Source organism: Halichoerus grypus, chromosome 6 (assembly GCF_964656455.1).
Source record: "Halichoerus grypus chromosome 6, mHalGry1.hap1.1, whole genome shotgun sequence".
Classification (NCBI taxonomy): domain Eukaryota; kingdom Metazoa; phylum Chordata; class Mammalia; order Carnivora; family Phocidae; genus Halichoerus; species Halichoerus grypus.
Window position 1 is genome coordinate 9156565 of NC_135717.1, and position 283793 is coordinate 9440357.

At 48.6% G+C, this 283793-nt stretch overlaps 5 protein-coding genes across 15 annotated transcripts; 3 read left to right on the forward strand and 2 right to left on the reverse strand.

The window, feature by feature from the left end:
* The first annotated feature begins 1430 nt into the window (after positions 1-1430).
* HIP1 (huntingtin interacting protein 1) lies at positions 1431-147375 on the forward strand. 2 transcript variants are annotated; one of them, XM_036112525.2, is made up of 32 exons: positions 1431-1602; positions 98855-98918; positions 102088-102230; positions 102492-102548; positions 109843-109923; positions 113313-113389; positions 113812-113873; positions 117906-118046; positions 120388-120445; positions 123333-123408; positions 123522-123662; positions 124051-124148; positions 124510-124582; positions 125256-125439; positions 125875-125963; positions 126533-126649; positions 128021-128122; positions 128348-128491; positions 128629-128764; positions 130485-130571; positions 130766-130873; positions 130957-131090; positions 135398-135508; positions 136291-136349; positions 136701-136794; positions 137928-138028; positions 138293-138398; positions 139578-139701; positions 140132-140193; positions 142745-142853; positions 143591-143672; positions 143965-147375. In XM_036112525.2, exons 1-31 carry the CDS (start codon positions 1483-1485, stop codon positions 143641-143643), a joined length of 3111 nt encoding a protein of 1036 aa, XP_035968418.2. In that variant the 5' UTR covers positions 1431-1482; the 3' UTR covers positions 143644-143672; positions 143965-147375. The 2 variants fall into 2 exon arrangements, with proteins under 2 accessions (XP_035968418.2, XP_035968420.2); XM_036112527.2 differs by lacking the exon at positions 1431-1602 and adding an exon at positions 67351-67554.
* Positions 147376-181284: 33909 nt separating this feature from the next.
* On the forward strand, positions 181285-208968 carry POM121C (POM121 transmembrane nucleoporin C). Its single transcript, XM_036112531.2, has 13 exons — positions 181285-181906; positions 183065-183280; positions 183589-183747; positions 185356-185436; positions 186906-187077; positions 200155-200246; positions 201069-201142; positions 201554-201678; positions 201801-201903; positions 202127-202303; positions 203218-204888; positions 206296-206418; positions 206836-208968. The coding sequence occupies exons 1-13, from the start codon at positions 181335-181337 to the stop codon at positions 206931-206933; spliced, it is 3663 nt and encodes a 1220-aa protein (XP_035968424.2). The 5' UTR covers positions 181285-181334; the 3' UTR covers positions 206934-208968.
* NSUN5 (NOP2/Sun RNA methyltransferase 5) lies at positions 208962-217304 on the reverse strand. 5 transcript variants are annotated; one of them, XM_078074467.1, is made up of 11 exons: positions 217158-217304; positions 216928-217050; positions 216279-216453; positions 216080-216188; positions 210639-210777; positions 210434-210549; positions 209971-210149; positions 209638-209848; positions 209403-209543; positions 209200-209320; positions 208962-209102 (listed from the first exon to the last, which is right to left on the reverse strand). In XM_078074467.1, the coding sequence occupies exons 1-11, from the start codon at positions 217248-217250 to the stop codon at positions 209088-209090; spliced, it is 1422 nt and encodes a 473-aa protein (XP_077930593.1). In that variant the 5' UTR covers positions 217251-217304; the 3' UTR covers positions 208962-209087. The 5 variants fall into 5 exon arrangements, with proteins under 5 accessions (XP_077930593.1, XP_077930592.1, XP_035968429.1 ...); XM_078074466.1 differs by having other exon boundaries at positions 209971-210204; positions 210639-210869; XM_036112536.2 differs by having other exon boundaries at positions 208962-209104; positions 209214-209320; positions 209971-210204; positions 210639-210872.
* A 4925-nt stretch (positions 217305-222229) lies between these two features.
* Positions 222230-236982, reverse strand: TRIM50 (tripartite motif containing 50). 5 transcript variants are annotated; one of them, XM_078074058.1, is made up of 10 exons: positions 236684-236982; positions 235368-235421; positions 234601-234750; positions 233291-233348; positions 230449-230860; positions 226979-227074; positions 225099-225329; positions 224987-225009; positions 223800-223924; positions 222230-223154 (listed from the first exon to the last, which is right to left on the reverse strand). In XM_078074058.1, exons 4-10 carry the CDS (start codon positions 233296-233298, stop codon positions 222565-222567), a joined length of 1485 nt encoding a protein of 494 aa, XP_077930184.1. In that variant the 5' UTR covers positions 233299-233348; positions 234601-234750; positions 235368-235421; positions 236684-236982; the 3' UTR covers positions 222230-222564. The 5 variants fall into 5 exon arrangements, with proteins under 5 accessions (XP_077930184.1, XP_077930185.1, XP_077930186.1 ...); XM_078074059.1 differs by lacking the exon at positions 235368-235421; XM_078074060.1 differs by lacking the exons at positions 233291-233348; positions 234601-234750; positions 235368-235421.
* Positions 236983-237718: 736 nt separating this feature from the next.
* On the forward strand, positions 237719-263404 carry FKBP6 (FKBP prolyl isomerase family member 6 (inactive)). Of its 2 annotated transcripts, XM_078074061.1 has the most exons (9): positions 237719-237775; positions 237869-237986; positions 238405-238494; positions 239455-239657; positions 240895-241014; positions 246254-246448; positions 246552-246661; positions 248237-248329; positions 262979-263404. In XM_078074061.1, exons 1-8 carry the CDS (start codon positions 237719-237721, stop codon positions 248325-248327), a joined length of 984 nt encoding a protein of 327 aa, XP_077930187.1. In that variant the 3' UTR covers positions 248328-248329; positions 262979-263404. The 2 variants fall into 2 exon arrangements, with proteins under 2 accessions (XP_077930187.1, XP_077930188.1); XM_078074062.1 differs by lacking the exon at positions 262979-263404 and having other exon boundaries at positions 248237-248372.
* Positions 263405-283793: the final 20389 nt, after the last annotated feature.

Below are 283793 nucleotides of genomic sequence, written 5' to 3' on the forward strand. Positions count from 1 at the left end.
AAATGGAAGTCATCTCCTCTTCTGGAAGACATCTCCTCTACTGTGCTTCCCTACTCATTTACTGTCATCACCACCTTCTCAGACACAAACCGTGAAAACTAGGTGACAGCTCACCTCTTCCCCAGAGAAACCCAAGGGGAGTCACTCACAAAGCCTCCCATATAAACACATTTTAAGAAAAGATGAAACCAGTGAGCTAGCTATGCAAATGTAGCCTCAAGGCAATCACCCCTCCATCACATTGCCCCCCTTAAATCCTTCCTCTATAGAGTTTCTGACCCCACCAGTGCCTCCTCCATCCCCCCATTCCCTACATCCAAGCATATTTCCATAACCTCCCAGAGGACAAGAATGTTCTCTTCATTCCTTTGTAGGTCCTCACGTGTCTCTCACCTACCGCGGGAGTCTCCCGATTGGTTTCCTCCCTTCCTCTTCGCCCCCATAATCTGGTCCACATAATGCCAGCCCCCAAAAGCGCAGGTCTGAGCAAAAGCCTTCAGTGGTTTGCTAGTGCCTGCAAAGGCCCACCCCCTCATTCGCTTCTCCATTGAATGTGTGAATTTTTATCAAAAGCTCTTAGTTTAAAAAAAAAAAATTAATGCCTTCCTTGACTTCGAGTTTCAAAGCATTTATCTTCAAAACCCCAACACTGGCATTTAACGGGGAACTTCTAACTTTCTCCAGCGTCTCCTCTAAGGATCGCACTTCCCAACGAATACGTCCTGGCGGGTTCCAGACCCGGAGTTTTGGAGAGAAGGTGTCGGGAGGCTCCCACTGACCCAGCCCGGCGCCCCCGGGTCGGCGATCATCGCAAATGCGATGGGCAGGGCTGCAGGGCAGGGTCACGACGCGAGAGAAAGCAGAGGGAGCTGGGTGCGGGACGCTGACCCCAGCGTGGGGGCAGCGCTTCCCGGGGCTGCGGCCGCCGAGCCGGTCCATCCCGCGCTCCCCCGTCCCGGCCCGAGCCGCGTACACAGGCAATTCCCAGGCGGCCCGGATTCCCCGCGGGAGGCCAGGCGCTCCCGTCCGCGTGACCCCCGCCCACCAGCCGGGACCCTGCAGCGCCCGCCGCAGAGAAGCGCGCGGCTCGCGGGGAAAGGGCGGGGAGGGTGGCCAGCCGGGCGTCGGGGGAGGGGCGGGCGAGGGCAGGTCAGGGCAGCCCCGGCCCCGCCCTTCGTCCCGCCCCCGCCGGAGGCGGTTGGGCCCGGTGACTGACAGGCGTCCAGGCCGGTCACGGCGCGCCTCGCGGTCCGGATTGCCCAGGGGGGCGGGGCTCGCTGAGGGGCTCCGGAGGGGGCGGGGGCGGGCGGGGAAGCCTCTGGGTGGGGCGGGGCCTCGGGAGAGTAGCAGCGCACCCAGCCAATGGGAGGCGGAAGCTGTCCCGTTAGCGCCGGATCCCAGCGGGTAGGGCGGGGCGGGGCGGGCGGCGCCGAGGGGATCCCGGGGCGGCCGAGGGCCCCTGACTCGGCTCCGCGCGGCGACATGGACCGGATGGCCAGCTCCATGAAGCAGGTGCCCAACCCCCTGCCCAAGGTGCTGAGCCGGCGCGGGGTGGGCGCGGGGATCGAGGCGGCCGAGCGGGAGAGCTTCGAGCGGACTCAGGTGAGGACCGGGGGACCCCGGGGCATGCTTGGCTGGGGCATCCCGAGAGACGCAGTGTCCGGGAGGGGCTTTGAAGGTAGTAGAGGTCTTCAGGCCCAGGGGAGGACGGGGCAAGGGGGCCGCGAGAGGGAGCATCTGGTGCGCAGGGCGAGGCGATCCTGGGGAGGTCGGGGACCCGGGGGCATCCCAGCTGGCCTGGGGAGAAGGGCAGGGCGGCTCCTAGGAGCTGGCACGATCCGTGCGGCGGGGCAGGGCAGGGGTCACAGGGGCTGTGAGAGCGGAAGGAACGGAAGAGGGGCCGAATGGAAGGGGTGCCCCTAGGCAGGGGAAGCGCACTGGGGGGCCACTCGGAGACTCAAGTGTGGCGGCGGAGAGCGGAGCGCTGGACTGGGATGTGAAGCGGGAACCCCTTTTCTCCCCTCTCGATCGCTTCTGGGTTGCACTGACATTCCCCCCACCCCTAGCACCTCCTTCCTGGTGCCTCTTGCTTGGCTCACACCACCCCCAGCTGTTGGCCTCCGAGGACCGGGCTGAAGGGGTCTGGGCGGCGAGAAGGAATGTAGGAAATGCGACGTGTGGCCGAGCTTGGAAAATGGGGGCAGGAGGAGGGGGCCGGCCAGGGGCCAGGGTCAGGCCTTTGGCCCGACAGCCCGCTGCTGGTCAGGATGAGCTGCCCAGTGGTGCCCAGAGCCCTGATTTGGGGTTTTGGTTTCATCCCCCAAGATGTGCCTGACAGCTAATAGGCAGACTGCCCTATTTGTCCAGCCTGACCAGGGCTGGGGGCCAAAATTCCCCAGTGGCATCAACAAAAAGCCACAATCCATTTTTACCTCAGAGTTTGAATGCCTGGTGTATTGATTTAACTGAATAAAGCTGACATGTTTTCTGGTGTTCATCAGCTCGTTTGTATGCAAAATCCATTTCAAAGGGCACAGCACTTCTCTTAATCCCAGTGCCAAAGTTGTATGGGCAGATTTGTTCTTCGCTCTTGCGCTCAGGGTGGAACCTTTGAAGATCCAGCTGGGCCTCCACTGCCGGAGGCTGGTTCCCCTGCTGTGTTCTGCTTTCCCCCGCTCCCCCTCACCAAACGCAGTACAATGTGAAGGAAGCGTTTTGGGATTTTAGGTAGAAAAGATTGTAAGGACCTGACAGAGTATTCTGTGTATGGAATATTGCAAAGAGTAAAGCTTTTCACCCCGGCAAGTTCATCCTCTTCTCTTTCCAGATGCCTCTGGCCCGTTGCAGGTGTGTCTCGGTGATGGAAAGTAGGGAGGGGTCCCTCCCCGGGTCATCCTACCCCAGGGAGCGATGGGAGCGATAGGAAAGACAGCAATTCATTCGGCTTCCCAGGGACCAGCTGAGTTTGAGACTTTTTTCCTCTGGCTTTGTGGACTGGACCCCTGCAAAGAAAGCAGCTTTCCGTCTGCTTGTCCACCGTGGGTGTTAACTGAGGCTTCTTGCTCCAGGAGGCAGTGTGAATAGCCTTCTTCTTCCTCTTTTTTTTTTTTTAATGGAAAAGAAAAAGGAATAGACGTTATTTTGCGATAACCCAGCCTTTCTGGAGTCTCAAATAAGGAAAAACTGGAGCACTAGAGGAACACGCATAAAACTTTGACCCATTATAGCAATGATGATTAGGTTTGTGAAAGCTTCCACCCAGGGCTGGCGTGTCCCCTCGCTATCCAGGGACAGCCCAACAAGGAGACCCTAAGGCACTGTTTGCCAGTGTATTTTACATGTGGAACACTTGCGATTGGCTTGTTGGAGGGTGGGGTGGGAGTGAGGAGGAGGCAGGCTGGAGAAGGAAAAGAGGGTTTTTCTATTATTCAAATCGTAAGGGGTGGCGGGTAGGAGCGTGAAGAAAAGAGAACAATCCTAAAACTTGGCATTGGTCAATCTGCAAAAGCTCATTTTGTTTGAGGACTTCAAATGTATCCAGTGTGTTATGAGATACAAAAATGAGTTAGAAAAAAATTTTAATGAGTTGAGAGACCATGAGAATCAGCCAAGGTGTAGTGATAATTGTAGCTAATTATCACTGTTTGGCACTGTTCTAAGTACTTTATTGTATTACCTTCTTTAATCTCTGCAAGGATCCAGGAGGTGGGTATCAGCCCCATTTTCCACGAGGACATTGAAGCACAGAGAGGTTAAGTCACCTGCCCAAGGTCACACAGCGGGAAGTGGTCCCAGACTTTAACCACTGCCTCGCGTTGCCTCTGAGTACCGCTCAGAGCACTGCCATTGGAGCTAGAAAAGGTTTGAGTTTTATAGCCAGGCACTAGGATAGGCTGTGTGACCTCGGGCAAACCTTTCTAAGGCTTCCTTATTGTAAAATAAAGATGATACTTACCTTGAAGGTTTAGTATGGGGATTAAATGAAATCATAGGTGTGAAGGCATTTTTGTAAACTTCGGAGCACGATTTCAGTGATTCTTGCTATAATCCAGGGAGACCTAAGGAAGCACAAATGTGAGTAATGGTGCAGGCTGTGATGAACTCTTCAGTAGGGGGACAGAAATATTCCTAGGTAATGTGATAATGACTGAGACCACATGCAGAAAGTCCTAGCCATGGTGTTAGGGAGAGGTTGGGAGCCATCACCAGGACCTAACCACCAATTGGCATGAGATGTCACTTGCAGGGTGGAGAGGAGGGGACCAGTAAAGGAGACATCTGGAGGTGAATGCAGATGAAGCTCAGTGGCCCAGGTGGAGGCAGGAGCAGAAATTGGCCGCTCCCACCTCTCAGCCCCCAGCACCTGCTACCTTTTACGGTCACCGGTTCTCTGTCTTGCCCTCAATAAACCAGGAGCTTCATGGGGGCAAGATTGCTCTTGCTCTCTCACCTGTGTCCTCAGATTCCTGAGGCTTGTGTTAGTGGTGATCCAGCTGTAGATGGGGGTAGACAATGACTGGTTATTTCCAGTAGGAAGCCCTTGCCTGGGTGGGTAACTCAGCTCAGGGCAGCTGGGGATTTCTGTAATTACTTGATGCTTTTTCCGAATGGCCCCAAGTTCCCTCCTGGTTCAACTTTGTCTCCTGCACCCTCAGTCAGGAGCCCTGCCCCATGCCCATCAGAGGACTGTGATTTCTCTGCCTTCCTTCCAGTGAGGCCAGTGTCCCTGCCAGAGGGGGGACCCCAGACCCACCTGCTGCAGCCCCATCTCCAACCTGACCCTTGCTGTGTCCCTCACCCAGCCCATCACAAGCAACCTTCAGGCTCCAGGGGAATGAAAAGTGGTTCTTGCCCTCAAAAAACCTGCTGTGAGAAAGTTACCTTGCCTGGAGCACTTTATAGTTTATACAGCACGTTTTAACTATCGTTGGGGCTACACTGTGGTTGGGTATTACTACGCCCATTTTATGGATGAGAGCTTAGTAACTTGCCTGGGGCCCCCATAGATGATCGAAAAGCAGGATTCAGATCCAGGACTCCAGGTTCCGGGCCCCTTCCCCCACCCTGTCCTCATGCTGGTCGGGAGGGTAATTCTGGAATGAACCAGGAGGGCTGACCCTTGTAGACACACCAAATACTCTGTCTATATTTACTTAGCCTGAAAATGGTTTTCTCTATGGTTTGTTTATTTTTTTGTTACCATCCATTTAGTGAGCACATAGCGTGGAGGGGACACAGAGATGAGTAAGATAAAGAGACCAGCCTGGAGGAGCTCATGAGTCAACAGGGAGGTGGACTGGCCACCGAGAGGATCTTCTACACAGAGGACAGAGGACTTACACACCGACATCTCGGGAGCTGTTAGCAGTGCAGGACCTACCGAATGAGAGCTTTCATTTCAGCCGGAGCCCTGGGTAGTCCTGGGCACGTTGAAATTTGCTCTCTGGCTGGTGATTGCTAAGATCAGAGGAGAGGATGGGGCTCTGGAAACACAGAGCCTTTAGTCCCAATTTCTTTGGGTGGAGCCCACCACAGAGAACAGGATCCTAACCAACCCTGAGTTGGGAAGAGCCAGGAAAGTTGGATTCTAGAGAAGAAGAGACAGAAAGAAATATTTACGGAGGGCCTGGTGGGCACTAGAAACATGCTGGGTGATTTATGGCTATTATCCTATTTAATAGCTCAGGTTCAGAGAGACCAAGTGACCTGCCCAAGGTCACACAGCAAGTAAACAGAGAAGCCAGGGCTCCGACAATCTGATGACCAAGCCCACATCCTCTTCTCCGTGTGTAAGTCAGGGGGTGTCTCTGCCATTTTCCTCATCATCTTCAGCTCAGCCTTTGATTCACCTGCTGAAAAAATTGTGGGGTTGGACCGGAGGGATCAGTGCTTCTCAACCCTGGCTGCTCAGGAATGGCTTCTAACACGAAAGGCGCTGTCCTCCCACCTGATCCCTGCTGGCTCACTTAGTTGGTATTGAAAAGGTAGAAAGGATGCTAAGAGCTTTCTTTGAGCTTGTGGGTTTGTATGCTTCTGGCTTCCTCCCATTGATAATGCTGAGAACAGCTGACATTCACCACGTTTACTATGTGCACGTGGTAAAGGCCTTAAATGAGCCACACCTCTCAGTTCTTGGCACGAATTTAAGAATTACGATCCCTGTCTTATAGATGAGGAAATCAAGGCTTAGATGTGTTACTAGCCGGCTCAAGGTGCTGAAGGAAGTGTCCGAGCCGGGACCCAAACTCAGCAACACTGGCCCCAGGGCCTGGCTGTGCATGATTACCATCCCTGAGTCACTGCCTGGCCCCCTCAGCTCTCTGCCTCCTTCCTCTCGCTAACAGTTGGGTCCCCAAGGTGCTAACCTCACCCCACTTCTCTTTCACCTTCTGTCCACTTCCTCTCTGCTCCCCTCATCTGACAGTTTCTGTTCTTGTGTCGGTGACGTCACCTCTCCACGTCTTTCTCCCGACTTCCTGGCCTGTGTGACCACTTCCCATGGGTCATTTGCCCCCAAATAAACCACACATGCCCCAGACTCTACTTCAGGCCTTCCCCGCCTCTGAATGCCAGCGTCTGGTCCCCGTCAGTCCCCATTATCTCCTTGGCGTCCATTCTCTTTTTTTTTTATAAAGATTTTATTTATTTATTTGACACAGAGAGAAACAGCGAGAGAGGGAACACAAGCAGGGGGAGTGGGAGAGAGAGAGGCATCCATTCTCAATCCTCCCTTTCCTCTGTCCTCACAGCTGCATGGTGCTCTGTGATGTTTCTCTTGTCCATTGCTCCTTTGCTCTGCGCCCTTCCTGCCCTTACTACCTCTTGCCTGTGTTGGTTGTAATCCCATCCTCCCTGCCTCCCAAATACCTGGGGGCCAGACTGCTTGTCTCTAAAGCCCAACACTGCTTCTGGAACTCCCTCTTTTCAAGAACCTTTGGCTGGCTCCTGAGAGACCCTGCATGACATGGCACCTAAGGGTCCCTTGGTCCCTCTCTTTTCCAGGCCTTAACTTTCACTGCCTCCCCCCACTAGACAGCCCCTGCAGGCTGCTTCCAGCCTGATCAGGTACTCCAGCAAGCAGGGGCCCGTAGCCACTATATGTCTGTCCCATTCATCCAGGTCTGCGCCGTGGCTTCTCTCCCAGACTGGAAGCTCTTAGGGGCAGGGTCTGGCTCTCCGTGCTGAGTGAGCTCTTGCAGGAGGCAGGCACTGGGCCTGTTTGCCAAATGTGTGAATGTGAAACAGTTGGCGGATCTCCGGGGAGCTTGGGTGCTGCAAGCAGGCCTCTGCTTGCAGCGGACTTTACTTTCCCTTTGCACATTTTGGAGATCCTCCCTCTGTCTCCTGTGATTTCTCCGATGATTAATTCTTACTGAGTGCCTGCCCTGGGTGCCGGGCCTGTGCGCCCAGGGTCCCCATTTAGGAGGGAGCCTGTAGAGTCTTTAGAGACAGAATGGGGGCTCATGGTCGATGATTTGAATTTCCGTGAAGTTCAGAACACTTTATAAACATTCCCAACACGTGCTCATGGACTTCTCAGAGCTTCTCTCTGCTTCAGGTGGGCCTTTCTGCGCTAGAAGGTATTACCAGGAAGGGAGAGAAAGTGGCCTGGCATCCCAGGCACCTGGATGTGGCCGTGGGCTGCTGCTGGCGTTTGCAGCAGGGCCCAAGGGATGACGGGGATGAGCGCAGAGTAAGATGAAAGCGCTCCCTGGGGACTGAGCAAATCTGGCTCCGCTACGGGATTTCTCAAAATGGGGAGGCTGGACAAGATTTCCAGCTCTCAAACACTCGAGCTCATAAAATTCTTGTAAGTGGGGTTTTCACACTGTGGAATAAGGACACGAGTTTCATCTGAGCTCTCACCTGCTCTCTTGAGAAACTTCCACGTGCCCCCCGTATGTAGAACAGGGCGCATGGGAATGGCTGGTGTCGTACCTTCGCGTGTGGTGAGGAGCGTCCATGTGGCCCAGGAGAGCAGAGCCCCAGCCCCACTTGGCCACTGAAAGGGTTCTTTGCCTGGCATGTCTGCAAGGCACCAAGGAGGACCATTGTACACTCCCTGTCCACTGCCCACTTAGTTTGGAGCAGACCTGGGCGGGGTGCGGCGGGCCAGCCGCCAATTTTCCTGCATCCAGAGGGTTGATGGTCTGGAGAGATGCCCACCTAGGAAAGGGAGCTTGTCAGCCCCACCTCCTGGCAGGGTGGGGGCTGCTTCCTGTTTTCCTGCCTGGGCAGGCAGGGAGGAGCCCTGTTCCTGGCTTGTGGGCACGACAGTCTGACACTGTGCGGGGAGAGGGACAGGGATTGAAGGTGTCCTCTGGCTCAGACAGTAGAAGGGAGGATGGGGCTTTTCTCAAATCTGAAAGGTTACGACCGCTGCCTCTGTTTGCACTGTAAGACCGCTCAGGGAGCTGGGCTGGGCCATTCAGGAGGCCAGTGTGGCCGATTGCTTCTGATTTTAACAGATTTGCAGTTTATAAAGCACATTTGCACATAACCTCTTTTCAGCCACAGAACAACCATGCGTTAATAGCAGTCTGGTCTCAAGGATGGACACTGAGGCTCAGAGAGTGTAGGCAACTTGCCCACGAGCACTCAGGAAGTGGCCGGACAAAGGCTTGAACCTGGTGGCTCTTATCTCTAATTGTATACTTTCCTTTTCATATCTCTCTTTAAAGCTGAAGCCTGGTCTGGGCTGGTAACTTAGAAAAATTACAGAGGTTTTCTTTCTAAGTCCTTTCCAATTGATTTATTTGGACTTTTGAAATTCCTCCCAGAAGTTTTTTGCAGCACTCATAACTATCATAGGGCCTATATCCAGAATATGTAAAAAAAACATAAAACATATGAAAATGTGCAACTTCATTAGTAATCGAAAAAATGCAAATTAAAATTATGAGATACATGAGATATCACCCAATGCCCATCAGCTTGGCTGAAATAAAAATGAAAAAAAGGGGCACCTGGGTGGCTCAGTCGGTTAAGCATCCGGCTCTCGGCTTCAGCTCAGGTCATGATCTCAGGGTCCTGAGATCAAGCCCCGAGTCGGGCTTCGTGCTCAATGCGGAGTCTGCGTGTCCCTTTCCCTCTGCTCCTACCCCCACTTGCGTTCTGTCTCTCTCTGTCTCTAAAATAAATAAATAGAATCTTAAAGGAAAAAAAAAAAAAACTAACTGTGCCAAGCATCAGCAAGGATGTGAAGCGATGGAAATGGCGATGCATTGCTGATGGAGCTTTACGTTGGTACAGCCGCATTGGACAACGGTCCTGTCTTATCCTAAAATTAAAGATGTACCAGCACTGTAACAGAACTTCCACTGTTAGCTCTATACCTAACAGCAAGGCACAAAAGATAGTTGGAAAGAGACTCATCATCATCTTTCGTAGTAACTCCAAACCGGAGACAATCCAGAAGCCCATCAGCAGTAGATGGGTAACTGCCGTGTGACGTGGTCTCTCATCGGGATACTGCACAACAAGGAGAATCAATAAACTGTAGTCACATCTGACAGCACTGGATGAACCTTCCACACATAATGGTGGGCGAAAAAAAGGCAGACCCAAAAGGACACCTTCTGTATGCTTCCATTTATTTATTTATTTATGTGAGATTTTTATTTATTTATCGGACAGAGAGAGAGAGAGCATGAGGGGGGTAGGGGCAGAGGGAGAGGGAGAAGCCGGCTCCTCGCTGAGCAGGGAGCCCGACGCGGGGCTCGATCCCAGGACCCTGAGATCATGACCTGAGCCGAAGGCAGACGCTTCACCGACTGAGCCACCCAGGTGCCCTCTAGGCGCGCATTTATATCAGGTTCACAAAACAGGCAAAGTGAAACGGCTATTAAGTGTGCTGCTTGGATGGTAAATCTGTAAAGAAATAAGGGGAGAGGGGCGCCTTGGTGACTTGGTCAGTTGAGCGTCCAACTCTTGATTTTGGCTCATGTCATGATCTCGGGGTCATGAGATTGAGCCCCACGTTGGGCTCCATGCTGGGCGTGGATCCTCTCTTGATCCTCTCTCCCTCTCCCGCTGCCCACCACACACCACCCCCACCATGCTGTCTTGCTGAAAAAAAAAAAAAAGAAAGAAGGGGATGATTACCATAAAAGGCCATATATAAATACTGTCTTTGGATGCAGGGAGGTTAATTGGGAGGGTGTACAAGGAGAGCTTCTGAGGTCCCGCCATCAGTCTGTTTATTGGCCCAGGAAGTGGTTTATGATAATTTTTTAAGCTGTACATTTTTGGTTTGTGCAGTTTTCTCTATTTATATTATATTTCAAAATACAGAAGGTTAAAAAAAAAAAAACACCTTCTCCCAGGGAGTAAGAGACAGTGTCTTGAGGAGGCTAAGAACTTGCCACTTACATATCCACCCAGCTTCTGAGGTTTCTCCCAAATACAGCCACCCCAGTGAAAACCCTTCTGATACTGGAAACTGGGAAGCCTATCCAAGCAGCCTATTCCAAGCTCTGCCGTAACACGTAGTTGTGAAGTTGGGACTTCTCGTTAGCCCACACTGAGCGTGTTGCCCTCAGCTTCCATTGGTTTGTGTCCTGTGTCTGCCTTCCTGTGCGGCAGACGGGCCCTCAGGGGCTTACTCATCTTTTTTTTTTTTTTAGATTTTTTTTATTTATTTATTTGAGAGAGAGAGAATGAGAGACAGAGAGCATGAGAGGGAGGAGGGTCAGAGGGAGAAGCAGACTCCCTGCTGAGCAGGGAGCCCGATGCGGGACTCGATCCTGGGACTCCAGGATCATGACCTGAGCCGAAGGCAGTTGCTTAACCAACTGAGCCACCCAGGCACCCAAGGGCTTACTCATCTTTTAGCGAGTTGTCCCCAGCATCTAGCAGAGGGAATTACACCGGCTCAGTCTCAGGAGGTCTGTGAAACACAAAATAAATGAGGTGATGAAAAGTTCTCAAAGGAGAGAATGAGAGAGGAGAGTGTGTTCTAGGCTCAAAAGAAGCACATTTGAATAAAATCAAGGATTGGCCCAGTGGCCTTCTGGAACACATGACCCCGAGCTTGGCTTGTGTTCCAAAGATCTAGATCAAGTCTCGCTTGATAAGCTACTGTGGGAACATAGGAGCTTGGGGAATGTCACCTGGGAACATGTCAGAAACAGTGGTTCCTGTGAGGTCCCAGGGGCCAGCCCACAATGACAGTTCTTAACTTAGACAGTTGCTGTGTGTGTGTGTGTGTGTGAGAGAGAGAGAGAGAGAGAGAGAGAGAGAGATTATGTTTACCCCCTGTCATGTGACCCCTCTCCCATACTGGGCTGGAAGCAAATGCCTTCTCTGGTTTTTCTTGGCTATGTCTTAACCGATGCTATATTCTTCCCTCCCATTTTCCATAATCCTTCAGCAAGAGATTGACAGGCATGAGCTGTGTGTGGTTTCTTCTCTGAGCAAAATCCAGGGAAGCTTCCCTTCCACTAACAGGGGAGCCCAGGGCTCTACCTCTCCAGCCTTGGCACACGGTAGGCCTTCCAAAACTATATGTCGAGTACCTTATTTCATCTTTATAGCCTCGGGCTCCTGATGTGGTGTCTGGCGCCAAGTGACTCTCCTCAACAAGGGTTTGCAGAATGAAGGATAAAATATGTGGAATAAAGGACTGATGAGTGTCAGCCATATTTGGTCCCAGGGTTGAACTGTGAACCCTCATAAGGACACCCCGAGTCTGGGTTCATGTGAGCGTGACTGGAGACAGCAGGAGACGGGGCCCCTGAAGAGACCAGGTCTCTGACGTAACTGTGGGTGGTTCCCGGGGACTTCCTATCGAACGTCAGCTCCCTGACTCATGCTTGGAAGTGACTTGAGATCTCCTGCTTCCCTTGAGATGCTTATTCCAGGAAGGGACCTGCCTGTACGGTCTAAGGCCATTCCTGCCGATAAAAAAACAAAACAAAAAAAACCCCAAAAGCCCCCCAAAAACCTAACACACCTAATCCTGAACTCTGTCTCCTGCCACCAACTCGCTCATTGTCCTTTGTTCTCAGTTTTTGACAATCCCAGTTTAGAAACCCTCCCCGGCCCTGGAAGCTGAAATTCTCCCAGTCTTTGGCATAACCTCTATCCTGCACCCCTGTGGGTAGGCATGGAGTCCAGTTGTTCTGTCTCCTGGATTCCTTGATTGCTTGATTGCTCTCCATATCGCTCCTACTTCTCCACCCCCGGCTTCTGCCTTCCTTCAGGCCTTCATCTTGAGCCTGGACTACTTACCACATGGCCCAGCTGGCCTTCCGGCTATCCAGTCTCCCCTTGGCTGTCAGAGTTTTGTTTTATTTTTATTTTATTTAAAGATTTTATTTATTCATTTGAGAGAGAGAGCACGAGGGGACAAGTAGAGGGCTAGAGGGAGAGGGAGAAGCAGACTCCCACGCGGAGCAGGGAGCCTGACATGGGGCTCCATCCCAGGACCCTGAGATCATGACCCGAGCTGAAGGCAGGTGCTTAACTGACTGAGCCACCCAGGAGCCCCAAGAGATCTGTTTTATTTTATTTTTTTTAAGATTTTATTTATTTATTTGACAGAGAGAGAGATAGCGAGAGAGGGAACGCAAGCAGGGGGAGTGGGAGAGGGAGAAGCAGGCTTCCCACGGAGCAGGGAGCCCGATGAGGGGCTCGATCCCAGGACCCTGGGATCATGACCTGAGCCAAAGGCAGATGCCTAACGTCTGACCCAAGAGATCTGTTTTAAAAGGTGCAACTGCTTGTATCGCTCCATGTGTTAAAAGCCTGTTTGTTATGCATTCCTCCAAACTGAAACTCAAGCTCAAGGGCACAGAGCCGACCTTTGCAGAGAGCTGACCTTTGCAGGCCGTCATGTCCCGTGGCCTTCCCTGCAGCCCCCACCCACCCCGCCTCTCTCTGTCTCAGGCGGCCCGCTGCTTCAGGCCTCTCTGTGTCTCCAGGTGGCACACCATTCTTTTTGGCCTAGAGTGCCCGTCCCACCTTTTCCACTTGCTAAACTCTTCATCCTTGAAGTCCCACCTCCGATGGCCCTCCTCTGGGAATTCCCCCCGCCCCCCATTCCTCCAGGCAGATTTATTTGATGTTACTTCTGTGTGTTTCTGTGTTGATCTGGATGTCTGTTCCATGCTCGACTGTGAGCTTCCCTATAGCTTAGTCTTCTTTGTAGGCCTCGCCCCAAGCATGATGCTCAGGACCCCGTAGGCCCTCAATAATAATAAAGGACCTGATTGTATTTGATTGTTGCTATAACGGAAAATGAAATAGGCCCAGTTCCCGCTCCAAGACAGGTGCCCAACGCTGAGGGGAACGTACTTGATCTCCGTCACATTGGACTAAAGCAGAAGTTATGGCTACACTGGTAGAAAGAAGTAGGTGGGCTTTAGGAGTAGAGAATTCAGTAGGAGGGACATTTTGCAGAAAGAGGCTTCCTCATGCAGTCATCGTACATCCAGAGCCAGTGAACTGGGAGCCAGGATTCCCGATTTATGCCCCACGGGTGGGATGATGGGATGGGGTAGGTAAAATAATGCATACCCCTCCCCAACATGTCCACCTGTGAGTATGTTTCGTTACATGGTAAAAGGGTCTTCGCAGATGTATTAAGGACCTTAAGATAGGGAGGGCAGGGGTGCCTGAGTGGCTCAGTCGTTAAGCATCTGCCTTCGGCTTAGGTCATAATCCCAGGGTCCTGGGATCAAGCCCCCCATCGGGCTCCCTGCTCAGCAGGAAGCCTGCTTCTCCCTCTCCCACTCCCCCTGCTTGCGTTCCCTCTCTCGCTGTCTCTCTCTCTGTCAAATAAATAAATAAAAATCTTTAAAAATTAAAAAAAAAAAAAAGATAGGGAGGGTAGCCTGAATTTTCCCCAGAGCTTCCAGTCAGGAATGCAGCCCTACCAACACCTTGATTTTAGCCCAGTGAAACTGAGTTAGCCTTCAGACCATAGAACCACGAGCTGGTAAATGGGCATCCTTTTAAGGCGCCAAATTGGTGGTAATTTGTTACGGCAGCGATAAAAGCTAATACGGGATGAAAACAGGTAACTCACGCTCTGGGGCAGGAAACCTAGTGGAGCCCTTGCCTCGAGGCACGGACAGACCACCCTTTTAAACCTGGAGCAACACTTTGCTATGTCATCCGTGCTTCTTGTGGCCATAGATAAAACATTGTATTTCCACACTTGGCACTTATTCACAGAAATCTTATCCTGGAAAAACAATTCAGCAGCCTGTTCAAAACATTCTTTCCTGCTGGGCCATGGAGTTCTTTGGTGCAATTCCAAGCATGAGGATCACAGATATAATTTACTTAACCTTACTTTTTTTTTTTTCTTGATCAAGCCCTGTGCTGTCTATTAAAAAAGGCGAGTAGGAAATCCCTTCTTTCCCTCTAGGATCGTGATGGTGTCTCTGCTCAAGCGAGCTGACTTGCAGTCAGGAAACAGGTGGAAATAAATGAACAGCTTCCCTCGGGGTGGGCCTGCTATGTGCTGGTCCTTCCCCAGGCTCCCCAGGGTGCTCTGGAGTGTGCCCCTATTCCTGGGCTTAGCTGTAGGGCAGCCAGGAGCACCCGGAGCACTGAATTAAGAATTGGGGCACCTGGGTGGCTCAGTCGGTTGAGCGTCTGCCTTCAGCCCAGGTCATGATCCTGGAGTCCTGGGATCCAGCATTGTAGGGCTCCCTGCTCAGCAGGGAGTCTGCTGCTCCCTCTCCCTCGCCCCTCCCCCCACTCATTTTCTCTCTCTCTCTCTCAAATAAATAAATAAAATCTTAAAAAAAAAAAAACCAAAAAGCATTGGGAAGCCTCAGGGCGCCTGGCTGGCTCAGTCGGTAGAGCATGCGACTCTTGATCTCGGAGTTGTAAGTTCGAGCCCCACGTTGGGTGTAGAGATGACTTAAAAATAAAATCTTAAAAAAAAGAAAAAAAGAATCAGGAAGGCTCGCTTCTCCTGGCTGTGGTTCCCCCTGTTCCTGCCGTGGCCCCTACTCCCTGTAGGTCTTCAGTCGCAGTCTGTGAAATGAGGGGGTTGGCTGAGATCGCCCCAAAGGTTTAGAGAGTTGGTGGCTCTATAAAAATGCAGTTACTGAAGCAGCAGCTCTGGGAGAGTTGACTGCCTTTTGACAACACCTGGCCCTTGTTATTCCAGTTTTGCTGTCCTATTTCTCAGCTCCAGACACTGAATTCTGTCTGGCTTTCCCGCTCTCTGAGACCCTTCCTCCTGGATAACCCTGGCTGCACTTAATTTCTATGGGTAACTTTTTCTGTGTTGGTCAGAGGGTCTTATGCTCCCCCGCCCCCAAAGAACTGGCCTTCCAAAGTCACTCACTCAGGAAAATTACCTAGTGAGAAGTCTTTTGCAGTTGGTCACTCCTGCCAGGCACCGTCTTCTGCCTTCCACTTAGGACTGCCAGGTACATCTGCGCAGGCTGAGCCCGCAAAACTCCGCGAGTATCTTCCGATCCTGGCCTTCCCGGGCTTAGTCCATTAGGCCTAGGTTGTAGCACATAAAAATAATTTTCCAGGGGCAGCTGGGTGGCTCAGTCGGTTAAGTATCTGACTCTTGATTTCGGCTCAGGTCATGATCTCAGGGTCATGGGATTGAGCCCCGCGTCAGGCTCTGCGCTCAGTGGGGAGTCTGCTTGAGATTCTCTCTCTCAAATAAATCTTTAAGAAAAAATTAACTTTCCAGAAAAACTCTCTGTCACTAAATCAGAGGCCACACGGGGTGTCCGAAATGATGCCATTTAGTCTCCCACCAGCCTGCTTCACGCATTGACCTTACCTCCCAGAGGTGTGGCCTCGGACCCAGTCCAGTTTCCTAGAGGAAAGAGAGGATTAGAAAAGAAAAATTAACTTGCCTAGGGTCCATTCTGCAAGGCCTTGCCCAGATTTGAGGCAGACTCAGCCCTGTGTCTGGGCCCTGGTTGTGCCCCAAGACTCTGTAGAGGTTAAGAGCATGGGCTTTAGGTCTAGACGGGTCACCTGCTGTTGGTTCCAGGCAGGCCGCTTTACAGAGATGCTGGCAGGCATAGGTTGCTCTGGTTCTGTTAAGTGAGGGCCATTGAAAGAGCATCCACTGTAAAAAACAACAACAACAACAACAACAACAACAACAACACAAAACAAAAAAAACCTACCTGACAGGCTGTTGAAAGGATTAAATGACATAACGCAAGGACAGCGCCTAGCGCATTGCCATCCAGGTAGTGAGCACGCAGCTCGTATTAGGGTAGTGAACTGCTTGGGACAGGGTAGGCTCATGGCTGTGGGATAAGTAAGTGAACGGGTCTCAATGACACCCGAGTTGAGGATCATCTAATACGAGGAAGTCCCTGTGTTTTGAGGTGTGCTGTTTCCGAGGCTGGGTGCAGAACCACGGGAAGAATTACCAGGAGATCTCAGGAGGCGTTTGCCTGGACCATGACCCGAACACACTGGCCTGCCTTTGCACCGGGCCTAGCGTGGACTGCTTGCCTGATTTCTTGGTTTCTGTGTTTCTGGTTCTAAGGCTTCAAGAAAAACACCACGGCACAGGGCTGGCTCAGATGATAGCTAAGATGACAGAGGACATACAGCAAGAATTGTCTGGTCTGGAAAGACAAAGGCCGAAGTGAAGACACAGGTGGGAGGGCAGAACACTGGGGTTTGGCTTGTGGCTCTACCCATGACTAGTTGTGTGACTTTTATTTCCATGAAAGGTATGCATGGGCACAGTTATAAGGATCGGGTAGCGACTCAGGCTTGTCACCACCACCCAAGAGTGTCCTGGCCCAGCTCTCTGCCCCTTCCCAACCATTTCCTGCTTCCCAGAAGCAACCACTTTTTTTTTTAAGACTTTATTTATTTTATTTTATTTTTTAAGATTTTATTTATTTATTTGACAGAGAAGGACACAGCAAGGGATGGAACACAAACAGGGGAAGTGGGAGAGGGAGAAGCAGGCTTCCCGCTGAGCAGGGAGCCCAATGTGGGGCTCGATCCCAGGACCCTGGGATCATGACCTGAGCCGAAGGTGGACGCTTAACGACTGAGCCACCCAGACGCCCCAAGATTTTATTTATTTTAGAGAGAGAGAGAGCACGTAAGCAGAGTGAGGAGCAGAGGGAGAGGGACAAGAAGACTGCGCGCTGAGCACAGAGCCTGATGTGGGGCTCGAGCCCACGATCCTGAGATCATGACCTGGGCCAAAATCAAGAGTCAGATGCTTAACCGACTGAGCAACCCAGGCACCCCCAGAAGCAACCACTTTTAATTCTTGAAACTGCTTTTATCACAGCTGTTATTGTGAGCCTGTCATTCTGGAAGATGAAAGATGTAGCTTTCATTTACCTGTGAGCTTCCCGCATCCGTCCTCTTTCCCAGGACACTTTCCTTCCTCTGTGCCCCCAGGGTCTTAACTCTTTATTCACTGTCAACTTTATCATGACCCTGGAAATGCCAGGAGCAGCTGAGCCCTTAGTGTACTTGAGGTCTCTTCCTTTGCTGCCTAATTTTTTTATTATTCCTGGAGTAATGAATTGTCTTTGTTCACTTGCTTGGGACTCTGTGTACTCATCACTGATTTACCCACAGCTCTCTGTTAATGTGCAAATCTCCATTTACTCAGAATAGGAGGGGTTGCCTCAGTTTCCCTATCCTAGGCCAAGTGAGAAGGCGAATGAGCAGGAGATTGGAGGGAAGTCAGGGATCACAAACGTGTTGTTGGCCGGTGATAATGGTTGCTGTCTGGAACTTTCTTCCCAAACGGCCAAACCGGAAAGTAATTATAGAGCACATGAAGGGATGCTTCCTTGTGCACAGTGGGGAGTGAGGCATGTCTAACTCAAGACGCAGGGTTGGCTAAACCTGTTTATAGGGCCATAGCGGGTTTGGATCAACTCATAGATGATTTAGCTCCTAGGTGACTTTTTATGAAGGAAAGCCTCAGCAATTAAGGGTGTCCTTATGTCATAGGGAAAGACCTGAAACTCACACACCCCTTTTGGAGGCCTTCTTGGAGGCAGAACTTGGGGCTGATTGGACGGGGCTGATCTGATGGCACTAATGATATCTTTATGGGAAGAGGAAGTTTCCTCTAGTGCCTTAAGAAGACAGTAACTATCATTGTGATGATGGTGATGGGGTGGTCATCTTCTTCACGGCCTGCTCCGGGGACGGCTGAGAGCCCAGGGGTTTGGAAAATGTATTTATTTCCACTTATTCTTAGTGCCAGTTGAACATATTCAGAATGTCTTTTGTTATGGGAAATGGGACATAAAACCCAGTTGGTAGGAGAAGGCCCTAAGTGCCTGGGGTAGGTAACCAACCACAGAGTGAGGGGCAGGCCTGGGTCATGACCGGCTCTGAGCCTTTGAGACCCTCCCAGCCTCTGCTTCCTCATTTGCAAATGGCTTTACATAACAGTGCAGGCCCACAACTCCTCATCTGCAGTTCTGAGATCCTGAAGCTCTGGGAACCTAAAAGTTTAGTTCGGAGTGTGGTACCCGACCCGCACCTGTCTGTGCTCATTCATAGTCTTGGTTATGTGCCCATCTTAGAATGGAAGGTCATCGGATAGGCTGCAAAGATATTGATTGGAGGGTGTTGCCCAAATCCCGAAGTTCTAAATTCCCAGACATACCTGAGCCCAGGAGTTGGGGGTAAGGGACCGTGCCCCTGCAGTACCTACTCCATTGTGGTGTTGGAAGGGGTTGAATGGGATACCTTATGTATAAAAGATGAAGCATTGTGCCAGGCACATAGTAGGTGCTTAGTCAACGTTAACTGTTATTATCTGTTGGTTTTATAATCCCACTTGTAAGACTAGGCATAATTAGATTAACCATCCAAGTCCAATTTCCTATGATCAGTCAAGGTCATATGAATGAGTTTGAACCAGAAAGAATGGAAATAGCAGCTTGGCATGTAGTAGAAAGACCAAGAGACAGAACTGGGTGCAAATCCTGCCTCTGCTGTTTACCACCCCAGTGACCCTGAGCAAGTGCCTTAATTTCTTTGCCTCAGTTTCCCATCTGTATAATGGGGATAGTAATACCTGTCCCATGGGATGCCTGGGAAGCTCAGTCAGTTGAACGTCTGACTCTTGATTTCCGGCTCAGGTCATGATCTCGGGGTCGTGGATCAAGCCCTGTGTCGAGCTCTGTGCTCAGTGGGGAGTCCGCTTGAGATTCTCTCTCTCCCTCTCCCTCTGCCCCTCACCCCTGCACTCTCTCTCACTTTCTCTTTCTCTAAAATAAATAAATAAATCTTTAGAAATAATAATAATAATACCTACCTCATGGGGTTCCCCTGAGTATCCAGAGAAACCCAAGAAGCCAGTATATGGGAATGAATGGCTCCTAACAGATACACTGAACTGGGCACATCAGCTATGTGGTTTTCTTGCCAAAAGTGCATAACCTCAGTCTAACCACGAGAAACATCAGACAAAGCCAATGAGGGGTGTTCTATAAAATAACAGACCAGTATTCTTCAAAAATGTCAAGGTCTTGAAAGACCAGGAAAGACTAAGGAGCTGTCACCGACTGGAGGAGACTAAGGAAATGTCCCAGGTGGGATCCCTGAGTGGATCCTGGAACAGAAAGACGACAATAGTGTGAAAACGGGAGAAATCCAGATTAATTCCATAGTATAGTTAATAGTATTGCACCGAGGTGAATTTCTTCGCTTTGATGATTTTCCTATGCTATATAAAATGTTAGTTAATATAAGGGGAAGCTGAGCAAAGATGTCCGGGAACTCTGTCCTATTTTTGCAATTCTTCTGAAAGTCTAAAATTATCTCAAACTAAAATATTAAAAAAAAAAAAGAATGGCATGTTGCTTGGCAAACCTTAGTCAGGGCTAAGTGAATGTGTGTTCCCTTGCTCCCCTGGGTCATCCTGGGGACAATGGAGCCCCCCCCCACACACACACAGAGGGACTGGACAGTGGTTTCTGAGGAGGGAAAGTATGACGGATCCAGGCTGCATCAGAGGAGGGAGACGTTCTGGTGGCCGAGCCGTAGCAGAGCCGACTGCCCCGGGGCTTCGGCAGAATCGGTATGGGACCTCCGTGCTTGGTCTCGCACACGTGCTCTGCCAGCTTCCATCTGGCGCTCTGGGCCCAAAAAGAGTAGTGAAGCACTCTGCAGTCAGATCATAGTTTGAGCTCCAGGGTTGTTACTTATTATCTCGTGGGGACCTTGGGAAAGTTACTCATCTGTGATAGGAGATAATGTCCTGGCATCTGGGCTCAGTGGTTCGAGGAGCGGGTCCAGAACAGGAAGCCAGTGCTGGTGCTCTTTCCTCTCCCAGCGGAGCCTTCCCAGATGACACCAGCGGAAGTACCCTCTGCCCTCCGGGGTCCCTGCAGCACTCACTTTGTGCCCTGCCGAGGGCCCTTTCTGGGGATGGCCTTCGAAGGTCCATGGTTGGTGTGTCTTGTTTGCCCCATGACCTGAAGCTCCTGTAGGCCACTGGGCTTTGCACGTAGGAAAATGTACAACTGTGGTGAGTGGGTGAATGAGCAAGTGAGTGAGTGAGTGAGTGAATGAGTGAACAAATGAATGAGTGAATGAATGAATGAATGAGTGAATGAATGAATGAGAGTGCATGAATGAGTGAATGAATGAATGAGTGAACGAATGAGTGCATGAATGAATGAGTACATGAGTGAATGAATGAGTGAGTGAATGAATGAGTGAGTGAATGGACACCCCTCCCGCCTCTCTGAAGCAGGATTACTGGCTCGCACAGCTGCCCCATGTCAGGCTGTTCTCCAGGATGACTTTAGAAGTGTTCAGACCAAACACACCCTTTTATTATGATTTTTCTCCCCCTCGCTTGGGTGCCAGTCACCTATCCAGAAAAAGCAATTAACTCCTTTTCTTACACTGTTTGAACATCTCAAGCCTTAAAGCTGTTCCTTAGTACTTCAGAATTCTCCAGGCCTCTCTCCTTGCTGCTGAGAACTTTTTGCCACAGGAAATCAGGCTCATTTTAAGGGCCAAACAGTCACTAAATATAGCCTCCCAGCACAGATATTTAAAGAGCTGTGTTGATGATGTTATGTCTGAACAGAGAAGAAGGGGAAGAAAATAATTTTTTTTTTTTTTTTTCTGGAAAGAAGAACGAAGTTACACCAGTGTCTCTGTGGGTCTACGGGGAACAGAGTGACTGTATGGTGTCAGCGACTTCATTATGGGATCACCAGGTGTTCGTCATCAGCTTGGGCCTCAGGATTTAGGGTTCTGGGGCCAGGCAGTCATTTTTTTTTTGTAATTCCTTCTTATCTCTATTTAAAAATACCTCCTGCCCCAGAGAGTGACCTCAGACAAATGTGCACTCCCTGCCAAGCCCAGGAGAGCTGCCCTCCCCCAGCCCCAGGACCAGAAGGGGGTGGAGGGGGAGCCCACCCTGCATTATCCTCTCCCAGACACTGGCTGACGAGCAGCAGGTGTCAAAGGCAGAAGAAGGAGTGGGATGGGGCCCAAGGATCTTTGCCACCATGGCATGGAGGGGGTGGCTTTCATGGTGGTGGATGGCTTCCCACCAACTCCCTCTTCCGGCTTCCGCCTTGGGCTCATTGCATGGTCAGGATAACGTCAAGAGAGTATACAGCTTTGGAGATGCTGTTTTGGTTACTCAGATATTCCTTCTATAATATAAATAGGGCTATTTTAGGACTTCTCCAGAACTTTCTTTGGGGCTGCATTTATTATTTGTTTGGGAGAGAAACGTCATAGCTCTTTCTGTAAGAAACTGCAGTGAACTATCTTAGTCTTTATCTGAAGATGTCTCCATATCACCATCTTTTTTTCTCCTCCATCACAAGCATGATTTTATTGGTACTTGTTTGCTGATCAGTACGCAAACATCATGAGTCAATGCTGTTATTTAAAAGTCTAGGCAATGTAACTGCAATGCTTTGCTTAAGAGTTACTTAACCAAGGGCACCTGGGTGGCTCAGTCAGCTAAGGGTCTGATTCTTGGTTTCGGCTCAAGTCATGATCTCAGGGTTGTGGACCAAGCCCCGTGTTGGGCACTGCACTCAGTGGGGAGTCTGCTCAAAATTCTTTCTCCATCTCCCTCTGCCCCTCCCCGCCAAAACTAAATAAATAAAATCTTAAAAAAAAAAAGTTACTTAACCAGTGTTCCAGCTTAAAATTTGGAGACATTTTATCCACAAGTAGAGGACACCAGAGCTCAGAATCTTCAAATGTTTCTAACTCTCAAGCCTTTTATGAGGAATGTCCTGATTATACAGGATGCGATTCCTTACGCATTATATCCACAGGCCATTAACAGGTTTGGGGAAATTCTGGGCCTTCCTTCCCTAGCAGGATCTTGCCCCAGATAGTATGCAATTCTGATAAGGAGATAAAAGAACACGTAGAACACACAGAGACAATGCTAGTAGAGAAAAAAACACAGATATGGAAGAAGGGTCATTTAAAATGCCTATGTCATTTGGGGTATGTGAATTTTAGAGAACTTTTTATAATGCTCTTCACAGCCTGTGGAATGTTAAGTTTACATCAAACAAAGCCTTTCTTAATCCAACATTCCACTAATTTCTAGCTTTACTAAAATTAACTAGCACATGATTTTATCTCTTAAAAAGTCATTTGTACTTATTTAAAGATGTATTAAAACCTGGGATGTGGTGGGATGCCATGCTTCTTTAAAAGTATGTTTCCGGAATTACAGAAAACGTGCGTTTCCAGAATGGTTGATGAAGCTGCTTCTTAGAATTGTAGGAGAAAGAGTATGTAAGAACCACCGCTGAGACTGGTCTAAGAGTACTTTGTCTCCCACTGCATTTGGACCTGAAATATCCTCAATTTTAGATTCTGGTTCAGCTGCTAACTCGCCTTTTTGGCCCAAGATTTTTTTTTTGGCTCCATGCCCAGTGGGGAGCCCAGTGCAGGACTTGAACTCACAACTCTGAGATCAAGACCTGAGCTGAAATCAAGTCAGATTCTTTTTTTTTTTTTAAAGATTTTATTTATTTATTTATTTGAGAGAGAGAGAGAGAGAGAGAGAGAGAGAAACAGCATGAGAGGGGAGAGGGTCAGAGGGAGAAGCAGGCTCCCCGCTGAGCCAGGAGCCCAATGTGGGACTTGATCCCAGGACTCCGGGATCATGACCTGAGCCGAAGGCAGTCGCTTAACCAACTGAGCCACCCAGGTGCCCTCGAGTCAGATTCTTAACCAACTGAGCCACCCATGTGCCCCTAGATTTCTTTTTTTTCAAGGCCAGATTAGATGACTATTTGCTGATCTTCTTGGGGGTTTTCTTTAGTGCCTGTTCAGCAGAGTTGATTTTCCTTCTAGTCATCTTGGCTGCAAGCAGTAACCGTGGACACAGTGGGACAGGGGCAGTGCCAGGTGCCTGTGGTACCATAGTGAGAACCTTCCAGAAGCCGGCAACCTGGACACTCCTTCTCCTGCTACCTGAGCTGCTGGGATACAAGCTAGAGGGAGAATAGCAGATGGAACAGGATTAAGATCCTGCTTCCTTCCCATCACACTGTTGGTTCTTTTTCTTTTTCTTTTTCAAAAATATTTTTATTTATTTGAGAGAGAGACCGCACGAGAGGAGGAGCAGAGGAAGAGAGACAAGCAGACTCTGCGGAGCGTGGAGCCCGACTCAGGGCTTGATCCCATGACCCTGAGATCATGACCAGAGTTGGACGCTTAAGCGCTTAACCGAACTGAGCCACCCAAGTCCCTGCCTCTTTTTCTTCAGCACTTTTAAGCTATTTTGTTGTATTCAGGCACTTAATTCATCTAATTGTCAATCCCTCATGGATAATCTACCTTTCTCTCTGATAGTTTTTTTCTTTTCTTTTCATGTGGTGTACCATGTGCACTGGGTGATTTATTTTATTGTTTTTGGAACTTGTTTTAGCTTTTGCTCTAATTTTGGAAAATTCTCAGCCATTATCTCTCTGATTATTGCCTTTGATTTCTTTATTCTCTTCTTTGCAACTCCTATTAAGTGTATTGTGGAATTTCTCATTTTGCCCTCCATTTTATTTAATGACTCTTTCATATTTCTTGTCTATTTTTCTTTCTGTTTTTACTCTGAGTGATTTCCTCAGATTCATCTTCCTATTCGCAAATTCGCTCTTTGGTTGTGTCTAATCTACTCTTTGATTTCTAGAATATCTATTTGGTTCTTTTTAAAACTCACTTGCTCTTTATCTGTAATGTCTTATTTTTGCTTGAAGGTTTCTATTCCATCTTGTTGAATATTTTATTTTAATTTTTATTTTTTTTAAGCTTTTATTTTTAAGCAATCTCCATACCCAGTGTGGGGCTTGAACTCACAACCACAAGATCAAGAGTCACATGTTACACCAACTGAGCCGGCCTGGCAACCCTTGAACATTTTAAAGTCCCTTTCGGGGGACTATTATTTATAATTCTGGGGTACTTCATTTTCTGTTGAATCTGCTTTTTGTATAGCATTTGATTTTCCCTGTATCTTTTGTCATTTTTGTCTGTGAGATCGTCTTTGGTGGAGATTATATTCTGTGGGGTCCTGCATGTGCCCTGTATTATGGAGGTCTCCCATGGGACAGTTACATGGTTGTCTCTACTAGGCCCTACAGGGCTCTTTGGTTCCAAGTCAAGTTTTATGTGATTTTCCAGGGCAGGGCTTCCATGCTGCATAAATAGTCGGGGAACTGGTCACACACACGTAGTGCTGGCCAGAGACTCTGGCTTCTTTCTGGTCTCCCCACCAGAGGTCTCTCCAGACCTTACAGCTTTGTCCAGGAATTCCGTTCCAGATCCCTGGTGCACACACAGTCAGTGGTCTCAACTTTGGTCCCTTATAACGTATATCTGGTTTGTTGATCCTGTAGCATGTGTGTTCAAATCCCATATTCTATAGTAGCTTCCTGGTACCTGGCCATGCTTTCATGTTCATCTACATGTTAATAATAGTTTTAAATGTTTTTTTTTTTCCCCTGGGGGTGCCTGGGTGGCTCAGTCGGTTAAGCATCCAACTTTCGATCTCAGCTCAGGGTTGTGAGTTCAAGCCCTGCATTGGGCTCCATGCTGGGCATGGAGTCTACTTAAAAAAATACATTTTTTTTCTAACATGTCTACGTATTATGTGGGAGAGATCTTACGTGTGACAACTCAGGCTGCTCTCTTTACCCAGGTGTTAGTTCCCTGCTATTCATCTTCTACAAAGCAGCCAGAGAGATCTTAAAAATCAATCAGTCAATCAGGGGTGCCTGGCTGACTCCTTCGTTGGAGCATGTGACTCTTGATCTTAGGGTTGTGAGTTCAAGTCCCACATTGGGTGTAGAGATTACTTAAAAAAGAATAAAATCTTTTTTTTTTTTTTTAAAGATTTTATTTATTTATTTGACAGAGAGAGAGAATAGTGAGAGCAGGAACACAAGCAGGGGGAGTGGGAGAGGGAGAAGCAGGCTTCCCGCAGAGCAGGGAGCCCGATGCGGGGCTCGATCCCAGGACCCTGGGATCATGACCTGAGCCGAAGGCAGATGCTTAATGACTGAGCCACCCAGGCGCCCAAAAAAGAATAAAATCTTAATAAATAAATAAAATAGGGGCGCCTGGGTGGTGCAGTTGATTACGTGTCTGACTCTTGGTTTCAGCTCAGGTCGTGATCTCAGGGTCATGAGATCAAGCCCCACGTAGGACTCTGTGCTCAGCGAGAAATCTGCTTCAGACTCTTCCCATCCTTTGGCCCCTCCCCAACCCCCACCCCCATGCTTGCACGCACACTTCTCTCTCTAAAATAAATAAATAAATCTTTAAAAATAAAATAAAAAACATAAATCTAATTATTTCACCACCCTGCTTAAAACCTTCCAGTGGCTTCCTGATTGCTTAGAATAAAACCTACCTTCATTAAGTGATCTGGAACATCCTCTATATGCTGCCCCTGACGCCCTCACCAGCCTCATTGTGCACTGGCCTACAGCCTTTTGGTCTTTTTGCCTGTCTTGCTCCTGTCTTGGAAACTTTACATCTCCCATATGCTCTCTGCCCAATTGCTGCCTCTTTAAAGGGGCTTCTTCCGACACCCCCCAAAAAGCTAAGCTATACCCCAACTCTCTATTGTATTATTTCATTGTGTTTTCTTCATAGTACCTATCACTGGGTAGGATCATCCAGTCATTTTTTGGAGGGGGGTTATATCATCTATCTTCCTCCCCTGCCAAGGCTGGAGTGGGGCTCCATGAGCAACAGAAGAATCTGTCTTATGTACTGTTGATCCTCAGCCTCCCTCACGGTGCAGTGGGACAGAAATTAACCTGGAGCTTCTCCTCTGTAGGTTAGATCACTCAAACCCCTGCCACCTCTCCAAAATTCCTACCTAGAATGTCAGGTCTGGCCACAAGGCTGATTCCCTGTGTGATCTTGGGCAAGTCACATCACTAGTCCCAGTCTCCACTTGCTCACCCCTGACATGAGGGTAACTGTGCGTGGTAGAGTTTCTGTGAGAACATGATGTGAGTGTTCTCGTGGCCTAGGGAGAGGCGGGGCAGCAATCCCTCCCAGTTAGGAGTAAAAGTATTCATGTCTCCGTGAGGGGCTAGATGGGTGCCTTTGCCAGCATCATGGAGCCCTGTGAGACTTCGCTCCCCATGTCCTAATCTCCTTCTCCTTGGTTTTCTCCACATGTTCTTTTGCCTCTGCTGTGGCTATATTTTGGGTGACTGTATGGATGGTAAACTCCATGTCGCCCCACCAACAAATATATTTTAGGGGGCTTTGCTCTAAGTGTCAGGTGTAAAAACCAGATCCAGCCCTCACGGAGGCTCTGCCCTGTCCCTTGAGGGCAGGGGTCCTGTTGTCCTCTTTGGCTTGTTCTCCAAAGTTCTGTCAGGGTTCTGAATACGTGAGTTAGTTGAAATGCCTACCTGCCCTGAATGTGTTCATCATTCAGCGCGTCAAGTTTCCTCAGTGCCTGCAGTTCGGGGCGCCAGGTATCAGTGATGAATCAGACTTGATTGCTGAGTTCAAGTTCCTCCTAGACCCAAGGAAGAACGGGCGGGGGGGGGGTGGTGCGTGGCAGTGGGGGCTGAGTGGTCGCTGCAGTCTGCTAACCACAGAAGCAAAAGATGCCGACGTGGGTGGGAAGAGCCCAGGAAGGCAGGATGAATGGCCTCAAATTGCTTATTCAAGAGCTTATGGCCACACTGTGGCTTGCAGTGATTCTAAACCTGAGGGCCATGGGGAAGACGGGAGAAACTCAGTGCAGACGGGAGCAGCTGGGAAGGCCTCAGAGGACCAAGGGGAGGAGCCGAGGGGAAGGGAAGGGAAAAGTGTGAGTGAACAGAGGGTACAGCACACACAGGCTGCAGGCTGACGTCCTGGAGGCTGGATTCTTTCCTGGGCTTGTTTTGTTTGGCTCACACAGTGTTTTTTAAAAATTGGGACTTGACGCCTAACCAACTGAGCCACCCAGGCGCCCGAGGGCCTCTGAGTTTTAAAGCAGTCAAAAATATCACAGTGAAAGAAACATTGTCTTACGTGATCACAAAAAGTTAAGGGCTCTGTATTAGTTTCCTAGGGCTGTTGTAATAAAGTACCATAAACTGGGTGTTTTGAAACAACAGAAATTTATCATCTCACTTTTCTGGAGGCTAGAAGGGCAAGCTCAAGCTGTTGGCAGGGCCAGGTTCCCCCTGACACCTGTAGGGAAGAATACTTCCTTGCTTCTTCTAGTTTCTGGTGTTTGCTGGCAGTCCTTGGTGTTCCTTGGCTTGTAGGTGTATTATTCCCATCTCTGTCTCCATTTTCACCTGGGGTTCTCCCTATGTGTCTTTCTGTCTCTCTCTTCTCTTTTTTCTTTATTTTTATTTTTTTTAAAGATTTTATTTTATTTTTTTTTATTTTTTATTTTTTTTTTAAAGATTTATTTATTTATTTGAGAGAGCGAGAATGAGAGAGAGAGAGTACATGAGAGGGGGGAGGGTTAGAGGGAGAAGCAGGCTCCCCGCTGAGCAGGGAGCCCGATGCGGGACTCGATCCAGGGACTCCAGGATCATGACCTGAGCCGAAGGCAGTCGCTTAACCAACTGAGCCACCCAGGCGCCCCAAGATTTTATTTATTTGTTTGACAGAGAGAGACACAGCAAGAGAGGGAACACAAGCAGGGGGAGTGGGAGCAGGAGAAGCAGGCTTCCTGTGGAGCAGGGAGCCCGATGTGGGGCTCGATCCCCAGGACCCTGGGGTCATGACCTGAGCTGAAGGCAGACGCCTAACAACCGAGCCACTCAGGTGCCCCTCTTTTTTTTTTTTTAAAGATTTATTTATTTGAGAGAGAGCACACGTGCATTCGAGTGGGGGGAGGGGCAGAGTGAAAGGGAGAGGAACGATCTCAAGCAGGCTCCCTGATGAGTGTGGAGCCCAGTGGGGGCTCGATCCCACGACCCTGAGATCACGACCTGAGCTGAAATCAAGAATTGGCCACGCAACTGATTGAGCCACCCAGGAGCCCCATGTCTCTCTCTCTTCTTATAAAGACACTGGTCATATTGGATTAAGGGCCCACCCTACTCCAGTGGGACCACATCTCAACTAATATCTGCAACAACCCTATTTCAAAATAAGGTCACATACTGGGGGTTAGGACTTCAACATATCTTTTGGAGGGGACATATTTCGACCCTTAACAGGTTTCATATGTCAAAGTACAACAAAGGATTTCATCTAAAGTAGCAGATTGGCTACATGCACCCATCTCCCAAGATTGACTACAATAATAGTAAAGAAGAATGAGAAAGACCTACAAGGATGAAGAATGGGAACGGGATCATTATCAAATGAGATGTTTTAACACATTTTGGAAAGAATTAAAGAGGATACTAACAGGAGAGCAGATATGCTGCGCTGGGCCCAGACAAGCTTGAGCTTGGAGGCGTCATGGTGGGGGAGGTGTAGGGGAGGACTGAAATCAGGTGGAGAGGGTATCAGTCTGTAAGAACTGGTCCTCTCACCCCCCTGCTGCATTCCAGCAGACAGGCATTTATACTGCAGCTGCAGACCAGATTGGAGAAACGGACCTGGACGATCTCCTAACTCAGAGACTCTATGTAGCAGAGGGTGGGGTACCCTGGTGCTGAAAACAAGGGGATTAGTTTGGAATTTGCACTCACCCAGATGAGCCAAGGATATCCACCTCCCAGGCCAGTGATCAGATGTTTTCTGGAGAAACACAAGGCCTCAGAACAAAGCCCTTCACAACCAGATCTCTGAGAGGCACCAGTGTGGGGCTCACACCCTGCCCACTCTCCCAAAAATGAAATTTGCCAGCTGATGAACTCCACCATTGGAATTTCCACACAGAAGCTAGTATAAACAGCTAACCAGGGATCAGCTGACATATAAGGAAAGGGAAAATTGCGTGAACAAAAGAATTAAACAATCAGGAAGAAGCTATCTGTAAGAAACAAAGACAATGCAAGTTCAGAAGAAAACTTCAGAAACTTCCAGATAGTATTCACATAGAGTTCAAGAAGTTGGTGAACTCAGAATTTCATTTGAAGGTAGAGAAGATAAAGTCAAGGAAATCTCTCAACAAAGTAGCGAAGAAGGACAAGGAGTTGAAAAGTACACAGAGCAGTTAAGAAACATGGAGCATCTATCCAGAAGGTTCAGTATAAAAATAGAGTTCCAGAAAGAGAAACAGAGACAACAGAGGTGAGAAAGCCAAAGAAGTTGTACCAGGAACACATCTGCAGACCACAGGTACCCAGCACAATAAATGACAAAAGTCACACCAACGTGCAGCATTGTGAAATTTTACGACAACAGCCTTCATGAGGGGATTCGACAGTTTCCTGGAGAGGAACAATAGGCACCAGGCACAGGAATGGGAATTGGATGGCATTGAATTTCTCAAGAGTGACTCTGGATGCTAGGTGTTGTATGCCTTCAGCATTCTGGAGGAAAATGATTTTCCGTGTATTATTTCATACCCAAATGACTAATAAAGTGTGAAAACAGAACACAAATATTTCCAGATAACCAAGGATGGAAGAAAAAGATATCCCTTTGATTCCTTTTTTTGAAAGATTTATTTATTTTTTATTTTAGAGAGACAGGGGGAAGAGGGATTGCATGAACGGGGGGAGGGGAAGCAGACTCCCTGCTGAGCAGGCGGCCAACACAGGGCTCGATCTCAGGACCCTAAGATCATGACCTGAGCCAAAACCCAAGAGCAAGATACTTAACCACCTGAGCCACCCACGTGCCCCTCTGTGATTCCTTTTTACGGGAAGTGCCCTTCAGCAGAAGAGAGGTAGAAAACAGCATGAGAAGGACCCAGGAGAAGTGGACCCAGTGAAGGTGAGCGGCCCCAAGGGACGCCTCCTGGAAACAAGGTACCCCACACAATATCTCCTACAGTAGGTATTTGGGAGAAGTTCAGAACGTGTATGTAGAAAGTTATACAAATAAAACAACAAAGCAATTATTAACTTCAAGAAAAATAAAAAATGGGACAAGAACGGAAATGTAATCATTCCCCACCTGTCTGTGTGCAGAATGACATTTATACAGTCATCATTTAAACACTATTTCACTGAAATATTTGTATATCTGTGTTGAGCAGAGGAGGAAGGAGAGATGGTTGGATATCTAAGGGAACTATGTCTTAGCTATCATAATAGGAAGTCATTAGGTAACATTTCAAATTAGTAAATGAAGAAATAGTGGACGTATAATAATTGGAAATATCAATAACTACTAGAAGGGAAAAGGTAAAAAGCAAGACTGCCTTTGGGAAGTAGAATTGGAAGGATGGAGGGGGAAACAGGTAACTGCTGGCTGTTTATTAGAAGCTGTCCTCATGGGGCGCCTGGGTGGCAGTCGTTAAGCATCTGCCTTCCGCTCAGGTCATGATCCCAGCGTCCTGGGATTGAGCCCCGCATCGGGCTCCCTGCTCTGCCAGAAGCCTGCTTCTACCTCTCCCACTCCCCCTGCTTGTGTTCCCTCTCTTGCTGTGTCTCTCTCTGTCAAATAAATAAATAAAATCTTAAAAAAAAAAAAAAAGCTGTCCTCATGGGGTGCTGTTGAGCATCAGGTGCTTGATCTGGGCTCAGGTCTTATTGCAGGGTTGTGAATTCAAGCCCTGCATTGGGCTCCATGCTGGGCATGGAACCTACTTGAAAAAAAAAAAAGAAAGAAGAAGGTGTCCTTAGCACTTGATTTTTTTTTTTAATTTTCACTTCAAAAACAATGAACTGTTAACCATTTTATTTAAAAATATTTTCTTAAAGACTTATTTATTTTAGAACACACGTGCGAGCGGGGGGAGGGGCAGAGAGAGAGAGAGAATCCTCAAGCAGACTCCCCATTGAGCATGGAGCCCAACACAGGGCTCGACCCCAGGACCCCGAGACCATGACCTGAGCCGAAATCAAGAGTCGGCTGCTTAACCGACTGAGCCACCCAGGCGCCCCTTCTGTTAATCATTTTAAAGTGTACATTTTAGTGGCGTTAAATACATTCACAGTATTGTGCAACCACTACCTGTCTCTAGATCCAAGACATTTTCTTCCTCCCTCACAAAGGAAACCCATTAAGCAGTCACATTCCTGTCTCCTTGCCCCCACCCCCAGCTCCTGGCAACCACCAGCCCAGTTTCTGTCTCTACGAATTTATCTATTTCGGGAGGTTTATACAGTTGGAATCATAACAGCGTGCAACCTTTTAGTTGGCTTCTTTGACCTAGCATCATGTTTTCGAGGTATGTCCATGGTGTAGCATGTGTCAGTTTCTTCATTCCTTTTTATGGCTGAATCCTGTTTCATCAGGTGGATAATACCACCTTTGTTTACCCATTCATTAACCAAAGGACATTTGGGTTATTTCCACATTTTGGCCACTTAACTGACTGAGCCACCCAGATGCCCCAAGAACTTACATAAGCCTCTAAGTAAGATGCTCCAGTAGATGACTGGATATGAGTAGAGGATTCGCAAAGGAAGGAAACAATTCATAAATACAAGAAAAACTAGTAAGAAATACAAAATAATCAAAGAAGATACTTATGTTTCTTTCTAGTGACAAAATTGAATAAAGTCAGGATGTACGAAATCGGCACTCTTCTGATAAAGAAAGTACGTATTGGCCTGACTTTTTGGAAGACATGTGGGCACAGCATGTTGAGAATGTTATTTATTACTCTTTGACCTACTAATTCAACTTCTAAGAATCTGTCCTAGGAAAAGAACTTGAAATATACAAAATCCTCTTACAAACAAAGATGCTTATCACAAAGTTATTTAATGGTGAAAAATTGTAAACAACTTCTGCATTCAGCAGGAGGTGGATGAGTAATTTCTGATACACCCAGTGCTTGAAAAATGCCTAGCACGCAGTAGGCATAAAATAAATAGTTGTTGAATGGATGAATATATCCATAGGATGTAATATTATGCAGTCATATAAAATTATATTTATATTATTTTTAACAAGTGAAATTCTTAAACTTCAGGGGGAACGTGACATTTAAACGTTTATCAGGATTATGGTCTAGCCACCTGTGGTTTTTTTTTTTAAGATTTTTATTTCTATTGGTAAAAATAAAGATCAAATGAAAGCATTGGAAAAAGGAAATAAAAATGTTACCTCTGGGGGTGGAATATTAAATAATCAAAAATATACCATCTCCTTGGGGCACCTGGGTGGCTCAGTCAGTTAAGCATCTGCCTTCAGCTCAGGTCATGATCTCAGGGTCCTGGGATCGAGTTCTGCATCGGGCTCCCTGCTCAGCGGGGAGTCTGCTTCTCCCTCTGCCCCCTTCCCCCTGCTTGTGCATGCGCTCTTTCTCTCTCTCAAATAAATAAATAAAATGTTTAAGAAAAAAAAAAAAATATATATATACCATCTCCTTAACTCCTGCACAATTATCCAGCCTATCTCAGCACAGTTTTCCCAGGACCTCATCACCTGGGTGGCAGGGATGATCAGAAAGTGGAAGCCACGGCTTCTGCTGGGCCCTCCCTTTCCCCGTTGGATTCTTTCAGTAAAGCCTTCTGCCTTCATTAGGGCTGGGGCATCTGACTGCTGGGTATGCTGGGAAATGCAAAATGGATGAAATTGATTCTCAAGCACTTACAGGCACACGTTTTGCATGAGGGACCAAGGACACAGAGTTCAAGGAGCCCTTCACCCCAGGGACCTCACATTTAAGATCAGATAAAACCTAATACCCATCAGGGCTCGAAACCATCTTCTCTACACGCGTCGCAAAGGATGATGCTATTTTCAAGTTTCCTGATGGCGCTGTTGACGCACCTGTCTCAACCCACTCAGTTGACGTCTCTGTACCAGGCCTGGGATACCTGAGTGCTCATTCTGTCACCCGTCCTCGCTCTGTTCTCGTGGTTTGTAGCATGGGCTCCTCATGGAAACACAGACACAGTCACTGGACGTACTCCAAGGAGACTGACTGCCGCCACGTGCCAGGGCACGGCCAAAACTCTTATTTCTGTTATACATTCATATACGTATGTGTATATACCTGTGTAAGTAATTTCCTATGAGTTGATATTGCCTTTATAAAAAGTAAACTTAAAAATTAAAAAATAAAACTCTGCTTTGCGTTTCTCTTTAGGCATTCGCTCCGCTTGTTTGCTTTATTGTCTTGCTCTCCGGGTTGCCTGCAGGCTGTCCAAGAGGCTCTGCAGAGGGAGGACAGGGGTCCTGGGCATGGCCACAGTGTGGAGCTGAGCCAGGGGACCTCGGAGAAAATGAAGGGGGCCTTGAAGAGAGCCCCTGGTCACCTGGAAGCACTTCTCCTTGTCACTCAAGTTAGGGACACCCAGGTACCATGGGGCTACTCTCTGCTGCTGACTCCCGAGGAGGTTCCAGATTTGAAGGTTACAATTGGAAGCCGCCCTGGAAGGCCCTTGATGAGCCACCTCCCACCCGCTGGTGTGGTACAGCTGTCCCCGGGAGAGGACCAAAGGCCACCCATGGCGGGGTGGGGGGGGGCGGGAGGCAGCTGCTGGTGGCGGGCATGGGGCCAGGCCTGGGAGCACCAGGCAGAGGAATCGCGTGGAGGGCCTGACAGGTGGAGCTTTGTGTCCCAGCTGTCCTCATCCGGAGGGGTGGCCAAGCAGATCTCTCCTTAACCCAGCTCCCTCTCATCCGGCCGCACTTGGCTGCCTTCCAGTGACTCAGTCCTCTAGGATCTCTGCGGAGAGCCCCTCCTCCCCCACTCCTGCAGATGCAGCACAGTGGGCTCCCCTTTGGAGCCTGGACTCCCTGGGACCCCTCAGGCTTGGCCACTCATGGTGAGGCTGCGGGCCTTTGGTTTATATGGCAGAGGGGGGTCTCACTTTCTGATTACAGAAAGTTCAGCAAGCTCCTGCCCTGCCCGAAGGAAGGAAACCCTGGTGCTTTTACAGACCGCACCCTCCAGGATTGTGATACAGTGGGGCACCAGCAGTGTGGGCAGGCACCATGGTGGGTCCAGGGTGCAGGAAGGACCCCAGCTTTGCCCTAAGTTTCTTGGAGGAGAGAGACCCAGCAATAGTGAGCATGAGGGTACTAGCTGAGCTGTGAAGGGATGCTTTAGGGGCGCTTGGAAGGAAGTACAGGAGTCTTTCTAGGTGGGAAGGATAAGTTTGCAGAGGAGGTAATGCATGAGCTTTGCCTTGAAGGAGTTTGATAGCGGAGGGCAAAAGAGAAAAATAGGGAAGAAGACATCATATGGAAAGCCCCAGAGGCAAGCAAGTCAAGTTTTGGGAACAGTGGGAGTTTGGGTCTCTGGGATGGGAATGGAGTAAGGACAGGGGAAATGAAGCTGGGAAGGACAGTTGGGCCCAGACTGTGGCCCCACTGGACGCAAGCTTGGACCCTCTCTGCACTGCCCCACTTCGTAAATCTTAAGTGAATAATGCAGACTGCTGTTTGTCTCTTGGAACTAATTCAAATCCTTTAGCCTCACTCCCAAAGTCCTTGAATTAGAATGCCCCATCCCATCCACCATGCTCTTGCCTGACCAGCAGAGCAGGAGTGGATTAGCAGCAAAATCCCTCTAAGGGCAGCAGGCTGGGGACACATTTAGCAAGGAGGAGGTGGGGACATGGTCAGAATAGTTTGCTCCTGTGTGTAAGTTTTGTAGGAGGTATGTTTTGGTGTGTGTGTGTGTGTGTGTGTGTGTGTGTGTGTGTGTCTAGATAGCCGTATCTATCTATCTGTCCCTCTTTAAGCAATCCAAGGTCAAGAGGCCTGTATAAACCTAAACTCTTACCTCCTAGGAAATAGGAATATCAATTCTCTATGGGCTACAGTTGACTTCTTTCTTTCTTTTTTTTTTTTGTCTGTAAAATGAGAATATCGGCCTAGATAGCTTTCAAACCTTTTAAATTTACTAATTTGACGAACATTTGTTAAGGACTTGCCATGAGCAGGCATTGTGCTAGCCCTAGTGGTTCATCTAGTGAGTGGACAAGACAGGACAACACACCACCTTCATGTGCCTGGTGGTGGACAGATGTTTAACATGAGGACAGGCATGATGTGGCATAAAGAAGAAAAGGTTCTATGGGGTGAATAACAGAACCACTCTAATCTGGGAGTGTTCAAGTCAACATCTGAAGGAAGAGCAGGAATTCGCTGGAAAAGGAGGTCAAGAAGAGCATTCCAGGCAGAGGGTGCAAAAGGCAGAAGGTGGAGAAATGCTTTCATTCCAGGAATGGGGTGGAGTGCCTGCAGAATGGACAAGGAAGAGATAGAGGGCTAAAGGTAGGGCTGAGGAGACAGGGCCGATGTGCAAGGCCCTGAGAGTGTTATATTTTACCCTATGAATAACCTTCAAAGGGTTTGAGGCAGAGAAATATCATGATTGCACCTGCACTTTATAAAGATCCTTCTGGTTTTCAGTTGCAATCCCATAAGTATTTGAATGAGGCAGCAGGACAGGTGAAAGGGAGGCCTCATTGTGAAGAATGAGATTGGGGGGGCAAGGTGTCAGGTAAGAGGACAGTGTGGTGACCACGGGGATGGAGAGAAGTGGATGGGGACATTTAAAAGACTGAGTTGCCAGCATCTGGTCATTGGGGAGATGTGAGAAGAAACATAGTCAAGGATTTATCTCAGGATTCTGGCTTTGGCCATGACCCAAAGCATGATGGTGTCATCACATTGCAGGGATGGTCAGGGATGGATTTGGGACATGTTGATTCTGAGGTCACTGTGGATATTGCTAAATAGATCTGGAGGCCAGAGAGATGGAAATTATGTTGGCATCTGGGTGGTAACTGGAGGCATGGGGGGTGGAGGAGACCACTGAAGAAGAGAGTGCAGAGGGCCAAGGGGGTATGTCTGTCCTGAGGACCCCAACATTTAACACACAGGTCAAGAAGAAGCCAGCCAGGGAAAGGAAAATGAGAGAAGAGGGAGGGAAACCAGGAAAGTTTGGTGCCATGGAGGCCAAGAGCAGAGAGTATCGTGGAGATCAGAGTGCCAAGCCATGGAAAACACGACTAAAGAATACCAGCTTTCGTTAGATGGGAACTGGAAAAAAAAAAAAAATGTGTTCTTTGGATTTTGCAAATGGAGCTTATTGTTGATCTAGCAAGAACTAGAGTAATTCATAAAATGAAGACAGTCAATGAAGGCAGGTCTTTCAAGAAATTTGACTTGGAAAGGGAAGAGTGGGCTATAGTTGGAGGGGTGTGTCAGGTTGACGAGCGATTTTTTTTTTTTAAGATTTTATTTATTTATTTGAGAGAGAGAGAGTGCACATGAGAGGGGGGAGGGTCAGAGGGAGAAGCAGACTCCCTGCTGAGCAGGGAGCCCGATGTGGGACTCAATCCCGGGACTCCAGGATCATGACCTGAGCCAAAGGCAGTCACTCAACCAACTGAGCCACCCAGGCGCCCGAGCGATTTTTTTTTTTTTAAGTTGGGGAACTTTGTTTAAAAGCAGATGGGGGCACCTGGGTGGCTCAGTAGGTTAAGCATCTCCTTTCAGCTCAGGTCATGATCTCAGGGTCCTGGGATCGAGCCTGTGTCTGGCTCCCTGCTCAGTGGGGAGTCTGCTTCTCCCTCTCCCTCTGCCCCTGGCCCCTCCCCTCTGCTTGTGCATGCTCTCTCTCAGATAAATAAAATCTTTAAAAAAAAATAAAAAATAAAAGCAGATGGAGATAAACTGATAGAGAATGGTTGAGGTTATAGGACTTAAGGGGTATGTGAGCTGGGTTCAATCAGAGAAGCCGAACCACTTGGATTATAAGGGATCTATTATAAAGATTTGACCTTGCATAGTTTTGGGAACCCATTACCCTGTCTATGTGGCATTGTTGTCTCTGTATCTGGTGTTAGACCTTGAAGGCCATAGGGAGGCAGTTGGGAAGGGAAGAGACATGTGAACTGGGGGGAGCAAGAAAAAGCTGAAACCTTAGAGGTTGAGCTGGAACCCACAAGGATGGACTGGAACTGTGTTGTTTTCTCACGGGCTCTATTATTCCAACTTTGATAATGAAGATGTCATGCAACGTATGGGTGTTCTTTGCCACAGAGCTAAATATGCCCCTGGCCCAGGAGTTGGAGAAGCTAGAGTTAGGGGAGCTGCAGGCCTGGCTGCAGCTCCATGCCAACCAGTTGACCCAGCAGACAAGTGACAGTGCGTGGTGCTTGCACTCACTGAGCACAGAGAAGCATGGCTGCTCCTTCATGGCTGCCTTGCAAATCTTGGGCCAAGTATCCCATGATAATTTGGAACTACACAAGGAAGGGAATTCTGGGAAGTGTAGTCCAGTTTAGTTAAGCTGACAGAATACAGATCCATCTTAGAAGACTACTTCATTTTTAAAAAAGTATTTCTGAGCAGATCCAGGAACTGTTTTAGGAGCTAGGGATACAATGCAGTCAGAGTTCATCTTCACAGAACTTAGGTTCCAACAGGGAAATCAGGCAATAGCAAGTATGTGTATGATATCATGCCAGATTGTGATAAATACTACTGAAAAAAATGAGAGGGAGAAATAGCTAGTGTTGGTGATGGGGGTTGGGTGAGAAGGAGGTTTTATTAGAAAGGGTGGTTGGAAAACCTCTTTGATGAAGTACTGTTTAATCACAGATGGTAATGAAGTGATGAAGTCAGCCAAGCAGAAATCACGGGAAAGAGCTTTTCAGGCAAAGGCAAACAGTATGTTCAAAGGCCCTGGGGCAGGAACAGCCTTGTTCAAGAAACTGCAAGAATGCCAGCTACCCTGGGGTGGGAGGTGGGAGGTGAAGTTGGAGAGCTAGGCAGTAGCCAGATCACGAGATCATGTAGAATAGCCATCATCTAACCTAGCTAGTGGTTCCCTTCAAGACCTCACTTGGAAGGCTTGTCCTTTTTTGACCTTATTTAAGCCATCTCCAGTGCTTAAAAGCCTCTCCCCAGGGACATTTGTTGATTATTTTAACATCACAGCTACATAAGGCAATGGATAACAGTTGGGGTGGACAATAGACTAACATAGAGCTTAAAAGGAAAGGCTGAGGAGTAAGATGTTCATTGGGAGCATTTATTTATTTATTTATTTATTTATTTATTTATTTATTTTCCACTGGGAGCTTTTAAAAGCTCTGCTGTTCCTATAATCCATGTACGTGTGTTGGCCATGTGTGTGTTCAGAAAAGACTTGAGAAGGCAATAATCTCTCACCTCTGACTGACCTTGAAGCTGCATGCAAGCTGGACATGAAAGTCGGGGCTGAGGTATAATCTGCCTGGCTGAGTGTTGAAGGCATGCCCCAACATGCAAACGGAACCCCTCAGCAAAGAGAAGGAGATTTACTGGTTCCAGGAGGTTGAGGAAATCTCTGTCTAATCATTAGCTGACCGCTGAGTTAACTGAGCAAAGGCTTCAGTGATCACTCATGACCTAGAATACAGACTTTGCAGAATTAGTTCAGGAAAGTCACCAAACAACCACCACATTAAGCAGCAACAATGACAAACCCTATGAAGGAGCAGAATCTGATTTCCACAGATGCTACATTATATTATTTGAAAGGTGCAGTTTTCAACAAAGATTATGAAATATGCAAAGAAACCATAAGAAAATACAATCCTGTATACATGGTGGGAAAGCAATTGATAGAAACTGTCCATGAAAACGCCCAGATGCCAGAATTACTAGACAAATACTTTAGGTCCACTATTCTTTTTTGTTTTTGTATTTTTAAATTTTTTTAAAGATTTATTTGAGAGAGAGAGGGCATGAGCAGGGGGAGGAGTAAAGGGGGAGGGATAAGAAGACTACCCGCTGAGCAGGGAGCCTGACAAGTGGCTCAATCCCAGGAACCCATGATCATGACCTGAGCAAAGACAGATGCTTAAGCCACTGAGCCACCCAGGCACCTGTAGGTCCACTATTTTATTTTATTTTTTAATTAAAACAAATTTTTAATTATATTTGAGAGAGAGAGAGAGAGTGAGCAAGAGAGAGCGAGAGAGATCATGCACAGGGTTGGGAAGAGGGAGAAGCAGGCTCCTCCCCAAGCAAGGAGCCCAACATGGGGCTTGATCCCAGGATTCTGGGATCATGACCTGAGCCAAAGGCAGACACTCAACCAACAGAGCCACCTAGGTGCCCAGTCTGCTATTTTAAATATGTACAAAGAACTAAAGGAAACCATATCTAAATGAAAGTATGAAAATGGAGTTTCACATAGAGGCAATTGATAGAAATTATAAAAAAGAAACTAAAAAGAAAATCATAGAATTGAAAAGTATAACTCAAACCAAAAAAAATTCACTAGCAGGGATCAACATCTAATTTGTGCAGGCTGAAGAAGGAATCAGCGAACTTGAAGATAGATCAGTTGAGATATTTGAAGAAATAATGACCGAAAACATGCCAAATTTGATGAAAAAACATACATTTCCACATCCAAGAAAGTCAACAAACTCCAAGTAGGATAAATTCAAAGAGATCCTCACCGGAACACATCATAACCACAGTTTCAAAAGCCAAAGACAAGGAGAGAAAGTAGCAGGAGAAAAGTGACTCATCATGTACAGGGAATCCTCAATAAGATTAACAGTTAATTTCCCATTAAAAAACAAAACACAAAAAGACAGCGAGACCAGAAGACAGTGGGAGGACGTATTCAAAGTGATGAAAGGAAGGAAAAAAACCTGCCAACGAAGAATTCTATGTTTGGTAAAAGTGTCCTTCAAAAATGAAAGAGAAATTAAGATATTCTTCAGCCTGATAAAAGGGCATCTACAAAAAAAAAAAAAAAAAAAAAACAAAAAACCCCACAGCTGACATCATACCTAATTGTGAAAAGACTGAAGGTTTTCTTCCTTAAGATCAGGAACAAAACAAGGATGTCTGTTCTTACCATTTATATTCAGTATTGTACTGGAGGTTCTCATGAGAGCAATTAGGCAAGAAAAAGAAATAAAAGGCATCCAGATTGGCAAAGAAGAAGTGAAACTGTCTCCATTGGTTGATGACATGATTATATATTTATATATATATATCTTTAAAAATCCACCAACAACAGCTCTTAAACTAATAAGTGAGCCAAGCAAGGTTGCAGAGTACAAGATCAACACTTTAAAAATCATTTCAAAAATGAAATTAAGAATACAATTCCATTTATAATAAAAATTAATAAGATGCTTAGGAATAGGTTTAACCAAAGATGTGCAAGACTTGTACACTGAAAACTATAAAACATTGTTGAAAGAAACTCAAGAAGACCCAAATAAAGGAGAGACATCATATGTTCAATTAGGTCAGGAGACCTAACTAATATTGTTAATAAGGCAATACTCCCCTAATTGATCTACAGATTCAGTGCAATCCCTATTAAAATTTCAGCTGCCTTTTTGCAGAAATAGACAAGCTGAGACTAAAATATATAGGAAATTCGAAGGACCCCAAACAGCCAAAACAGTTTGGAAAAAGAAGAATAAAGTGGGTGGAGTCATCCTTCCCAATTTCAAAACTTCCTGCAAAGCTACAGTAATCAAGTAATCAAGATAGTGTGGTTTTGGTATAAGGATAGACATACAGGTCAGTAGGATAGAAATGAACTTTCAGAAAGAAATCCATATATCTATGGTCAGTTCATTTTTGACTAGAGTGCCAAGACCACTCAATGGGGAAAGAAGAGTCTATTCAACAAATGGTGTTGGACAACTGGATATCCATTTGTAAAAGATGAAGTTGAACCCCTACCTCACACCATATATAAAACTGAACTGTAAAAGGATCAAAGACCTAACTGTTAGAGCTAACCCTATAAAACTCTTATAAGGAAACGTATTTTAAAGCCATCATTCCCTTGGGCCTGATGTTCCCATCAAGGAAATTGGAACTCTTGTACTTTGCTGATAGGAATGTAAAATGCAGAATTCTATGGTATTGAATTATATCTCTACTTAAAGAAAAAAATATTATTCTGGCAGCATATAGGGAAGGAGCATAGTTGCCCAAGAGTGGGGACTGGGAGATTGCTGCTGTCTAGTGCAGTGATGAGTTTATGGTGCTCTAAGGTCCAAGAGGATGATGTCTTTAAACGTGGGGAAGACCCGGGACAGGACTTGTTTGGAGAGTCTGGCCTTCGTTGGAAGAGGGACACCTCCCAACATTGAGGCGAGAGAGAAGAAGAGACGTGGGCACAGGGGTGGGCATTTTAGAAGATTGGGTCTGTCTCTGGGTTTGGTCCAGAAAGGATTATGAGCAATTATGGACAGAGGATTCCTGGAAGCCTCAAGTAGCTGTGGGCAAGCAGGGAGCATGGCTTTGGCTTCGGGGAAGATCAGGGAACCCCGTAACAGGGTATGTAGGGCTGCTTACCGGGAAGCGGTCCTCTTGAATTGTCCCCAACACTGAGTTTCCAGTTGGAATATGGGGAAATTTGAGATACGCATCCCATTATTATGGCTCAGTAATACCAGCTACAGACTGATTTTAATGGAATGACTGTTATATGACATCAAGGTGACTGATTAATCAAGAATTGGCATTGTATTTTATAATCACGGTTTAATTTTGAACAGGATGTGGGCCAGTGCATTGATAAAAGGTAGAATTAATAATTCTCTGAAAAGAACACGCTTTACTTGATTGACAGAAATTTTTTCATCTGCAGGGTCTCACCTGGTGTCTGCAGCAACCACGTGAAGCAAGTTTTAATATTTTCACACCCATTTTATATAAAGCAGTGGAGGCTTAGGGAGTTACTTCTCTAAGCAGCCCAGACCCAGGCCTTGGTAATCTCACGTTCTTTCCACTATTACACCATGAATCAAAAAGGGTACTTTTTGTTTATTCAAATGTTCAGGGTATGTTGCCAAGGTGCCTTTTTCCAGAAAGTCTATTTTTATAGAATGTCTTTGGTACTTGCCCATTCCAGTGGTTATTTTGAATGACTTTTTTTTTCTGTTAATAATACTAATGTTAATTACAGAAAATCTAGAAAAACATTTTTTAAAATCACCACTCAGATAACTCCTGTTAATATTTTAACGTATTTCTTTCCAGTGTTTGCCTGTAAATATACTGCCTATAAACACACACACACACACACACACACACACACACACACACACAGAGTTAACCCTTGAACAACACAGGTTTCAAATGAGCAGTTTTACTTATATGTGGCTTTTTTACAGTCTAGTACTATAAATGTATTTTCTCTTCCTTATGAGTTTTTTTTTTAAGATTTTATTTATTTGAGAGAGAAAGAGCTCATAAGCAGGGGGAGGGGCAGAGGGAGAGAGAGAATCCCGAGCACTCTGTGCTGAGCGAAGAGCCCAACGTGGGCCTTGATCCCAGGACCCTGAGACTGTGACCTGAGCCGAAACCAAGAGTCCCACACTCAACCCACTGAGCCACCCAGGCACACCCCTTATGAGTCTCTTAATAACACTTGCTTACCTCTAGCTTACTTTGTTTTAAGAAAACAGTATATAATACACACAATATACAAAATATGTGATAATTAACTGTTTTATTATTGGTAAGGCTTCTGGTCAGCAATAGGCCATCAGCAGTTAAGTTTTGGGGGAGTCAAAAGTTATATGCAGATTTTCCATGGTGCGGGGGAGTTGGCACCCTTAACCCCCTCATTGTTCAAAGGTCAACTGGATTTCTGATTTTTGTTTTACAGAATTGTGCTCCTACTATAAACAGTTTTGTGTCCTGCTTTTTCACTTAGTATGATGTTGTGAAAAGTAACGTAGATTAAGCGGTGAAGGTTAGTTAGGCCTGGAGCCAGAATGCAATGCCCTGTTAGCCAAGTGCCCTTGTGAATGCTACTTGACCTTTTTGTACCTTAGCACAAACCTTAGCACAAAATATGGTCTCTCCTGCGTACTCTCCTCTGATCGCAGGTGATCTCTGATCTTGGGATCAGGAGCTGCTGTGTATCTGAAACATACTTGCTCTCTCTCCCATTGACCAGTGGGGTCCCTGACTTCAGCCCATCTTCCCTATATCCTCTGATCCCTTGCCCTGTGACTTTCTGCAACATCCACTCCAACCAGTCAACTCCCCAGAGGCAGCCCCCTCACCACATGGTCTTCCTAAGACAGTCTGGCTCTGTAAGCATATCATCTGTATGAACTTGCCATGTTGTTCCACTTACTCTATTTTTCCCGGATATTGTCTATGACAGCACATACGGCCCCACCTTTTTTGTTTGGTTTGGTTTGGCTTCAAACTGCCATATGGGGGGAAGCCTTTTTAAAGCATGCCATGAAACCTACAAGCTGTAAAGGACAAGTTGGTCGATTTGGCTACGTAAAAGTTAAAAGGGTTAATCCAAGAAAAGATGCCATCAACAAAGTCAAAAGACAAAAATGGCGTCCATGTTCATCAAGGCCTCCAGCGCTGGTCGGTGGTCCTCTTGTGGCCCCCCGCCTTTCTCAACAGTGACTACGGGGGTCCCCCCTTTACTGCGAATTCACTTCCCAGGGTTCCAGGTCCCTCAGCCAACTGCAGTCAGGGAACAGACGAGCCTCCCTCAGACGTAGCATTAGAAGGTCACAATGCTTACATCATTTCATCTCACTTCATCCCGTTACGTAGGCATCTTATCTCACATCACAGGAAGAAGGGTGACTGCAGTACAATCAGATATTTTGAGAGAGAGAGCACAGTCACATAACTTTTATTACATACAGTATACTGCTATAATTGTTCTATGTTATTATTAGTTGTTGTTAATCTTACTGTGCCTAATTTATAAATTAAACTTCATCATAGGTATGTGTGTATTATAGGGAAAGACAGTCTCTATGGGATTTGGTACTATCTGAGGTTCCAGGCAGCCACTGGGGGTCTTGGAACGTGTTCCCCGTGAGTAAGGGGGAACCACTGTGTTTCAAACCTTCCTGTTCCTCAGAGCTCCACCTCTACCTTTCCTTCCTTGCTTGTCTTCTTTACCCAGAAAACCAAAGTCCTCAGGTGCAAGTGCTGGTCTCCCCCTCCCCACTGGGCCCCTAAATGTATTTGAACTCAAGCCCACCTGCTCCACCTTCTGCAGGTAAAATGGAAGGTATCTCTCCTCCTGTCTGAAGCAAACACCACCTGTGTGCTTGGATCCCACCCCATACTGTCTTAATGGGATGGCTCCCCTATTAATTAACAAGTCAGAAAACTAGAAGCAGGGGTGCCTGGGTGGCTCAGTCGGTTAAGCGCTCAGGTTGTGATCTCAGGGTCGTGAGATTGAGCCCTGCATTAGGCTCCGCAGTGGGCATGGAGCCTGCTTAAAATTCTCTCTCTCCCTCTGCCCCTCCCCTTGAGTGCTCTCTCTCTCTTTCTAAAGAAAAAAGAAAAGAAAACTAGAAGCCAATCTGCCCTGCCACTGCTCTGCTCCTACCCCCTCCAGTCCACGTCCTGCTGGGTTTCACCCCCTCAGGGTGCCCCTTGTGTTCTCTTTCCTGCAGGCACTGCTCAGGGTCAGGGCTCATCATTCCGTGCCTGGGCCGCTGTGGGGCCCTCCTGCCTGATGTCTGCCTTCACTCTGGCCATCCTTGGCACTGTCCTGTGCACAGCGGTCAGTGGTGTGTCTAACACTCGGACCTGGGCGTGTCCCCTGCCTCACACCCTGCACTGACCACCTGCCCCCTCTATCCGGCAGTCTCGGCTGCTGTAGTTTGGGGGGTAAGAGCAGTGTGGGAGGAATCTCCTGGTACCTCTCCTCCATGAACCCCATTGCCCAGCTCTCCAGATTCACCTGCTAGCTTTCCTGCATTTGACCTTATGTCCTTATGACACCAGCCTGCCACCTACATACCCCAGTTCTTCCAAGAACACGCTTACTGCTGTGTATCTGAAACATACTTGCTCTCTCTCCCATTGTGCTTCACCACACTGGCTACTTTCCAGGTCTTTCAAATCTCAGCTCAGGCATCATTGCCCCTGTGCCACCCAGTAAGTGATATCCCCTCCTCTGGGCAATCCTAGCATCCTGCACAACCCAAGTGGTTTTTTTTTGTTTTTTTTTTGTTTTGTTTTTTTTTTAAAGATTTTATTTATTTATTTGAGAGAGAGAATGAGATAGAGCATGAGAGGGGGGAGGGTCAGAGGGAGAAGCAGGCTCCCTGTTCAGCAGGCAGCCCGATGCGGGACTCGATCCCGGGACTCCAGGATCATGACCTGAGCCGAAGGCAGTCGCTTAACCAACTGAGCCACCCAGGCGCCCCCCAAGTGGTTTTTTGAACAGTCTGGTGGTCTGGCTGCCCACCCCCCCGCCGGAAGCTAGTTGGGGGTTATCTGACTGTGTAGGATGTGGAGCACATATCACCACTTGGGCCCCAGCTTTGGGTCACAGCAGCCAATTCTGCGGCAATGGAAAAGGTCCCCCTTCCTTCCTTTTTTTCCCCCTAAGTAGGCTCCATGCCCAGCATGAAGCCCAACATGGGACTTGAACTCAGGACCCTGAGATCAAGACCTGACTGAGATCAGGAGCCGGATGCTCAGGGCACCTGGGTGGCTCAGTTGGTTAAGTGTCTGCCTTCGGCTCAGGTCATGATCTCAGGGTCCTGGGATGGAGCCCCACATCAGGCTCCCTGCTCAATGGGGAGCCTGCTTCTCCCTCTCCCTCTGCCTTCTCCCCTCCCCCACTCATGCTCTCACTCACGCACTCTCTCTCTTATATAAATAAATAAAATCTTAAAAAAAAGATCTGTCGGGGCGCCTGGGTGGCTCAGTCGTTAAGCGTCTGCCTTCAGCTCAGGTCATGATCCCAGGGTCCTGGGATCAAGCCCCGCATCGGACTCCCTGCTCCACGGGCAGCCTGCTTCTCCCTCTCCCACTCCCCCTGCTTGTGTTCCCTCTCTCTCTGTGTCTCTCTCTGTCAAATAAATAAAAATCTTAAAAAAAAAAAAAAAATCTGTCTATGGTTTACTTCCCCACTTCACTATAAGTGCTTTGAGAGCAAGGACGGTGTCTTGTTCTTCACGTGACCTGGCACATACCTGGTGTAAGCTGAACTGAAAAGGAACTTGGCAGACCATGGACGGAGTTGAATGTTTTCTTGGTCATTGTAGCAGAACAGATGGGCGTTAAGACAGCTTATGAAATGTCATTAGGATAAGTGTAAATTCCTGGAGTGACATCCAGGAGTAACAGGCATGCAGGTGTCGGGTGGACAGCACCTCATGTGGAAAGAGGTGGGGGTGTTCACTGCAGAAGCCTCCATGTGGGGTGGTCGGCATGATGGGGCTGCAGGACGCTGCTGGGGTCTTGGCTCTGCTGAGCTTGTATCCCGGACCCTGGCCCTGTCGTCCCCATTCTCTCCTGTGTCTTCAGTAATTCCCTTACTTATTTATTTGAAAGAGAGAGAGAGAGAGCAGGGGGTCAGGGGCAGAGGGAGAGGGAGAAGCAGACTCCCCACTGAGCAGGGAGCCCCGTGCAGGACTTGATCCCAGGACCCTGGGATCATGACCTAAGCCGAAGGCAGACGCTTAACTGACTGAACCACCCAGGCGCCCCTCCTTTTCCGCTCCTGAAAGAAGAGTTGATACTCACCGCCTCCCCCTCCTCACCATCCACCCCTCACCATGTGAAAACCCTTTTCCCACCTTCCCTTCTGGGACGCCACTCTGTTTCTATTCTTCCTTCCTCTCCCGGTTAACTTAGCCTTACTGAAAAGATGGAGACCCTCCAACGCAAGTCTCTTCTGCATTGCTGGTTTTCTCCAACTTCGTTGGATACCCCCCTTCTCTCCCCCTCCTCCTCGCTCCCCTGACTGTAGCTTACCTCACCCCTGTTCCCTTGAGCCCCATGATCCCACCCCTCCTCAGAGACCTCGCATAAACATCCCTCCTGCTACGAGCATGTGTAAATCTTCCCCATCCTTAATCACCGCACTGCCTTCTGGAGATTTTTCCATCCTCTTAGGAACTCCCTGTGACTTCGCCACCAGCCTCTTCCAAAGAGCAGGCCACCTCCCTGCCTCCCCCTTGCCTCCTGTCACCTGTCACTCTGTGTCACACAGTCTCAATTACCCTGCTGCAGCTGCTCCCCACATGGCGCCAGAGACCTAGCCGGAGCCTTTCATGCCTTCCCTGCCTCTCCCGTCCTCGGGCACCTCCCTGCAGGATTCAGCCAACTCCTCCTCCTTGTAGGGCGGTCCAGGGTCCCCATCTTCCCTCCAACCGAATTCTGTGCTTTTTTGGGTCCCTGCAGGGGCTGCTCCTCCCATCCTAGATGCAGGCTTTCCCCAGGCTCTGTCCTTGGTCTTCTCTCTTCCCCGTTATCTATAATAACCAGGGAGGTGGGGAGAGGATGCTGAGGAGGCTTTGAAGTTGGAGAAGTTCTTTGTGTTGGCTTTTGCTGTTGTTGTTTCGGTAAATGGCCTGAGGGATTCCTCAGGGCACAACAGACAGGGTTGGAAGGAGATCAACAAACCCCAGGTTCGTTTGGCTTTTCCTGGACTTGACGCAAACATTCTCTGTCTTCATGGTCTTCTGCTTGTCATCTTGACCTGTTGTGTCTCTCCTTGCTCTTGACCTCTGTAATGCTTCTCTTACCCATCAAATATAGCATTTTACCACGTACTGTAGCTTATGTACTTCCCCAGTCCACTCATGCTGTCTTAAGATCAGGAGTTGGCTTCCTTTACATCCCGGGGAGGATGTAATAGAGATTCTTGCTGATAGTGGGTACCAGTAAGAGCTTTTCCAGGAACATCAGCTAATGGGATGAGCATGACTTTTTAGATCATTCTGATGTTGGCCCTGCCCTTGATCCTTGGTAGTTGCATGACCTTGGGTGTATGGCTTACCTTTTTTTTTTTCTTAATGTTCTGCGTTGATTTTATTTTTTTTTAATTTTTAAATTTGTTTTCTTATTAAGTTTTTAATTTTAATTCCAGTGTAGTTAACATACAGTGTTTTTTCCTTTGTTTTGTTTTGTTTGTTTGTTTGTTTTTAGAGAGAGAGAGCACACACATGCGCAAGTTGGGGGGGGCAGAGGGAGAGGGAGAGAGAGAATCTTAAGCAGGTTCCACACCCAGAGTGGAGCCCAACACAGGGCTCGATCTGACAACCCTGAGATCATGACCTGAGCTGAAGTCAAGAGTCGGTTGCTTAACCGTCTGAGTCACCCAGGAGCCCGAACATAGTGTTATGTTAGTTTCAAATGTACAATATAGTGATTCAACAATTCTATACTTTGTGCCCATCCTGATAAGTGTACTCTTTAATCCCTTTCTCCTATTTCACCCATCCCCTCACCCACTTCCCCTCTGGTAACCATCAGTGTGGTCTCTATAGTTAAGAGTCTGTTTCTTGGTCTTTCTCTCTCTCTCTCCTTTTTTCCTTCGCTCATTTGTTTTGTTTCTTAAATGCCACATGAGTGAAATCATATTTGTATTTGTCATTCTCTCACTGACTTACTTCACTTAGCATTATACTGTCTAGCTCTATCCATGTCATTGCAAATGGCAAGATTTCATGCCTGTTCATGGTTGAATACTATTCCATTTATCAATCTTCTTTATCCATTCATCTATCGATAGACACTTGGGTTGCTTCCATAATTTGGCTATTGTAAATAATGCTGCTATAAACATAGGGATGCATGTATCCCTTTGAATTAGTGTTTTTGTATTTTGGGGGGTAAATACCCACTAGTGGGATTGTTGGATAGTAGGGTAGTTTTATTTCTAAGTTTTTGAGGTACCTCCATACTGTTTTCCACAGTGGCTGCACCAGCTTGCATTCCCACCAGCAGTGCAAGAGGGTTCCTTTCTCTCCACATCCTTGCCAACACCTGTTGTTTCTTGTGTTGTTGATTTTAGCCATTCTAACAGCTGTGAAGTGATATCTGCTTTGCATTTCCCTGATGATGAGTGATGTTGAGCATCTTTCATGTCTCTGTTGGCCATCTGGATGTCTTCTTTGGGGAAATGTCTGTTCATGTTTTCTGCCCATTTTTTAATTGGAGGATTTATTTTTCGGGTGTTGACATCACTTATGTTTCTTTTAAAAAATTTTTATTATTGATGTATAGTTGACACACAATGTCATGTTCATTTCAGGTGTACAAGATAGTGATTGGACAGTTCTACACATTACTCCATTCTCACCACAAATGTAGTCACCATCTGTCACCATATGTTATGACAGTGTTATTGACTATATTCCTTATGCTGTACTTTTTATCTCCATGACTTTATTTATTTTATAACTGGAAGTTTTTACCTCTTAATCCCCTTTGCTTATTTCTCCCATCCCCCTATCCACCGCCCCTCTGGCAACCACCAGTTTGTTCTCTTTATTTAAGAGTCTGGTTTTGTTTGTTTTGTTTTGCTTTTTAGATACCACATATAAGTGCAATCATATGGTATTTGTCTTTCTCTGTTTGACTTATTTCACTTAGCATTATACCCTCTAAGTCCATCCATGTTGTTGCAAATGGCAAGATTTCATTCTTTTTATGGCTGAGTAACATTGCTTACCTTTCTAATCACAGTAATTGTGAGGATGAAATATGATAATAGATGCTCAGAAGATGCGGGTCCCCTCCCTTTCTCAGATGGGAAGGAGCTAGAAGTGGAGTGGGGTGGGCTCCAGCAGGCGAGGACACTAGGGCACCCAGTGAGACCAAAGCCAAGCATTTTGTGGGCTTCAGGATTTGGGGTGAAGCCATTTGCAAGACTGCCGTAGTTTGTCATAACACAGGATCCTCCATGAATGATTTACAGTTTCAGCCCTGGGACTGGCCAGAGGCAGGAGATGCCAGAATGACCTACAGCAGCATGTGAGGACACGTGGGTAATGCTTGATGTGCTTCTGCCTATAAATGACTAGCCAGTCACTAGAATATGACTGCACTTGGTATGGCCCCTTTGACCTTCACACTGTCCTGCCTTAGCTTACTTTCCTGCTCCCCCTTTTCTTTTTTTAAGTAGACTCCATACCCAGTGTGGAGCCCAGTGTGGGGTTTGAACTCACAACCATGATCACTCAACTGACTGAACTACCCAGGGCCCCTCCTGCTCCTTTTTATAGGGTTTCTCCCTGACCCCTTCCCTCCCTTGGCCCCCTCCCCTCCATGCATGAATACCAGTACCCCAACCCCACTGTTCTCTTTCTGACTTTTCCTCCCTCAGAGTTAGCTGCTGGGGTAGGACATTCTAGGCCCTCATACCAAGGCTGGCAGCTCTTCAGATGGCATCACACAAAGTAGTACTGGAGCTGGGCAGGCATGTATCCCTCAGCAGAAGCCTTTGAAAATAAAGCCAGTGAGCAAATCCATTTGAAGTTATCAAGGGAGGTGGAGTTCATCCATCCTTCCTTCCTTCCTTCCTTCCTTTTTCTTTCTTCCTTCCTTTTTCTTTCTTTCTTCCTTTTTCTTTCTTTCTTTCTTTTTCTTTCTTTCTTTCTTTCTTTCTTTCTTTCTTTCTTTCTTTCTTTCTTTCTTTTCTTTTCTTTCTTTCTCTCCTTCTCTCTTCCTCTCTTCCCCCCTCTCTTTTTTTTCTTTTCAAGTAGGCTCCACACCCGCCTAGCATGGAGCCCAACATGGTGCTTGAACTCATGACCTTGAGATCGAGACCTGAGCTGAAATCATGAGTCAAACACTTAACTGGCTGAGCCACAGGCGCCCCAGGATTTTATTTTTAAGTAATTTCTACACCCAACATGGGGCTCGAACTCACAACCCTGAGATCGAGTCAGATGCTGCTCTCACTGAGGCAGCCAGGTGCCCCTCTTTCTTTCTTTCATTCTCTCTCTCTCTCTCCCTCCCTCACTCCCTCCCTTCCTTCCTTTCTTCTTTTTTTTTGAGATTTTTCTGTTAGCATTTTTAGATCAACATCATTCTTTTTAACAACTGCATGATATTCCTCAGAATTAAAATACCCTAGTTTGTTTCCACTCTCTGCTGCTGTGGGAACATTTGCATTGGTTTTGCCTTCTCCTTAGGAATGATGTTTCCGGGAATGCCCTCCTTAGGAACGATGTTTCCGGGAACGTGGCTCATGGGGGCATTTCTCCAGGAGAGTTGCCCAGTGGCTAGAGGATACATGTATTTATGGATACTCGAAATTGTATTTGATCCTTCCAGATTGTCCAGTTCAAAGACTAGACCGCCACAGGGAAAATGTTTTCCTTTATGGTGCCATAATTTTATATTTTGCAGGAGGAGGACTTCTCATTGCTAAAGTTAGGAACAGATTTTTCTGTATTTTTTTTCTAAGCTTGTCATTTTGCTTTTTTGCTGTGGGCTCCCCCCACCCCCGCCCCTGCCCAGGTGAGACCTTATTCCATTGTGTCGATACTGCCTGAATTGTCTGCTTTGTTTTCAGACCTGCTGTTCTATCTCCCTGACCTGTATGTCTCCTTCCGTGCTACTGCTATCGTGTTTTGCATGTGTTTGTGCTTTTTTTTTTTTTTTAATTGTGGTAAAATAGATATAAGTAAACTCTGCCACTTTAGCCATTTTGAAGCGTGCAATCCAGGGGCATTGATTACACCTACACTGTTGTGCAAGAATCACTGCTGTTTCCACCAGTCTCCATCAGCCCAAACAGAAACTCTGTACCCATTACACCCTCTAAGCCCCGCCCCCTGGTAACATGCAGTCTACTTTCTGTCCTTGTGAATTTCCATATTCTAGATATTTCATGTAAGTGGACCCAGCAACGTTGTCCTTTTGTGCCTGGCTTACTTCACTTAGCATAGTGTTTTCAAGATTCATCCACACTGAATCACGTATCAGAGCTTCATTTCCTTGTATACCTGAATAATAGTCCGTCGTATGTACCATGATTTGCTTGTCCACTCGTCTGTCGGTGGACACTTGGGTTGGTTCCAGCTTTTGGCTGTTGTGAATATTGTTGCTGTGAACATTGGCACTCAAGTACCTGACCGAGTCCCTGTTTTCAATCCTCTTGGGTATAAAAGGAGGGGTGGAACTCTGGCTCCTAAAGCAATTTATGTTTAACTTTTTGAGGGGCCACTAAACTCTTTTCCGCAGTGGCTCCAGAGGAGATACTCCATCTCCTTCACTGTTGCTAGAAAGAGCAGCCCCCAAGACCTGCTCTTACCCAAGTTTTGCATTCACACCCCCCACCCCCAGCCATGTTCTCCCCTCTCCTGGAGCCCAGCAGAACCTGCCATGTGGAGAAAGTTGGCCTGGTTGGGTGGGTGGATGGACAGATGAATCACACACCCCTGGAAGATCGAGCTTTTCCCCGACTGTGTAATAGGACAGCAAGAAGCAGTGTGTTGCTGTGGAAAGAGCCTGCAGCCATATTTGGTGAACAGCCCTGACAAGAGACACAAGTTCTGTTTCTTAGATGAGCCCTTTGTTTCTCTCTGTCCTGTTCAGCTCATCTGCAAAAGATAATTGCACTCCTACCTCAGAGTTTTGGCGTATGAAATACAGATGCGAAAGCCCTTTGGTTGAGCCAAAGGCACCCACCCGCATTAGAAATTGCAGTCCCCTGTGAGTCCCAGGACTCAGATTAGCGCCAGGTATGTGGGTGAAATGATTTCTTACATGCAGTCACTCCTACGTTCAGCCGCTAGTACTTGAGTGTCTGTCCCATGCCAGACGCTATTCCGGAGGCCAGGATTCAACTGTGAACACAAGACAAAAAAGCCTCATCAATCATCATGGTCCAAGAACGAGTCCCAAGAGCCCTAACTCCCCATTGTTTTTGGCACCGACTCTAGACTTTAAAAAAATACACTAAGAAATGCTGGTGGAGACCTTGTATTTTAAGGCGGTGTCACCAGCTTTGAGGAGAAAAATGGATTTTAAAGTGAAGAATGAAGAATGGGCCAGGTACTTGCAAGTCAAACAGCTTGAAACTCCGTGAGGGGAACCATTTTGGGGGTTTGTGTGTGAAGGGAGGTGAGAGAAGATTCTAGATATATCCCCCCAACACTGGCACCCCCATGGCACCCCCATGGTCTCCATGCCTCTTCTTGTAGGAGCTCAGAGGAGGGGAGACTGTCCCCAGGCTCTGTGCAACACCAGATCTAACTGGGAATGATATCAGGTGACACCTTGGCCCCACTTGGTCCCCACTGGGAGAGAAAAGTCTGCTTATCCAGTGTGGTCACTGGGCCCTGCCCCCCAGGACCTCCAAGATGGCCCAAGAGCTCATGGTCACTGAGCACACATCCCATGCACTGAATATCAATCATCCCATTTAATCCTGTCCACAACGCTTGGTCATCTCCGGAAGACAGGCTCAGAAAGGGTAAGGTCCTCATCTAGGTCACACAGCTATGCATGGTCAGGACAGAATCCTTGCTCTTACCAGGATGCTAGTGGAACCAGATCCTAGGGGCCAGGCAAAGAGAGGAACAGCAAGGTTGATAGGGTGGGAACTGACAAGAAACTCTATCAAATAAAATCTGTTAGACCCATAAGGACAGGTTTATTATTTATTAATAAACTTAGCAATAAAGGGAACTTTTTGCAGCCCAGAAAATGTCATGGGTATTCATAGCTTACTAAGTACTGCCTCATGTTATTTTTCATTTGATCCTTAATAACAACCTCTTGTGAGAGGGATGTTTTTTATACCCATTTTATGGAGAGAGAAACAGAGGCTCACAGAGAGTGAGATGCCTCAGGTTGCACTCTGAGTGTTGGGGGGGGTTCTGATGGTTGTAGGCAACAGCCTTATCAAGTGCTTCATTGCCAATGGGATTCTCAGACAGAGGTGACCTCAGCCCAGGGGAGGGGCAGGAATTCCCCAGCTTCATGGGGTCACGGCTGGTTTTCCCTAAACCTTTATTACTCAAATCATAGGTTCTAGCGAATGCAAATGACATGTATATTATTTAACACGAAATAAGCTTTGCCTGCATACTGTCGCTGTTTATTAAAAGGGTGGTAGTCACCTCTAATATTTAGCAATGGCAGAAATTTCCCCATGCATATGCTTCAAGAGCCTCACTTGAAGTTTGGAAGAGCTACTGGCCCTGAGCTAGGCTTGGAACGAGACCAGGTTTCTGCCCTCAAAGGGTCAGCTGACCCAAGTAATCCCACCCGAGCTAGAGACATGCACGAAATGCTGTGGGGAGCCTAACCCTTCATAGATGAGGTGGGGGGGTTGTGTGTGTGTGTGTCTGTTAGGGAGAGAAACAGACAGGGACAGAGGCGGCCCTGTATATAAGGAAGAGCCAGCTCATGCAAAGGACCCGTGGCAGGAGTGATGTGGGATGAGGTTAGAGTAGGTGGCAGGCCCTTGAGATCCCCCCCCTGCACTGAAAGCTGTGGGTGGAGAGCTGGGTTTTTGAGGAGGTGACCTGCCTCTGTTCCTGAATGATCCCTGAGGTGGCTGGTGGGGAGTGTGGAGGAGAGGAGACAGTTGCCCCCAGCATCTCGCCACCTAAGACTGAGATACCATGACAGAAGTGGACCCTGGTCCTAGAGTTCCTGCTGGGGCCTGCTGGGGCCTGCTGGGTGCTCAGCCTAGGAGGACTTCAGAGAAGGAGTGGCCCTAAAGGAGGCAAACAGGTGAGAAAGAGTGGGTTTCACACCACTGTGACCGGGGCCAGGTACACAGGGGTGGCAGGCAGTGAGGGCTGTGGGAATTCTGGCTCCTATCCTGGTACCCGCCGCCCCCCCCCCCCCCCCCCCACCGCAAGGGTCCTGCTGAGTCTGCTTGGAATACCTTTGTCTGTCACTTCCTGAAGGAACGTGTCCCCAGCCTCCTACCACTTCCCCCCCTCCCCCCCTCCCCAGCCCCTCCTTGGTGTTCCCTAGACACCTGCACCATCTTCTCGAGCAGGTAGCCACTACATTATCTTGAAATGATGTGAGGGGTAGGACCTTGGCTTTATGTGTCTCAGTAGTCACAGCACTTAGCCCGGTGTCATGTATACAGCAGGCACTCAATAAAGGTTTACTGGGTGGAACTAGAAGGGAGCGGTCAATAAAGGTTGGGTTAATATAAAGGGGGCATCAAGGGCAGAAGGAGCAGCCCAGGAGGCAGGGCAGTGTTGGGGAAGGGACAGGTGAAGTGTGGCCCATGCAAAGAAAGGTGACAGTTGACAGAGGCAGATTCTAGAAGGGTCTGGATCTGATTTGGTGAGTAACCAGAGAAACAGAATATTATAGATATAGATATATTGCTGTCAATATGTGTGTGTGGATATATATATGGGGGGTGGGAGGGAGGGGAAGGTCGAGGTGGGGGGGGGGAGAGAGAGAGAAGAAAATACTGATTTATTATAAGGAATTGGCTCATGCTGCCATCTGCAAGCTAGAGACCCCAGGAAAGGCAATGGTGTAATTCAGTCTGAGTCCGATGGCCTGAGAACCAGGGAAGCCTGTGGTCCAAGGGGAGGAGAAGACCAGTGTCCCAGCTCAACAGTGAGGCTGAAAAAAAGAACAGAATTCTCCCTTCTTCCCCTTTGTGTTCTGTTCAGGCCCTCAATTGGATAATGCCCGCCCACATCACAGAGGGCCTGCTTCTTTACTCTGTCCACCAAGTCAAATGCTAATCTCATCCACAGACACCCCCAGAAATCACGGTTAGTCAGATCTCTGGGTATCCTGTGACCCAGTCAAGGTGAGACCTAGATTAGCCATCACACGAGCATAGGTGATTCCAGAGTCAACTAATAGTAGCGAGCACCTGCTGGGAGCCCCACTGTGGGCTTCCTGTTACATCAGTCCCTAAGCCCCCCAAGAGTGCTTATTGCCCTGTTTGCAGGAGGAGAAACTAAGTCACAGCATCCACATCTAAACAGAGGCAAAATCTCTTGGACACCCATCCTTGGCAGGCATCAGGCTGTGAATACAAGTCCCTCTGTTTGCCTCTTTCCCACCTCAGGCCTTCTGTGGCTTTTATCTCCATGCTCTATCCTACCCAGATATATATATATATATACACATATACACATACATATATATATATAGAGAGAGAGTGTGTGGGAAGGGGCAGAGGGAGAGGGAGAGAGAAAATCTTAAGCGGGTTCCACATTCAGCATGGAGCAGGACATGGGCCTGGATCTCAGGACTCTGAGATCATGACCTGAGCCGAAATCAGGAGTCGGATACTTAACCGACTTGAGCCACCCAGGTGCCCCTGTCTCAGCATAATTCTATGTGATCATTATTATCGACAGTGACAATTAACATATGCGTGGCTCTTTCATAGAAATGATCGCTAACTCTCATGTAACACAGGGTATGCCAGGCAATCTTCTAAGTGTTTTATGTGCGTTGACTAGCCTTGTTTTGTAGATGGGGAAACTGAGGCACGGAGAGGTTGAGTGACTTGCCCCGGGCCACACCTGGCTGGGGTTCCAAGCCCGGAGTCTCATTTGACTTCCACAGTGACCTGCCCTAGGCCATCTAGCAAGAAAAAGCTGGAGGTTGAACTTGGGGATTTTGATTGAAAAGCCTCTCCTCCGTTAGACTCTCTACTCTGCCTTGGGAATCCTGGGAGATTTTTGCCACAAGGGGGGGTGTCCTTGAAGACCCTCCCACTCTCCCTCCCACCTGCTCACGGGTGCCCCCAGCTCCGTCCTCCTATGTGAGCGGCTGCCTCCTGCCAAATGGTTTTTTTACAGAGCCCATGTCCTGGCTCTTACAAAGAAATGCATGGGATGAATAAGCATCTAAAAATAACTCAGGATCAATTTTTTTGGAGGGGGGGTGGAGGGCTGTGTTTTCCTTTCTCTTCCCTCCTCTCCCTCCCTCTGCCCCCAAGGCCCATAAATTGCTACTGGTTGACAGCTGAGCCAGGCTGGCTTCCTGTAAGGCTGTAATAACATGGAATTAGCCTGGCTGCCACCCCCTCCAGCATGGAAAGGCCGGCCCGCGGTCACTATAGACATCTCTGGGTTGCTACCTCCTGCCCTGGTCCACGCCTCTGGGACAGGTCTTTGCTTATTAGGTAACTGGGCAGAGACAGATTCCTGGACTTGTCTTCCCAGGGAGGGGCAAGTGAGAGAGGCTGACAGCTTCTGGGCTGGCCCATTTGAGGGTGCCCAAAATTGCTGCCTCCAGGCAGGAGCCGCCGGGCAGGCAGGGGCAGAGCGCTCTGGCAGCCCGGGCCCCCTTAGTGGAGGTTTGCAGACCATCTGCTGACTCAGGGACTTGGTTGAGTGGCTCCCATCTGTCTGAGTGTCTTCAGTGGGCCCCCTCACCCCCGCTGGCTACCCACAGCCTGCCTGGAGATGCTTTAAAAATCTAGCAGATCTTTGCTGCCTGGGAACCCACCAGCTAAAAGTGGCATCCTAAGACTGGGCCACTATCTTGCAGGATGGATGTCAGTTCCGGGCGGTGTGCTAGGCATCTCCACGTTGCTCTGCTGTGCCTGGAGTGTCCCTCTTTCCCCCGTGATGTCAGATGTGCAGAGAGAGCCCACAAACACCGTGTTTAATGGGCAGGTGGGGGGGGGGGAGGATGGCAGCGGGAAGAGGGAAAAGAAATCCACAGTGGGGAGGGCAAAGTGTTCAGAGGTCCTCGCTTACACTGAGCCTTTGGCCAAGGAATGGAAAACTGCAGGTGGAAGCTCGGAAATTCCCAGTGTAGAAGTGCTAGGGGAAGAGCCCCACTTCCTTGTCTCCCGTAGCCTGAGGCTTCCGACAGGACTGGGGCGGAGGTTCCTGAGCGCCGGCTACTGCGGTGCAGATGCTCGCGGTCCGCGCGTCAGCATCCCCTGGGGGAAGCTTTCAAATGCTGATGGTCCGCGGGCCAGTTACCTCCGGCATCCCTGGGGCGGGGCTGGCCCCCCAGGTGGTTGTGAGGTGCAGCAGGGGTGGAGAGCCTCCGCCGGCAGTAACAAGCCCCCTGCTCGTCCACCCCCCGCCTTGCTTCTGAACACCCGGTTTCTCGAATGCAGAGGTGGGCACCGCCGTGCCTGGCACTGTCCTCCAAAACAGGGGCCCCGGTAAATTCTAGTGAGGGCTGTGCTGTGGATGAGGAAGGGGATGATCCAGGCCACACCGCAAAGGCTAGGAGCATTCAGAAAGTGCTTTTCATGACTTCATTAAGAAGCAGCCCTTATAGGGGCGCCTGGGTGGCTCAGATGGTTAAGCGTCTGCCTTCGGCTCAGGTCATGGTCCCAGGGTCCTGGGATCGAGCCCCACATCGGGCTCCCTGCTCAGCGGGGAGTCTGCTTCTCCCTCTCCCTCTGCCTCTCCCCCTGCTCATGCTCTCTCTCTCTCTGTATCTCTCTGTCTCAAATGAATAAATAAAAAATCTTAAAAAAAAAAAAAAAAAAAGAAGCAGCCCTTATAAATATTGAAAGGATTCGGTTTGAAAATTGTACTTCAGGTCCAAAAGGAATTAGCAAAAGTTCCACTCAGCCCACCACCAGCAAAATGGCCCCTCCTCTGCGAGCCCCACTGCCTTCACCTGGGCCTGCCCTGAGCTGGGGTCTTGACCTTGAGACCCAGCCAGCCTCCCAAATGGCCCTCTTGGCTCTCTTGACTCACACACGGGTGACTCCTGAATTGGTGCCTCTGGGCCCCAGCTGCTCACGCCACAGGATGTTCTTCGCCCTCCCTCCGCACATGGCCAACCAGCAACGCAGACTGACGACCACCGGTGTCCCCCACCGCCCTAGACGACAGGATCCTCGTCCTGATTCCTCTTAACAGCACCCCTCCCTCCCAGTGTCCAGGGTCAGATCTTCCTCCGCCCTTCCATCATCCCTTCATCCCTCATATCTCTGCTGTTCCCTTCCTGAAGCCATGGCCACCATCTTGGCTCCCGTCTGCCCTGCTCCCCGCTGGAGCCCCTGACCACCTGCAGCTTCCAGCCTGGCTCCTCTCCGGCTGCGCATGAGAGAATCCGCAGGGACTGCAGGAGCCATCACCCTGCCCAGCCTCTGCTGCTGGACTCCCCTGGACCCGCACCAGGTCCTCACCCTGAGCTCGCTCAGTCCTGCTTTATCTCCTGAGTCCATGCCTGGCTCTAAGTACATGGCGGCTGTCTGCCCTTCTGTCTGCCTTTCTGTGTTCTAGCTGGAACTCCCTCTCCCTCCCCGTGTATCTGCTCAGGGAGATGGCCCCACTTCAGATGGATCCAGAACACAGTTGGCTTGGTCACCCTGCCACGTGTGGTCACCCTGCTGTCCTGTCTTCCTGCATGTGCCGTGCCCGATCATCCCCAGCCTCCAGGCTCCCTTCATGGCTCTGTCCACACACCGCCCTCCTGGGACACCTCCCTGGCCTGTGGAAGTGCCTGTCCACAAGGCAGCAGGGGCCCGTAGCAGCTTGGCACTGCCCGGCCCGTCTTGTCCCCCTGAATTGTCTGAGAACTCTGGGCAGCCTTCTGGTTTTGTCAGTTTGAAACGGCTGTCTGCCCACTGGCCCGCCCTTGACGTGTACCCGTTCCTCTGGAGAGAAGCACCTTTCTGGGAGGGCTGAGGGGTGCAGCACCGGGAGCCCTAAAGGGAGCCCCTGGGAGGCAGGACTAGAAAGAGAATTCTAGATTTTGAGGCCCGTGGGTGATAAAACCGGGACTAAGCCCCATGGGTTCATGCACACTTTGTGTCAGAGTGAAAGGGGGCACCCTGGACCTCTGACTCTTCTTCCTAGGAGAACCCTGGTCCTTTCCCTGCCTGCCCAGGAGGGTACATTTCCAGGCACCTTCTGTGGTGGGCGGCACTCCCAAGCTCCTGAGTGTGTCCCTTGGTCCTGGAGGGGGCCTGATGATTGCAGAGCACTTGACCTCTCCCCGTGCTAAGTAACATTCATGCCTCATCTCATTACTCATTTATGCTGCAGGTCCCCAGGGGCATCCCCAGCTGGTGCCCAGAGAGTGTCCTGGGGGAGACACGTCCCAACCAATGGAGGGGCTCCTGTGGCCTTACTCCTAGAAGGCTGATGGACTGTCCTGACGGACTGTGGACTATGATCCGAGTTTTTGCCGTGCCCAAGTTCACCTTGGAAAGGTGGGCTGTGGATATGGAGGGTGGGGGGGAGTGAAGAGTCAGTGGTAGATGACCTGCAGTGGTCACGTCCATGGGACCTTGGGAAGTCACCAGCCTCTCTGTAGCTCAGCATCCGTGTCGGGGAGAAATAGACAGGACCTCACAGGCAGAGCATCTGGTCTGGTGCCTGGCACGCTGCAGGTGAGTTCCCTGTGTTGGGCAGAGCACTACACAGATGTTTATGAGGTTTAATGCAGGCTCAACACCACACTCGTTGAGTCCTACTTCAGTTAACTAAGTCTTTATTGAGTGGCTGCTCAGAGGCCAGGCCCTTGCAGGGATTTGGTGGCACTGTGCCTACTCAGCGCTCCCAGTGGGAATTTATGGAGCTTACCACCCATGCTCCCATTTGGGCCACCTTGTGAAAATCAACACAAGGGGTTCCTGGAAAATGCATTTTGTACACTGATCGCAAATAGCTAGGATTCTGTATAAAATTAGAGGTATGCTCTGAGTTGTCAAGATGGAGACTTACTGGTGGTTCCACGTGAAAGGTTTGGGCAGGAACATGTTGAAAGGGAAGATGAACCTGTTTGTAACCTTCAGCATCCCTGGAGGAGGTGGGGATTTGAGGCTCTGCATGGCCATTCAGTCTCTTTTCCAGCACTTTCCTGAACCCCCGGGTCCCCAACTGCATTCTCTCCTGGTCTTTGACATCACCTCATCCCCCTGTGGCTCTGGGATTTTCCCAGTCATGCCCTCAAATCTCATTCATTGCTTATACCTCCCCGCCTAAGTTTCAATCATGTCGCTTCTACCTGGTGCCTTACAGTCAATATTTATTTGAACTGTAGTTTCAGAAATTGGGATATCTGGGACAATGCCAGGTGTCTCTAATACATAGGTCTGTTCTGTGTGTTGATGATGAAAACCGTCCAGGGGAAATGTTGAAACGACTTTAAGGAGTCATTTCTGAGAGCACCCCCCTCCCCGCCCCTGGCATACCCACAGCAGAGACCCCTGGAACGCAGTAGCACGCAGGTGCAGGGAGGGGGATGGGGACCGGGGGCCAAGAGGCAGCAGGCATGCCCCTCATTTGAATGACCGGTGCCCAGTGCCCGGCTCTGGGACTTTCTGCAAGTCACTTCAGAGAAGGCAGGAGAATTCGCTGTACTCACAACTGGTTCACAAGGCTTTAGGATGAAGAAAAGCCTGTAAATAAACATACATACTAATAATTACATAGTTTAAACTGCCTGCCAACCCTGGTAAGGGCAGGTATCCCACAGGCGGGGCAGTTCCAGGTGTTGGGGGCACCCAGGGGAGGGGCTACCTGTGGAATACACTGCCCACCTTCAACCCTGGCTCTCTTGCCTATTAGCTGTGGCACCCTGGGGAAGTCACCTGACCTCTCTGGGCCTCCCTCTCTTATCTGTAAAATAAGGACAATAATAGGAACACTTAGTATCCAGGGTTGTTTGGGGACTAAAGAAATAGTACTTATAAAGTGCTTGTCGTCATGCCTGGCACATTAAGAACTCAGTAATGTTCTCGGCGGTTATTTTTATTCATGGCATAACACACATGCCTCCCCCCCACCCCCGCACATCACCCACCTGCCCACTTGCTACGTGATGCTCTACCTTCACATAATGAGATACACTCTAGGCCCAGGAACGCTTGTGTTTCTTGAGGGTTTTTTTCTTTTTCAAGTTGTAAGTGTGGTCATATCCCCCCAAAGAGAGGCAGTGGAAGGCTTTTCCCACTGGAGTCAGGGTGACGCATTGAAAAGGCCACATTCTGCTCAAGGAGAGCTGGGTGGGAGCACTGGATGTCGAACCACCAGACCGGAAGGCCGGCTGGGTCACCCGCTCGGACCAAGGCTCATTTGCTGCAGCTTCCCATGGGAAGAGTAGGAACCACTCAGCAGCGGCTGAGGCTCGTGTTCTCTGCTGCTCAGTGGGGGTAGCTCAGTGGCTGTAGTTCCTGGAAACCTATTTATTTACTGTCACTTTAATCAGGATGACTACTGATACCCTTGGCTTTTTATCCTTTTTTCTTTTGACTCCAGCGTTAAAAAAAAAAAAAATCATCTAGAACTTTTTAAGAACTAGCCACCAAGTAAATGGAGGAAATGACTGTTTGGGGATGAGCCGGGGCTGGCCTCCCACTGCCCTGTGGGCCTTCTATGCATCAGTTTGCTTAATCTCACACCAATCCTGGAAGGTATCTATAAGCCCTACTTTTCAGGTACGAAAACTAACATTCAGAGAGGTTAAGTTAATTGCCCATATCCAGAAAGTAGTGGAGCCAGAATTCAACCTGAGGCCTGTCTGACTCTAGAGCCTACTCTTCCTTCCGTAATATCCACTGTTAGCAAATAATAGTATTTCAGGACATCCCCCTTATAAAATACTAAAACACTGTAGGCAAAGCTAATGAAACCTTGGACTTCCCCTCCCCATCTCAATGCCTTCCTCATGTATCAGTGGCACACTCTTTCGTCTGCAACACCTCACCTGCAAAACAGGTCTTGTCTTAAAACCTGTTCTCTCTGCCTTACCTGCCTTACCTTAAAACCATAAGGATTCGTCGAGAGAATGGACAAAAAGGCATTCTCTGAACCTCACAGCCCTCTGCAGATGCTTAGTCAGTGGTAGCACACTAACATACATTCTATAAGGCTCTTTTGGAGGGAAGATTGGTTGAAACCTCATTACTGGAATTAACGTACTCTGTAAGGTCCAGCCCTGGGCTCGGCAGCCCCGCCCATCAGTGGTACGGATTTGTAGGGCTAGGCTGCAGAACCGCGGCTCACCGGTAGGTGTCACCCTCTACCAAGACTCATCCACTGCACCTTTCCATGGGCCTCCTGGGGCCATTCCGTACTTTTTAGTTGTTTAAGGTGAAGCGGTGATGGGGGTATGAAATTCTGGCTGAGAGGCCGGGCAGGATGTAAGGCCAGTAAGGCCCAGCCCCTGCCCGAGGGAGCTCCCACGTGAGCAGGGAGAGCCCAGGGCACAGACCATCCCATCCCAGGATGATTCAGGCTATACACAGGGGCTATCCGTTGTAGGAAGGGACTCCAGTGACCAGCTATGTCTGGATGGCTCAGGGATGGCTTCATAGAGAAGGTGACATCTGTTGATGGGTCAGGACCTAACTGATGGGGTGGAGGGAGGAGGATGGGAGAATACGGACTAGAATGGAGACAGAGCCAGACCAGTAGGGACCTTGAGTGCCAAATGACCTATGGAAAGGTATGTTTGTTGTTGTTGTTGTTGTTGTTGTTGTTTTTCCCCATTTGGGGTGGGTCAGTGAGGAGCTGAGATTAGATGTGTGGAAGATGAATCATATGGGAAGAGACCGGAGGCAGGGAGGCCAGTTAGGAGGCTGTTGTTGAGAGTCTTGGCCAGCACAGGAGCGGTCAGTATTGAAAGGGAAGACACAGATTGGAAGCTATTTGCAAGAAAGAACTGCATGGATGTGAAATCTGAATAGATGGGTTGGGAGTGGGAGGTTGTCAATGGAAGAATAAGGCTGACTTCAAAGTTTCTAGCTTACACAACTAAGTGGAGGCAGAACCACAGATGAGACAGAAGATGTGAAAACAGAGAAAAGAAGAATATATCTTTAGATTCCTTGGGTTTGAGATGCTTGGGAGACTGAGACCCCCTCCCACCTCCCACCCTTTCCCCCTGGGGTAGAGATGCTGAGTAGGCAGCTAGATGCAATGGCCTGGGAGCTGGTGAAGAAAGGATAGAGTAGCAGCTGAGGGCCATAGCATTCTTACTTCTGAGCAGAGAGCTCTATGTGGGGCTCGATCCCAGGACCCTGAGATCATAACCCGAGCCGAAGGCAGATGCTTAACCAACTGAGCCACCCAGGTGCCCCTCTCTTTCTGTCCAATGTACTCAAAAGAGGCTCCGCCAGCCTGAGCCAGTGGCCCATAGCCCCACGGGATGCCTTGTGGCACAACCGCTCTGGAAGGGGGAACCCCCAGGCAGGCCCTTCCTTCTCAGCTCTTCTCCAAGTCTGAACCTGTCTGCCCGAGAGAAGTGGTAGGAAAGGCAGGCACCCAAAGGTGTTTGTGTGCTGGGTGGGCCTGGCAGGGTGTTGGGTTAGCCAAGGCAGAGAAGCTCAACTTCTTTAAAGACGCTGTTTGCTCCTTCCCTGTGTGTGTGTGCACATGTGCATTTGTGCATATACGTGCTTGCATGTGGGTACTTATTTGCCAGCCCCCCCCCAATGGAGCAGGAGAGCCCACCTGCTTCCTGGCCGGCCTCTGCCATCACGTGGGCGGCTCCCCAGCCAGGAAGTCCACAGAGAGGGCAGCCCTGAGGCAGCCATGACACCAGCCCTCACTGACCTTTGAGCAGCATATTAGTTTCCTGTGTTTGCTGTAACAAATGATCATAAACTCGGTGGCTTAAACAACAGAAACTTATTTTCTCCCAGTCCTGGAGGCCAGAAGTCTGATACTAGTAATTCCTTGGCCAAAATCCAAGTGTTGACAGGCCCATACTCCTTCTAGAGGCTCTCAGGGAAAATCTGCTCCTTGCTTGTGGCCGTCTCACTCCAGTCTCTGGTACCTTGCCTTACCCCTTCTTTGTGTCAGATCTTCCTGTTATAAGGATACACGTGATTGCATCTGGGGTCCACCCAGATAATCCAAGATCATCTTCCCATCTCAGAATCCTAAACTTAATCATATGAGAGTAGTCTTTGCTACATACGGTAGTATTTATAGGCTCCCAGGATTAGGACCTTTTATCTTTGGGGGCCATCATTCAGCCGACTGCAGGTGAAGTTTGAGAAATTTCTTTCATTTGACCCTACTGCCCATGTGCAGTATGAGGCAGATGTCCCGATCCCCATTTTAATGAGAAAATGGGCTTTGCCAGCCAGGGTGCCACGATCTGCCAGGAGACCTTGATCTGTTGATCAACCCCATGCCTAACGGTTCATAATATTTTTAAACATATGAAATCTTATTTATTTATTTATTTTTAAGAATTTATTTATTTATTTGACAGAGAGAGAGAGACACAGCGAAAGAGGGAACACAAGCAGGGGGAATGGGAAAGGGAGAAGCAGGCTTCCCGCAGAGCAGGGAGCCCGATGCGGGGCTCGATCCCAGGACCCCGGGATCAGGACCTGAGCCGAAGGCAGACGCTTAACGACTGAGCCACCCAGGCGCCCCTAAATCTTATTTATTTGTTTATAAGAAAGACGATCTTTGTACATTTAATCAGGCAGCAAATAACCCCAAACTCATTTCTGCATTGGGTGATTCCTGCTAATTCACGTGGCCCTCATTTACCTCGGGGGACAGTGTTGGCTGATGAGGATGTGGTGGCATGTTTCCTTCCTGCCTCTTGGGGACACGAGTCAGTAGAAGGGACTGTGGGAGCCCATCACACTGGAGCAGACCAGGGCTGCCTCCTGAGTTCCCCGGGGTGGGGCACAGTGCCACAAGAGCTGCGCTTGCCAGGGGCAACACTGGGACAGGGCAGGACAGACTCAGGATTAGACAGACAGACAGACCCGGGTCCAGAGATCCCTCAGCTGAAGCTGAGGGCCCCTTAACTGAGCTCCAGAGCCGGGAAATGAAAATAACCACCACAGTGAAAACCCCATACATTCCTGTCCTTCTATTTTTGTCTTTTATATCATGCTGTTCTCACATTCCCCCTAGGAGGCAGGCAGAGAAATATTCTCTATTTCATAGATTGAGAACTAAGATTCGAAGGGGAGGGGGCCGTCCTAGTCAGCCCAGCAGGCCCTGGGGCCGGATGGTGGCTTACTAGGCTAGCGTTGTCTTACTGGCCCCTTAGTGTGGGGCCAGAGGGCCAGGGCTGTGGATGGGTCCCATCACCTGTTCATTGGAAAGGGTTTTAGAAGCGGGGTGCTCCGTGGTAGCCTGGGAAGCTCTTTTTGGCTTGGGCTGCACTGTCCTTATTAAGGATTCTCCAGACCCACAGTCCCTGCCAGGTGTGTGACCTGGGGCAAATCACTCCCCTGCTCTGGGCCTCAGTTTCCTCACCTGGGTAAAGCAGGGTCTGTGTTAGTGGCCTCAGGTCCCTGCTGACTTGGCTTGTGCCCCAAACCTCCCCGCTCATCAGAGGATTTGAGGCAGCTCTCTGTTGAAACCATAGGCTTGGATGTCCAGGCTTTTTCTGGAGATCGTGCCCCCAAAAGAGCATTTGCCCGGAGCCCTTTTCTGCCACCAGCTTTGTCTCCGGCAGAGAGGAGTGTCTGCCTCCCATTTCTCTAAGGGCACATAAGGCATTGAGTAAGGAGTGGAAGGTTCAGGGATTCTGGCTGGAGATGCTAGGCGCTCAGGGCAGACAGCATCGAGGAGCTAATTTCCCTCGCTCCCGGAAGGGCTGGCTCTGGCTCACTTGCGCGGGGCACAGAGCCTTCCGGGGATACCTGTTCTACTTCCTTCTATGCGCCCATCTGTTTGCAGACCCCAGACTCATCTGGGCGTCCCCTCCGGATTAGCCGCAGGAGGGAAACAACTGGCTCTGAATTCCGCCTTTGTGCAGGGAAGCCAAGCGGGGAGGGGCCGAGCGGACCCCCTGCCCCCACTGGAATGTCTGCTCGCTGCGCCCCCATCTCGCTCCTTTTCAGCCGCCTCCCCCGCTCACTTCCTGAGTCCCACCGATCCCACCACCAAACCGCGCACACGCGCGCGTACACCCAAACACACTCACACTCAAACACACGCTTCCTGGCGGGCCCGCCGGCCTCGCTCCCCGCTCGGCGATCCCGGCCGCCGGGGCTCCGGGAGAAGCGACCTTTTGTTATTCAAATCACACCCTCACTGCGCGCCCGGGCCGCAGGCTCCGGCGGCCCCGAGGATCCGTCCGCTGCCCGCACCACCCTCCCCAGCGTCCCCGAGACCCCTACCGCGGCGCCTCCAGCTGATCGCGGGACTCCCCGGCCCCCAGGGGCTCGGCCGCGCGGTCCGCCCGCGGAGCCGCGCCTCCCCCGCCCCCGGTGCGCGCTGCGGCTCCGCGCTCGGCCCCCTCCCCCTCCCCGCCTCCCCTCCCCCTTCCTTTCCTTTCTCCGGTCCAGCCTCGGTCCTGCCGCCGCCGCCGCCGCCTTCCCCGGTCCGCGGGGGCCCTGCCGGCCGCCCTCCCCGCAGCATGGCATCATCGGGGCGGAATTAGCCGGGAGCAGCATTTGGGGGAAGCGGGATCTCAAGGGGTGGGGGGTGCCCTGCAGCCTCGGTCATGGATGTGAGCAAGATGGTAAGTGAAGAGCAGGGGCTCTGCCCTGGAGCCTCCTCTGGTCCCGGTCCTCCCCCTCACCCCTTCCCTCTCTCCCTCCCAGTCGGCTTGATCCATTGAAAGTTTCTGGATTGTTGATCCTGCTCGTCGGCCCCAACTCCAGGCGTGCTGGAGGAGGGAGCCCGGCCAGGATTGTGGAGGCGGCTGGCGGACAGGGATGGGGCTCCGGGTTTCCCGCCGCGCTGCCACCAGGGCTGCCCGGGAGAGCTCACTAGACCTCAGGGAGAGGGCTCTTGAGCTCTCCTCTCAAACTGGGAAATCAGCCTGGTAGAGGGAGGGCCAGGCTGCGGGAAGGGGGCTTGTCCTATCCACTCTAGGGCTCCCTGCTTGCATACCTATTTAAGATTTATGGGAAGATTTTTGGACTGAGCCAGTGGGCAGGGTGGGGGCACAGGTGGGTAACCTGGAAGGGCAGGGGGGAGGAGCTAGGACTTCAACCGTCTTAGAAGGTAAGGGGGCAGGAATGGAATCCTTGGCATAGATGGGGGCTATTCTAGATTTACCACTTGTAAACTCCAGCTGCTTTGGCCTGAGAACAAGCAAACACCTTTGCTTCTTAAGCTTCGGACTCCCTGGAGGGGCTGATCCTTCCGTCAGGGCAGCCCTGCACCCCCCAGGAACACAGTAGGAGCTGAATACATTGTTCATTGATTGATTGGGGAACAGCCCTCAGGAGGTAACAGGATGTGATTTGGGGGTCTCTGAGCACTTGGGGCAGGTTTTCCCAGAGGTCCCAAGTGGCTCCCCCTCTGAATGGAGATTTAAGGGTGTCTGTGACATCAGTTGGTAGTCGGGTAGCCTGACCCTGGCTTTAGACCAGAGTGCCCCCCCACCCCCTGCAACCCCCAGACTTACAACATTTGAGGGCCTGTGTGTCAGGCCGGAGAGGTATCTTGTGATGGTCTGTGCTGGGTTGACATGTGTCTTTGTGTCTGGGGAAGAAAGAGGTCTGGGTCTGCCTATTCCTTAGGGAAGAGAAGGTACTGGAATTTCAGGTCATCTTGTACAGAATTAAGCTAGTTTCCCCCAGAAAGTGCATTTTGAAGTTACCATCTCTATGGAGAAGGCAGGTGAACTCCTCGACCTGCCAGGCCTTTGGCAATCTGTCTTGGGTAGGGGATAGTGGGATGGGGAGCAGAGGACAGGTGAGAGTCGTCCCTTCTGTGGCAGGAAACCAGTCCCATTCTGAGCACTGCCAAGTAGCTGGGAGCTGGATGCGGGGTCTCACTGGCTCCCATCTTCATATGAGGACACATACCCATCCATGGTTGGGCAATGCTGAGAGGCTGGACCACCATTCCCTATGTGCGTACCATGAAAGCCTACTTTCTTTGGGCAACTATTAGAACTACCCTTCACAAAAAATCCTGGTTCAGCTGTAAGGGTGGGGAGGTGGAAAATTGAGTAGCAGCCAGGTTCTTTTTGGGAGATATCTTAGCAGGACCAGAGTCACCTGCCCTGCATGGTGGACCTGAAGCTCTAATCCAATGGCCACCAAACCACATCACCCCCAGCTTCCTTCTGGCCCTGAGCTGAGATTCCTTCCAAAGCCTGGCTTATGAGGACTAGCTTACAGAGTTCAGGGACCTGTGTCTTTGGAGGTTTGGGTCCCCTCTGACTCTACCACCTCTCTCCATCCATCTGCTCATTAACCCAACATTATTTATTTAATACCTTTCATTTCTATAGCAAGTGCTGTGTGAGGGACACAGAAACATAACTTATGACCTCCCTGCTCCTCAGGGCCTTTAGCATCTGGGTAGAGGGGTCCAGAGACAGGCAGGCCAAAGCAACAGTTAGCTATCAAGGCAGGCCCTGACCAGAAGGCCACAGCTCCAAGGGCCGTAGGGGTCTGCCAAGGAACTGGATGGCAGAGTTCAGATGGAGGACAAAGCCTGAGGCTGGTTCTTCAAGGCTGGGTGGGGTTGGCTCTGCTGAGAGCAGTGAGGGACATTGCCTGCTGGAGGAGGTAGAGGAAGAGGACTGGGCAAGGCCATCGGGTGAGGCTGGGGACATTTGGCTGGGGCAGGTTTAGATCAGGAAATGTCGAGATTGTTGGTTGGGGCCAGATGAGAAAGGCCTTGAATGCCAACCACGGTGTTCCGACCTTGGGCTGTAGGCACTGGGTAACCTCTGGAGAACTTGGGGCACAGGAGAGGCACATGTATTGCCTCTTTCCTCCTTTAGCTCAGGGTCCAAACAAAAGTGATATTAGGTTCTCTTTAATCACCAAGCACTCAAATGCCCAGTTCAGAAACAATTGTCCTCAGCTCTCTGTAAAGAGCACAGACCCTGGACTGTGCAGAAGAATCTGATCCACCCCAGGGAATTGGCACCTGCTTCCCATTCCTGCCAAAGGCCAAAGTTACTTTTCTGTTCTGACCACTAAAGCCCTCTGTCTGGTTTGAAGTCCTCACTCTGGGGGCCACTGGCTCCAGGGTCAACCTCAAGCCCAGCATTTCAGCCACATTTGGCAGAGGCTGACATCAGCTGGGGGGAGGGGGAGGGGCGGTTCCTCTTGCTTAACACTGAGTGAGAAAAAGCAGATTAGAGTTCACCCAATTCCCTACATGCTTTTGAGCAAGTTTTTTTTTTTTTTTTTTTTTTAACCTCTTAGCCTCATCTGTAAAATGAGATTAATAGTACCTGCCTTGAGCATCCTAGTGAAGGTTGGAAATAATTCTTTCAAGGCATGGGCTTAGTAAGCCCTCCTTATGTGGTGGCTCTTAGGAAAATGATGATTTCCAAAGTCTCATCTAAGATGACTCTGATACCCACCCCCACACACCCTTTCTCTTATTGTTTGTTTATTTAAGTAATCTGTACACCCAACATAGAGCTTATTAAACTCTAAACTCACAACCTCAAGATCAAGAGTCGCACGCTTCTCCAACTGAGCCAGCCAGATGCCCTCCCCACCCCTTTATTTTCTTGATTGGCCTGAAGAGTTGACTGTAGGCTGTATTTCATTTGACGGCTCTTGGGACCAATTCTTCCACATCTACTTCTCTTTCTGAATGAAGGAACAGATGACGGGGACAGTGGGTCCACCAGCTGCTGCGAGTGATGAATTTTTGATGACCTCAAATTTCTGCCCAAGGGAGGGCTTGTTTAACATGGCACTTGGGTGAAGTGTAGATGCTTTTGGGGGATTGACGATGGAGTCTGTGTCTTTACCGAACTCAGAGGATGCAGGGCTGTAATTTGGGGAACAGAGTCAATGCCATCAATTCTTACAAAAGAATGTGTAGTTTGTGTAATGATTTATATTTGCCTAGTGCTCTATAGTTTACAAAGCCTTTTCACACCTGTTCACATTTAGCACCATCCTGTGAGGAGGGCAGAACAGAAATCATTAGCCCCATTTTACAGATAAGAAAACTGGAGTTTAGGAGGTGAAGTCTGGATCCTGTAAGAGTGGTGTTCGAACCAGGTTTTGTAGGCGGTTCTCCTGGTCACCAAAATGTACGCTATGGTGACCAAGATAAGGGGTAAGGGAAAAGATTCGGTGACCAGATTCTAGGATGGACACAAGCCAGTCTAAAAAGACAGGCTGAAGTGGTGGTGGCCTTTGGCCTCTGGGCCCCATGGGGCGGGGGGGTTGTTCTGCCAGTCTGTATGCAGACTGCATGCTTTGTCAGTTACCTACTGGTGTTTTCAAAACTCGGGTTTCTTCCTGAATCTCTGCTGCCCCCTGAGATCCCCCAGCTTACACAACAGGAAAATGAGAGGGGTGGAGAAAAGGTGTTTCAGGTGTTCAGAGTAAATGATAACGATGATGGGGCAGGAACAAGCTTCTGGTGGACATGTCGCTGCTGATGGGTGCATGTGTGTTTGCTGGGCTGAGGAACAGCGTGGGGAAAGGAAGTGCTGAGCCAGGGAGATCCCTGTGCAGAATGATGCCAAGGACTGTTCTTGCAGCCCAGATAGGCTAATAGCTGCGTGGAAAGGGATGTGTTCTCCCACCTAGGGTCTGAGCTAAGTAAGCAGTTAAGGCTGGACATGGGTGAAACCAGAGTAGCGCTTTCAGCTCTGGGTTACAAACTCGGTGCGGTGGGTTGCAGGCAGTATTTGAAAGAGTGAAGTAGATTGGAAAGCATCCAGGCGTATTACATGTAAGAAAGTAAGCATTCATTCGCGAAACTGGCTTTGGAGGTATACACATGTGCATGCAAGTAAGGAGGCCTTGTAAAATGTATTTTTCACTATGGTGAGAGGCAAAAAAAAAGGTTTGGAGTCTCTGACCTAGAGAATGTCCAGAGCAGAGCAAGGAGGATGTCAGCCTTGCAAGATGAGTAGTTCAGCCTGTAGAAGAGAAAGCCCCAGAAGGGCGGATGGTTGTCTTTGACTCACTGAGGGCTGTTGAGACAAAGAGGTGGTTTATGTGCACCACGTGGCTCTGGAAGGTGGGATTTGTTTCAAGAGGGGCTAGATTTTGGCTGGCCAGCACTTCCCCATATCAGAGGCATTCTATGGCAGAATCAACTCCCTGGGGAGGGAGAGAGCCTGTCTGCCGACTGGAGCTGCTTGGGGACCCTGGAGGGGTCTGGCCTCCAAGTCCTTGCCAGCCTTGGAGACTGGCTCAGCATTCAGGCTTTGGGAGCCTCAGAGTCCTGGGTGGATGGCTGCGGTCTAGCGTGGCTGGTATCACTGGAACACTGGGGAGCAGTTCCAGGGACGTGTGTCCACATATCCTAGCTTTGTGCACTCCCCACCATGGTTCCTAAGATGCAGCAGAGCATCATGGCTCAGCAGCCTTCTTCAGACAGTCCCTGGAAGAAGGTCAGGGACTGTGGATGACATTGGCCTCAGCCAAGTGCCAGCGAGGAAGGAAATCTGTTATTTGCCTCCTTCAAAAAATGCTTAGGGAAAAGAGTTTTGATCTATCATCTGATTGCTATGTCTTATTGTCACTGATCACTAAGATTGTATCCTACCAGGACAAGGTTCAGTCCAACCCACGCACATATTGGATACTCCCCGTTATGTGCAGCCCCCGGGGTTGTAGACATTAAGATGTTAGATCCAGAGCTGAGGACGGCCAGGTTGTAGGGAGAGACAGAGACTCCCTTGGAATGGAATGACACATAGACACTTGCAGGTGACCGAAAAAACACTCTCACCTGGATTCTTTTCTCCCTGAAAACAGCCTCAAGAAGCAGACTTCAGTCTGCAGAGTTTAGTGTCCTCAAAGGCTCCTCCAAGGCTCCCTGCCAGGCAGGGGCTAAGTTCAGAAGCAAATGTAGGTTTTAGGACAGTTCAGCCCTCTGTGCTCTGCCACCCAGAGAGAGACCTGCCCATCCCTGCCATTTCCCCCCACCCCCACCTCCCCCACAGCTGGGTGATTTTCCCAAAGAGCACATCCAGGGGCTGTTTCCACTCCACCTTTGTCTCCTTTCTTGCTGGAGAGGTCCCAGTCCAAAGCCAGACAGGCACGTGGTCTGGCAGCTGCCCCAGGGGACTCCTTCCCCTCCTTCTCCTCCTTCTCCAGCTTTCTCCGTGAAGCCAAAGGATTCCAAAGGATTCCAGCAACCAGACAAAATGCCTGCTGCCCCGGGGCCCCAAAGAAATTAAGCACAGATCTTTTAGTGGGGGGAAAAAATCCCCATGTCACCTTCAGATTCCCTGAAGTCTTAATGAATCTTTGATCTGGAGGTGATTTCTCTGGGCAAGTAGAAAGGGATTAGAGGGTAGGAAGCTCATTTGTAACCGTGAGTGGGAGGCGGCTGGAGTCTGAGGCGCCATCCCCTGCACGTGGAGGATCAGGGAGCAGCTTCTGGGCCCTGAGGCTGCACTAGAGGCCGGCCACGGGGCTTTGGAGTCACATAGGCCAGAGGCTAAATCTTGATGTCACACTGGCCTCTCTAGGACCACGAACAAGTTAGTTGACCTGTCTGTGCATCACCTCCCTTGTCTCTTGGATGAATTGGTGTCTGCAGACTGTAGAGATATTGACATGGTCTGTTTAAAGTTCTTGGCACATGGGAAGGCTTAGTAAGCCCTGCTGTACTTATTAGTTTTTGGCTTATTCCTTTAGGCAACAGATAAAATCTTAAAGCGTTCGGCAAAGGGTAGAACATTCCTTCTTTCAGAATGACTCCTCTGCAAGTAGGGCCTTAAGGCGTGTTATAAGTAATTACGGTACATGCGGTAAAGCACATAGAATGCATTTGAGGAACGTGCTAGCATGCGAAAGTGAGGGGATTCATGACCTGGCACCCGAGGAGGGGCTTCATGGAGAAAGCTGGAGAAGGAGGGGAGGGAGTCCCCCAGGGGGCAAGGCAAGTGAGGGCATTTCAGGCAGCGAGAGCTATGTGCGCAAAAGCAGAACACGGGGTGTGTTCCGGAACTACCTGTGGTTTATGCTAGAAAAGTAGGTGCAGTCCCTGTCTCAGTGGGACCAGCAAAGTTCCCAGGACATGGGATCCAAATCCTTTTATACGTCAGTGCTTCCCGGAGGAGGAGGTATTTGAGCTGTGTGGTGAAGAAGGGGGAGCAGCACGCCGTAGGTGGTAAGTGAATGGATGGTGACGTCAGGAAGGACAGTGGCAGCATGCTGAGTAGGTTTGCTAGGAGCAGGGCCAGAGGAAGGAGGAAAGAGGGATGAGCAGTGCCAGGTGTGAGGCCCATGTCGAAATAACCCGCATCCTCCGGCAGAACCAGCGCAGCAAAAGAGGCTGTCCCCACTTGATGATCCCATCGGGATGTGTGCTTCCAGTCCCAGTGCTGGCAGTGGCCCTCCCTCCGACCAGGATGAGCGTGGGAGCCACAAGCCTGGTTTTTCTGGAAATGAGCGTTTCAGTAACTTTCTTTCTTGACTTCTTTTTGGAGTGCTCGTTCAGTCTCATGCTCTGGGACCTAAAATAGCATTCTCCTGCTGGATGTGTCTCAGGCTGGATTGTTTGGAAAGTAGTCGTACCAAATCACTATCTCCCTAGCCCTGCTGGCTCGAAGATCCTCATCAGCCGTCTCGGTGCAGTATCAATCGGGGTCCTGGCCCTCGTCCTTTTCGTCCTATACATATGTCAAGATTGTCCCCCGAGTTGGCACACCCTGAGGCCCTCTGCCAGGCACTGAGAATATAAAAGAAAATGGGATAGTTTGAAGGCTCCTGTCTTCAAGGAGGTGGGGGCAATTAGAGTATGATAAGTGCGATGTTAGAGGTTTAAGGAAAGTGCATAGAAACTTGGAGGTAGGGATAATTAATTCTGCCAGGTGGCACAGGACGTGGGCTGAGGAAGGTGACATTTCAGTTAGGCATTCATTCATTCATTTATTCAGAAAATATTTATGGAGGGGCACCTGGGTGGCGCAGTCGGTTAAGCATCCCAACTCTTTGTTTCTGCTCAGGTCTTGATCTCAGGGTCATGAGATCGTGCCCTAAGTCGGGCTCCGCACTTGGTGTGGAGTCTGCTTGAGACTCCCTCTCCCTCTCCCTCTGCCCCTCCCACTCATGTGCACACCTTCTCTCTCTCTCTCAAATAAACCTTAAAAAAAAAATACTTATGGAGTACCCTCCATGTGCCAGGTGTTGTTATAAGCACTTGGGACACTTCACCGAACCAGAAATCCTTGCCTTGTGCTGCTGACCTCCCATGTGTGTGTTGGGGATGGGGTGTAGATGGTAACAGTAAATGTAAATGAAGTAAATCGTGTCAGATGTTGGAAGGTGGTAAGTGAGCCGGGGACAGGGAGTGGCGAACACAGACGTGGTTACAGTTGCCCTAAGGATGCCAGGGTCAGAAGCATCATGCCCAGCAGGGGTTCTCCGTGGCTCTAGGTGGGTCCTGGGACCCCTAGTCACTTTGTCTGCTTTGGCTCACTGTCCAGCTGAAACTGTGCCTCCAGGCATGGCCTCTGGCTCATTGCTCCTGAATCATTGCCTGAATCTGACCTCAGAGCCCTCCCCCACGTCCCAGCTCCCCTTCCAGCAGTCGGTTCAACTTGCCATCCAGGAGTCAGCTTTACTTATTGAGAGCACCGGAGGCTCATTGATTCCTACCAGATTGCGGGGAAGACATTACCTCTTATTTCCAACAAACCTCCATGAACAGAGCCAAGTGTCCAGTGAGCAGCTCTCTGGATGTGGTGCTGGGGGTGGGTTTGGTGCCATCAATGATGTAGGAGGCCCTCTCAGCTGTAGTCAGGTCAGCTAGAACTGGGGGGGAGGGGGGGTTGTGATAGAACACTCTGAGTCCTGCAGTGGGACTCCTCCCTTTGAGTTCTGGGCCCTTTACATGGGGCGGTGTTTGTCCACGTGTTGGCTTCTCAGCTCCAGAGGGGACATGGCCATGAGTGCACTGGTCTCTGATGTGGTTCAGGGAGCCCACAGCTCCTGCACTTTGCATACATTTTAATATCCCATAGCTGTCTGTGGTCTCCAGCAGCTGCAGTGAGGAAAGAGGGTCATCTATTGAAAAATGTTTAACTTCCGCTGCATTATCAGAAAATAGGAAAAGGTATAAAGAAATAAAGATCGAATACACTTCCACCATCCCAAACACTATTGCTAACAAGGCTCTTTGGTATAGATCCTTACAAACTGTGTGTGTGTGTGTGCGTGTGTGCGTCTGTGCACACCCATATACACACATGCTAGGTTGAGCCATATCAGAGTGCTGCTTTTATAAGTCAAAAGTGGCGAGATTTTCACTTGATTCAACCAAATATAAACGTATACACACACATACTTAAACAAAACGGAACCACACAATAACATAGGTTTGTAAACTTATTTTAGCTGTCACTATGTCTTGGATCTAGAAACAGTGTGTCAGAGTGGTCAAGGGCATGGGTCCTGCGTTCAAATTCAGTTTCTACCACTTACTCACCTGGGCAGGTAACACCTGGGCAGGTTCCTGAGGCTCCCTGTGCCAGGGTTGCCCCCCCTTATATAGTGGGGATAATCACAGTGTCTTCTGTAGAGGGTTATGTCGAGGGCAGAGGACTTAGCGTGTATGTGTGCAATCATTACCATGTTTCCAGATAAGTAGAGATGACATATTGTTTCGTTGTAATCAGAACCCTATTAGTAGACATTACGCTATGTCCATTTTCCACCGTGAAGGTGACATCCTTGTACACACATCAGAGAGTGACTATGTGTTCACCCCTTTACATTTTAAATACTTGGGCTTTAAGGTTTTGGCTTTTTTATTATTGAGAAATGTGTTTGATATATAAGATTATATAAATTCAAAGCCTACAACATGTTAATTTCCTCCATTTAAATATTATAATATGATTGCCATTGTATTGATAAAAGTTTTAGTTTAGTTTTGTTTTTTTTTTTAAGATTTTACTTATTTATTTGGAGGGGGGAAGGGCAGAGGGAGAGAGAGAATCTCCAGCAGACCCTTCGCTGAGCACGGAGCCCGACGTGGGGCTTGATCTCAGGACCCTGAGATCGTGACCTAAGCCGAAATCGGGAGTCAGACATTTAACCAAGACCACCCAGGCACCAATCAAGGATTTAAGGATCCTTATTAATGAGTTTCTAACTGAGTGGTGGGTATGGGGGAAGGTCATTTGGACTGTTGTGCATAATTCTGCAAACGGGGTTCCCTGGGCCAGCCCCACTGCATTTGCTTTTCCACACTTCGGCAACACGTCCCCACGCTGGACACCGGCCCCCACTTCTGTGCCTGGATGCTGGCCTCTCTACCCCAGCATCCCTGCAGGCCCCTCCTCAAGGCCAGTCATCTGGTTCGGTGGTTCTTCCTGCAAGGAAGGACGCCTACACCAGCATGCAGTCTTGGTCAGATACCCGCCCCAGGGCCCCCCACACTCTGCATGCACCAGGATCTCCTCTCTAACCGGCTGTGCACACGGAGCACTTACATCTGACTCATCTGTGAACTAACTTAGTACAGCACTTGACGCATAGGTGCTCAATATATGTTTGGTGGGTGAATTTCGTGAGTGAATAAAGTCACGGATGACTAAATTAATGGGGGCCAGCGGGGGCCAGATCCCGAAAGCCTTGAGTGGAGCATTTTCCCTGTGTGCACCGGTGAGCCCCTGGACATGCCTGGTACGGTTGCAGCTGTGTTTTAGGAAGAGGGGTCTGGCCATTCGTAGCTCCCAGGAGCTGGTGGCCCAGAGACTAGTGGGACGTCAGACCTGCATGCCCAAGTGGGGGTTCATGCTGCCTGGGGCCCTTTGGGTGACCCTCCCCCTCTTGAACCTGGAGGCTCTTACCCCCTACTTCCCGAAGGAGGGGCTCTCCTTCACTCGAGAAACGGAAGTTAAGAGTTCTTGGCTACTCTGCTTTCGGAGGAAGTCCTATCAGAGCCCCACTGATGATGAAATCCAGCTCCGGAATTAGCAACCACCACCGCTCTCTGCTTTTGCAAAATGCTTAGCAGCTCCTCCCCAGCTTGTTATGACTCCCTGGGTTCTGGGCCAGAGGTGTCCATCAGGCCTCCTGCCTGCCAGCCGGGACATTCCATGGCCTCCCCAGGGTGACCAGACCCTGCACTGCCCCTCCACTTCCTTCTCTTTGGCTCTGACCTGAGATCTGTGTGTCTGGGCTGTGGTTGTGTGTCGCTAAGGACTTCAGTTCCTGGAGGCTAGGGCTTGACATGGACCTGTGTGTTCTCTCAGTGGAAATGAGTCTGACTTGTCCTTCCCAGGCTCAGGATAGAGCTCAGGATCAGTGGGGTTGCACCTGGAGTAAGACGTTGGCTCAAATCCTGGCTCTGCTGCTTATCAGCCGGGTCATCTAGCTAGCCAGGCATCCCAACTAGCTGGGCAAGTCACTTAACTGTTCCAAGACTCGGTTTCCCCATCTCATCAGTGGAGTTAGCCGCCCTGGGGTGACCACAGGGTTAAATGACATAATGCGTGCAAATGAGTCTGGGATCTATTACAGGCCTTTGGGAAGGTTAATTGAATTAGAGAATCAGAGCTTGAACCACAATGAGGTGGAGACTGTTCAGTGTGCGTTTTAGATAAGGAAATTCGAGATCCAAAGGTTATGGGGCGCGGGGTCGGGGGGCTGGAAGGAAGTTGAAAGAAGAATTGAGAGGGAATCTGGACATTCTGCCTTGCGCTTCCTCTGCTCCAGCCCCCGCCCGGCTCCCTGCAGCTCACACACATCTGCCCAGGCAAGCACCAGTCAATTTCATGTCTCCTTCCTGAAAGGCCTCATTGAAAAAGAAGCACGCAGAAGTGACTAAGTGTATCGGTATCGATTCCATGGAGGTCCAAGCAGTTCTAAAGCTGGAAGGCAGTGGGAAGGAAGGGAAGAGTCAGCACAAGAAACTGCGGAGGGGATGGGGGAGAATTAGCTGGGGGAAGAGGAGGCAGAAAGGGCTGGCTTCATTTCTCTCCTCATGGGCCTTCAGTGCTGCTCCCTGGCAGGCCTATGCGTTCCCCTAGTCCAGGCAGCCCCCCCCCCACTTTCCTAGACAACACTCTGCCCTCTCCTCCCCCGCCCTCACTCTCAGCCCCTGACCTTGCTTCCTGTTTCAACTGTGAAAAGAGATGCAATCCCGAGAAAGCTTGCCCAAGCCCCTGCCAGCCACCTGTCGACATCTCTGTCCCTACTCTGTGACCTGGGCTGGTGCTCGCCAGGGTGGCCTGCTCCTATTGTGTACCAGACCCCTTCCCCCTTCCAGGGATGCTCCATTCCTTCCCCTCACATCCATACAAATGCGTTGTCATTTCTCCCATTTCTCCCAAGGCAACGCGAACCCTGCCTCCTTCTGTCTCAGCCCCCTTCCTGGTTCTCACTGCCTCCAGCTCCCCTTCTTCCTCTCTCTGAGTCCCCCTTCAGACTCTGCCCCCTTCCGCTCTACCAAAAAGCCCTGCTAAAGGTCACCACGATGTTCAACCCAGTGGGTCAGTTTGCAGCTCTCATCTGCTTGATCTGTTGGCAGCTTTCACAACTGATGGCTCCCTGTTGAAATACATCTCTTTGTCTGCCTTCCAGGGTGCCATGCTCCTGGCTTTCCTTCTACCTTGTGGGCTGTTTCTTTTCTGTTTCCACTCCTCGCTCCCCCCAACTCTTTCTTGAATGTCAGGTGTCCTCAGGCTGTCCCCAGAGGTGTCATCTGCACTCACTCCTTGGTGATCTCACCCATCCTTAAATCCCATCTATGTGTGGATGGCTACCAGATCACCTGATCTAGCTCACACCTTTTCCAAATTCCAGGATTGCACCCCACCACCCCACCCTGGATCAGTTAGATTTCCATTTGGTATCTGATGGGCATCTCATTGTAACACACCCCCAGACCAGCTCCCATCTGCTCCAGACCTGTTCCTCCTTTGGTTCTCTACCTTGTTGATGACAGCTCGGCCCCACACACTGCTCTGGAAATAATCATGGTGCCACCCTTGACTCCTCCCTTCCTTCCTTCCTCATACCCCACGTCCAGTTCATCAGCAAACCGCATCAGGTCTGCCTTCTCAATATATCCAAATCCATCCACACCTTGGCACGTCCACCGCGACCAGCCTAGTCTGGGCCCCCATCATCTCTGCTCTGAATTAATTCACCCACGTCTCAGCTGTTCCCCCTGCTTCCCTGCGTGTCCCCCAGTGTCAGCACAGCAGTCAGAGGGGTCCCCTAAAAAAGGAGTCTGATCATGTCACCCTTCGTTCAAAAGCTCCCAGGGGCTCCTGTCTCCCTCAGAACAAAGGCTGGTCCTTGCAGTGGCCCCTGTGACCCCTTGTGATTTGGACTCTCCACCTCTGACCTTGGGGCTCCAGCCACAGTTAGCCTCCCTCCCGCCAGGTGGGCCCTGCCTGGAACTCTTCCCCCCAGCCATCTCTTGCTTCCTCATCACCCTCTCTCACCTTCCAGTGCAGCCTTTCCTGGTGATCCCCCTGTAAGGTTCTGACACCAGCCCCATTCTTGGCCCTATAGAACCTATCACCATCTCAAACACCATAGATTTTATTTAGTGGTTCACTGTCAGTCACTCTCTCTCATTCAAGTGTAAGGTCATTCAAGTGTAAGGCAGGAGTGCCGGGGTGGCTCAGTTGGTTGGGCATCCGACTCTTGATTTTGACTCAGGTCATGGTCTCAGGATCATGGGATCGAGCCCTGAGTCCATTGTCTGTCGGGCTCCAAGCTCAGTGGGGAGTCTGCTTGTCCCTCTCCCCCTGCTCATGCACTTTCTCAAATAAATGAATAAATAAAATCTTTTTAAAAAAAAAAAAGATCCATGGGGCAGAGATGTGTTGGTTTTGGTGCACAATTGTACTCCTGGAGTAGGGCCCAGCACATGATAGGCCTTCAGGAAATATATGTTGAATGAATGGGTGAATGTGTAAAGATTTTGGAGCAGTTGCTCCCTGAGTTTAGGGAAGCCTGGAAGAGATTCAGATGGCCCCTAAGAATCAGGTGAAATATAGAAAGAGGTGCCAGAGAGCTAGCCTGTGTATCTTTGAGAAGAAAATAGATGACCATCTGTACGGGGCCAGTTCTATAGTTGGCCAGACTACATGGGTGGAGAGCTATTTTTCTGAGCCTTATGTAACAGATGTGGTTTTGTGTAAATCACACTTCTGTAAATGGAATCCTATTTTAAATGCACTAGCAGAGATTGCTATTTAAAGGAATCTGATGCCAAATTCTTTCGTAAAATGAATAATCTCCTAATTTGTCCTGAGTGTCAATTCATATTTTCCCTCCCCCCCGAAAGTGTATATGGACTAAAATCAAAGTATGCTTGTCTGGGGTGAGGAAACCTACGTGTCCCATTTTTTTGTGCTGTCTGTGTTACTCCCTTACTCTTTGCCCACATTCTTCCCCTGCTTCATTTCTGCTTTTCCTTTGGCTGAGCTCTTTTTTTTTTTCCTTAGACTTTGACATAGAATGTTCTTCTATAGCATGACCAGAATGAAAGAGCGCGTCGAGCAGTGGCCCCTCCCAGACCAAATAGACGCAGTCTGGGGGTGGAGCAGAGGAGCCCATCAGGGGTGTGTGAACGGGTACTGGGGGTTCAGGGTTAAGTTCTCAGGTGAGAGTCACGCACAGCTGAGTTAGGGACCCACTGACCAAAGAGACAACCACGTGCTTTTTGCCCTTCTTGCATCCGAGCTTACCCTCTGCAGGACTGGTGAGGTTGGATGAACATCCCTTTTGGGGTTGTGCCAAGGGTCGCCAGAGTGAATCCGGCTGTAGACTGTTATAGGACTGGCTGGAGCTCGGGGCTCGGGAATGTCCCCTCTTGGTACATCACCCACCCTGCTGATATCTTAGATGAGAGCAAGGTCCTGTGGCCACCATGCTTGGTGGAGTTTTGTCCCAGTGCTCTCCAGAGGGTCTCTTAGCAATGAACTTGAGCTTCACAGGTCCACCACCCCAATCTCTGTTTCCCTTCGAACCGGAATGTGTCCCTCTGAGAGAACACAGCTGTGTGTTAAGGGTTTGGTGGAAGGTGCAGCTGCATCTAAGACCACAACCTGCTTCCCGAAAACAGTGGAAGGTTGACTCGTTTAGAGGTTCTTTGGCCTTGGGTCAGGTTTCCATTTTAGGTTTTCTGAGACATTTCTCCTTTGGTTCTCATCAGACCAAGAGACCATAACACCTGCTCGTAGGGCAAGCTCGACTTTTTATAAGATGAGACAAATCTGCCTTTGAGATAACGAATATGTCGAGGTCAAAGCAGAGACTTAGTAAACAAATTGGTTTGGCGAAGAGTTCCGTTATAGCCAACTAATTCGCAGGATGTAGAACGTGTGCCTGACTGAGAAGGGCAGGTGCCGACCCTGCTGTGTGGCTTGACCTCTCTGAGCCCACTGGTTTATAAAGTGTGCCCTGCCTTCCTTCCCCGGGTTTTCTCAGCATCTTCTCCGCATCAGGAGACAGTGCATATGAAAGCTCTTTGAAGCCCAGAAGGCTTGGACGTGCTCTTGCCATTATTATTCAAGCAAGCCTTGTATTTACACATTTGAATGAGCCAAACAGGTAAACTGGGAATGTTTAAAGTTACAGAACGATTTGCTTGACTCAAATAAGAAAGCTATCTTCCCATAGCCACCCCCTTGCATCAGGTGGGGTTCTGTTTGTTTATCAACCGCATTCCTGAGGATCCAATCACAGTTGTGTGAAGACCACCCTCTGAAGTGGGAGATGAAGCTGAAGAATTGGGGATGGGGGGACCCTGGAGTCATATGGGGAGTTTGGACCCCAGAAGATCAGGAGCCACACTAGATTCTAGATGCCTCAGCTGGGAGAACGCATGAGGAGAGTTCCTCCTGCGGCTTTAGTTGGGGCCATTTGTGGTAAACACTAGAGGTCGGGGGCCACTTATATAGTGAAGTGGGCATAAGATGGGGGGGATGTGTGTGTGGTAGAAATAGAACCAAAAATAGAGACCTGAGGGAGAAACGGCAGGCCTTGGCACATCTGGATATGGCGAGTGCTTCCTGGCTTGTTCACTGGACAGACGGAACAGGGCTCTGGAAGGACACAGAGCGAGGAATGAATGCGTGGTTCCTATGCCCAGGGACCCCCTGTCAGCCAGGCACCACCTCCCCGCTGGGTCTTGAGATAGTGGGAGAAACGTTGCTCTGTCACTGTAAGAGAAGAGACAAAACCGACCTCATAAAAAGCTGGGGAGAGGTGGGGAGGGAAAGCGGGGGGAGGGGAGGAGAGGAAGTTGGCAGCGCTGGTGGTTTGGGGAAAGACACAGCGCAGGGTTTCTGCTCTTGCTGAGCAGCTGTCTCTCTCTAGAAGGCGAGGGGCGTCACGAAAGGCCAAGTCCAGCCTGGCCCGTGAGCCGTGAATGATCAGGATACGTCTGATGGGACCGCCCAGGGCTCCACTTCGTAGGCAGACGTGCCTGGAAAGTGACCGTGACGTGTTCTCTGGGGCAACACCTGTGAGCAGAGGCACTGCAGTTGTTGGGAGGCAGAACGGATGCTTCCTCTGTGAGGAGAGAAGCAGAACTGTGGCGGTGGGGTTGTGGCCCAAAGCCACGGCCCCCTGCAGGTGGGCAGAGAGGACACGGGGCCTGGAGACCCAGGGTCTCAGTACCTAGCCCTCTTGCCCTGCCTCCTAGGGCCTTCCTCAGGCCTAAGTGGGCCCCCCCGACGGTGGTCATGGAAGGAGACAGCTGGGGTGTGGAGCAAAAGAGTGGCCCTCCTCAGAAACCGGGCTGCTCAAGTCTGTGGTCAGTGTGGGCATGGGTTTTTAGGTCGGGGGACGAAAGTACAGGTACTCTGGCAATCTTTGCCCAAGGATATGACAGGATGGCCTGGCGGAAAGGGACTCTTGGGCAGCAATAATTATAAACCGGGGTGGTAAGACTGGAACCACGTAGGTGACAGAAGATGGAGTTTGCTGGCTTCTTCAGGTTGGCAGGGACAAGGTGGGGTCCCCTCCCTTTCTGTCATCAGTCACCCCCGTGCTGAATGGTCTGATTTGGAGCCTGTAGGTGGAAGTTCTGGGGGTCTTTGGGGACACCGAATGGGGGGGCTCCCAGTGTGGTGGCAGAGGGAACAAGAGTAGGAGGGGACATGCATGACATCTAGGGGACAAGATAACCTGGGAAGGCCTCCCAGAGGATTGCAAGCGTGGGGAGGGTCGTTTTAGGAGGGAGGCTAGGCTCTCACTTGTCCCTTGGAGTAAGACGAGCCTTGGGACTAGTTGCGAAGGGCAGACGGGAGAGGGGTCTTGTGTAGAAAGGGAGAGTGCCCTTCCCAGGACTCACGAGCATCTGGATCATTTTCAGAGAAGGAAGCCTAGGTGCAGGCATACCTTGGAGATACTGCGGGTTCATTCAGTTCCAGACCACAGCAGTAACTCGAAGATCGCAATAAAGCAGGGTCAAATAAAGTTTTTGTTTCCCACCGCATATAAAAGTTATGTTTATGCCATGCTGCAGTCTGCTAAGTGGGCAATAGCATTATGTCTAAAAACAAAATGTATATACCTTAATTAAAAATACTTTATTTTTAAAAAGTGCTAACCATCATCTGAGTTTTCAGCGAGTCGTAATCACTGATCACAGATCCCCGTAACACATGTAATAATAATGAAAAAGCTTGAAATATTGCAAGAATCACCAAAATGTGACCAGAGACACCAAGTGAGCAAATGCTTTTGGGAAAGTGACATTGATAGACTTGCTTAATGCAGGGTTGCCATAGACCCATCAATTTATTTTCCTTTTTTTTTTTTTTTTTAAACCCATCAATTTCTTGGGCGCCCGGGTGGCTCAGTCGGTTAAGCGTCTGCCTTCAGCTCGGGTCATGATCCCGGGGTCCTGGGATCGAGTCCTGCGTCGGGCTCCCTGCTCAGTGGGGGGCCTGCTTCTCCCTCTCCCTCTGCCTGCCACTGTCTACTTGTGCTCCCTCTCTGTCAAATAAATAAATAAAATCTCAAGAAAAAATAAATAAAAAAATAAAAATAAACCCATCAATTTCTTTTTTTTTCTTTAAGGATTTTATTTATTTATTTGAGAGAGAGAGAATGAGAGACAGAGAGCACGAGAGGGAAGAGGGTAAGAGGGAGAAGCAGACTCCCCGCCCAGCAGGGAGCCCGACGCGGGACTCGATCCCGGGACTCCAGGATCATGACCCGAGCCGAAGGCAGTCGCCCAACCAACTGAGCCACCCAGGCGCCCAACCCATCAATTTCTTAAAAAAAAAATTGCAGTATCTGTGAAGCAATAAAGCAAAGTGCAGTAAATCGAGGCGTGCTTGTATCTGTCTTTGGCAAAAGACATGATTGTTCAGCTCCTCCGCCCTCGTTCTGAAAAGGTGGTGTGCCTCTGTGTCCTCCTCACCCATAGGACCCTGTCTGGGGAAGGAGAACCAGCGTTGGAGCTACCCTTCCAATGGAACACAATGGGAGGGCCTGGAGGGGAGGGTGGTGATGAGGAGCATGCGCCCAGCCCCCAGGCCTGGGAAGGAAGGATGTTCCTTTTGTCTAGACTGTTTCCCACTCTGCTTCCCATCCTCTTCTCCCCGCAAGGACGTTCGCCTCTGTCACTCACCCGCAGTGGCCCTGGTCACCGGTGATGTCATATGCAGTGGCTCATTCTCGGTCCTCACCCACCTGCCCTTGCAGCACTGTTGGACACACTCTCTTCACCAAGAGGGGCAGTCCCCACCCCTCCACTCCCCTCCTGCCTCGCTGGCCATTTTCTTCTCAGTCTCCTTCCCCCGTTCCTCCGTTCCTCTGTTCCTCCCAGAATCACGGGCTCAGAAGGCATAGGGTGCCTGGAAGACCATCTTGTGTCAACATTCCTCTAACAGCTGAACACCTGTTAGCAGCCCAGGCCAAGCACAGGGCCCACCAAAATCTCCTGGTCCGCCTCTCGCTGAACTTGCTTTCTTTATCTTTAAAGTCAGGTCTGTTGAAATATAATTTATATGCCATAGAATTCACCGTGGTTCGTGCCCAGTTCTCTGGGTTTCAACAGTCACATGCAATTAGGTAACCTCCACACAATTGAGCTTTAGGGTAGGATCGTCCTCCCCCACATTCCCTCGTGCACCTCTGTAACCACCCCTGCCTCCACCCTCAGCCCCTGGCAACCAGTGACCTGGATTTTTTTTTTCATTCCTCTAACTTCTCCAGAATGTTCTATAAATGGAATCATGCAGTCTGTGGCCTTTTGAGTCTGGCTTCTGTCACTTGACATCATACTTTGAAGATTCACCCATGTCGTTGGCATGAATCAGTCACTCGTTCCCTTCTATTGCTGAGTAGCTTCTCGTGGTGTGGTTGTGGCGCCTTGTTCACTCGTCCCAGGCTGAAGGACGCTGGAATCATTTCCAGTTTGGAGGATGATGGGCACAGAACACAGCTTCTCTTAATCCTCACTGCTGGGTTGCCCCAGAGCCCAGAGGCCCTCCTCTTCCCAGGTGCTGGGGTTGCGATATTTAAAGACCTCTGTGCCCTTTCTTGCCCAACCCTGCTTCTGCCACCCCTTTCCCTGATTCTTGTTCTCTTATCAGACCTTGTGTGGTTCTCCATCCTCATCGGTTTGCTTTGCACCCACCGACGTTATCAGTATTCCTCTTGGATGGGGCGCCGGGAGCAGCAAGCCGGATCTGGTGCCCCAAGGGATGTCTGGTGCATGGTGGGATGAATCCGTACTCCCGAGTGCAGCTGAAAGCCGTAAAAGCAAGGACTGGCTCTTGTTCGTGATCATATAATTCTGTTGATGTAGCTCAAAATGAAATTAGCTTCTTAAGTTTTATGTTACGATCGAGGCCACCTCATAGTGTTAACTCAGTGGACTTGCTGGGAACTCACGGGGAACTTAACTGGGAACTTTCTGTCCGACCACGTGCAGTTGGAATCACCTATGGTCACACCCTTCCGCTGTCACCCTTGACACGCTGCTTAGCCCCGTCACTGTGCCTTCTGGATACCCTCATTAGTAAACACTGGGGAGGACATAGGTCTGGGACACGGGCACACCTTACCCAAGGTCAGCACCTGCAAACACGGACAGCTACCCTCATGGCTCTGCCCCTCTGGCCCTGGGACTGGCAAGCTTTTCCTGCAAAGTGCCAGATAGTAAACGTTTTCGGATCTGTGGCCAGATGTTGTTGCTTCCTCCATCCCCTCCCTTCCTCCTGTTCCCTTTAAAAATGTAAAAACCAACCTTAGCTCACAGGCCACACACACACACCGGCTGCAGGCCGGATTCGACTGGTAGTCAGCGGTTCCCAACCCTGGTGTCCTCTAGTTTTTGTCCTTGTCTACGAGATGTTATAAGCAACTCTGTTAAATGCCTTGATGCTAGAAATTCAGACACACACCCCGTCTACTTGATTTTTTCCAAAACGTTGCTCTGGAGTCTAGAAGGCACATCACCTTCGCCTGCTCCCTTCATCCTTGTGTGTTACTCATCCAAGTCAGAAGCTCAAGCTCACTCAGTACTGGGGGCTCTCTGACAGTCTACTTACTCACCTTGGGTTTTCCCTTTCATTGCTCTTTTTGCCTTTTTCAGTTCAAAGATCCGTCTGGACAGAAAAGACAGAGGCAAAATAGGAGTTCCTCATCCACAATGCACCACCGGCTGAAAGCAGTGTGCCCCTCCCTTGTTCTTTTTGCTTTTCGTGTGATAAGACAGCCCTTTTGGGTGTCCTACACATTTTCTGGAAGCTTCATCTCATTTTGGCTTTCGCTTTCTGATACCACTCATGAGGCTGTGCAACTTAGACGTAGGCTTAAGTAGCTTGCACACCCGTCCTGGTTTCTTTTTTCAGAAAGCATTACTGAAGTGCACAGTCAGAGGAGAGGGAAGGAAAGAACGGAAGGAGGAAGGAAGATGGTCCTCATCTCCCTTCAAATGGTTAACTCTTGGATGGCAAGGTCTACTTTCTTTCAGTTTGTATTGTCTAGCAGCACCTAGGTTGGTGCCCCACACCCAGGCAGGGTGGTCCTGCCGCACAGATCATCCTTCCCAGTCTGTGCAGAAGGCCTGGCTGGGCTTGCGGAGCTCACGGTCTTGCAGCCTAGGGCGTGGCCTGGTGCTACATCTGACGGGCATTCAGTCAAAGTCATGATTCTTCAGTGTTTTCCACTTTAAAAAAAAAAAAATTATCTTGCGGGGGGCTGGGTGGCTCAGTCGGATAAGCATCTGACTCTTGATTTCAGCTCAGGTCATAATCTCAGGGTTGTGAGATCGGACATCTGACTTGGACTCTGCACTGAGTGGGGAGTCTGCTTGAGATTCTCTCTCCCTCTCCCTCTTCCCCCCTCCCTGTGCATGTGCGTGCGCATGTGCTCTCTCTCTCTCTCTCTCTCAAATAAATAAGTAAAATCTTCAAAAAAATTATCTTACATGAAACCTCAAATTCACTGTCTTACCCAATTTAAAGTGTATAACTGAGCAGCATTTAGTACATTTACGGTGTTGTGCAATCATCATCACTAAGTTCAGAACGTTTTCATCACCCCGAAAGGAAACCCCATCCCCGTCAGCTACTCCCTTCCCTCCCCCCCCCGAGCCCCTGGTACCCATCATTCTTCCTCTGTCTCTTCAAATTTGACTGCTCTAGATAGCTCTGATACGTAGAATCAAACAGTATCCATCCTTTTGTGTCTGCCTAACGTCACCGAGCATAATATCCTCCAGGTTCGTCTATGTCATAGTGCGTGGCAAGATTTCCTTCCCTTAAAACGGCTGAAGTGAAGAGACCATGGCTTGTTTGTCCGTTGCTCCATGGAGGAACACCTCTGTTGCTTCCACCGGTGTTTTCCACTGTGAGCACCAGTTTCCTTCCGGGTGTCCCACCATCCTGGCCACCTCCCTCCTCCCAACATGGGTGTGTACACCTTGCCAACTCCAGAAGTGATTGACATTTTTTAAACTTCTCAACTTTTTTTTTTAAGATTTTATTTATCTATTTTAGAGAGGGGGGAGGGGCAGAGAGAGAGAGAATCTTAAGCAGGTTCTGCGCTGAGTGTGGAGACTGACGTGGGGCTCGATCTCATGACCTTGAGATCATGATCTGAGCCGAAATCAAGAGTGGGACACTTAACTGACTGAGCCACCCAGGCACCCCAGCAAGATTTTTTTTTTTAAAGATTTTATTTATTTATTTGAGAGAGAGAGAATGAGAGAGAGAGAGAGAACACATGAGGGGCTGAGGGTCAGAGGGAGAAGCAGACTCCCTGCTGAGCAGGGAGCCCGATGTGGGACTCGATCCCGGGACTCCAGGATCATGACCTGAGCTGAAGGCAGTCGCTTAACCAACTGAGCCACCCAGGCGCCCCCCAGCAAGATTTTTAATTGAAGAACTGTGAGGGACTTGGAGGAAGGAGGAGCTGGGGCATCCTCAACAGGAGAGGGGAGCACACACGGTATCGAGAGCTGACAAGGACGTCCGCCTGGAGAGGATTGGGCAGACAAGGGTCCATCAGCCTGTCTGAGCGCCAGGCACTGTGTGTGCTCACTGAGGGGAACGGCAGGCTAACACAGCCCCTGCCCTCATGGGGAAAGACACCAAGCAAAGGAACAAACAAGGGAATTTCAGGTTGTGAGAAGAGCCTCTGCAGGAAGTAACCAGGGTAGTCGTGAGTTGTGGTAAAAAGATACTGCAGGGCAAGGGGCAGGGAGATGCCCTAGATTAGACAGGCTGCCTAGGAGGTGGTATTTGAACAGCCTGAAGAAGGAGGGAAAGCTAGCTTTGCAGATGGGAGGAAGACCCTTCCAGCCCTAAGGAGCATCAGAGACAGAAAGAATTAGAAACGTTTGAGGAAGGGGGCACCTGGGTGGCTCAGTCGGTGAAGCGTCTGCCTTCAGCTCAGGTCATGATCCCAGGGTCCTGGGATCAGGCCCCACAGCAGGCTCCCTGCTCTGCTCCTCCCTCCCCCTCTGCCCCTCCCCTGGCTTGTGCTCTCCCCTCTCTCGCTCACTCTCTCTCAAGTAAATAAATAAAATCTTTAAAAAAAAAAAAAAAAGAAAATGTTCGAGGAACAAAAAGACAGCTGTGTGGTTGGGGCGTAAGTAGTAGACGGAGAGCAGGAATGGATGCTTGGCTGCATGGGAGCGGGGCGGCTGGCTCCGAGCCGGGGCGCGACCTCCTGCGAGGTACACAGATCACTCTGACTGCTGGGTGCAGAGCAGCTTGGGGAGGACCAGTCCATTTGGGAGGATATTTCAGTGGCCCTGTGGGGACATCCTAGTGGTTTGGGCTTGAGTGGAGACAGAGGAGCGGAAAGAAGCAGAGGGGTCAGGGTGGGAAGGACAGCATGACTGATGGCTGGATGGGAGCATGGGGAGGCAAAGGCTCATTAAGAAGGACTTGGAGGGGGACTGGGAGGGAAATACATGGATGGGCATGCTGGCGGAAGTGAGGAGCCACCAAAGAAACCAGGGGACCAGGTGTCGGGTGGAAAGTGAGGCAGGCAGGTGGGCAGCGCTGGCTGGTCATGGGGCTGCTGGGCACTGCTGAGGGCGGCACCGTGTGGGGAGTCGAACTGCGTTGGAATCCTGGCCTCACCTGCTCTTGCCTACCTACGGCAACTTGACTCAGAAAATAAGGGCTCGGATTCCCTGTCTTCCAGGCCAAAGCGGGGGATTGGAGGCAAATCCCCGAGTGTAGGCCTGGTAGAGGCTCTGCTGTTGCCACTAATCTGCTGAGAGCAATGTTGACTGCTCTATTATTTCTGAGGTGTCCCCAGTCCCCAGCCCTCCGAGTGGGCAGTCATCCCTCTGGCCATTGGCGGTCGCCACCTGCGCCTTTGCTCAGCCCCCTGCGCCCCGCGTGCTCTTGCATTTACTTTCTCTGCCTCTGTTCCATCTCACTTTCTCCTTTCCACTTCTGCCCCTCCTGGTCTCACATTTCCCTCTGCGTGGCCCCGGGCAGGGGCCCCTCCAGTCCTTTGCTTCAGAACCTGCCACCCCAACCTCCTGCACATCCTCTCCGCCCGGCCCTGCCGTGGAACCTTTGCGAGCCAGCCCGAGCGCGGGGGCCCCTGCCAGGCGCCGTATGCGTGACAGGACAGGGCCCAGCAGAAGCAAGGCCCCACGGTTTTGCATCGGCTGCAGCCTGGCCGAGGCTGCCCTGAAGGAGCGGAGGATGGGGCAGGGGAGGAGGAGGAGGGGCTAGGAGAAAGTCACCCTTCCCGCGGTGCCTGCTGATAATTGGCTCTCCGGAACCAGCTTGGGACACGAGGGCCAGCTGGGCCAGGAAGCCGTGTACAATGCCGCTCTTTCAGGGGGGACTCTGCGTGGTCGTAGGTCCTGTGTGACTCCAGGGAAATCTGGAGCACAGCCTGTTCTCAGAGGATGTTTTCTAACGTAGACCGGAGGTGAGAAATTGAGCCCCGACTTCCCACCCTCGGCCCTGGGAGGATCCCCAAAGGCATGGATGGCCCCGTTCAGGACCTGACGATTTCCTTCAGGGAGCATCTCGGGAGGGGAGGGAATGGGAGCAGATTTTCTCAAGACACCATGAATCATCGCATACCTGGTGCTTTTTTAGAGGGGGAGCACTGGGAAGCAATCAGTCCTTAGGAATCTTATGATTTATTAAGACTGCACCTGCCTTAGCAGCTGAGGGCCCGCAAGGGAAGAAGGCAGGTCCTGGCCCTCGGGATTAGATTAATCTCGCTGGGGAGGTAAGACAACATACCAAGTGTCAAAACACTAAGAGAAATTGGAATTCAAAAAGAAAGTAGGAGGGGCCCCTGGGTGGCCCAGTCAGTGGAGCGTCCGTCTCTTGGTTTCAGCTCAGGTCATGATCTTGGGGTCGTGGGATCAAGCCCTGCGTCGAGCTCCCCACTCAGCTTGGAGTCTGCTTGAGATTCTTTCCGTCTGCTCCTCCCCCTGCTTGCTCGCTCGTGCTCTCTCTCTCTGTCTCATAAATACATCTAAAAAAGAAAGTCAGAAAGTAGAAATCATTAGCCAGAGTGGCCTAGCCAGTCTACTCGATGGTCAAGTTTGGTCCGCCCTGGGAAGAAGGGTGGGATTTGGAATGTAGAAGGAAGTGGAGCATGCATGACGTGGGATGCCATCCCAGGAGTAAAGTTTCACAGAAGTACTGGAAACTCGTCATAGCCGGGAACGTCTGTCCTGGAAATGTCCCCGAGTCTGAGGTTCCAAGGGCCCTGGAGGACCCACAGCCTGCCTTTATGAGCCCAGAATGCTGAGGCTCAGAAACCGGGCAGCCCGCCTACAGCCGTGGGCTGGGCCCTCCCCTCGGGCACTTGTACGTGGCAAAGCGTTGGTCGGGGAACCTCAGGCATGTCCGCTGCAGTAAAGTGGGAGCTCCTATGAGCTGCAAGAGAAAGGTCTGGGGCCGTCCTCACGAGGGCAGGCAGGGCACGCGGACGTCTTGTAGCTGTTGGTTTGGGCAGAAATTTCATTCCGCAGCCCGGTGCCAGGCTAGGCCCTTTGTCGGTGTTCTGGACTCGTCCTGGGGGCTATGACTATGTGCACACAGAAATTGGTCCACGCTTTCCTTATGGCACTGAAGAGGTAACTCCTCACACCCAGCGGGATGGAAGGGCTTTTGTATCAGGTGCCTCCTCTGCTCAAGAGCCTTCTCTGGATCCCTAGTGTCCATCAGGCCATAATTTCTTGCCCTGGTATTCAAAGCCCTCCATTATCTGAAGGACCTTTACAGAGTCTAAAAAAGGGGAAGGAACCTAAAAATCATCAAATCCAGACTGAGCCTATCGGTTCTTTCCACAGTAACCCTGAGGAGAGGTTGCCATGCATCTGCCTGTATACTTTTAATGGGGAATTCTCTCTTTCACAAGACGGCTTTAAGTCCAAAAATGGCCACCATATACTTCTACCCATTGGTCTGGGTTTGATCCTTGGGATTATTCCTCCTTCCACATGACCACCCTTCAGAATGTTGATATTCCTCTAAATTTTCCTCAGTTCCTGGGTTCTTCCCAATCCAAGTCACTCTCTTCTAGAAGTGGTCTAGTTTGTCAGTTTTTCACATAATGTATAAAGCCCCAAACTGAACAGTGTTTTCTGTGTGAATTGATCCTGCATAGAGTTGGAACCATCCCCTCCCTTATTCTGAACACTATATTCCTTTTAATACATCCAGACCCCAGATTTGCATTTTGATCAACCGCTTCATAGTGTTGCTTATAGTAAGTTAGCAGCCAAATGAAACACCTAACTCCTTTCACAAGTGCTGATTTGAGTCCTGTCTCCCCTGTGCCACAGAGGTAGATCTAAATATAGGAAATCTTTATACCTACTGGGTTGCATCTTGGGAAATTTAACCCATTCTTCCAGCCTGTGGAAATCATTTGGATTCTGATTCTGTGTCCCTGGCATGGAGGGCCGTGTGTAGTGTGGGGATTGCGACTCAGAGCCTGAGCCACATCGTGGAGTCTGAGTCTCAGCTCATCACTCGCTGGTGGAGGGGCCTTGGGCAAGTTACTTAGCCTTTATAAGCCGTGGTTTCCTCACCTGTGAAATGGAGGTGATTAATACTAATACTCCCCTACTTGGAGGATGTTGAGTTAGAAGACTTTAGTGAGATCATTAATACAAAATGCTTATTATTAGCACAGGGCCTGGTAGCAAGCACACCTTAGCTGCCATTCTCGTGGTGATCATTCACTGCTCCTTCACTTCCTCATTCTTTTTAAAATGCTGTTTCTCACCCAGAACCCTCCTGGACTCCTCCTCATCTTACAGGGTCCCCTCAGCCTGAGACACGCTTCCTCTGCTCTCACCTGTCTACACTCAAAACCTCTGCAGCATCTTTGATGCTTTCCCTCTGCTGTGTCCCCTGGGAGCTCCTTTTGGCCAATGTCATTGAAATTCACTTTAGAGATGCCTGGGGGACTCAGTCGGTTAAGCATCCGACTCTTGATTTGGGCTCAGGTCATGATCTCAGGGTCATGGGATCAAGTCCTGCATTGGGCTTCCACATTCAGCACGGAGTCTGTGTCCCTCTCCCTCTGCTCCTCCCCCCACCCCTGCTCGCCCTCTCTCTTTCTCTCTCTCTCTCTCTCTCAAAAAAGTAAATATCTTAAAAAGAAAAAAGAAATTCACTCTAGGGCCCACCTTCTATTGGGCTCTTTGCATTATAATTTCTCTCATTTTGGCTGAGGCTTTACTCCTTCATTTCTCTGTTGTCACTAGCTTCTTCCTGCATGCTCCATCCTCTCCTTCTCTGGCCTTCACACCCCTGCTGGCCCTTCCCACCCGCTCAGAGCTCAGAAGCCCACTGGCCTTCCGCACCCAGCGCCACCTCCCTCTCTGGCTCCATCCCCATCCCTCCCGGGCCTCCATGCTGCCCTCCGGCCACACAGCCTGCCTGCTCCAGGCCTTTCCTTCTTGTGCCCGGTGGCCTGTCCTCTGTGACCCTGACCTAGACCCAGCCGCCTAGACTGCCAGTTCCTCCACAGCCCAGAGCTGTCACGGAGGTTCAGGGCTGGGCTCGAAGATTCAGCCGACCAAGGTCGGAACCCAGTAGTATGACCTTGGGCCAGTTGCTTGGTCTTCCTGTGGAAGAATCATAGATGCCCCTGGGTTTGAATGAGCCGTAAATGAGAGACGTAGGTAAATTGCAGGGATAATTACAGCACCTGGGAAAGGTCACCACCTTCTTCCTCTAAGAGGTCTTCCCAGAGCAGTATCGCAGTTTCCAGGGGCTTCCCCCTCCAGTCAACATCTAGAGCACAGAACGTTTTCAGGTTTCAGCCAACACAGTCACATACAGGACCTAGAGCTCCAGGCTCATGGTATATTATTTTATGTTGTTGAAGGGAACTTTAAGGTGTTGGGTTTTCTTACTTTTGCGAGCAAGACTCATAATGACCACAAGCTTGGGCAAGGGGTCATCAGTCAGTGTAAAGAAATATTTGTGGAGGGGCGCCTGGGTGGCTCAGTCGGTTAAGCGGCTGCCTTCGGCTCAGGTCATGATCCCAGGGTCCTGGGATCGAGCCCCACGTCGGGCTCCCTGCTCAGTGGAGCATCTGCTTCTCCCTCTCCCTCTGCCTGCCTCTCTGCCTACTTGTGCTCTCTCTCTATCTCTTTGTCAAATAAATAAATAAAATCTTAAAAAAAAAAAAAAAAGAAATATTTGTGGAATGAATCTAAACCCCGGCTATCAGGAGTCCCCCCTTGAGGCCCTGGTGTGGTTTCTAACATGTCTGGCTAACACGGGTTTCTCCTCTTTCTCGCAGCCCATACTACTGACTGCCTCTACCCAATCCCCTAGACCTTGACCACATCCAGTTCAGCACCTTACCATGTCTGGGTCTATTGTTGTCATTTTACATATTTATGCCCCTTATAATTCCATACGGAACACGGGCGGGCTCTTAGGGCCAAGTAAATGTGGTAGTTTTGGCCAGAGATCCATCTGCAGCCAGGATCCTGTCACTGTCCTGGAGCCAGGGGAGAAACATAGCTTAAACCATGTTAACCCACCTGAGGGAGTTAAGGGGAAACGAGAGGGGCCTGGGATGGGCCTGGAAGCAGATGCTGAGAAATGAGGTCCAAGCAAGGACTAGTTAAGAGGAAGCTGGTGCTGGGACACCAGTAACACTGTGTTGGGAAATTTGAGGGGAATAAGCTTTTTCCTTCTTTCTTGCAGAATCTCGCATATGAGATTCCTTCTTGACTGGCCTTAGTTCTGATGGGAAAGGCCCCAGTGTTTGCCTCTGGAGGCTGCCGTGACAGATCAGCACAAATGGGGTAGCTTGAAAGAACAGAAGTTTGGGCGCCTGGGTGGCTCAGTTGGTTAAGCGACTGCCTTCGGCTCAGGTCATGATCCTGGAGTCCCGGGATCGAGTCCCGCGTCGGGCTCCCTGCTCAGTGGGGAGTCTGCTTCTCCCTCTCCCGCTCCCCTCCTCTTGTGCTCTCTCTCTCTCTCAAATAAATAAATAAAATCTTTTAAAAAAAAAAAAGAACAGAAGTTTGTTCTCCCCGTTCTAGAGGCTAGAAGTCCAACATCAAGGTGTCGGCAGGCCTGTCCTCCCTCTGAAGGGTCTAGGGAAGAATCCTTCTTTGCCTCTTCCTAAGCTTTTGATGGTCATTGGCCATCCTTGGCATTCCTTGGTTTATAGGTGATTCACTCTAATCTCTGCCTCTGTCTTCACATGTCTGTCTTCTTCCCGTGTGTCTGTGTGTCCCTTTGTCTTCATGTGGCCTTCTTCTTCTTTTTTTTTTTTAATATTTTATTTATTTATTTGACAGAGAGAGAGAGAGCACAAGCAGGGGAAGTGGCAGGCAGAGGGAGAAGCAGGCTTCCCCCCGAGCAGGGAGCCCGATGTGGGGCTTGATCCCAGGACCCTGGGATCATGACCTGAGCCGAAGGCAGCCGCTTAACTGGCTGAGCCACCCAGGCGCCCCTATGTGGCCTTCTTCTAAGGTAGCAGTCATACTGGATTTAGGACCCAGCCTAATCCATTATGACCTCATCTTAACTAATTACATCTGCGAAGACCCTATTTCCAAATAGGATCACATTGGTAGGTACTGGAGGATTTGGACGCGAACACATCTTTTTTTCGGGAGACACATCTCAACCCGCAACAGAGCTTAATGCTGTCGAAGAGTTGAGTCTGTGGAGAGAAAAAAATTACATGGAAAAGCGGACTTCAGGAATACAGCCCAAAGTTACATAAACCAGATGTGAAAGAACGTATCCTGGTAAAGCCTAGAAATAACCTATTTTGTACAATGTGTACATAAACATGTATGTAGGTATGTATTTTTTCCAGATAAAGACTTAAATGTGAAAGAACTAACAATGAAGCACTTAGAGGACAATGTAGGAATCTACCAGCATAATCCAGGGGCAGGAGAAGCGATCCAAGGCAGGTGAGCGTACTTGACTACATAAGGCAGTTGGTCAACCGTGAGAGCATGTAAGGAAATACTCAGAACTCACTAGCAGTCCGGGAATACAAAATAAAGTCACAGTGAAACATCACCACACCCATAAGACCAGCAAAAATGGTGGTGGTGGGGATGCTTTTGTACATGGTCAGTGGAAACATGAACGGTTTCAGAAAGCAAGATGGCGACCTTGTTGGGATCCTGATTAGAACAAGGGCAAGAAAGTTTTTCTGTTTTGACACAAGAGGGAAATGTGTTCATTAACTAGCCATTTGATGATGTTAAAGAAGTGTCCTTAAAATATTAGGTGTGATAATGGTGTTATGGTTAATTTGTAAATAGTCCTTTTTTCCTTCTTCTTAAGAGGCTCATCCTGAACTATTTACTAGTAAAATGATGTAATGCCTGGGATTTTACTTCAGATAATCCAGGGAGCAAGGGGGTCAAGTGGCTGATGGTAGAAAGCAAGGGTCAGCACGCTTACAGGCATGGACCAAATCCAGACCTCCGCCTGGTTTTGTATATAAAGTTTTATTGGAACACAGCCATGCTCATTCTGTTACGTATTTGTTTAGTATGTGTGAGGCTCCTTTTGTGCTCCAGCTTCTGCAGAACGGAGGACTTGCAGTGGAGAACCATGTAGCCTGCAAAGCCTAAAACATCTACTAACTGGCCCTTTACAGAAAATGTTTGCGAATCCTTGTCTGTAAGGAAGCCAGTTCGGCTGCGCGTTCATAAAGGTTGACGCTGGGGGTTGTGCGTGCCGATTGGATTAGTCTTCATGTTTGTCTGTGTTTGGATCTTTCCATAATGAGAAGTTTAAAAAAACAAAACAAAACAACACGCTTTGCCCACTGTATCCCACTCCTGGGAATCTACCTGTTGGAAATGAAGGCATCGATTAATAAGGATACATGTATAAGCATGTTGACTAAAATGGTTAAAAAAAAAAAGGCAAAACTGATTGCCTACCGGTATGGGAATGCTTGTATAAATCACACCGACCCGCACCATGGAATAGTATGCTGTCTCTTTAAAGAATGGGCTAGGAAAAAAAAAAAAAGAATGGGCTAGAATTTTGCCATCCCGCTTGGAGGATTTTTCATGAGATATTTTCAAGTGAGAAAGGCAGGATGCAGAAAAGTCTGTACTTGGCGATCCCATTTCTATAGAACAGTGGCACAATTAACCCGTTTGGTGGGTAGAGGTGTGTGTGTGTGTGTGTGTGATGCATAACACATTAATGTGGCTCAAGGTGCATACCATCTACGGAAGGGGAGCACAGCAAAACAGGAAAAGGAAAATACCTATATTTCAACAGACCACGTGATACGATCCCGTTGGTGTGTTTGTGTTAAGTTGTATTCGTCTGTACACACGGCTGGCTACATTCCGAAGAGAGTTATGATTTTTAACACAACTGGAAAGCAGTGAACATTTTTAATGCGCTTTAAGTAAGGGAATAAAGGAGAATTTGGTTAGGGTTGGAAGATACCCAGGAGTGGGGAAAACGAGAGATGAGAGTGACCCCTGCAGACCCGGGCCAGCTAGGGAAGTCTCCATGGAAGGTTCTAGCGGTGAGAGAGGGGCGGCTGGATGGCCTTTGGGCCACAGCCGCTCCCTGATCTCAGCGCCTCTTCCTCCTGCTCCCGGAGAAATAATGTTTCCCTGGGGGATGAAAAGCATCCCTTTGTGCAGGCTTTAATTGCCATGTTGTTGTGCCAAGTGAATGAGTGGCAGGCAGGCATAGCAGCTGGGCACAGCCAATGCCAGGCAGCAAAGCCCGCTGCCTTAGGACAGCCTGGGCCAGCTGGCCTGGGAGCGCTGCCCACCTCTGCCCCCCACTGGGGGCCCTGTGCAGGGACCGTGGGGCACAGGGGTCCTCGGGGAGCTGGGGAGGAGTCATTGCAGGGAGAGAAAGGGGTGGGGTGCCTGGGAGGGTCTCAGACACTAGGAGCGTATTCATCTCAGCCTCCGTTCCCCTCCCCCTTCCTCTTGTTTTTCAGACTGTCAGCATCAATAAGGCCATTAATACGCAGGAAGTGGCTGTAAAGGAAAAACACGCCAGAAATATCCTTTTGGATGTTGCTTGGAAGACCAACCCCGAGGCGGGTCAAATTGTGGGGGCTGAGGTCAGGGCGAGGTGTCCTTGCTCAGCTGCAGGAAGGGGAACCCCTCCATTGGCCAGGCCTCCTGCAGGGTTTGAGCTGCCTCAGTAGGCAGCCGCTGGCCTTTGAGACCACAGTTCATCAGGGTGAAGGGACCAAAGCCACCTCCTAGCTCAGCTCTTTACAGCTTACCAAGGACCCCGCCCCTCGTAGGACTTCCCTTTGAGAGATTTCCTGGGGGCACAGGAGCGATCGTCAAAGCGCTCCAGACCCTGCACTTGGCCCATAGGGGCCACACGGACCACCCGCTTGGGAACATGATCATCTCCCCTTCTCTGGGCTCGAAAGCCAAAAAGCCAAAGGTCTCCGCTGCCTTATGCCCCGGGGGGGTGGGGGGGAGATGCGCAGCCATGGAAATAAAATCCACCAGTGTGAGCTGGTTCACGCACAGTCAGCCGGGCAGAAGACAAGAACCTCAGGGCAGCATAGGGAACTGGTGGCTTAGAGGTTTTCACCACCACCCCCCTACTCCTGCACCCACCCCGTGCCAAGTTTGGCCCCAGGCAGCCACCCTCGTGGGGTGTGGCTTTGGAGGGAAGTGCAGGCTGCATGCTGGCTGTTGGATCCCTTGGGATCTGCCCTTGACGGATAGAGTCCAAGAGCTGGAGGGCTGACCCCCAAAGTTCCAAAGGCAAGGCTGCGCGAGTGGGGCGAAGCCATTGTTTGTGTGTGTGCCGGGGAGGAGCAGGGTACAGCCCGGAGCAAGCGGAGGCTGGGCTTCTCGTGGTGGCAGTAACGGCCGGGTCAGAACAGCTCCTGTGGAAGCCATCCCACCTCAGCCCCTGGAGGAGACCCTCCTGGTACGGTGGCCAGAGGAGCCCTGCCCCGCCAGCAGGATGCCTAGCCCATAGCAGGCCATTGGGAAGCATTGCTAACAGCACGTACTGCTCTTTACTGGTGGGTAAGCAGCTTGTCTTTGGTGGGAAGATACTTTGGTTGGACTTTAGGGCTTTGCTGCAGGCTGGGGGCTCTAGAACGTCTCCCAGGTACCCCAGAAACCTGGCCTGACCATGAGCCTAGTTAGACCTTGCCCTTTTATCCCCAGAAAGGCACAGTTCCCTTGCTTTACCAAGTCAAGAAAAGCCCCGATGACTTTCTCAGGGGGAATGACCTGGTCCTGACCCCCATCTGCTAAGAATACTGATCCATCCGATTGAGATATGAAATAAGAGACTGTTACCGAGGCCAGTGTGCTTGGGCCACATCACAGCCTTCCAGGGAGGCTACCCGGGGTGATGGAAGGGGCACCACAAGGAGGTTCTGGAATCCCACCTCGGCAGCAGTCTGGCTCGCTCTGGAGCCTCGAGTGGGTCCAGCGGGGCCTCCGTGAGCCTTCGTCCCCTTGTCTGTCAAATGAAAGACTTGGCCGAAGAAGATTTCAAAGGTCTAACATTCCCACTCTCACCTTCCGTGAGTTTCTCTGCTTCACCATTTCTAAGAGGTGGATAAATGTTAAAAGGCTCAACTCCAAAGAGTAGGGTTTTAAAGCCTAAAGATACCGCAAAACATTTATTCTTTATTGATTTTTTTGGAGACCGTCAGCCCCTCTCAATCCCAGCTGAATAAGCATTTGGAAATCTGACGTCAGAAGTGCTGCTCAGACAGCCATTTATCCTGGGTGTCTAACCCCCCCTCCCCGCACCCCCCTCCCCGCACCCCCCCCCCCCCCCCCCGCCGTGTATCCACTCCCAGAGGGCTAGGGACTGAGTTTTATTTATTTTTTTATATCCCTGAGTGCCTGCCTGACATGCAGTGGGTGCATTAAAATGCTTATGAAATCAAAGGACAGAAAGGTCTCCTTGCCTCTCAAAGTCGGGGTGCCTGTCTAGCTCTACACCTGCTCCCGCTTCCGGTAAAGTAACCACAGTCTGCCGTGAGAAGTCAGCCCGTGAGAGGGGTTGCAAGCTGTCCAGCTCTCCTCTTGGCTTCCATCTAGCCTGAGGGGACTGTGCTTTAAGGGAAACCGTAGTTATTTCAGAAACCCCTCTAAGACCAAAAGCTGACATCAGCTTCCAGACCCAGAAGTCTGTGTTCAAGCCCACCCCCCCTCGAAATGCAAATTTCAGTTTGGGGAAGGAACTTGTTGATACCTTCCAGCTCAGAAGCAAAACAACATGTGTTCTAGATGAATCATAGAGTTTCTGGCCCGAGGCAGGTCTTTCTGTCCTGCGTGGCACCCCGCTTCTTACCTGAGCCTTGACAAAGAAGCCTGTACTTCTGGGGAAAGACCTACACTTGGAGTTGATGGTGTCCAGTTGCTGGGTGTGTGAGGCCCATGTAAGCGCTAACTTGAAATCACACTAGACCAGATGGACGTTTATTACATGCAGGTTGTGGCAGGGAGTCTGTGGGTGCATTTGAAATTGGATCTCGGGTGGATGTGGTCCCAGGATTCCATATACAGCGAGTTCAAGGTATAGGGAAATGCATGGACCAAGAAGCATAAACCAAGAAGGTTTATGGAAAGGGGGGGGTATAAGAGTCATTTTAAGTTTTGGGGAAATGCTTCCAGTTATGGAATGACTAAATCAGGGGGGATGCAAGGTACAGCATCGGGAATATAGTCAATGGTATTGTAATGGTGTCATCTGGTGACAGACTGTAGCTATATGTGAAGTTGTCTGATCGCTATGTCGGATACCTGAAATGAATGTACATTGGGTGCCGACTATACTTCAATAAGGAAATAAATCACAGAAAAGAGCAGAGTGCCTGTATGGAGAGGAGTCAGGTGCTGCTTGGAAGAGGAGCCGAGGTGTCCCCACCAGGGCCAGGGCCCCTGATGAAGAGCTGAAGCCTGCCCTCACTTCTGAATACTGGATAAGAAAGAACTTTGAGACACTGTAATGTATTGCTAAAATGTGAGCTGTTATTATTCCCCGAAAGGCCCCATCACACCCTCAGCCAAACCCAGGGGAAGGGCAGAGTCTTCCTCCCACAGCAAAGCCCTTCTTTCAACCAAAGCATCTTCCTGCTAAAGGCAAACCAGGACCGCCACTGGCCCAGAGCACGCTTGTACAAACTGGAAAAGGCCCATCCATGCCTTTGTTTTCCATGACCCACCCCCTCACCATGCATACTGGGCACCCACCATGAGAAAGGGGCACAGACCTTTTGGTCTGTTGTCAACCGGCTGCCCCTCTCTAGCAACGCTGTCCTCTGCTGGAAGTTCTGCCACGTGTTTCACAAACTCCTCCGAGATGGACACCCGAACGTGAGTTCCTGGGACTGCAGGGGCTGGCCAGGGGGCCGGGGACCCATGTGGGGAAAGTGGGATCGCCTGGGGGAAAGGGACACTGTCCACTCCGGCACTGAGGGGGGGGGCGCAGCTGCCCCCTTCTCCTGGCCTTTAGGTTGCTGGTTGGAGGTAGACTTGTCTGTCTGTCAGCCTCTCTGCCCACCCCAGCCCCATCTTACACCATCCTCTGTCTCCTTGCCTTCTCTTCTCTCATCAGCTCTTCTCTTCCCTCTCCAGGTCCTGAAGGACTCCCTGAGATACAAAAATGAATTGAGTGACATGAGCAGGATGTGGGTGAGTTTGGAGATGCACCCGGGGGCCACCTGCACCTGCTTCTCCTTCCCCAGAGGCCACAGAACAAGGACTGTGGAATGGAATGAATTCATCTCTTTCAACTTGCTTAGGATTTCTCTCATGACCATCAGGGAGGGGTCAGCAATGGCCCCAAATAGTACCATGATATCCACAGTCTTACCTGGGGACCCTAAAGCTGTAGGGAAGTTCTAGGGCCTGGGAGTTTCTCCTGCCAATGGAACCTCACATCGTAACGCTCTCTAGGCATTGGATCCCTCAGCAGTGACTTTGCCACAATTCCTGTGTCTTTCCTTCTGCTGGTCCCATGTGGGTCACAGTACATTGAGAACTAGCATTCCCAATTCTTAATGCCAGTACCTTTTCTTTCCCTTCTTCCCTGGGAATCTAGAGATTCTCAGCGCCTTAGGATGGGGGAGGAGGTAGGTGGTGGTATTGGAATCAATTGGAAAAGAAGGTTTTTATACACACATCAGGATCCCTCTAGATTCTGTTGTCCAAGGAGTATGTGTATTGATGGTGCATAATCTGCATTTTGAAGACTTTCTTGGGTTGATTCTGTTACGTCTGTTTGCCCCCACTGGTTGAGAGCTCTGGCCCTTTCCTTCAAATTCTTACTTCTACTCACAGTTAGCAATTGTGGCATCCAGTCCACCCAATGCTGATGAAAATACAGGCCCAGAGAGGGAAGCAGCTTTTCCTACATCACAGGCTAGTTGGTCTGAACAAAGCTGAGAGTTGTTCCCAAACCTCCCAGGTGCATGTTGGAGAGCTTTCAGTTATATCTCGAAACATGGAAAGCTTGGGTCTTCTTTTTTGTTAGAATTTGCCTGGTGTATCTTTTTCCACCCTTTTACTTTTGACTTTTCTATATTCTGTGTCTTAGAAAAGTCCCTTATAAATAGCATTTAGTTGGATTTTGTTGTTGCTTTTCGTCAAGATGGCAGTCTTTGTCTTTTAGCTGTACATTTACCCCATTTATGTTTATTATAACGCAAAATATTTTTAGATTTATACCTTCCATCTTAGTTTGTGCTTTCTCTTTGCCCCTTCTGTCTTGTTTCCGTTTTTCTTCATTCCTTGTCTTCTTTGGATTGATTGGGTATTTTTTTTCTCGTCCCATTCTCCCCTTATTACTAGTTAGGAGATTTTTTTTTAACTCTGCTTTTATTTCTTACCCTTTGGTATGTTATCCAATAATTACAAAATGCATGTTTAGTTTATCAAGAGCTAAAATTCATGTCTTTAGCTGTTTCCTCTGTAACACAAAGACCTTAGAATATTTTCAGTCCATGCCCTCCTCTAAGCTTGTATGTTATTGTTGTCATGTATTTTAATTTTGGTTTTGTTTTTCTTTTTAGACTATAAGATATTTTATTTTAATTGTTTTATTCTGTCCTCTTTCTTTCTTTACATTTGCATTCTAACATATGGGGTCACTTTTTTTTCTGCCTGAATTATTTCCTTTAGTGAGAATCTCATGGTGGCAAATAACTGATTTTACTTGTTTGGGAATGTCTTTACTTCACTCTCCTATGTGGAAGATACTCTCTCTGGGTGACAGTTATTCTGGGTGACATTTATTTTCTCTCAGCACATGGATGATGTTATTCAAGATATCCTTCCACTGACTTCTGGATGCCATCATTTCCATGAAGCTGGCTATCAGAGTCATTGTCCCTTCTTAAAAGCAAATCTGGTTTTCCTCTGGCCATTTTAAGACCTTACTAGGAATAGGTGCAAATTTATTTGGGATTCTTCAGACTTTTTGAATCTGTGGGTTAATACCTTTTATCAGTTACAAAAAATTCTCTGTCTATTCAACTATCACCTTTGCTCCACTCCATATTTACCCCTGAGACTTTGGTTATGTCAGTCTTTCCCACTCCATACCCCAGTGCCTTTTTTTTTTTTTTTTAAGCTCTACGTCCAACATGGGGCTTGAGCTCATGACCCTGAGATCAAGAGTTTCATGCTCCACCGACTAAGCCAGCCAAGTGCCCCCCTCACCCCATGTCTTTAAACCCCTGTTTCATCGTTTTCTACCCGTTTGCCTCGTTACAGCATTCTGGGTAATTTCAGTAAATCTAGCTTTCAGTTCATTTGTTGATCCCTTTTCAGCTAGGTCTAATCTGTTGTTAAACCTCTTCATAAGATTTATAATTTTAGTCTAGCTTTTATTTCTTGGAGTTCTTTTTTTTCCCCCAAATCTGCTTGTCATTTTTAATGATTCCTTGTGTCCTGCATGTATTTTGAAACAGCCTCTTATTTACTTAGACAAATTAGACAGTGACCTCATATATCATTTCTTATACTTCCGTTATCTAAAGCCCCTCGAGATCTGTTCCTGCCATCCGTTGTTTTTGATGAATGTTGTTCATGCTGTGGAGTTTCTTTTTGTGCTTCTTTTTTACTGTGCATTGCTCATTTTCCTGGGAATCGTATTTGTGGGAACTCTTTCAAGTCAGGTTCCTCCAGAGAGAACGGGCATTTCCTTCCATTGAGATCTCTCTAAATTAAATTCTCAATTTAAGGTTTTGTGAATTCCAGGCAGAGCCCCTTGAGCTCTGGCTCCTGGGTCCAATTCCCAGAAGTTGTTTTTCCCTCCCTCTGATCGTAACAGTGGTTTGAGGTCCTCAGGGAGGACTCTTTTGGTGTAGGAGTGCTGGGATCTACGTTATTTCCAGTTCACCCTTGGTTCCTCTACCCCAGGGAAGCAGTCTTTGCCTCTTCCACCAGACTCTTCAACGTGGGCAGGCCAGAGCCCTGCCTCCTATTCACCACCTGGTTCACGTGGTGTGGCAAAACCCCCGTCCCCACCAACTCCATCACCCCAGCATTCCACTTATTCACCTGGTACCTGTATGGACTCAGTCCCTGGCCTGAGGATTCCTTAGCCTCTCATTAGTTCATTAATGCCTTCAAAAAGAAGTTTTAAATATTTTACCCAATATTTTAGTAGTTTTCAATGGGAAGGTCAACCCAGATACCTAGCCTGACTTGTTATCCAAACTGGAATTCCTTTAGGCCTTGCTTCCTATGTAGTGTTCTCTTCCACGTGGCTGAGGGTTTTTGGATATTAGAAACCTTTTTACTTTTTTTTTAATTAAGACCTAATTTTTTTTTAAAGATTTATTTATTTATTTGAGAGAGAGAGAGAGAGCGTGCACACCTCAGTGGGGGGAGGGGCAGAGGGAGAGAGTGAGAATCTCAGGCAGACTCCTCGCTGAATACGAAGCCCAACTTAGGGCTCGATCCCCCGACCCCGAGATCATGACCTGAGCCGAAATCAAGAGTCGGCCACTTAACTGACTGAGCCACCCAGGGACCCCCTTATTTTTTTTAGAGCAAATTTTAGGTTCACAGCAAAATTGAGCAGGAAGTATGGAGATTTCCAATATAACCCCTGCCTCCAAACACGTGTAGTGTCCCCCTTTATGAACATCCTCTGCCAACATAGTAACATTTGTTACAAGTGATGCACCTTCACTGATAACATCATAATCACCTGAAGTCTGTAGTTTGCATCATAGTTCACTTGTGGTGTTGGGGCATTGTATATTCTGTGGCTTTGGACAAATGTATCAGGACATGTACCCATCACAGTGGTATCACACAGAATAGTTTCACTGGCTTCAAAAATCCTCCGTGCCCCACCTATTCATCCCTCCCCTCCTCCCCCAGCCCTTGGCAACCACTGGTCTTTTTACTGTCTCCACAGTTTTGCCTTTTCCAGAATGTCATGGAATTGGAATCATACAGTATGTAGCCTTTTCAGATTGGCTTCTTTCCCTTAATAACATGCAGTTAAGGTTCTTCCATGTCTTTTCAGGGCTTGATAGCTCATTTCACTTTTAGTGCTCGGTAATATCCCATTGTCTGACTGTACCACAGTTTATCCATTCACCAACTAAGGAATGTCTTGGTTGCTTCCACGTTTTGGCAGTTATAAATAAGGCTGCCATAAATACCCATGAACAGGTTTTGTTTGGACATAAGTTTTCAACTCCTTTGGGCAAAAGCCAAGGAGTGCCATTGCTGATTTGTGTGGTAAGAGTAAGTTTAGTTTTATAAGAAACTGCCAAACCGTCTTCAAAAGTGGCTGCATTAGGGGCACCTAGGTGGCTCAGCCGATAAGTGTCTGCCTTCAGCTCAGGTCATGATCCCAGGGTCCTGGGATCGAGCCCCGCATCGGGCTCCCTGCTTGGCGGGAAGCCTGCTTCTCCCTCTCCCGCTCCCCCTGCTTGTGTTCCTCTCTCGCTGTGTCTCTCTCTGTCAAATAAATAAATAAAATCTTCAAAAGTGGCTGCACCATTCTACATTCCCACTGAGCAATGAGCAAGAGGTCCTGTGGCCCACATCCTCACGGAATTTGGTGTTATCAGTATTCTGGATTTTGGCCATTCTCACAAGTGTGTACTGGTATCTCAGTGTTGTTTTAATTTGTGTTTCCTGGTAACATACGATGGGGAGCATCTCTTCGTACATTCATTTGCTATCTTCTTTGGAGAGGTGTCTGTTAAGGTCTTTGGCCCATTTCTTTAATCAGGCTATTTATCTTCTTATTGTTGAGTGTTTTTTTTTTTTTAAGATTTTATTTATCTATTTGACAGACAGAGACATAGAGAGAGAGGGAACACAAGCAGGGGGAGTGGGAGAGGGAGAAGGAGGCTTCCTGCGGAGCAGGGAGCCCGATGTGGGGCTCGATCCCAGGACCTGGGATCATGACCTGAGCCGAAGGCAGACGCTTAACAGCTGAGCCGCCCAGGCGCCCCTGTTGTTGAGTTTTAAGAGTACTTTATATGTTTCGCATAACAGTCCTTTATCAGATGTGTCCCAGTTTGTGGGTTCTCATTCTCTTGACAGTGATTTTTCCAGACATTTTTTAATTTTAATGAAGTCCAGCTTGATGATCAATTATTTCTTTCATGGAGCGTGACTCTGGTGTTCTATCTAAAAAGTCATTGCCATACCCAAGGTCATCTGTTACCTCCTATGACTTTTATAGTTTTACGTTTTACATTGAAGTCTATGACCGATTCATCTTTTGCTTTTTGATCCTGGTGCCTTTTCATGTGAAATATAGTTGTCTTCGATGATAACCATAGTTTCACTTTGTCTGCTCTCCGCTACTTTCTAATTTTTCCATGACGAACAAGTACAATGTACAATTCATAAAATACGATTTTTCATAGAAAACTAATACATTAGGAAATAGTCTAATCTCTGGCATTGATATTTTTAACCTCCTCTGATGACCCCACTCCCTTTGGTGCCCTTCGAGGCATGTGTCAGTGGGGTTCCTCTACTCTAGAGGATGTAGATACACCCAGAGATGTAGAAGTTAGAGCTCATGTGGGAACCACAGCTGTTTGGCTCAAGGGTTCTTTGTGCCCCTACCCCCCCCCCCTTTTGTGTGCATCTGGGACTTGCAAGCATCACGCTGCTAATTCCAGCTTCTTCTCAGGCACCCAGGACATGACTGCATGGGCAGATTCCACGGGAAAGCTTATTTGTCGTCAGCTGGGATCTGGGATCTGTCCCCATTTCCATCCCCATCCCACGTAGAATGCTCTAGCTGCTCTCAGTCGGCTGGAGTCCATCTGGAAGAGGTGCTTCCTCTCCTGCACTTAGATAGAGAGACAGGAGGAAGGAAATAGCCTATGACCAGACTGTGATTACTCAGGGTGGGAGACTTAAAATTCTTAAATCAGAAGCCTTGTCTAGAAGTCATGCAAAGGAAGTTCTCGTGTTGGTATACAAGATTATACGGTAAGAACATTCATTGCAATATAGCTTATAATAGAAAAACATGCCTGCAGGGCGCCTGGATGGCTCAGTTGTTAAGTGTCTGCCTTCGGTTCAGGTCATGATCCCGGGGTCCTGGGATCGAGCCCCGCGTTGGGCTCCCTGCTCAGCAGGAAGCCTGCTTCTCCCTCTCCCACTCCCCCTGCTTGTGTTCCTGCTCTCGCTATCTCTCTCTCTGTCAAATAAATAAATAAAATCTTTAAAAAAAAAAAAATGCCTGTAACTAAGACGTACAACAGTAGGGAGTTCATTTGATAAATTACAGTATATACTCAATAAAAATATCATTAAAAATATCACTAAAAATAATGAAACAGAAGAAAATTTGAGAAGATAGGGAAAAAATTGAAGTATATTAAGTTAAAAAATGGACTCCATTTTATATTTTAAAATAAAGGTGGAACACAGGATTTTTAAGGCAGTGAAACTATTGTGTGTGATACCATAATGGTAGGTACAGGACGTTATCCATTTGTCAAAACCCATAGAATGTACCACACCAAGAGTGATTCCTAAGGTAAACTTCACTTTGGACAATAATGATGTATCAGGGAAGGTTTTTCAGTTGGAACAAATGTCCTACTCTGGTGCTGATGTTGACAGTGGGGACAGTTTTGTACACGTGGGAACAGGGGGTATATAGGAGATCCCTGTACTTTCTGCTCAATTTTGCTGAGAACCTAAAACAGCTTGAACAAATAACATCTACATTATTTTAGGCGCACCTGGCTGGCTCAGTCAGAAGAGCTGTGACCTTTTTTTTTTAAAGATTTTATGCATTTATTAAACATTTATTTTTTTCATTTTTTTTCAAGATTTTATTTATTTGAGAGAGAGTGAGCGAGAAAGAGAGAGAGCAAGCACAAGCAGGGGAGGAGTAGAGGGGGAGGGAGAAGCAGACTCCCCACTGAGCAGGGAGCCTGATGTGGGGCTCGATCCTGGGACTCCAGGATCACGACCTGAGCCAAAAGCAGACAGAGGGGCAGAGGGAGAGAGAGAGAATCTCCAGCAGACTCTGCAATGAGTGATCAGCGATCACTGATTCCACTACCCCGAGATCATGACCTGAGCCAGAATCAAGAGTTGGACGCTCAACCGACTGAGCCACCCAGGCTCCCCAAACATGCGACTCTTACTCTCAGGATCATGAATTTGAGCCCCATGTTGGGTGTAGAGATTACTTAAATAATAAAACTTTAAAAAAATGTCTGTTTAAATTGAAAAAAGATTAAATAAAATAAGATTTTGTACTCCAGAATGTTCGCCATGATTCTATCTGGTGTTTAGATTAAGGGTGATTTGTTTGTACCTGTGCTTGTGTGTATCTTCCAGAATTTTCCACAATGGCCATTTGTTATTTTCAGTATCAGAAAAAAATATATCTATTGTTGAAAACAGAAGTCCTGGCTGTCAGTCTCTCCCCCAAATGTTAGTATTGATACCCTGCTTTCTTTTCTTTTCCCGAAAGGGCCACCTGAGCGAGGGGTATGGACAGCTCTGCAGCATCTACCTCAGACTGCTAAGAACGAAGATGGAATATCACACCAAAGTGAGTCTGCCAACGGTTCTGCATACAGGCCCCCCACCCCCATCCCTCCCCCCCACAACCTCCCCACCCCGGCCACCTCTGTGGGCCAAACTCTCAGGTCTTTCCGGGAATAAGGTGGCCCGGGCCCCTCAGGGAGTGTTTATACCACATCCAGTGAGAGGAAGGTATTTTATAGGATGGCTGCAGTGGGACTCGGGACTGGGATTCTGGCCCACATTTTCCGCACCTTTTTATTCCCCATTTTGCAGAGAGGACCCCTATCCACTAGGCTGCCTTAGGAAAATGTTTCAGAAGCACTGCCTTGACTGTGAATAAAAACAGTCCCTTCCTTTTATGTAGTGAGTTCCCACACAGAACCTTCTTTGCATCCATCTGTGGCCTTAGACGGTCTTTCTAATGCGCTGAATGCAGGTAAAACCGTCGTGCTGGGTAACCTGGTGGCACGTAAGGGTCTGCTTGGCAGGAGTGCCCGGGTCCATCGGGGGGAGGAGGCTTACGTACCTGCGGCATCGTGTCACAGTGCGCAGCGGTCCCACGAGCCTGTAGAAGGAACCAGAGGCCTTCTGAGATGATGCGGGGCCATGGCGTGGAAGGGGAAGATGAAGGAAGCGGATCGAGGCAGACGGTGGAGGGAGGGTGTGGATGGAGCAGGGGTGGGCAGGAATGGCCTGGAAGCAGAGCGGGGAGCTGGCATTGGAAATGAGGAAGGGAGGAGATTTACCTCTTATGGACTCAGGGGAAGGAGGGGGCTCTGATTCACGGAACCCACCCTGCTGTGCTAGCCATTCCTGGTTAATCCTCGCCGTGACCCTAAGAAGGCGGTATTCTTACAGCCTAGGAAAATGAAACTAGGAGCGTGCTCGAGTGTCTTGCCTTGTCATGCAGCTCCTCGGTGATGAGGTGGGACTTGAACCCAGGCCTGTAGGGCAAAAAAGCCCCTGCCGCTCAGTGGCCACCCTTCCCTCTGCTTGTGTGGACCCGGGTGCTTGCCGCAGCCCAGAACTGGGTTAGGTTCTGAAGAGAGAAAGGTGAAGGGACTTTGGCCCGGCCTCCAGGAGTCATATTTGCTTGGGAGACAAGCCGGGCAAGTCCAGTGAGGACCGGAACTGAGAGATGCACAAGATGGTACAGGAGCTTGTAATGGGGTGCCGTGCCCAGACACCGGCCACCCAGGTAGGCTTCTCAAAGGCAGGACACCTGAGCTCACCCCCAGCTCAGTGGCTGAAACACGAGCAGCCTTTTATCATCTCTCACGCCTTCTGTGGGTCGGATGTTCCAGAAGGGCTGGGCTGGGCAGTTGCAGGCTGCAGGTCCCCCGTGCGGTCCCAGTCCGGTGCTGGCTGGAGCTGGGACAGTGTGGACGTGGCCTGGCGTCTCCCTCCTCACGAAGTCTCAGTGCTTGTGAGGACTCCCTTGCAGCCCGGCCAGTTTCCCAAGAGAACAAGGTAGAAGTGCGTGGCGTTTATAAGACTCAGCCTCGAAGTCACAGAGCATCCCTTCCACTGTCCTATATGGGCTGAGGCAGTCACAGGGGTCCCTGGATTCAAGGGGGTGGGACAGGGACCACACCAGCCAAGGTGGAATGTCGAAATCACGTTGTAAAGACAGTGTGTCAAACTGGAGGGGCAGCTGGTGTTGGACATACAGTCTGCCGGTCTGCCCTCTGGCCCCACAGTTCGTTTCCTGCCCTCCTTCCCTCCCAGGGAATACACTCACACCTCCCCCAGGCCCCCAGAGCCTTGTCTGCCACCTTGCAGGTAGAGGAAAGGCCACTGAAGAAGGGCAGGGCGGCCGTGCCAGGCAGAGGGTCAGCTGCAGACAGAAGGGCTTGAGGCCCAGCACAATCTTGGGTTCCTGAGGAACGAGCCACAGATCCACCTCAGTGTGAGGAACAGGCAGGTGGAGAGTGGGGAGGGGGTGACCGAGGAGCTGTGTGAGAGCATCCCACTCAGAGTGGAAGACGGTGAGAGTCAGATTAGGACGGTGGTCCCCGGGACAGGCCAGAGTGGTGGGGGCTCTGAAGACTGGCAGGAGGGGTGGGGGGCAACAGCTACGGAGATGTGGGGCCCGTGGGAACAACCTGGGCGATTGCAAGAAGTGCAGGAGCCCAGGGAAGCAAGTGAGGCCACGGGCGCTCTGGACTCCGAGCTCCGGGAGGACAGAGGACAGGTGTGTGTGTCTCCTCGTGTCCTGTGCCCTGTGCCCTGCCCAGCATCTAGCGCAGAACAGGTGCTCAATCAGGACTCCTTCCATGAGGGACAGAATGAACCAGAACCTAGATCTGATTAGCGCACAAGGAGGGCTGATCCCGGAGAGAGGCTGGCCCTTCCTCTTTTGAAGCAGGAGGAACGGAAGGATAGCTGGCACATTCAAAACGGGGGAGGGAGTGGGAAGCAAGATGCTGAGGGAGATCCAGGGATGTAAGGAGGAAGGCACGGACCAGGGCGGTGAGGAGCCGGGCCAGTGGCCAGGACCAGGAAGGGGCACTAAGGTTGGAGAACATGATTAAAGGGGACTCCAGCTGTGAGTCCTTCTCTAGGGATGTTGGCAGCTGGTCCTCGAACAAAGACCCAGGCTCACAGGGTTTTGACAGCAGTGAGGTGGAAGAACAGGCAGCAAGAAGGGCGAAGGACACAAGAACAGGTCTCTGTCCAGACTGAGCGAGGTTAAATACGGCCAGAAGGGGGCGCTCAAGGAACTGGCCGGCTCTGAGACAGAGGAGCCCTGGGGGTGAGTGAGCCTGAGGGCTGGAGGGGGCGGCCAGGGCAGAGGGAAGAGCCAGGAGGTGTGCAGTGGAGGATTTATGTCTTCAGAGCCTAAAGTATTCTCTGTGGAATTGAGACCCCCTTGACTGGCCACCCATCAGTGCCCGTCTGCACCTTTCCCTTTGCCTTGTGTTCCAACCACTCCAGGCAGGCCACACTGGGGAAGAGATAATGCCAATATGAAAATGGGTTTGCCTTCCCCAAACTCACAATGGCAGCTTCGGGAAGCGGCCGAAGGACAGAGGGAAGCATGGGTGGGGTTCAGAATGTACTGGGGATACATAAATGCGGGACTGTCTGCGCCTCGTGGATGGTCGAGGGCCGGCCACTGTCACACTGGGCCTCACTGGAGGGCCGGAGAGCATCTTTAGAAGAATGTTCCAGGACATGAACTGTTAGGGCAGAGCCCTATCCTGGCTCCCAGATACGGGATGGAGCCTTCACCTCTGATGATGGGTAGTGGATATTCTCTGCTGTGAGCTGGTCAGGGGGTCTGTGTGCAGTGACACATCCCCCACAAAGGGTGTGGGTAGCTGCACGAGCAGAATCAAGCCTGCTGCTGCCCGACGTCAGCTTAGTTGAGGTGCCCTGTCCCGACTGCCATTCCTCTGCCTCCCTTTCCAGAATCCCAGGTTCCCAGGCAACCTTCAGATGAGCGACCGGCAGCTGGATGAGGCTGGAGAGAGCGACGTTAACAACTTGTGAGTGGCCGTCCTCATGCTGGGGACCCAGCAGGGAAGAAAGCTCGATGTTGTCACACAGGGCCTGATGGCAAGGGCAGTGGCTGGGGTGGGGCCACTTAGTGTTGGTGCCTCATCCAGAATCCTTCCAGGCTGCCCAGGGTTCGATTCTCGGTGTCACCCACTGCCCTCCCCACCCAGCATGGCACCTGCCCTCCCCTCTGCCACCATCACTGTGGAATTCACCCTGCTTGATCTTCAAATGGCCTTAAGACCCACGTGGGTGGGGGCTAAGGATTGGGTGTGGGGGGTGGACGTGTCTCTGTGTGTGCACGCACGTATGCATTGGGGACAGAGACAGCAACACAGAGCAGGGGGGAGCGGACAGGTGAAGCGCTGGCCTCAGGCTCTGGAATATAAGCTCTCTCTCCTCTTGTGTCCAGTTTCCAGCTAACAGTGGAGATGTTTGACTACCTGGAGTGTGAACTTAATCTCTTCCAAACTGGTGAGTCTCTCCCTCCCATCTGGCCCAAGCTGTCATGGGAATTGCCTAATTCTGAGCTTTGCTCCCGGCTTAGACCAGCCGTCCTAGCCCCCTTCTCCCTACGAGGTTATGCAGCACAGGTCAGGAAATGGGAATATCCATACCCTATCTCTGCTCTCCTCGTCCCTGGTGCAGGGAGAGGCTGGAGCTCGTGGGTGTTTTCAGAATCGGTGATTTCATTCTGAGCAGAACGACCATGCTCCCCATCCTGCGGGCCTCCCTCTGGAAGCCCAGGCCTCCCAGAGCCCAAAGACAGGTCTGACCTCTTTGATAACCTTCAGACTGTGGCCCCCGAGCTGGCCAGTGCTTTGTCTGCCACTCAGCTGGGTTGGCACTCGGGATGGATTGCTGCTCAGGAGGAGGGGCTGCTGTGTGCTGTTTGGTCGGCAGCCAGGGTCGACCAGCTGGTCGAGTTGAGTTGTTGGCCAAGTCCATGTGGGAGGCCCACGAAGCCCCTTTCCACTAGCAAGGAGAATCGGCCGCCCTTCCAGGCTCCCTTCGCTGAGAGTTCTGGTGCCTCCAGGCTGTCAGCCCCCAACACTTCCCTGACCGGAATCAGGAAGGAAGCAGTCCGTTCCCTTCTCTTTGCTGTCCCTTCTTCCCACACCTGCCAGCATGACTCCCCCTTCTCTCCTGGGGAACAGAAAAGCCCGTTTCCTAAGATTCAAGATGCTCCGCAACAAGTGCCCAGCTCCATGAAAGAGTGGATTCCAAGCTAGGAGTATTTATGCACAAGCTTGGTGACCTTCTCAGCATTTGGACATGTGGGACCCACTCTGGAGGCTCTGATTTTCTCAGGAAAAACAGACACTCTCTCCCCCTGAATTATACCTTCCTTTGGCATGTAAGCAGCTACTTAGAACTGGCCTGATACCAGCCAGCGCTGGGCCAGGGCTGGGCCAGGGTGGCAAATGCCTTCGTACTTCGGCCAGTCAGTTCAGTGCTGGATGTGAGAGGATCACCCCAACCAGGTGGGAACCGTGATTTGCAGGAGAAAGAAGAAGGTCAGTAGAGAAGTAAAAGTGAAACACAAAATAGAATCCCTGCCCTAAGGTGTTCCCAGCCAGGTAGGAGAAATAGTATGGATACATTTTTTTTAATATTTTTTATTTTGTTAAAGATTTATTTATTTATTAGAGAGAGAGCATGAGTGGGAAGGGCAGAGGGAGAGGGAGAGAGTGAATCTCAAGCAGACTCCCTGCTGAGCGTGGAGCCCCCAACTTGGGGCTCGATGCTACGACCCACGAGATCATGACCTGAGCCGAAACCAAGAGTTGGACGCTCAACCCACTGAGCCACCCAGACACCCCTCCCTGGCTGTTTTTATATGTGTTGATCACTTGTATTAATACCACTGGATGCTGAGCTCCTCCCTGGAATCTGGAACCATGTCCTACTCATCTTTGAGTACTTCCCTCCATTCTAGCCCAGTGTTCAACAAAATTCAAGAATGCGTGCTTCAGATAAACAGCAGTGAGGAAAGGACAGGGGAACAGTGCTCATAAAGCGGTATCACTATCCAGCCCAATGCTGTGGGACTATCAGGAGTGAATCAGCCACTTTGAGTTTTCTAGGGAGGAGCAGCTACCCCAAGTCTTGGCACAAACCCCAACATGGTTAAATGGTGGTGGCTTTCTTGCCCCTGAGCGAGCACTGATTCGGAATCAAGAGCCCTGTACCACTCATCTCCCCCGCTCCCTATCCCGTCCCCAGTTCCCTACTGTGTGCCGCAAAAACCAGGGGAACTGGCATTGGAAGAAATCCCTCCAGCTTCTGAGTCCTAGTCTGTGACCCTGCAAGGTGCCAGCCAGTACCCTCAGGTGCCCCTGGTTTTCACCTGTGGGAAACGTGGGCCAGTTACAGTTAACATTTATTTCCAGTGCTTGCAACAGTTCTCCAAGCGTGGTCCTCTGGACCAGCACCATCAGCATCTCCTGAGAACTTGTTAGAAATGCAAAGCCCCTGGTGCCACCCTAGACCTACTGAATCTGAATCTCTGAGGGTGGGGCCCAGCCATCTGCGTTTTAGCAGCCTGCTCCCTCCCCGGCCAGGTCTACACTGTCCAATATGGTCGCCACTGTCCAATATGGTAGCCACTGTCCAATAGGTAGCACCTAGTTAAATTAATTTAAATTACATTAATTAGATTACATCTATTTAAATAAGTTATAATTGAATAACATCAAAAAGTCAGGTCCTCGGTTGCACTAGCCATATTTCAGGCACCCGGTAGCCCCATGTGGCCGCCATACTGAATGGCTCCTAGGGACACTTAACGCCATCACAGAATTCTTTTGCACAGTTCTGCTTCACGAGAACCACTCAGCCAGGAAATCCAGCTTTCAACCCTAGCTGCATGTTAGAATCACCTGGGGGGCTTTTGAAACCTACCGATGCCCCAACCCTACCCCAGACCAACTAAAACAGAATGGGAGGTAGGGGACTTGCTGGGAAACATTAGATTTTGAATTTTCCCAGGTGATGCTAATCAATCTCAAAGCCAACACCGAGAATCACTGCAGTGCTCTGCACTTTACACGACCCTGTCCTTGAATACGCACAAGACCCTTTCGAGGTACGTGCTCTTAGAACCCCCTGCATTTTACAGAAGACCATCTGGAGGCACAGAGAGGTTGAGTAACTTGTCCCCGGTCACACTGCTCTAGATGTTACCGGATGCCAAAGGGCATTCCTGGCAAGTGGCGGGCGGGCTGGAAGATGGAGCGGTCTGTGATCCCTTGCCAGAGTGGAGCCCAAGGAAGTCCGTGAACTTGGATGGATGGCCGCCTAGCAGTGACAGCTGCTTTTAATTTGTGTCAAAAAGAAAAGCTGCCTTTTCATTAAAACTGTTTGGGATTTTTTTTTTTTTTTTTCAGCTGCCAGAGTAAGCCAGTTAACAGGGAATCGTGCAGTGAGGGAAGGCTGAGCACAGCTGCTCTGGGCTTTCCTCTGGGGCAGTCGGGCTCACTGATTTTTCTCGATGCTGGCCATGGTGGAGTCTCTGCAGGTGGTGGGCAGCCACTGCAGGAAGGAGTTCGGCTCTGGCCAGTGGTGTGCACTGAGTGTCCACGGCCAGGCATCTGGTTGCTTGGTTTAAGAACAAGGGGTACGGGGCGCCTGGTTGGCGCAATCAGTTGAGCATCCAACTCTTGGTTTCGGTGATCTCAGGGTCGTAGGATCGAGCCCCGCATCAGGCTCTGCGCTTTGCGTGGAGTCTGCTTGGGATTCTCTCTCCCTCTCTCTCTCTGCCCCTCCTGCTTGTGTTCTCTCTCTCTCCCTAAAATAAATTTAAAAAAGGGGGCGCCTGGGTGGCTCAGTCGTTAAGCGTCTGCCTTCGGCTCAGGTCATGATCCCAGGGTCCTGGGATCGAGCCCCACATCGGGCTCCCTACTCCACGGGAAGCCTGCTTCTCCCTCTCCCACTCCCCCTGCTTGTGTTCCCTCTCTCGCTGTCTCTCTCTCTCTGTCAAATAAATAAATAAAATCTTTAAAAAAAAAAAAAAGAACAAGGGAGCAGAGGGTAATGTGGAGGGGTCTGTGGAGCAAGACAGGGAGGGAGCAACGTGCTGTCTGGAGCTCGAGAGAGTGGAGGGCAGCCCTTCAGCTGACCTGCCCCCCAGGGACCGACAGCAGCCTTTGATCCTGATGGTTCATCCTCAGCCCTGTGCACCCAGGGCTCCTGCATGTGTCCCTTTTTGGTGTCCCAAGACCCTGTGGCAAGCCTCCAGGAAGCCAGGGCTGAATTATCCCCTCCTTCATGTCCTGATTAATGTTTGCTATTTTCCCCATCTGATTGCCTTCCGGGGACTCACCCTGTTTCCTCCCATGTGTACCTGTCCCACGGGAGTGTTGTAAGGGGTAACTGCGGTCCGATGACATAGCATATGCACAGAGCGGGTCCTTGGCATGTGTCAGAACCCTGTCTTCTGCCCCTCTGAGAAGGTCACCTGCAGTTTCTTATCCCCTACTGCCTGTGTCCCCTTTTATTCCCTAGTGTTCAATTCCCTGGACATGTCCCGCTCGGTGTCCGTGACGGCAGCCGGGCAGTGCCGCCTCGCCCCGCTGATCCAGGTCATATTGGACTGCAGTCATCTGTATGATTACACCGTCAAGCTCCTCTTCAAACTCCACTCCTGTGAGTACAATGGGCCGGATCTTCTCTGTGCGCCTCTGGCCGGAAGGAGGATTACAGCCAGAGGCTGTCCCTTCAGTGCCCTTTCTGCCACTGCTCCCAAAGTCCCTAGAGCTCCCGACCCTCTTGAGAGTGAGGAGCAGGGCACAAGCTTTGTTGTGCCCAGGGAAGCACCTGGCTCTCCATAGCAGTGTCCTGGGACGGCTCCCTCCCTCCACCTCTGGCTTCATCACATCTCCGTCCACACGTGTCATGTATTCTAGGACCCACATGAATGATACCAGGCCCAGCCTGGACCCACAGGTGCAAGGGCAGTGGTGTCCAAAGTGTTCATCCACACAGCTTCTCTGGACATGTGGAACTTTATGGGGAAATAGAAAACATAAAACAGAGCTGCTCTCGTACATGGTGGGCCGGCCCCTACCCAGCCACAGGTCCCTGGGATGCTTTTGCAGATTCTATCTTGGAAACTACTGTAGAGTTCTTATACTTTTGTGTGCTTCTTGTTTAAGACAATGTGTGTGGGTCCTGCTGTGGGTGGGTCCAGTAGGTTTGGGGTGTGCATGGTGAAACCATACCCCAGGTGAAGCTGATTTGGGTGGTTTCTGGTCCACACTCAGAGGCGTTCCCCATGAGGGATATCCACGTACAGAATGTATGGATGAGGGAGAACCAAGAAAAATCAAGACCTGAGTGGATACAAGCAAGGTGTTACGGCCCTGGCAAAGGGACAAGGATGCATGTCGGAAGACAGGGACAAGGGATAGTCTAGAACTGTGGTCACTGACAAGAAGTGGGTCTGGTTATTTAGGGGGGACAAGAAGCGGCATCACTTGGGTTAATCCAGGAGCATCTCGTGGAAGGGAGGTTGGAATCGGATGTGTAAGTGTTAGGAAGGCTTTGGACAAGTGAGCGCACCCAGAGGGGCAGAGAGCAGACTGAATCCCAAGGGAAGAAAGGCAGTTATCCTGCACAATATATACTTCTCTAAAAATGAAGGTTTCATTTTAGAGTAGTTTAGATCTACAGAAAAGTTGTAAAGATCACTGAGGAAGTGTCCCCCCATACCCTGAACCCAGTTTCCTTTATTGTTAATATCTTACATTAATATGATACATTTGTCACAATGAATAGACCGATATTGACACATTATTATCAACTGAAGTCCATACTTTATTCAGATTTCCATGGTTTTTACCTAACGTCCCATCCAGGACACCACATTACATTGAGTCATTGTGTCTCCCTAACCGCCTCTTGGCTGTCATAGTTTCTCGGACTTTCCCTGTTTTTGACGACCTTGATGGTTTCGAGAATTGGTCGGACACTTGTAGAATGTCCCCTGATTTAAGTGTATCCGGTGTTTTTCTCATGACTGGACTGGGGTTAAGGGTTCTGGGGAGAGAGGCCACTGAGATAAAGTGCCATCATCATCCACCGTTTTGGTGGGCATTTTGAATTATCGTATGTTTATACACGTACTCCCTCTTTGTACCAAGTAAATGTATTCCTATTCAAAAATTCCTAAAATGGGGCAGTGGGAGGGATGGGGGTGGCTGGGTGATGGACACTGGGGAGGGTATGTACTATGGTGAGCGCTGTGAATTATGTAAAACTGATGAATCACAGACCTGTACCCCTGAAACAAATAATACATTTTATGTTAATTAAAAAAAATTCCTAAAATGTACGTTTAAGGAACAAGACAAGAAATAAAGGGATCACCGAGTTGTGATCTATAGTTGAAGTATGCAGCGTCATGCATTCTGGGAGGAGAAGGGACCTCAGAGAACCCACTCTGTAGGAGAGGAGGCTGGTCTAAGAGGCTGTTGCTTGTCCAGCATCTTGCCGTTGGCCGTGACCGAGTGAGCACCGGACTGGGATCCTGAGTGTTGTCCTATAATCTTTGCCTTCTGGCAGGCATCCTCTCGTGCAGGCTCTATGGATCCCTCGCAGATTAACGTCTGTGCTGGACCGACCCAGTGCACGTACCTCTGAGAGAGCCACACCTCTGCCACCTGCTGGGGGTCCGTCCTGCTGCTTGGTCAGGTCACCACGGTGTCTTCCGTGGTCAGGAACACAACTTCCAACCCACTGCACCCAGAATGGCTCATGCTGCAGGAACAAACAGAAGGACAGATGTGGAGGAGAAGCACCCCTAGACTCATGGCTGGCCCTTCTGGGCCCCCTTGGTTACTAGTCCCTGTTCCTGGGGCAGCTGTAGGCCTGGCAGGCTGGCCACAAGCCCCAGGGTGGATGGTCCTCTCCCTCCGGAGCCCCGCTGTGGCTCGCCTGGTCCTCCTGTGGTCCTCTTCCCTCTCACTCTTTTCCCAATTTCTTCCAGGTCTCCCAGCCGACACCCTGCAAGGCCACCGGGATCGTTTCATGGAGCAATTCACCAAGTAAGTGGCTTAAGTGAGAGAAACGAATGCTATAAACTTGATTAGTCCACACAAGAGCACTTGCTTTAAAATGATTGAGGAATGAGGGTATCGGCAGAGTAAAGCAGTAGAGTGGAGGAAGGTGACGAGGACGGCAGTAAATGTACCGCTGGCTGGCGAAGCTATCCGTTCTCTAATAAAGTCCACATGAACATGTCGGAGAAAGTGATTTCATCCATTCATTCATCACCTGCTGTATGCCCCAGGCTTCATCCTCTCTTTCTTCTCCCTACGTTCTCATACCATGTATGGTCCATGTGCGTGAAACGCAACACCCAGATCTGTTTCTCTAGCTGACTGAGCCTTGCCTCTGAATTGGGTCTCACGCACCCAGTTATCTGTCTTACATCTCAAACTGAGCTCTAGGTTTTCCTCCGCGAACTTTTTCTCCCAGGGTGCCTGGGTGGCGCAGTTGATTGAGCGTCCAACTCTTGGTTTCGGCTTGGGTCATGATGGCGGGGTCGTGGAATCAAGCCCCTCATTGGGCTCTGCGCTCAGCGGGGAGTCTGCTTGAGATTCTCTCTCCCTCTCCCCCTCATGCTCTTTCTCTCTAAAAATAAATAAATAAACAACAAAAAACCCAAATTTTTCCTTCCCGGCCTTTTCTATCTCAGTAAATGCTACCACATCCATTTAGGCCAGAGATCTGGAACTCACCATTGTCCTCCTCCCCCATGTCCACTCCAGTGGCAGATGCTCTGCACATATATCTTGGCTCCAATCATAGCTGCCATCTCTGGGGCTACCATCGTTTTGTGCCACGACCCTCCAATATGGCGGATGCCCTGGGCTTCCACTCTTGCCCCCTGAAATCCTGTCCCCCCACCCCAGCAGTTAGAACAACCTCATAAAGACGTCATTCCCTTGCTCAGAGCCTTTCAGTGGCTTCTGATTACACTCAAAATAAAATCCAAGCTCTTCTCCATGGTCTCCAAGGCCCTGCTTGCCATCTTTGACCTTGTCTTTATTGTGTTTAGGGCCTATGGTGTTTCCACCACATGCGGTCCGTTTCCAGTTCCTGGAACGTTCCCAGCTCATTTCTCTATCGAGGTCTTAGTGCTTGCTGTTCCCTCTCTTTGGGAGGCTCTTCTCCCAGCCTGGCTGGCTCTGGGTCATCTTTGGTCACCTCCTCACAAAAGCATCTCTGGCCTTAAATCTTAAATCTCTTATTTAAGTCGGGTCTTCTTCATCTCCTGTTCCTCCAGCCCCACCTCCGCCCCCCCATATTCTTCAGCCCAGCACCTAATTTCTTTCTTTCATGGTTCTTAGCACAGCTTTATTTATGCCTGACTCTCCATTGTTACATCCCTAGCCCCTGATACGTAGCAGCCAATTACGCATAAATATTTGGATAAATTACTAAACCAGTAAGCCAGCTGTCTTGTCTAGAAGAGGAGAGCTTGTCTGACTGAGGGGTAAATTATTCTGTGCATTTGGGGAAGAAGATCGCTGGCGAGGGGAGACGTACAGTTCATCACTGGTTACGTGTGCCCAAGGAAGAGGGGAAGGAATGGCATGAGAGAGAGAACCTAGGTGCCGAGAAGAGCCCTGGGGCTCAGCACGCTCTCTTTGACCCTCTTGTTTTGCCTGTTAGTTTCTTCAGCCCTGACAACAGAGAAAAAGCATAGCTGCCAAACCCCAAGCTCAGACTTCTCTTGCTGGTTCCCCGGGCAGCAGTCAGAGGCCAAGTTCAGGGTTGTGCTAACCTCCTGGTTTCCTTATTCCATTTGAAAAGCCTTATATGTTTATTCTATAATAAATGACTTATTAAATCCTAGGAGACAGGCCCTGGGGCTGATTTCCTGGAATGGTAAATTCCAGTAGCTTATGAAAGCAAAGCAGCCTATTACTGTTGGCTCCAGCCCAGAAAGAGGGGGATGTGTGGTCAGGTGATTTTATTTCCTTTCATTTTTTTCTAGCCTATAAAAACCTCTCCCGTGAGCAGCTGCCTCACTCTCTCATCTGCACAGACCCGGCGGCTCCCTGAGGCCTCAGTGTCCCTGAATTCGGGGAAAGTGCCAATGACCTGACAGGGGCAACCCCAACCTTGGGGTCAGAAGGGCTGGCCTGAGATCCCAGGGGTTTAGTGTATTGGGCTGAGCTGGAGGAGATTGTGGGTTGCAGGGAGAGGGCGCAGAGACCCACCATCCTCTTTCCTCTCAGGAAATCTGTCTGATGCTCTCTGCTTCCTCAGCTTTCCATGTTTTGATTTAAAATGGAGACCCGAAGATGAGAAAAAAAATTGGTTTCTTCATTCCCATACCCATCCAAGATTGGGACACAGTATAAATAGATTGCTTTTCTCCAGTGAAGTCTTGATGAGTTAATTCCTCTGTGCGTGGTTCCGTGGCAAGCCCAGCTCAGCAGGGCCCAGTCTCCGCCCTCTGGAAGCTTCTAGTCTAACTGGGGAGATAACACAGAGCTCCAAAACAAAGGGATCTCCCTCAGTAATGACGTTTCCTTCCCCATGCCTGTGGTTAGGTTGCGTATCCTCAGAGAGAGTACATTTATTTTCATGTTATTCTAAGCCAAACGTTCCTGGGAAGACATCTGCCATGCAACAGCATAGATTCCACAGCGATGCAGAAATGTGTTCTGGGGGGATCCACTCTTCCAGAGGATTCTGTCCTTTGAATCCCTCTTTCCTTACCACCATGTAAGTGAGGACAGGCTCCAGATAACCTCCCCCTGCAGCGTCACAATCGAATCCCAGTGCCATGGAGGTCATTTCCTTGATAAGCCCGCGCCTTTGGGCTGGGCGGGCAGCAGGACAGCTGGGGGGCTGCACTGTCCCCACCCCAGGGCCGGGGAGGTGCCCAGCACCCCTCAGGCCCTTCTCCACCTCCAGGTTGAAAGATCTGTTCTACCGCTCCAGCAACCTCCAGTACTTCAAGCGGCTCATTCAGATCCCTCAACTGCCTGAGGTACGTGCGCCCAGCACTGCTGTGGGAGCTGCCGGGTCCTGGGTGCTCTCAGATCTCAGAGACGGGCAGGCCTGGCAGGTGACACGGTTTGGGGGGGTGTCTTCCCTCCTCAGAACCCACCCAACTTCCTGCGGGCCTCTGCGCTGTCAGAACACATCAGCCCTGTGGTGGTCATCCCAGCCGAGGCCTCGTCCCCGGACAGCGAGCCTGTCTTGGAGAAGGATGACCTCGTGGACATGGATGCCTCCCAGCAGGTGAGGAGCACCTCCACTGGAACCCGAGGGTTAGGGTTAGGGTGACAGGTGGCGAGCCCCACGTGTTAGGGTTAGGGTTAGGATTAGGTTAGGGTTAGGGTGACAGCAGGTGGTGAGCCCCACGTGCGGCCCTTTGCGCTGCCCCATATGGGCAGGGGAGAGGCTCTGACCAAGACCCTTTGGCTGTCACCAAGCTGGACCAACTTCTAACCGAAGCGCTAACCTAGACTGAGGCCCCTGCCCTGCGGTCTCTAAGAGGGACCACAGATGGACTTGAACCCAGTTAAGAAAGGATCCCTTTTTTTTTTTTTACATCTCACTCCTCTGACCCCCGTACAGAAGTCTCTGGATCTCTAACTTTGTCCTCGCTCCTTTTTGGTCACCACAGAATTTATTCGACAACAAGTTTGATGACATCTTTGGCAGCTCATTCAGCAGTGACCCCTTCAATTTCAACAGTCAGAACGGCGTGAACAAGGATGAGAAGTGAGTCCACACTGGGAGCAGGCAGGTGGTGCAGAAACTACATGAAGCCGGGGTCTGGCTGGCCACCCCCGACCAGGGCGGGATGCTCAGTGACACTTGGGCCCCGCAGAGAAGTGTCGCAATGCTCAAATATCGGCCCCTGGAATCCCAGAGGGAGATCAGATGAGGTTGAAATAACCCATGGGTGTTAGATTCGGATCCAGTGACATGGAGGGTCTTAGCATATAATGTATGGAATTTCAAAAAACTTTCCCCAAATTAACACCAGCTTTTAACTTCCTCCCCTGATTTCCCAGCTCGCATTTAAAAGGAAAGGGATGGAAGCACAGTGGAAGCAAACTTGTTCTCCTTCTGTTCCCAGGGATCACCTAATTGGTCAACTATACAGAGAAGTCAGTGAGCTGAAGGCACAGCTGGAGAACGTGAAGACTGAGGTATGAGTCGGGCTCTGATCCAGTTCTGGGCTTCGCCGTGGCATGTTCATATTTGCAGAGACACTTGTCGGACCACATTTTAAGGGGGATGGCGGGGGGGCTCATTAGTAGAAACTCGAAAGCCAGAAGGCCCTGGTCCTTCCGTGGTCTTGGTGGTGCTGCATTTCCGTCATTCCTACCTTAAGAATGACTTCTGAGCCAAGCCCTGTCTCCCTTTGGTTCTTGAGTTAACCATGACCGCCGGCTGGCTGTGAAGCCAACAGTGAGGAAGACCTGTTCTCCTCCCGTGGCGATCGGAAGGTCCGATTTGTAACTCTCATGGCTGTTTGCAGGGTCGGGGCGGTAAATAGGACTGCCCCCCAGGCCCACGGCTGGTCGGGCTTCACTCACGGGGGCAGGCAAACATCCCCTCTTCCCTCGTGCCCGCTCGTCCAGGACTGCTCCCAGGCCACTCCAACGAGACCAGAGTCCTCCTGCCATCACGCCGTTGTTGGCCGGTGGCTTATAATGACCAGAAGCCTCAACTCTCATGAGGCCCTTGGTGGGGGGGGGTTGTTAGGCAAACATGGGTATTCATTGGATCAGTGCTGGAAGCCTGGGAGGACCCGCTTCTCCTGCCTAGCCCAGCCCCGCGGCCCAGCGCTGGGGCTCATTGGCCGAGTCCGTCCCACAGAGCCAGCGGGCCGTGCTGCAGCTCAAGGGCCGGGTCAGTGAGCTGGAGGCTGAGCTTGCGGAACAGCGACATCTGCGGCAGCAGGCGGCTGATGACAGCGAGTTTCTCCGGGCCGAGCTGGACGAGCTCAAGAAGAAGCGCGAAGACACGGAGAAGGCCCAGCGGAGCCTGACCGAGATAGAAAGTGAGCCCGTTAGGCTGGGGCTGAAGGCGGGGGCCGCAGAGTCAGGCGAGGCTCAGGGGGAAGGATGGGGCTGGGTGGCAGAGCCCCAGCCGTGCTTCTGCCCGGAAGAGCCACCAGGAAGGACCTTCATGTCACCAGTCTGAGGGGCAGGTGGGAGCCCAGACAGTGGAGAGCCCCACGGGCTCAGAATGCGGGGACAGGAACCAGGAGGTGACAGTGGGGTATCTGCCTGGGGGACAGGGTGTCCGAAGGAGAGATAGCCTAAAGCCAGAAACACCGATGAAGAGGAGTTTATTTCAGTAGGATTTTTGAGGGCGTAGAAGGTGTTTGCATTTGTGAAAAGGAAGAAGGCTGTTCTAGGGGTTCTGGCTTACGGAAGGAAGGCACGGGGTCCCAGCAGGGGTAGACTGCTCACCTTGGCTCTCGACAATACAGGGAGAGCCCAAGCCAATGAACAGCGGTACAGCAAGCTAAAGGAAAAGTACAGTGAGCTGGTGCAGAACCACGCTGACCTGCTGCGGAAGGTAGGACCCTGCACCGTGCGCCGTCCCCACAACGCAGGGGACACCGCCGCTCCATTGTCCCCACCAATTCTGAGTGGGTCACCATCATTTCATGGAAACCACTGCTTTTCAGGCTCGCTGGCCTTTCATGTCTTGACTTTTGATGTCAGCCCTGATTGGATTATCCCCCATCTTTATTATTCTTTTATTTTATTTATTCATTTATTTTTAGGGAGAGATAGAGCGGGGTTGGGGGGAAGGGTTAGGGGGAGAGAGAGAATCCCAAGCAGGCTCCATGCCCAGCGCAGAGCCTGATGTAAGGCTCAATCTCATGACCCCGAGATCATGACCTGAGCCAAAATCAAGACTCGGACGCTTAACCGACTGAGCCACTCAGTTGCCCCTGTTCTTTTAAATTCTTGAGCGTCGAGTATCTGAAGATGACATCTCTATTCTGGCTTCTCTCTGGGTAGAAAAGTGATTTCTGTGTCCAGCTGTCTGAATGTTGTCATTTGTTCTAGAAGTAGATGTTGTCCCCGAGCTGTTAAACCTGAGATAAGCCAGTTCAAGACACTGTTCTTCCCCTACAGAATGCAGAGGTGACCAAACAGGTGTCCGTGGCCAGGCAAGCCCAGGCGGATTTGGAACGAGAGAAAAAAGAGCTAGAGGACTCCTTCCAGCGAATAAGTGACCAGGCGCAGCGGAAGGTGAGGGGAAGGAAAAGTGCAGGGGGAATGAGGGAAGGGTTCTGCCTGAGCTGGAGGCAGGCCTGGGGTGCTGCCCAGGTGGAAAGAGCTTGTCTTTTGCTGCAACAGGCAGCCCTGTGGGTTAGAGCCCGGTGAGCGTGCTACAAGAGGTGTGAGCACGGGACAGGGTGACCGATGCACCAGGGGTTAGAGGCATGGCGTGATAAAGAGGCTTCAGCTGAGCAGGTGCATCAGCAAAGGCTTGCCAAGGGCAAGTCTGGGACGGTTGAGAGAAGTAAAAGCACCTGGAGATCAGAGAGAGACGTGAACATTTATGAGGACTTGTGGTCGGGAGAACACCCACGAGTTAGGGTGGGATTGGCAGGCAGGTCCCGTTGCAGTAAGATGTGTCAGATAGAGAAAACTGAATGCCTTACACTTAACAGTCATGCTTCTCTGTGACTCAGAGTAGGAAATAGGGTCTATTTAATGGAAGTAAAAGTGTCACAAAGCAATATTCATCCTTACTCTGTGGATGCATTTGGATTTTTTTTGCTCTGTTTATTTCATTTTTTTATTTTTTATTTTTTTAAAGATTTAATTTTACAGAGGTTGGGGGGAGGGGCAAAGGGAGGGAGAGTGTTAAGCAAACACCGCGCTGAGCACGGAACCTGACGCAGGGCTCGATCTCACAACCCTGAGATCCCAACTTGAGCTGAAACCAAGAGTCAGATGCTCAACCAACTTGGCACCACCCAGGTGCCTCTGTTTATTTCGGATTTTTTTAATGTTAGCTGTGAATTCTAATGGGTTGCAACCTGCTCTTTGAAAAGTAGCACTTATGAAAGAAATAAAAAAAAGAGAGTTGTTTCAAGATGGTTAGATTCAGCATCATACCAGGTATTGGGATGTCTGAATTAAAGATCCAGTTCTGTATCAGTTATACTTCAATTTTAAAAAATAAAAAAACACTTTCTATCTATAAGAAAAAAGATTTAGTTCTACTGTTGTCAGTACTATAAGCTGAAGCATGATATTTAGGAAATGTCCCTAAAATTCTCCCTTTGGCTTTCCCTGCTTAACCAGAAGAAAACTTTCTGGAACACTCTGGGCTATCACCTCCTCCCACCCACTTTTTGTTGGATGCATCCAACCTTGCATACAAGAGAGTACACAAATCTCCCATTGATAACTTGGGGACTTTTTTTTTTAAGATTTTATTTTTAAATAATTTCTACAGCCAACATGGGGCTAGAACTCGTGACCCCGAGATCAAGAGTTGCATGCTGACTGAGCCAGCCAGGTGCCCCAATAGCTTGGGGGTTTTTATATGTGTTTATCCCTTGCAACCACCACCCAGATCAGAGTGCTCCTGTTTTTCTTCTCTTTCAGACTCAAGAACAGACGGAAGTACTAGAGAGCTTAAAGCAAGAACTTGCCACCAGCAAACAGGAACTCCAGATTGTCCAAGGCAGCCTGGAAACTTCTGCCCAGGTGAGCATCACCTCCCTTCCGCATTTTTCCCTCTCTGGCTTTGGGACTGCTGTCACCTGGCGTCCAGCCCCACGCAGCAGCTGACCAAGCTGGTCCCATCCGTGCTCAGTGTGTGCTTGGGGGAATGAAGGTGGCGCCTCCTGTTCCCTGTGGCCTGCTGGTGGGTCTGGACTCCTGGGAAGTGGACCGTGTAATTCTCCCTCTTTAACCTGGCCAATGTTGCAGTCAGAGGCAAAGTGGGCCGGCCAGATCGCCGAGCTTGAGAAGGAGCGGAGCAGCTTGGCACATGCCGTGGCTCGTCGGGAGGAAGAATTATCGGCTCTTCAGGAACAGCTCGAACACACCCAGCGGGAACTGTCCAGCGCAAAGGCAAGTAACGGATGCCCGCCTCATTAGCAGTAGCTTGAGTTAAGATGCCAGGACTTCCCACTGTGTCAAGGTGGATGCTGCTCGAAGGCTTCTGATGGGGTCTGTGTCCGATCCTCACCTCCCTGGACCATTTCTAGGAATCAGCGTGCCAGGTCGCCAAAGACCAACGGAAAATGCTGCTGGCAGAGTCAAGGAAGGCCGCAGAGCAGGTGGTCCAGGAGGCCCTGCGGCAGCTCGAGGAGCCCACTCTGATCAGTTGTGCCGGCTCTGCAGGTACCCTCCCCCCTTGCCTGCCTGCACGTGCGAATTCAGTGGTCAGTGGTGACGTTGAATCCCGCCTGACCTGAGCTCACGGGTCCTCCACCTGCTGCAAGTCAGAGTCACCTGGCGATGCCCAGGCCCCACCCTAAGATCAGTTCAGCCAGAAGCTCTGCGGCCCAGGGCCTCAGGTGGTAGAACTTTCTAAAGCCCCCAGGTGTGATACCACTGCTCGAGTCCAAGCACCAGGGGGAGGAGGAGCAGACGGCCCAGTGTGTCTCTGGACAGAAGAACATGGCCTGAATGAAGAGAAGGTTGCTTGGGAGCTTCAGGCCCACACGGGGGGGCAGGAACATTGAGAATACCCGTGTAGTCCCAGGCATGAACAAGGCCCACTCTGCATGTTCCAGAGTCCTAAGGGCATGCGGGTGGGGCAGCGGTCGGAGCCCGAGAAGCCCTGTGGATGAGAGGAGGGGCCTCAGAGGTGGCAGAGCATCCAGGCCCAGGGCACTGGTGAAGTCCTGGGTGTAGCTACCAGAGGGCCCACTGAGGACAAGGCAGATGGCAGGAAACAACCGAGAGTTGACTTTGATTATCAAATAGTAATGTCTACGGGGCGCCTGGGTGGCTCAATCGGTTGAGCGTCTGACTCTTGATTTCGGCTCAGGTCATGATCTCAGAGTCCTGAGATCGAACCCCATGTCAGGCTCCGTGCTCAGCGGGGAGTCTGCTTGAGAGTTTCTCTCTCCCCACTTCCTCTGCCCCTCCCCCTGCTTGCACACGTGCACACTCTCTCCCTCAAATAATCTTTGGGAAAAAAAAAAAGAAATGTCTCCGTTTGGTGACGTCTACAGCAAAGGCTGTTCTATCTTACTCAGCAGGGAACCCATCTGTAAGGAGGAAGGAGCACACTGAGTTCCCAGTTTACTGAGGGAATGCCAGAGAGTGGGGCAGCCGTGGGCGGATTCTGAGGACTTTATGAGCTGGGCTTTGAAGGGAGAGGACAGACAGGAGCCACTGGAGGGGAAGAAGCGGGGGGTAAAATAACACAAACAGCTGACGTTACGGAGTGCGCGCCATGTGCCAACCGCCGTTCTAAGTGCTCCACACGCCTCGGCCCAGTGAATCGTCACTGTGGTGCCATGAGGTGGTCCTGTTACTCTGTTTTCACTTGAGGAAGCAGGTGTGCATGGCCTGCGATCGTAGCCACTGGTGATGGAGCCAGGAGCCACACCTATGCAGTGACACGAGGCCCCCATACTTTAACTCCCATGTGACAATCTTTGCGGACCTGTGCCCAGAGGCACAGAGTAGGAATGGCTGTTTTGTGTTGTGTGCACAGCATGAGCCCAGATTAGCCTGACGGAGCCAAGGGTCTGGGCTCAAGACTAATGAGAGTCCGAGGTCCTTGAAAGACGTAACAGGAAGGCCTGGATTTATTTGGGCAGGCAGTCCCGAGGAAGGGAGAGGCTCACTCTAGGCTGCTGATGTGGCTGCCCTGGCTCTTGGCTAAGGGACCAGATGGGCCCAGAAGCACAGCTTTTGAGGCTGCAGTGAGAGAGTCCTGTACGAGCGCAGTGAACCCTCTTTCCTCTGCCCTCCCATCTTAGGGCGGCTCCTGCAGGGCCGAGGCCACTCACGGGGTAGGCGCATCCGTCACGTGCCTTACCCTCACGGGGAGCAAGCGAGTCTGACAACTCCGCCTCTGACTTTGCCCTGTCTCCCTCCACCACAGATCACCTTCTCTCCAAGGTCAAGTCTGTTTCCAGCTGCCTCGAGCAACTGGAAAAAAGCTGGAGCCGCTACCTGGCCCACCCAGAAGGTAAGAAAGGCGCAGGATAGGGTCTGTCGCTTAGTGACGGCTGGACCGAGTTCAGAAATGTTTGCATATGGAAGTAGCAACGGGTTCCTCTGCACCAAGAAAGGGGTGTATATAACTTGCAAAGCAGGGAAGGAGGTAGGGAGGTAAACCTACCCCTCAACAGCCCTGAGCAACCCCCTTTAAACTCCTGGCAGATATCAGTGGGCTCCTCCATTCGGTCACCCTCCTTGCCCACTTGACCAGTGACACCATGGCTTACGTGAGCACCACCTGCCTTCGAGCCCCGCCGGAACCTGCCGACTGTGAGTACCGGGGCTGGGGGCCTGGGCTGGAAAGCAGGGAGAGCAGAGGGCCTTCAAAAGTCTTGGTTGTCCTGCATCTCCAGCGCTGACTGAGGCCTGCAAGCAGTTTGGCAAGGAAACCCTCCTCTACCTGGCTTTCCTGGAAGAGGAAGGAACGCGGGAGAATGACGGCACGGCCGTGAAGAGCTGCCTCAACAGGATCTCTGCCATTACCGAGGTAGGAGCCGTGTTACTACAAGGGACAGTTACAGAGGTTCTTCGGGGTGAGTGCCGGTGATCTGCCAGGGACTCAGTGATGTCCTCAGCCCGTTCTTTCTGCGCTTTCCATTTGACTCAAGAAAGCGAGAGCTGGCGCTGAAAAATCTGACCCCCTGAACGACCTTCCCGTTATATCTCATGTGTTGGCTGTGCATTGAGAACCTACTGTGTGTTCGTCACCGTGCTAAGCAGTATCAAAGAAGAATAAGCATAGTTTCTCTGTTTTCCGGGATTTGTATGTGGTTGAACAGGTTAACACCTAACATGGCGATAACAGCATATTTATTGATTTAATAAAGATGCAGTGAGTACGTTGTACATAGTGGGGAATGTATTAGATGTACAGGGACAAATAAGACATGGTCCCTATGGGAAAGGAAAATAAGGAAATCACCCATTTCTCTACAGTGGGATGAGAGTGGTAATCAGCTCTATTTTAAGAGTTCAGTACAAGGCATTTACTTGATTCCAAAAATGGGTCATAATAGTAAGTCCAGGGTATGAAGAGATCAGGGCCGGAGTTCAGATTTTCGTCATCCCTCATCTGAACTCTTATAACAGCCTTCTGATTAGTTTTTCTGCCTCTTGGCCTCTTTTCCTCTAATCTCTTCCAAAAACAGAGATCTGATTGTGATTCCTCGTTTGATAACAAAAATCAAATTATGTAATGTGATACCCAAGGACTGTCACAGTCTGGCCCTTATTCACCTTCCTGGGTCCCTCCCACCCACCACCTTCACCTTGCGGTGTTGGTGGCTAAGCGCTGCAGTGCACCTGCCTACCTGTCTCTTTCCCCCATGATCCTTAAAGACAGAGCCTGTACCTTCTTCACGTCGTCCCCTTGGTCCCTGGCATATCTGGCAGGTGGCTAACACCCAGTGAATGTTTATTTAATGGAATATACATATGGAGAAAGCAAAGCAGATAAAAGGATCAGATGGGTAGGAAGGTTCATACTGGGGAGAAGTGGGTGACGAGGTAGGGAATTGTGAATGTCTGGATGAAGGAAGGCTATGGATAATGGTGAATTGCTCACCTTTCTTTCAATAGAATGACATGATCCCAGTGGTATTTTAGTGTTACTAAATTGCTGATGGCGGCCTAGGCAGCCTTACCACAGTCTGCCTTTTGCTGGAGATAGACCCCCTTCTCCAGGGCCATGCAGAACTGCTTGTCAGTATGCACATGTGTAGGACACCGTTAGGTGAGGAAATACGAATTAAATTAATTTTTTTTAAAGATTTTATTTATTTATTTATTTGATAGAGAGAGACACAGCAAGAGAAGGAACACAAGCAGTGGGAGTGGGAGAGGGAGAAACTGGCTCTCCGCTGAGCAGGGAGCCCGATGCAGGTCTCGATCCCAGGACCCTGGGATCGTGACCTGAGCTGAAGGCAGACTCTTAACGACTGAGCCACCCAGGCGCCCCAAGAATCAAATTAATTTTAAAAAGCAAAGTGTGAGAGGAAGATCCTGGGCAGGTTTCCTTTGTGGCAGTAGGACTGACCAGATGTTTAGAACTCTTCCTAGGACAGGACGTGGAATATGCTAAATAAAGTTTGGGGGGGGAAATGTTAATTGAATCTGAACTGGCGGAAAACTAAGGAAATCTCAGCATCAGAAACCGAAAGGATGCAGGAGCCAGTGTTTGTTCATCTCTTGGCCTAGAGCTTGGATTTTGGTGGGCCACACATACAGGGGAGAGTAAGAAACAAAACCTAGGCCCAAGTAGGGTCAAAGTTTGGAATGCAGAGACTCCCTCCCCAAAACAGAACTCCAAAAGATCACACCCTGAGTGAACGGGGGAAAAGCCTACTCTACTGGAGAGATCTGGTCTCCACCTTGGTTGTAGCGGGGAAAGGGGGGCAACACGGCCACCTAGGGAATTTCTAACTACAGGCCACGTATCTGTGGCTTCAGGGTCCAAATCTACTACCTGTGTGGCCTGAAAAAAAACCCAAACAGAAAATTAAAGTAATCAGGTCATTAGGGGCCCAGGTACCTGGCAGAGGCAGATCCAAATGGTCTCTGAAGAGGTATACTTTGACTCTAAACCCCAAGGAACTTTCACAGATAAAGTCCCAAGGCCCATACATTCACCATAAATGTGTCCGATATGTTAAAGAACTTTTTAAAGGCTATTAAAAAGTGTGGCAAGGGAATAAGATACTTTCAAAAGTAACCAGATATATTTGAAAAACCACCACCGGGGCGCCTGGGTGGCTCAGTCGTTAAGCGTCTGCCTTCGGCTCAGGTCATGATCCCAGGGTCCTGGGATCGAGCCCCACATCGGGCTCCCCGCTCAGCAGGAAGCCTGCTTCTCCCTCTCCCACTCCCCCTGCTTGTGTTCCCTCTCTCGCTCGCTCTCTCTGTCAAATAAATAAATAAAATATTTAAAAAAAAAAAAAAGTAAGAAAAACCACCACCAAACTTCTAGAAATGAAAAATATAATCATTGAAACTCATAATTTAGTATAGAGATCCAACAGCAGGTTAAAATAAAGCTGAAGAAAGAATTAGTGAACTGGATGATAGAACTGAAGGAATTACCATAGAATGTGGCACAGATTTTAGAAGCTGGAGTGTAGAAGTTATATGTAGAATGTTTCATCAGGGTTCCAAGTGAAGATAGTAGAAAAACTATGTCCTTTTTCCCTAAGTAACATTTTTAGTTCTGTGTGTTACAGACTTTCTTCTACACCGTGCTTTTTCCAGCATTCTGTATGTGAGGTTCATCCATGCAGATATGTTCATTTTCACTGCTCTGTAGCAGTCCGTCATGTGACTATAGCTCAAGTTATACATCTATTATGTATCTGTTTATATTTATTTACGTATCTGTTATATAGCTATATATCTATTGTTGATGGATGTTTGGGTTCTTTCCAGTTTGGGGCTGTCACAAATGTGTATTTGGTCACTCTGGTACATGTCTCCTGATGTAAGAGTTTCTCTAGGGTGTTTGCCTGGGGATAGAATTACCACATTATAGGACACACGGACTGCTGAGTGAACAAGCAAGTCATAGGAAAATGCATAGAGTAGGATTCCTTTTAAATAAAAATCAAACCAGGGGCGCCTGGGTGGCTCAGTGGGTCAATTAGCATCTGACTCTTGGTGTCAGCTCAGGTCATGATCTCAGGGTCATGAGTTCGAGCCCCAAGTCAGGTTCTGCGCTCAGTGTGGAGTCTGCTTAAGACTCTCTATTAAATAAATAAAGTCTTTAAAAGAAATAAATAAAGATCAAAACATACGTACTTAACATTATACTGTTTAAGGATGCCTTCATAGGGAGTTTTAAAAAAAAGTAAGCATTCTCCTGAATTCTGTGTTTATCTTGAGGTGGGAAGCAGGGAGGGTGGAGATGGAGTTAGGGCAGAATACAAAGGAGATTTCAAAGGTACTGATAACGTTCCTTAAGCTAGTCCTTAAGTTGAGGGGTAGATACGTGGGCCATTGTTCTTATTCTTTAAACCATTCATATCTGTTTTGTACTCTCGTAGGTATAACACATAATATTTTCACAATTCACAGGCTTTGCCATCAGCCCCAAGTTCAAATCCCTGCTCTCTGCCATTCATTAGCAGTGTGACTGGGGTCAAGACATTTGACCTCTCGGAGCCTTGGCTTCCCATGTGTAGAACAGGACTAGTAACTGCCTCATATGATTTCTGTGGACGCAAAGTCCATAAGAGGCAGAGTGTCTGGTTGGAAGGCGTCACCGATATTTGAAGATGTTTTTAAAATACCTCCCAACTGGCACCTGGGTGGCACAGTCGGTGGAGCGTCCGACTCTTGGTTTCGGCTCAGGTCGTGATCTCAGGGTCATGAGATCGAGCCCCACATCAGGCTCGTGCCCAGCCGTGGAGTCTGCTTGAGATTCTCTCTCCCTCTCCCGCTGCCCTTCCCACTCTTGCTCTTTGTCTCTTTGTCTTTGTCTCTCTCAAATAAATGAATCTTAAAATAAAATACCTCCCAAGCCACAAATACACTGTACCGTGCAACTGTGAGGTCAGGGTCCAAGCAGCTGCAACTGAATGGCATTGTGGGCTTAGGCAGGGATGGCTTTCTAGAAGGAGGGGGGTGGAGTGTGAGGTTCTGGGGTTCACGCAGTAGCGAGTTCCAGACGAGGCCTGCACAGGAGGCCCCTCCGTGGGTTCCAGAAGTGTGTTACGTGGCAGGGCCCTTCTCCCTTGCTTTCTGCCATGGGAGAACAGAGAGGAGGAGGTCAAAGGGTCATTGCAGCCTTTGTGATGCTGTTCCCAGGAGCTCCTGCCCAGAGGCCTGGACATCAAACAGGAGGAGCTAGGGGACCTGGTGGACAAGGAGATGGCTGCCACGTCAGCTGCCATCAAAACTGCTACGGCCAGAATCGAGGTATGGAAGCATCTGGCATGTCTCCTAAAGTGAGGCTCTTGCAGCTTCCCCGTGGTGACTGCCCACTGGATGTCTCTGACTTGTTCATGAAGGCTACCGAGGCCCCTTATGAGCCCAACCAAAACCCAAACTCCCCAGGATCCCTGAGGGATAGAAAATGAGTAGCCCCCCACCTACTTTGGTGTCGGTTCATCCTGCGTCATACTTCCAGGCTGACCACTTGCTAGTCGTGTCCCTTGGAATAGGTCGTTCCACGAACCTCACTAAGGTCCCGTTTCTGCATGATGGGGCAGTGGTAATAGTACTTGCCTCGGAGGGGTGTTGTAAGAGTTAAAGGAGGTAATGCACACTTTTCTTAGCGGCAGGCACCCGTGAAATCAGCAGACATGATTGTCCCAGGGAAAAACTGAGTGGGCGGCATTGGAAAGGTCCCATAGCGCTCCTTTGGTGGAAGACTCAGGCTGCCTGCCTTGGGGCGAGTACCTGCTGCTGGGACCTGGGATCTGCTGCCCCCCGTTGGCAGGGTGCCATAGCTCCCAGAATTCTGTGCACACGTCCGCCTGGGATGGACACTCACAGATGGTAGAGGCAGCCTGCTGGGGCTGCTTCCCACTGAAGAGATCAGAAGTCTGGATTCTTTTCCCGACTCACCAGGACGTGGATGGGCCCTTCTGGATTTGGGTTTCTCAGCTGCCACAGGATGTTGGACACAAGGTGTCTCGGGATGCCAGTGAGCACTCAGTACCCACCATGTATTGAGAAACCTTGCTTCTTTTTAACAGGAGATGCTCAGCAAATCCCGAGCCGGAGACACAGGAGTCCAGTTGGAGGTGAACGAAAGGTCAGTCCGAGCCGTGTGGGGCCACCTCGAGGTGATCAGATGAGTCTCCCCTGCAGTGGATTATACTAATTAGAACAGTAGCAGTCATGGGCAACGGTCTGTGTAGTTGTCGACAATGGTGTTCTTGATGATAATATTGCCGTTGCATTTTAGGGGAAGAGAAACCCCGAGAATCATCACATAACTGTCCCCAGTCAAGTCTCCCTACTCACGTGCCTTTCCGTGAAGGTGTATTCCCCCCCTCCTTTCCCATCCCAGGTTTGCCTATATTTAGGCCTGAAAAAGAGAACAGACTCCTTCATTGTTCTTGGTCTCTCTTCTGTGTCCCTAACTTTTTTTTTTTCCTCCTAGGATCCTTGGTTCCTGTACAAGCCTAATGCAAGCTATTCAGGTCCTGATCATGGCCTCGAAGGACCTCCAGAGAGAGATAGTTGAGAGTGGCCGGGTAAGCATGGGTGAGGACCCCTGGACAGGTCATTCACAGACTCCCAGTTCACCGAGAGGCTATGCCTACTCAATACACTCGTCCACGTTCAGCAAAATCCACGGGTGCTGCCATCTCGTCCCGGGTGTGCATCTGAGGGTGCAGCTGCTTCTCATGGCCTAGCGCAGATGCCCATGGGAAGAAGCTGGGGTGCTCCCAGGTCCCCAGAGGGCAGTCAGCCTCAGCCTCCAGCTGCAGGGTCATTAACCCAGGCAACACCATTGGAACCTGCTCTGGAAACCCCGTGTGCATTGCAAGCCTGGGCCCTCAGAGGTGGAAAGGAGAGCTTTTGAAAACTGGGCAAATCAGAAGGGCCGGCCTGGTTGCTGACCTTTCCTAGTGAGCGCGGCCATGTCTCCTTCCCGCGGCAGAGTCCGCTGACAGTTATTCACAGACAGACTCTGCCCCAGTCTCTGGTCGACGTGCTCACTGGGCTTTCTCCCTCCTCTGCTTGTGTGTTTCCTTCTCACACCCTGCGTGCAGCTGTAGCTCAGGGGACAGAGGCCCAGGGAGGGATTCCGGACCTGAACACTATCCTTCAAAGAAGGCAGCCTTATCTGCTTTAGTGGTGGTGCTTTTTATCAGTCCAAGAGGGGGTGTTTTCTATCCCCAAAATAGAGAGAGGGACCGAGCAAGGAGCACCTGTGACTTCCAAGACTATCAGATACTTCCAAAGCATGAAAGCATTTTAAAATTCCAAGGAGAAATAATTTGCTTCAATTATTCACTGAGTACTCTTATCTTTTGGCAAATCGTGGCGAGCGGTTAGACTCCTCTTGGATCACATTGTTCCTGTGTGCACGTGAATAGATAGAGATTCTTATATATACAACATGGAAATGTGATATAAGAGAAATGCTACGGGCTTTGGAGTCAGAAACGCCTAGGATTTACTTCCACTTATCTCCTGCATGAACCGGGGAAGAGTATCTTTGCTTTTCTGAGTCTTCGTTTGCTCATCTATAAAATGGGGTGGTAATCCTTACATCTTGGGGTTGGTGTGAGGTCCGTATGGGAGTAATAGACATAAAAGCAACTGGGGCATAGGAGGCCCTCCAGAAAAAGCTAGTTGTTACTACCTTTCACTTCCTCAGGGCACAGCATCGCCTAAAGAGTTTTATGCCAAGAATTCCCGATGGACGGAAGGACTCATCTCGGCCTCCAAAGCCGTGGGCTGGGGAGCCACTGTCATGGTGTAAGTGTCTGTCACTCCCAGGGCTCCTCAGCCCCACCCCCAGTTCCATTGACCCATCCCAGACAGCAACCGAGGGCAAACAGTCTGCCCCTTGGAAATGAACTGTTGGTAGGGAAGTCAACGGGACTGAAAGTTGGAAAGGGAGCCTGGATCTCCTGGGGCTGCACAGGGATGGGCCGGGCCGGCTGTGCTCTCTGGAGGCGGGATCATAAGGGGTTGCAGCTGTCCGTGACATAATTTGTCTTGTCCCTTTCTGACTACCAGGGATGCAGCCGATCTGGTGGTGCAAGGCAGAGGGAAATTTGAGGAACTGATGGTGTGTTCGCACGAAATCGCTGCTAGCACAGCCCAGCTTGTGGCTGCCTCTAAGGTAGGACCTGCACCAGACTCCCCAGGGCACTGTAAGGTCCGGCGAGGCTGGAGACTACTGGGACCGTGGAGCCTACCCCAAGAACAGATGATTTATCCAGGGTCCAGGTAGATGAGGTCCCAAGTTAAAATTCTGCCTCTCAAGGGTCCCCTCCTCCCCTCCTCTGAGAGCCTTTCCTCCGCCCAGCTCGCCACACGGGCTCTCCTCTCGGCTCTCAGCGCTTTTGTGACAAGTGGCCTTTGAGGGTCCCAGCCATGCCGACCTCTGATTAGCAATCCGGGCATTCAAGGAGCACTCAAATAAGGAATATGTCGGCACCGTGAGCTGGTTCCCTGGCTCGGCTCTGAGGTTCCTGAAGTCTCCAAATTTGAACCATTGCCCCCAATTAATCGTAATACAAAGCTTGTTACCAAAATCTGTCTGTGAGTTTAATAGTACTCTGGGGAGCGTCCTTATCATCCTTATTTATTGTTGTCCCAAATTAGTGTCCGCAACTAGAACAGTTTATCACAAGAACTGATAAAAGCTAGAGTCTGAGGCTACCAAGCAAATAAGCCAGGAGTAATTTTTCATATTAGTGGTATGCCAGGAGTTGACCCTCCTATAAGAGCATTTTTTAAAGATTTATTTAGGACGCCTGGGTGACTCAGCCTTAGGTTAAGCGCCTGCCTTCGGCTCAGGTCATGATCCCAGAATCCTGGGATCGAGCCCAACATCGGGCTCCCTGCTCCGCGGGGAGCCTGCTTCTCCCTTTGCCTGCCACTCCCCCTGCTTGTGCTTTTGTGTGTGTCTCTCTCTCTCTGACAAATAAAATCTTTTTAAAAAAATTTTATGTATTTATTTGAGAGAGAGAAAGAGAGAGAGCGTGCACATGCCCAAGTGGGAAACGGGCAGAGGGACAGGGAGAGAGAGAATCTTCAGCAGACTCCCCACTGAGCACAGAGCCCGACATGGGGCTCAATCTCACGATCCTGAGATCGTGACCTGAGCCAAAAGCAAGAGTCCGACACTCAACCGACTGAGCCACAACGCACGCCCCTTATAGGAAGCAATTTGTAAGAAGTCGACTAGTGACCCCTAGTGATCCCGTATGTTTGTTAGGAACCATTGGACCAACTTCTTTGACTCTGTCCTTGCCGCCCTATGCTGTGTGAACCTAACTGTGCTTGGTCCTGGCAGGTGAAAGCTGATAAGGACAGCCCAAACCTGGCCCAGCTGCAGCAGGCCTCACGGGGGGTGAACCAGGCCACCGCCACTGTTGTGGCCTCCACCATTTCGGGCAAATCCCAGATTGAGGAGACAGGTAGCCGCCCCGAAGCACTGCTTTTCATATCCATCCTGTTCAGCTAGTCTCTATGTCCCCAGTTTCCCACAATTCCGTTTCCACATTCTCTCTTGTTCATCTTTTCTACGTGCGTACTTACTTTCTCATAAGGGGGGACACCACGTACACATGCTGTTTCTGTCACCATAGCAACAGGCCTTAAGGTCGATTTTTCATGTAGCGATTGCTCTGGATTCAAAGACAGGACTCTTCTGGGCTGGGGGGTAGGGGAGCGCGCCCAATCCTCGTTACCCTGTCAGCGCACTTCCTCCCCGTCTATACATCAGTGACTTTCACATGTGTTTTGGGAACTAGCGAGCATTTCAGCAGAGTGCTGGTATCGGCCGCCTCTCAGGCGAGAGAGTCGGCCAGGGTGTCACCTGACAAGACCTTCCCTCCGCCCTTGCAGACAATATGGACTTCTCCAGCATGACACTGACCCAGATCAAACGCCAGGAGATGGATTCCCAGGTAGGATCCCCGCTTCCACGTCTACTCCATTGGTTGCCGGTGACATCGATCCCAAGTATTATCCCCATGGAGAGAAGCCAGTAGGGGAGAGACTTGGGGAGGGAACAAACACAGATGGACCCGGTAGCCCAGGCATGAATGTAAATGACACTGGAAGGGACAGTGGAGGTGGAGACAGACGATGGGTTAAGTTCAGAATCTTAACTGTGGCTCACTGGTCTCGGACTGGTGTTCCCCTCACTGTTACCATCAGGGATCTCCTAGCGGACATCAACTAGTATTTAATGTCTTACAATGGATGATTTTTTTTTTAAGTCGAGTTGACACACAATGTTACATTACTTTCAGGCATACATGCAGTGGTTTGACAATTCTCTATATCACTCGGTGCTCGCCACGTGAAGTATAGTCACCGTCTGTCACCATGCAACGTCATAACAATATTGTTGACTATATTCCCTATGTTGTACTTTTCATCCCCATGACTCACTCATCTGGTAATGTACCTCTTCATCCCCTTCACCTGTTTCACCCATTCCTCCACCCCCTCCCCCTCTGGCCACCCCCAATTCTCTGTATTTATGAGTCTGTTTCTGTTTGGTTTTGGTTTTTAGCAATTTTTTGAAAAATTCTGATACGAATTCTTTGTGTATGACCTTGGTTTAAAAAAGAAAAATCGATTCACTGAGAACCCATCAAAGGCAATGCCATTTCTCCCAGTTCGTAAAGTTATGGCATGTGGAGAAATAGGAATCAGTGGGATCCTGAAAAAAAGATCTGACATCCTTGTTCTAGAATTACTGGTCCCAGTCTTGGGGTAAAGTCCAGATTGAGAATGTGAAAGTCTCTGTGGGGGTCACTTGGCATTTTTAGGAAAAATCACATCAGGTGCAAGTCCCTGCCATCTACACTGTCTTGCTTACTGGGCTCATCCAGTCCCGCTTGACTGCAGATTCCATCTATATGCTGATAAGTACCAGATTCTTCTCCCCGGCCTCGATCTTCTCCTTGAGCTCTGTGCTTGTCCAGCTGCCTACTTGATCTCTCCACTTGATGCCAAATACGTCTCCAACTTAATGGGTCCAAACCAGGGCTCCCGATTTCCCTCCCACCCAGATCTGCCCCTCTTCTTGTTTTCTCTGCCTCAGTAACTGGAACCCCCCACACCTGGGTGCTAAGACTTAGGAGTCATCCTTGGGTCCTCCCTTCCCACTCACCCTTCTACATCCAGTCCCCCAGCGGGTCCTGTCAACTCCAACTCTCCAAGCCTGAACCTTCCCCCTCCTTTCCATCTTCCTAACCCCGCCTGAGCTACCATCGTTTCTCTCCTGAACTACTGCAAAGGCAGCTTAACTGCAATGCATGCGAGGACTTGTTTCCAAGTGGTCCCATGGTGGGGCCGGGTGGCGGGGCAGTTGGGGGCAGAGAATAGGAAAGAACATTGCTGAGACAGGTCCAGCCCTGGGTTGACAGTTGGTGGAACTCGGTGAAAGGTCCATGATGGGGTTCGCCAGATCGTTTCCATCTTTCCATATGGTTTTACATTTTCCACAATAAAAAATTTGAAAAGGAAAAAAAAAAGGAACCGCCTAACCACTCTCGCCCCACCCCGTAGAGTTTGTTCAGGTTCTACAGATTTTTAAAAGCATAAATGACAGCATGTCACATCTCTGCTTGAAATCTTCGAGTGGCTTCCCTTTCACACTTAAGAGTTAATATCCAAACTCCTGCCCCCAACCCTGGGGCCCTGGATGAAATGATCCTGGCCTGTTTCTCCATTCTCCTCTCGTGACCCTCTCCCCGCTCATGCGTCGGCCACATGGGGCTCCTTTCTGTTCTTCCGATACCTCAAGCTCCCGCCTGCCTGAGTAGCATTTGCTGATCACTCTTGGCCTTTATCACGTGACCCTGTGTCATTTTCATTACGTTCTGATCTGTTCTTGTTCGTGAGTTTGTGTTTTCCCGCCTGCGAGGTAAGCAGGGACCTTGTCCGTCTGTGCACCACCGCGTCTCCAGCACCTGCCACAGAGCCCGGGGTACATGATGGGTGCTCAGCAAACATTTCTTGAATTAATAAAATAATAACTAGTATTAGTACTAGTAAAATAACTAGAATTAATGAGGAGTAGGGGTAACCAGGAACCAGCCTTTTTCTTGGTAGGACTGTGCTTTTTCCTGTATGATGATAACCCTAAGTTGTACCAGCCCCTCAGAGATAGAAGAACCATCTGAGCTGACTCTTGCCTGGATTTCCAGGAAAGCAGGATTGAAGCAGAAGGGGAACTGGATTGGAACACACCACACATATAGGCTAGATGTCAGAGTTGCTTTCAGGTAGAGATGTCAGAGGAGCATGAGATGAGCCCTACACCCACTGGGGCTATAAAGCATCACCTCCAGGAGAGGGTCCCAGTGAGGAAATGGAAGAGCCACTGGGATAGATGGGTAAACAGGAGAGGATAGAGGAAATCAGCAGAGAAGGAGAGGGATTAAGTCAAAGTGAGACCATTGTCAGATTGCTGCTCAAAAGAAAATTCCACTCTTCCCACAGGTCAGGGTGCTGGAGCTGGAGAATGACCTGCAGAAGGAGCGTCAAAAACTGGGAGAGCTTCGAAAAAAGCACTACGAGCTCGCTGGTGTTGCCGAGGGCTGGGAAGAAGGTGGGCCTCTCTGAGGGCCAGTGCGGGTGCCAAGAGGGGAGGGTGCGTGGAGGGCCTTCCCCTCAGACGTGACAGAATGAGGCGCCGTTCGGGTCACTGACTTCCCCCTCTCAACTCACAGAGCGTGTTTCCTCTTCAGTTGTAAATAATGTTCAAGCCCCAAAACTGGCATAATTTGGGGTGAATTGAAAGCTTTTGTTGTCACCTCTCAAGACCTTAATGTTGACCAGTGGGCTCGTCACTCCCTCGCAGCCATTCCCTTCCAGGCCTAATTAGCCTGGCGTGCATAGAGTTGAGTAGTGAATGAATGGATGGCGGTCAGTGAAGAGCCCGCAGATGGGGCGAGGGGATTACAAGCCTCAGTGACTGACTAGAATCAGCAGTGGGCAGCAATGGCCGCATGAGAGAAAGGGTCAGGGGCTAGAAATGGGGTACAGTGAGGGGATGATGGTGGGCCCACCAGCCCAGAGAGGTGTTATCACCCAGAGTCTGCTGCTTTCCCGCGTGCCCAAAGCGGCCAACTTGATCATGACCAGGACTGCAAACTCTCATTGTCTTGACTGACTCTGGGAGCCAACCACAGATGGATACCAGTCCTTCCTGGGCACGTAACTCAAGGAGTAGATGGTTATGAGCGTGAGGTATTGGAGAGCCCAACATGGTGGCCGTTTTTGTTGGTGAAATGAATGCGTGCACACGTGTAGTGCTAGGAACCAAAAATTATCATGGTCTTTCAGGAACCGAAGCGTCTCCACCTGCACTGCATGAAGCGGACACCGGAAAAGAATAGAGCCACGTCGACACCCCACACGTCCGAGTGTAAATCTTGTGGCCTGTCTGTGTGTGTGTTATTCGCCAGCCACGGCCTAAGCCCCAGGGGAGTCCCAGTGGCAGCCACACCACTCCCGTTGTCCAGTGCCAGGGACCCCAGTCACTGCCTTCCACAGAGGAGGGGGGGACCAGGGCCACCCCTTGCGGAGAGGACCTCCCTCCCCATCCTGCCTGCCATTAGACCCCCAGATGCTCGGCGGCCTTGTCCGAGCGGCTCGCTGTTTCCAAGAGCCCTGGTGAGGGGCCACCTCACGCCTTTTCTTCTCTGTTTTCTCCTCAGCTTTTTCTGTTTCACCATCTGCACCAACTCGTGAGCGTCAGAGGGCTGGCGGGGCTCCAAGCCAGGACGCCGTCCTAAATCTGTGCCAACTGAACAGCAGGAGCGTCCTGGCCGAGCACGCCGAGGCAACTCTCCCCTCTCTTGGCAGTTCCATGGATTTCCCACTGCTTCTTATGGTGGTTGGTTGGGTTTTTGTTTTTGTTTTTGTTTTTGTTTTCTTCTTTCAGTGTTCCCTCGTAGAGCCAACTCTCCCAAAGGGAGCACCCCTGGAGCTCTGAGCCATCGGGGGCCCCTAACCACAGCAGTTAACAGCAATGGTGCTGCTCAGGCTTCTCCTTGGTGCTCCACACCAGCCTCCATGCTGAGTGTCCCGCTGAGCGAGTCTGGGGCAGCCAAGGCCACTCCCCAGAGGCGGGCACCGCTGCTCGGCCCCATTCTCCTCCAAAGGCAGAAGCAGAGCGAGTGCCTTTCCTTCCTAAAGCGAGAGCCCAGCTAAAAGCCTCTGACCAGGGGTAAAGAATGCGGGAAAGGAGGGGTGCACACAACCCAGGTCTCAGGAGACCCCTTTCTTGGGAACTTCTGGTGCCCAGGCTGAAAAACCTTATCATGTGCTTGAGTGTGCTGGGGAGAGTAGCCACCCTTACCCCAGAATGAATTTTCCGTGCCACCTCCCTTCAGGCCCAGGTGGGACCCTGAGAGGGAGCGCGTGAGGGCTTTTCCAACTCCTCTCTCCAACTGGCCGCCTGGGCATCCTCTTGAACCTGAAGAAGATAATTCCATGTTCTACCTAAGGGACAGACCCAGAAGATCAGGCAAACTTGCTCCCGGCAGGAAAGAACCCTGTGCTTGGTTGGGTACCTTTAATATTTATTACTAACCTCTGTTCGGCGGCGGCGGCAGCCTCCAGAAAGACGCTTTGAGCAATCAGGATTTGAGGTGTGGCGATGGTGGGGCTGCATGGCTGGCCCAGGTCATGAGTCTTCAAGAATCAGACACCAGGCCAACATGCTTCCCAGTCTGTTACTGGCCTAGACCCCGAGGCGAGCAGGTTCCTCAGAGCACCTGGGTCAGGGAAACCGAGAAAGGGGGACCACTGGCTCTGAGCCTTCCAGCCACACGTCCCGGGCCCTTGCTGCCCGGACAGGATGAGGACAGAGGGCGCATTAACAGCTTCCTAGGGGCGGGCAGCCTGACAGCACTTGTCCACCTCCAGACGGACAGACCCCAGCATTTAAGTGACCTTCCGATCTTGGACAAACAGTATCTTCCTTCCTTATCTGTAGCAACTCCTAGGTAGAAGCCAACAAGCACTTCCCAGGACCTGTCCCACAGGAGCATTGCTAAGTGTTGCTATGTGACAGGTGGCGAGGTCCCTGTTTGATCACTGTGAATCAACCGCCCTCCTTCCCCCCCCCCACCCTCCCCCTCCCTCTCTGTGCATTTTCTAAGTAGGGCACTCAAAAAACAGTCTCCCATTAGCTCAGATTCCAAGACTCAGACAGGCGATCTCCACGTTGGGCTAAAGAGGGGTCAGCCGCAGAAGATGAGCAGTCTTATGCTTAACACTTCTTTGTGCTCAGCGTTTTTCCATCCGAGGCTCAGAAGGAGTGGTGTGTGGCGCCCCTGGCCCAGTTGTGCCAATTAAGCCAATCGGTGTGGTCTCAGAGTGGGTCAGCATTTCCACAGTGGACTAGTCCTCACTTCCAGAATCTCGGCTGAACTGTTGTGCTCTGAATTACCAGTGGTGAGAAAAATCTAGTATATTGGACCATACTGGGATTCTCTGAATAACGTTCCCTCTAAAAAGAAGCCATAGTAATTTTTAAAACCTTTGCGGACTTAGCCTGAGTAATAAAACCGTGAAGAAAGCGATTAAACAGGAACACAAGCTAATCCCATGTCACACAAGAAGTATCCGTCGGAGGTAGCATAATTATATTTGTCCTCGCTTGCCTTAGGAGCTGGCCCATCCTCTAGCCAAAATCAAATTGTCCTACCTTGGCTTTTCTCAAATAAGGGTGTTTATACTTGGTGTGAAATACTTGATTCAAACGGGAATGACATCCTAAGGCTAAAAATGAACCTCATAGCCTTTTAAAGTAGTCACTGAGCATCATGAGTGACTGAAGTCCCATGGGCCAGTGTAATTGGGTCACAGCAAGGCAGAACAACAAAAGAATGGCTTAGGACTGATGAGAGGTTGAAAGACAGCCGTATCCCTTATTTAATTTTCTATACAGTTGCTCTAATATCTCTAGAGTAAGGGGGTATGTGTACATAATAAGGAAAAAAAAAGTAGAAAAGACCTGCCTTTTGTGGGGTTCTTTTATATCTGAGTCAGGAGTTTAAATTAGACTGTAATTTAGATTGTTGCCTAGTTCTGCCGCTGACAGCAGGATCCCTAGGGTCCCACCTGAATCTAAGTCCCTAATCCAGTGGCTGGAAGAACTAAACATTGCCCAGAATGTCCTTAACGTTGGAAGTGTTTGAGCTGCCAAGTCAACACCAGGGTTAACCAGGTACCACGGGGGTCACAATGCATGTCGTTCATCCTCAGATTGGTTTGCTTCGGCCTCTCGCCGAAGAGGAGCTGGTCCTGAGCTTGCACCTGGGAAATGCTCACTTCTCGGCCAGCTCCTTAGTCTGGAGGGGTCTCCCGGCTCCACTTACCCTGGTCTTTAGCCACCGGTCAAGTTCTTGCTACCTTCTACCACCTTTGCAAGTGTCTGGAAATCCTTCCTGCCAATGAAAGCCTTCGATCCTGGCATTGGCCTTTCAACCAGACCGGCTCTGGCCTGTCTCCGCCGTCCTCGGTCCCCCGGAGACCACGCTGTCTGTAGCCTAGACAGCCACCCCTGCGGGCCCACCAACCTTCACCGCAGATGCCCCTCCGTCTCCCAGGGTCAGACCAAATGCAGGATCAGCAACCCAAAGTGGTGGCACAGCCTCTCGCCCCCAGGAGCCAAAGCAACGGGAAATCATGGGTTAGATGCCATTGGGTCCGATTCTGAGAGTAGATCATTTCCAGACATGTCTTTCAGGTGACCCTCAACTACCTCAGTTTGAAGGCCCTAAATGAAGCTGATTACTACTCCTAGGGACAAACCGAGGGGGTTCCGATAAATCTTGCTGATAACTTATAACAAACTCTCACATTTAGGTTCGCAGGGATAGGTTGGGTTTGTTTTTCTTATGTTCTGTTTTTAACCTTCCCCCCCCGCCCAGTTTTCCATTAGAATAGTTCTTAGAAATGGATTTCATTTTTCACCGAGTGCCTACCTTCCCAGGGCAGGTAGCGACAGGCTCTTATTCCCTTCCAACAATACTTTTATTATGGTATTAAGACCTTTCTTTGTATAATACATTGCATCTGTGTTTTCAATTTTTCAAATAAATATTTCAACCTGGCAATGGAGAACGGTGGTGCTAACTGACCATCCAACGTAGTTTTGGGGTCGGGGTTCCAGTGAAAAGCCTACACTTCTCTCCTGGGGTTCACCGAATCCCACCTAACCTCTGCACTTCTGGGAGGAGATCTTAAAGATAGGAATGCTTGTGAGGAATACAGCTGCTGGGGCACCTGGGTGGCTCAGTTGGTTAAGCATCTGCCTTCAGCTCAGGTCATGATCCCAGAGTCCCGGGATCGATTCCCGCATCAGGCTCCCTGCTCAGGGGCAGTCTGCTTCTCCCTTTGACCCTGCCCCCTCTTGTGCTTGCTCGTGCTCTCTCTCTCTCTCTCTCTCTCTCAAATAAATAAAATCTTAAAAAAAAAAAAAAGGAATACAGCTGCTATAGAGAACCTGGTTTGCACTCCTCAGTCACATTCCGTCCCCTATACCTTCTCCTGTCCTTGGGAATGATCAAACAGAACATGCCAGAATGGTCAGTATTGTCATTTACCTTGACGCCCAGGTCTGTGCATAAAATCTGGCGTCTCGGGCTATGGATACAACTTTCTCCACCATCAAGATGCAAAAGGAACCTGTCACCTTAAAACTGGATGGGACAACTGCTGCTCAGGGACAGAAGATGCCAGTCATAAGGGGATTCAGAGCAAGCCAGTCCCAGCTACCACAGGATCTGCAGGGGGAGCTGATGAATGGCCGGGGCTGGTTGCACGGAAACTTCACCAGCAGCATTATCTGCAACCTCGTGCTGCTGGTGCGTGAAGCCAAGGGGACATCTGAGGGAGGGAGGTGCGTGGGGAAAGCCCAAGGATGATAAGTGGGAGAATTGCGCAAATGACTCATCAAGTAAGGAGAGGACTGCCCAGTGGGAAGATGATCTGGATAAACACAGAAATGGGGAATGCTTGCCTACAGCTGGGGTTTTCTGCTCCCTGCAGCAGAATGCAAGGGTGAGCCGGTTGCCTCTGAAGAGCCACTGATGAGAGAATGGACAGACCTTGGTCGCAGCTCTCTCTTTTTTTAAGATTTTATTTGAGAGAGACAGCACAAGCAGGGGGAAGAGCAGAGGCAGAGGAAGCAGACTCCTGGCTGAGCAGGGAGCTGGATGCAGGGCTTGAACCCAGGACCCTGAGACTAACCTGAGCTGAAGTCAAACGCTTAACCGACTGAGCCCCCCAGGCACCCTGGTCACCGGTCTCTTACAGATCACTCCAGGGCTCAAGTGTGAAGCTGAGGGGTCCAGGAAGCCAGGCAGAGGACTGCCTTGAGCTTTGAAGTGCCTTCCAGGGCCCAGGTCTGGCCTGGGCCAGCTGTGCCACCCAGGCAGGGCGACTCTCCCAGGTGTACCCCAGCCCTCAACTCCCCCACCTGCACATGGCCTTGACCAGATGCCCCAGAGGCTCTGGTACTCACGCCCGAGAGGTCTTCCCAGCAACCTGTGGCCAGGCCCCAGTTCTAGAAGGCAGCTTGGTTGGCTGGTCACTGGCCAGCAGAGCATTGTAAGGATTCGTGAGATTAGGCCACTAGAATGATACGCATTGAGGGGCGGGAGTTAGGGTTTATACAGATGGACCAAATTTGCTTGGGGCGTAGGGGTGGCCCTGCCAAGGTAAAAAGGAACAAAGGCTTGGAATGGCCAAGGGGGAGGACAGCATAGCAGAAATCTAAGCTGAGGGCACAGAGCTGAGGCGTGTTCTGTACTGTTGTCTCAAGTGAGTTCATCTTGCCCACCGTGGTTGTCCTGAGTCTCTAATGCGTTCCTGAAGGTCCAGTAGGTAGGCCTGTCAGCATTTTGGGGTGAATGAATGATTTCTCTTTTTACACTGCATTCTTAGTTATACACACATTTTGTGCATCCATTCATTGTGTGAGCACTAAAATTTTCAAAGATGAAGACATTCTGTTCCTCACCCTCAAAAGTTGCATGCACGCATCATGTGTCATCAGAGGTCTGTTCTGTCGGGCACTGGGAACACAGTGGAGAGCAGAAACAGACCCACCCTTCTGGAGGCTAGTCAGGGAAACAAGTAGGGTAATCAAATAATCACAAGAACAAATTTGTAACTCCAGTTGACCCTTGAAGGACACGGGTTTGAGCTGCGGGGGTCCACTTATATGTGGATTTTGTTTTTCCCATAAATATGGTCAGTACTGTAAATGTGTTTTAGGAGTTCCTTAACATTTCCTTTTCTCTAGCTACTTTATTGTGAGAATACAGAATGTAATACATATCCAAAATATGTGTTCGCCGACCGTTTATGTTGTTGGTCCTGCTTCTGGTCAATAGTAGGCTATTAAGTTTAGGGAGAGTCGAAAATTACACGTGGATTTTCAACTGTGTGGGGGGTCAGCACCCTAAACCCCCACATCGTTCAAAGGCCAACTGTATGTCTAGAGTGAGCGCAATAACAAAATGCTCTGAGAGCATGGGAGGACAGTTATAGGAATGCTTCCTTGATAAACTGAGAGCTGAACTAAGGTACAGAGTGTCAGGGGGTGTTAACTGAGCAACAACTAGGGAGGGAAAGCTCATTCTCAGTAGCAGGAGCTGCATGTGCAAAGGCCCTGGGGGCCATTAAAGGAATTGAAAGGCCAGTACAGCCAGAGCCCAGACAGTGGTTCAAGATGAGTCTGGGGGTGCCTGGGTGGCGCAGTCTGTTGAGCATCTGACTCTTGGTTTCAGCTCAGGTCGTGATCTTGGGGTCGTACGGTCGAGCCCCGCATAGGGCTCTGTGCTCAGCGCAATCTGCTTGGGATTCTTCCCCTCTTCTTTTCCCTCCACACACACCCCCCCCCGGATGCGCATGAATATTTGAATATTATTTATTCAAATAAATAAAATAATTAAATATTTTTAAAAAATAAGTTGAATCTGGACAGAGAGGCAGGAGCAGATCCATGCAGACAACGGAAAGCGGCTGATGGGCTTTAGGCAAAGAGATGTCAAAACCATACTTGCATTTTGAACAGACCATTCCCTTTGCAGTATGGAGAACAGACCAGGGGGCAGGCAGCAAGAGTGGGTGCAGAAGTTGAGTAGGAAGCTCCCGCTGCAGTCCAGGCAGAGCATGGTGGGAGATAAGACAGTGGCGGTGGTGGACATGGAGAGAAATGACAGGCCGGAAGCACACGTAAAAGGCAAAATATTCGGGCCTCGGTTTCGAGAGAGGAGTCCCAGGTTTCTGGCTTGTGGAACCGGCGGGGTGCCATCCACTTGAGAGAGAGGCCACGGGAAGAGGGCCAAGCTTGGCACTGATGTGTCCTCAGCTGGGTTGCCTCTGAGCATCCAGGTGAAGCTACTAGGTGGGCCCTGGAGCTCAGAGAAGTTAGAGGCGATTGGAATTTCATGGTAACTGGAACCAAAGCTGAGATGGCCAAGGCAAGGGCGTGAGGAAAGAAGAGGGTCCAGCCCTGAGGCATTTTGGTATTCAAAACAGCCAAGTAGAGCAGGCTACGCTTGGCAAGGACCTTTGAAAGAGCAGCTTGAGAGGTAGGAGGAAAATCGGGTGAATTGGCACTTGAAAACGAAGGGGGGCGTGTTTCAAGGAGTGACACGAGATCGTGCCAATACTGCTGTTCTGAGTGCGAGTTACCAGCAGATGCTGTAGGAGCTATTGCGATCGCTCCCAAATGGGAAGATCGGGAAAGGCTGCATTTGAACTGTAACTGATCCATAAAGGACAGATCAGATTTCAAAAGGTAGAAATTAGGGACGAGGATATAGCAGAAACAGGGAGATGTCACGAAAGATACAAATATGAGGAAGCGAGGTTAGGAAAACAGTTATACTCTGGTTTGGTTAAAGCGTCGACTGTGTGAGCAGAGAAATGGGAGATGAAGCTGAAAAGGTAAGTTGTGGCCGAACTAAGGAAAATTTTGACTCCCGGGCTGAGAAGTTTTCATTTTGTTCCCTAGTGAGCCATTGACGGGTCCTAGGTAGGAAGATGGACCCGCCTCTCAACCTCACCTCCTGGGTTGACCCAGTCAGCCTGGCCAACTGAAAGCACTTTATTGTCACCCCACAAGATCCTCCACACTCCCCCATTGATTTACTTATTTTTAAGTCATCTCTACACCCAATGGAGGGCTCAAACTCACCACCCCAAGATCAAGAGTCACATGCTCTTCTGACTGAGCCAGCGGTATTCAAAGGAAAGGGAGGTTTGAGGTGATAACTTTAGGAGGTGATGGCAGAAGTGTTTTTAAGAAAGATGGAAGCACGGGGCGCCTGGGTGGCTCAGTCGTTAAGCGTCTGCCTTCAGCTCAGGTCATGATCCCAGGGTCCTGGGATCGAGCCCCGCATCAGGCTCCTTGCTCCGCGGGAAGCCTGCTTCTCCCTCTCCCGCTCCCCCTGCTTGTGTTCCCTCTCTCGCTGTGTCTCTCTCTGTCAAATAAATAAAATCTTTAAAAAAAAAAAAAGATGGCAGCATGCTTCAGAGCTAAAACAAAGTCAGAGGAGGTAGAGATTGAAGTATGGCAGAAAGAGGAGGAAGGCTGTAGCACATTGCTTGAGATGCGGATCCATTCATTCCTCCCACAAATTCTTATTCCACATCCACCCTGTTGAAAGGCACGAGGGCTACAGGCCAGGGACACGTCTGCCCTCTGGGAGCTCGCAATCCTGCGGGGCAACTGGCACGGAACCAGTGGGAGGCAAGACCCAAAAGGTGCATGAAAAGGAGGACACAGCAAAGGAGCTAGTACGTTCAAGGAGGTCAGGAGAAGCTCCCATGAGCAAACGACATTTAAGCTGAAACCTAAAGAATAAGTAAAAGTTGGCATGGGGGGGAGCACCTGGGTGGCTCAGTCAGTTAAGCACCTGACTTCGGCTCAGGTCATGATCTCAGGTCCTGAGATGGAGCCCCACGTCAGGTTTTGCACTCAACGCAGAGTCTGCTTGTCCCTCTACCTCTAAATTTTAAAAAAATTTAAAATTTAAAAAAAATTAAAATTTAAAAAATTTTAAATTAAATTAATTTTAATTTTTAAAAAAAATTTAAATTTTTCTAAAATTAAAAGAAAATCTTTAAAAAAAGTTGGCAGTGGGGGAGGGAAAGGGGAAAAATACTCCAGGCAAAGCTAATGGCAGTGAGAGAAACTTTGGAACATTGATCATGACAGATGCTTGTGCTGACAGAGGGTGGCCAAAGTGAGTGCCAAATAATAGAAGGTCTTGAGTGCCATTGGAAGGATTGGAGGCTTTATGGTAGGGATCGTAAGCAGGGATGTGATGTGACACTAGCTATTACCTCTCATCTAAACAGCCTCGATAGGCTTCCCGATCTCCCACCTACCCAGCTCTGCCCTCTGCCAAACCATTCTCATTCTGCCGCTAGAGTAACCACCATTCCTAAAGTTACGTCTGCTCTTGTTACCCTCCCTTAAAACCTTCCAATGGCTTCCTATTGCTTTTGTTAAATTGAGGTGAAATTCACATAAAATTAACCATTTAGTGCATATTGGACATTCACACTGTCATGCAACCACCCCCTCTATCTGGTTCCCAAACATTTTCATCTCCCCAGAAGAAAACCTCTTATTAGCAGTCACTCCCTACTCATTCCTCTCCCCAGCCCCTCAGATCTGTTTCTGTCTCTATGCAACAGTATATGACAGATGGCATTATAAGCCAGTGAGGAAATTATGGGATATCTAAACACTCAAAAAGTTAATTTTTATGGATACATATATATTTAGGTGTACACAGAAACAAAATTTATGGTAGTAGTTCCTTCTAGGGAAAGCGGGGGCGGGGGGGTGCCATGAGGACAGGGAACAAAGGAAATTTCATTTTTATCTGGACCGTTTTCTTTTGACAGGGTTTGGGACATGCTGATATTCAATATGGCACTTTGGCACACTGAATATCTGAAGCTGAGGGAAACTGAGAAATGGCATGTACAGGAAGGACTTTCTGACCTTCCTCTGAAGCAGGTCATGTGAGAGGTACCCTCCTTATCCTGGAGGAAAGGAATAGCCTTATCTCCAGGTGAGGATGCTGAGAAAAATCTGAACAGGCCATCCCTGCTGTTTCCCCAAGTTTGCTCACACTTTCCTTCATCCGGTCACATTTTTCCATGACTCTCCACTCGTCATCAAACCTAGCATAAAAACACTCAGGTTTGGGGCACCTGGATGACTCAGTCGGTTAAGCATCTGACTCTTGGTTTTGGCTCAGGTCATGATTTCAGGGTCATGGGATCGAGCCCCGCGTCAGGCTCTGTGCTCAGCGAGGAGTCTGCTTGTCCTTCTCCCTCTGTTCTGCCCCCCACTTGTGCTCTCTCTCTCTCAAATAAAAAAAAATAATAATAATAAAACCACTCAGGTTTAACTGCTTCTTTAGGTCTTCCCTCATCAAGAACATAGACGGTAGAGGGAAAAAGACCTTTTCCTCCCTTGCAGTTTCTGGCAACCACAAAGGGATGGCTGAGATACCTCACTTGCTCCAGAGCAAGTAGATGTGGTGAAATCATTTACTAAAAGTAGAACGGGATTGAACGGCAAGTTTGTGGCAGACTTTAGGAAGTTTGGGGGGAAATGCTGTAGTTAATATGACAGCAAGGTCACAGAATGGATGTAAGAACTTCCAGTCTGCAGTAGGAGCCCAGTGCCATTAGAAAGCATGCATTTATGGAAGAGTGATGGCACCATTCTTTGTTTTTCAGCAGCGATGTTTAGAATCTCTGCAGCCAGGCTGGAGAAAAGACACAGCTTGGTTTCGCAAGGGATGGAGATTGGCCAAAAGGGCAAAGAGAAAACTCACTTAAGTGAGAACCGAAATGATGGGTCATGATATCCAAGCTATTTGGGAAAGGAAGAGAAGCCAGAGAGCTGCTGGTTAGAGCCAGAAAGACCCTACAGGCTGGAATGAGGATGAAAAGTGTATTTGTAGAAGAACTGGAGGAATGTGAACCATTCCCAATAAAATGAAGGAGCAAGAGAGGTGACAAAATCAGTTCCGGGTAGGAGAGAGGAATTTCAGAGTTTGACACCTCCCGCCCCGGCAAAGGGCTTTTCTTTAATGCTGAGACTGGTAGAACAGGTGTTAGCTGCTCAGTTTTAGCCAGACCTTGGGACAGAATGATTGTGAGGGGTGGTGGGGCGGGGGGTAGGAAACACCCCTTAGCAACTGTTAAAAAAAAAAGAAGTGCCCTTTGGGTCTGGTGTCAATCTAAATGTGCCATTTTCCAGGCAGTCTTTACAAAGGTCTGGGGAACTTACAAGGGAACAAAACAAAAACCAAAGGACTAACCATGCGAAAGCTCCAGCTACGGACAGGCGCTCAGTTTCTCGGGGGTCCCAGAAAAACCCTGCACCGGCAAAGGGCAGAGCCGAGGGGGGATTTGGGCTCTCACAGAGCCACAGCCTTGGAGGCAACCACCGCCCGAGGGGACGTGGATTCCTGGAACTGAGTAGATTCCCCCGTCCTGTTAGGAAAGGGTCATCGAGGGGCGCCTGGGTGGCTCAGTTGGTTAAGCGACTGCCTTCGGCTCAGGTCATGATCCTGGAGTCCCGGGATGGAGTCCCGCATCAGGCTCCCTGCTCAGCAGGGAGTCTGCTTCTCCCTGACCCTCCCCCCTCTCATGTGCTCTCTCTCTCTCTCTCTCTCTCTCTCTCTCTCTCACTCTCTCAAATAAATGAATAAATAAAAATCTTTAAAAAAAAAAAAAAAGGAAAGGGTCATCGAATTGGATTCCGCAGGTCTGCAAGGCGAGGACCAAGGGCGGGAACCTCACCACACGCTCTTCCCACCCAGACCCGAAGCCTCCAGGCGGGGAGGGGGCAACCTAGCCCGGTTGCCTAGCAACCGGCTCCCTCCGCCTGCTCTCGCGGGAGTCCTCCGCAGTGACGCGAGACGCGCGCGGTGCATGGCGGGACCACGCGGCTTTCCCCCTCGCTAGGGGGCCGGCTGGCCAGGGAGGCGGGGGACGAATCCTCGCGGCCCAGGCTGGAGTACGACGGGGCCTCCTGGGCCACAGCCGCCTGGGCTGGCCGCTTGCTGGGGCCGCGGCTGGGCCACTGCCTGGAGGTGCGCAATCAGGTAAGCCGCTTCCACGCGCTCCGGCTGGCTGGGCCTCGCGCGGCCCTGAGGCTCGCTTCTGGGCCGGCCCCCCGCGCTTCCCACCCTGGTGAGGCGCGCCTGGGTCCGCGGGGCACGTCATAATGGAAAGGCAGTTTGGCGCGTAGTAGGTCCGCAGCGTTTGCTGTTTAGCAGTCACTCCAGCATTGGTTCCTATGCCCGCGTGGGTTCCACGAGGCCACTTCTGTCTGCTGCTCCTTCCCTGGTTTCTGCTCCTCGACTCAGCGCTATGTCTCTCTCCAGGGCTCTCTTCTTGGCGCTCTTTTAACAGGTGGTGGTCAGTTGTCCCATCTCCCCAGTTACCAAGATTGTGTTTACATGGCTCCTAAATGCTCTCCTCAAACAGGACGTCTCTTGGAAAGCTCTGGGACTGCATTTCATCTCTTTGTAGGGCAGCTTTGTGTGCCTTTATCCGTATCTCAGACTCTGCCTAAATCTGAACTTGCGATACTCGCTTCCTCTCCCAATCTCCCGCTTCCTGTGTGTTCACCAACCAAATTCACAAACAGCCACTAAGGCACGAAGCTGTCAGATTTGACTCTCCACCACCATCATTCTGTGAGGTGACAGGCCCTCTACAGCTGTCCCCCTCCTTCTGCTCTTTGCCTTCCTACTGCTCTCCCACGGGTCTTTCAGGCTCGTTCCGTTTCTTCATTTAGTCTTCTCCTCTTCAGACTAGATAATTTCAAAGGACCTATCTTCGAGTTTGCTGATCTCTTCTTTTACTTCTCAAATCTGCTGAACCCCTCTAGTGAGTTTTTAATTTAATGGACTTTTCAGTCCAGAATTTCTTTTTGGTGCCTTTCCATAATTCTTTCTTTCCATAGATAGTCTCATTTTTTTTCATCTGTTTTCCTGATCTCCTTTAGTTCTTTGTCCGTGGTTTCCTGAGCTCACTGAGCACATTTACGATGGTTGGCTTAAAGTTTACCTGTAGGAAGTGCGATGTCTGGGCTTCCTTGGCAATGGTTTCTGTCAAATTCTTTTTTTCCTGTGAATGGTCCATCCTTTGCTGTTTGTGTATTTTATAATTTTTTGTTGAGAATTGTACATTCAAAATGTCTCCAGAGGTGATTTTCTCAGTCATCAGGAATTGCTAATGTTTTGCTTGTTGAGGGCTGGAATTGTGTGTTACCTTTCCAACCTCTATATTTTGCAAATATACCTATTTGCAAAATGTGTATGCTTTGTTTTTGTATAACCACTGAAGTTTCTGTTTCATTTTCTCTACAGTCAGTAAGTAACCTGACATAGATTTCCTTAAATGCCTGATTCTAAATTGGGAAGCAGGGGAAGGGGATTCTGTCTCTTCAAATCTGGTAGATGCCCCCAAGGGAAGCTGTCGCTGCTGGGGGAGTCAAATCCACCACAAGCATCTGTGCTGGTCCTCAGGGATCCATCAGACTGTCCTAAATGCATAACCCTAAATTTATGGAGCTTGCCTGCCCTGGCATCAGCCAGCTTCTTCAGGAATGCAGGCTGCTGTCCATACAGCTGCAGCATGTCTGTCTGAGGAATGGAGGATTTTGGCTGTTTTTCACATGCTGCTCACTTGAGAAAAATCAGCAGCCTCTCCCTTTATTTTATAAGGACTCCTCTCGTTGTTAAAAGTTTCTGGTCAGGTTCCAGAGTTCCAAAATAGTTGACTCTAATCACTTTTCCCAGCTCAGTGGTTGCTTTGGCAAAGAGTTTCCTACTCTGCCATTTTGTGTGACATCACTCTGGGTAGTGTTTTCTTTGGTTTTTAAACTTAATCTTTTTTTTTTTTTTTAACTTATTTATTTAGAGAAAGCGCAAGCACGTGGGGCAGGGAGGGGCAGAGGAAGCCTGACACTGGGCCTGTATTTTCCCTCCAGCCGCTTTCAAAATTTTTTCTTTGTCTTTAATTTTCAGACATTTGATTATGATGTGTTTGGGTGTTGATTTATTGGGATTTATCCTTTTAGGGTTTGCTCAGATTCTTGAATTGGTAGGTTTATGTCCTTTGCCAAATTTGGGATATTTCCAGCCATTATTTCCTCAAGTATTTTTTGTGCACTGCAATCTTTTTCCTCTCCTAGGACTCCAGTAAAAGGCATAAGATCTTTTGTCATTGTCCTGTGGGCACTTGTTCTTTTTTTTCTGTTTTGTCTCTGTTGTTCAGATTGGATAATTTCTACTGATATATCTTCAGGTTCACAGATTCTTTCCTCTTTTAAATCTTCATTTTGTTATTAAGCACATCCTGTGAGTTTTCTACTTACTGTAATTTTTCATTCTGAAATTTCCATGTGGGTCTTTATATCTTTTTCTTTGATGAGGCTTCCTGTTTTCCAGTATCTTTCAAGAGTGTTTATAATTACATGTTGGAACATTTTTGTGATAGCTGCTCTAAAATCCTTATTCAGTAATTCTAACATCTTGTCACCTCAGTGTTGGCATCTGTTGTTTGTCTTTTCTCATTTGAGTTGTTTTTCCTGGTTTTTAGTATGAGGAGTAATTTTTTTTGTTTTATCCTGGACATTTTGAATATTACATTTTGAGGCTGTAGTTCCTATGTAAATCTTCTATTTTAGCAGTCAATATGTTTATATTCAGAATGCATCTTCTGGTCCATATTTGTAGGCTCTGGTTTGAAGATAAATTTAGTTTTTGAAACCTCTGCAGAGCTATCTTGGCCTGCCCCACTTGTGTGCTACCCAGAGGCCAATTTGAACCCTCAGAATTTTCCACATTGTAGTTCAGTTCTCAAAGCTTTCGCTCTGTTGATGCTGATTGGTTTCACACATGGGCTGTTTGGGGAGGCATGTCCAGTACTTCATACCCATATTTAAAGAATCCCTTTTCCTGCGGGGCGCCTTGGTGGCTCAGTCAGTTAGGCGTCCAACTCTTGATCTCAGCTCGGGTCTTGATCTCAGGGTCATGGGTTTGGGCCCTAATGAAAAAAAAAAAGAATCCTTTTTTCTAGATCCTCACACTCTATTTGGTGTGCCACCTTTTTAGTATTATTCAATTAGTGCAGGTTGTGGATAGTAGGGCTCCTCCCCAGTCTCTTCAGTGCTTGGTGGGGAGGGGAGAGGTGCGACCACTGCTTTGTTGGGGCAGAGTGGGCATTGGTCAATAGGGCTCTCTGCAGTACCTGATGGGGAGGGGAACAGTATGGGTTTTTTCCTGGTGTTTGCCTGGAGTAGGTTGGCTAAAGTCAAAATGGTACCATCCTGCAGAACTACCCTCTTCCTGGTCATTTGGCTGGAGAGAGTGGGCTTTTCTTGGGGCTTCTCCATATCGGGTGGTCGGGTAGGGGGCCTGTTGGCATTTTCTCATTGTAGATTGCTCTGTCACCCAAGCCAAGATAAGTAGAAGGCAAAACAAACAGACCACCCGGAGAACTTACCACTGGGGCTTCTCTCAGGTCCCTCGCCAGTTTGCCTTCTGTTCTCTACCTTTCAAGAGGCCTTTTGATAGTTGCCTCATGTACTTTGAGCAGGAGTTTTGGTTGTAATTAGCAAGAGGAATGTGATGGATGTACTTACTCTGTCTTCTGTGGAACCGGAAACAACATCCGGCATTTTTAATTGTTTTATTGAGAAGTTTGAGTGTGTTGCTACTCATTTTGGCAATGATACACTTGCTCCTGTGTGATGAACCATCCTGCCCATATTGTGTCTGGGTTAGGTCTCGGGGTCCCGTCCTGCAGCAGGCAGTAAAGACCTCACCCCAGTATACAGCACACAGAACTCCACTCTCTAGCCCCTCTGCCTCTGCTCTCTGGTTCATGGGACCTCCCCACATCTCTTTCTTCATTTCATCTGTCCATTTGGGCCCTGTTCTCCAGGTGAGCAGCCTCAGCCTTGTCACCCCGTACTGGACTTGCAGTAGCCGGCCTGGCGGGAGGACTAGGCGGACTAACACATGGCAGGCACTTAGAACAGCAGCTGGTACCAAATCAGCACCCTTACATGGCGTTCAGTGGCTGTTAGACCCTTCTATTTTTGCATGGGCTCTGCTTCAAGTAAAAGACAACCCACACTGTCTGTGATCTCCCACCAGAGTAGGGGAGTCGTATTCTTGTTAGCTTCAGTTGGAAGATGAAATTTTCACTCATGCAGTGATCTGCCAACATTTGAGTGCTCACTGTGTTGCACATCCAAACGTGAAAAAATAAGATATAATCCAGGTCTTCAAAGAGCCCAGAGACTTGAGTGGGGAATAATATATATGTGAATGCACACAATAAATAAATGCAATGAAATTAGTCTGTACATGATAGAATGGGGACCGCAGGGTGGGCGTGGCCATATGTTTGGGGCTGAGGAAGGGTTCACAGAGGTGGTGACAGGCTGAATCTTAGGAGATAAGTAGGTTTTCCCCAGGTGAGTAAAGGCATTTCATGCAGAAGCATAGATCAGTGTGGCAAGTAGTTTAGTGTCCACGTAATCTGTGTCATAGGTCTGTAGGTGGATTGAAATTGTATGTTTAGAGAAGCACACAAGCCAGGCTCTAACCTAATTTACACGGTTATGATTCTGGTTTTATCTCTTGTCATTTGCATACAGATAATTATAATTTGACCTGATATAACATATTGATACCTGCACAGTGATACAGAGAATCCATTTTAAAGATAAACCTCTTGGAGCTGACTCTTGAGACAAGACCAGCAGCTGGACACACATTCGATCCCAAGTATAAGATGAGAAAAAATCCCACTGAGTCATTGATCTGAATTGAGGACGAGGGCAAGGAATACAGGGTAGCAGGTGCCTGAGTGATGGCAACTTGAATTACTGCAAACGTGCTGGATCTCCCCGCCTCCACTGTGTTGCTGACAGACCTGTGCAGCCTCTATTTCCAGCTGCCTCTGGCATCTGTTAGATGTCTCCAGACTTCTGTTACTTTGTCTGGGTAAGACTTGGCCAGATTCAGTTTCATCTTCCATACTGGGACCTCTGGGGTAGGGTGGCAGCTAAACCATGCACCTTTTCCCCTACTGTCACCAGTTTGCTCCTGTCCTCTCCAGCTTCTCTTTTCCTAGGACACCACTGCCTGGAGGCTGCTGCTATTCTTAGGGGTCCAGCACAGAGCGCATAACCCAGAGCACACAGAATCTTCCCTGCGTATCTTCCCCTTGCAGCACTTTTCCCTTGCCTCTTCTTTCGATACACTGAAACCCAGCATTCCCACACACCAGCCTCTCTTTGGACTGCAGCCTTTCACCCACCTCCGTCTGAAACTCTTCCCCAGGCTCCTCTTAGCCCCCGATCCCCTCCACCTGAGACAAGACTTCCTCATAGAGGCCTTTGCTGATGGGCCTCTTTGGCTAAGTTGTGCCCCCCATCCTGTGCTAGCATGACAGCCTGGGGCAGAGTGTATTTTCTGAAGGTGGCCACAGTAATATCTCCCATTCCGCTTGCTCTTCTTACAATATAATCTTACTGCTGCTTCCGTCACGTGCCGGTGGCAGTATGTCTCTTCCCCTAGAACCTGTGCAGGTCTTTGAGATTGCCTTGACCAAATACAGTAGGACAGAAGCGACTCTGTGGTACTTCCCAGTCTAGATCATCAAAATGCCGTGCACATCCACCTTTTTCTCTGGGAGTGCTTGCTCTTTCAACCAAGCTGCCCTATTCTGAAGGAGCTCAAGCTAACCAATGTGGAGAGACAATAGGCAGAAGAAATGTGTATCTGTTCCAGCCCACAGTTCAGCAGAGGTCCCAGCTGACGTCCGCATCAGCCACTAGCTGTGTGCGCGAAGATGCATCCAGATGATTCCAGCCCCCTACCATCAAGCACCCCTAGCCTTTAAGTCTTCCTAGCTGAGTTCCCAGACATTGCAGACCAGAAACAAGCCAGTGCACTGGAATCACAGAATCCCTGAGGATCAGAAAATGATTGTTTGGGGCCCCTGGGTGGCGCAGTCAGTTCAGCGTCTGACTCTTGGTTTCAGCTCAGGTTGTGATCTCAGGATCGGGAGATCGATCCCCGAGTCTAGGCTAGCTTCTGGTCTGCAGTTTGTGCTTACCAGGTTGATCCCTCCCTCCCCAGGAATCTGACTGATCTATTGGTGTGAGATGTACTTGATTGGTTCTGCCACCTTTTTCACTTGCAAGTGGTGCCTGCCTGTAAGAAAAGGTGAAGAAACAGGAGGCCAGGAGTTCCAAAGACAAACTTGACCCATTTTATAATTTTGTCAATGACAGTCTTGAGAGAATAAGACCTTAGGTAGTCTGGTATTTTGTCCTTCACGAGAGTTCACAGGTGGCATAGATTGCAGGGTTAACAGCTGTGACGGTGCCATTAAGGAAAAGCTTCAGGCTGCCCTCTACTGGGAAGTAGCACAATTAAGTACTATATTATACTTCAGGGCAACCTGGATCTCGGAACAAAGAAATTAGAGTGTAGGGACCAGTTCTGTCTTGTTGACTATAACCGGGGCCTACAGCATTATCTGGCAGTTAGTAGGAGCTCAACTAATACTTACTGAACAGGGTAAACAACGTGCGCTGTTTGGGAGCACGAGCACATTTCTTAAGAGCTTACCATGGTTAAGACATTAAGCCGAGCACTGTAGATGATATAAATCAGAGCCAGGTAGTTCATATTTTAGGCATAGAGGCCGTATGGTCTCTGTCACTCCTCAGCTCTGCTGCTGTGGAAGGCAAGCAGCCGCAGCCTGCATCATCTAAGGGGGGCCTGTTCCAGTGGGACTTTATTTATAGAAACTGGTGGCCTGCTTGCAGGCCATAGTTTGCTGACCCCAATATAAATCATAATATAAATAATAAAAATAGGGATTTTCCTAGTCAGGTTCACCAATAACCTCCCATTGCCAAATCCACTGGATCCTTTAAAAATGTTTTTTAGTATGAAGTATTTCAAACCTCAGAAATATACAGAGGATAATATAATGAATATTATTTTATCTGTCACCTACATATACCAAATATTTATATTTTGCCATGTTTCAAATCTTTAAAAATAACAATACAGGGCGCCTAAGTGGCTCAGTCGGTTAAGCATCTGCCTTCGGCTCAGGTCATGATCTCAGGATCCTGGGATCGAGTCCCACATGGGGCTTCCTGCTCAGCAGGGAGTCCACTTCTCCCTCTCCCTCTGCCCCTCCCCCCCCCGCTAATGTGCACTCTCTCTCATGCACACGCGCTCTCTAATAAATAAAATCTTTAAAAATAAATAAATAAACAAAATAAAAATAACAATGCATTAGTGATACAATTGAAGTTCCTTTGTGTATGCCACCGGGATGCCATTCCCTTCTTTCTCTTCCTTTCCAGGGGTGAACATAATGTTGAAGTTGTGTGTTTTCTTCCCATGCATGCAATTATTATCTTTATATATATAGGTATCCATATTAGGTATATTATTATTTAGTATCCTTTAATTTTGCATGTATCATTATGCTACTTTGCTTTTTCCACTTAACATTGTTTTTGACATTTATCCATATTCTATATGTACAACATTGAATTATCTTTAATAGTAAGTGCTTTTGGCACACAAAGGTCACAAAGATTATCTCCTATGTTTCCTTCTAGAAATTTTATAGTTTTGCCCTTTATTTAGTTCTCTGATCCTTTTTTTTTTTTTTTTTAAGTAACCTCTGTGCCCAAGGTGGAACTCAAACTCAAGACCCTTAGACCAAGATTCACATGCTCTACCGACTGAGCCAACCAGGTGCCCCTCCCTGGTCCATTTTGAATTAATTTTTTGTGTATGGTGTGAGGTAGGGACTGAGATTAATTTTGTTCCAAATGGATATCTAGTGTGGGCATTTTATAATATGCTCACAAATTCTTTGATACTCCTGTCTTCAAAAGCTAGAACCTAATTCTTCTTAGGTGTGGGCTGTACTTAATGACTTGATTTTAATGAACAGAATGTGATAGAAATGATGGTGTGTGACCCAAAATTAAGGCATAAAAGGCATTTTGGCTTCCCCCATGCTCTCTCTCCTTGGATTACTCACTGTGTGGGAAGCCAGATGCCGTATGTTGAGGACAACGAACCAACCTTATGGAGAGGTCCACATGGTGAAGAACTGAGGCCTTCTGCCAATGGCTGGCAAGGAACTGGGGCGTTCTCTGAATACTAAATGAGTAAGCTATCTTGAAAGCAAATCCGGCAGCACTAGTTGAACCTTCATATGACTGCAGCCCTCACTGATGCCTTGACTGCCACCTCATGAGAGCTCCTGAGCCAGAACCACCCAGGTAAGCCACTCTCAAATTCCTGACTCACAGAAACTGTAAGATAAATGTTGATTTAAGCCACTAAATTGTGGAATAATTGTTCTGCAGTAATAGAGAACTAATACATCCAGTATTCCGGCATCTTCCGCATTGAATTACAATGGTGCCAATATAGGACATCAGCCAACTACCTATATATTAGTCTTTTTTTCTGGATTCTCTATTCTGTTCCCGTAAACTATATGTCTGTTTATGCCAATAAACAGCATACTGTCTTCATTGCTATAACTTTTACTGTAGTCTTCAAGTCAGGTAATGTAAGTCCTCCAACTTTGTTATTGTTGTTTCTTATGTCAAAATTGATTTGGCTATTCTGGGTTCTTTTCCATATATATTTTAAATCAGTTAGTTGATTTCTACAAGGAAAAAAAACCTACTGGGATTTTCATTGGTACTGCACCGAATCTATAGTTCAACATAAGGATAATGGCTATCTTAACAATATTGACTCTTCCAATCCATGAACATGTATCTCTCCATTTATTTAGGTTTTCTTTAATTTCTCTCAAAAATGTTTTGCAGATTTGTGTAATGTTTTAGTGTAGAAGTTTTGCATGTATTTTGTTAAATTTTAAATATTTCATGTTTTATGCTATTATAATTGGTATTGTATTTTTAAGTATATAATTTTAATTTTGCTGTAATTGATTTTTATATACTGATCCCGTTTTGTTTCATGTACTCTTGCTCAGTTCACTCATTAGCTCTAGCAGTTCTTTTGTAGATTGCATCAGATTTTCTCTGAACACAAATCCTGTGATCTGCAAATAAGGAACATTTTTACTTCTTCCTTTCCAATTCGTATGTTATTTCATTCTTTTTCTTGCCTTGATTGCCCTCATAATGTTGAATGGAACTAATGAGAGTGGACATCCTTACCTTGTCCCAGTCTTTCCTCACTAAGTGTGTGTGTATGTGTGGTGATAATATTGAAGAACTACTCTCGTAACAAATTTCAAGTATACAATACAGTATTGTTAATTATTGTCATCATAATATATCCCCAGAACTTATTCATTCATAGCTGAAAGTTTGTACTCTGTACCCTTTGGCCAACATATCTCCATTTCCCTCACCACCCCCAGGCCCTGGCAAGCGCCATTCTACTCTCTATTTCTATGAGTTTGATTTTTTTAGATTCCACATATAAGTGAGGACATACAGTATTTGTCTCTGACTTATTTCACTTAGCATAATTCCCTCAGGATCCATCCATGTTGTCACAAAAAGCAGGATTTCCTTCTTTTTATGGCTGAATATTCCATTCTATGTACATACCAAATTGTCTTCATGCAGTCACCCATAGATGGACACTTAGGTTATTTCCATGTCTTACTCATTGTGAATAATGCTCTGATGAACATGGAGACAGCTCTCTCTTCAAGATCGTGATTTCATTTCCTTTGGCTATATACCCAGAAGTGAGGTTACTGGATATATGGTAGTTATATTTTTTATTTTTTTTTTTTGAGGAACTGCCAAACTTTTTTCCACAGCCATATTTGAGGGTTCCAGTTTCTCCACATCCTCACCAACACTTACTTTCCTTTCTTAAATTATTATTATAGTCACCCTAGTAGGTATGAAATGGTATCTCATAGTGGTTTTGATTTACATTTCTCTAATGACTAGTGATACTGATTTCATGTCCTTTTTGGCCATTTGTGTATCTTTTGAGAAGTATCTATATGAGTCCTTTGCTTATTTTTTAATTGCACTATTCCTCTTTTTGTTGTTGAGTTGTAGAGACTTGCTATATATTCTGGATGTTAAACTCTGATCAGATATCGGATCTGCAAATATTTTCTCCCATTCTGTGGATTGTCTTTGCACATTCTTGATAATCACCTTTGATGCACAGAAGTTTTTTATTTTGTTGAAGCCCAATTTAGTTTTTCTTTCCTTTTTTAAAGATTATTTTAGAGAGAGTGCACGCGAGGGAGAGAGAGTGGGGAGGGAGGGGGAGAGAGAGTGGGGAGGGAGGGGGAGAGAGAGTGGGGAGGGAGGGGGACACAGAGAGAGAGAATCTCAAGCAGACTCCCCTCTGAGTATGGAGCCTGATGCAGGGCTTGATCTCACAACCCTGAGATCATGACCTGAGCCAAAACCAAGAGTTGGAGGCTTAACCAACTGAGCCACCCAGGTGCCCTTAGTTTTTCTTTTGTTGTTAATGCTTTTGATATGAAATCCAAGGTCATAAAGATTTACCCCTGTGTTTTCTTTGTGGAAATTTTATGCTCTTAACTTTCATATTTAGGTTAGTTGATTCTTTTTCAGTTTTGTTTTGCATATTTGGAACCCTTGCAATTCCATATGAATTTGAGGGTTGACTTTTCTATTTCTACAAAAAAAAAAGCTGTTGAAATTCTGATAGGGATTGCCTTGAATTTGTAGTTTGCTTTGGGTAGTATTGTTGTCTTAACAGTAGTAAGTCTTCTAATCAACAGGGGATGTCTTTCTATTTGTTTAGGTCTTCTTTAATTTCTTTCAGCAGTGTTTTGTAGTTTTCAGTGTACAAATCTTTGGTTAAATTTATTCCTAGGTATTTTAGTGTCTTAGATTCTACTGTAAATGGAATTGCTTTCTTAATTTCTTTTTTGGATTATTTATTGCTGATGTATACAAACACAGTTGAACACAATTGATTCTGTAAGTTGATCTCAAACCCTACAACTTTGTTGATTTTGTTTATTATAAACTCTAGTGGCTTTCTTACGAATTTTTTGGGATTTTCTGTATAGGATCATGTCTTCTACAAATAGAGATGGTGTTACTGCTTCCTTTGGAATTTGAATGTATTTTATTTCTTTTTCTTGTCTAGTATCTCTGGCTAGAACTTCTAGTTGAGTGTTGAGCAGCAGTGGCTAAAGCGTGCATCCTTTTCTTGTTCTTGCTCTTACAGGTACAGTTTCAGTCTTCCACCACTGAATATGCTATTAAACATGGAGTTTTCATAAATACCTTTTATCACGTTGAGGAATTTTCTATTTTTGCTTTTCTGAGAGTTCTTATCATGACAGGATGTTGGATTTTGTCAAATGTCTTTTCTGCATTAATTGAGATGCTTATGTATTTTTCCTTTGTTCGATTAATGTGATGTATTACATTGATTTCCATATATTGAACCAGCCTTACATCCTTAGGATAAATACCACTTGGTCGTGGTGTATAATGCTTTTTATATGCCAGATTTGGTTTGCTGGTATTTTGTTCAGGATTTTTGCATCTGTCTTCATAAAGGATATTGGTCTATAGTTTTCTTATGATGTCTTTATCTGGTTTTGGTATCTGCTCTCATAGAATGACTTACAAAGTGTTCCCTCCTCTTCTATTTTTTGGAAGAATTTGAGAATAGTTGGTGGTAATTCTTTAAATTTTTGGTAGAATTCACCAGTGAAGCCATCTGGTTCTCATCGTTATTTGTTGGGAGGTTTTAAATTATTGATTCAGTCTTTTTACTTTTTAAAAAAAATATATTTTGTTTATGTATTTAGAGAGCGCATGCAACTGGGGGAAGGGGGAGAGGGAGAAGGAGAGAGAAAATCCCAAGCAGACTCCACCTTGAGTGTGGAGCCATATGCGGGGCTCAGTCTCACAACCCTGAGATCATGACCTGAGCTGAAACCAAGAGTCAGTGCCACCCAGGCACTCCAGTCCTTTTATTTGTTATAGGTCTATTGAGATTTCTATTCTAGCAAAATAAATCAGTCAGAGAAAGACAAATACCATATGATTTCACTCATATGTGGAATTTAAGAAACAAAACAGATGAACGTATGGAAGGGGGGAAAAAGAGAGGGAAACAAACCATAAGAAACTCTTTTTTTTTTTTTTAAGATTTTATTTATTTAATTGACAGAGGGAGATACAGCAAGAGAGGGAACACAAGCAGGGGGAATGGGAGAGGGAGAAGCAGGCTTCCCGCCGAGCAGGGAGCCTGATGCGGGGCTCGATCCCAGGACCCTGGGATCATGACCTGAGCCAAAGGCAGACGCTTAACGACTGAGCCACCCAGGCGCCCCACTGTAAGAAACTCTTAACAATAGAGAACAAACTGAGGGTTGATGCAGGGAGGTAGTTAGGGGATGGGCTAGATGGGTGATGGGTATTAAGGAGGGCACTTATTGTGATGAGCACTGGGTGTTGTATGTAAGTGATGAATCACTGAATTCTACTCCTGAAACCAATATTGCCCTGTAATGTTAAGTAACTAGAATTTAAATAAAAATTAAAGATTTCTAGTCCACCTTCAGTTGGTTTAATTTGCATATTGCTAGGCAATTGTCCATTTCATTTAGATTATCTCATTTGTTGGTGTATTCATGGTATTCTCTTATAATCCTTTTTTATTTCTCTAAGGTTGGTAGTAGTGTCCCACTTTCATTTCTGATTTTAGTTATGTCTTCTCTTTTTTTTGTCAGTCTATCTATAGGTTTGCCCATTTTGTTGATATTTCCAAAGAACCAACTTTTTGGTTTTATTGATTCTCTATTGTTTTCTACTCTGTATATCATTAATCTCCATTCTAATCATTATTATTTCCTTTCTTCTGCTAGCTTTGTAGATAGTTAGCTCTTTTTTTCCTACTTCTCCATGGTATAAAGTTAGGTTATTGATTTGAGATCTTTCCTCATTTTAAATGTAGGCATTTACAACTATACATTTCTTTCTGAGCACTGCCCTCACAGCATCCCATAAATTTAATTATGTTATGTTTTCATTTGATTTGTGATTTCTTCCTTGACCCACCGTTTATTTAAGAGTGTTGTTTAATTTCCACTACTTGTGATTTTTTTCAATTTTCCTTCTGTTACTGATTTCTATCTTTATTCCTTTGTGGTGTGAGAAGATGAATGGTATGACTTCAATCTTTTAAAATTTATCAAGACTTAGTTTGTGGTCTAACTTATGCTGTATCCTAGAAAATATTCCATGTGTACTTAAGAAGGGTATGTATTCTGCTATTGTTGGGTACAGTGGTCGTGTCTGTCTTTCAGGTGTAGATGGTTTATAGTGTTGTCCAGGTGCTCTATTTCCCCGTCGAGCTTCTGTATAGATAGTCTGTCCATTTAAAGTAGTATATTGAAGTCTAACCGTTAGGGCAGAACTCTCCATTTCTCCCTTCAATTCCTTCAGTTTTTGCTTCATATAATTTGGGGCGCTGTTTTTTTTTGTTGCATATATGTTATATCTTCTTGATAAAATTGGCCCTTTTATCAATAGATAATGTCTCTGTCTCATAACGGTTCTTTTTGTTTTGGTTTGTTTTTTTTAAAGATTTTATTTATTTGAGAGAGAGCAGGAGTGCACTAGCGGAGGGGTGGGGGGCGGAGAGGGAGAGGAAGAAGCAGACTCCCTGCTGAGCAGGGAGCCTGACATGGGGCTCAATCCCAGGACCCTGACATGACCTGAGCCAAAGGCAGACGGTTAACCAACTAAGCCACCCAGGCGCCCCATAACGATTTTTTACTTAAAGTCTTTTTTGCCTAATATTACTATAGTTGCAACCGCCGGGTCTCTCATGGTTACTATTAGCATGAAATGTATTTTCCAACCTTTCATTTTCAGCTTTTTAGTGTCTTTGTGTCTAAAGTGTGTCTTGGGGCGCCGCGGTGGCTCAGTCAGTTAAGCTTCCAATTCTGGATCTCAGCTCAGGTCATGATCACAGGGTTGTGAGATCAAGCCCCATGTCGGGCTGTGCACTGGGTATGGAGCCTGCTTAAGATTCTGTCTTCTCTTTCTCTCTACCCCTCCCCTCTTCCTCCCTCCCCCCAAAATAAAAAAAATACAGTGAGTCTTTTGTAGACAGCACCTAGTTGGATGTGTTTATCCATTCTGCCAATCTTTGCTTAATTTATATTTAAAGCAATTACTTATAAGGAAGGACTTCTCCTTTTTCCTATTTGTTTTCTGTGTTATACTTTTTTTTTTTTTTTTTTTTACTTTTGAGAGAGAGAGTGACAGAGAGAACGAGAGGGGTGAGGGTCAGAGGGAGAAGCAGACTCCCTGCTGAGCAGGGAGCCTGATGCGGGACTCAATCCAGGGACTTCAGGATCATGACCTGAGCCGAAGGCAGTCGCTTAACCAACTGAGCCACCCAGGCGCCCTTTTTTTTTTTTTTTTTTTTTAATTTTATTTACTTTTGAGAGAGAGAATGACAGAGAGAGAGAATGAGAGGGGTGAGGGTCAGAGGGAGAAGCAGACTCCCCGCTGAGCAGGGAGCCCAAAGTTATACTTTTTTTGTCCTTCATTTTTTTCCTTCTTTTTTTTGCCTTCTTTTGTATTTAATTTTTTTGTAGTGAACCATTTTGATTCCCTCTCATTTCTTTTTGCAGGTATTTAAAAAACATTTTCTTTGTGGTTACCATGGAATTACATTCAACATCCTAAATGTATAACAATCTAGTTTGAATTGATAACAACTTTAATAGCACACAAAAACTCTGCTCCTATACAACTCCACCCCCCATTATTGTTGTCACAAATTACATCTCTGTATATGGTGTGCCCAATAACACAGATTTATAATTACTTTTAATGCATTTGTCCTTCAAATTATGTAAGAAAGAAAACATGGAGGGCGCCCGGGTGGCTCAGTTGGTTAAAGTGGCTACCTTCTGCTCAGGTCATGATCCCAGGGCCCTGGGATCCAGCCCTGCATTGGGCTCCCTGCTCAGTGGAGAGCCTGCTTCTCCCTCTTCCTCTGCCTGCTGCTCTGCCTACTTGTTTTCTCTATCTCTCTGTAAATAAATAAATAAAATATATATAAAAAAGAAATAAAACACAGAGCTACTAACCAAAATACAATAATACTGGTTTTTCTGTATGCCCATATAGTTACCTTTACCAGAGATCTTTGTTTCTTCATATGGCTTTAAGTTCCTAACTCATATCCTTTCATTTCCATCAAAAGGACTTACTTTAGCATTTTATGCAGGGGGATTTGGTGTTATTGAACTTCCACAGTTTTTGTAACTGTGAATAAGTTAATTTCTTTTTGATTTTTAAAGGGAAACTTTCCTGGATATAGAATTCTTGGTTGACAGGTATTTTCTTTTGACACTTCTTTTTTAATTGAGACATAAACACAGAACACTGTGTAAGTTTAAGGTGTACAGTGTGTTGATTTAATGCATTTGTGTATTGCAGTAAGACTACCATTATAGCTTTAACTAAGAGTTCTGTCGTGTCACATAATTAACATTGTTTTTATGGTGAGAACAATTAAGTTCTAGTCTCTTAGCATCTTTGAAGTTTATAATAAAATACAGTATTGTTGACTGTAACCACTGTGTTGTGCCTTAGATCTCCAGAAGTCATTTTTCTATTAGTTGCAAGTTTGTACACTTAAACAACGTCTCCTTCTTTCCTCCACCCCCCAGCCCCTAGTAATCCCCATTCTACTCTTTGTTTCTAAGAGGTTGGAATTTTTGGGATTCCACATATAATATCATGCAGTATTTGTCTTTCTCTGACTTACCTCACTTAGCGTAATGCCCTCAGGGTCCATCCATGTTGTCTTAAATGGCAGGATTTCCTTTTCTGATGACTGAGTAGTATTTCATGGCATGCACATATCACATCTTTTTTATCCATCCATCCACTGATGGGTACTTAGGTTGTTTCCACATCTTGGCTGTTGTAAATAATGCTGTAGTAAACATGGGAGTGCAGCTGTCTTTCACCACTTTAAATATAGTACCTCACTGCCTTCTGGCTTCCATGGTTTCAGATGATAAATCAGTTGCTAGTCTTATTGAGGATCCCTTGTACTTGACAAGTTGCTTCTGTCTTTCTGCTTTCAAGACTTTGTCTTTATACAGTTTGATTATAATGTGTCTTGGTGTGCATCTCTTTGAGCTTATTGTATTTAGAGTTTGTTGACTTCTTGGATGTGCTGATTCATATCTTTCACCAAATTTGGAAAGTTCTGACCATTATTTTTTCAAATATTCTTTCTGTTTCTCTTTCTCTCCTCTGAGACTCCCATAATGCACATGTTCGTCTTGTTGTTGTACCACAAGTCTCTTAGTCTCTGTTCATTTTTTCTCAATCTTTTTTCTTTCTGCTCCTCAGACTGGATAATTTCAGTCAAGTTTGGTGATTCTTCTGCCTGCTCAAATCTGCTCTTGAAACCATCTAATGAATGTTTTATTTCAGGTAACGTACTTTTTAGCTTCAGAATTTCTCTTTGGTTCCTTTTTGTAATTTATCTCTTTATCAATATCTTCATTTTGCTCATACATCATTTCCCTTTAGTTCTTGAGCATATTTAATACTTTCTTTTAAAATCTTTGGTAAGTCTAAGGGCTGGGCGCCCTCAGGGACAATCTCTGCCCATTTATTTTTGTTACTTTGAGTGGACCATACTGTCCTGTTTCTTTGCATGGCTTGTGATTGTTATTGACAATGTCATTGGACATTTGTATATTATAATGTAGTAATTCTGGAAATCTGATCTCCCCTGCCCTGCTGTTGGTTGAGCTTTTTAAAAAATTAAATCATTGAAGGCTGTAATAGTCCACTTGTTTTGTGACTTTTCCGAACTATTTTTGCAGACTATATCCTTGTCATGTGTGGTCACTGAAGTCTCAGTCATGTTGGCTTATGTTCAGCTAATGGTTTGATAGAGAGGTCCGTGAATACCAGGAGCCTAATAAAGAAGGAAAAAAACCCACTTCTCTTAGTCTTTGTAGATTGTCACCATGCTGGTTTTTTTTTTTTTTTTAACACTTATCCAGGCCTCTACTGATCCTAGGTATCAGACCAAGGTGAAAACTTAGGGTCTTGTCAGATATATTCTGAGCACACATCTTGCCCTGGGCATGCATGTGGCCTTCTAAATTCTCTCTTATACATGGGTGATTATAAATGCCCTGATTTCCCAAAGAAACTCCCCGGCTTTCCCTCCCATACTTCAGGCAGTCTGTATTAGTCTGCTAGGGGATTGCCATAACAAAATACCAGACTAGATGGCTTAAACAATAGAAATTAATTTTTTCACAGTTCTTAGATGCCCAAAGTCCAAGATCAATGTGTTGTTAGGGCTGTCTTCTCCTGAGTCCTCTCTTCTTGGTTGCAGATGTCCATAATCACATATGGCCTTTCTCTGTACACAGACATCCCTAGGGTCTCTACGTTGTCTTTTTTTTTTTTTTTTAAGATTTATTCATTTATTTTAGAGAGGAGGACGGAGAGGGGCAGAGCAAGGGAATCCTCAAGCAGACTCCCAGCTGAGCTGGGAGCCTGACGTGGGGCTCAGTCCCAGGACCCTGAGATCATGACCTGAGCTGAAACCAAGAGTCGGACACTTAACCAACTGAGTCATTTCTACCTCTTCTTATAAGGACACTAGTCATCTTGGATTAGGGCTTCACCCATATGACTTCACTGAAGTTTAATTACTTTTTTATTTTTTTATTTTTTTTAAAGATTTTATTTATTTATTTATTTGAGAGAGAGAGAGAGAGAAACAGCATGAGAGGGGAGAGGGTCAGAGGGAGAAGCAGGCTCCCCGCCGAGCCGGGAGCCCGATGTGGGACTCGATCCCAGGACTCCGGGACCATGACCTGAGCCGAAGGCAGTCGCTTAACCAACTGAGCCACCCAGGCGCCCTTAATTACCTTTTTAAAGAACCTATCTCTGGTGCACCTGGGTGACTCAGTTGGTTAAGCATCTGCCTTCAGCTCAGGTCATGATCCCAGGGTCCTGGGATGGAGTCCCACATCGGGCTCCTTGCTCAGCGGGAGCCCTTCTCCCTCTCCCACTCCCCCTGTTTGTGCGTGCTCTCTCTCTCTCTCTGTCAGGTAAATAAATCTTTTTTAAAAATTTAAATAATAACCTATCTCCAAATAGAGTTACATTGAGGATTGGGGTTCAGCATATATATTTTGGGGAAACAAAATTCAGTCTGTAACAGTGGTTCATTGTGTGTCTCAACTGTAACCTTTTGTGCGATGCATCTGTGGTTGTTTTCCTTGCGGTGTTTTCAAGCAATGCCCATTGCTTTTCTAGCCTTAGTGAATTCCAAGTTTGTTAAAATAGAGATGAGTTCCTGCATCATTCCCTCAGGTAGCCCCAACATACAGCAGATACACATAGTAATTTGCAAAAAGGATCTACTGTAATCCCTGTGGAAGCAGTGACTAGGTTCCCACACTGGGAATGTAGGTTTCTGTCTTCAAGATTGCTGCCAAATGGGGAGTAGGTGAGTTAGAAGGGCAAGTAACCAAACCAAACCAAACCACAAGGCTTTTCACCACTTTAAAATTGCTGTTTTCTTGATTCAGCATTTGTTTGGTTGATGTAAACCTTAGATTGTTTTCCAGAGTTCTGATAAAGTTGGTTCTAACAGTTACTTCTTGTTTGTTGTTTCTGTTGGAGGATGGGAGCTTGAAGCTGCCTCCTCTGCTATTTTGCTTAGGTCACTCCATTGTGTCTTAAAGAGACTTAAATAATGAGGAGGGAAGGTCATAAATACCTACCTATACAGTTACCATTTCCAGTGCTCTCACTGAATTCATTCTTTTGTGTAGATCCGGGTTTCCATCTGGGATTGTTTTCCTTCTGCCTGAAGGGCATCTTTTAACATTTCTTATACTATTAGTTTGGTAGTGATGAATTCTTTTAGCTTTTGTATGTCTGAAGACCTCTTTATCTCACCTTTGATATTTTCACTAGGTCTATCATTCTAGATTTACAGTTTTTTTCTATCAGTACTTTAAAGTTTTTACTCTGCTGTCTTCTCCTTTGCATTGTTTCCAAGAAGAAATTTGATATTATCCTTATCTTTGTTCCTATGTAAGTAACACGTCTGTTTTCTCTAGCTGTCTTTGGGGTCTTATCTGTATCACTGGTTTTGAACAATTCGGTTATGATGTGACTTGTTATAGTTCTCTTTGTTTCTTGTACTTAAGATTGAGCTTCAGATATGAGGATGTGTATTTTTCATTATGTTTGGGAAGTTTTAGGCTACTATTTCTTCTTATATTTTTCCTCATCTCGTTATCTTTTTGAATATATGGAATACAGTTAAATAATTTTTACTGTCCTCTGATAATTTTAACGTGTCAGTTCTGGGTCAGTTTCGATTGATTACTCTCCTCTTGATGAGCTATTTCCCTGCTTGTTTACATGCCTGGTAATTTTTTTTCTGGATGCCAGACACTGAATTTTACCTTGTTGAGTGCTGGTCATTTTTTTAGTCCTGTACATTTTCTTGAACTTTGTTTTGGGATACAGGTAAGACTGTTTGGAAACAGTTTGATCCTTTCAGGTTTTGCTTTTATGATCTACAAGGTAGGTCCAGAGCAGTGCTCAGTGTAAGGCTGATTATTTCCCATTACTAAGGCAGCACCTTCCTGAGTACCCCTAATATCCTATTATAACTTTTCACAGTCTGGCTGGTGAGAATAGACATGATTCTTGACCCTTTGTTAGTGTCAGATCCTGTTTCTTTTAATACTTTTGGATGTTTTTTTCTTTGGCATTGGGTAGTTTCCCCATAAACATATACTCGAGTACTGGCTAAATACTCAAGAGAAACCTCTGTAGATCTCTGGGAACTCTTTTCACAGTTCTCTTCTCTCTGGTATTCTTTTAAACTTTAGCTGTTTTGATCTCTCCAAACTCTTAGCCCTGTATTTCAAGTCAGGAAATCCATTGGGCTCTTCCTCAGTTCCCTCCTTTCTGTAACACTGCCTAGAAACTCAAGACAGTAAGCTGTGATGATCATAGGGCTCATGTTGTTTCTTAACTTAGTGATCATTGCCCCTTGTCTAATTTGTAGTCTTGGAAACCACCGTTTCATATATTGTCTGGTTTTTGTTGTTGTTGTTGTTCTAGGTCAGAGGGTAATTGTCAGACGTAAAAGCCCCTATTCTAGACTTTATACATTATATTTTCATTTTAATTCATTTCAAAATATTTTCTAAGGTCCCTTGAGACTTGCTATTTGACGCATGGATTAATTAGATTGTATTGTTTAATTATCAAGTGTTTGGAGATTCTCCTTTTGTTTGTTATTGATTTTCTAGTTTAATTCCATTATGCTCAGAGAATGCACTTTGTTTTATATCAATTCTTTTACATTTATTAAGACTTCTCTTATGATCCAGGATATAGTCACTATCAAATACCTTTACACATCACTTTGCTATTTCTATTTCACCATACCCCTCTCATGTCAGACCTGGCACTTCAAATGTCCCACTTCCTGCTTTCCATATAACAAATGTAATAACCTTACAATAGTATAATTACACTTAACCCTCTCCACAACCCAGCTTTCAGTGATTATTACATCTTTTCCTTCTGTATTTGTTATATCCACCTATACAATGTCTCTTTATTTTTACTTGAAACAATCAGTTCTTAAAGTAAATCATGAAAAAATAGTCTTTTACATTCACCTACTTGTTTACCATGATGGTCTCCATTCCTTCGGATAGTTCCACATTTCCATCTGGTCTTAGCTCCCTTTGGTCTAAAGGGCAGCCTTTAACATTCCTTGTACAGTTCTGCCAGTGATAAATTCTCTTAGATTTCATTTATCAGGAAGTGTCTTTATTTTATTCTCATTTTTGAAAGATTTTCTGCTTGAACATAGAATTCTGGGATGACAAGATTCATCACCCTTCACCCCCCTGGCATTTAAAGAACTCTTTCATTGTCCTCTAGCCTACCTTTTTTTTTTAAAAGATTTTATTTATTTATTTGAGAGAGAGAATGAGATAGAGAGAGAGCATGAGAGGGGGGAGGGTCAGAGGGAGAAGCAGACTCCCCGCTGAGCAGGGAGCCCGATGCGGGACTCGATCCCGGGACTCCAGGATCATGACCTGAGCCGAAGGCAGTCGCCCAACCAACTGAGCCACCCAGGCGCCCCCTACCTTTTTTTTTTTAAGATTTTATTTATTTATTTATTTATTTAACAGAGATAGACAGTGTAAGTAGGCAGAGCGGCAGACGGAGAGGGAGAAGCAGACTCCCTGCCGAGCAGGGAGCCCAATGCGGGGCTCGATCCCAGGACCCTGGGATCATGACCTGAGCCGAAGGCAGCCGCTTAACCGACTGAGCCACCCAGGCGCCCCTAGCCTACCTTGTTTCTGATTAGAAGCTGCAGTTATTGTTTTAGTTGCTTTGTAGTTTGTTCAGCTTCATGGATCTTTAAGCTATAATTTTTCACCACATTGGGGCAATTTAGACATTATTTTTTAAATAGATCTTTCTGCCCCAGTCTCACTTTTCCTTCTGAGAGTCCAGTTGCACGTATGGTAGACTATGTGATACTGCTTCATAGATCCTGGAGGGTCTGTTCATTATGAGATCATTCTGCTGACCTGTGAGTCCACTGACTTTATTTTCCTGTCTCCAATCTGCTGGTAAGCTTATCTAGTAAACATTTTCAATTATTTTTTAGTTTTAGCATTTGTTAGTTTCTTCCTTATAATTTCCATTTGTGGGCAGATTCCTTATCTATTTACTTATTAAGACCATGCTTTCCTTTAATTCTTTGGATATATTTATAATAGTTCACTAAGATCTTGGTTGGCTAAGTCTAACATTTAGACCGTCTTGGGTTCATTTCTATATGCTACTTTTTTTCTTGACTATGGATCACATTGTTTTGTTTCTTTGTATGTCTAACGGGCTTTTACTGAATATTGTACATTGTGAACAATACTGTGAAGTCTGTTATTTCTCCATGAGGTGTATGGATTCTTGTTCTGGCAGGCAATGTAATTATTGGCTAATGACCTTACACTTGTTTATACTTGGTTTTGTTTTGTCTTTACACATCACTGAAGAGCCTGGAGTGTTTCCCAAGCCCCACTAAGTTGGCGAGACTCAACCTCCAAACTTGTTTCCTATGGATCTTGTCATGGTTTGATTTTAGAATTTATTAAGGCAGACCTAGAATAGATCTTAGTCTAGACTATGATCCTTACCTCAAGTTGTAATCTTTCTGCTGTTTCAACTGGATTCCAAGGATGTTAAAGATGCACTTATGAGATCTCTCCATTTTGGTAGGACCAGAACTCCCCTGGCAATGCTCTTACCCCAGGATTGCCCTAACTTTAATATCTCTGTTCTAATCTTAACCCATTTAGTACTTTGCTTTCTAGTAAGCCTCAGGGAGTCTCTCTGTGCATATACCGCCTGGCTGTATTAGAGTTCTCTGGAGAAACAGAGCCAATAGGATGGATACACACACACACTTATTATCAGGAATTGGTTCATGCAGTATGGAGGCTGAGAAGTCCTAAGATCTGTAGTCGACAAGCTGGAGACCCAAGAGAGCCAATGGTATAGTTTTGTCCAAGGCCAAAGGCCTAAGAAGCAAAAGAGCCCATAGTGTGAGTTCCAAGTTCAAGTCTGAAAGCAGAAGCGAGAAGATAAATGTCCCAGCTAAAAGCCAGGCAGAGAGAATTCTTACCCAGGCCTTTTGTTCTATTCAGGCCTTCAACAGATTTGCTGAGACCTACCCACTGTGGAAGATCAATCTTCTTTACTTAGTCTACCAATTTAAATGTTAATCTCATCCAGAAATACTCTCATAGACTTACCTCAAAATAATCTTTAACCAAGTACCTGGGCACCCTGAGGCTCAGTCAAGTTGAGACATAAAATTAATCATCATGCCAGTTTCAGCCACAGATTTTTAGGGGACTCACACATAGACTTCTGGAACTCCCTGTCTGCATGACACCCTCCTTTCTGTTGCTCTGCCCAGTGGTTTCCAGCAGTTTCAGCTGTCTTGAAGTCTGTTTTTGCCTCCTCAGATCTCCCTACTCTGCTCATACTCTAGCTGTCCGCACTACACTTGGGAAATTGTCCCCACTTAGAGGAACTCGGTGATTTTAGGGGCTTACTTCATGAGTTTCCTCTCAGGGATCAGTCTTGCCCTTCCTATTGTTCTTTGTCTGAAAGTAGTTGCTTCATAAGTTTTGTCCATTTTTATAGTTGTTCATGGTGGGAGGACTAGCCTGGAATCCCTTAATTATGGCTGGAAAGATGGGTAATTTTCAGCTGCTTTTATAATATTTTATTATATGAATTATACCACTATTCCTCCATTCTTGGGTTGGTAGACATTAGACATTTAGGTGTGTTCAAATCGTCAGTAATACAAATGATGCTGCAATGACTGTCTTTGTACCCAGAAAAGGAATTGCAAGGTTATAAGGTACCTATTTCTTCAGTCTTATATTGCCAAATTGCTTTCCAAATTACAGTTTTACGTATCCACAAACAACATGTCCATTCCATTTGTTCCACATCCTTGCCAAAATGTGATCTTGTTGAACTATTAAATTTTTCTGCTTATGCAAAGGAATGCACAATGGTTTCTTGTTACTTCAGTAGAGCTTTCCTAGATTACTAGTGAGGTATATACAGATATACATGTAAATATGTATTTATTTATTATTGGCCACTTGGGTTTCCTATTCAATAAATTACATTTTTATATCACTTGTCCTTTTTTTACAGTTGAGTCTTTTTCTGCTGATTCTTAGGAGTTCCTTATAAATTCTAGTTACATGGTTTTTAAATATGAGTTATATGAGGTTTTTTTGTATGAGTTAGTTGTTTCTTCTCAGTCTTAGCTTGTCTTTTGGCACCTGTGTTGTCTTCCCCCCTACAGAAGTGTTAAATCTTAATGTAGTCATATTTGTATTTTACTAAATGATTTGCAGGTTTGTGTGTTTATTTCTTCGACCCCTAAACAAGGGAGTGCCCTGGGGCTCAAGTCTCAGACCTCTCTATGTACATTAATTCCCAAGTAATCTTTGTCTTACGGCATGTGTACACTGATGGCTTTTACGCCTGGCTCCTCCTGTAAATACCAGTAATGTATGATAATTTAAGGACCCTTGCTGCACTAGATACTTTGTTCTTCCTTATCCAGATTCCGTGAATGGGAAATCTGCACTCACTGTGCCTCCACTTCCTGGTCTTCCATCCATAGTTTAACTCGCTGCAGCTGGGCTCTTGTCCCACTCTTCAACTGCTGCTGCTGAGATTTCTTCCTAAGTAAAACAGCCCATCCCCTTTTCTTTTCAAATGAAGTCTTTGGTGGAATCAAACAGAAGCAGAATTACCCTCGCAGTGGGTTGGGGAGAACTGACTGCCTTTCTCATCTCTTGAGGTTGCTCCAGAGACCTCTTTACTGAGCCCTGCCTATCATTCTAACCTCTCTATTCCCTCAGACCTCCCAATTTCCAGCCATACTCCTTTCCATCTCTGTGCTTCTGCAGTGCTCCTGCATCTGCCTTGAACCCAGTTCTGCTCAAGAAACACCTCCCAGTCTATCTTCCCCTTTATCATTCCCTCTCTTTTTTGTGCCTCTGTTATCACGCTGGCCACAATGAATCAAAGCTTTCTACTTACACATCTTTCTTATCCACTAAACAGAAGGCTTCTAGAAATCAGAGACCCTGTCTTTTTCCCTTTCGTGTCTATCAGTAGTGGAGTGAATGAATGGCCAAGGAAGCTGAGCTAGATCAAAATCTGAATTGGCAGACCACCAAGGCTTTTTTTTTTAATGCTTTTATTAAGATATAATTCACATACCGTAGAATTCACAGGGTTGTGCAACCACCACCATAATCTAATTTTAAAACTTTTTTGTCCCCACTCAAAAAGAAAACCCTACCCTTTAGCAGTCATTCTCCATTTTCCGACCCCCAACACACTCCCCAGACCTCGCCAACCACTAATCCATTTTCCCAGACCATCAAATTTAACATAGGTAAATTGATCGCAAATCCTCAAAATCTACCCGATTCTGAACCATGATGTGAAATTTGGTAGATAACGGTTTCACTTAACCAATTTGTACGGCAGGAAATCAAACTTAGCTTGCAGCTTCAGGTTTGATCCGCAATATATTAGACTATTAGACTGCTTGATCGGGAATTTATTAGAATTAGATCCACATTTAGGGGCGCCTGGGTGGCTCAGTCATTGGGTGTCTGCCTTCGGCTCGGGTCGTGGTCCCAGAGTCCTGGGATCGAGCCCCGCATCGGGCTCCCTGCTCTGCGGGAAACCTGCTTCTCCCTCTCCCACTCCCCCGTTTGTGTTCCTGCTCTCGCTGTCTCTCTCTCTGTCAAATAAATAAACAAAATCTTAAAAAAAAAAAAAAAGAATTAGATCCACATTTAACAAGAGTGGTTGGTTTGGGCTGGTCTGGCTTTTCACTGTTGCTGTGCACGTAAACCCCCTTTGGCAGAAAGAGGGCACCTGAAAAACTCACCACCTTTGGTAGCAATCGTGAAAAACGTGCCCGGTAACAACCTCTTCCGGGGAGTTCAGCCCTCTACAAAACAACATGGATCAAGCATTACTTGAGTGGTCGCTTTCCGGAGCTTTTATTTTTAACGCGACTCTTCTACCGGGGCACCTCGGGATGGGTGCCGCGCGGTGTACGCGAGGAAGCCTCGAGAAGACGACCTCGCTGTTTCTGGGGGCCGCATTTGCAGAGTGGGGGTCTAGCGCGTTGCCAGGCAGCAGCGGCGTTGCCCGCAGCAGTCGCGCGTACGAGTCGCCTGCGCAGTGACGCAGCCAGAGCGCGGTGACGCGGCGCGCGGCGCGGTGCACGCTGGGATATTTAAGTCTTCTCCGCGGCGCGGAGCCGCGATGTCTCCGGCGGCTGCGGCGGCTGGCGGAGGCGAGCGGCGGCGGCCGATAGCGAGCTTCAGGGACGGCCGGAGCCGGGGCGGGGGCTGCGGCGGCCCTGCCGGGGCGGCGCTCCTCGGCCTGTCGCTGTTCGGCCTCGTGCTGTATCTGGTGCCGGCGGCGGCGGCGCTGGCCTGGCTGGCCGTGGGGGCCACCGCGGCCTGGTGGGGACTGAGCCGCGAGCCCCGCGGTTCGCGCGCCCTCTCCTCGCTCGTTCGGAACGCGCGGCGTCAGCGAACCCTGCACGCCTCGCCTCCAGCCAAGTCGGCGGTGAACGGAAATCTCCTAGAGCCGCGGTCCCTGCTCGAAGGACCGGACCCCGCCGAACTGCTCCTCATGGGCAGTTACCTGGGCAAGCCCGGCCCCCCGCAGCCTGCCCCCGCCCCGGAGGCCAGGGACCTGCTGGAGAGGCCTGGCCGCCGCCGCACTGCCGCCCGCGCCGCGCCGCCCGCGCCCTCGGCCCATCGTGTGCATCACATTTACCCCTCTCTCCCCACTCCTCTTCTCCGATCCTCTAGGAGGCCTTCCCTCCGGTAAGATCTGCTCATCTTTCCCACACCCTCCTGTCGACTGGCTTTGAATGGAGAGCTTGACTTTTTAAATCTGATTTTCTTTTTCATTAAGTCAAAAGTGGATTCTGTGTCGCTTTGTCTTCTTGAAACACCTTGGTGTGTGTCAGTCGTCCCCTGCCTTCCTTGAGCCTTTGGAGTGAGATGTGATGCCAGAGCTGTTCCCTTCTTTACAGTTTTTAAAACCGCGTTTAGAAAAATACTTGATAAGTTACTAAAATATCCCTACTTATGGTGAAAGTATCTTGACCTTTCTAGAGTAGATATATAGTATATTTTGTTGTATTTTTCCTTTGGACCAATAAGAGCAATTAGGTCAGTTAGCCGAGCTCAAAGAGGTGTTCCCAGGAGACCCTTCTTTTGATAAAACTTGATTGATAAAGGTGATCAAATTAAAGAGGCTTTTCCATTTAGTCCCAATAGCTGAGCATTACAAGAGAATACAAAACTTTGGTGAAAATACTAGATTATCAATAAGTACATTCAGTTGAAAGATGAACTTAGGTGTCAAAAATGTTTGACTTTGGGGGTGTTTATTACTTATGACTCAGCATAAAAGATTGAAAAGATTTAAGAATTTTTTAAAAGTTCCTCCTTGCATGTCCTAACGCGCACTTGTCTTCCATCGCAGTTTTACTTGTGTGGGCAGGGTTTTCAATTTCCCTCTCAAAGTTGTTGAAGTCCATTGTAGGGACAGCTGCTAAGCAGCTGCCACTTTCCATCCTTAGATGGAATGGGGGAACGTTGCCATAAAAATGCTGTGGGTTTTTTTGTGGCTCAAAAAGCAGTTTAAGGGGCGCCTGGGTGGCTCAGTCAGTTGAGCCTGCGACTCGGTTTCTGCTCAGGTCGTGATCTCAAGGTTGTGAGAGGAAGTCCCACATCAGGCTCTGCCTGCTCAGGGTGTAGTCTGCTTGAGATTTTTCTCTCCCTATTCTTCTGCCCCTCCCCCACGTGTGCTAGCTTTCTCTAAATAAATAAATAAATAAAACCTTTTTTTTTTTTTTTTAAAGCAGTTTAAGCTCTCTGGAAGATAACTGAACCCATTTGATTCTTTAGTAATTTACATTTCTGCCATTCCTTCAGGCTTCTTTGGTTCTATAATGTGTTTCCCATTCTCCATAGGGATTGTGGGAGTTTATCAAACCGGTTTGTGATAACACCTCGAAGACGATACCCAATCCAGCAGGCCCAGTATTCCCTTCTGGGCGTACTTCCTACAGTGTGCTGGAATGGTTATCACAAGAAGGCTGTGCTGTCTCCTCGTAATTCCAAAATGGTGTGCAGCCCAGTGACAGTGAGGATTGCTCCTCCGGATAGTAAATGGACTCGTTCGCCAATGTGAGTACTGCTGGCAGAATAAACTTTCCTGTTTATTTCCACTTATTCTTCCACAGCCGTTCCTCTGACAAAAGAACTATAAAGCAAAAAAGGGAAGAAGGTGCTTATTTGAATGAGAAATCCCTAACTCTAGTCCTTGAACAGCATTTTTTGTTTTGGCCTTAGACGGTAGCTTTAATTCTAAGGGCAGTTTCTATCAGTGTATACTTTTGCTTATTAGATAGCTTCTGATTTCCAGTGACTGAAGTCCGTGCTATATGCATGGTTATTAACATATCTTAATGCCAGAATCTTGTTTTTCATTACAGACCAGAGCAGACAATCAACTCAACACTGTCCTCACCATCAAGTAATGCCCCAGACCCATGTGCAAAAGAGACTGTACTGAGTGCCCTCAAGGAGAGGAAGAAAAGGACAGTGGAGGAGGAAGACCAAATATTTTCTGATAGCCAGGAAAATAAAAGAAGGTAACAGGCCCCGCAGAGTACTAAACAGGCCTCCCACACAGACTCCTGTGATTTGTTGATATACAGATCACTCCCAAGAAGAAACAGAGACCAACTCCACAGTTTCTGAGCTCCAGTAGGTGCCCTTCTTTGGATTCCATGGAAGAGCTTGGTAACAAGGGGTTTAATGCTGTTAGTTTCCTAAGGTACAGGTTAAATTTTATAACTTACCTTTTCCACAAGTATTAGAGATAAGCTGACAGCTGTTAGCCACGTTAGTCTCATACTTTTGATACAAATGTGCTAAATTTTATTTTTTTTAGAGGGAATGCTAAAAATCTTCCCTTCACTAGCTTGTGTTGCTTAATTATTTGGGTAACCACCATTCGAATGTCATATTTGTGCTGAAGGAAATGCTTGGCGAAGCAAAGTGAAGACTGGAATATGGTAGATTTATCAGTAATGAGAGTAAAACCAATTTCATTATTTGGTTTCTGATATTTTAATGAAAATGGAATAAGCAATCTGTCTCCTAAGTGTGGAAAGAGCAGAGGTTGAAGTCACTAGGTATGATGCATAACTGCTTTCCAAGAATCAGTTAAGGATTTCACGCATCTTAATTTGACAGATTGAGCACCTAATGTGTGCCTGGGCCTACTCCAGGTACTGTGGATAGAGCAATGAGTAAGACAGAGTCCCCATGGGACTTGGATAATAAAATAAGGAATTCTAGATTGTACGTGTATAGAAGTAAAAAAAAAAAAGAAATACAACAGGATGCTATAACATAATGAGAAGGGGGTTTCTTTATATACATTGGTCAAGGAAGCACTCTGAGGAGACAGTGGACCCCACACTTGTTAAATGTAACCATTACCTAGACCAGATTGTTCATATCCTACAAAGTTGGCCGTCTTTGATACTACCAATGCAAAGTTAGGTAGGGAGATATTAATAAATGGAAGTGTTTTTATGTGACATAGGAAGATCTAATGATGAGTAGAGATGATTTATAGGTGAGCAATTTGAACTGATGTCAACTAGCTAAGCAGGGGTGGCAAGGAGTGGGGGAGGTGGGAAAGGGAATCATCATTCTTATGATCCAAATAAGTCTCTCATATTCTCCAAGGTTAAAATTTTTCTTGACCCCAGTGAGCCTATAACTGAGGATTCTGTATTATCTTTCTCACACTTGGAGTAAGCAGTGATTATGGGCACCATGCATAGGCCCTTATGTGTGATATGTGAAGTTTTTCCCTAACAGACTTGCCATATTAACCTCTAGAGCACTATGGGATGTGTGGGTTAGTCCCTAAAATGTTTTTGTTTTTTGTTTTTCATTTGTGGATGGTAGGGTATTGTGATAGTAGTACTTTGGAGAGAAGTTAGCAAATAATAACACCTGAATAAGTTCAAAAGGTCTTGAAGCATTTTTATACTCGTTATTATGAGGACAGTCTTAGAATAAATCTACCTTTCAGAATCTTTAGGATTTGAAGCAGCCTTTTTCTTGTCTAGCCATTTCTATATGCCATAGAAATAGTATAAGGTTCCAGGAGTATGAGAGGATGCTCTAAGGAAAAAAAAAAAGTCAAGTCATTTAATTGAGGGTTTTTTGATTTGTCACAGGCGCCATGATAGCAGTGGGAGTGGACATTCAGCATTTGAGCCCCTGGTGGCCAATGGAGTCCCTGCTTCTTTTGTGCCTAAGTAAGTGAGAATCCATCTGAATGAGGTAGACTGGGGAAGGGCACTGTCAGAGCTGTTGTCCTACAGAGATTTTCCTCTGTGTTTTTGCATTGCGTTATTAGCCCAGGTTCAAGTCTTTGACATCAGAGAGGAACATTTTGAGTAATGTTCCACAGTAACTATTGTCTAATTTCTTTTAATATTTTTTCATTAATATGGATAAAAATATAGTAAGGCTAAGAGAGATTGTAAATATATTTAATAACTGTATATAAACAGGTTTGTGCGATGGTTAAAGTGCAACAGTATGAAATTTAAGATAAATGTTAAGTTTGTACAATTGAGTTTAAATACATTTAGGGGTTGGATGAGAGGGAAAGTGTCTTGGAAATCTGTGTGAAAAGACTTGAGGTAACTTACATGCTTATTGAGTCAAGAGAGTGACAAGGCTGCCAAAAGAGCTAATGTGCTCCCAGTCTGTGCTGATAGCAGAACAAAGACCAGAATGGAGCACATGGGGAGGGCGGCAGAGGTTCCTGCTGTCCTGAGTTCTGCTCACATTGTCCGTGTAGTGTTGTGCTTGGTTCCGTGGCCTGCACTGTAAGAGACCATAAACACAACCTAACGGTCATTCCGAATGAAGCAATTGTAATATGTTACAGAGTGGTGGCCGTGCATGAGTGGGTTTTGAAAATTTAAAGTATTAACCCAAGGGAGAAAAATCTCAAGGGGAATAAGGAAATGAGAGAGGGAAGGATAATGATCACCAAAAACCAGAGGGATGTCACATGAAGAAAAGGCTCACATTTGTTCGGTTTGGCTCCAAATAGATCCGTAGGTGAAATAGGTGAAAGAGGAAATATATTTTCATCCAGTGTAAGAATAAACTAGTCCATGGTTGACATTCATCACTCTGGGAGAAAGTGAGTTGTCTACATTGTAACAAAGGGTGGGTGACTACTCTACAGGAAAGATGTTCTGTTGGAAGCTTAAAAAAATTGGTTGGTTCCTCTTAACTCTGGTTTTTTTAGTAGGTTTATTGACGTATAACTAACATTATAATAAACTGTGCCTTTTTAAAGTGTACAGTCTGATAAGTTCTGACTTGTATACACCTGTTAAACCATTGCCATAGCCAAGGTAATAAACATAACTATCACCTTCAAAAGTTGCCCCTTGCTCCTTAGTAACGCCTCCCTCCAGTCCTGCCCCCAGCCCCAGGCATCCACTGATGTGCTTTTCGTCACTGTAGATTAGCGTGCAGTTTTTTCTAGAATATTATACAAGTGGAGTCATACATTTAATTTTTAAAATATTTGGCTTTCCTTTCCTGACTTGCCCAAGATATTTAGCTGAAGTGGTAACAATAGCATTAAGAGCTTTATCCTTTTTTATTAAGTTTATTTAAGAAATATTTTGTGACCATGGATGAAGCCTTAAAAGAATGTTGCCTTAAATAGCACACTCACTGTCTTTTTCTTTTTTGTTAGGCCTGGCTCTCTGAAGAGAGGTCTCAATTCCCAAAGCTCCGACGACCACTCGAATAAGAGATCTCGCACCTCTTCTGTGAGCTCCCTGACGAGCACGTACACGGGTGGCATCCCTAGCTCCAGCCGCAATGCCATTACCAGTTCTTACAGTTCAACTCGAGGTTTCTCTCAGGTACGTTCTTGTGGCATGGGGGAAAGGTGCTCCGAGCGTTAATTGATGAGCCAGTGTTTACTAACCACCTTCCACCCGTCAGATACTGGGATTACCTCTGAGCTAACAGAAGATGCAAACCCTTGAATGGTAACTTAGACTCGGGGAACAATAGAAAGCCCAGAAAGTAAACCAGTACATATGGGGACAGCTGATACAAAACAGCCAGTATTGTAGATAAATGGACAAAGAATGAATAATTCAATAAATGATATTAATTTGATTGAAAAGGTAGATTCAGTCCAGATTGCACTGGATCATAAAATTCATCCTATCGTCATTGAGAATTGAGTGAAAAGTTTTTAAAATATTGTAATATTTTAAAATTATTTTTTAGAAAAAATTGCAATTCTTTCTTAGAAAGAGGATGCAGTATGGCCTAGGGGACAGAGCAAGCTTTGCTACCAGACAGACTTGGATTCAGATTTTGCCTCTGACACTTAGTAGCTATAGGGCCTCGGGCAGGTAAATCACTTCAACTTTCTATTTCTCATCTCCCAAGGATTATTATAAAGATTGAAGACAATGCTTGAAAAATATCCATTACAATGCATGTCAGTAAGTGGGTACCCTGTATATGGTAGTGAGAAAAAAATAAAGCGTTCAAGGAGGAAGAGTTTTGAGGGGAGAAAACTTTTGAGATGAGGTAATCCAGAAGGCTTTTACAATAACATAAATGAAAAATGAAGGCCTAAGCTTGAGTAGTTGTAGGAATAATCACCACAACAGGCAGACTGAGAATAATTCTCAAGAGCCCTAGGATTTTCAGAATGGTGCGTACTGGCTTCAATTTAAAGTCACCGGTCGCATTGGCCCCTAATAAGAGCGTCAGCCTGTCCTTTGAAGCTTTGAAGCCAGGTACTGACTTCTCTGTAGTTATGAAGGTCCTAGATGGCATCTTCTTCCAGTATAGGCTCTCTGTTGCAATTCCATTGTTTGGTATAGACCCCTTCATGAATGATTTTAGCTAGATCTTCTGGATGACCTCCTGCGGCTTCTACATCAGCGCCTGCTGCTTCTCCTTGTTACGGAGATGACTTCTTCCCTGAAACCTCACTGAGTCAGCTTCTGCTAGCTCCAGACTTGTCTCCAGCAGCTTCCTCACCTCTCAGCCTTCCTGGAATTGAAGTTAGGCCTTGCCCTGGTTTAGGCTTTGGCTTAAGGCAATGGTATGGTTGGTTTGATCTTCCACCCAGACCACTCAGACTTTCTTCATGTCAACAATGAGGCCTTTTCACTTTCTTATCATTCATGTGTTCATTAGGGTAATACTTTTCATTTCCTTCAAGAACTTTTCCTTTGCATTCACAACTTGGCTGTTGAGTGCAAGAAGCCTACCTTTCAGCATGTCTCGGCTTTTGACCTGCCTTCCTTACTAAGCTTGATCATTTGTAACTTTTGATTTAAAGTGTGAGTCGTGCGACTCCTCCTTTCACTTGAACACTTAAGAGGCCGCTGTAGGGTTGTTACCTGGTATAATTGCAATATTGTACTATCTCGGCGAATAAGGAGGCCGGAAGAGGGAGAGAGATGGGAGAACTGCCAGTTAATGGGACAATCCGAGCACACTTATTTATTTAAGTCAGCCGCCTTATAAGGGCGTGGTTTGTGGCTCCTCAAAACAATTACAATAGTAGCATCAAAGATCCCTCATCACAGATCATTGTAACAAAGAGAATAATAATAAAAAGTTGGAAATATTGCAATACTTAACCAAAATGTGAGACAGAGACATAAAGTGAGCAAATGCTGTTAGGAAAATGGCACTGATAGACTTGCTTGAAGTAGATTTGCCACAAACCTTCAATTTGTTAAAAACAGCATTTGCAGGGGCGCCTGGGTGGCTCAGTCGTTAAGCGTCTGCCTTCGGCTCAGGTCATGATCCCGGGGTCCTGGGATCGAGCCCCACATCGGGCTCCCTGCTCAGCGGGAAGCCTGCTTCTCCTTCTCCCACTCCCCTTGCTTGTGTTCCCTCTCTCGCTGTGTCTGTCTCTGTCAAATAAATAAAATCTTAAAAAAAAAAACAAAAAAACAGCATTTGCAAAGTGCAGTAAAACAAAGTATGCCTATACTTACCTGTTCTTTAAAATCTTTTTATTATGTCAAATTTAAAATGTACGCAAAAGGAAAGGGAATCTAATGGACCTCCCTCCCTATAGCTTCACTTGTTAGTTACCAGCGTTTTGTCTGTCTTGTTCCATCAGTCCACCCCACCCTGTTTTTGCCCTTGTGTTTTACAGTAAATTACAAACCTGTCATTTCAAGTATAGGAACTTCAGTGTATTTTAAAACTTTTTATAAACATTGATAACCACATTGGCATTATTCCTCTTAAACAATAATTATTCCTTAATATTTGTTAATACTGCTCCATGTTCAGATTGCCTGTGTTATCCCAAACTGTCTTACTACAGTTCCTTTGTTTGAGGGACCAAACATCAGTTCTTTACATTTGGTTCCTAGGTCTCTTAGACTCTTTAAATCTATAATACTACTATTTTTTTCATGCCTTTGAAAAAACTGGATCATTTTGTTCTGTGGAATTTCCCACATTCTAGATTAAGTTTCCATCGTCATGGTATCTTTTTAACATATACACGATCCCCTATGTTCCCTGTAAATGGGAATTTGAGTCCTGAGACTTGATTAGATTCAAGTTCAGTTATTTTAGCAGAACATCACATCCCTGTGATTGCATCACACCAGGAGCACGTGAGGACTGGCTGCCTCCCTTTTGTGAGGTTGGTAATGATCCCTGGGCTCAGCTGTTTCAGTCAGATTCTTCCATTTTCATTTTTCTATGAGTTTTTCATCTGACGATTTTAGCATCCATTTATCATCTTTGCCTAGGTCCACGGTTTTATTAGGTTGCAAAATGGTAGTAATCTAATTCTGTCATTTCCTCTGCATTTGTTAACTGAAATTCTGTGCAGGAGAACATGTCCTACCTGTGGGAGTATCTAGGTGATAAGAAGGCGCTGATGCCAGAGCCAACTCCAGAAGTGACCAGTGAGTTTTTGGCTGTTGTGATTATCTTTATGAACTTCTGAGTTTGTATAGACATTTCGCTTTTTTTGAGGCACAAAGTTTTCCACCTTTGGCCAGTGGGAGCCCTTTCAAATTGGCTCCTGTATCCTTTTGTTTTGATCCCAGTAGTTTTTGATAAATAACTTTGTTGCTTTTTAGCTTTGAAAAAAAATCCATCTTGTACATTTCCAGCTCCAACTGAAGTTGGCTATTTGTTCAAGTAGCCTTCCTTTTTTTCAGTTGGAAATGATCTTTATAGACTACAGTCTGGATTCTAGGAGAGTTAAAATTACACATATCCTTTAGAAAGAGAACTCTCAGTCATTAGTTCATATTGATATTTCAAGTTCAGATTTACAGAACTTTTTACATAATTTCTTTGATTTTACATTTTTATGTTTGAAGATTTTATTTCTTTTAGAGAAGGCACAAGCAGGGGAAGGGGCAAAGGGAGAGAGAGAATCTTGAGTAGACTCTGCACTGAGTGCACAGAGCCCGACATGGAGCTCGATCTCACCACCCCGAAATCATGACCTGTGCTGAAATCAAGAGTCAGACACTTAACCAGCTGAACCACCCAGGCGCCCCTCATTTTTATGTATTTTTACACAAAAAGTGTTGCTTCATAATTACTTATTTGACTGGTCCCAGTACACACAATTTCAAAATAATGATATCAGTGTATTATAAACAGTAAGATTTTGAATCAGCTTAAGAATTATTTTTGATACAGTCAAAATATGTGTTTTAGAGTAATGTGAATTCAGTGTTCTCAGTTGGGTACACCACCAACTTGATATACAGTAAGGTTTGTTCAGTATATTTTAATGTTTTGGGGTTTTCTTTTTTTTTTTAATACAGTTTGTTTTTATTTATGTAAAATAAAATACTTAAATTGTCCCAAAGAACAGGGGTGCCTGGCTGCTTCGGTCGGTGGATTTTTTTTTTTTTTTTAAGATTTTATTTATAGAAGAACCATGAGAGACGATGGACTCTGAAAAACAAACTGAGGGTTCTAGAAGGGAGGGGGGTGGGAGGATGGGTTAGCCTGGTGATGGGTATTGAGGAGGGCATGTTCTGCATGGGGCACTGGGTGTTATGCACAAACAATGAATCATGGAACACTACATCAAAAACTAATGATTTAATGTATGGGGATTAGCATAACAATAAAAAAAAGTAAAAAAAAAAAAGATTTTATTTATTTGACAGCACAAGCAGAAGGAGAGAGAGGGAGAAGCAGGCTCCCTGCTGGGCAAGGAGCCTGATGTGGGACTCGATCCCAGGACCCTGGGATCATGACCTGGGCCGAAGGCAGCCGCTTAACCGACTGAGCCACCCAGGCGTCCCACTCGGTCAGTGGATTATGTGACTCTTGATCTCAGGGTCGTGAGTTCCAGCCCCACCATGGGTGTAAAGATTACTTAAAAGTAAAATTTAAAAAAAAAATTGTTCTGGGGTGTCTGGGTGGCTCAGTTGACTCTTAATCTCAGCTCGGGTCTTGATCTGAGGGTTGTGAGTTCAAGCCCCGCTTTGGGCTCCACGCTGGGCATGGAGCCTACTTTTAAAAAATTAAAAATAAAAATAAATAATGTAAGTAAACATAAATGTAAATAAATATAAGTAAAATAAAAATTGTTCCAGAGAACATATGAGAAAACAAAATACACTCAGAGAAGTTCACAATTTCAACCTCTTTCTACTCCACATTGTTCCCTTCCTATTTTTATTACCTTTTGGCTATTCTTCCACTGTCTTTTTTTTCTTAAAACTATATGCAAATCCATGTCTATCTGTAAACCCCACCTTCTAACATGTGAGGCAGTAATATGTACAAGTTTGAGCCTTGCTTCATCTTTCCTTCTACAGTAACTGCAGTTACTCTTGTCCTCTGTTGGTGAACATTGAGCTGTCTCAGTTTTCTGCTGTGACAGGTGGTACTGCAGGTAATGCTTTAACTCACAATGTCATTTCACTCTCCGGCCATTACACTTCTTGGATAGATTGCCTAGAATACTGATTTCCCAGGCCAACAGTTAGATGCATGTACAGTTTCACTAGATATTTTTAAATTCCCCTCCTTAGAGGATGTACCATTAGCATTCCCATTAGCATTATATGAGTAATGGCTTCTCCATAGTCACACCAATAGATTAGGTTGTCATAGCTTTGGGTTTTTACCAGTTAGGTGAGGAACAGTGTGTGTGTGTGTGTGTGTGTGTGTGTGTGTGTGTGTCGCTCTCTTTTTTAAGATTTTATTTGGAGAGCACATGCATGTGGGGGGGGGGAGCAGAGGGAGGGAGAGAGAGAATCTCAAGCAGACTCCACGCGAAGCACAGAGCATGACGCAGGGCTGGATCCCACGACCAGAGCTGAAATAAAAAGAGTCGGATGCTTAAGCCACTGAGCCACCCAGGCACCCCATATTTGTGTCTCTTAAGAGTGAGTTTGGGCCGATTTTCATATATTAGAGAAATATATTCCAAATGAACTAAAGATACAAATGTAAAATAAAAACCATAAAAGTATTTGTAAGAACAGGCTTCCCATGCATTGCTGATGGGAGTGTCCATTCATACAGTTCTCTGGAGAGCAGTGTGGCAGTAATTATCAGTATTAGAGATGCATGTGCCCTTTGATCCAGCAGGTTTGTTTTTAGGAATTAATTCTGTACATATACTCAGAAGCATATAGAAGGATGTTGATTGTAGCATTTTAATAGCAGAAGCTTGGAAACAATGTAAAGGTACCTTCTGGGGGGGCTGGTTAAGTAACAATATTTCCATAAGTTGCAATACTATGTAACTATCAAAAAGAATAAGGTAGCTTCAGAGGCACTGATGGGAATTCAAAAATACAGAACAAAAGCAAGGTGCAGAATTGTGTGTATAGTGTTCTCTGTTATTTGTGCATAGAATACTTTTGATAGATTTTATTAGAAACCGGGAATAACTGTTGAGGTAGAAGGAAAACTTTTTACTGTGTACTCTGCTTGTTGGAATGTATGACGTGCTGCACGTAGTACCTTTCCTGGTTTCAAAAAGTTTTTAAGTATAGATAACTGTTAAGTAAAATAAGATTCACCTGTCCTGGCTGTCCCAGTCTCCGTCCCATAGGTACCTGTTGTTAACATTCGTACTAGGTGTGCGAACACAGAGAATGCACAGAATTTTTGGTCTGTGTTACACAAATGAGATCATCACGTATGTGCTTTTTTGTCTCTTTTTAAATCATATATTGCATAGTATTCTGTGTCAAATCTATATTTAATTTTTTTAATAATGTAGAAAAATACCTTAAGTGTACAGCTTCATGTAACCAGTCAAGTAATAAATCATTTTCAACACCCAGAAGCCCCTCTCATACCTCCTCCTTCCTTCTTGAATATTAGCACCTTATAGTTTTCCCTATTTTTAAACTTTATATAAATGAAGACCAGGATATGCTTTCTTTTGTGTTTGGCTTCTTTCACTGTTTTCCTTGTGAGATGCATCCAGGTTGTTACATGTAGCAGCAAGTCTTTCATGAAATTCATTTTCTTTATATGAATATACCATAATTACGTTTTTCCTCCTGCTGTTGGACATTGGGTTTCCAGTTTAGAGCTATTATGTGTAATGTTGGTATTAAGTCTTTTGGTGCACATATGTAAAGTATGTGTAGTGCTCAGTTGTAGTAGATGTTGTTGGACCATTTTTTAAAGTTACATTTCAGTTAATACTCTTGACCACTGCAGTGAGATTTTGTTCCTGTGGTTATACATCCTAACACTTGATGTTGCCAGTCTCTTTAATTACCCATTCTGGTAACCAAATTTCATTGTGGTTGTAATTTGTGGTTGTAATTGTAATTGCTGATTGCTAATCAAATAGAGGTATGAACTGTTCATTAGCCATTTGTACTTCCTTTTTTATGAAGTGCCTATTCAAGTTTCTTGGCCCTTTTCTATTAAGTTGTTTGTCTTTTTGTTACTGATTTATAGAAATTCTTTATATATTCTAGATACAAGCTTTCTCTGAATTGTACGTGTTGCAACAAATCACTATCCTACTCTGTGTCTCACCACTTCATTTTCTTCACTTTACACTTATGGTTAGTGTATTGTGTGCGCTGTTTAGGAACTCTTTGTCTACCTAAAGTCATGATGATGATATGCTATCTTCTAGAAGCTTTATTCTTTTTCTTTTCACATTTGGATCTATAATCCACCTGAAGTTGATTTTTGTATACGGTGTGAGGTAGCAATCAAAATACCACTAGACTTAGTAAGCAACATTTATTGAAAGGTTGGACCATCCTTTTCCTGTTGTTCTGTGGCACTGCCTTAGTTATAATTTAAGTGTATATATGTGGTTCCATTTCTAGATTCTGTTCTGTTCCATTGGTCTGTTTTTTTGCCCTGTACCTGTCTTTTTTTTCTACACTGTGCCACACAGTCTTTTAGTTTTGATATGTAGTAGAATAAGTCATCCAACTTCTTATTTCTCTTATTTCTCTTCAGAATTGTCTTGGATCTTGACCCTTTGCATTTCTCTGTAAGTTTAGAATCAGCTTGTCGATTTCCACTAAAAGAAAGAATGGACACTTGTGAGATATTAAGACTGCCTTTAATCTACCAATTATTTTGGAGAGAAATTACATTTTTACAGTGTTGAATCTTCCAATCCATGAACATGGTATATCTTTCACTTATTTACATCATTTCTAACTGCCCTGTGTAGTGGTTTTACATATTAAACTTATTCCTAGGTATATTTTTTGATGCTATTGTAAATGGTGTATAATCTGTTGCTGATATATACAAATACAACTTATTATCATATTTAGAAAATTTGCTAAATTCCATAATCATCTGTATATTCTTTAGGATTTTTGTGTGTACATCATGTTGTCTACAATGACAGCTCTTTTCCCTCTTTCCTTTATAGTTTTTATGCCTTACTGTATTTGGTTAAGCCCTGAAGTACAATGTTGAATAGAAGTGACAGCAAACATCCTTATTTTCTTGATCTCAAAGGGAGTGCTCTCCCCATTTCCTGTTATATATGCTGTTTGATATAGGGTTGTTGTGAGGTTTTTTTTGTTTTTTTTGTTTTTCTTTTAAGATTTATTTATTTATTTTAGAGTGCATGGGTGGGGGAGAGAGTCTCAAGCAGACTCCGAGCTGAGCGTGGAGCTCAACATAGGGCTCGATCCCACGACCCTGAGATCACAAAACCAGGAGTCAGCCACTTAAATGACTGTACCACCCAGGCACCCTGATACAGTTTTTTCGTAGATACTCTATTGGATTAACGAAGTTCCTTTTTCAAGGTTGTATCATCAAATAACCAATTTTAGGAGTCACTCTATTACATGTTGTTCTATTTAATTTCTGCCCTTCTAGATACTATTTCCTTTTTTTTTTTTTGCCATGGCATGAGGTGTGTTTTATTTTCATTAAACGTACAAATAATTTGCTATAATATCCCAGGGCAAACCAGAGAATTTGGCAGTCTGATTGGGGGGGGGTCCCCTCAGAGACGCACAGGCCGGTGGTGTCGGCACAGAGTGCCCGGGTTCACAGTGCAGCTTGTCCATGTCCATCTTGCAGGTGGCTCTTCTTCCTCCACATCACGACTGGGGTGTCTTGAAGATGACGGGGGTGGGGAATCCTCTAGGATCTTAGGAAATTTCACTCCGCTTCTCCTGCTCAATGGTCTCTTTGGTCGGCAGGGTGTTCTCCTGCGTCTCCATTTTCTTCAGCTTGGCCTTATCGAAGCTGGCAATTTCCCCCATGTCCGGCTTGTCTGCCATTTTCTTAAAGCGATCCGTGGAGTTCCACTCAGCCCGGCGCCTGGTGCTCCCGCTCGTGTTGCTGCAGCAAGAGACCTCTTTTTTTTTTTTTTTTTTGAGTAGGCTCCATGCCCAGCTTGGAGCCGTGGGGCTTGAACTCATGACCCTGAGATCGAGACCTGAGCTGAGAGCAAGAGTCGGATGCTTAACCAACTGAGCCCCTCAGGCGCCCTTTCTTTTTTTTTCATGTTCCACCTGCTGGGATTTCTTTCTTTCTTTCTTTCTTTTTTTTCTTTTTTAAAGATTTTATTTATTTGTCAGAAAGAGAGAGAGAGCACAAGACTGTGCTTACCACAGTCTTGAAGTAGAAGTATTTTTCATTTTCATTCAGTTCAGATACTTTCTGATTTCCGTTTTGAGTTCTTTGATTTCTATGCTTAGAAATACATTGCTTAATTTCAAAACAGTTGTCTAGTTATCTTTCTGTTACTGGTTTTTAACTAAATTCCACTAGCTCACAGGATGTGCTCCTATCAATCCTTGAAATAGATTTGCTCTGTGGCCCAGCACATGTTCAGTTTTGGTAAATGTTTCAACTTCACTTGAGAAGAAATTGTGCTCACTTACGGTTTATGTTCCTTGGAGTTTGTCATGTGGCTTGAGGTCTTTTGATGGTTTTGAAACACCTCAACCATTTTCTCTTCAGATGTTGTTCTGCCCTGTTTTCTCCCCTGTCTCGGTGTTCGAAGACACATGTTAGACCTTTTCCTTTTGTCCCACGTCTGTCTTGTCTGTCTGTCTGTGTTTCCCATCATTTTGTCTCCCCCCCCCCCCGCTCCCCAGTTCTTCCGTTGTCTAGTCTACTGATTTTCTTTAGTTCTGTGCTATTTTAGCCCATACAGTGCATTCTTAAATCACTGTTGTTCTCTTTCTTATAGTTACCATTTGTCTGCCAGGATTCTCCATATTGTCACTTAAATTTTTATAATAGTTCTTCTGAAGTCTTGTTCAGTAACTCCAATATTTGAATCTTCTGTGGTCTGTTTCTGATGTCTGCTTTTTTCCTCTGGGGTATTGGTTAAATATTACTTTCTTATATACTTGATTTTTGTTGCTGTATTTCTCTGTCAGACATTGAAAAAAAAAGTAACGATAACTTGAATCTCTGAATGATGGTATCTTCCTCCAGAGAGGTTTTACTTTTTTATTTTACCTCTGGCAGTAGCTCGGATAGGGACAGATGACTTCCGTCTGGGCGGACTTGACGTGATTCTGAGCTGTCAGGTCTTGTGAGGGCTGGTTTATTTCTGATTTCCCCTCTCTTCCCGTACGGAGCCTTGAGGATCTCAACCAAAAGCTTTAGGTCATATTAGGGACCCTGTAGTTTGGAAAGCCCTGAATTCATTTTTGTCTTTCCAACCCCGTGAGACTGATAAAAGCTTTTCTCAGTCTCCCAACTGCAGCTTTTCCTTTTGGAATTGGCAGTCACCGAGAGAGAAAAAGGAGCCCTAAATGGGGGGGCTCACCCCTTGGCTCCTCCTCTTGTCTCCACAAAGTCTCACCGGCCTGGTAGCTCTTCCCCGGCACCGCCGTACCTTCACACATGGGGGCCGCATCTTCTCCAGCATTTGCTGCTTGTCCCCGGTGGGAGTGTTGCTCTAGAACAACATAGCCGTTGCCTGAAAGAGAGTCCGAGTTTGTGATCAGCGCCCTCACTCCGGGGTGGAGCCTGTGACCTCCTGCCGGAAGTGCAGCCGCGAATAGTAAGCACCGTCTGGTGGTCCCAGTAGTTACCGGCCCCCTGCTCCCCTGCGGTATTTGCACATACGCTAAGTTCTCAGAAGTTGGTATTAGGAAGAGGAGATTAATGTGAAAGTTCTTTATGTTGAAGCTTCTCTTTGAGAAAAAAAGACAAAACAAACGTACTGAGGTAGTGACTTAGTCAGTATAGGTGACGGCCCTTACATTTGGTGCAGGAGGCAGTCGAGATCTTTGACTAACTGTATTTTTCCAGGGGAACGCTAGGAAGTAGCCAAATCTACAGCTGCCCGAACTAGAAACTCTAGCTTTGAAATCATAAAATCATTACACATGTTAGACGGGGACCAATTCTAGAAGAAGTAAACTGTCCTCTGACCTCTTTGTGCATGGCCTTGATATATCCATGTTTTATGAGACTTGTCATTTTCCAAAGTAGGAATATTTACCCTTGCCTTCAGTGCTTCAAGCCCCAGCTTTCCTCTCTGACCTCGTGCCCAGTTATTCCTTTGTATGATCTATCAGCCAGACTAGGACATTTATTATCTTCTTGGAGCACCTAATACCTTCCTGGTGCCTTCCCTTCCTTGTTCTGTTCCCGCTGTGGGATGATATGTCCGTCCCATTGCAAGCCTGTGCGGCTTATCTCTGCAGGTGCTTTTTGTGAAGTCGTGAAAGGCTCTTAGACGTCACCTCCCTCCTTTACCAAGATTCTTCTAACCAGCACTGTGTCATCTCTCTCCTGGGGCTCCTGTGTAGAGACCTCTGCTACCTTTCGGTTGTTCACGGTCAGTTTGTGTACTCTCCCATCTCTTTTCCACATTGTTAGTCCCTTGGTGATGGAGCGCTTAGCTCATCTTTGCATTCTTTGTCAAGTGTGAAGGTCTAGTGCCTCTCTGAAGTGAGAACTCAGCTAATTAAAAATTGAATTACAATGCAGAACTAAACTGATTGCTAGATACATGGATTGACTATTTCTTTTTATGATTTGTATCTTTCTCTTACTTTTCATTAGATATGTTCATTATATTTAAGTGGAGTTGCAGGACTCCCATGTTTACATGTATATTAACTCTTATTGAAATTGTTTGCCTTTTAATTTTCTGGTTTTTGTTTTGCTTGGGGTTGTTTTTATTTCCTGCCCACATAGGTTTTATGTCTGTTTTGTGGAACTGTTGGTACGGTTGGAAATTCCGATGGCACAGAGTATGTACAGTGGGGTCTCCTTGCTACAGGGCAGTGCTTTTATACAGAGAGCTTTTCTCTCTTTTTTTTTTAAGATTTATTTATTGTAGAGCACACGTGCCAGTGGGGGAGGGGCAGAGAGGGCGAGACTCTCAGGCGGACTTCCCACAGAGCACAGGTCTCCATCTCACAACCCTGGAGTCATGACCTGAGCCAAAACCGAGAGTTGGACACTCAGCGGACTGAGCCACCCAGCTGCCCCTTATATAACTGTTACGGAGTTAAGAAATCACTAGAAGCTTCTCAGTGAGAAAAAGGTCTGCAGTGCTAGGATTGTTGTAATTCTGCTGAAGACTGAATGCAGCTGCGTGCAGAGTGCCGGCTCTCGTCGGTCACTTTGCTGCAAGCCTGCTTCGCAGGAGGGGAGGGGAGAATAGACCGTCTTTGTCATCGGGACTGCCTGGTGGAAAAGACAGGTGTCTGGGTAATTATTATTTAACAGTAAATACCAGAGATGCTGCAAAAGTCATGAATGTCATGGTAGCACATTTTTAAAAAATAAAGTTGAAGTAAAACTGAAAATTTAATGAAAGGACTAAATCAGTTTACTGGCTTATCTTTGCTGTGATAGGGTTTTTGGGGGGAAGGGTTGGAAAAGTTTCTTAATTTTATCATTTCTGTAAGGCAGTGTAAACTTGTAAGCATCATGGCTCTAAACCATGACTCAGTGTGACATTCCACTTTTTAATTTTTGTAAAAGGTACATTCGCTCCTTGTACATTTATTATTTCGCTTTCCCTTACTCGTTCAGATTATTGTAGTTAATACTGGCAATTGACTTTCCTTCAGGGGCCTTCCTTCACAAAGAAATCGTTTTTTTTTTTTTTAAGAATTTTTATTTATTTATTTGACAGAGAGAGAGCACGAGCAGGCGGAGCAGCAGAGAGAGAGGGAGAAGCAGGCTCCCCACAGAGCAGGGGGCCCGATGCGGGGCTCGATCCCAGGACCCTGAGATTGTGACCTGAGCTGAAGGCAGAGGCTTAACGACTGAGCCACCCAGGCACCCGTGTTTTTTTCCTTAAGATTTTATTTTAAGTAATCTCTACACCCAACATGGGGCTTAAACCCACAACCCCAAGATTAAGAGTCACACTCTCTACTGCCTGAGGCAGCCAGGCGCCCCATAAAGAAATGTTAAAGTTACTGAAAAGGAGACTTGATAGCAGTGATGAACAGAACAGAGAGTTATATTGTCCTGTAGACTCAGTCGTGTCTCTGCTGTCTGCCTTTCAGCTTTGGAAGAGGAGTGGCCCCAGCTCGTCGCCGTTCTCCAGCCCCGCCTCGTCCCGCTCCCAGACCCCCGAGAGGCCAGCAAAGAAAATAAGGTAATGAGTCCTGACTCGCCTGCGGATTCACAAAAGGGCAGGAAAGGAAGGACACGTGCTTGGCTCTTAGGCTTCCTGCAGCTGTGATTTGGAGAGTCAAAGAAATTGCCATCTAGAAGGACAGGGAAAGTACCTGCCTGAACTACTCTCCTCTCTTACAGTCTTCATGCTGACCCTAGAGTCTCTGGCTCTCTTCCTCATCCTGCAGCTGGAGCAGCCGGGGTGTGCAGGGAGCAGAGTGAGTTACGTCAGGGGCAGGAGAGCTCACGTTCTAGACTCCGGCTGACCCTCTAGGCACCGAAAGTCGACTAGAAGGCTGCTCTTGGGGTCAGATGTGTTACAGCTCGCAGGGACTGGCAGGTTGAAAGTAAGGTTTTGCAGGTTATTGTGTTGTGCTTGTTGTAAGACAAAGGTTTCTCCATGGCGTCCGTGAACTGCCTCCCTTCGTTTTGTAGGAATTTTCTTTTGATTTCTTAAATTTTTTGTCTTGGCATACTTCGATCTTAAATCATGATGGTCTGGACTTTGGCCAGTTGGTAGTTAGGAGGGTGTAAGAAGTTACCCAGTACTCTGTGGGGAGGACTTTCTTTTTCTTTTTCTTTTCTTTCTTTTTTTTTTTTAAGATTTATTAGAAGGAGTGAGAGAGCACAAGCCGGGGTTGGGGGGCAGAGGGAGAAGCAGGCTTCCCGCAGAGCAGGGAGCCCAATGCGGGGCTGGATCCCAGGACCCCGGGATCGTGACCCGAGCCGAAGGCAGACGCTTCACCGGCACAGGCGAGTCAGGAGGTGTTTCTAAGCGCACCTGTGCCTCTTCCACCCGCAGAGAAGACGAGCTTTCTCATCGTTCCAGTTCTTCAACCCCGTTGGCAACAGACAAGGAGGCCCCGGGAGAAAAGGGTAGGTGGATAAGCGCATGAGAGCGACTTGCGGTGGGAGTGTTTCTGGAGGCTCCGAAAACACGCACCGAGCGTCGCTGCGTGTGGGGCCTGTCCGTTCAGAGGTTTGTAGTCTGTGGTGCGGGCAGATCGACACCGCGGCCCGGCGTGACTGGGGCTGGCGGTCAGCCGAGGTGCCAGAATCTGCGGGCGGGCCGGTAGTACGCACTCGTCTGCCTGCATTTGGGACAGTTCCCTCTTTATGCCCTCCAGTCAGAAATAATCTTGCACACACTACCCAGGGCCCCAAGCACGGAAGATACAACCTTTCAGAGGTACCCAGTGAAGAGAGGGTGGGAAGCCGGGTGGATAGACAAACCTAGCCGTTTCTGGAAGGGAAGAGGAAGAAGACAAGCCCGTGTTGTTTCTTTAGCTGCAGATACAAGCACGTGGAAGGCGCAGACCTCGTGCAGCTCCCCACCCACACCTGGCAGCTCCGGGCGGCGCAGGCGGAGGGTCCAGTTGCTGCCGTCCCGGCGAGGGGCCCGGCTGACGCTGGTAGGGCTCTGTCCGGCCACACCCGCCCGCCCCAGCACAGCGCTCCCCGGTTCTCGGGAAGCTGAACACAGGCCTCCTCCAGCTTCTCTGACTGATGGGCCTCTCGTCTTCCTCCCTGGCAGCCACCCCCTCCCCAGCTTGGCTACTCCATCACTGCCGAAGACCTCGATCTGGAAAAGAGAGCTTCGCTGCAGTGGTTTAACAAGGCCCTGGCAGACGGGACCGGTAAGGAAGACCGACCAGCTCCACGCTCCGGAAAGGAGTCGTTTCCTGGGGTTTTAGTTGGATCCTTCTCATCTGAGAAATCCATTTCGGTCCTCGGTGTTAGCGGGAACCGTGGGCACTGGCGTTGGGGAGGCATTTCCAGATAAGTGGATCCCGAGCGCCCTGTGCTCTCTGGTGTACCCCTGGAGAGAATTACCCAACACGATTTTTCTTCTTTGCTTAGATACTGCCTCGAGCTCTGTCGCCGAGAAGCCCCCTGCCACTCAGCCTTCTCTGACGTTTACCCTGCCCGCTGCTGGGACCGCCGCCTCCCCAGCCACCCTCCCAGCCCCCGGCAGCAGCCCGCTGCTGGAGAGCTTGAAGAAGATGCAGAGTTGTGCCGGCCTATCGTCTGCCCCAGGTGAGTGGGAGAGCCCCCGGCCCCGGAGCATAGAAGGACCTAGGTTTCCCTCGAAGTAAAAGCAGCTCGCCTGCCAGTCCCTGGAAATCTGTGGGAGCTTGAGCCTGCTATGGCTCACCAAACCCGAGCTGGTGTGCGCTAAAGAGCTTCAGAAGTCTCTAATCGGGAAGCTTTCGGGAAGGGGGCTGCGATACTTAAAGCTGGGGTCGGCGGCCTCACTTTAGTAGTCCCATGGTTCATGATTTGAAACTCCCTTCCTGAGCTGTTTGGAGCCTTGCCGTCATCCTCAGTAATATGCGAGTAACATTTAGCTTGTGAGGCGTGGGGCTTTCTGAAATGGAAATGGGAGATCACATGGTTGGAGGTCCCGCCGCGTGCCTTTAGACCACAGGCACGAGAGGACGGCGTCCTTTGCCCTTGAGGTCTCCAGGGGTCCGTCACGGCACCGCATGTGCCCACATCCGCTCGTTGCACTTCGTCACGTGGGGGGCTGCCAGGCATTGGCCTCTCCCAGGGCCTGGGGGGGGACCCTTCTGTTGGCGGTTCTGGGCTCCGCACTCGGCACACGGTAGGCAAATGCAGTCAGTCTTTCTGGGGTGAGCAAGGTGCATCTAGGTGATCAGGCGGACTTGAGTTTGGGTGATTGGATTTTCCTTAGTTGCCACACAGTTAACCCCCACTTAGGCCAAATCGTATTCCGTTGGATCTTACGGTCTGTGAAGGGTGGAAATAGTGAACACCGCCTTGATTTTAGGGAGTGGACACCTGAAGGGTTTGTGGTATAGATGGGGTCACATTCGTTGACTTAACTCGGGAGCCCTAGCACTGCGCCGAGCAGGAGGGCGAGGGGGGCACAGAAGCATTGAATGCCGTCACGTCGGAGGTACTCAGAATTCACGTTCTCTCCTTCCCAGAACCCACTGGAGTGGCAACCACTGTGGCCCCTTTGCCTCCGAAGACACCCAGCCTTCTGGCCCCTCTTGGCTCTTCACAGTCAGGGCCCCTTCCAGGCACTTCCTCGGACTCCAAAAACGCAGCCACTTTCTTGGGGCTGACCCCTGCTGCGTCCCCGACACCAGCTACTGACACCACCAGGTCACCTGCGGCTCCTCAGGCTGAGACATCTGCCAAATCCCCAGCCCCTGCTGCCCGGTCCCCCACCCCCAAGCAGAGTCTTCTGTTGGGAATGCTGAGCACCCCACCCGCTGACCCCCCTGCGTCTACAGCCCCCGCTGTGTCTTCAGCATCCCCCATGTTCAAGCCCATCTTTGTGGCCCCGCCAAAAAGCGAGAACGAGGGCCCCTTGCCGTCCAGCCCCTCCAAGGTCCCCAGCACGACACCTTCCAGCTCCGCCCTCCCTGCACCTGCTAGCAGCCCTCAGCCCACCTTCAAGCCGGTCTTCGGCAGCATGGGGCCCCCTACATCTGCGCCCTTGTCTGCTCCCTTCTCCTTCGGTCAGACCGCTGCCCTAGCCACTGCCACGAGCGGCCCTCTCTTCGCCGGCCAGGCCACTGCCGCCTCAGCCGTGGCTCCCGTGGCTCCCGTGAGCACGGCCAGCACGTCGGCGGACTCGGCTTCGAAGCCCGCGTTCAGCTTCGGCGTGAGCGGCGTGACCAGCACCACCACCGCCGCCGCCGCGCCTTTCCTCTTCGGGGCGCCCCCGGCCTCCGGCGCCAGCTTCAGCCCGGCCGTGGGCTCCGTGTTCCAGTTCGGCAAGCCCCCTGCCGCGCCCGCGTCGACGGCCGTCGCCACCTTCGGCCAGTCCGTCCCCGGCGCCGCGCAGACAGCCGCCAGCAGCGGCGGCGGCACCTCCGGCTTCGGCGGCTTCGGCGGCGGCCTCACCGCGCCCGCGCCCGCCACCAGCAGCCCGCCGGCCCTGACCTTCACCACGGCCGCCGCCGCCGCCCCGGCCTTCCACATTCCCTTCGGCTCGAGCCCCAAGCCCGCGCCGCCGTCGTACCCGGGCGCCAACCCCCAGCCCGCGTTCGGGGCCGCCGACGGGCAGCAGCAGGGGCCCGCCAAGCCCGCCCTCGCCCCCGGCTTCGGCAGCTCTTTCGCCTTCGCGAACTCCACGGCCACGGCCCCGGCCCCGGCCCCGGCCCCGGCCCCAGCCGCCACCCCGGCGCCCGGCCCGGCCCAGCCCGCCTTCGGCAGCGCCGCGCAGTCCGCTTTCGGCGGCTTGAAGCCCGCCGCCTCCGCCTTCGGCACCCCCGCCAGCACCCAGCCTGCCTTCGGCAGCGGCACGCCCATGTTCTCCTTCGGGGCGGCCACCACCTCGGGCTTCGGAGCTACGACCCAGACCAGCAGCAGCGGGACGGGCAGCTCCGTGTTCGGCGGCACGACGCTGTCGCCCTTCACGTTTGGGGGATCCGCCAGCGCGGCCGGCGGCGGGGGCTTTGGGATCAACGTGGCCGCCCCCGGCACCTCCGGAGCGTTCAGCTTTGGCACGGGACAGAGCGGGACCGGCGGCAGCACGACCCCTTTCGGAGGAGGCTTGAGTCAGAGCACGTTGGGCGCGCCCAGTCAGAGCACACCCTTTGCCTTCAGTGTGGCCGGCACGCCCGAGAGCAAACCTGTGTTTGGAGGTAAGCTCAGGAATGGCCTCGGTCCGCCGCACCGGGCGCCGGTCTAAGTGCAGCGCGGCCCCCTCGCCGACAGCGCGCCACGGTCTGGCCGGGCCGGGGCTGATGGTCAGTAGTGAGACACGGGCTCAGGGAGCAGGAAGCCTCCGGCAGGGGGCAGTGCGTCCCGAGTGGCCGTGGAGGAGCTCCTCGGGTAGTCGAGGAGGGTGGGCCTCTGGGCAAATTGAAGCCAATTCTGTGTTGGGCACAGGGACTGGGAGTGTGGTGGGTAGGTGTGTGTGTGAGAGCACGCTTTTCGGGCACACGGACGCTGGTGCAAAGGCCCAGGGGCAGGAGCAAGCTCGCTCTGGTCATGAACAGACAAAAAGCAAGGTGTGGCTTGATCTAAAAATGGAAATGATCCAAAATGCTGTGGAGAGGCAGACCGCGTTGAAGGGCATGCAGGGCTTAAGGGTTAAATTTGGATTTTAAGTACAGAGGGAGATCCCTGTAGAATTTCAGGAGAGTGAAGTGATCTTAGCTGCCCCGCGGCAGGTGACTCACAGAGTGCTGATCTTGATGGTTTGTGTTCTTAAATGTGAGTGGACTGGGGAGGTGTGTGTACGGACGAGGGCCTCTCGAAGTGGTCGTTTGGAGGGTGAGCAAAGGAACGTAATGAGAACCTAGTAGAATTGTCAGGAAGTTCTGAGCACCGGAGAATTGGGGTAATGAATTTGAGGTGAGGCCAGCCCGTGCAGCAACATTCACATGAGTGCTGGGGGCCAGGGGAGACCCCGCCTGTGGCAGCTCCAACAGGTTCCCGTGGGGGGGGGGGGTGCAGGGACCTGGGGGCCCTCTGGGAGCTAGGATGGCCCCTAGTGGCAGTGAGGGGCGACCGTAGGGGGCAGGGGTGGAGGCAGACAGCGAGATGGCAGGCTCAGGGCTGGAGCGAGGAGGCCAGCCCTCCCTGCAGGCGGTTGGGAGGCAGTGGTGGGACTGGACAGTGGACCTCTGGTGGCGAGGGCAGAGGCGGTCTGGTGCGGCCATGGGAAGGCGAGAGGACCCATGGGGGCGGGGGGTGTTTGGTGGAAGGCTCAGGTTTCTGGAGTGAGGGACGGGTAAACGGGGAGAGGAGGGAGAACTCAGCCATCAGAGGGAAGTAACCTGGTTAAACTGAGCGTCCCCCTCTCCTGTGCTTTGGTGGCCACGGAAATGCAGACTCTGCTCTGTAGGCTAGAGGGCAGTGCTGCGGGGCTTTGGCTCGGCCGCAGCCGGTGGGGAAAGCGGCAGTCCCCACCACTGGGGTGAGCCAGCACGGGGGGCCAGGGCGGAGGTGCCCTGTGGGGTCGCCCCCCCAGCTTCAGTACCCGGCCCGGGACGCCCTCTGGGCACTGGCCTAGTGGCTAGTTTTCTGCGGTCTCTTCGTTCTAGGCACCTCCACACCCACCTTTGGTCAGAACACCCCTGCCCCCGGGGTGGGCGCGTCAGGCAGTGCTCTCTCCTTTGGGGCATCCTCAACACCCACCCAAGGCTTTGTTGGAGTCGGACCTTTCGGTAAGCAGCAAGTCCCCTCGGTGCCAGCGTGACCTTCCTATTTCTCCAGAGAGGGAGGGGGGCTTGGCAGGTTCTTGCTCTGGGCCCCCCCCCCCGGGAAAGAGCAGCCTCATAAGCCCGAGAAAGATGTGGCCCGGCCGGAAGGCCAGCACCGCCCAGCCCGTGGAGTTGGGGGGAACGTTCCCGACCACGGGAAAGCCAGGTAACAATGCCTTCCTGCTCACTCGCAGAGGATCTGGGATTCTGCATTTTTACTAGTCCCTCTCCACCCCCCGCACCCCCCAGCAACTGACATGGTTTTGGGAGGCCCAGTTTAGTACCCGGCCTTCTGCTGGCCTAACCTTCCAAAGATTGGGGTGCCCGGGGGAGTGCCCCAGGCAGCAGCTGCCCTGATGAGACCTTGTTGCATCTTTCCAGGCTCGGCGGCCCCTTCCTTTTCCATTGGTGCAGGATCCAAGACCCCGGGGGCTCGGCAGCGACTGCAGGCCCGCAGGCAGCACGCCCGCAAGAAATAGCCTTTGGCCCCCTTCCGTCCCCCCACTCCTTGCCCAAATGTGGACCTCAGCACCTGCTAGGAAGAGCCTCTGACCCTTCTAGTTCCATAGAGCAACCCCCCCCCCCCATCTCTGGCTTCCACCAGCGGGGAGGCAGCGGCAGCCCTGGTGGCCGGTCCCGCTCCTCGAGGAAGCAGCCTCGGGCCTGGGGGCGGGGGCGGCAGCCCGCTCCCTGTACTTGAACAGCTCCGCGGTGAGGCTGGAGAGCGCGAGAACATCTGTACATATGGTCCCCTCCTTCCCTGACTCCTGTGTGGTGTGTTCCCGCCGCTCCCCGCGAGAGCCGGCTTGGCGGGGGGGGGGGGGGGGGTCGCAGGCACAGCCCTCGCCCTTGTCGCCGCTGGGGACGGGAGTCGGGGAGCTGGGTCAGCCCCGCAGCTTTACCTTGCTTGGCTTGCCTATAAGAAGTGGTTCTCCCCGGGGCCCGTTAGGGGACCCTGCTTCCCCATCTCTTGCTGCTTTGTCCCTCACCGGTTCCTTGCAGGATCCGCTCCTTTTTAAGTGGCCCCGAATTTCGCTTTGCCTTGGGAGACCCCAGTGGGTGCTGCTCCTGCCAAGTCCGAGTCAATGTTTTGTCCCCCACCCTCTGCCAGTTTGGCCCCTAAAAGCTTGGTGGCTCAAGACTGTTAGCCTGGCAGCTGCAGGGGGGGAAGCACCCGGAGCAGGCAGGACGTCCCCCCGCTGTTCAGCTGCCTCCTCGCCCGCCTCGCCCCCCCCCCCCCCCAGGGTTGTATGTTCAAAGCCTTGTCCTGTGTTACCGTCTGATGCTCATGTCCATTGCTCTTTGAATCGAGTTTGGAGGAAGAATTGAATCGTATGAGTGGCGGCATGTTGGTAGTGCCGGACTTAACTGTTTCAAGTTTCCGGGGCCTCGCTAATTGAATGTGGGAAGTAGCACCACTTTATGGCTACACGTGCTGACTCCTGGATTTGCAAATGGTGTTTTGACTTTAAGGGCTGGCAGCCCAAGAGGATGGGGCCGAGGGGAAGCAAAAACCTCTTCCCTCCACTGTTTCCCTCCCACCCCTGCCGTGGGCTAGATCCGCCCCAGGATGTGGTAGAAAACCAAAAGTAGTGAACCACACCAGAATTCTTCAGGTTCCTCCCCCCTTCCCCCCCCCTCTGTTCCCAGATCACCTACCCCGGGCCCAAGAGCCTTGCTGCCATGCCCATCCTCTTTGGGAGAAGTATGAATGCGTGTGTCTAAATTAAAAGAAAAAAATATTTAAACATTTTTTAACAAAATAAAAATTTATTTTTGTATTTAAGCTAAATTGCCTTTTAAATTCCTTCAAGCTTGGTTCACTGAGGTGGTTAAGTATAAATGCTATTGACTAGGAATTAGCTGTATAGGTAAGTTATGCCCGTGAGAGGCTCAGATGCTGTCCTCGGCAGCTCTCCTGAGGGGCCGGAGCTCCTTCAGGACACACGATATAAAATGTAACTCTTATTTTATAAATAATGTGACGTAGATGTAACTAGTCCCCCCTCACCCGTGACCGAGGTTGAGTGCTATGGCAGGCGACGGTCATGGCCATCCCTGTCGCCCCCCGGCCCCGGGAAGAGCGGGCCTGACTTCCCTGCGTGTGGAGCTGAGGGAGAGGCCTGCACCTCATGTCCCAAATCCCTGTTAGGATCGGGGGGCGGGGGGGGGGCACGGGTCTAGAAAGCAAGCTTCCGCAGGCAGCTGACGGAAGGTAGGCCCCTCTCCGCCGCAGCGCTCTGAGCTAGTTACCTCGGTTCCACCGGCAGGACAGTTGGTCCGGGAGCCCGGAGGGTGTCCTGGTGCAGCCCGAGTGTGTGTGTGTGGGGGGGTGTGTGTACACGGGTGTGTGTGTGTGTGTACACGGACGTGCACTGGACAGGAACGGGAGGCTGGGACTTTCCATGACAAAGAGTTAATTCCTGTGAGTCTAGTTGGAATTTTTAGTATGAATGTGAGATTTTTCTCCTTGCTTATGTCATTAAGAATAAAAAACAACTGTGATCTATCGTATTCCATGTCCCGCCTTTTATTTCTGTGGGCAGAATTCTCTCACCAGCAGGAACACGGCCTGGGGGAGGGACCCAGAGGACGAGGAAATCCACTCTCTGTCCCCCGCTGGAGATTCAGGGTTACCGCTTTCCTTTCTAAAGCAATAAAAAGAACCTTTCAAAAACCTGCCGGCTGAGCTGCGGGGAGGAGCGGGCTCTTCCTCCCCACCCGAGAAGGAGAAGCCCTGCGGACCTGCTGTGTGCGGGGCTGTGTGCGGGGCTGCGCGCCAGGAGCCACGGCCTGGCGCCGTCTCTTGCTCCGCGGGGCTGCGCTGGGTGTGGGTTCAGGCGCCGCTTCAGCCTGCGGGACTGAGCTAGAAGGAAAGTACGTAAGTTAGGTGCAGCCCGGGCCTCCGGCGCCTTCCATGCAGCCCCCGTGCCTGCCCCCTCACTCACCTCGGCACCTCTACCCTTTCCAGAACAGCAACAAAGAAGCCACCAGTGAGCGTGGTCTCGGGGGAGGCCCGGAGGCAGTGTTCAGCCCCGGGGAAAGTGCCGAGGCCTCGGTGGGGCCAGGAGGGTAGGACGGGAGCTAGCCTGTGCAGAAGAATGGCAGAGTTCTGGGTAAAAAGAGAGCAGCCCCCTTCCCCCGGACCCTGGCGGGACCCCCTCACCCCGCCCGCCCCGCTACCTGAAGGTCCCTGGGTTCTGCTGCAGGGCGTCGCACACCACATCTTCATTCTCCTCCTGGCAGAGGGAGCATGTGGAGTAGACCAGGCGCTGCAGGGAGGGGAAGGTGAGCGCGTGGCGCAGTGCTCGCTGCTGGAACCCGGCCAGGGCCTGCAGCCGTGCCTTGCTCGGGGTGCCTGCCCTGGGCTCCTCCAGCTGTCTGGCTGGCATTCCTAGGGACAAAGCGTGTCAGCTGCAGACAGCCTCACTTCGAACGGAGATGCCCTGCTTCTCACGAGGCCAACGCGGACCCCAGAGCTGCAGGTCCCTCAGACACACTCTGTCCCCATCTCACCTGAGCCGCTACAAGAAGGATCCAGTAAGATGTACTGGACCCGACGGTAGCGCTGGTCAGAGGGTGAGACAGCCAGGAAGTCTTCCTCCGCCAGCTCGCAGCACGAGACCCCAGCCCGGGCCAGCAGGGTAGCCATGGACGCCAGGCGCCCGGCATCCAGGTCAAAGGCAAAGATCTTCCTGGGGGGCAGGGGAGAGCTGGGGCGGATCACCGGGCACCTAAGGGCCCACAGATCTGACAGGCAGGAACACGTCCATTCGGGGCACAGGAAAGAAGGGACAGTGTCCAGGTGGAGGGACCTGACCCTGGGGCTTCAGATCTCCCACCGGCCGCCCGCTGGGCAGCTGAGCGTAGGGCTCCAGCACCAACAGGTCCCGATGGAATTCTCTGGGCCTCCGGGCCCGACCTCCAAGGACGGCACCAGCACCGTGTCCCCCCGGCCCGGGCTGACCGCGGCACTCACCCCTGGTTCTTGAGGAGAGCGGCCAAGTGACTGGTCTTGTTGCCGGGGGCGGCACAGGCGTCGATGACGTGGGCGCCCGGGGGCGGGGCCAGCAGCGCGGCTGGGAGGCAGCTGGCCTGGCGGGCAGAGCGCAGCGCTGGGGCACCGGGACCCCCGGCCGGCCCACGTGTGCGCGCCTCCCCCCTCCCCCGTCCGCCTGCCCCACCTTGTCCTGTAGGATGAGGTGACCGGCCCGGTACAGTGGGTGGTCGTGCAGATCCGTCTGGGCCGGAAACACCAGCAGCTCTGGCAACAAGGGATCCAGAAGAAAGCACCTGCCGCGGAGAGCCCGCGCGTCCTCGAGGCTGCCAGGGAACAAGCAGCACCGAGCATGCGGGGAGCTGCCCACGCCGAGCGCCAGGCTGGGCCTCTTACCTGTGACCCCACGTTTCTCGTGCTGCTACAGAGAAAGGGAGAGGCGGCAGGTGAGGGAACGAGCGGGCGCTCAGGCCAGCCCTGGGGTCCCACTGCCGCCGTTTTCCGGGGGCGGGCGCGGGGGGGGGGGGGTCTCACCCCCTCGCGCTTCTGGGGCACGGTCGCCGTGAGGATGGAGTTACTACATCCGAGACACTTAGGAAAGCAGCCCGCACAAGGGAGGCGCTCACGAAACGCCAGTCAGTGCTTGGAAACACACGCCGGCCGGTGGGCGCTGGCGTGAGGGGCGGGGGCGGAGCACGGGGCAGGCGGCTGCCCCAGGCCCAGCGCCCCCGCTGCACCACCCTGGCCTCCACGGGCCGCAGGGGAAAGGGAGGGAGCGGAGGTGACTTCCCAGAGCTGTCAAACTCCGAGGAGGTGCGGGGGTGCAGGGGAGCACCGCGGCCCGGGAAGCAGGGGGCACATCCCAGGGGCCAGCCCAGGAAGGGTCTTCCGCTGGGAGAACTTTCTGCGGCCAACCACAGTTGAAGTCTGGAAGTGGGAGACCAGGAGGTTCTTCAGCCCATGAAGACAGAAAATGACAGGCAGGGTCTGGGAGGACAGAAAGGTGCAGCGGGCAGGGTGGGCGTGACGGGGAGACACGACTCGGCTGCTAGCCTGGCTGCCACCTGTTCGCTGACGACAGGGAACGCTGAGGCGCAAAGTGCAGGGACGCGGGACGCTTCCACACCCGCAAGCCAACCATACCCACACCACGTACACAAATTGAAGGACAAAGATCCCGCTCGTCTCATCTAACAAGATTCAACATCCATTCATGATAAAAGCTCACCAGAGCGGGTGTCGGGGGCACACACCTCAACATAATACAGGCCACATGTGAAAGGCCCACAGCTAACATACTCAGGGGTGAAAAGCTGAAAGCCCTTCCTCTAGGATCCAGAACAAGACAAGGATGCCCCCTCCTGCCCCTTTTACTCAACAGAACCTAGCCAGCACATCAGGCAAGAGAAATAAGAGGCATCCAAGTTGGAAAGGAAAAACTGTAACTATTTGCAGATGACATATACAGAAAACCCTAAAAATTCCAACCAAAAAACTGTTAGAACTTTTAAGCGGATTCAGTAAAGCAGCAGGATACAAAATCCATATGCGAAAATCTGTTGTGTTTCTTATACACAGATGACAAACTATTAGAGGAGGTCACGGAGGTGATGTGGCCACCCGCCGGGGGCAGGACCTAGACAGTCCGGCTCCTCACCCCCATCCCTGGGACGTGCATCCTGCTTGCCTTCCCCACTCCCCGAGGCTGCCCAAGGACACAGCCTTGAGAGAGTGAAAGGGTGTAGAGACCATCTGGAAGGCAGGAGGCTGAACCCATGAAGACCTCTGTATAGACTCCGAAGATTCTGGCAGGTGGGCGTGGAGACGTCTTGCTTGCTGCCGCCCCAGACAAGCTTCCCAGTAAGTCCCCTTGCTTATGAAGTCTGCCCCCTACCCGTCCAGAGCGGCCTGCCTCTTTCTTGGTCACTCCCTACCCTCGGCATCACGGGGCCAGTTCAGATCGCACCCGGGAAGCTCCCGAGATCGCACCCCAACCACGGGAGAGCCAACCTGAAGACCAAACACATGGTCTGCGGGGGAAGTCCCCAGTTGGCCAGTGACCACTGTGTGGCGCGGGGTGGCCCCTACATCAGATGCTGGGGGACCCCTGCGTGAGTCCGGGGACACCCCGGAAGTGCAGGCCACTTTAACGCGCTCGCTGGAGAAACTGCACGGATGGCCCTGCGGTAGAGCAAATGGGGGGGCAAGGAGAGGGGAAGCGGAGGGCTTTGGACGGCTGAAGCACCCCGCACCAGCAGACCCCTAATACAAGAGCAAGCAAGAGCAGCCCCCTGATTCAGGCAACTCTCCTGACAAGAGGGTCTCCTCCCTCTGAGCTCGCGGACACGCTGCCGAGTTCCAGCTGAAGGCCGGGGGGAGCATCCCGCACTGCGATGGCTGCCCCAACTGCGCAGGGGCCGGAGAAAAGGAGCCACGTCCGCACACACCCTGCCGCCCTCCAGCAGGGGGCCTCCAGCGGGGGCTGCCTGGCGCGCTTACAGGAAGTGCAAGGTACTTATGTCCTCAGATACTGGATTGTTCTAGCCTGCAGGGAGGCTTGGCCCAATGAGGGGGACCTTCCTGGGCATGCGGGACCCCAGGAATCTACAGAGAAGTCCAACAAATTCTTAGGGAGTTGGGAACGAGACGGGCCACCTGCACCCTGGTCTCTGAAAGCCCTGATAGGGCCGTGTCATGGCAGGAAGGAAAGCCAGCTCCGGTCGGCCCCCAGCACGGGGTACGGGCTGCTCACAGGCACGCTGAGCCCACTTGTGCAACAGACATTCAGGTGCTGTGGGAGAGACCCAGGACCAAGACGGAGCTCAAAAGGCCACCCCCAATCGACCGGAAAGGGTCTGGAGAATGGAACCTGGAAGCACATGGACTTGACCTCATTGCTGCGGGGGCCCCCAGCGGAAGAGCGGTCAGCCTGTGGAAAGCCTTAAAACCTGAGCGACGATGCCCATCAAGAAAGTTCCCTGATGCTGCCAACTAGGCATCCTCCCGCTGCCCAAGAAGAAGGGGTCTCTCTCTCCCCAGGACTAGGGAACACACCGGGTCTGGTATCCTACCAGGTGAAACTCTTAAGGGTGAATTCCACCTGAGGGCTAATCAAACCAGTGCTGAGGGCAAACGCCCCATCTGGGGAACCTGGGAGCCTGCCAACCCCTCAAAGAGTAACTGTCACACAATACACGCCACACAGGGACAGAGGAGAAACCCTCCAAGAGCGACGCCAAGGGGGCACCATACGCCCTGCCCTGGCCCAAGCCTTGTATAGAAGTTCCCTTATTACTAAACCTGCCCCACGTCAATCTGGAGCGGCCTGCCTCTTTCTTCGTTCTCTCTCTGGCCCTGCCCTGTGTGTATGGGGGCTTGTTTTAGATTCTACCTGGAAGGCTCCCAAGGAGTTTGCAAACCAACGTTATCAGAAAGAGAAATTAAGAAAACAATCCCATTTACACTTGTATCCAAAAAACCCCAAAAAACTAGAAATAAATTCAACCAAGGAGGTGAAAGGCCTGTACTCTGAAACTGTAAGATACTGATAAAAGAAACTGAAGATGACACAAACAAATGAAGACACTCCATGCTCATGGACTAGAATATTGTTAAAATGCCCATACTACCCAAAGCAGTCTACAGATCCAATGCAATCTCTAGCAAATTCCAATGGAAATTTTACAGACACAGAACAATCCTAAAATTTGTATGGAACCACAAAGGACCCCGCGTAGCCAGACCAATCTTGAGAAAGCTAGAGATCTCACGCTCCCTGATTTCAAACTATATTACAAAGCTATAGAGATCAAAACAGTATTGGTACTGGCGTAAAAACAGACACGCAGATCAATGAAACAAAATAGAGAGCCCAGAAATAAACCCATACTTATATGGTCGATTAATTTATGACAAAGGAGCCAAGAATATACAACAGGGAAAAAACAGTCTCTTCAATAATGGTTTTGGGAAAATGGAGGCCACGAGCCAAAGAATGAAACTGGACAGTTTTTCCAAAGACAGACAGATGGCCAACAGGTACACGAAAAGGAGCTGAACATCATGAGTCATCAGGGAAATGCATATCAAAACCACAATGAGCTCTCACCTCACACCTGTCAGAATGGCTATTACCAAAAAGACAAGAAACAACAAGTGTTGGTGAGGATGTGGGAAAAGGGAACCCTCTTGCACTGTTGGTGGGAGTGTAAACTGGTGCGGCCACTGTGGAAAACAGTATAGAGGTTCATCAAAAAATTAAAACTAGAACTACCATATGATCCAGCAATTCCATTTCTAGGTATTTATCCAAGGAAAAGGAAAACACTAATTCAAAAAGATATCTGGACCCTGTTTACTGCAGATTTAGAATCGCCAAGACATGGAACAACCCAAATGTCAACTGTTAGATGAAGAAAACATGTAACTATATACACATATGTGTGTACGTACACACGTGTACACACACAAATATTCAGCCACAAAAAATAAAATATTGCCATTTGCAACCACATGAATGGACCTTGAGAGTATTATGCTAAGTGGATATAAGACAAATGCTGTATGTTCTCACTCATATATGGACTCTCTTTAAAAAAAAAAAAAAAAACCAACTCATAAATACAGAGAACAGATTTATGACTGTGGGGAGGGGAACTGCAAAAGGGGTAAAGGCGGTCAAAAGGTATAAATTCCCAGTTATAAGATACATAAGTCCCAGGAATCTAGTGCACAACATGGTGACTATAATAAATACTGTACTGTATACCTGAAAGATGCTAAGAGATCTTAAAAGTTCTCATCACAAGAGGGGGCACCTGGATGGCTGAGTCAGGGAAGTGTCTGACTCTTGATACGGGCTCAAGTCATGATCTCAGGGTTGTGAGATCGACCTGAGCCCTGCTTCGGCCTCCACACAGGGTATGGAGCCTGCTTGAGGCTCTCCCTCTCCCTCTGCCCCTCCCACCCCTAAAAAAAAGTTCTCATCACAAGAAAAAAAACTTTCTGTAATTACATGTAGTGATAAATGGTAGACTTATTGTAGCCATTATTTTGCAATATACACACATATCAAGTCATCACACTGTCTCCCTAAAATTAATGTTACATGTCAATTATACCTCAGAAAAAAACAAAACCACCACAAAATAATCTAGTAATGTGTGTTTCAGCACACTGTTTTGGAAGTATTTCTCCTAAGTCTTGAATTTTGAATAAACAAGATTTAACAATTAAAAAAGAAGAAGGTGCAAAGTTCAGAGAGAAGATGAATTTAGTCCGGCACTCGCTGTGGCTGCGCTGTCTGAGGAACACTGAGATGAACCTAAGGGTGGGAATACAGAGAGAAATCTAGACTGGGAGACATGAATCATCAGGGGAGAAACAGGAGTCAGAGCAAGAGAAAGGGATACATTAGAAGAACGTAAGATGGAACTCCCAGGAGAATCAATGTTAAGGGATGGAGAAAGCCAGGCCTTGGAAGGAGAGGGAGAAACTGCTGGAAAAGTACGAGAAAACCAGAGTGCAGTCACCACCACCCCTCCTCTCTCCTCCTCCGGATCCCTGTTTCCCAGTGGCCCCAGGGACCTCCCCAGAGAGGAGGGGAGCCAGGCAGGGTTCTCAGCTCACCTGGAAGCCCGACCCTGATAGGAGAAACCTTGCCTCTTGAAGTAATCAACTGCATCATCAAGGCTGGTCTTGAGAGTGTTCACCCGCACAAATCGAGGCACCTGGGAGGCTAGGAATCAGCAGTGAGTGAGCAGGATCGAGGCCCTCTCCTCTGAGGGCCTGAGAGCTACCCTCCTCCCAACAACTCCTTCCAGCTCACCTGTGCCAGGCCTGGATCCCACTTGCAACAGGTCCTCGTTGCGGCTCACACGGCGCTGAACCTTGAGCCGGGCCAGCTCAGCCTTCAGCCTTGCCTGGTGCCGGTCCAGCAAAGGTTTCCACCGGCCCCCGCCCCCTCTGAAGCCTTTCCCCAACAACAACTCATACACTAGCACCTGGGGATGGGGAAAGAACGAGAAAAAACCCTAAGTATAGCGTCGGAACTGGAGGCGCTAACCAAGCCACCTATCGAGGCAGTAACAGGTTAAAGTGAGGTATTTTGCGCAAGACCACACAAAAGATTAACGGCAAACACGGGAGCTGAGCCCTGTGTCTTGCTTCCCTGTCCCGAACCGTCTCCCCAGGGCTGCTCACCAGCAGAGCCCCGGATCCTAACCCTCCTCCTTGTCAACACCACCCTTTTGTTTTAGCTAGAGTCCCCGCCGTGGCTACTTAGCAATTCTGCTCTTAATTTGCACACGAGGATCAAAGGTACAGCACTTTCATCCGACCTCAAATAATGACCCGGCTACAGACTGCTCATCCTCATTTCACAGAGGCGACTTGCTGAAGTCACGCCGTGGACGGTACGGCGCTGAGACCAGGTCCGGAGAGGCTCACAGCCCAGCCCCGCCCCCCGGCCCCGCTACCTTAGCCAGGTGCGGCCGCAGCTTCTTCTCGGCGCGGAGGAGGCCGGCGCTGGCGATCACGGCGTCCAGCACGGCGGCGTAGCGCTGCGTCTCGCACACGAGCGCGTACAGCTGCTTCACGTTCTGCGCGCGGCCGAGAGAACACCTGCTGAGGCGGGGGCCGGGCCGGCTGGCCCCCTCCGCAGCCCCCTTCTCCCCCACCGCCGGGCCCGAACCACGAACCCCGCTACCTGGAAGCTGCTGGCGTACACCAGCCCCTTGATGGAGCCCCGTCGGCTTTCCACACCCGCCAGCACAGACGCCGCCGTCGCGTACAGCGCCATGCTTCGCTCCCACGGGCCTTTACGGCTCTGTCGCGAAGCACGCCCGCCTCGGCACCGCCCTATCCGCCCGCACTTCCGGGTCAAAGGGCACGGAAGTTCCGACCCGGAAATCCCAGTGCCCTTCCAGGGCTCCCGAGGCCTGTGTGAGGTGGAGCGCTGGGAGAGCGTTTTCCCCTCCTTTTCGTACCTCTCCCTTTTTTTTCTTCCAATCTTTGCCAGTCAGATAGGCAATGGGGTTTTCCTGCTGCTTTAATTTGTTATAGAGCTTGAATATTTTGTGTTTATTGATCCTTTGCATTCTAACACGTTAATGTCTTTTGGTCACTCTTCTACCGTCTCTTAGTGTCCTTTGTGTATTAATATATACCTCGTCTTAGATATATTTTTTTACAGTTTACCGTTGCTTTTTAATGTGGCTTATTTTGGACGTGTTTTCATTTTTTTAAATTATGGTTTCTGCCTTTGATGTCATACTTAGAAACCTCTTCTTCACATCTTTACAATATAGCAATCACTATGCCTTCATTTTTTCACACTTAAATCTTTAACCGTTTAGAATTCAGTTTGGCACATGTTGTGAGGAAGAGTGCTTTGTTTCCAAACGGCTGGCTTTTTGTGCATTGTAATAATTCATTTATAGGAAAGTTTCCCCAGCTGACCTCTGGGAGAACAAGGATTTTGTAGGATTTGCCTCTGTCCCCAGCATCCACGTGGTTACTGATACACATTAAATTGAGTAAATCCAGTACATGTGTACTTCAAGCATTCAAGTAGACAGGCCTTAATGGACCAGAATGCTCCTGCCTGTACACTCTGTATTGCCAACAGCACATCAAGCATTTTGCAAGGGAATTGACTCTAGTCTATATCAAAATTGTTTAAACGTTTAATCCAGTCCTGTGGCTCTAGGTTGGTTAATAGTGATCTTTGAGTGGAAACCCCACCCCCAACTGAGTAACATCTATTTTATTTTCACAGCACCTGTTCCATATGTAGTTATGATTTATCCTCTAGCTGGCTCCAAGAGGGCAAATCCTGTTTGACACTCATTTATCCGTGCCTCCTAAACCAGTGTTCTTCTTACAGTAAGGACCTAACATCTGTTGCGTGAGTGAAGAAGTGAATGAATGGAGCACAAACTGGTATGGACAGCTGGCCAGCCAGCTGTGCCAGTTAACCCATCCTAAAACAATCCCAATCCCCACTCCTTCAGGTGAGTGGTTAACAAGTGCATCAATATTAATAAAGTCCACAGTTGACTCAGATTTTCTTAGCTTTTACCTAATGTCCATTTTCTGTCCGGAAGTCTCATCTAGGACACCACGTTAAATTCAGTTGTCACGTCTCCTTGGCTGTGACAATTTCTCAGACTTTCCTGATTTTTGATGACCTTGATGGTGTTGAGGAATCCTGGTCAGTGTTTTGTAGAATGGCTCTCATTTGGGATTTTTCTAAAATTTTTTTTCTCATTATCAGATTGGGCTTATGGGTTTTTGGAAGATTACAGGTAAAGTACCATCCTCATCAGATCACATCAAGGGCATATAGTATCAACGTGACCTTCACTGTTGATGTTAACCTTGATCACCTGGCTAAGATTCACACTTCTCCACTGTAAACTAGTCTTTATCCCTCTGTTCCCTCTGGAAAGAAGTCACTATGCACAGCCCACACTTTAAGGAGTAGGGGGTTATACTCTACCTCTTTGAGGGCAAAGTAGCTACATAAATTAGTTGGAATTCTTCTGCAGAATGCTCTCTTCTCCCAGATTTATTTAATTAGCCAATCATTTATCAGTATGGACTCATGGATATTTACTTTATACTTTGAGTTGTAACCCAGTACAGGTATCTTTTTTTTTTTTTTAAGTATGCTCCACACCCAGTGTGGAGCCCAATGTGGGACTTGATCTCACCACCCTGAGATCAAGACCTGAGCTGAGATCAAGAGTTGGATGCTCGACTGAGCACCCAGGCACCCCATCCCCCCTTTTTGAAAGTTTGCATTACACCACTTCACTTTTACGAAAGACCTAGAGTAGTACCTGTTTTTGTTAACTGAAAGAAATCCTAAGAGGATTTTCACTTTTATGAAAAAAGGGGAGAAGTAAAAATAGTATTGTTTTGCCGCAAGCCCTTGTAGAGGCAGCACGCACCCCAGTGAGAGTGACGCTGCCAAGCTCCTTCCCCAAGATCTACAAACGCAGCATCTCAGCATCAAGCCTCCGTAGCTCTGAACTGTGCTTTATCTCGATTAACTGTGTGCATTCATTTGCAAGGTTTATCCAAAGGTAAGAAAAGCTTAAAAGCAGTTAATTTGGGGGGTCTGGTAACACTAAAAAATGTTTCCATATAAAGTAATGGTAATTGCTGATTCTCATTACTCCACTTCAGCTAATGACAGATTTCACAGAAACACTCTACTTTCTGATAGTGGGGAAACCTGTACTATTTTATTTTGTCGCTCACATTTTTCCCATTTTGGCCACTAGGAGTGCTTTCAATGGGCTCCCATGTCCCTTTGAAAGGCCTCTATTATCGTAGGGGTTTTTCACACCTTTGTTTGTGAGTGCTTCCTGGCACTCCAAGCGGCTTATGGCTCAGGGTATTTCCTGCCCCAGTCCTAGAACCAGCTATTTCTCCAAGGAGCCCTGCTTCCTCTTCATTGGAGAATGGCTATTAGGAGCCAAGATGTGGACGCTAGGTGACCTGTGCCTTATAATGTTTAATACATGACCCCTAGAAAACTTCAACCTACACATGTGGCTCGTGTATTTCTGTAGGACAAGTTGTAGTCTCCTCTATCCTAAAAATGCCTTCTCTTAATCCCACCTTCTCTCAAACTCATGACCCAGTTTTCTTCCCTTCCCCATCCAGCTGCTTAAAACAAGAATCAGCAGTGATTGCCTTTACTTCTTCCTCACATACTATGTAACCCCCTGCAGTCTGTCTCCCACGCTAGTCCACAGACATGGCTTCCTCCAAGGCCACCAAGAATCTAATACTCCTCAGGGCTGGGTTTTCACGGCACTACGGGGCACACCCTCTCTGTTGGAAAGCTTTGGCTCCCATGGTCTTTGCTGCTGGCACTCCCTCCCAGTCCTCTCTCATTTCTACAGTTCTTTGGCAACGTCGTCTAAGCTGCTTCCTTCAGTTCTGCTGTTCCATCCTCTGACCTCCTTTCTGTCGGCTAGTATTTTCTCCCTGGGCAGACTCTCCCACTCCCACGCTGTCATTACTACAGAACAAAGTTAATATACACTAAGATAGCATCAATGGTCCTCCATGGTCTAGCCTCCACCCCCTCTGCAGGTCCAGCTCCGGCTGCAGCATCCCTCCGTGGACTAGACCCCCAAAAACTCTTCTCTTCTCCTCTGCCTGTATTCCACTTCTTTCAGCTTAAATGCCAACTCCACATAACGAATGAACTGCTCTTTCATCTGCCTTCTCCATACTGAATGGATCTTTTGGTTGCAAGCACAAACACTAACTCTGGCCAGCCAAACAAGAGGGGATTTACTAAGTGAGTGCAGACGTATGCCACTGTGTCTGTCAGCAGCTGGCGGGGCAGAGGTGAGCACACAATGGTAGTTGAGGTGATCTTAAAGAAGGACATATTTATGAAAGGATGGTCAGAGTTAAGGGAAACTAGAGGTGGTGCAGTACTTGGGGCTGGTGACAGCACTGCTCACTGCCAGGCCTGAAGGAACAAGGGAGAGCAACAGAGGAAGGGGCCACCTGCCAAGGATCTTCACATGAGGAAAGCTGCCAACCCACAGCCCAGCAGGCAGGAAACCAGAAAAATAAGTACCTTGAATTCCCTTTCCTGCCCTTGGATCTCCTGCCAGTCCCTCCCATCTGCTAAACCCAACAGGAAGCCAGAGGGTTTTGCATTCCACTGGGGCCAGTCTCCCAGGACAGAGAACAGGGTGGAGAAGGGAGGAGGGAGGGAGAGTGGATATAGAGGGCCACAATCTTCAGCCAAGTCATGGAATTGAGGAGCTGCATAACCAAAAACCAGGTCTGCAAGGTGTCAAACACACAGCAACCAAGGCCAAGGCCCAACAGATTCAGTCGGTAAAGATACAACAAGCACCTTTTGATTCACACAGCTTATTACTTACATAGGCAGAAGATTAGCCAAAGGTGCCAGCTCCACATGGTCCTTGTTGCACACAACAGAAGGAGGACTACAACGAGGGTTGGGGGATTTCCCATTGCTGGGAAGCCAGTTCTAGATGCAGTTAAGCTGTTTTATAGTCTACAGCTCTGCTCAGAGGGAGGCGGCGCAGGAAGTTTCATGCTTATCAGATCTTGGTAGGCGACCTCTCCTGACAGTCTCCCATGGGATAAGGTCAGTGCCTCACAAACCTCCCATCCTCTCGGGTTCCTAGAGGATCACTTAGCTTGCAGGTCAAGCCTCTGCCTGTGTGGCCAATGTGGGTGAGCGCCAGGGCACCAGGAGAGAGTGGTTCCCCAGGGAAGTAGCTCAGGCAACTCCACAGAGCTCAGTGGCACAAGGCTGAGGAGCTTCTCTCTAAAGCACTAGGTCTCAGATGACTCAGCCCCAACCATTCTCTTCCAACTTTCAAATTCTTGGGAGAGAATTCAGCTGTCCCAGCTTTGGTCTGGATGGACACCATCAGCTGTGGCCAGGGGCAGACTCGCCATGAACAGACTGAGGCTCTGGGCCCGCTCCCACGTGTCCAGCAGCTTTCAGGGATAGGCCACGTCCGTCTGGACCCTACTTGCTTCTGCTCTGAAGAAGTGTTATTTCCATAACAACTAATGGAGAGGGAGATCAAGAGAGATCTTTGAAGACAGCAGTAACAGAGTGACTGATGTGACTCTAACCACAGACCAGCCAGCCCAGAGTAGAGGGGACTTCTGGCTGACCAGAGGTTGGAGCTGCTTTTAAAGACCTGAGCATAAAACAGTATGTATGCACAGCAGTTAATGTTTGCAAATAATTTAAAGATAGTGTCACATTTATTATCCTTAAGTTCACAATGACAAAGAGAAATTATGTGTGGGAATGTTTCCACCTTCTGTTAAGAGTAAGCAGAAAGCATGGTTAGCAGGGATCAAGGGAAGCCTATCTTAACCCATGGACACCAAGGCCTGGTTCTGTTGGTTAATAAGCAGCTGAATAACCTGGCAAAAAGGTTAATAAATATGCCCCTGGTTGACAGGGAAGGGATTAGAGTCCTTTTCTTATCATTAGGTGTTTCCAGGAACACACAGGCACGAAGACCTTCCCAAACAGTAAAGAACCTCATCTCTGCTCGCTGAACCCAGCAGACCCACCAGCAACCCTACAGCTTGGTGGGCTGTGGGGGGGTGAGGTGGGCAGGCCCGCTGGGCGGGGGCAACACCATAGGCAGTGCATTGCTGCCCCTTTCGTGCCAGCATGTGTCCAGGATGGGGTAGAGCTTGCCCTGGAAGTCAGCCTGGAATGTGTAGAGCAGCCGCAAGTCCTCGGGGCGGTCAGCGTCAAAGAAAGTGAGCTCCCCGTGCTCGTAGTGCAAGTAGACGCCGATGCGGTGGGGGTGGCCGGCCACAGGCAGGGGCACCCGAGGGCAGCCAAAGGCCTCATACACCCGGCCCTCCTTCAGGCCAATGAGCCACACGCCGTTCTCTGGGGACTTGCTCAGCTTGCCCTTGCGACTCACTGTGCCCTTGATGACCCCCAGGCGCCAGTCGCTCTTGTTGCCCACCACCACCTCCCAGTAGTGACGGCCCCAGGAGAAGCCCCGACTGGCCAGGACGCAAGTACTGTAGTCAAAGCGCTCAGGTTGGCTGGCACGCCGCTGGGCCAGAAGGCCGCACTGCACCACCGTGTTGCCCTTGGAGAGTTCCAGGAGGGGGTGGGCGGTGGCAGGGTCTAGCTTGAGGGACTCCGGGGCTAAGAAAGATCAAAGAAGTGTTTTCAAGCTACACAGAAGGCAGCATACCCTGCCACAAAGGAGTCTGATTGGAGGCCCTGAGCTCCTCAGGGGAGGAACTGCAATGGCCTCATCCCTGTATCCGAGGGGCCTTCTAAGAAGGGGCCAGGCCCAGAAGAGGCAACCCTAAGGATGCTTGCTGAATGCATGAACAATTCCTGAAGCGTGGAAAAAAACGGGATCGCTGTGAGGGAGGCATTCTGGTTAGGGAAAAGGGCGTGCACTCGGGGCGCCTGAATGGCTCAGTCCATCAAGTGCCCGACTCTCGATTTCAGCTCAGGTCATGATCTCAGGGTGTGAGATCAAGCCCTGGGCTGGGCTCCGCGCTTAGTGGGGAGTCGGCTTGGGATTCTCTCTCTCCCTCTACCCCTCCCCCAACTCGAGCGCTCACTCTTTAAATAAATAAAATCTTTTTTAAAAATTAAAAAAAAAAAAATTACACAACTTGTCTTTGGCCAGTAAGAGTTGGAGCTGAGCTTGAGCCCGGAGTGTCTGGTGGAACCCCAAAGCCACGCTCTCACCATAATCCACGCAACCACCCTTCCAGTCTTCTGCACCCACCCTGCAGGGCAGCCCTCAGGAAAGAGAATAGGCTAGAGCCTTACCTGGCAGAACTTTTCGGAAGAGCCTCTTCCACACGGTCAACTTGATGTCAGCCTGGTGGAGGCCTGGCTTGAAGGAGATGGGGCTGAAGGTGCCTTCCAAAGGCCGGGCCTGCTGGAGCTCTGCTCTGAGGGTGACGGTTCACCATGATGGCGGAGCTGCACACCACCCCCACCCCTTCCCTTACACACGTCCAACAAGCCAGTCGCAGCTCAGAAGACTGTGTGCTCAAGATGCCTGTCATTTCCTCCCCTCCACCCCACTCTGAGTGCCTGCCCCCTTCCTAGAAGGGGAAACACTCTACATCAGGTCAGGCCCGAGACCAGCAGCATCACCTGGGAGCTTGCTAGAAATGCAAATTTCTCAGGTCCCACCCCAGACCTGCTGAATCAGAAAGTGATTACTAGAGCCCAGCGATCTGAAGTAATGAGCCCTCCAGGTGGTCCTGATGCACACTAACGTTTGAGGACCCCTGCCCTATATTGGGCGACCCTGGCCCCTAGCCACAGCTGGAGTAGACACCTGCTCCCAATCAGCTTCACTGTCCATTCATTTAAACCAATGTTCCTAATGCAACTGTCCTTAAGACTAAAGAAAATTTGAAAAAACAAGGAGGCTCTCACAATCAGGGTCTGAGGAAGGCCAAGGAACTGCATGGTTGTTCATCTGTTGGGACTGGAACATGGATTCAATCCCTTCCCACAAACTATGGTTCAGGATTCATGGCCCCTCATTCTGGCTCTTACCTCTCCCATTCATTGCCCGTTCTGCCCTGCATCATACAAAAAATACCCCAGTCCCACACCCTACTTCACCTTTTCACGTGACCATTCCCCACTCTGCTTGCCTGGTCAACACCTGTCCTCTGCCCTAAGCTCGTCCATCTATGCATCATCTTCGCCCATTCCCCCCACCTGCAACCCCAGTCACCTTCTCCCGTTACTTCTGTAGCTCGTGTGAACTTCTTTGGTTTTAGGTACCCACAGTGATGTAACCATAGTTCACCATCTGCCGCCCACCAGTCTTTGAGACCCTTAAAGGCAGCGGCATGACTTTCGTCTGCGTTCCCTGGGCTCAGTACAGAGCCAGGTGTGGGCAGCAGCTGCCAAGGCGCTGGTACAGCTGAAGGCAGGAAGTGGCGGAGAGGAGCCGCCAGATCCAAGCTGAGAGCTCCCTCCAAGGTTATTACCTGGAGGCCATGGAGTGATACTTCTGGAAGACAAGACAGGACGGTTAAGGCATGAGGAAGGCTCTTGGGACCTGGGGGCCTCGGCATGGGGGGCACTCCCTTGTCCACTCACCCGGATGAACTCATGGTGACTCTCATTACTGAACTGCTCCAGCACGTGCTCGGCCTGGACCAGCCGCTCCTGACTGCCCTGGGCCTGCTCTAGCTGCATGTCCAGGGAGGCCACGAGGCCACGGGTATGACCCTCCAACCCCTCCAGGCAGCGGGCCTTCTCCTCATCCACCAGGTGGTGCAGCTCCTGGAACTCACGACGAATCACCCAGCTGAAGACATCAGATTCATTCTGGGACAAAGAGGAACTGGTCACAGCTGGAACCTCGGCCAGAACTGCCTGGCTGTGGCTGACGTCGGTGGCCCTAGGCCCTGGCAGCTTAGGCCTTCCTGGGCCTCCAACTGGAGCTGGTTCTAGTAGTTGAGTTGCAGGGCTGACTCCTGCCCAGTGTTCACACTGTGCCTGGGCATCCCACATGTGGCCATGGGGAGGGCAACAGAGGCAGGGGAGAGACTGGCCCCCAGCTGCCATTTCAAACACAGTGGCTCTGCTATTGCTTTGTCACTACTGGGAGGTGGTGATGGGTAATATTGCTATTAAATGTGCGTATCAGATTTAGCTTTAGTACAGGATTCCACAACTGAAAAAAGTCTGCAAGGCCCTGGGAGAGCAGACTTTAGACAGCCAGGATTCCGTGTGTGACCCTGAGTTCAGCCTCCACTGGGCAGGGGTAATGCCGTCTCCCTCTGAGGGTGGGGAGGTTAATGGAGAAGACTCTCAGGGGACACTGGCCTCTGGCTCCTGTTTCACAACTGCCTGCAGGGCCCAGGCTCCAAACCCTCCCGGACTGTATGGATGGAGCTTTCTGGGATTTGTCCTGCATACCTGACCACCCCCCAACCTGCACTTACACGCAGGCAGGTGGAAGAATGTTGTTTGTGAGACTCGTGCTGCGTGAGTGACCTTGGGAGCCTGATTAGTGGACATTAGCTGGCCTCCAGGTCAGAATTGGCCCTTCTGGTCTGGATGCCAAGAGCTGTAAATCTTGCCTTACATCCACTCTAGCTCCAGGCTGGGCTGGCCCCCCAGAATGGAATCTGGGAGAAGGGGCAAGCACACCCAGCACAGGCTCCTTGAATACGTAAAGACATGATAACGCAGGAATGCAGCTCGCTCCAAACTGCACATAGGCAAACACATGTTTAACTTCATGTGCCCTATAAATATGGTCCTTATGGGGATGGTCAGTTGGAAATCTCACCTGAGGGGAGGATGCTTGGCCCAGGCCTCTCCATCGGGACTCCAGCCTGGCCGTCTCCATGGAGCTCCCCGAGCTAATGAGGCTGGATGTTGTAAGTACCCGATTTGATGTAACTCTGTTTTATTCTCCTTTACTGCTTACTATTGCCCTCATCTATGCGCAGATTTCCCTTTTCTTCTTTCTGATTCTATTACATTTTTATACTATCAATAAAGTGTTTTTTCTCCTTCAAAACTGAGAGTACAGCTGCCGTGAATCTTTTTTTCAGAACACCTCCCAGCCCCAGTGTACCTGTCACTCAGGAAAAGCAGAAAACCACCAAGCCTTTCCACACCTCTGCTCCGAGGTACTGGGCAGGCACCAGACTGTCAAGGTCAAACAGACGTAGAGAGCAGGAGAGTCATGCCCACACTTTGAGCTGTTTACCTCTGGGACTTAGGTTCTGTGTTATCTCATTCCCAAGGACAAGAGGGACACAGCCAACTTGGACAGAGTCCTAACAACTGAGTTGATTCCCCTGAGGCGATTTGCCCTTTCCCCCACTCCACCCTGGAATGCTTTGAATTCTGGCTTTGTATGAAGGTATGGATTTCTGTAAAGAACAAATAAGAACTGGGCTCCGTAGGAAAGGGAAGGTGGCCAGCCCCAGGGTAAGGGTACAGAGGGAAAGGGCACTCACGACAATCCGGGTCCTGTTGTTCACCAGTTTGGCAATATGCTCATCCACCTTCTTCTGCTCCTGCTTCAGGTCAGAGATGAGAGCCGCTAGGTCCTCCTGGAGGCAATGTACCGTGGCCTCATGAGTAGCCGACCCCTTCACCGTTTCAGCTCCTTGGGACCAGCCCTGGGCTTCACCCTTCCAGGGAGCATCCTAATGGCCACAAGCACTCCCAGTGGAACCAGGGAAAGAGCTACCCGGGTACTCTTGACTCCAAAATAGGTTTTTTGTTTTTTTGTTTTTTTAATTTATTTTACAGAGAGAGAGATAGCGAGAGCAGGAACACAAGCAGGGGGAGTGGGAGAGGGAGAAGCAGGCTTCCCGCTGAGCAGGGAGCCCGATGCGGGACTCGATCCCAGGACCCCGGGATCATGACCTGAGCCGAAGGCAGACGCTTAACGACTGAGCCACCCAGGCGCCCCGACTCCAAAATAGGTTAAGATTATTCAAGAATATTCCACATTGAGGGCAGGAATTACCCAGACAGAAAAGGATCTCCAGGTCATCCCTCTTCAGGACATGGAGATGGACGCTAAACATTGTCCACCTGGAAGGCACCACACAACATCCAAGAGGGGCGGTAACCAGTCTGAAGCCAACACTCCCTGAATGGAATGCTGGCCATTGGGTACCCACCAAGTAAACTCTCTGGTCACCAGCAGGTCTAGAATCAGTGGGCATTTGATCAAGATATCACAAAAAGGATGGCCCCAAGGAAGGCCAATGGTGCATACGGTTGCCCCACTTATACCTGGGGATTCCCCACTCCCTATAAAGACCTGAATCCTTCCCTGGCAGACTCGGGCCCAGCCTGGATTTGGGGCCTCCCCAGGCTGAAGTAAACTCCCTTCTCCTGGGCTTCCCTGGCCCCAAATCTGACAGAGTCTTAAGGGTTCAACCAGGACCACCTAGACCCCCAAACAGCTGCACTACTTAAAGGGAGCCCTGCTGGTTTGTGCCCATGGAGCATACACGGTCTCTGGCTTAGATAGTTCCCAAGCAGAAATCAGCGGCAAGAGGGACACCTGGCTGGTTCCGTTCGAAGAGTAGGTGACTCTCGATCTCTCGGTTGTAAGTTCAAGCCCCACACTGGGTGCAGACATTACTAAAAAAATAAACTTAAAAAAAAAAAAAAAGAAAGAAACAAACCAGCTACAAAAGCCTTTCAGGAAAGGAGCTGAATAAAGAATAAAACCACTGTAGGGGTAAATGGACACAGGGTCTTGCTCGGGATAATGAGGCATCAGAAGATCTCATAGCAACCCAAGAACAGAATTCTAGTGGTAACTCTCTTGAGGCAGAGAGAGATGAGATTAGTTCTTTCCCTCTTTCTCCGTCAAACTGGGTCACTGGGAGAAGAAAAAAAAATCATGCAAATAAATAAATAACCTCAAGATCTCAATCAATAGGAGGAAAACAGGAATGCATGAAAGGGACCTAATAAAGGAACACAATTTTGTTGCATCACAGAGAAGAGTCTTGGGATCACAAACACCCACATCTAAAACCAGGACCCAAGCAGTCCCAGGCTCGAAGCCAGAAATGATGAGCGAGCTCCTGTGTGTTTCCTTCTCTCCTGGGCTAATAAAACACAGGCTCAATTTCATTGCACTGCAATTTGGCTTCCTCCTCTCACACTCCACTAAAACTACTCTTGCCAAGATAATCAATCCTTACTGCTAAATCTAAGAGACTCTTTCCAATCCTCAGCAGGCATTTCACGCAAGTGATCTTGTTCTCATTAAAAAGCACTGTGCTGATTTCTAGGAGGCCATATTCAGCCAGTGTTCCTACTCTCTGTTGATTCTTTCTGTCCCTTTTGGGGTGCTCTATTTACCTGAATCTTAAACCCTCGTGCTCCTTGGTGGCATCATCCGTGTCTTCCCTATCACACTGCAGGCTCTCCTGGTTGGTCTTCTCCACTCCTGCGGCTTCAATTACCACCCATATGTAATTACTCCCAGTCTCTTACCCCCCAGCCTCACTCTCCAGTCCACCCTCCGGCAGAGTGCTTGGACCACATCACGACTCTGCTTAAAACTCTCCAGTGCCCCCCCCCCCAACCAGGATGGTCCTCTGAATAAACTACAAATCCCTTCACATGTCACACAAGCCTTACTATGACCTGGCTTCCACTTACCTAACTCTCCCCTGAGCTTAAAAGAACAACTTATGATTTCTTAAATATCCCTCCCTCCTGATCTTCTGCAGGGCTGTCTTTATACAGGGAATGCTTTCCTCCCCTTCTTTTCCTACCAAGTCCTCCTTGTGGGTCAGGTCTTGGTTCAGCAGTCCGCTTCCTCCAGGAAACCTTCCCTGACCACCCGAGACCATGCCGGAGCTACATCTGAGGGGGTCTCCCCAGTGCCTGTACTTAACCCTGACGGTACCACCCAACACATGCGACTCTGCCAGACTCCCAGGCTGTGGTACACCTCTTGCCCACTATCGTACCACGGGCTTTAGCACAACACCGAGTACACATTAGGTGCCGAGTAAACGTCTGTGGGCCAGAGGGGCTGGTGGCTGGCTGGGCTGGCCCTGTGCACATTTCATACTGCTCTTGCAGGACTGAAGAAGCAAAGAAATGCTGCCCGGGGCACTCAGCCAAGAAATCCCTGGAACTCTGCCTTCAGATCTTGATGCTCTTTCTCTTTCCCACCCCTATCACCTGTATTTTGTCATTCCTTACCTTTATTCTCCCTCCCTCCCAAACACTATGCCAGGTACCCTCTAGCAATTCACTTCCAAGAATCCTTCCCGCCCTTCTTTGATCTGTTTTGCAATGGAAAGAAAACCGGCCACAGTCAGAGTCCTCGCTCTGCCAGTGACAAGCTGTATGACCTTAGGTAAGACCCTTACCTTCTCTGAGCCTGTTTCCTCATTTGTAAAGTACAATGATAACCCCATCCCCTTCGTAAATCTTAGATCAACATATTCACCAAAGAGGGTATCATCATCATCATTCACCTTAAATGATGACCTGCTAGATCTGAGGCAAAAGTCCACGAGGACAGGAATCCACTGTTTCTGCAAATACGCTCTGAGCTTTTACTTACATGCTAGGCATGGCTCTAGGCATGAAAATACCCGAGGAAACAAAACAAAGTCCTTGCCCCCATGCATCGTCTGGGGAGCGCTCAAAATATGAATGAGAGCTACAAAGAAAAACCAAGCAAGGGAAGGGGCTAGCACTTGACAAGGGGCTCTCCATCATGCAGGTCAGTAGGCCCCAGCACCTGGAGATTGGAACAGCTGCTCAGAACATGATGGATGGATGCATGCTCTATGAGCTCTGCTCCAGGACAGGGCCGGAGGGAACTGGCATCCTGGCCTGGGACCCTCCTCTGCCAGGCAATGGTGCCAGAGAGGGTAGGAGCTAGGTTCGGTGTGTCCCCGCAACCCACCCCCCCAGCAGCCTCACTGCCCACCTTCATGCGGCTGTAGACAGTGGAGACGGGCGTGACGCGGTGATGCTGGTGGGAGCCCAGCAGGCCACAGAGGCCACAGATGAGCTCCTGGTCCCTCTCACAGAAGAGGCTGAGCGGGTTCCGGTGGTGCTCACAGACCTTGGGCTCTGGGCCCCCAGGGAACTGTAGGGCTTCAATCACCCGTGCCAGGGAGACGTTGGGCGGGGAGCTGCTGCTATCCACCTCCTGTCGGCACACTGGGCAGCGGAGCTCCGAGTCCAGGTGGCGGGACAGGGACACCAGGCAGCCCTTGCAGTAGGAGTGGCCACACTGCAGCATCATGGGCTCCTTGAAGACCTCCAGGCAGATGGGGCACTGAAGGCGGTCCTCCAGCTCAGGCACGCTCACCTGCCACGCCATCCACGGTGCCCGGCTAGAAGAGAGGGCAGCTTACTCAAACCTGCTCCCTCCACCCCCTGGGGCCCCACCCCCTGGCAAGTGCCACTGGAAATCAGAGTGCCTTAGGATCTCCAGTCCTGGATTCCAATCTCAACCCCTATGACCTTGGGTCTGTTTTCTGTCTTTAAAACAAAGGGCTTAATTGGGGGGAAACGCACTTGGAAACATAGAATTCTATATTTTTCACTCAGATTTGGAGGTAAACACAAAAAGGGCCGTCTGCAAGGTCATTTGGAGTGACACCAACAATGTGCTCTCAGCTGCATGGACCCAGCAATGGACAGCAAAAACAAGCAAAGGTCCTTCCCATGTTCTAGATCAGTTCTCAAACTGGTGAGCAACTATTGGAAGCACAGTTAAAAGAGATTCCTGAGTCACCCCTTCACACATTTTCAGTGAGCCCCAGAAATCCACATTTATAACAAACACCCCCCAGGTCATTCTAAAGCAGAGACTGCTGTTCCGGAGAGCCTGAGACCCTGTGAAAGCTGACTGGCACTGAGAGAGAAGAAGCACCAAGGTAGAAGTTGGCAGCAGACCTAGGGAGAGCCCCCACAATGAACTACCTGCTTTCTCAGAATCTGCAGAGATGTCCAACAGATCTGCTCAGTTTTTTCTTCTCCCCAGGATGGGCAGAGGCACTAAGAGGCATGGGGACTGCAGCTGAATGCGTGCTTCACCCTTAGTCTCTGCCCCTTTCCTCCTCCTCTTTCCCAGCAACACCCCCGTGTCCTCAAGGTCGCCCAGAATCAGGTGGAAACTGGGCCACATCACGGGACTGGGGAGGCAGCCTCCTTTTGGCCAGCAACACTGATAATTCCAACATGCAGGTGCTCACCTTGGCCACGCTTTAGGGAAGGTGGGGGAGACTGAGTGGGCCCCCAGCCACACCTTACAGACCCCAAACAGGAGTGGACTCATGCTTCGACACAATTCTTTCTGAATCTATTTTTGAAGGTATTTTTATACAATGTTTTGAGATAGGAGTTCTATAAAGGGCACAAATCTTAACTACATGCTTGATGTACACATTACACGTGTATACTCACTCTCAACATAATGTTTCCAGCACCCAGAAGGCACTCTATGTGCTCCCCAGTAAGAACCCCCTAACAAGGACAGCTACTGACCTGATTCTTACCATCGTAGATTAACACAGCCTGGCTTTGAATTTCAAATAAACAGAATTACTCAGTATGTGCTCTTTTGTGTCTCACTTCCTTTACTCAATATTATTGAATTATGAACGTTTTGTATAAAGTCTATCACAGATTTAGAAGTTCAGTGACATTTCTTTATACAGTCAATAAATATTATAGTCTTAACATACTATGGGAGTGTGGTAAAAATTACTGATTAGAAAAAAGGTGGGAGTGGGTCTCTCGGAGTGTTAAGAAACAAGAGCTCTGGGGCGCCTGGGTGACTCAGTCAGTTAAAGCGTCTGCCTTCAGCTCAGGTCATGATCCCAGGGTTCTGGGATCAAGTCCCGCATGGAGCCTGCTTCTCCCTCTGTCTGTATATTCTCTGTCTCTGTCTCTCTCTCTGACAAATAAATAAATAAAATCTTAAAAAAAAAAAAAAAGAAAGAAAATGAAACAAGAGCTCTAAGGGTGCCTAGGTGGCTCAGTCGGTTAAGCCTCTCTTAGTTTTGGGTCAGATCATGATTTCATGGGTCCTGGGATCAAGCCCTGGTCTCACACTCAGCATGGAGTCTGCTTGGGGATTCTCTCCCTCTGCCCCTCCCACACTCGCATGCGCACTCTCTCTAAAAATAAATCAATCTTATTTTTATTTTTTTAAAGATTTTATGTATTTATTTGTCAGAGAGAGACAGATAGCATACACAAGCAGAGGGAATGGGAGGCAGAGGGAGAAGCAGGCTCCCTGCTGAGCAAGAAGCCTGATGCAGGACTCAAACTCTGGACCCTGGAATCATGACCTGAGCTGAAGGCAGACATTTAACTGACTGAGCCAGCCAGGCATCTCAATAAATCAATCTTAAAAAAGGAAAGAAAGAAAGAGGAGTATCTGGGTGGCTGTTGGTTAAGCGTCTGTCTTCAGTTCGGGTCATGATCCCAGGGTCTTGGGATTGAGCCCCATGTCAGGCCCAGTGGGGAGCCTGCTTCTTCCTCTACATGCCCCTCCCCCCTGCTCATGCGCGCTCTCTCTCAAATAAATAAAAAATAAAATCTAAAAAAAAAACGTTTAGATGAATAAAAAGGAAGGAAGGAAGGGAGAGCTCTAGACCTGCAGGACCCCCATAGGCCTAAGCATTCCTGTCTGCCAGTGGGGGCAGTCTCTACTCCATGACAAGTAAGACCAAGGTCTGGCACAGCTATGCAGAAAGCTAATTTATTATTTTAACAAATATTTACTGAGCACCTGCTATGTATCAAGCACCAACCTGAGCATTAGGGAGACATCAGAGAACAAGACCAATGAGGTTTCTGTCCTTTCAGAATCTGTAATACAATGGTAGTAGGAGTGCGATAGGATCATAAATAAGACAACATCATAGTACTAAATGCTAGGCAGGAAGTAAACGGTGTAGTGAACAAAAAGGGCAGGAGGTAATGGGTTGTTTGAGAGATACGTTAGAAAGGGGCAGGGCAGGGAGGATGGATGGTTGAGCTGAGGCCTTAAGGATAAAAAAAATGCCAGCTACCAAGAAGACTACAGGAGGGCAGATCAGGCAATGCACAGCAAATGCAAAGTCTCCGAGACTAGACAGAGTTCAGTATGTACGAGCTACCCTAGAGAGGAGACCTGAGCAGCTGGAGCGTAGTGAGAGGGAACTCCAGGAGAGGAGGTCAGAGGGGTTGCCAGAGAGGTCCCTGCAGAGGAGGGTAAAGGTTTAGATTTAATTTCAAGGGCAGGGGAGCCTGGGCGGCTCAGTAGGTTAAGCATCGGACTCTTGATCTCAGCTCAGGTCTTGATCTCAGGGTCGTGAATTTGAGCCCAATGTTGGGGCCCAGCATGGAGCCTACTTAAATTAAAATAATAATAGTAACAATTTCAAGGGCAGTGGGAGCTATTGGAGGATTTTAAGGCAAGGAAATATTGTCTGGTATTTTTAAGAGACCACTCTGGCCACTGTGTAGATACACAGTTAACTTCAGCACCTGGGTGGATACATAGTGAAGCCTGATACAGAAAAGATCAAGGTGAAACAGTAGGTGGGAAAATCTAGGGTCAGACACCTGAGAACATCCAGGTGGAGCAACTGAGTAGCGGTGGTCTGCAGACTTCAGGAAACAGAATCACCTGGAGTGCTTGTAAAAACAAACTTCTGGCCTCTGGCCCGAGTTTCTGATTCAGGAGCACAGGGATGGGCTCAAGAATTTGCATTTCTAACAAGTTTCCAGACAACACTGCTGCTGGTCTGGGAACTACACTTTTGAGAACCACTGAGAAAGGCAATTGGGCACAGGAGCCCAGAGCTCTGGCACTCAGGGGAGGCTCTAGGCTGGCCAGGTATATACCACCTGTTTAAAGTACATCATATATTTAAATGTGGGAATGGCTAGGCTCTCTCTGGGATTAAGAACAGAAAAGGGCAAGCATCCAAGAACAAAGCCCTGAGGCTGCTACTAGAGAGATCAGGAAGAAGAGCATGATTGAAAAGATACAGCTGGTTAGGCAGGAGGAAAATCAGTCACCAGGAAGCAGATCCATATGACCTCTCAACAGTAGGAAACTTTTGGGACCCCTTACCAGTAGGGAACTGGATGCAGTTGGTTAAGCGTCCAACTCCTGATTTCAGCTCAGGTCATGATCTCAGAGTCTTGAGATTGAGCCCTGCATCAGGCTCCATATTCAGTGGGGAGTTGCTTGAGGATTCTCACTCCCCCTCACACGCTTTCTCTAAAAATAAATAAATCTTTTTTTTTTAAAGATTTTTTTATTTATTCATTCGAGATACAGAGAGAGAGAGAACATGAGCAGGGGGAGAAGCAGAGGGAGGGGGAGAAGCAGGCTCCCCGCTGAGCAGGGAGCCCGATGCGGGGCTCGATCCCAGGGCCCTGGGATCATGACCTGAGCCGAAGGCAGACGCTTAACCATCTGAGCCACCCAGGCGCCCTAAATAAATCTTTTTTTTTTTAAATAAAAAAACATTTAAAAAGAAACAGTAGAGAACTTTCCCGGGCAAGAGTCAGGAAGGCATGCAGAAGAGGAGGCAAGAGGATTCAAAGCATGAGAAGATTCAGCATGCTGTTGCTAACTCTGACCTGTAGGGAGCCCAGGAGCAAGGGCAAGAGAGAGGGCCTCTAAGAGCTAAATATGGCCCCTGGCTGATAAGTGCCAAGGATTTGGGGACCTCAGGTATAGAGCTCCAAGGATCTGGATTTATCAACATGAATGGGCTTCAGGTTCTTCCCGAGAGCCTCTATTAAGGCGGAGGCCTTGATTTTAGTCCAGTGAGACTGGTGTCAGATTTCTAACCTACAGAACTGATGATAAATAGGTGAGATCATAAATACCTGTTGCTCCAAACAGCTAGTTTTCTGGTAACCGATTGTGAAGATGATAGGAAACTAATACAGAAAAGAAAAAAGCATTCAAGGAGAGATCAGCTTCATCAAATGCTGGCAAGAGTCCATTAATCTGAGGACAAAGAGGGCGCCTGGGTGGCTCAGTCGTTAAGCGTCTGCCTTCGGCTCAGGTCATGATCCCAGAGTCCTGGGATCGAGTCCCACATCGGGCTCCCTGTTCGGCGGGAAGCCTGCTTCTCCCTCTCCCTCTCCCCCTGCTTGTGTTCCTGCTCTTGCTCTCTCTCTCTGTCAAATAAATAAATAAAATCTTTAAAAAAAAAAAAAAAATCTGAGGACAAAGAGGCGTCTTATGGCTTATGGCATTCAGTGCAGTGCTGGTGACACGGAGCAGGGACAAGTGGTACTGAAGTGGGTCAAAGAGAAAATGAAGGATGGACATAAAATCATTGCGAAAGCCTTCAAAGCAACTCTTGTGAAAAGTTTTTCTGTGAAGAGCAAGAAACGGGGCCACCTGTGAGACGTGGGACAAAGGGGGGCTTGTTTAAGATGTGACATTTTAGGACACATCTAAGCTGAACAAACGACCCAGTAGTCAAGGCAAGATTGGTGCAGGAGAGAGGGGCGACCTCTCAGTCCTGGAGTAGGCAAGCGAGGATGGACCCAGGGAACAAGCCGGAGGGGGCAGGATCAGGCCCATCCTTGCTTTGCACCCCCATGAATAAGGAAAGGGTTAAGGTATAGGCAGGGAGACGTAGGGGGCCCCTGGCTGGGCTCTGAAACTATTCCTGGCAGGCAGAAGCGCTAAGCCAGGTGAACAAGAGATAAGGAAACAGACCACCTGGCCCTAAATGTTAAGTAGTAATTTTCTTTGGCGGCTCCAGGGTAATCCTAGAAAATGTCCAAACCTCAAACAATTAAGTCATTGGCGTGTTATCAAGAGTCCACGCTCAAACCAAGATGGCACAGGAAACTCAAGGCCACAAGCTTCCCCGTCAGTTCTCCATGAAAGTCTGCCACTGGGGCACCTGGGTGGCTCAGTCGTTAAGCGTCTGCCTTCGGCTCAGGTCATGATCCCAGGGTCCTGGGATCGAGCCCCGCATCGGGCTCCCTGCTCAGCTGGAAGCCTGCTTCTCCCTCTCCCACCCCACCCCACCCCACCCCCCTGCTTGTGTTCCCTCTCTCACTGTGTCTATCAAATAAATAAAATTAAAAAAAAAAAAAGAAAGTCTGCCACTGGGGCACCTGGGTGGCAACCCACTCGGGCGCCCTCTCACTCCAGAGAGCTTCTCTCCTTTCGCTCTCACCTTCACTTTATCAACTTTGACCTCACTTCAACCCTTGCGTGCCCACGAGGTCCGGTCCTCCGCTCCGTGAGACAAGAGCCCTGCGACCCCGTAACAGCCAGGGAGCGGGTCCGGGTTCTGCGGGTTCATGACGGGAGATGCGAGGGAACGTCGCCTGGTTTTCTCGTGACCTGGGCATTTGGGCTCGAAAGGCCTGTGTCTGCGCCTAAACGGCTCCGGTACCAGGAGGAGGACGAGGGAAAGCGGAAAAAGGGGGAGATAACCCACTTCTGCGGGGCCGGCCGGCTGCCGGCAGCAGAGCGTTTCTGGAACCTCGTCCCCCCCCCCAGCGCGCTCCCGCCACAGGCCCCACCCCCTGCAAGCCCCCGCCCCCAGTCCCCAGTCCCCCCCACCACCCGGGTGGCCCGTGTCCCGCGCCATCCCACACGTCCCGGCCGCGTGCTCCCGCTCGCACAGCTGTCCGCGTCGAGCGCCCCTTCACGCTGTCCCACCCCTGTCACGTGCCTTGTCACTCTGCGCAGCCCAGCCACGCGCCCCTTCTCGTTCCCCCCACATTCCCCCCGTGAGCCCCGTCTTGCCACAGGCGAATTCTTCACGTTCCCCATCGCGCCTCTCGTGGTCCCCCCCACCTACCTCCTCATGAGCCACGCGTCCCCCGCCAGGGGCTCCCGCAGGCCCCGCCACAAACCCCACGGCGCTGCGTGTGCCACCTTCGCATCTCCCATCATACTCCGCGCCCCACCCCGCTGGTGCGTCCCCGTCACGTGGCCCGTCCAGCTCCGCGCTTCCCCGTCACGTGCCCCATCACGCGCCGTGAGTCCCCGCCACGTGCTCAGGCGCGCCGCCCTAGGGCGCCGGGCGGTTGGTGGCGGTTGGCGGCGGTTGGCACGAAGCGATCGGCGCCTCCTCGCGGCCCCTGAGCCGAGCGCCGCGGTGGGGAGCGCGCGGCTGGGTATAAAGGGGTGGCTGGGCCACCGCCAGGGGGAGGGCGAGGGGGTTGAGGGCTCGCGCAGCCGCCGGGTAGGCAACGTGACGATGGGGGGGAGCACGCGGAACCCAAGAGTCCTGCAGGGGGACAACGCTTCCAGCCAGGTGAGAGTCTGTGCGCCGCGGAGTCACGGACGTGGGGTGCCGGGGTCGGCGTGCCAGCCGGGGGCTCTGAGGTCTTGTGTCTCTCCCCGCAAGTCTCCGTACCAGAGGTTAAGTCGAAGGATGCTGGACATTTCCGGGGACCGGGGCGTGCTGAAGGACGTCATCCGAGAGGGTGCTGGAGAGCTGGTGACCCCGGATGCTTCCGTGCTAGGTACCATCTGCCTCCCAGCTGGCGATGCAAAAAGTACTGGTCCCCAAGCCTGTTCTGCACCTTACCTTGGGAGGTGGAGAGGGAAGGTTATGTTTTAAAAAAAGGTAGAACTCGCTTGTTTTGTTAACAATTCGCGTTCTTAAGGGAGACGAGGGAACCCATCTCCCCTTTGCATGAGGCCACTACGAACAAGGGACATTGAGGCTCACCAGCCAAACTCCTGAAACAGCCAAAGGGCAGGCGTCCAAACATTGAGCGAAGATTTTTCCTATCCCTCTGGGTGGGAGATGGTTTGAACGCATCGAATTCCATCGTTTTTTTTGTTTTTTGTTTTTTGTTTTGTAACAGTGAGATGGAGGTGTGCACATTCTTGGTATATTTTCCTTGTACCGTTTTGTTTGTTTGTTTTCTGTCCTAGTGAAATATTCTGGATATCTGGAGCATATGGACAAGCCTTTTGATTCTAATTGCTTTAGGAAAACTCCCCGGCTGATGAAACTTGGAGAGGGTAAGTTGACATGAGCATCCAGAAAAGCAGGGATTTTTTGTGGAAACGCTTCAGAGCAGGGAGTCTTTGAGCTGGTTTTTCTGAGGCTGGGTTTTGCTAAACCAGCCCTGTTCACCTACACATTTCCCATTGAGGCATAGATATTCCGGAGATGGTTTACCTGGCAAGGTTACCTTTGCATCCTGAGAATTATGGGGCATGTTCATTTGTTAACAACGTTTATCGGGGGCTTAATATCCATAACGTATGGTGAAAACAGAAGATGTGCTCAGATGATTAGAACATCTCAGCTAGAGTAAGGAGATTGAGCACATTCACTGAATTGGATGAGGTCCTGGGAGGTGTAAGTAGTGTTGTGGGAGTGCTTAATGAAGGCACAATTGATTCCAGCCGGGAAGATCAGGAAAGGCTTTGTGGAGGAGGGGGCATTTAAAATGAGCCTTGAAGTTTGAGTAAGATTTCAGTCAGGATAGAAGCTGGGCCTGGGGTGAGGAAGCAGGAACTTCCTTGCAGGAAGAAGGAACTGTATGAACAGGGGTAGGGAAGCCAGATTGCTGCAGAGCCCACAGAAGTTGGAGTTTGGGGGACGCCTGGGCGGCTCAGTTGGTTAAGCGACTGCCTTCGGCTCAGATCATGATCCTGGAGTCCCGGGATCGAGTCCCGCATCAGGCTCCCTGCTCAGCGGGGAATCTGCTTCTCCCTCTGACCCTCCCCCTTCTCATGTGCTCTCTCTCTCTCTCATTCTCGCTCTCTCAAATAAATAAAATCTTTTAAAAAAAAAAAAAGAAGTTGGAATTTGGGAATGGTGGTGGTAGTGGGAAACAGACTGAAAAGTGAGTTGTGACCGTAGTGCAGGTTTGGAGTATGATGTGGAAAGATTTGGACTTCAAGGGGGAAGAAATTGATAACATTGGATCAGGATGCTGGGCAAACTTCAAATTCTTCATGTTCTTCTTCCAGATATTACACTCTGGGGCATGGAGTTGGGCCTTCTGAGCATGAGGAGAGGAGAGCTGGCCAGGTTTCTGTTCAAACCAACCTATGCCTATGGAACGCTGGGCTGCCCTCCCTTGATCCCCCCAAATACCACTGTCCTGTTTGAGATCGAGCTGCTTGACTTCCTGGACTCTGCTGAGTCAGACAAGTTTTGTGCCCTTTCAGCTGTAAGTTCTGGAGCATAGATGTCCATAGTTAAAAGAGAGAATGGGTTTGTGTTTTTGGTAATTACCTTTCTCTGATGGTGATCCTCTGCCCCCCATTCCACCCCGGGGCTCCTGTGTGGTGGTGGCGGCAGCGGCGGTGGAGGGGTTCCCTTATTTACTGGTACATATCCATCTTAGTAATGACTCCTGTGTGTGGGCAGATGAACTAGGCCGAGGCCCAACCTTGGGTTTGTTCTGGACCAGCAGTTTGAGGTGATTTTTAGTCACCCTTTGCCTAGTTCTCCCTGCAAAACCATGAGCATTTGCTTCTCAACATTAAATTTGGTTTCTAGCAAGCATTGGTAGTGGTCGACTAGGGTGAACATATGTTTTATTGTCCAACCTAAAATGCTTGAGAGCAAAGGAGATTATTAATTGGCTGAGATCCCAGGACATTAGGTGTAGACTGGGAAAGTCCCAGGCCCATGGGGGCACATGGCCTCTGTCCCCATAACTTTAAACATTCCCTTTCCTTGTAGCTTTTCACTTAACCCATCACACAGAACTAGGGCTTGTTATCTCTTCGGCAGCCATACACACTCTCACTCATGCTGTCCCACGCGGACTGTGTGTGTGGCCTTAGATGTCCACCTAGGTTTGTATCTGGATATGATGTCTCCCCCACTAAACTGCCATCGCCTCAAGTGAGGGCCCTTACCTTTTTCTCACCTTTCCACAAAACAGAGTTTCTTGCAAATGCCTGAGGCCCACCTGGGGTGTACTGATTGAGAATCTCTAGGCGGGGATAAGGCCAGGACATTGTGTTTGAAGAGAGGCTCTGTGGGTGATTGACATGTACCCAGGGTACAACATTGTGGCCAGGAAGACCAGTAGGGCCCCGGGCAGACGAAGACCTGTTAAATGCTTGTTGGATAAATGGTTGTTGTGAGACCTGCTTTCCATGCTTGGCAAGTTCCATCAGTTTTTAATTCTTCAGGGAGCATCTCTGGAAGGACCAAAGGAGTAGACCACTTTTTGGCTCTAGTGTATAAAATGGGACTAGTAATACCTTTAGCTTTTGCTGGGAACCACAGAGATGACCTCTGCAGGGTCACCAAGCCCAGAGCTTGGCACACATAACAGCACTAAACAAAAGTGCACAATCTGAAGGAGAAAAACTAACATCTATAACAGCACTTGCATCGTGGTATTGTGGCTTTCAGTTTCCTTGCTGGGTGTCCTTGTCTTTGGTCCTCAGGAGCAACAAGATGAGTTTCCACTTCAGAAGGTCCTAAAAGTGGCAGCTACTGAACGGGAGTTTGGCAACTACCTTTTCCGCCAAAATCGTTTCTACGATGCCAAAGTGAGATATAAGAGGGTAAGGATGCTTTAGAAGTATGAATTTAGACCTTGAAAACATTCTTTTTTTTTTTTTTGAAAGTTCTTATATGTCCCTATTGTTCACATGCAGTCCTTAAGAAAAATCTCATTGAGAGAATCTTCCTGCCGGGGATAATGACCAGGAGAGGGGACATGGGATTTGTGTTTGTGTTCTGTGTTTGTGTCTGGATGTGGGTTACATGGGTGTGTTCAGATTGTGAAAGTTTGTTGAACTGTTCATTTGTTTTTGTAATTACCTGTATGTGTGTGTGTCTGTGTGTATTTCAGTAAAAAGTCTTTAAAAGTTCTCATTCCAGGGGTGCCTGGGTGGCTCAGTCGTTAAGCGTCTGCCTTCGGCTCAGGTCATGATCCCAGGGTCCTGGGATTGAGCCCCACATCAGGCTCCCTGCTCAGCGGGAAGCCTGCTTCTCCCTCTCCCACTCCCCCTGCTTGTGCTCTCTCTCTCTCACTGTATCTCTCTCTGTCAAATAAATAAAATCTTTAAAAAAAATAAATCAGTTGGTCCTCTACCAACTGATTTTCCATCCCATTTGCCATCTTCATTTCCTGTCTGACAGTGGAGATTTTTCTAGCTATAAGGTGACTCCATTCTCACCAGGCTTCTCATTGTGGTTTGGCTCCTTGCATAGGTTATGCTGACAGGAATTCACTGTTTTTGCTTTGTGACTCATTCAACAAATATGAGCATTTTCTGTATGCCAAACTCTGCCCTAGGTTCTAGAGGCAAACAGGACAGAGTTTAGAGTCTAGGAGCATTCTGACTTTGTCTCATTTGTAAAGGGAGCGTCATTCATTCAGGATTTGCATTCAGCTGCAAGCAACAGAATCTTGAAAAATTGTACTTTAAACCAGATTTAGGGGCACCTGGGTGGCTCAGTTGGTTAAGCATCCCCACTCTTGATTTCAGCTCAGGTCATGATCTCAGGGTCATGAGATCGAGCCCTGCGTCAGGCTGCATGGAGTGTGGAGCCTGCTTAAGATTCTCTCCCTCGGTCCCTCCCCCGCTCTCAAGCTCATGTTCTAAAATTAATTATTTAATGAAAACCATAATTTAAATTTTTTTTCAAATGAGCAGGGAGGCAGTCCAAGGCTGGTACGTCAGTTCTGTGAAGCCGTAAAGGAATCCAGATTCCCTCTTTCTGCTCCACTACCCTTAAACATATCCTTTTTTACCCCAAGATGGTCCTGTAGGATCACATGGTCACCCAGGCAGGAAGAAGGGAGGGGAGAGGAGTCTGGTGTATTTATGTTAAGAGCTTTCCAGAAGTACCCCCTCAGCCAGTGACTTCCTTTTCTATATCACTGGCCAGACCTATATTCAGTGGACCCCAGTAACTGTGTAGGAATCTGGGAAATGTAGTTTAATTTGTATACCACTGCTGTGAATGGACTCAAGGTTCTGCTAGAGGAGGGGGGAGATAGGATTTGGGGTAGGTGGCTCATGGTATTTGCGACGTTTGGTTTCTGTGCATGTGCTCAAGAGACAGGAGAGTGCGTGAGTGTGTTGTCCTTCGGAATGCTGACGGAATCAAGGTCCTAAACATGAAGGGTACAGGCTTGGGCTCACGGTCGGCTCAAATCACAGATAACTATCAGTGTTGTAAGGTTTCTTGAGACAGAGCCTGCTCACACGGGGGAAAAGAACTTTCCAGTGAAGAAAGATCAGTTCAGTCTTTCCATCGTTAGTCCTATTTCCCAGGCCCTCTTTAAGTTTGCGGCTTTTTCTGGCATTGTGAGTTGGTACTTGACATGCTTTAGTTGCTGTTTTTAATATCTTCTACTTCTCGTTCTGGCAGGTGGGTCTTTAGTTCTCACTAGTGTTTTCCCTCTGCTCTCCGGTGTTCTGGTTCAGAGTTCTTGTCCTGGGCTGCCCTGTGATTCTGTTTGTGGACTTCCTGTTGCTTTTTTCCACTTATCCCTTGTGTTGATAGAGTAAGTATATCCGTGCATTTCTTTAAACTTTTTTTTTTTTTTTAAAGATTTTATTTATTTATTTGACAGAGAGAGACACAGCGAGAGAGGGAACACAAGCAGGGGGGAGTGGGAGAGGGAGAAGCAGACTCCCCGCCGAGCGGGGAGCCCGATGCGGGACTCGATCCCAGGACCCTGGGATCATGACCTGAGCTGAAGGCAGCCGCTTAACGACTGAGCCACCCAGGCGCCCTATCCGTGCATTTCTAAAAATATTCTTGTACTTACCACATGCTTAACAGTTGGCATAACAGAGTATAGAATTCTAGCATGCAGTCACTATTCTTCAGATTTTGAAGAATACTGTTTGATTCTAGCTTTTACAGTTGCTGTCAGGAAGTCTGATGTCTTTTAGGTTCCTGTTCTTTTCTATGTGACCTTTTCTCTTTTTTCTCTGTAAAGACGTAAGGATCTTTTTTCTTTTGGTGTTAATAAATTTTACAGTGGGGGTTGTGTGTGTTTAAAAATTTGTTGTATTAAGCCCCGGGTGTATCACTTCATTCAGGAAACTTGTCTTCTGGGAAACTTTCTTGAGCTATTTCTTTGGTAATTTGTCCTTGTCTCTGTCTTCTCTTTTTGGGGACTCTTTGTTAATTGTTAGACCTCCTGGATTGAGCTTCTGCTTTCCTTTTTTTTACTCTCAGTGTCCATCTTTTTGTCCTCTCTTACTCAGCCCCACTTGTTGGCCAGTTCCGATCGCTGGTTCTGTCCGTTCCTGCGGCTCTGCGCTGGAGGGCCAGCCCCTCGGACATGGGCCTCCGTTCTCCGGTCATGACTCTGCCATCTGTTCTGACATCTTGGGTTTGCTATCGATCCTTTCATTCTTTGTTCTTGTGGGATTGTGCTTTTCTAAATTCACATTTTAAAATGTACAGGTGAGTGGTTTTTCATGTATTTGTAAGGTTGTGCATCTATCAACACTAATTCCAGATCATTTCATCACCTCAAAAAAAAAAACCCTGTACCTGTTGGCAGTTATATTCCATTCCCCCAACACACCCTGGTAGCCCCTGTTTTACTTTCTGTTTCTGTGGGTTTGCCTATTCCTGGACATTTTATGTAAACAGAATCATCAAACGTGTGATGCTTTGTGCCTGGCTTCTTTCAGTTGGCAAAATATTCTCAAGGTTCATCCATGTTGTAATGTGTATTCATACTCCATTCTGTCTTAAAATTTTTTATTTTTTAATTTGAATAAAAATGTGCATAATCTAAAATTTGTCTTTTCAGTTATTTTCAGCTATACCATCCAGTGGCATTTAAATGCATTCAGTGTTATGCAACTATCATCACTACCCATTTCTGGAACTTTTTCCTCATCCCAAACATTGTTTAGCCATTAAACAGTAACTGCCAGTTCTCCCTGCTCCTCCAGCCCCAGTAATCTTCATTCTACTTCATGCCTCTAGGAATTTGTCTGTCTGCCATGGGTACTCCTATGAATGGAATCCTACAGTGTTTGTCCTTTTGTGATTGGCTTCTTTCACTTAGCATGAGGTTTTCAAGGTTCGTCCGTGTTGTAGCATATACCAAACTTCATTCATTTTAAGGCTGAGCAGTATATTGTGTGGATCCTACTGTGTTTTGTTCATCAGTTGGTGGGCATTTGGATTGTTTCCTCTTTTTGGCTACTGTGAATAACGTTGCTTTTTACATTGGTGTACAAGGTCTTGTGTAGACCCAGATTTTCATTTTTCTTGGGTTTGTACCTAGGAGTGCAAGTGTTGGGTCGTGTAGTAGCTCCTATGTTTAACTTTTTGAAATACTGCCAAACCGTTTTCCATAGTGGCTGCAACATTTTACTTTCCCACCAACAGTACGAGGGTTCCAATTACTCCACATCCTCACCAACACTTATTTTCCATCTTTCAAATTATAGCCATCCTAGTGGGTATGAAGCAGTATCTCGTTAAGTTTGATTTGCATTTCCCAATAACTAATGTGTTGATTGGCTATTTGTATGTCATTTTTGGAGAAATGTCAGTTCATATTCTTTACCCATTTTTAATTGGGTTTTCTGTCTTTTTATTCTTATAAAAGTTCTTTATGTTGTCTGGATACTAGATTTTTTTTTAAATATGATTTACAAATATTTTCTCCCATTCTGCGAGTTTTGTTTTTACATTCTTTTTCTTTTCAGGAATGTATGAATGTCTTTTTATTTAAAGATATAGAATTATCTGTAGGTACGGACGATGACAGCAATAAAACATTAATTGTGTTATCAGCTTAAACCAGTAAGTAGTGGCTATAGTGATTTTTCTTCAGTCATTTTCTTGATAATGTTCTTTGAAACACGGAAGTTTTTACTTTTGAAGTCCAGTTTATTCTTTTGGTGATGTGTGCTTTTCACATAATATCTAAGAAACCATTGTCTAATTCAAAGTCATGAAGATTTACACGTCAAGGTTTCTTCTGAGAGTCTTACAGTTTAGCTTCTACGTTTAGGTCTGTGATCCATTTTGTTAACTTGTGTTTGTAGCTTGAAGTGGGAATCCAACCTCACTCTTTTGCGTGTTGACGTCCAGTTGTCCCAGCACCTTTTTTTGAAAAGACTACTTTTTTCCTGTTGAATGGGGCTGGTTCCCTTGTTGAAAAATCAGTTGACTACAGAAGTATGGGTTCATTTCTGGACTCTCAGTCTGCATTGTCAGTTCTATTCTGTTGATCTATGTGTGTCCTTATGCTATTACCACACTGGCTTTGCTGCTGTAGCTTTGTCATAAGCTTTGAAATGTGAAAGTGTGAGTCTTCCATTTTCTCTTTGTAAATATTGTTTTGGCTCCTTGGCATCCCTTGAATTTGCATGTGAATCTTCAGGTCAGCTTGACCATTTCTGCAAAAAAGGCTATTGAAATTTTGGTAGTGGTTGCTTTGAATCTGTAGATCAATTGGGGAATATTGCCTTAACTATATTAAGTCCTTTGAGCCATGAACATGGGATGTGTTTCTATTTATTTATATCTTCTTTAATTTTTTCAACAATATTTTGTAGTTTTCAATATTCAATTCCTGCACTTTAAATTTATTGTGACTTCTTTTCATGCTGTTGTAAATGGAGTGGTTTTCTTCATTTTTGGATTATTTATTGCTGGAGTATAGACCTACAACTAACTCTCATATATTGATATTATTGAGCTCATTTTTTTTTTTAACCTCTAATATTTTTTTTTTTTTTGATTCTTCGGGCTTTCAATAGTAAGATTATGTGCTTCCTCTTGACTACCTGTTTTCCATCTCCACAGGCCTTGTTGCTTCTCCACCGACGATCAGCACCCCCTGAAGAGCAGCATCTGGTGGCAGCAGCCAAGCTTCTTGTTCTCCTTAACCTGTCCTTTACGTACCTGAAGCTGGAGCGACCTACCACAGCCTTGCGCTATGGAGAACAAGCTCTGATCATCGACCGGAAGAATGCTAAGGCCCTCTTCCGGTGTGGACAGGTGTGTTGGAGGCCAGGGAGTTGAGAACGAATGCCCAAGAAAAGATAGTGAAAAAATGCTGTCTTTCCTAACCAAGTGTGTTTTTAAAACTATCCTTTGACAGGCCTGTCTACTCATGACTGAGTATCAGAAGGCCCGAGATTTTCTAGTCCGAGCCCAGCAGGAACAGCCCTTCAATCATGACATCAATAATGAGCTGAAGAAACTGGCCAGGTGAGACCTGTTTGCAGGAGTACAAACCAAAGAAAGAGGCGAGTGCCATGGCTGGGGTTCTGGTCTCTCCACCTGGGTAAAGGACTGTTTGGGAATGTTGCCCAGCATGTGTTGGGAGGCAGCGCCCCCTAGAGCTGACTCTATGAAGTGCTAAACCAACAGCTTCCTCCAGACTACAAGTTTGTTCCCCACTTCCTACCCCCAAAGTAAGCACCTTAAAACAGGTGGGCCAGTGTAATTTTTAAAAAGGGCCTTGTTCTTCAGCTACTCCTCCCTACTTGCCATCAACTGAAAACCAGTGTTCTTAACAGATGGCAGAAAGTTGTCTTACAGATCCTGTTTGGTCTGCAATGCGTCTTTCAGGTCTGACTCCTACACATAGGGTGACTTTCTTGTTACCCAAGTAAAATCTGTACCAGTGTTTCAGTAATACAACATTTTGTGATTATAGACGTCATTTTCAAAGTTTTCTACAATGACTATATTGGCATATAAATAGTCTGTAATTCCAACACCTCATAATCTATCCACTGTCTTTTTAGGTGGTTTATTTTGTTTTGTTTTGTTTTTGTCCTTCTGTATTGCTCCTGTTGACGTTAAACATTTACTCTAGATTGCTAGTTAAAGCTTTTGATGTTAAAAAAGTCTGAGGTGTGTGCACCTCTTATACTTAAATCCATTTGTTATATTTCAGGCCTTTTAGGTCTGTCCAGCAATTTCCTTTGTTGTTTTTTTTTTCTGAAATGATTTTTATTTTATTTATTTTTATTTTTTTATTTTTTTTAAAGATTTTATTTATTTATTTGACAGAGAGAGACACAGCGAGAGAGGGAACACAAGCAGGGGGAGGGGGAGAGGGAGAAGCAGGCTCCCCACAGAGCAGGGAGCCCGATGTGGGACTTGATCCCAGGACCCTGGGATCATGACCTGAGCCGAAGGCAGTCGCTTAACCGACTGAGCCACCCAGGCGCTCCTGATTTTTATTTTAAAACTATCTTATTTTTAAGTAATCTCTATACCCAATGTGGGGCTCAGACTTACAACCCCAGGATCAGAGTTGCATGCTCTACCAACTGAGCCAGCCAGGCATCCCCCTTTTCTGGTTTTTAAAAGTATCCTGTCAGTCCCACCTAGGGTACCAAAAATAATTTTTAAGAGAAGTATCCTGTCAGGATACTTATAAGTTAGATGTAGAAATTTTGGAATCTGACCATTCTTTAGCAAAGAAATCTGAAGATAATTTAGAAGCCACGGAGTATGAGGCCACTTGGCAAGACGCTCAGCCTGGCAGCCCTATAAAGTGGCTCCCAGCGTTTAAGGCTGCAGTCTTTTCAGGTTGTGGGCTTTCTGTCCAAGGGCTTCTTGAACAGCCTCTGAGGTAGAGGTTTACCTTTACTGTCCCCTCTGAGGGGAGTTTCCTGGCTCCCCTACCTGCAGCATGGCTTCCATCCCCTCCTGATTCACTTCAGGACCTGCTGAATTTTCAGTATTTCTGGACCTGAGTGCGGTATTCCAGCCACCAGATGTCACCTCCTGCAAAGACAGACTTTAACTAGTGTATGTTTCTGTCTCCAGCTATTACAGGGACTACACAGATAAAGAGAAAGAGATGTGTCACCGAATGTTCGCTCCTTACGATAACGGCTCTACAGTAGGAGAAAATTGAAGGTAATCAAAGGGCTGAAGCATAAAAGGCTTCAGGATTTTGTCCAATATATGGAAGGTTGGTTGTTCTCCTCAGTCCACTATTGAATAGTGGCTGTCTACAATTGAGCATAGATGGGAGGAGTAGAAAGTTCCTTGTGGAGTGCACATACCACGGGCCTTCTCGTGAAGAAGATCAGGGAGACGATTGCAAAGTGCACCCAGAACTGAGGTTAAATTGATAGGTTTGGGAGATGTTAAGCTTTAAAATTAAAAACTTTTCCATGTTTTATGTTAACCTCTCCCTCACGGGAGCTTGGAACATGAAGCTATGAGTATAGTCATTAATGTGGTGGTTTATCTGGGCTTTGAAATGAAGAGGAATGCCTTTCTTAATCTGTTTTTCCTGAAAGCCTCCAACATCACTTTACAATGAACACACTGTTAACGAAGACAAAATCCAGATGTTGAGGGGCAGGGATGGGCCAGGACTCTTAGGTTCTGCTTACTGTTAGTCCAAGAGATTGGAAGGTGTTAGAACCACCGGGGATCAGAGCCTAGCCTTCCAGCTGCAGCAGACGCCCTGTGGTCTAGCAGCCATAGGGTTAAGGTTTCCCCGGGAGTTCATGAGCGGACTCTCTAGTCTGGTTTACTATTACTTAAGAAAATTAATGGAAACAAAATCACCTGCCTTCAACACCTGCTTAGCTGGGTAGATAACTCTGCTCTCTTGAGAGAAGTTAAACAAGGAGCAACAAGAAAACAGCTGCCGAATGGGCTCGTGGTAATAAATCTCCCCTTTGTTGCTACCTACATCTCTCTACAAAAGAGGTTGGAGAGAAGGCGGCAGTGAAAAGGCCTATTCATCCCAGACATTTTCACAAGTGATCTAAAAACTGCTGTTCTCAGTCCTGTCAAAAACAACCGGTCGGTATCAGAAGTCAACGTTGCCTTTATCATGGACTCTGACCCTGTGACCCTGGCCTTCAGGTCTTTCGGGGACGTTGGAGTATTTGTAGGTCTTCTCAACGGAGACGTGAGCCAGAGGACTTCTGTTCGGCAGCTGTTGATGTGCAGCAGGAAGGGAGGTTTGCTGGCTTTTTACCAGACATTTTGGACTGTCATCTGGCATGTCCTGCCATTTAGCGAAGACCCAGTTCTTCCACGGTCCGTCCTGGAAACAGATCTGGGAAAATCCAGCAGGGCAGCTACTTCTTGTCGTCTCTACTCTCCCCTGCTCCTGCCCTTCCTCTGTCTCCAAGGCATTTTGGACCTGATGAGTTTTTAGATGGTTTCCCAGATATTCCTATGTCTTGGGTGTTTTGTCAAATTACCAATGACTGTGTTTGGGTCTAAAATAGCCATTATTATTCTACTCCCACTGCTGTTGAGATTGTAACATATTTTGGCTTCTGGGTCTTTGGTGTTCTCTCTGCTATGCTCTTTTTCTGTTGTACTTGTGACTAGTCAGTTACTTAAAATGTCCAAGTTTTCAGATTCTTTTTTGACAACCTAGTTTTGACAAAATTTGTTATTTTCCAAGATGTTAAATCCTAGTGATCTGTCTTCATCTTGTCTTCCAAGATGTTGAGCCTTCTGGTAGAATGAGTGTTCTCTCAATTATGTTCTCGAAGCTCCTGGTCATAACAGACTACATTTTTTGAGATCAGAGACCATGTCTTTTTTTTGTCTTTGTATTTTCTAGCATCTGAAACCATGCCCAGCACATGACGGGCACTCAGTAAATGTTGGTTGGATCAAGTGTAAAATAGCTGAAATGCTAGACCAGCCTCTTTGAAACCATATCCTCCAGGCTGGCTCTCATATTGGCTGTCAGGACACTCGTCCTTGCCAGTGACAGAAACCTGTCTTCAGCTAGCATCAGCTAAAAAAGAGATTTGCTGAAGGGATTTGGGGAGCTCGCAGAATCAGAGTTACTGAACAGCCAGGCCTTGGGCAGGTGGAGACCTGCAGCTCTGAAGGCCTCGAGGACCTCGTCCCATCTCTGCTGCATGCTCTCCCACCGTAAAGCGTGCCCAGGGGTCCCTTCCACAGCCTTTCTATTTGAGAGCGAACTCTTCCCTACCCCATACCTCCCTCCTCTTCCTGTACCAGCCAGGGCTCCAGTTTGAAAAATCCCAAAGCAGGACTTTGGCCTGTTTGGGTATATAGAGACCCATGAGTGGCACCCCTTCCTAGCACCACAGAGTAGGGACGTGGGGAGCAATGACGAGTAAGAAGGCCGCTTGTCCCAGAGAGCAAGGGGAGGAAGAGGGGAAAACTCTGCTGAGCCCAGCCTCAAGGAGGGGCAGCACTGGGCACAGGTGTGAGCGGTGGGGAGAAGACCAGGAATTCAGAGCTGACGTCCGTTGTGGATCACCCAGCATTTCAGTCCTCTTTGGAGTGTGGGCTGTGCTCTGTAGGTTTCAGAGGAGGGGAAAGATGTGATCTTTCCAGCTCATGCTAAGCAGGTTCTGAAGGGGGGCAGGGGAAGGGCACATTGGAAGGGCAGGTGGCAGGTATTGGAGAGGCAATGACAGCCTGGAGTTAAACACACGAGCAGGAATGGAAAGGAGGCAGGAGCATGAAGCCTGCCATCTGGAAAGGCTGGGAGGGAGCTTTCTGTCAGTAGGATTCTAGTACTAAGTGGGAATTTGGCTGGAGGAGGAGGACCATAATGAAGGCAGTGGAAGAAGGGACTAAAGCTGTTCTGGAGAAGAGAAGCTTTAAGGGGGCAGTGGGGGGACAGAATGGGGAGTTCAGAGGTGATCCTGGTACACACCAGGAGTGATGGGGAAAGCTTCCTGGAGAAGGCAGAACTTGAGCGAGTTTACAAGGTTAACTCGTAGGTTTGGATAGACCGAGGAGACTCCCCGACCCGGCCATCTTACCTAGGCATGGTTCTAATGTACTTGGCTTTCGGTTTGTCTTAATTTTCTTCCAGATTGTTTTGGTAGCATTACTTACTGTTTATTCATTTTTTTCATAGTTTAATTTTGATCAAAGTATTTATTAAACATATTCAATGTGTCAGGCACTCTTCCATGTTTTACGTGGATAAATTCAATATTTCTAGAACATAGGTGTCCTCTCCGTTTTATAAACGATGAGTTCGACGTGAAGAGGCTAACCTGCCAGGTTACGTAGCTAGTAAGTGAAAGAGCCAGAGTCAAGTCCGGAGCCACACGTTGGAAAAAAAAATACTAAAGCATTTACCAAAGGAAACCGATTTTAACTTCTGTTTCCCCTGGGGATTGTTCCACATAACTAGATATTCCGTATTCTACATAGCTAAATGTTACGTTTATACTGTGATTTCTTGATTTTTTTTTTTTTTTTTTTTTTTTTGGTCAGTTTTGGACTTTTATCGGTTGACTTCTTGTGATATGATACAATACCATTTCTTTCCTCCTTTATAGATAGGTCACTGTTCTCAGCCCCTGTTAGGTTATTGTAATGAAAATATTACAGTGATGTTTCTGATTTCATAAGCTAAAGACAGTATTTTCTGTGCTCCACTTTATGATGAGACTGTTACTAACTCAAAAGCCAATGCTGTGTTGTTGGGTTTTTTTTAAGATTTTATTTATTTATTTGACAGAGAAAGACACAGTGAGAGAGGGAACACAAGCAGGGGGAGTGGGAGAGGGAGAAGCAGGCTTCCCGCCGAGCAGGGAGCCCAACGCGGGGCTCGATCCCAGGACCCCAAGATCATGACCTGAGCCAAAGGCAGGACGTTTAACGACTGAGCCACCCAGGCGCCCCTTTTAAGAGCTTTTGTTTTTCCTGCAATTTCAAACTGCATTTGTTTTTGTTTCTTGAACTGTTTGCTTTTATCCTTACCTCTTCAAAAACTGTGTGGTACCATTTAGTCAATGACTCTCCTTTCTTCTCAGGGTCCTTCCTCTTAGAAATGTCCTGTTTGCTATAACAGTCTATACACAGTGTCCCATAGGCTCATGCATAGCTGCCATTCTGGGATTTTGTTTTTCTCCTGGGTTGAATCCACTGTCTACTGGATCTCTTTTCTTGGTTTACTTCCTTCTTCTGATATTCTCAAGTAACATCCAAAAATTGGATATATAAGAGATAAATTTTTCACCTCCTTATATGTCCAACTCACACTTGATTACAGACACATAGCTGGGTATAGATTTTAGAATGAAAAGAACCCCCTCCCCACTTACAGCCTATCCCCCAGTTGAAAGCTCCCTTCCTCATTAGAAACTATCCCCCTTTTAGGACTTGCCCCCCAGTTAGTTCTGTCCGCCTGCCCAGACCCCATTTAAAAGATCTCTGCTCTCAAACTGTGCCTCCCTCCACACCTAGCCCTCACAGCTCTCCCCTCAGACCCCACCCCACCCCCAAATGGCTCTCCTGTCTGTACTCCTCTCCCTTCTCAGAGCTCCTCCTCAGCAACTCCAGATGTTGGTAAAAGTGTATCTCTTTATTTTTAGCTTCTCTAAAATTTCACAGTAGTATGTCCAGGTACCCCCAGAAGCTCAGGTCCTTTATATAGGCACCTTAATTCTAGAGGTTCAGGTTCTTGAGAGAGAAGCAATTCTAGATTTCTTTAATGAAATTTTCCTCCCTTTTTCCCCCCCTCTTCTCTTGTTCTAGGACTCCTGTTCATTGGATGTTGGACCTTCCGCAGGGATTCTCTATGTCCTTTATGTCTCTTTTTTCTCTCCTCCTCCCTCACCCTCCAGGGAAACATACCTCATCTTCCATCTCTTTCTTGTTGGCTTTTTTCATTTCAGCAATCAAATATTTGAATCTGCAAGATCTTTTCCAATTTCCCTTTTTCATAGTATCTCACGTTCCCCCTACACACACACTTTTGTATTATGAAAAATCTCAAACTTCGACAAGTAGAATAATGATTCTCCCATGTATTCAGCCATTAGGTTTAACAGTTATCAACATAAAGCCGATGTTTCCATCTCTGACCCCACACATTTCCTCCCCACCCCTAGCACTGTCAGGTTAATTTGAAGTGGATCCCAGTAATGCTATCATTTCATCCACAAGATTTCCCATTTCCCTATGTATCTCTAGAAGCTAAGGACCATTCTTGTACATTGTCTCTTGTTCTCTGAAATGTTTATTTTTCTGCCTATTTGCTTTGACCTTTCTCTTTCCCATGTTGCAGACTTTCCACAAATAGTTGGTGTTTTCTTGGTTGCCTATTCACATTTAAGAATGTAGCAGTTGAGGGGCGCCTGGGTGGCTCAGTCATTAAGCGTCTGCCTTAGGCTCAGGTCATGATCCCAGGGTTCTGGGATCAAGCCCCACGTCGGGCTCCCTGCTCCATGGGAAGCCTGCTTCTCCCTCTCCTACTCCCCCTGCTTGTGTTCCCTCTCTTGCTGTGCCAAATAAATAAATAAAATCTTTTTTAAAAAATGTAGCAGTTGAAAAATTGGTCAGGAGTTCTTATACACGGGCAGGGTATCCACTCCTTCTTAAGGCTGAGCAGGTGGGAGCCAATCAAAATGTTTCAGGATCCTCTGCACTGGGTACCAACTCTTACAGTGGCTTCCCCAGTTTTTCCCCAGGTGGATTTTTCCCCCCTGAAATAGTGGATACAAGTGCTGTCATCTTAATCTATATATCCCCAATTTCTAGTGAGGTTGAGCAGCTTTTTGTGTGTTTATTGGCCATCTATATTCTCTATGCGAACTGCCTGTTGACCTCCTTTGCCCACTCTTCTCTTGGGTCTTTTTAAGTATTGATTTGTAAGAACCCTTTTTCATGTGAAGGATGTTAATTAAATGTTTTGTAAGTTCAAATCTCTTCTTCCAGCTGTTTTGAGTATGTGTATAGTTACACGGGTCACTGTTCCTGTATGGTTTTTGGAATTCCTATTATGCTTCTGTTTGACCTGTGGGAGTAAGCCAAGGTCTGCAGTGAGTGAACAGGAGTGCTCGGGGTGAAGGGTTTTCAACAGTTCTTCCTAGAGTCTGAGCATTATTCCAGGTCTGCAACGCTTCATAATATTCACAAGCCCATTAATCTTCCCAACATTTCTGAGGGAGAAATTATTGTTTCCACTTTGCAGATTTGGGAAGGAATGAAGCTCAGAGAATTAGACCCTTCCTGTGGAGGTCTTTATGCTTATCTATGAACAACTGTGACCATTTTCATTGGATTTGAAATTTAAACCCCAGATGAAATCTGAAGCTTTAAGTATATTCAGCAGCTTTTTTCAGTTGGAGTGTTACCACTGGGTGCCCCTGGATTTTTCTCCCTCTCTTAGGTATTTGGGAGTTTCTCCCTTTTTCTCAGCTTTCCATACTTAAGCTGAAGCCTTTGAGCTGTAGAATTAAGAGGACTGAGCCATGTTGCATGAGCAGCCTCAGGAAAAGAGTATTTTTTTTTAAGATTTTATTTATTTGAGAGAGAGAGAAACAGCATGAGAGGGGAGAGGGTCAGAGGGAGAAGCAGACTCCCCGCTGAGCAGGGAGCCCGATGTAGGGCTCGATCCCAGGACTCCGGGATCATGACCTGAGCCGAAGGCAGTCGCTTAACCGACTGAGCCACCCAGGTGCCCAGGAAAAGAGTTATCTTAACAGATTTTTTAAAAAATGTTGTCTCAAGGAACCTGGGTGGCTCAGTCAGTTAAGCGACCAACTCTTGATTTCAGCTCAGGTCATGATCTCCACGGGTCGAGAGATCAAGCCCCACGTCCGGCTCCGCACTCAGCATGGAGTCTGCTTGTCCCTCTCCCTCTGCTCCTTCCCCCCCCCCCCATGCACATGTTCTCTCTCTCAAATAAATTAAAAAGAAATAAATAAAAATAAGAAATGTTTTCTGGGAAGCCAGAGAAGTTCCTCGGAGGCTCAGGTGGGAATAAGGCCACGCTGCAGAGAGTACATTCTTAGTAGCTGAAATTCTGAGATTTAATCCTGGTTCAGAGAGTCGGCCGGAAGTGAGCACTAAAGCAGCAGGCCCCACAGAGCTTGATGCCAACGCTGAAGCTAAAGGTGTCCTCTGGGGTCAGGGGTTCCCTTGTTCCAAAATAGCCTTCCTGTGTCCGGGCTGGACTGGTCATTTGCCAGGAAAACCCTGGGAGGCAATCATTGTTTCCCCACAGCATGTGACTGGATCTAGATGCGGAATTTATTTGAATCCCCCCTCTTCCCAAAGAGATTAAGAAGAAATTCTCAAATCTACTCTTAAGTCTATAAAGACATTTCATGTCTCCAGTAAGACTCGTCTGAGTCCTAAACAAATAATAATGTATTTAAAGGTATTTTTGTAATTTTATGTATCATTAATTCGTCAGATTTTCTTTCTCTGAATCTTCACTTTTTTTTTTCTCCTCAAAATGTAGTTGTATTTTCTCAAGGGTAACTGGGCCGGGCAGGCATTCTCTTGTTGTCAGATGAGGACCATGTCGTTTTTCAGGCAAACTGTTAGATACGGTCCCTTGATCTTCTGAAGATCTGTGAAATGCCTTTTCTCCCAGCTCAGGAGGGATCCTTGAAGTCCTCCCTTTGTTGTGTGACTATAAATAGCTCCACTGAGGTTGGCACCTTTTCATTGTGCCCCTTCCTGGGAAAACATTTCCCCTGGCAGGGTTTTTGGCCCCTTCACCTCTCTTCACATCCTCTCTTGGCAGCTGTAATGGGCCCCAGACCTGCTTCCTACTAAGGTTTCCTTCAGTGGATTCTGTGTTTGTTGTGGTAAGGAATCAGGGAGGGCTACTTAATTAAATTTCAGGAGATAACTAGGTTCCTTTTTCTAATTTTCAAAATCCGCAATTATGGAAGTGCCCTTTACCACTCATCACGGGCTTGAGAAACGGGAAATGTGGCTCCTCTATCTTCACTCCGTTACTGTGACCCTGGCCAAGTCCATTAATCCCTCTGGGCTTCCGTTGCATCATTAAATACAAACCTGGTTTTGAAATGAAGGTGGCAGTTGGGTGGCACTTTTTACCTCTTTGACCATATACCCTGCTGCCTTCACCATGGCACTGTGGCACCCGAGGGCCATGAGCTCTGACAGTGGTCATTGGAGGACGTGCAGCAGGGCTGTGTGGTGGGTCCTGGCCACCCCCACTGGGGGGAGGGCCCGGCAGTGCTCTCTGGCTCCGTTTAAGCCTAGAAAGCCTGGGCTTGGGGGACCACTCAGAGAGCTTGACAGCATTCCCCAGCAGATAGGGAAGACCACTGAATAGCCCCCGATGCATGCCAGCGGTGAGAAGTGGAGGGATGTAGCCGAGGGCAGGGCCAGGCTGCTGAGCCGGACGACCGCCAGGCGGAGGCCAACCCTGGACAGCATAGTAAGGGTCCGTGTGGAGCCAGAGAACCAGGGCCAGGGTGGGGAGCGGCAGATGAAGGAGGGCCCAGCAGTGAGGGTCCCACTTTGAACAGTTGCGTGGCAGGAGCAGGAGGGACACATTGGAGGAGGACCTTACAGGCCAGAACATCACATCAGAGTATGAATGGGCTAGGGCTCCTTCTCAAATTCTTCTCCTTCAGTTGAATCACTCGAGATACCCAGACTAGGTTCTTCCAATTGGCTGAGTAATGTGTTTTAAGAAAGAACCAGTTAAGAGAACAGCTTCAGAGAGGGGCTATGAATTTTCACCTTTACGGACAATGTTTGTGCATTTTCTGGGATTTTGAAGAGGGATCTGCAGCTCCCGTCAGTTTTTTCAAAGACCCACTGTTGCCGACGACGTTCCTCACAGGTGCCGCTCAAGGCTGACGGTCGGTCGTTCACTCTGGTTCCCTGTCATGGCCCTAGAGGGAAGTGCTCTGGACGGCGCTGGGAGACAGGGCGGGGCTGGCACCGGACTCCGTGGGAACCCTGCTCACCCTGCCCTGCTGGCCCCAGGGCTTTGTACTCGGGTCTCCAGCATCAGCATCCTGGGCTCTGCAGCCTCCGGCTCAGGCTTCCAGGATTACATCACTTCTTGGGCTTCTCTGTTACACTTTCACACTCTTCTTTGATTACTGCTCGCTATTATGTGCAATTATTGTAGACACCGATCATATCCTTGCTGGAGTTTCGATTTCACATTGGCTCCCTTTTCTCCAGGCCTGGGTATGCTCTCCTCGGAAGCCACTTGTTTAGTATTTGTATATTCAGCGGGAGTCTGCCTGTTGGAACTTGCTTTGTGTTCCCTGCCTAAGTCTGGCTGCTTTTGTCTTTATAGGTCTCCGGGCTTATCTTTCCTTGAGCCGTGGAGACATGATGACCTTTTTCTCTGACTGCACCTCAGTGTGCTACGAGAATTGGATTTGCAAAATGTGAACTTTTCCATTTTGATACCTTTTCATTTACTTCTTATTGGTTCCAATTTGAAAATTCAACTAACTGAACCTCCTAAAATGATCCTTTGGTTATCTGATCCTTTGGTTATCTCTATCATCAGCGTTCCTGGGAACATCTTTGCGCTGAGTGAATATTGATCACAGGATTTATGTGTCAAGTCATTTCATGGAACACAGACTAGATTGAAACTTTTTTTTCTTTTTTCAGTTGATTATTATTAAGCTTTTCCTTGAGATTTTCAAACCTAAAGATAGAAAAGGTCGGCATGGCGATCTGCCCGTGTATGCATTACCTGTCTGACAATTATCAGCATTCTGCACTTCAGTGCTTTCTACCCACCCCACCCCCACAACTTTTTGTCAGTATTTAAATTATAAAATGCTACATGCTTACAGTTTAAAAAAAAGAGGGGGTGAAGTATAAAGCTCCCAGTCCCCAAGCCCCCTCTCCAGAGGTAACCACTGTTGAGGTTTTATGTGTATCCTTCCTTCAGGGTTTATTGTGAATATTTGAGAATGTGGGTGTATATGCAATCTTCCCCACAAATAGAATCCTATATTTTGTACCATACTGTGTTCAAATACATTTTGGGGGCGCCTGACTGGCTCAGTCAGAAGAGCACGTGACTCTTGACCTTGGGGTCCGTGAGTTCAAGCTGCACATTGGACATAGAGATTGCTTGAAATACATAAATAAAATTTAAATACATTTTGGGTGATCTCTAAGTTAACACTCAAAGAACTACCACCTCATTTTTAAAAAACGAGTTAGGGGCACTTGGGTGGCTCAGTCAGTTAAGCGTCTGCCTTCAGCTCAGGTCATGGTCTCAGGGTCCTGGGATCAAGTCCTGCACCAGGCTCCTTGCTCAGTGGGGAGCCTGCTTCTCCCTCTCCCTCAGCCCCTCCCCCTGCTTGTGCGCGTATGCTCTCTCTCGCTCTCTCTCTGACAAATAAAATCTTAAAAAAAAAAAAACGAGTAGCATTCCATCTTAGGAGGGTATTACAATATTCTTTTTCCCATGGAAAAGAGCACAAGTAGTGGGGAAGGGGCAGAGGCAGAAGCAGACTCCCAGCTGAGCAGGGAAGGGAGCCTGATGTGGGGCTCGATCCCAGGACCCCAGGATCATGACCTAGGCCAAAGCAGTTGCTTAACCCACTGAGCCACCCAGGTGCCTGGTTTTACAATATTCTTAACAGTAGCACTGAGTGAATATTGATCAGTGAATATTGATCAGTAGCAGGAGGCCTTGTAGTTACCGTCCCCACACCTGAGCTTTCTGCGACACTTAACTAAATGTATCCTTGGGTTGTGATCTGTATTTCTTCAACTGAACTAGGTATTGCTAAATTGATCTCTTCAGTGGCTGTACCAATTATGTCCCTTCTGGTAGCATCTGAGAGATTCTGTCCCATAGCTTTGCTATCATTTCTGTTGTTAGTTTAATCTTTGCCAGTTTGGTGCATCTGAGAGGGGATCTCATTAGAATTAGCATGTCCCTGGTCAAGCAACTTTACAGTCAGGTGTCCTTTCTATAAATATTGCCTGTTTCTGTGTAACCAAACACGTTTGTGAATTTTTTAGTTTTTTGATAGTTCTGTTACATTAGTTGGTCAGTTGCTTTCCTGATGTTCTAGGTATATGATCATCATATCCAAATATTTCTACCAGTTGCATTTCTTAGAGCCCATCAAAATATGTGGGCTAGTGCTTCCAGAAGTGTTGAATAGTGAAGACAGCCCTGAGCACCCGCATCTTTCCTGGCTGTGATGGGACTGCCACTCTCCGCTCGTAGGCATGATGCGGACTTTGGGCTGAGACAGTCGTCTTTTCATCATGTTAAGGAAAGGTTTTTATTAAAAGCTTTTATCAGGAGTGATTGGTAGCAGATGCCTTCCTGTCACAAAGATAAGCTTTTTTTTTTTACCCTTTGACCTGCTGTTAATGTTTTTATAATACTGAATCTTTGATGTGGCAGGGATAGAAATATTGTGCATTTTTAATTGGTTGCTTTGGGAGAGCAGAAGAGGTACACAAAAGAACAGTTCCTTCCCTAAGAAAGTGCATCTCTAGGACATTGTTTAATGAAAGACCTTGAAACTTAGTAGAAGAGTTTGAAGTAAAAGGAGACCAAATTTGCTCCTCCTCCCAGGTTAATAGGCAGCTTGATGCCTAAGAGGGAGGAGTGTGGGGGACTTTTGGACTTGGGAAGGAAGCAAAAGGAGAGCCCAAAAGCCCCATTGAAGGGGGTGCGGACAAGCCTGAGCATAACCTTGTGGATGGGGGGGCTCCCCAGCCGGGTGTGCTAAGGTGGCCAGCTTTACCCAGGCTCCAGGCGCTGGTGCTCCCGTTTCTGTGGACTAGAGTGCAGAAGTGCCGTTACCTGTGGGAGGGGCCCCGTCGTGCCTTTCTGATGTTTGAATTTGTGTAGGGAAGCTTCTCCTCATTTGCTTATTGTCTATTCACATTTCTCCATAACTAGCAAGAAATGTCTGTGTCCTTCTAGTATTTAAAAAAAAAAGATTTTTTATTTATTTGAGAGAGAGCGCAGGAGAGGGAGAAACAGGCTCCCCACTGAGCAGGGAGCCCCATGCGGGGCTTGACCCCAGGACCCTGGGATCATGACCTGATCCAAAGACAGACACTTAACCGACTGAGCCACCCAGACGCCCTTAGATCTTTATTTTTTTTTAAAGATTTTATTTATTTATTTGACAGACAGCGAGAGAGGGAACACAAGCAGGGGGAGTGGGAGAGGGAGAAGCAGGCTTCCCGCCGAGCAGGGAGCCCGATGCAGGACTCGATCCCAGGACCTTGGGATCACGACCTGAGCCGAAGGCAGACGCTTAACAGCTGAGCCACCCAGGCACCCCTAGATCTTTATTTTTTATTCAAATGCCTGAATAGTTGTACCAGAGCACCTGGCTGGCTTGGTCAGTAGAGCGTGCCACTCTTGATCTCAGGGTTGTGGGTTCGAGCCCCATTTGGGTGCAGAGATGATTATTTTTTCAAGATTTTATTTTTAAATAATTATACCAAAATTTCTGTTTATGGACTTAAAATACCATATATGATACCTGAAGCAAAGGGTTCACATCTATACAGGGTCAATTAACTCCTTCACTTTAACAATAGAATGACTCTTGTTTGTGTGACAAACAGGTAGCATTAGTAGTGGAATGACTTAATCATGCTCCGTGATGCTCCGGTGAGTCTCCCTCTCCCCTTACTGACTCTGGGGCTTGAGCTCTGTCTTGATTCACCAGTAGGTTCTGGGCCTGAACATTGCAAATCCTGCTGGGCCTCAAGCTGGACAACAGTTGCCAGTGATCAGAAGCAATGTCAAATTGGTTTTGGCCCCAAGGCTGGCCATTTCTCGGGGTGATTGCATCAGAGATCCTGCCGATAATCAGGAGATTACTGCCAGCATGTTGTTTGTCCAGGACTTTGCTTGGGGTTGGACAGGCAAGTGCTTTTGATGATTCCGCCGTCATGCATCCTGTGTGGTCATACCCCCATCCTCTCCTTGTCCGGTCGCCCAGCAGAGTACAGCAGATGCTTCCCATGTCAGTGGCTGTGGGCAGGGGGTCTCACTCTAGTCAGGCAGGTGAGTGGACTGTTGACTGGAGCCCACGCGTGGCCTGTCCAGTGCGATGGCCTTAGAATGGTAGCACTTATACATGGCAGCTTGGGTTCGTGGAGGAATAAATGGGACGTGAGGTGCTGCCCAACGGAGAGTGAAGATGCCAGTCTCCAAAGGCCTGGACCAGGAACCTGGCACCACCTCGCAGCTGCCACCTCGGGGTGCTGGGCAGAGTAGCCCGAGAGCCCAGCGTAGAGGGGACTGCTCTCCCCACTGCTGTTCTTATGCCCCTGCAGTCTCTTCCCCGCAAAGCAGCCAGACTCACCTTTCTTTTCTTAAAAAGTTGTTTCTCTGCTCAGAACCCCCAGTGGTGCACCTGAAAGTCCTGCCCGAGGGCTCCGTGGCCCCAGTGACTTGGCGCCTGGTGCCAGTCCAGTGTCGTGGTCTTTCTTCCCCTCGCTCACTCCATCCCAGCCATGCTGGCTTGCTGACGTTTCTCCCTCGCTCCAGCCGTGTCTCGGACTCCCGGCCTTTGCATCCGTGTTCCTGTAGCCTGGAAAACCCCTCTCCTGGCTGTTCACAGAGCTCCGTCTGCTTAAATGTCCCCTCAGAGAGGTCTTCGCATTACTTCATGTTGAAGAGCGCCGTGCATCATTCTGCATCCCCGTAGCCTGCTTATTTTTTTATAGCACTTAGATTTGTGTGTTTATTCATCTCTTTATCCCACTAAAAACGAGTTCCATAAGAGCGGCGCCTTTGAGATTTGTTAAGTTGAATTTTATAGGTGCCATATTTTTCTGTAGTTGGTGACGAAGGCCAGCCAACAAAGGCTTCACGAGCCGAGTGCCGTAGTCCTTACAGGCACGGAAAGCACTCCACGTAGATTTAAGCGAGAAGCCACATCAACCACTTGAGGAGGGAGCGTTGGCCTTCCCCCTTCCCCCTCCCGCCTTGGATTGTAGCCACCGGCTGCTACAGCTGCCCCTGGGGGGGGGGTGCGCAGGCAAGGTCCCCTCCCCTGAGACTGCCGCTGCGCGTGAAGAAGTGTCCATGCTCGCACCTCGGTTCCAGCAGCGCTGGGAAAGCCGCCAGCCCACTCGTCCGGCGGCACCTGCGTGAGGCTCGAGGCGCGGATTCGGGACAGAGGGGCACAGAGCGGAGGCGGCGGCCCCCAGGACTTGAACGGTGGTGCTCTGTCTCTCCGCACCAGTGTGCGTGTCGTCCGTCCGGCAGCGTGACGCCGCTTGTGCCCGGAGCTGCCCGGGACAGGTCCGCCCAGGCTCCTGGTTTGGTTGCGTCCCGAGCAGCTCGTGCTGCCCCGGAGTGCGCGGCAGGTGCTGGTGGTTGCCGGTGGAAAAGCAGCTGCCGCAAGCATTTGGCTGTTTGGGGGGGTTTTCACATCTTTAAATGGCTAGGGAAGTGTCACTCCTTGGGGAACAGTCGAGAAATTGCAATGAATAAAGCTCTGCCTGCGTTCAAAAATTAGTCTTTTCTTTTGGGGCCTCATCTGAAAGATGAAGTTGAGCTGGATGATGTTAGGGTCCTTTCTGTTCTGATCTTTGGAGACTGTCCTGTGTTTTTGATCTGAAGTTTCAGAGCCACCACGTTAATCAGCTGCTGTCTCCCAGAACCCATCCAGTAGGGGCCGCTGTCCCCCGGTCCTGCCCAGTGCGGTCACCGCAGACCCAGGGCCGGCTTTGGTTCTCGGACGCGTGGCCGTGGCCGCACGTGGCACCTCCAGATTATGATTGCTCTGCGTCGGGCAGCTGAGTCCTGTTGCGTTTCTAACTGCTGTGTTTGATTCCTAGATTCAACTAAACTACAGACGAGAGTGGCCGGGCTGCTGGAGTTCTCCATCACTGGGGCTAGGGGGGCTTTCTAGAAAGAACTCCCCAGCACACACTGTGTTGCAGGGACGCGCTTGGACGTCGGGGCTGGAATTCCACAGCCCCGGTCATTGCCTCATCTCTGACTGACGCAGCTCAAATGTGTTTTCACAGGTGCTATTTTGTTTCACGTTTTCATACACAGAGTCGGGGAAAGTGTAGCTACTGACAAGTAGAAAAATGCTATTTTTTTAAAAGGCAGTTTCTTGTTTTTCTTAAATGGAATTAGTCCTTGGCTTTTCTCCCAGTCCTAGCCCCCCTTCCGGCTGTTAATGTCCCTGGGTAAATACAAATAGAGATTACTTTGTGTATTTTATAGGGTTTTCTGTTTTAGAGAATTATGTTACATATGTTTTTGTTCTAAATAAATAAAACCTTTCTGTCCTTGCAAGATCCAGTATAAATTGTGTGAATTCAACTAAACTTGTGAAGTCAGTAGGTGGGGTGGAGGGACAGCCATTCATTAAGACCGGTTGGATCAGCAAGAGCCAGAGCAATTCTTTCTGATGTACCCAATAAGGAAATGCCTGAGCATTCAGATGGGGCTCCCTCGCCCACTCCCTTCTGTGGGGAGCTTCTGCTCTGGGATGAATCCCGGAGAAACCTGGGAGCCACCAGTCCTTGGGCACTTGGTTCCCCCCTGGCCTGGCCTTCCTGGCTCCCTGCAGTGCTGAGGCGGGGGTGCCCCCTTCTGGGCTCTGGCCCTGACCCCTGCGGTCTCCCCACAGCTTTGTTTCAGTCCTCGTGTAAGCACACCCAGTCCTTCCTACAGCACCCACACTGCCCTTAGGTCCTTTTACCAGTCCTGCATCCTCCCTCTGCAGCCTCCCTGACCCTCATCTTCCGTCCTGACCACCCTTCTTCAAGGGAGTTGTCTACACTGGCTTTCTCCACTCTCGCCGCCGGTTACTCTCCAGCCCACTGCCTTCCCACCATCTCACCCTGACCTGCTACACAGTCAGATCCAGTGGGTGGTTCCCTCTTTATCTCGTCCCTCAATTTCCCAGCTGGAAGCTCTTGATTTTCTCCCAACCCTGGGCAGCCCTTTGTTTTCACTCTTCTCATTACCACCATCCCCCCCCTTCCAAAAAACAGAGCATTTCAAATGAGTTCCCACGATCAGCAGCCACTCACAAGTGACCCAACCAGACCACAGGTCCTGCTCGAGGGCTGAGCACGTTCCCTGACCCAAGAGGCACCTGGTCCGTGCTCCCACCTTCTGGCGCCTCCCTTCCTAACAGGATCAGCTCAAAGAGGCGTCTGTTCCTGGGGAAGCAGGGTGCTGAGAGTCCCCCCTGGGTGACTCCTTTCCCCCCCTCCCTGGGGCTTCCTTCAACCCGGGGACTGGAGTGGTAGCCTTAGAAGCATGATTTTCTCTAGAGGCCATGAACACCTTGCTGATGCTTCCCAGATCTGCTCCAGGCCTCATGAGTTTTTTTTTTTTTTAAGATTTTATTTATCTAGGGGCGCCTGGGTGGCTTAGTTGGTTAAGCGACTGCCTTCAGCTCAGGTCATGATCCCGGAGTCTCAGGATCGAGTCCCACATCGGGCTCCCTGCTCAGCGGGGAGTCTGCTTCTCCCTCTGACCCTCCTCCCTCTCATGCTATCATTCTTTCTCAATAAATAAATAAAAATCTTTAAAAAAAAAATTTTATTTATCTATTTGACACACGGCATGTAAGCGCACAAGCAGGGAAAGCGGCAGGCAGAGGGAGAGAGAGAGGCAGACCCCCTGCTGAGTGGGGAGCCCCATGTGGGGCTCTGCCATGGCCCGAGCCGAAGGCAGATGCCCAATTGACTGAGCCACCCAGGTGTCTCAGGCCTCATGATCTTGACCTGGGATCACCTGGGGTCAGACCTCCCTCAGTCCCTCCAGGTTCAGGAGGGCCCAGACCAAAACCACCACCTTGCCCCACACGTGCACCCCACCCAGCCTGCTCTGCCATGCCCTGTCTCCACAGCCAGCAAGGGCATCCACCCAACTGCCCTTTCGTCCTTGGCCTCTGGTGTGGCCACAAAGCCCCGCTGTCTTAAGTGCCTCTCTGTCTTCACTCCTTAGCCCTCACCGACCTCCTCTGCCTCCATTCTGGCTGCTTCCCTCCTGTGTCCGGCCTGGCCTGCACCCCCACAACACGCGCGTACACACGTGTGTGGTGCACACAGCACCCTGGAGGGGTGGGAGCGCCCCATCACTGCCCACCCCCTGCTCGGCAGCTTTCCCCGGCTTTCCCTCGGAGGAGACTCGCTGGAAGCCTTAGCAGAGGGGTGGCCTGACAGGGGTGTTTCAGGAAGATCACTGTGTGGGAAGCCTTTTGGGAAGACCACGTGAATGTATTAAAAGTTAAAGAATACCCGCTCCTCAACCCAGCAGTGCCCCCTTGTAGGAGTCTGTCTCTCAAAACCACTTACACTTGTGGACTAAAAGCCCATTTGCTGCACCACTATTGAGGATGTGGCAGAATTGGGAGCAACTGTGAGCCCTTCAAAGGGGAGTGGTAGGAGAGCTCACAGCACCGCTACCCTGGGGACACTTTGTGGCTTGGAGGACCAAGATAGAACCCGGAGAATAACACAGGGAGTCTGGATACATTTGTGTGTGTAAATAAAGAACTGGGAGAACGTGCTTCACACTTAGCAGCGGCCCTTCCGACCAGCGCAGCATGGGAGACCGAGGGCTCCACGTTTTGTTCTGAGGGCTTCTATACAGTTTACAATGTCTCCGTGCATTATTAGCGTCATCAAAACCCGGGGACCTGGCTGCAGTGGATCCGCGGAGGATGCATCAGAGGGGTGGCACGGGGCTGGGATCTGGGACTGCGGGGCGCGCCTTGGAACACCAGCCGGCTGCTCCCAGCCCGCCACGCGTGTCGGAGTGGGACAGTGGCGTCTCCTCCTTCTGCCAGGGGGACACGCGTAGAACAAGGAAGCCAGCTTGTATAGGCTGATGTCCAAAAACACGTCTGAAAGGGCTCCTCACGTGGGCGGCACAAGGCCTGGATGCCTTCCAGGGGGCGCTGGTCTGGCCCACCCCTCGGGGCACGTCACGCGGTTTGTTCTCAGCAAACCACCTTTCACCTGACGTGGGTTCGGAGGCAATAAGTGCAGGTGCGGAGACGCGAGCTCGTGACGCTCCTCGGTTCTGGCGTCTCACCGGTCTACGCGGCCCTCCGGCTTTGTGACTCTCCTCCCGCGGCCTCCTGCTCAGACCGCTGGGGCGGCCTGCTCCGCGTGGGTCTTTGTCTTGCGTTCTCACGAGATGGGTGCATCGGGAGGTGTTACGACGTCAGCCTTCCCACGGCTACTTGGGCTGTGCGGTGGCGGGGTGGGGACGCTGCTTGGCCGTGGGGCCGCTCAGGCCCCTCACAGGAGGGCTTTGGTCATTCCTGGGGAGACTCTGTGAGGCGAACTTACCAAGGAAGGAAGAAACTGGCTTGGTGGGGGGGAGGTCAAGAAACTAACCGAGAGCCCCTGGGGGGGCTCGCTCAGTTGAGAGTCTGACTCTTGATTTCAGCTCAGGTCAGGGTCCCGCAGTTGTGGGATCGAGCCTCATTGGGCTCCACGCTGGGCATGGAGCCTCCTTGAGATAGTCTCTCTCTTCCTCTCCAAAAAAAAAAAAAAAAAAAAACTAACCGAGAGGGGTGCCTGGGGGACTCAGTCAGTTAAGGGTCTGACTCTTGATTTCAGCTCAGGTCATGGTCCCAGGGATCGAGCCTCATTGGGCTCCACGCTGGGCATGGAGCCTGCTTAAGATAGTCTCTCTTCCTCCAAAAAAAATAAACGAACCAAGAGGGGCGCCGGGGGGGGCTCTGTCAGTTGAGGGTCTGACTCTTGATTTCAGCTCAGGTCAGGGTCTCGCAGTTGTGGGATCGAGCCCCACTGGGCTCCACGCTGGGCATGGAGCCTGCTTGAGATCGTCTCTCTCTCTTCCTCTCCAAAAAAAAGCTAAACTAACCGAGGGTCTCCGACTCTTCCTTGTGAGAGCCTGGGTGGAACCGCCGCCTTTCCTGCCTCAGCACCGCCATGGGACTGGTGGGGACGGGGCCTCTGGCCTCCACAAGCCTTCCCCCGCACAGCCGCCCGAGCTCAGCCCGGGCTCTGGGAGCCTTGCTTTCCTCACTCTAACCCTCCCCGCTGATCTGCCAGCACCCACGCCACTTAGCATCTCCTTGGAGGGAAGGGGGCTGAGGCCCAGGGGAGGAAGGACTTGCCCCAGGCCGTGCGGCTAGAGCCGAGCAAGGGCTGGTTGAACCTTCCCCTCGGTCGTCAAGAATCTCTCCCCTCTGTCTCCACCCGAGGCCGGGTGCTGCCTTCAGCAAGGATTTGAGTCCTTTCCCCTCCCTCTCTCCCCTGGCTGACTTGCTGAGCAAACCGGGCAACAGGTGGCGACATAACCCACTATATGCTTCCCCGAGCGAGCCGGGGGGCCTCCGAGAAACCGTGGCGCCTTGGCCACAGCAAGTGACCTGCGCTCATGTGCCACGGCAGCTTCCCTTTATGGGAGGTGGTGGCCTGTTGAGAAGGGCCCTGGGCTTCCCTCTGCTCCCCCCCCACTCAGCATGGTCGCTCAGGTGCTGGGACAAACGTAGCTGGGAGGCCACTTGACCTGAAGGTTTGCTGAGCGTGGGCAGACAGACCCCAGAAGGTTGTGTGTGTCTGGCTGAGAGACCCAGACCCTCCTGTCAGCAGTGGGGAGTCCTGAGGCTCTCCTTCTCCAGGGGAGACCAGCGACATCCCTCATCCTCTCACGTCCAAGGGTCAGGCTGGCTGCAGGGAGAGACTGCTCTCTTTCCTTCTCTTTCCTCACCTGGTTAAGCAGCTTACCTTGACCTCTCTAATCTCTTTGGTCAACTCTTTGGAAATGATAATGATGTAACAATATGAGCGGTCTGACTTAACCCAAAGCCTCCGTTAAGCAAAAAAAATGCCCGTGTCTGTGTGTGCATGTTTACACACATGCACTCATGGTTTTGGCCTTGGAGGCAAACGTTCTGGAAAAAGAAATGTCAGCAGATAATACAATAGAATATAAATATTGTAATAAACCAAAAAATGTTTTATCTTCCTTAAAAACGTGATATTAATTCCCTTCAAACCAAAAGCACAGCCGTGGGGGGTGGGGGGGACCTTCAGCCGGATCCCTATTTCCTGTACTGCTCCCTCACCAGCTCCCTCCCACTGACCTTCCCCTCACTGCTCACATGGGGGGGGAATGCCCAGCAAATCCACATCCCGAAAGGGATGGGACTTGGGGGTGAGTGTGGCTTTGGCTGCTCTTAAGAAACCCCAGGAAACAAGGACAGCACCAGGAGACAGCCTGCAGACAAATGGCTACGTTAGAAAAGAGGGCTTCTAGAAAAGGGGCCACATGACCCCAGACGGAACCCCAAACTTCTGCCAAGTCACCGGGCATCTCTGTAGGGACCCTAGGGGGCCTGTGCCAGGAGGGGTGTTCACTCAGTAATAGGTGCTCCTTGTACGCTAGCTGAATCCAAATTCCAGATGGGAAACCTCATGTGGGTTTCTAAGAACATTTTGAGGCAAATTGTGAGGTGGGTGAGTGGGATATTTTCTCATCATTGCCTGAACTTGAGGACTAGGCTTCCCAAACTCATTCCTGCTTGTTCAGTGTGGCCTGTATTGGGAGGACCCCTATGTAGCTCATGAGACCCCCACATACAGAGTGTCCCTCAACACCCTGGCCGAAGGGAGATTATCATTTCCCTCAATTGCTGCCACGCCTGTCCCCCTCCCCTCCGCCCCAGTCCTCTGAGCCAGACTCCAGGGTCCTGCTCTTCTCCCTCCCACTCAGCCGCATCCCGTGTCTCCAGGGCTGAGAGTTTTGCCTCCTTAATGTCCCTGGTGTCGCCCCTAACTCTTCGTCTCTGCCACACGTGAATCTGACATTAACCTTGATGGCCTTCCCAGCTGGCCTCCCCAGCCAATCTGGGCTCCACCATCCCTCCTCCACCTGCTAGCTCTGTCCTGCCCCGACTTAAATGCTTCAGTAGCTCCCAGTAGCCTTTGAGATAAAGTTCAAACTCCCTGATTTAGCACAGAAGGCCTGGCCCCCCTCCAGCCGCTGTCTGCCAGGCTCCCTGCCTTCCAACCCCACTGAGCTGCTGTCCGTCAGTCACTAACCGTTCACACCGGTCCACACCTCTCTGCTGCTCTAACCAGACTGCATTTCCAATCCTTTTCCAAAGCTTAGTTGAAAATAGGAACTTTCCAGTGGAAGCCCCCAAGTCTCCCAAGCCTACAGTGGCAGGACTGGGAGTGAAGACACACGTGTCCCTAGCCACCATCGGCTGTCCCAGCAAGCACGGAAAAGGGGCCACTCAGCACAAGAGGGAATTTCTCTATCCCCCAATCCATCAAATAAAATCACAGAAACTTTCTTCTTTAGTATTAAAATATTTCTCATGTTTTTAAAAATCATTTTAATTTCTTTATACAAAACCGCACACATAAGATAGTTAAAAATATATGCATAGGGGCGCCTGGGTGGCTCAGTCGGTGAAGCGTCTGCCTTTGATTCAGGTCATGATCCCAGAGTCCTGGGATCTGCTCAGCGGGGAGCCTGCTTCTGCCTCTGCCTCTGCCCCTCCCCCGTTTGTGCTCGCGCTCTCTCTCTCTCTCTCTCTCTCTCGCTCGCTCACTCTCAAATAAAATCTTAAAAGAAAAAAAAAGCATAAATCTGGGGGGGAGGGGAACTTACAGCTTAAGCCCCTCCTCCTCCAGGCAGCCCTTCCTGACCACCCTGATATAGCTATTTCTATGACGCCCAGGCCTGGGTCCCCGTCTCACTGCAGGAATCAGATGGTCTGACCCAACTTCCCCAGGTGTGAGAGCTTCTTGAGGGCAGCGACCGTACTCCATCCGACTTTGGTTCCCCATCCCTCAGCGCCCTCTGATAGACACCAAGCCCCAGTTTGTCGGAGGAATGCATAGATCTCATTACGAAACCTTTATGGACAAGTCAGAAAGATAATAGAATAGGTGGCTTGGAAATGAGGGGTCTGTACTGGTTTGCCGAAAAGGAATCAAGGAAATTTGGTTCAAGAACCCTTGATGAAAAAAGACAAACCCTTTTTTCTGTGACTGTGACCATGAGCTCATATGGGGGGGGTGCAGTGACCGCTACACGGGACAAGACAGGTGCTGCTGGGGGCAGGCTTGGGGACAGACCCATAAAGCAGGCGGGGGCCCCTGGCTCACACCCCAGCCACGGACCCCAGGCAGGTCTGCAGGCTCCAGATCTGCAGACAGTCACCAACCCAGAGAAGGGCCGTGGGCATGTGGACAAAGTCATGCTCTGCACCCTGCTTCTCCATTTTCATGAGGGTCTACCTCCCTCCGTGCTGCTTGTGATAAGCCACATGGGATGGGCATCCTCCGGTGTGGGGGGAGCCCTAGGGGCCACGGCAGACAGCAACCAGGGGCGGGAAATGCAATGAGGGGTTTTGAGCCCAGGTTGTGAATAGTTGTCCAAAACTTGGCATTGGCTGGGAAGGTTGAAGACCACAGCAGGGTCAGCCACCTCTACGGCCCTAACCATTCAGTCCGCACCCCCGAGATATGAAGCGACTCCCCAGCCCCGGGGGCCACTCCCTTGGGCACCATCAACTGTGCTCCTTTGCAAGGGCTGAGCAGCTCTACCCCAACTACCTCCTCCCCTCTCGGTGACTTGGGGGGGGCTGGGGGGGGTAAAGCAGACACCCAGGCAGGCCAGCCCCTGTATGGCCACAGCCGATAGCTACTGGCCATCAATAGTACAGTGTCCCCAGAGCACAAAGAGCCTCACTCAGGCTCCGTGGAATGGATGTGAAAATCACCAAGGTGCGTTTCCAACCACAGGATTACTCAGCAGCCTTTCATGCGTCACTGGTTCTTTTTTCGATTCCATGAGGAGGTCCTTCCTAGCCTCGCCCTGATGCTCAGAACCCCCTTCCCCTCCAAGCACCCCCATTCTGCTCTCCAGGCCCAGAGACCTGGCCTTCTCTTCCACAGAGACGGTAAAGGTCCCCCTTTCTCTTCACCCCTACCTCTTCTGTATCCTTGCCCCTCCCGCCCCCTCCCCTGGTTCCCAGGGGGGGTCGAAGGCCCCGCCCCTTGCCTGTGTCTGTGCAATTGATCCTGACCTCATGAGGGTCATCAGCCGACCTTCCCTCTTGCCTCTGCACACGGCCTAGCCTCTGCTTCCCACCAGAACACTCCTTCGGTCCCACCCCTCTCCTCAGCCACAGCCAGACCACTTTCATTCTATTCTGTTCAATCACTTCATGAAAATGTCATCCATTCAGTCAACCCTTGCCCCTCACCCCAATCTCTGTCCCTTTTCCCCGTCGCTGGGGGAATTCACAATTTTTACAAGAGGATCTCTTCATATATTTCTCCTTTGTTGAAAAAATGAGACCTGATTCACATACCATGAATTTCACTCTTTTAAAGTATGCAATTTAGTGGGTTTTTTTTTTTTTTAAGCATGATCACAAAGTTGTCCAACCATCACCCTCTCTAATCGGAAGATATTTTGATCACCCAAAAGAAGAGCCATACCCATTTGCAGTCACTCCCTTTCCCCTCCTCCCTTTAGGTTCTGACAACCACCAGTCTATCTCTATGGATTTATGTATTCTGGAGATCTCGTGTAAAGGCAATCATTACATTTGTCCTTCCGTGTCTGGCTTCTTCTGCTCAGCATAATGTTCATCCACGTCATACTATGTGTCACGACTTTGTTCCTTTTTACAGTCGAATAGCATCCCATTGTATGGATACACTTCCTTCATCCATTTATTGGCTGATAGACATTTGGTTTGTTTCCACTTTTTGGCTATTACGCATAAGGCTACTATTAGCACTCATGTATGTTTTTGAACACCTGTTTTCACTTCTTTGGGGTTTATACCTATGAATGGAATTGCTGTGTCCTATGATAATTCCATGTGTAAATTTTGGAGGAACAGTCCTGTTTTCCACAGAGGCTGTACCACCAGCCATGTATGTGTGTTCTGGTTTCTCCACATCCTAACACTTGCTCTTTTTCTTCTTTCTTCTTTTCTTTCTTCTTCTTTTCTTTCTTCTTCTTTTCTTTTCCCCTCTCCTCCCTCTCCTCCCTCTCCTCCCTCTCCTCCCTCTCCTCCCTCTCCCCCCTCTCCCCCCTCTCCCCCCTCTCCCCCCTCTCCCCCCTCTCCCCCCTCTCCCCCCTCTCCTTTCTTTTCTCTTTTCTTTCTTTTCTCTTTTCTTTCTTTTCTCTTTTCTTTCTTTTCTCTTTTCTTTCTTTTCTCTTTTCTTTCTTTTCTCTTTTCTTTCTTTTCTCTTTTCTCCTTTCTTTTTTCTCCTTTCTTTTTTCTTTCTTTTCTCTTTTCTTTTCTCCTTTTCTCTCTTCTTTCTTTTCTCTTCTTTCTTTTCTCTTCTTTCTTTTTTCTTTTTTCTTTCTTTTTTCTTTTCTCTTTTCTTTTTTCTTTTCTCTTTTCTTTTCTCTTTTCTTTCTTTTCTTTTTTCTTTTCTTTTTTCTTTTTTTTCTTTTCTTTTTTCTTTCTTTTTTTTCTTTCTTCTTTTTCCTTTTTAATATAGCCATCCTAGTGAGTGCGAAATGGCATCTCATTATGGTTCTGATTTGCATTTCCCTCATGACAACTGAAGTCAAGCACCTTTTCATGTGCTTACTAGCCACTTATATATCTTCTTTGAAGAAATATCTGTTTAGGTCCTTTGACCATATTTTAATTGGGTCACTGGTCTTTTTATTGAGTTCTTTATACATTCCAAAATGAGTCCCATATCAGATTTATGATCTACAAAATTGTTCTCCCATTCTGTAGATTGCCTTTCCACTTTCTTGATGATGTCCTTTGAAACACAAGAGTTTTGATGCTGTCCAAATATATCTATCTTTTGTTGTCGTTGCTTGCTGTTCATTGCTCATGTTCATGTCGTTGCTTCATATACAAGAAACTGTTGCCAAATCGAAGGTCATGAAGATTTACCCCTAGGTCTTCTTTTAAGAACTTTATAGCTTTAGCTTTTACCTTTAGGTTGTTGGTCCATTTTGAGTTAATTTTTGTATATGGTATGAAGTAAGAGTCCAACTTCATTCTTTGGCACATGGATATCCAGTTTCCAAGCACCATTTGTAAAACAAATGATTCAAGACCCATTGAATGGTCTTGGCACCCTTGTCAAAAATCAATTGGCCATGGGGCGCCTGGGTGGCTCAGTTAAGCGTCTGCTTTCGGGTCAGGTCATGATCTTAGGGTCCTGGGATCGAGCCCCGCATCGGGCTCCCTGCTCAGCGGGGAGTCTGCTTCTCCCTCTGCCTCTACCCCTGCTCGTGCTCTCTCAAATAAATAAAATCTTTTTTAAAAAATCAATTGACCATAGATACATGGGTTTCTTTCTCAACTCTTGGTTCTATTTTACTAATCTATAAGTCTGTATTCTCATGCCCGCAGCATACAGTGTTGATTACTGTAGCCTAGTGGTAAGTTTTGTAATCAGGAACTGTGAGTTCTCCAGCATTGTTCCTTTTTTTTTTTTTTTCCCCATTTTTGTTTTAGATAGTCCAGGTTTCCTGAATTTTTCCATATGACTTTCGGGATCAGCTTGTCTATTTCTGTACAGAGACAGCTTTTGGGGGAACTGTGGTAGGGATGGATTTGAATCTAGATCAAGTTGGGGAATGTTGCCATTTTAATGATATTCGATCTTCCCGATCCATGAACATGGATGTCTTTCCATTTAGGACTCCTTTGATTGTACTCTGTACAATCTTTCGGTTGTACTCTGTAGTTTCCAGTGTGTCTTTCTCCTGTCTGGTAAGCCCACACTAGCCAGGCTTCGGCTCAGTTGTCCGCTCTCACTCATGCCCCTTGGCCCATTACTGTCACCACGCTAAGGACACCACTCTGACCTAGGTCCTCAGTGACCCCTGAGTTGACTGGTGAGAAGGTTCCTTCTGGAAAGTTTCCCACAGACCTCTGTAATCTTCCACCAGTTTTGAACACTCCTTTCTTAAAATTCCTTCTCATGCCACTTTTACAAACCACTCTCCCATTCTCTCTGCTTCCTTCACTGACCCTCCTCCTCCCCTCCCTCCTGCCCTTTCCTCCTCTCCCCATCTTCCCCCAGCCCCTTAAATGTTGGGGTTCTGTCCTGGGTCATCTTCTCTTGCATATGAATGAGTTCATCTTGGACAAGCTCACTGATTCCCAAGGCGTCAGCCTCCATCTTTACCTCAGAGCCTCCCAGACCTCCTCCTCCAGCCTCACCCTCTCGGGACCTTCAGCGCTGTACCCGCAGGGACCCTGAGACCACCCCTCCCTGGTCTCTCCTCTCCCTCATGCTCCTGAGGCTGGCTAGTGGTAACACCCCAGATAGGAGCAAACCTAGTCGCCCCCATGCTTGTCTCCTCTCTCTTGCCTTCACTCCCAAATCTCATCCACTGTCACCTCTTCTGGCTTTTGCCCTCTAAACATTTAAAAGGCAGATCTAAGGTGGCATAGGGCAGGCTTGCACAGGGAGGAGTAGGGTGGGCGTGCAGAAGCCAGCCCACAGCATCAGGAGTACAAGTGCCAAGGGACCCAAAGCAGGCTGCCGGCTCAGAGGAGGGGCGGCGAGGCGGGCACACACGGAGGTCAGCAGAGAGGAGGAGGGAGGGAGGACCAGAGCCACACAGCCATGGAGACCCCCCGAGTGTGGGTTCCAGAGCAGGCAGTCCTAGGCCAGGCGGGTGGGAGGGCACAGGAGCGCAGAGGGAGCATGGCTGGGTGCCGTGGTCTGAGACAACTTGGCTGCAGTTCACCGGCATCCTTTATGCCTTTGTGACCTCGGATGCGGCACTTAATACTAAAGCCTCAGTTTCCTTATCCAGCGCCGGGCCTGGGGCAGGGGGCGGGGTGGGGGGGGGGGGAGAATCACCTCTGATCTCACCCCTGAAAGTCCTCTGTAAATGGTAAAGTGCTGGAGGAGTGTAAGGCCACTCAAGGTCAGAGAGGGAAGCAGGTTGCACATTGTCAAGGCCACAATTATCAAGTGAAAAGTGCTCAGGCTTTACTTTTCAGGTATAGTGAGGGTATTAAGTGGGACTTTTTCAATTCCAAATGACAGAACGTATGGGGTGAGGTTGCATGGCTTTCCCAACATTAATGGGAGTTAGTTCCCAGTTGGCAAACCCTTAGGCTGCCCGTCCTCCAGCGGGATTTCCATTGGAGCCTGTGGCAGGCATGGGTTCGTTCTTCACCCCCACGAACAAGTTTGGGGGCTGGGGAAGGCTCGCACTGGGTAAGGGGCTGCAGGGGCTCGGACCTAACCAGGACCGCGAGGAAGCCCTGCAGGAGTCCAGCGCTGGGATGACCCAGGCGGGCTTCGCGGAGGAGGCGGCCTTGAGCCCCCTGAGCGCTCCCCATGCGCGGGGAAGGGGGGTACCCGGGATGAGGACAAGCAGCCCCGGAGCCGAGGGGCGGTCCCAGCGAGGCGAGGCAGGCAGGGGTGGGGCCCGAAGTCCGGAGACCGGCTACCCTGGGCCGCCCTGGGGCGAGGGGAGGGTGGTACCCGCGCGCAGGTGGCGCTCGGGGGACGCCGCGCCCGCAGCCCGGCCAGGCGCTCTCCCCGCGCGGCTCCCGGGGTCCCCGACGCCCGCGATTTCGGCGCGTCAGCAGAGCGGAAACGGGAGCGGCGCCAGCCCCGGATCGGCCGGGACGCGGCCTGGCAGCGCGGCCGGCGGCTCCGCAGGTTCTGTTCCGCCCGCGTTTGTGTTGGCAGCTTCCCGCGGCGCGCGGCCGGGCGCGATGAAAGGGCCTTCTGTGTGTGCCGAGCGGCCCCGCTCGCCTTTCATTCTTAATATAATCTTCACTTCATTTTTAACCGAGCAGAGGTTCTCTTGGAATTTTTCCCCTTCTTCCAAAAATACATGCGCGCGCGTGTGTGTTTGCAAAAGTTCCTTCACGGTGAAGGTCGGGATTGTCCAGGGGAGGGGAAGTGCGAAACCCGAGGCGGGTTCAGAGCGAGACAGAAATGCCTTTCTTCCTGCGCAGAGGCCTCCCCGGGGGTCGCCGCCTCCACTGGGGTGTCCGCCCTCGCGGGCTTGGGGTCTGGGGGAGGAGGATGGGGATTCGTCTCTAACCACCGCCCACACCCCAACCCCAGGATGAATGGGCTGCTTGGAAAGGTCAGTGGGGAGGGAGTGGGGTGCCTTCTCAAGGGGTCCATGCCCGGGGCTGGTCAGAGAGTACTGCCATCAGGTGGGGCCAGCCCCGGGCTGTCCTCCCAGAAACGAACAGAAAAGGAGACAGGACCTCTGTGTCCCGGGTTCTGTTCCTGGGAACTTGTCACCAGCCAGCCACCATTCACCGGGCGGTGCAAAGGGGTGTTACATCTAAGAAAATTTTCAAGATTATACCAAAGACATTTAGAGAGACTCCCACCTCAAGCATCACCGGGCCAGGACTTTCCAAATGTCGTCCCAGGCCCTGGGCGGTGGGCATGATTCTCCTAACTTTCCTGTAGGGAAAAGGACGGCTCAGAGAAGCTAAATAACTTACCCCAAGTCCCAGAGCATGAGGGTGCTAGGACTGGAAATGTGGAAGCAGGTGGCAGGAAGGCTGAGTTCTTCCTTCTCCATGGGTGGTTTCCAAGCTGTGTTCTGCCAAGCTTCTACCTGCTTTGAGGGCTCTGAAAATTTATGATTCTGATTCCTAAAAAAAAAAAAAAAAAAAAGTATTTAGGTTTGGACTTCTGTTTCGAGCAACAGAGTGGATTGTATAACTTGAAAACCATCCTGCTGCAAACACCTAGGAGAGTTAGACTCAAACAAAACAATCAAACAAACAAAAAAACCCACCAACAGTATCTTTTTAAATCCAAGAAGTTAAGAAACAAACCACATCCTTTTAAGTCCAAGAAATTAAGAAACAAAAGGAAATCTCCAACCAGAAATGAAGTGGGCCACAACTGCCCTCTCTGGGGGGCCGGGGGAGTGGTGAGGGCACCAGCAGAAACTGGGGGCTGGTTGTCATCCAGAGAAGGTGACGTGTTGGAAGTGGGCATTGAAACGGAGTCCCCATCTATAGCTGAAGCTGTCTGGGGCTGTACCCTCAGTGGGATAATGTGCTGGGGAAAAAGAAATCGGACCTTGTGGCACCTGGTGGCTCAGTCAGTTAAGTGCCTGCCTTCGGCTCGGATCATGATCTCAGGGTCTTGGGATCAGGGCCCTGCATCAGGCTCCCCGCTTAGTGACGAGTCTGCCTCTCCCTCTCCCTCTGCCCCTGCCCCCTGCTCATGCTGTCTCTCTCTCAAATAAATAAAAAAATCTTAGAGAAAGAGAGAGAAGGAAAGGAAGGAAGAAAAGAAAGGACCCTTAGGCACAGAAGGACAAGAAAGAAATATGCCTTTCTCAACCTGGCTGGTAGAATTTTTAAAAATCCCGCCTGAGAGTTTCTTACAATGAGCCAGTGCTTACACAAGTTTTAGATTCACAGGGACGCTACTCTGTGAAACCTAAAACCGAGAGATTAACATAACTGTTGGTCCCAGGCTTAGTAATATCTGTGGGGGTACTTAACAGAGAAAAACTCAAAACTTGCTCTAAAAGCACAGGACCTCCACTGAGGCCACCCAGGATTCCCACAGGTAAAGCCATGATGAAGGTAAATGATGGTGCACAGAAGACTCACCTAGGATCAAAAGTCTGGAGATGCACCAACTACAAGATCACCCAAAAACAATCTGATAGAGACTGTAAAATAAGATGTTTAAAATGGAGGGGCCTGGCTGGCTCAATCAGAAGAGCATGAGACTCTTCATCTCAGGGTTGTGAGTTCAAGCCCCACATTGGGTGTAGAGATTACTTAAATAAATAAAAACTTTAAAAAATTATAAGGAGTCAACTACACTTAAAAAAATAAATTTAGGGGCACTTGGGTGGCCCAGTCCATTAAGCGTCCAACTCTTGATTTTGGCTCAGGTCATGATCTCAGGGTCGTGGGATCAAGCCCTGAGTCAGGCTCCACGCTAAGCTTGAGATTCTCCCTCTCCCTCTGTTCCTCCCACCCACCTCTCTCTCTCCCTCTCTCAAATAAATACATGTTTTTTTAATTATAAAGGAAGTAGGCACCTATAGGAAAGAAAAAATTTCAAAATGTGAAAGGAAGGAATGAAAAACAAGAGAAAAATAACACTATGAAAAAAGAATAGACAATGTGAGAAAAATCAAACAAAACTTCTAGACATGAATAATATAGTCATTCAAGTTAAAAATTCAGTGGATGGTTAAACCACAAATTAGCCATAGTTGAAGAGAGATTTAGTGAACTAGATAATTTCTCCACAGAGAAGTACAGAGTTTACGCACATACACACACACACACACACACACACACACACACACAGACACAGAATTGGGGCCCCTGGGTAGTTCAGTTGGTTAAGCATTGGACTCTTGATTTCGGCTCAGGTCATGATCTCAGGGTCGTGAGATCCAACCCTGCATCGGGCTCCGTGCTGGGTGTGGAATCTGCTTGAGATTTTCTCTCTCCCTCTCCCTCTGCTCCTCCCTGCCCCCCCCAAAAAAGTAACTATGACAGGGAATATCAAAATGGTCTTTAAGGTTCAGTTTCCAGAATTTTAATGGAGACAAAGTAACATACTCCACCCATCTCTCCCACAGAGTAAAGCTATAAAACATGAACAGATCATGTTTGAAGAAATAATGGCTGGAAACTCTCCACATTTGGCGAAAGATATAGACCTACAAATTCAATAAGCTCAGTGAACCAGGAGCAGGATCAACCTGAAGAAATTCACACCCCCCCAAAAAAAATTCACACCCAGACACATTCTAATTAAACTATTAAAAATAAATGATAAAAAATCATGAAAGAAACCAGGGGATAAACATACATTAGAGGAGAACAATTCAGGTGATTGTGAATTTCTCTTGGGAAACCATGGGGGCCAGAAGGACAGGGAACAACATTTTTAAGGTGTGGAAAGAACAGAACGGTCAATCCGTTATTCTATGCCTGATGAGAATATCCTTCAGGAATTAAGGTGGAATGAAGATATGCTCAGATAAAGGAAGACCAAAAGAATTTGTTCCCAGCATACCTACTCACAAAGAATTACTAACATAAGTTTTTCAGATAGAAGGGAAATAATACCAGAAGGAAACCTGGAACACTGTGCTTGACAGAAGAGCAACAGAAATGGTAGACGTCTGGGCAAATAACAACAGACTATTCTTTCTCTAAGTTATAAAAATTATGTATGACAGTTGAACGCAAAAAGTTACGACATTGTTTGGTGGGATTTTCAGTATACATCAGTGTAGTATACAACCACCACAACGTAAAGGGAAAGAGTAAAGGGACCTATATTGTGGGAAGGTTTCTACATTCCACTCAAAGAGGTAAAATATCGATTCTAAGTAGACTGGAAAAGTTAAGTATGTATATCCTGCCCCCCTAGAGCCACCACTAAAAAGCTACAAAAAGATGGAGTCAGAAACACAACAGATAAAACAAAATAGTAAAAAACAGGCAAAGAACCCCCAAAATAGGAAAGGGGAAATAGAGAAACGTAGAAGGGAAAAACAGAAAAGTAATAAAATGGTAGACCTAAATCCACACAGACTGATAATAACACTAAATGTAGAGAAACACACCCATTAAAAGAGATTGTCAGAAAGGACAGAAAGAGAAGCGAAACAAGGCCTATTTGCTGCCTCCAAGAAACTTACTTCAAATGTAATGATATAAATAGGTTAAAAATAGAGGAATGGAAAAAGATATACCATTAAGAAAACCTTCAAAAGAAAGCTGGAGTGGCTATACTAAGATCAGACTAGGTAGACTTCCGAGCAAAGAAATTTACAAGGGACAAATTCAGTTTACCAAGAAGCAACCTTAAATGTGTGCGCACCTAAAAACAGAGCTTCAGGACACATGCAGCAGAAGCTGGCAGAAATGAAAGGAGAAATAGACAAATGCGTAATTATGGTTAGAGACTATAACACTTTTCTGTCAGTTAAGTAGACAAAATCAGAATGGCCATTGAAGAACTGAATAATTCCATCAGCCAACTGGATCTGACATTTATAATACACTCTATCCAACACCATCAGAATACACCTTCTTTTCAAGTGCCCATGGAACATTCACCAGGACAGACTATATTCAGGGTCCTAAAACTAACCTTTACAAACATAAAAGAAGTGAAACCATACAAAGTAGGACCATAGAGCGCTTACACTAGACATCAGGAACAGAATAACCCAAAAATATTCAAACACTTGGAAATGAAACAACATACTTCTAAATAATCCATGACACTGAACATCACTTATTCATTCTGTGAGGCCAGTAGGACCCTGATATCAAAGCCAGATAAAAACATATAAGAAAAGAAAACTGCTAACTAATAGCCTTTATGAAAATAGATGGGGGAAAAAAAACTCAACAAAACCCTAGCAAACTGGGGCACCTGGGTTGCTCAGTCGTTAAGCATCTGCCTTCGGCTCAGGTCCTGGGATCGAGCCCCGCATCGGGCTCCCTGCTCAGCGGGAAGCCTGCTTCTCCCTCTCCCGCTCCCCCTGCTTGTGTTCCCTCTCTTGCTGTGTCTCTGTCAAATGAATAAATAAAATCTTTAAAAATGTAAGAGTGAAAGTGATAAAACTCTCATAAGAAAACTTAGTAAATCTTCATGACCTTGGATTTGGCAGTGGTTTCTTAGAAATGACATCAAAAGCATGAGCAACAGAAGAAAAAATAGATAAATTGGACTTTGTCAAACTTAAAAAAAAAAATTATGCTTCAAAGGATACCACCAAGAAAGTGAAAAGATAAATATTTGAAAACCATATCTCTGATAAAGGACTAGTATCCAGAATATACAAAGAATTCTAAAAACTCAACAACAAAAAGACCAACAACCCAACTTAAAAATGGGTAAAGGATCTAAATAGACATTTCTCCAAAAAAAGATATACAGATGGTCAATAAGCACATGAAAAGATGTTCAACATCATTAGGCATTAGGGACATGCAAATCAAAGCCCAGTGAGAAACCACTTTACACCCCCTAGGATGACTATAACTTTTTTTAAAAGGAAAAAAGAAAATGACAAACATTTGCAAGGATGTGAAGAAATTGAACCATCAGACATGGCTGGTGGGAATATAAAATGGCAACAGTTAAATATAGAATTACCATATGACCCAGCAATTCCACCCCTGGTTGTATCACCAAGAGAACTGAAAACATATGTTCACACAAAAATATGTGCATGAATATTCATAGCAACATTATTCATAATAGCCAAAAATTGGAGGCAAGACTGATGCCTGAAGAAATAGAAAGGCCAAACAGATCTATAATTAAATAAGTTGAACTAATAATTTCACATCTTCAAAAATAAAACGCCAGGTTTAGGTGGCTTTTTAGGTGAGTTCTTCCAGATATTCAAAGAACATAAAATACAAATCAAGAACAAAATATTCTGAAGAATATTCTCCCTCTTCTCCTGCTCTCTCTCTCTCTCTCTCGCTCTGTCTCTCAAATAAATAAATAAAGTCTTAAAAAAAAAGTGATCATGACATCATTGCTTTTAAAATGAGGGATCAGGGCGCCTGGGTGGCTCAGTTGGTTAAGCCACTGCCTTCGGCTCAGGTCATGATCCTGGAGTCCCAGGATCGAGTCCCGCATCGGGCTCCCTGCTCAGCAGGGAGTCTGCTTCTCCCTCTGACCCTCCCCCTCTCATGTGCTCTCTCTCTCATTCTCTCTCTCAAATAAATAAATAAAATCTTAAAAAAAATAAAAAAATAAAAAAAAAAAGAGGGATCAGCCAAAGCATCCATCAGTAAGCCAATGGTCAAACAAATCAAATTATTATCCCCATGTAATCAAATTTTATGTTAACAGTTAAAACAACAGAACTAGAATTACATGTACCACATGGATAGATCCAAAATGCACTGTTGATTTTTTATGAAATGTCTTTATCTTTTGGAGATATGTACTGCAACTTTTATAGATGAAATTTCACTGTGTCTGTTTTGCTTTAAAATAAGAGTGAGAGGAAGTGGGTAGGTGTTTTAATGAAGCCCATGTAAACATAACTGGTTATTACTGAAGTTGGTATATGGATACATGAGGATTCGATATATTCTTCTCTTCTTTTAGGGAAAACATAGTGTGAAAAGAAACCATTGAGAACAACATACTCAAAATGACAGTATTTACATAGTTTAAAAGCACACAATACACTACTCTATATTGCATTGTGATTATATATATATAGTTTTAAAATGTATATTATAAAACATTCATGAGAGTGATAAACACTAAATTCAGGGAGATTGGGGAAATAAGTCAGGGGAGAGGTACATAGGGAACTTCAACTGGTTTTGTGATATTTTATTTCTTAAAAGAAAATCTGGGGCGCCTGTGTGGCTCAGTTGGTTGAGCGACTGCCTTCGGCTCAGGTCATGATCCTGGAGTCCCGGGATTGAGTCCCGCATCGGGCTCCCTGCTCAGCAGGGAGTCTGCTTCTCCCTCTGACCGTCCCCCCTCTCATGTGCTCTCTCTCTCTCTCATTCTCTCTCTCAAATAAATAAATAAAATCTTTAAAAAAAAATCTGAAGCAAATAATGCAAAATGTGGAGATTTGACAAAGCTGGATTGTATTAGCTGTTATATAATTTCGGAATTTTTTTCTGAATGCTTGACACATTTATTTTAAAAAACATTTTTAGTTATTTACAGAAGAACAACATGCACACTCAAATGAATTTTAAACCAAATGCTGACACACTTGGGATCGCCAAAGCAAAACTTGTGAGTAAAGTTAAATTATTTTTAAAGATTATATTTGAAAGAGAGAGCACAAGCCGGGGAGCAGAGAGGGGCTCGATCCAAGGACCCTGGGATAATGACCTGAGCCAAAGGCAGACCCTCAGCCAACTGAGGCACCCCATGACTAACGTTAATTTAATAAATGATTGCTGTTGTTAAAAAGTAAATGAATTTGACACTATAAAAAAATACTAATAAAATACCACTCCCATCTGTTCTGCATACTGAGAATAATCTCACACAAAAAAAACTCTTAAAAATCGTATTAGGAATTGCATCATAAAATAGCTCTGTCCAGATAGAATTCACAAAACATACAACTTACTTTTTTTTAAAGATTTTTTTTTTTTTTTAAAGATTTATTTATTTCTTTGACAGAGACACAGCGAGAGAGGGAACACAAGCAGGGGGAGGGGAGAGGGAGAAGCAGGCTTCCCGCTGAGAAGGGAGCCCGATGCGGGGCTCGATCCCAGGACCCTGGGATCATGACCTGAGCCGAAGGCAGACGCTTAACGACTGAGCCACCCAGGCGCCCCCAAGATTTTTTTTATTTATTTGAGAGAGACAGTATGAGGACAAGTGGCAGGGAGGGGCAGAGGGAGAAGGAGATGCAGACTCCCACCAAGCAGGGAGCCTGACTCAGGGCTCGATCCCAGGACCCTGAGATCATGACCTGAGCCAAAGGCAGACCCTTAACCAACTGAGCCACCCAGATGCCCCACAAAATATACAATTTAAAGTGTACAATTTGATAGTTTTAAGTACATTAACAAATATGTACAATCACCACCAGTCAACTTTAAAACATTTCAACACCTCCAAAAAAAATTACAATAACCTTGTAACCTTTAGCTATTGCTCCCTCCCCATCTCTCCCAGACTTAAGCCA

Bases quoted from the DNA above. Each gene is read 5' to 3' on its own strand.
- HIP1 (XM_036112525.2), top strand. From the start codon at position 1,483: ATGGACCGGATGGCCAGCTCCATGAAGCAGGTGCCCAACCCCCTGCCC. The intron at 113,874-117,905 runs GTGAGTCTCTCC...TTTATTCCCTAG, and splicing joins ACTTAATCTCTTCCAAACTG to TGTTCAATTCCCTGGACATG. The intron at 131,091-135,397 runs GTAGGAGCCGTG...TGCTGTTCCCAG, and splicing joins GGATCTCTGCCATTACCGAG to GAGCTCCTGCCCAGAGGCCT.
- POM121C (XM_036112531.2), top strand. From the start codon at position 181,335: ATGTCTCCGGCGGCTGCGGCGGCTGGCGGAGGCGAGCGGCGGCGGCCG. The intron at 183,748-185,355 runs GTAACAGGCCCC...GATTTGTCACAG, and splicing joins AGCCAGGAAAATAAAAGAAG to GCGCCATGATAGCAGTGGGA. The intron at 185,437-186,905 runs GTAAGTGAGAAT...CTTTTTTGTTAG, and splicing joins CCTGCTTCTTTTGTGCCTAA to GCCTGGCTCTCTGAAGAGAG.
- NSUN5 (XM_036112535.1), bottom strand. From the start codon at position 217,250: ATGGCGCTGTACGCGACGGCGGCGTCTGTGCTGGCGGGTGTGGAAAGC. The intron at 210,873-216,079 runs GTGAGCTGAGAA...CTTTCTCTGTAG, and splicing joins TATCAGGGTCGGGCTTCCAG to CAGCACGAGAAACGTGGGGT. The intron at 209,544-209,637 runs GTAGCGGGGCGG...TCTTCTGCACAG, and splicing joins CAGAACCCAGGGACCTTCAG to GCTAGCTCCCGTCCTACCCT.
- TRIM50 (XM_036112539.2), bottom strand. From the start codon at position 233,385: ATGATCCTATCGCACTCCTACTACCATTGTATTACAGATTCTGAAAGG. The intron at 230,861-233,290 runs GTTGGTGCTTGA...CCTCTCTTCTAG, and splicing joins GATGTCTCCCTAATGCTCAG to CCGGGCACCGTGGATGGCGT. The intron at 223,155-223,799 runs GTAAGGCTCTAG...GATCTTTCTTAG, and splicing joins CTTCCGAAAAGTTCTGCCAG to CCCCGGAGTCCCTCAAGCTA.
- FKBP6 (XM_078074061.1), top strand. From the start codon at position 237,719: ATGGGGGGGAGCACGCGGAACCCAAGAGTCCTGCAGGGGGACAACGCT. The intron at 237,776-237,868 runs GTGAGAGTCTGT...TCTCCCCGCAAG, and splicing joins GGGACAACGCTTCCAGCCAG to TCTCCGTACCAGAGGTTAAG. The intron at 246,662-248,236 runs GTGAGACCTGTT...TTCTGTCTCCAG, and splicing joins GAGCTGAAGAAACTGGCCAG to CTATTACAGGGACTACACAG.